This window comes from Globicephala melas, chromosome 2 (genome assembly GCF_963455315.2).
Source record: "Globicephala melas chromosome 2, mGloMel1.2, whole genome shotgun sequence".
NCBI classification, from domain to species: Eukaryota; Metazoa; Chordata; class Mammalia; order Artiodactyla; family Delphinidae; genus Globicephala; species Globicephala melas.
This window is the reverse complement of record NC_083315.2, coordinates 177034896-177246963: the sequence shown is the minus strand read 5'-3', so window position 1 is coordinate 177246963 and position 212068 is coordinate 177034896. Positions and strand designations below refer to the sequence as shown.

The following is a 212068-nucleotide window of genomic DNA, read 5'->3' as shown; positions in this document are numbered from 1 at the left end:
TGGATGGATGGATGGATGGATGGATGGATGGATGAACGGATGGTCGAAGAGACAGATAGATGGATGAACAGATGGACAGATGGAAGGACAGAGAAGTGGATGGATGGACCGAAGGACAGATGGGGGGTGGATGGATGAATGAATGGAAGGATGGGTGAGTGAACAGGTGGATGGATGAATGAGTAGATGGACGGATGGATAGATTGGTAGGTGATTGAATGGTTACATGGATGGATGGATGGATGGACGGATGATTGGATGTGTCAGCATATAACAAGCTGGTCCAAACCCCATTTAACATGGGAGGTCTATGCCCCGGGACCCTGAAGACAGCAAGGTTGCCTGTGTTGGTGGCTCTCACCTGGGCCTTTCTCATTCTCCTTGTAGCTTATCAGCCACTTCCTGGGACAGCAACAGAGCCCCTTGGTCTTGTCCATCTGGCCCTTGGCACAAGGAACCACAGACCCAGACCTATGTCTCGACCTGGAGCACCCTGAGGGTGGGCATGTCTGATCTTCTCTGGTCCCATCCAGGGCCCAGGCCAAGAAGGTCCAAGAGCAAGGGCTTGCTGAGTTCACAAGTAGGGCTGGGATCCAGGAGGCCTTGGGCTTGAGCTCTCCTTGCAGCAGCAGAGACAGTGCCCACCCTCCTGCCCTGCCATGTCCCTCTCTCTCTCTGAGGTGCCCTGAGACCCCCAGAGATAGGAGCCTGAGGGTGCCTCAAGAGATGCAAAGTCCAGCCCCTTCCCTGGGCACCTGCTCTCTCACCTTCCAGGAGGCAGCCTCAGACCTGAGACAGGGCACCCACACTGCCAGCGTCCCCACCCCGAGAGCTCCCGGCGGGGAGGGCACCGGCTCGACCCGCACTCACGCAGACCCGAGCCTCGCAGGCCTGCTGTGTCTTACAGATCACCGGGACCCGCTGCCCTGGCTGGTGCTGGACCTGCCGTGGGAGGGCCCCGAGGAGGACGGCCCGGAAGCCAGCCTGTGGCCCGCCACCATCACCCTGCTCGCCCTCTTCCTGTTAAGCCTCTTCTACAGCACGGCACTGACTGTGACTAGCGTCCGGGGCCCGCCTGGCAGCCGAGGGGGTCCCCAGTACTGACCAGGAGCCAGCCGGGCACAGGTGGGAGATGCACAGACGGGGGTGGATGGATGAAGGAGAAGGTCCAGCAGCTGGCTGAGGGGGGCAGGAGGGCCCGGCTCCAACACAGCTCCCCTGTCCCTCCTGATGAGGGTCTGGCCTACAGAGAGGCGGCCCCCCCACAGACCCTGAGGGCTTGGGCAGGCCTGGGGGCAGAGCACGGATGTGTCAGGGCATCAGATTCCCTGGGTGCAGCTGCCACGGGATTCCACCCAGTCTATGGGAGCCAGGCCATGGTGGGGAAGGACCACTGGCAAGGACGCTACCCACCTCTGGAGGCCCCCAGGCCTGACACCTCTCGTGTTTGCAGGGAGGAAACATGAGGAGCCTCCTGAGAGCCCAGCTGGATGCCAGAACTCAGCGCTGCTCAGAAGCCATGCGCGCACCCACAAAGGCCCTCCTGGTGCAATAAATGATCCCAAAGGCAGAAGTTCTCAAACTCTGAATGAGGGGAGGGGGAGGAGAGGGGCAGAGGCTCTGAAGACAAGGATGCCGGCCCCATAGCCCACGGCAGGGTCTCAGGCGTCTGGATGCGGGCCCCTTGCCTAGAACTCATCAGCTGGTCCTGTGGTCTTGCAGGCTCACGGCAAGTGCTGGGTTTCACAAAAGAGAAAGTGAAGCAAGTCGTCTCACAGTAACGACACCCAGAGCGCTGGGCCTGACCACTGGGCCCTGGTCCTGATCACCGGGTCCTGGGCCTGACCACGGGGCTCTGGTCCTGACCACTGGGCCCTGGTCCTGATCACCGGGTCCTGGTCCTGATCACTGAGCCCTGGGCCTGACCACTGGGCCCTGGTCCTGATCACTGAGCCCTGGTCCTGATCACTGAGTCCTGGGCCTGATCACTGAGTCCTGGGCCTGACCACTGGGCCCTGGGCCTGACCACTGGGCTCTGGTCCTGATCACTGGGCCCTGGGCCTGATCACGGGGTCCTGGGCCTGACCACCGGGTCCTGGTCCTGATCACTGGGCCCTGGTCCTGATCACTGAGTCCTGGGCCTGATCACTGAGTCCTGGGCCTGACCACTGGGCCCTGGGCCTGACCACTGGGCTCTGGTCCTGATCACGGGGCCCTGGTCCTGTTCACTGGGCCCTGGTCCTGATCACTGGGTCCTGGTCCTGATCACTGGGCCCTGGTCCTGATCACGGGGTCCTGGGCCTGATCACTGAGTCCTGGGCCTGATCACTGAGTCCTGGTCCTGATCACGGGGTCCTGGTCCTGATCACTGAGCCCTGGTCCTGTTCACTGGGCCCTGGTCCTGATCACCGGGTCCTGGTCCTGATCACTGGGCCCTGGTCCTGATCACCGGATCCTGGTCCTGATCACTGAGCCCTGGTCCTGATCACGGAGTCCTGGTCCTGTTCACTGAGCCCTGGTCCTGATCATGGAGTCCTGGGCCTGACCACTGGGCCCTGGTCCTGATCACGGGGCCCTGGTCCTGATCACTGGGCCCTGGTCCTGATCACTGGGCCCTGGTCCTGTTCACTGAGCCCTGGTCCTGATCACTGAGCCCTGGTCCTGTTCACTGAGTCCTGGTCCTGACCACTGGGCTCTGGTCCTGATCACGGGGCCCTGGTCCTGTTCACTGGGCCCTGGTCCTGATCACTGGGCCCTGGTCCTGTTCACTGGGCCCTGGTCCTGATCACCGGGTCCTGGTCCTGATCACTGAGCCCTGGTCCTGATCACTGGGCCCTGGTCCTGATCACTGAGCCCTGGTCCTGATCACTGGGCCCTGGTCCTGATCACTGAGTCCTGGGCCTGACCACTGGGCCCTGGTCCTGATCACGGGGTCCTGGGCCTGATCACTGGGCTCTGGTCCTGATCACGGGGTCCTGGTCCTGATCACTGAGTCCTGGGCCTGACCACTGGGCCCTGGTCCTGATCACGGGGTCCTGGGCCTGATCACTGGGCTCTGGTCCTGATCACTGGGCCCTGGTCCTGATCACGGAGTCCTGGGCCTGACCACTGGGCTCTGGTCCTGATCACGGGGTCCTGGGCCTGACCACTGGGCTCTGGTCCTGATCACGGAGTCCTGGGCCTGACCACTGGGCTCTGGTCCTGATCACGGGGCCCTGGTCCTGATCACTGGGCCCTGGTCCTGTTCACTGAGCCCTGGGCCTGACCACCGAGCCCTGGTCCTGATCACCGGGTCCTGGTCCTGATCACTGAGCCCTGGTCCTGATCACTGGGCCCTGGTCCTGATCACTGAGCCCTGGTCCTGTTCACTGAGTCCTGGTCCTGATCACTGGGCCCTGGTCCTGATCACTGCGTCCTGGTCCTGATCACTGAATCCTGGTCCTGTTCACTGGGTCCTGGTCCTGATCACTGAGCCCTGGTCCTGATCACTGAGCCCTGGTCCTGATCACTGGGCCCTGGTCCTGATCACTGGGCCCTGGTCCTGTTCACTGGGCCCTGGTCCTGTTCACTGGGCCCTGGTCCTGATCACTGAGCCCTGGTCCTGATCACTGAGCCCTGGTCCTGATCACTGGGTCCTGGTCCTGATCACTGGGTCCTGGTCCTGATCACTGGGCCCTGGTCCTGATCACTGAGCCCTGGTCCTGACCACTGAGCCCTGGTCCTGATCACTGGGCCCTGGTCCTAAAAACTGTGTCCTCTCCTCTCTCAGCCAGGCCCTCATATTCTGTCCATTCATCCTGGAGCCCTCATTCTTTGGCTTCATCACTTTATCCTAGATCCTGAGTCCTGTTCCCACCCCAGTGGTCCTGAGTCCTGACCCTCATAAGAAGTTACACACAGAGGAAGGAGAGCCTCCCAGGGGCCCCAAGACCCTCTTGGTCTGAGCACTGGATGGAGAATGAGGTGATGCCTCATCACCTGGCTTCCTCCCTTCCAGTACCCATAGCTGTTTGTAGATGCCAGGCCAACTTCATGGCAAGAAAATTGGCCCAGGGCCCAGGCTGCATGAGCCAGACCCCAGTACATTGGGGTCACCAGTCACATGGTTACCAGAAGGGGAGGCCTTGGGTGCCGGAGTGTAGGCAGGATGGGGGACGCAATGGTGTTTGTGTTCTCTTGTTTTTCTCTTTCTTCTCAAGCCTCCTGCACCTCGTCACCTGCTGAAACACCCAAAATAGCCCTACGGGAGGCTGAGTCATTGCGAGCACAGGCTAGCCCAGGTGTCCCAGCCAGACTGCTGTTCTGAGAACCATGTCCCAAAACAGAGACCTAGCCACTTGGCCCTGGGGCCTGGCAAGTGGCCAAAGGCCAGGAGAGCCCTTTGGGGGCAGTAAGTTCCCCGAGACCTGCAGAGGGCCCTAGCCCCCACGCCGTACCAGCCCACAGCAGCCTAGGTCAGCCAGGATCTTCCCAAGGTCAGCTGGGATCACCCTGAATAGCCAACGTCAGCCTAGGATCAGCCAGTGTAACTAGCGTCAGTCCAGGGTCATCCAGGATCAGCCAGGGTCAACCAAGGTCAGGCTTTAGAGAGCCCAAGGTCAGCCAGGATTAGGCAAAGTTCAACCTGGCTCTGCCAGGGTGAGCAGTGTCAACAGGGTCAGCTCAGAGTCAGCCAGGGTCAGGCCAGGGTCAGCCTAGGTTCTACCAGGGTCTGCACAGGTTATCCTGGCATCCACCCAGGTTGGGCCAGCAGGGCTCTTGCCAGCTACAGGACCCTTCAGGGTGCTGCTCCCATGTTGGCTGCGCCCGCGACAGAGCCAGGCCCAGGTGGGGAGCTGGCGTCATAGGGTCCAGCAATGACTTCGCATGGCCCTGACCCCATGCATCCTGTCCCTCCTCTTCCCCTATGCCAGGCCCCACAGCCGGGGGCAGGCTGCAGGCACCGCCCTGGGACCCCAGCAGCTTCCCCCTGGGCCACGGGCCAGGACAGGAACAGCCTACAGGTCTCACGGCTGGACCCACGTCCCACACACAGGGACACGGAGGGATTAGCAAGGGGAGACAGCACCAGGGTCAGCGACAGGGACAGGGCTGGGAGAGACAGAGATAGGGAGAGATGGGGCAGGGAGAGACAAGGGGAGACATGAGACCTGGACAGAGAGAGAAACATGGAGACACAGAGGTGCAGAGATCAAGGAGATAAAGTGATGCAGAGAGAAAGAAAGGGCCGTGAGCTGGGCACAGGCATCTGTGCAAGCCCCTCACACACTCACACCCTGCTCCCGACAGAGACACGTATACAGGAGAGCCCCTGACCACACAGACCTCCTCACCCCACACTCACACTCACACTCACACCCACACACCTACACCCACACTCACACTCACACCCACACTCACAGTCACACCCACACTCACACTCGCACTCACACCCACACTCACACCCACACACCTACACTCACACCCACACACCTACACACACTCACACCCACATTCACACACGCACACCCACACTCACACACTCACACCCACACTCACACTCACACATTCACACCCACACTCACACACTCACACCCACACACCTACACCCACACTCACACATTCACACCCACACTCACACACTCACACCCACACACCTACACCCACACTCACACTCACACATTCACACACACTCATACCCACACACTCACACCCACATTCACACACTCACACCCACACTCACACCCACACACACTCACACTCACACCCACACACCTACACACACTCACACCCACACTCACACTCACACACTCACACTCCTCCCTCCAGGCCCTTGGGGCTCAGGGAGCCCCACTGAGGCTCTCTCAGGCCCGGCCACTTCCTTTGGGGCCGAGAACCTGCCCAGGTGTCTGCATCCACCGGCCCCACCGCTCACCCGCCATGTGCCCCTGTCCTGCCTCGGGGGTCCCATCTGGGAGGTGGGCACGTGCCCTCCGCTCGGGGAAGGCCCCCACACACACAGTGCAGGAGCCCAGGGGCACAGGTCAGCTGGCAGCTGGGAGCGGCCGAGTGAGCCCTGGGTCAGAGCCGGGGACCTGAGTGCAGGTGGGGGCAGAGCGGCTCGGGGACCCACCTGCGCCTCCGGGGTCTGACCCCCGAGGTCTCTGGGATCCCCTCGGCCCTCCGCCCTGTGTGCTGGCGCCGTGCTTGCCAGAGCAGGCCTCCAGGCCTTGGCGAGAAACCCGCAGGCCTGTCTGGGCCCTGAGCACGGGGCTGGCAGAAGGGCCAGCGCCCAGGGGAGCCGGGAGGTGCTGGGACTCTGGGGCACTGGGACCCCAGCCCCGGGGCTCAGGCCTGGGGCTGGTGCAGGGTCCCCCTCGAGGGGCTGACAGCCAGGGGCTCTGGGCCGGCTGCCCTTGGAGCCGGTGCTCAGAAGCCAGCAGAGCACGGCAGCCAGCACAGCTCAGCCTGAGGACAACGGTGGTGCTGCGAGGCCAACAGGACGGGGGCTGGGGGCAACTTCCAGGTGGCGGGGGTGCCCTGGAGGGGCCTGTGCAGGGCCGGTGTCCGTGGGAGGCTCTGGCCGAGGCTCATCCTGCCCTGGCCCGGGAGCAGCCGGGCGGGATGGAGAATGAGGACAGAGGAGCAGTGAGGTGGGGGCGACAGGGCCGGGCGGGGGGCTGGGGGGTGATGGTTTGCTCTGACTGAGCCCAGCTGCAGGGTGGCTGCTGCGTGGGGAACAGACCTGGGGTCTGAGTCAGGGCGGGGACACCAGGGTGAAGGCTGCGTGTCCAGGTGGGAGCCTCGGGGGCTCGGGGTGGGGGTCCAGATGGGGGTCCAGGTGGAGGCGGGAGCCCTGGGGTGAGGGGTGGCAGGGCTGGGAGGGAGTTTTTTGGCAGAGAGGAGCACTTCCACCCTGCTGACTAGAGGTATTTCAAACACACACGGCAGCCGGGAGAGCTGTCTCGGCAGGCCTCCCATTGCACGTGTGTCAACATCGCACACGTGCCTGTGTCCCTCCGCCCGCGCCCCGTGTCGCTCAGCGCTTTCCAGGGTCCATCTGAAAACGCTTGCTGAGGAAGGCGAGGGGCCTGGGTCGCGGTGCGTTAGGCTTTTCCACCTGAACGCAGGCCCTGACACCCCACGTCTCACCTGTAAACCTCAACCCGAGTCTCCAAGGCCCGGAGGCTCTGGCGGCTCCTAACTGCTCAGTGTCACCCCGGCCACTCAAAATCTCCCCACTGAGTCCTGCATCCTTGGTGGTCCCACTCGGACCCTTGCCACTGCCCTGTGGCTCCGGGTGTCAGGGCCACTCCAGCTCCTCGGACCCTCGGGCCCTCTGGGGGACGCTCTGGAGCCACGGGTGTGGGCGTCAGGACCGTGACCGTCCCTGCCCAGCCCGGCCCCAGCCTCACCCACCAGAGCCGCAAACTCCAGAGGGTAGCCCTGTCCGCCACTGGCCTCAGGACTGTGTCTCATTAGGGATCACAGGTGGGGGCTCCCACCCCTTCTTTCCCTTCTTCATGGGTCAGCTGGAACCTTCCAAAAGGAGAAGCTCCCTCATCTACTGCCTGAAGATCGTGGAGCACAGATCACTGAGGAGTGGGTGCAGGTTCTCACGTCCTCCCCTTATGCACCAGCTCAAGACAGGGAGAAACGCAGACGGGGAGAAAGAGATGGACAGAGGGGGAGAGACAGAGACAGAGGGATAGGGGACACAGAGATGGAGAGATAGGGGACAAGAGACAGAAACAGAGAGAGAAAGAGACATAGAGACACAGAGAGACAGAGAGATAGACAGACAGAGACACAGGCGGAGAGGGACAGAGAGACACAGAAACATAGAGATAGAGAGAGAACAAGAGACAGGAGAGAAAGAGATAGAGATACAGAAAGACAGAGACACAGAGAGACAGAGGGGGAGAGAGACAGACATAAAGACATAGAGAGAGAGAGACAAAGAGACACAGAAACAGACACACAGAGAGAGGGAGTGGGAGAGAGAGACACACACACAGAGACAGAGAGACACAGAGACAGAAAGATACAGAGAGACAGAGAGAAAACAAGAGACAGAAACAGAGACAAAGAGATACACAGAGAGAGACAGAGACAGAGAGGTAGAGATAGACAGACAGACACAGAGAGACAGACAGAGAGAAATAAATAGACATAGGACATAAAAACAGAGAGAGACAGAGACAGAGAGACACACTGAGAGAAAGAGAGAGACAGAAACAAAGAGAAATACAGAGGAACAGAGAGAGAACCAGAGAGAGACAGAGACAGGGAGAGACCTGGGTGTCAGGAGAAGGGGACGGGGGCGAGTCTGAGAGCGGTGGACACAAAGGCTGCAGGGGAGACGCGTGTGGACAGTAGGATGAGGACGGGGCAGGGCAGGGTCACGGGAGGGGCAGGTCGATGGGGCTCGGCGGCTGTGGCCACCCTGGGGTCCCATGGGCTCTCGGGGGGGGCTGCCCGGCCAGGGGGGTGGCCAGCGTCTGGGCCACAGGGCCGCTCTCCTCTGCACGCTCCCGCCCCCAGTGCTGGGGCCTGAGGGTCGCCCCGTGGGGGACCGGGTCACAGAGGTGTAGGCAAGCTGAGAGCAATTGTATTTCACTCGATCGCCGTGCGCAGGGCGGCCACTGGCCCAGGTGGGCCCGGCGGCTCGGCCCCCCGATCCCCGAGGCCTAGGCCAACCCGTCACACCGGGGGAGCTGCAGGTGGGTGGTCGGCACAAGCTATTTCGGGAAACATCCTCAGAGGCTGAGAGACTTGTTTTTCGGTGTGGAGCAAACAGCCATTTGCATGTGCCCTCCGGGGCCAAGTTTGCCCCAAATGAGTAACCTGGGGAGAAACTGAGCAGGCCTCGCACCTGCCTGTGGGGAGCGAGGGGGTGGGGGGTGGGGAAGCAGGCCCAGGTCACGGCCTGGCCTCGGGGCCCAGAGACCCTGACGAGGCAGCCCCCAGGCCGCCAACGGCCCTGCCAGCACAGCGCTGAGTGCACAGGCTGGGCCCCCACGGAAGCCCCCAGCAGCCCCCCAGGCAGGTCCCTCCCCAGAGGAAAATGTGAGGCTCAGAGTCCTGCTCGGCCCCTTGTGCCCTTGGCCAGCTAGGACGCAGCACCCAGGGGCCCAGGATGGTGGGAGGAAGCACAGACCCCACCACTGGTGTTTGAAGGACAGCGACCAGGGCCCATGCCTGGGTGGCCACGGTGTCACTGGCCCACTGGAGGGAGGTGCCTGTGGAGGCCTGGGTGCCTGCTGCCTTGGCAAGGGTGGCGGGAGCAAGGGGCCTCCTGGCCTTGGCGGCCTGGCTGGCATCTTGGGTGGTGGCCGAGGAGGCCGCGTGGCTGGGGGAGAAGCTGGAGGCCGCGCTCATGTGGGCACACGGGCCGCAGTGCAGGCTCCACACGGGACCTCTGGCTCCAGGGACTGACTGGCTGCTCTGAAAACCGGTGAATAACTCAAGGGCGCCTTATGCTCTGCAACAGTCAGACAGCAGCTGAGGGTGCCGCTCCTTCCAGAGGGTTCCCAGCTGACACATGACGGGTTGGAGAAGGGGGAGACCTCCTTGAGCTCTCAGTGAAATGAGGACCCCATCCCATGTCCCTGCCTCCGCCTGGACCTGGGTCCCTTCTCCATGCAGCCAGAGGGACAGGGTCCCAGCAGGTCACACCCTGCAGCTGGGCTCAGACAGAGCAAACCATCACCCCCCAGCCCCCCGCCCGGCCCTGTCGCCCCCACCTCACTGCTCCTCTGCCCTCATTCCCCATCCCGCCCGGCTGCTCCCGGGCCAGGGCAGGATGAGCCTTGGCCAGAGCCTCCCACGGACACCGGCCCTGCACAGGCCCCTCCAGGGCACCCCCGCCACCTGGAAGTTGCCCCCAGCCCCCGTCCTGTTGGCCTCGCAGCACCACCGTTGTCCTCAGGCTGAGCTGTGCTGGCTGCCGTGCTCTGCTGGCTTCTGAGCACCGGCTCCAAGGGCAGCCGGCCCAGAGCCCCTGGCTGTCAGCCCCTCGAGGGGGACCCTGCACCAGCCCCAGGCCTGAGCCCCGGGGCTGGGGTCCCAGTGCCCCAGAGTCCCAGCACCTCCCGGCTCCCCTGGGCGCTGGCCCTTCTGCCAGCCCCGTGCTCAGGGCCCAGACAGGCCTGCGGGTTTCTCGCCAAGGCCTGGAGGCCTGCTCTGGCAAGCACGGCGCCAGCACACAGGGCGGAGGGCCGAGGGGATCCCAGAGACCTCGGGGGTCAGACCCCGGAGGCGCAGGTGGGTCCCCGAGCCGCTCTGCCCCCACCTGCACTCAGGCCCCCGGCTCTGACCCAGGGCTCACTCGGCCGCTCCCAGCTGCCAGCTGACCTGTGCCCCTGGGCTCCTGCACCGTGTGTGTGGGGGCCTTCCCCGAGCGGAGGGCACGTGCCCACCTCCCAGATGGGACCCCCGAGGCAGGACGGGGGCACGTGGCGGGTGAGCGGTGGGGCCGGTGGATGCAGACACCTGGGCAGGTTCTCGGCCCCAAAGGAAGTGGCCGGGCCTGAGAGAGCCTCAGTGGGGCTCCCTGAGCCCCAAGGGCCTGGAGGGAGGAGTGTGAGTGTGTGAGTGTGAGTGTGAGTGTGGGTGTGAGTGTGTGAATGTGGGTGTGAGTGTGTGGGTGTGAGTGTGTGAGTGTGGGTGTGAGTGTGTGAATGTGGGTGTGAGTGTGTGAGTGTGGGTGTGAGTGTGTGAATGTGGGTGTAGGTGTGTGGGTGTGAATGTGTGAGTGTGGGTGTAGGTGTGTGGGTGTGAGTGAGTGTGGGTGTGAATGTGTGAGTGTGGGTGTAGGTGTGTGGGTGTGAGTGTGTGGGTGTCTATATGTTCATCCTGTGTGTGTGAGTCTGTCCGTGTGCTCTGGGTATGTGGGGAGAGGGGGAGGGAGAGCTTGGGTGTTGTGTGTATTTTGTTTGTGGGTGTGTAGTGGGTGTGGGTGTTGTGTTCAGTGTGTGTGTCTCTCAGTGTGCTTCTCTGTGTGTATGTGAATGGGGTGAGCATGTATTCACAGGCCACCTGCCCTGAGGCCCCCACTTCCCCCCAAGGCCGAGTCATGGGGCCCCCACCCAGTCCCAGCCAGGCCCTGACCCCGAGGGTCTCCTTGGCCCCCCAATCGCCACCCCTCCCTCCTCGGGTGGGAGCCTCTGTTGGGGGCCGGGAGTCTGGGGGCTTTGCCCAGGCCAGCTTGGAGCTGGGCAATTCCACAAGCCCCAGCCTTCTGACACACATGTGCACAGACACACAGGCCCTAGCACAGGGCTGTGCGCCACACCTGCCCCAGGACACCCCAACCATTGTTCAGCACGGTGCTCACATCGTAAATGCAAGTCTCCTCTGTGGCACAGGCCACACCCTGCCTGGCCCCCGACCCAGCCCTGTCACTGCCCCCAGGGGGCTGAGGGGCGCGCAGGGACCCGGAGGAGAGCCAGAGGTCTTGTCCTGGGGGTGACAATGAGCCAGGCCTGGAAGGTGAGGGGAGCTGGCCAGGAGCCTCCACTGCACACCTGTGCACAGCTACACCCATCTACACACGCCTGTGCACACCCACACCCATCTACACACGCCTTGCACACCCACACGCCTTGCACACCTACATACTACACAGACCTACACACACCTACACACGACACTTGCAGGTCATGCTCACGCCATGCGCCTTCACACACTTGCGTGCTCACCAACATGTTTACACTCACACACACACAAGTGGATTGTGGGCCCTGAGGTTTGCACTTGGGGTCAGAGAAAGCTGGCCGAGCGGGCACCTTGGCCTCTCCAGCCTCCCTGGTCAGCACCAAGGTCAGAGGCATGAGGCCGTGGTGAGGGGACTGCACAGCCACCCGGAGCCCAGGTGAGGACCCCTGGGCAGTCAGTGCTGGGGCCACAGCAGGTGTGTGCGCACATGTGTGTTGGTGTGTGTGGGTGCACACGCGTGGGATGTGAGTGTGCAGCCAGGGCCTGTTGTCACTGAGCTTCACTTTCTATCTGTCCCCTTGGCCCAGGGAGACTGTGGTTCTGGAAGGTTCCCTCTGGCAGAGCCGTGGGCCACACCCAGGTGGGAATACCAGCCACAGAGGCTTCCCCACCAAGGCCTTGACCCATGCCTGGGCTCCACACACTGCCTGGGGTCCTGCCGGGACCCTCACTGCCCCCCTGGGGAGGCTGGATGTGGGCTCCCCTCCCCCAGCCCAGTCTTAGAAACAAGCCCCAAGGGTGCTGGCTGTGCCCCACCCCCGCCCCACACACAGCACAAACACACTTGCAAATGTTTCTAAAAACGGGCCAAGGACAGGCCACAGAGCAGGTGGGGCCCAGGGTGGAAAGCCCCACTGCCCTGAGACTGAAACAGCAGAGCCAGGGCCCCAGGGCATTTGCATTGTGGATGGCGGGGAGGGGGCCCATCTGGGCCAGCTGGTGGGGAGGGTTCCTGACCATCCTCCCGCCACGTCCTGGGCACCCCTCCCCCCAGGTGGCCAAGCCTGTGCCATGGCCGGGCCAGAGTGACCAGGTACCCAGGCCGCTTCCCAGAGGCCTGCCTGGTGGAGGGGGCCCCATGGACAGGAGGGACCAGGCACAGCCCCACAGGCCCAGCACCTGGGGAAGTAGGCTTTGCAGGCCAGCCAGGGACGAAGCCCCTGGCCCAGGACCTGGTCCCACCCAGCCCACAGCTCCGGCCTCACGGCCCCTCATGGCCCATCCTGCCACCAAACCTTTGTCCCTGCTGTGCCCAGAACAGGGGCTGCCCACTCCACGGTCAACCTGCACACTCTGCCTCATGGAAGCCCCATGAGACCCCACACACAAGAGGCCTCTGGTCCCACCGTCCTGCAGACTGAGACCCCCGGAGGGCCAGCGAGCGTGTGGTGACCATGGCTAGGAGCACCTGGGGGTGCCCACATCTGCCAGGGCCCAGGCCTGTGCCTGCACCCACCTCCCCAGCCAGGCCCAGGCCCCCAGGGTGTGGCCTGAGTGACGGGGTCACCGGGCGGCCCCTCCTTACACACACAGTCTCCAACAAACATGGCCATGCAGACTCACACAGACACACAGACACACAAATGGACACACACAGGGACACAGAATGCACAGAGACACACAGTGACACACACAGAGACACAGGGACAAACAGAGACCCACAGAGACACAGAAGTACAGAGAGACACGTAGAGACACAGACACAGGCAGGCACAGAGACACACAGAAACGTAAACACACTCAGAAACTCAGACAAACTACAGGGTACACACAGAGGTGTTGACATAGAGATACACCCACAGACCCCATGGGCACAAACACACACAGGCACATGCGTTCACATGAACACACAGACACCCTGACACACAGACACACACACAAAGGCACCCTGCCAACCACTGGCACACTCTCAGAGGGTCACACTCAGAGTCACATAGACATATGCACTCACACAACCTCACACACACAGAGGTTTCAGAGAATCAAAGGGCTGGAAGAACAGGCTCAGCCCCTCGAGTCCGAAGGCCCACACAGGCCCACACAGGCCCACAGACTGACACAGGAACACGGACTCACACAGACTCACAACTTACACACAGGCACACACACACTCACACAGGAACATGGACACACAGACTCACAAAAGCTCACAGAGAATTACACAGGCTCACAGGTTCACACAGAATCACAGACTCCCACAGACTCCCACAGACCTACAGAGACTCACAAGCTCACAGAGATTCACACAGGCAGAGACTCACACAGTCTCAAGGACTAACACAGACTCACACAAGTTCAGATGGGCTCAGACACACAGACTCACACAAACTCACACCGGCACAGGCTCACAGGCTCTCACAGGCTCACATAGTCTCACACAGGCACAAAGACTCACACAGCCTCAAACAGTCTCACAGAGACCCACACAGGCACAGGGACCCACACAGGATCAAGGACTAACAAGACTCACACAGGCTCACAGTCTGACACAGGCTCACATAGGCTCACAGACTCACACAGGTTCACACAGGCAGAGACTCACAGACTCACAAGCACACTGACTTCAACAGGCTCACAGGCTTTCAAAGGCACCTGATTCACACAGACTCACACAGACTCATACAGACTCACACAGGCTCACACAGACACACAGTCTGACACAGGCTCACACAGGCTCACACAGTCTCACACAGACTTACAGAGACTCGCAGACTCACAGAGATTCACACAGGCAGAGAGGCTCACACAGTGTCAAGGACTAACACAGACTCACACAAGCTCAAACACACACACAGATTCACACAGACTCATACAGGCACAAAGGTTCACACAGGCTCACACAGGCTCACATAGGCTCACAGACTCACACAAGCTCATACAAGCTCACAGGCTAACAACACAGCCTCAAACAGCTCACAGAGACCCACACAGGCACAGAGACCCACACAGGATCAAGGACTAAAAGATTCACACAAGCCCACACAGGCTCACACAGACGCACAGCCTGACACAGGCTCACATAGGCTCACAGACTCACACAAGCTCACACAGACTCACACAGGCACATAAACTGACACAAACTCACACAGGCACAAAGACTCACACAGGCTCACACACGTTCACAGAGACTCACAAGCCCACACAAGCACACTGACTTAAACAGGCTCACAGGCTTTCAAAACACCTGATTCACACAGACTCACACAGGCTCACAGGCTCACACAGTCTGACACAGGCTCACACAGTCTCACAGAGACTCACACAGGCACAGAGACCCACACAGGATCAAGGGCTAAAAGATTCACACAAGCTCACACAGGCTCACACAGACGCACAGCCTGACACAGGCACAAAGCCTCACACAGTCTCACAGACTCACACTGTCTCACATAGGCTCACAGACTCACACAGGCACACACAGGCACACACAGGCTTACAGACTCACAGAGACTCACATGCTCACACAGTCTCACAGAGATTCACACAGGCGGACAGTCTCACACAGTCTCAAGGACTAACGCAGAGTCACACAAGCCCACACAGACTCACACAGGTTAACACAGGCTCACACAAGCTCACAGAGACTCACACAGGCGCACTGACCTACACAGGCTCACAGAGTCATAAAGGCTCACACAGGCACACACTCACACAAGCACACAGGCTGACCCAGGCTCACACAGACTCACACAGACTCACACAGGTACACAGACTGACACGAAGTCACACAGGCACAAAGACTCAGCCTCACAGAATCGCACAGACTCACACAGGCACAGAGCCTCACACAGGCTCACAAGGCCACACAGGCACACAGGTGTGAAAAGTCTCACAGGTTCTCAAAGACACACTGATTCACACAGATTCACACAGGCTCACAGGCTCACACAGGCTCGCACAGGCACACAGGCTCAGATGGACACAGTCAGTCATCATGGCCACAGGTGAGGGGGCTGGGAGGCCGTGTGAGCCCTGATCAGCCCGGAGACCCCAGGCCTGTCTCAGGCACTGCCCTTTGCGCCGGGGCTGCATTCAGGGAACTCGGGACCCGGGTTCTGCACAGTGACGTCCATTCAGAAGGGGACACACCTCGTCGTGACTGAGCCCGGGGCTGGGGTCCCTGACACACGTGGTGTGCACACAGCCCACCCAGAGCCCCTCAGACACCCGGCATGTGCCACCAACACAGGAGACAGGCATGCACACGCGTGTGGTCAGGACCAGGGTGTGGCGGTGGCTCAGGCGTGAGCACACACTCACTCTCTCACACACAAACAGGAAGCTGGCTGGCAGTCCCCGGGGGGGCCGCACCTTGCCTGTCGCGTCTGAGCACCCAGGGTTCGTGGTCCAGCTGACCTGGCCTTGTCCCCTTGGACCCTGAACCTTCGTCCACCCACCGCTAGGCCCTGCACCCCTCGGTGGCCCTGCACCGACCCTCGTACCATCTGCACCTTGGAGATTGTTCTAGAAACCACGGCTGCCCATGGCCCCAGCGCTCTCGGGGTGAATCCTGGCCAGGCACTGCCCTCCTCCGTGGCCACCCTCCCTCCAGCTACCCTCAGCACCCTGGCTCCCACACCCACTGTGGAGGGCGTCTCAGGGCAGGGTCTGCGCGTGGAGCCGTGGCCCAGGCCGAGCCCAGCGGGTGCAGACGTGGTCACCACCCTCCTCACGCAGAGCCCACGGTCCAGCCTGGACGCTCCTCCAGGAAGCCTGCTGGTCACCCAGTGCCCCTGCGTGCTGCCGCAGCTAGGGCAGTCCTGACCCCCCAGGGCCCCAGGACAGCGTGCCCCCCAGGTGGCTAGGCCCAGGCCGTGGCTGAGCTGGCCGCACTGGGACCCTGAGCCCCCGAGCCCCCATGCTCCGCGGGACTCAACAGGACCACGAGTCCTCACGGGAATGTGACGCCTACAAGGCTGGGGTGCCCTTGGGAGGAAGGGGCCTTCAGGGCGGGCACCCCTGCTGCCTGGGGTGGGAGCACGGGGGGGCTGGCAGTGGCCCTAGGGCGTTTCTTGGTTTGGGGCAATCTTCTGTCCGAATACCACATTTCACAATAAAAATGTTTTTTTCTTTAAAAGAAAAGGAAGAGCAGAGGGGAGTGGGAGGGGCAGGCCGTGTGGGCACCCTTCATCGAGTTTGGTGCCCAGAAAAGGGAAGGACAGGGGCTCTGGGGGCCGGGGAGGGACCACGGAGAGGGAGGGGCGGGAGAGCAAGCGGGAGGGTCTGGGGTGGGGAAGCCGAGGCCACCTCTTAGGAGGGTCCCCCGGGGGCAGTGGGTGACAGGCTCTCCCTCCTCCCAGGCTCCCCCATGCCCATGGCAGAAGGCCCCTCGGGGCTCCCCTCCCCTCCATTGCCCCAAGCCCCATGGATCCCGAGGCTGGGCATATCATGGCTGGAAAGGAGGTTTCAGTCATCGTGGGGGTGCTCACTTCCTGGGACCTCCCCCCGGCCCTCAGGCGCTGCCACTGCCCCCCAGAGAGTCTGGGGCGGGGGTCTGGTCGGGAGGGACCAGGGGATGCTGGAACCGCGGGGCACCCCCAAGGACTGGCTGGGGAGGGACCAGGTCCTGTAATTAAACTAGGGTCCCTCACCTGGCCTCACCCCAGACTCTCCTGCATGGTTTCGGACAATTATGTTACTTTGTGTTTTTCTCTCAGTGGTAAAAATGTTAATTTTTCTCTCAGTGGTAAAAATGTTAATACCGCTCTGATAAAGCTTGGAAACCACACCATATGCTGCAAACACACTGCCCACGTTGGTGACACAGTCTCACTGAAGTGAAGGGGACAAGGCCCGGGGGGCTCTGGAGGGTCCCGGCTGGGGAGGGGCGCTCAGGCACAGAGCAGCCCCCTCCATGTTCCGCGCGAGTCCCACGTCACCTTCTGGAACACGATGAGCCGCCCCCGCGGAGGTCTCGGGCACCGCCCCACCTCACTCCCAAATCCGGCGGGCTAGGGGGCTGGGGGGGGGGCAGCGGGGGAGGCGACGGGGCCCAGAGGCGTCCCGAAGGGGACGCGGGGAGCTGGGCGGGACCGGAGCGGGGTGCGCGTGGGGAGAGCAGGGGGGTCACGGGAGAGGGGTGTCTCGGAGAAGGGGCGCCGGCGGGCGGCAGGGCTGGGAGGCGCCGCGACCCCGAGCCTCTGCCACTGCAGGGCCTCTGCCCGCCGGCGGGGCCGCGACCTCGGGACCCTGCAGGGCCGGCCTCTCCACGGGCCCGCTTGCCTGCTTTTAGGATTAACGGGGAGCCCTGCTCCCGAAGCAGGTGTACAAGTCTCCCCAGAAAGACGTTCACAAAGCCGGGCCCGGACAACGGCCCTCTGCAGGCTCCGCCGCCAGGGCTGCTTGGACCTGGGCTGCTGGCCGCCCACGCCGGCCCTCTGCGGAGCCCCTGGTCCTGCCGCCTGTGGACCAGGTCCGCGTGGGCCTGGGATGGGACCGCCTGCCGCCCCCTCCCCCCACCAGCCCTCTCCTCTGGCCAGGTCACCTTGCTTTAGAAAAGTGAGCATTTTAGGTTTCTTAAGTCCAGCATTTTAGTGGTTTTCACCAGCAAGCTCGTTCAGGGGGTCGCTGTGCCCTGCTGATGGAAACAGTCCCCACCGTGGCTTTTCCCTTTGGTGTTTCACTTCCTGGGCTTACAGGGCACCTTCCCTCAGCATTGGTGGTGGCCAGCCCGGAGGACGGGCAGCAAACGGGCAAAACCTAGACAAAGAGTGACTCTCCCCATCAAGCTGTAACCCATGGGGAGGTTGGGGTCTCTGAGGTGCATAGAACCGGGGTGCCTTGCGCAGGGCAGGGCTTGGGGTGGACGCACCTGCAGAGACACACAACACACACAGACCAAGGCCACAGCCCCACGTGTGTGCAGGTGCGAAAGCTTGAGAAATGGCTCCAGGAGGTCGCCCAGCGCATCCACCTCCAATATGGGTCCCTCACAGCCCCTCCCCACAAACCCAGCCCCGCCGCCACCATCCCGGAGACCTGAGCGGCCCCCCGCGGGCCCCGGCTCCCTCCCCTGGCAGGCAACAGGCGCCCCCTCCTGCCAGAACCCCCAGGACCCCCACCACAGAGGTGCAAGAACAGGGGACCAGGAGGGGGCGCCCTCGTCCTGTCCCCCAAGCACCAGTCTCACTGTCCAGGGCCCAGCGTCCCCTGAGGTCTCCAAACGCTGCACTCGGCGGGGACACTCACCACAGGTGCAGCCGCCTCAGCCCCGATGACCCAGGACCAAGGGGTGACCTACTGCCAGTAAGCTCGGCCCGCTGGGGACAGGGTCCAGGCTGAACCTGGGGCTGGGGTCAGGGGACCTAGGGCAGGGCTCGGGTGAGCCTGGGGCTGGCCTCCGTGCAGGCGTCCCCTCTGGCCACTCCCGGCCTCAGGGCCCAGGGCGGCCCCGTGAGCTGGACATCCGGTCCCTGAACACGCTGAGCTCTGCTGCCCCTGTGTGGCCGCCAGCAGCATCGCATGCACTCGGCCAGCAGGAGGCTCTGCCCAGACCTGGGGCCCCTGGGCGGGCAGGGGCAGAGGGCAGGGGGCAGAGGGCATGGCCAGCAACACCTGGAGGAGGGTGTCGGGGTTCACCCTGGGGCCCAGAGAGCGTGTGCATCCTGGACCCCATCCTCGCCCCACGTCCTTGCGGCGCAGGTGAGCTTTGGGGTCCTTGGAACAACCATACAGGAAGGTTCACACCGGGCGCCAGGCACACCTGGGGGCCCTGCGCTGTGGGGAGCCGGGCCCTGTGCCTGGGCACCTGTGTGGCAGGTGTGGACACGGCAGGTGTGTCGAGGGCAAGGCCTGAGGATCCCACGCTGCTCCCTGCTCAGCTGCGGCTGCTGTATTATCACTGCAGGTTGTGAGGACACTTCCCACGTGCCCCACGGGTGACCTCCCAGGCCCCATTCTGCAGCCTGTCCCAAGGTCACGTGCAGCAGGTCCCAGGCAGGCGTTCACTCCCAGGTGTCCCCTAGGAGGACATCTGGACATACCGGCTGTGAGGCCCTGTCTCCTCCCAGACCAGGGTTGTCCCCACAGGGACCACAGAGCGAGGCTGGGCACCCCCTGGCAGCCTGCACCTCTGCAGTTCTGCCATTGCTGGGTCACCAGACCCCTCCCCACAACCTCGGGGCTCTGAGCGGTGGCTCTGTGGGCAACACGTGGGCAGCCTGGGACAGGGTCAGGGGTCCCCCTGGAGCTTCACCAGGGCTGGGGCTCAGGGTTGCACTTGGGGCCGGGCCAGGACTCGGTTCTGGGCCAAGTGAGCAGGTTCCTCAAACTGCTCAGAGACTCACCAGTGCTTCTGCCTGGGTGGCGGGAAGCTCCCACCCCCGCCCCAAGGCATTGCCCCAGCACCACTCCGGGGGTCGTTACCCAGACCCAGGCCCAGTGCCCATCTGCGACAGGGCAGGACCAAGCCTGGGCCTGGGTCTGGGACCTGGGTGGGGGGATTTCTGAATGGATGGCTGAGATGGCCAGAGAGAAGGGGGTGGGCGCGGAGGAGGGCACTGCCCCGTGGCCAGGGTTAGTGTAGGGGGTCTGCATGGATCAGGGAGAGGAGCCAGGCCAGGGCCCATCAGTCTGGGGAGTCAAGGCAGACAGACACCCCTGCAAGCCAGGCGCCCGGGGGTGAACTGGGAAACCCACACCCAGAGGGAGGCAACAAGGTAACAGTCGGTCCAGCTCCGCCAGGGCTCTGGTGAGGGAAAGGCCCCTCCCAGCTCCCCACAGCCCCAGGCTGGTAGGAGCCGGGACTCAAGGTCCAGGGACCCTAAATGTCCTGACAGCCATCGACATGGCTGGTCCTGCTGGGGGACCCGCCAGGGGCCTGGCGGATGCACACGTTGCTCCCACGGGGACTGGGGCACTGAGCCTTCAGCCTCAGAGGAGGCGCAAGATAGAGATCTGGGGACGGAGGCCCACTAACAGAGCAAATCATGGTGAAGCAAAAACGAGAAGCCACCTCAAACGAGAATCGGCGAATCAAGGACCCACACACTGAGCACAGAAACCACAGGTTCTCCGTCCCTGTCCTGGAGGCCAGAGGTCCAAGAGCAAGGTGTCAGCACTCGGCCTCTCCTGAGGCCTCCCTCCGCAGCGTGTAGACGCCGTCTTCTCCCGTGTCCTCACGTGGGCACCCTCTGTGCGTGTCTGTGTCTTAATGTCGTCTTCTTATGAGGCCACCAGCCAGACTGGATCAGGGCCCACCCCAGTAACCCCACTTCTAAAGGCCCCGTCTCCGAGTGCAGTCACGTTCTGAGGTCCTGGAGGGGAGGGCTTCAACATCTGAACTGGGTGGGGGGACACAGTTCAGTGCATAACGTTACATAAAAGCAAAATGCAATTCCTGACACACTGAGGTGAACACTCAGTGGAAAAGAGACGATTTTAGAAGGAGGCAGCCAAGCACACCGGGCAGGGCAGGCTCAGCCATGGCTGCTGGTCAGGACTCAGTAGTTCGGATCACACCGGCAGATCCGCCTGAGCGGCTGCGGCACCTACACACCATCCAGGCCCCGCAGCGACCACACGGCGAGGCTCGGGTGCCCCCTGGTGGCCATCCTGCGCCATCGCACACGCCCCTGACCAGGCGGTTTCCCAGACCCGGGAGAGAGGTCACAGGGCAGCGCCTCCTGGCACCCCGCCTACCGCCTGGGTATTGCATTAGACCCCAAAGTGTAAAATAAATACCCGTGAGTCCACACTGATATAAGTACATAATGGATTCACTGATAGAAGTGAAAAATTGATGAAAAATAAAAATGGGGGAGAAGAGACAGCTCTCCCTGAAGAAGAACCCCAACAATTTACGGAGATGTTCCCCCCTCACGCGGGCGGAGGGTTCCGCCCCCTGGAGTGTGGGGTTCGTGGCCTCTCCAGGTTGGTTCCTGCTAGAACCAACTGTCTTTATAGATCCTGCAGAGCTGATTTGGGGGCAGGGAGCTGCCACTCACTGGCCTCTGCTTCTCGGCAGGACTGGAGCCCCTCGTGTTCTATATCTCAGGCTGTCCTGTAGGTACCTGTGCGTTCTCTTCACTACCACGCCCTGCATCGTGTGTGTGCATAACATTCCATACACCTTCGCGTGTTACGCCCATCATATGATTTCCCTAGAACACAGCCCCTTGTGGCCGTGCTGAGTCATTGCACGCCCCGCCGGACCCTGGCTCCAGAGACTTGGTCCCGCCAAGGCAGGGGGGCGTCTCGGGCAGACCAAGAGGCACAGGCTTGGACGTGAACACGTCTGTGGAGTGTGTGTGTGTAAGTGTGCGTGTGCTCACACACATATATGTCCTAGCTCCACCCACCGAGAGGCCCTAGGAACAATGATAAGGACATATGGGGGGGAGGGAGCGTCCCCATGTGCGGTCAAATGGCTCCGCGTGTGGAAACTAAAGAAGGAGAGTAGGAGCGAGGTGATGCTCCTGCAGAGTTTCTGTAGGACTGAAGTGATCTCAGTGTGGACCAACGTGCCCTGTCTTCCTCGGGTCCGTCCTTGCAGCTGGGATTTTCCACAAAAGCATCGAGACTTGGACGGAACCCTTTGCGGAGGGTTCAAGGCGGCCAGATGGCGGGGAGGGGATGTGGGGGTCATCGTGCCCCTTGCAGGGACCAGGCTGGCTGTGACTGCCGTCCACAGCGGAGAACAGCCAGAGGACGCTGTGCCGGCCTGGCCGTCCAGGGACAGTGGGAGAGGTCAGCAACGAGGGACAGGGAAAGTGGCCTGGGTCCCTGCCCTTCGTTCCATAACCAGTGAAACATCCACAACTAACAGACGTGCCTCTGCCCGACACACGGGGGCACGACAGAATGCCACACCCCTGCACGTCTAGGATGGTGGGCGGGAACACAGAGGGGAGGCCGACCCGGGGCAACAGGCGAGGCGGTGCCTGAATCGCGGCCTCGGCCCAGGGAACCGGGGCCGCAGGGGAGGCGGAGCACAAGTCTCTGCATCCCAGCTGCAGCGGCACCTGCGGCCACAGGTAACCGGGCAGCAACAGCAATGGGGCCTGCGACCCCGTCCCTGCAGCCCCCGCCTCACCGCAGCAGCAGAGCCTGTGAACCTCACAACACCAGACGCGGAAGAGGTGCCAGCTCTAACCGGACCCCCACCATCTCCCTCCCCCGCGGCTGGGGGCCCGGGACTCAGCGGACCCCGGACACGAAGGCAAAGCTCATCTTCCCCGGGGAGCCAGGTGGTGACGCCAGCGACACTGGTAGCATCAGGAGACCAGCGACTCCGGAGGCACAAGAAGCAATGACGGGGGCTCGGGCGACACCCCCTGACAGAGGCGGCGGAGGGCGGAAGGTGAAGATTCCCAAGTATAGCCGGAGGAGCGCAGGTGGAGAAGCCGAAAACCTGTGTGATGGCGCCACCTGCTGGAAGACAAAGGAAAGGGCTCTAATTTCGAACCTGTCACCACTTCAAAGGTGCCGGGGAGTGGGAGGAATCCCCCACTCAGCGCCGGGGAGAAGCCAGGACCCTGTACCACAAAGAGAAGTGGCAGTTCTCCAGAAACCAAACTTAAAGTCACGCAGTATTGCGGGCTAAATGACAGCCAATGCACATAGTTGTCACGCACTCGACAAGCTGTAGGAAAATCAGAGGGGCACTCCAGTCAGCTCTGACGTGAATTTAATGAACAGAAGAAACACTTTACCAAAGAGATTGAAATTCTAAAAAAGAAACAAACAGAAATTCTGCAGCTTAAGAAGTCAATCAATGAGATGAAAAACGCATTAGAAAGCATTGGAAATAGAGCAGACCATGTGGAAGAGAGAATTAGTGAACTGAAAGGTAGAAATCTAGAAATGACACAAGTAGAAAAGGAAAGAGAATTAAAACATTAAAAATGAAGAAATTCCATGAGCTCTATCTGACTCAGATAGGAAGGGCAATGTTAGGGTGATGGGTGTTCCAGAGGGACAAGAGATAGTTTATTTAAAGAAATAATAGTTGGGAATTCCCTGCTGGTCCAGTGGTTAAGACTCAGTGCTTTCAGTGCCATGGGCCTGTGTTCAATCCCTGGTCAGGGAACTAAGATCTCGCAAGCCACGCCACATGGCCAAAAGAAAAAAAGAAAAGAAATAGAAAAAGAAAGAAAGAAATGATAGCTGAGAACTGCCCAAACCTGGGGAGGAACTGGATATGCAAGTCCATGAAGCTAAGAGAACACCGAATCACCTCAATGCGAAAAGACCTTCTCCAAGACACCTTATATTAAAATTGTCAAAAGCCCATGACCAAGAACTTGAAAGGCAGCCAGGAAAAATAGATGGCCACCTACCAGGAACCCCCCTTAGGCTACCAGCAGATTTCTCAGCAGAAACCCTGCCAGCCAGGAGAGAGTGCAATGACATTCTCAAAAGACTGAAAGATAAAAACTGTCACCCAACTCTCCTCTACCCAGCAAAGTTACCATTCAGACATGAGGGAGAAATAAAGGCTTTCCCAGACAAACAGACCTGACAGAGTCCTTCACCGCTAGACCTGCCTTACAAGAGGTGTTGGAAGGAGCTCTTCTACCAGAAACAAAAAGGCAAAAGCACACGAAACTGAATAAAGTGAAGAACAGACAGAATTGGAAATGCAGCTCTTTAGCAGCATAAGCTTGCTTTATTTATTCATTTATTCATTTATTTATTTAATTTTTGGCTGCATTGGATCTTCGTTGCTGTGCACGGGCTTTCTGTAGTTGTGGCGAGCGGGGACTTCTCTTGTTGCCAAGCACAGGCTCTAGGCACGCAGGCTTCAGTAGTTGTGGCTCATGGGCCCAGCAGTTGTGGCTCGTGGGCTCTAGAGCTCAGGCTCAGTAGTTGCACATGGGCTTAGTTGCTCCGCGGCATGTGGGATTTCCCGGACCAGGGCTTGAATCCGTGTCCCCTGCATTGGCAGGTGGATTCTCAACCACTGTACCAGCAGGGAAGTCCCAGAATAGGCTTTTAAACATTTTATTATAACAAAGTGAATCAGCTATACGTATACATATATCCCAATAAAGATGTTAAAAACAATTAAGTAAACATTTTATTATAGCATAAAGTTTAAAGGGAGGAAGCAAAAACATAACTATAGCCACTTCAACTTCGTAACAAACTCATAATATTTAAAAGGGGTAATTTGAGGCAACAAAAATACACGGGGAAGAGGATAGAACCTGTCTAGGCAAACGAAGATAGACGTTGTCAGCAGAAAGAGGACTATTTTATCTATGAGACGCTTTATACAAATTTATGGTGGCCACAAAACATATATCTAGAGCAGAGGCAAGAAACACAAAAAAGAAGAAAATGAGAAAAGTATCCTAGAAAAACCCAGACAAAAATGGCAGAGAGAAACACAAGGGAAGAAAGGAATGGAGGTATTGAGCAACTAGAAAACAAAAGATGAAATGGCAGCCCTGTGTTCTCATTTATCAATAATCACCCTAAATATAAATGGACTGACATCACCAATCAAAAGACAGAGAGAACCTGGATGGGTTAGAAACCCAGACCCAGTTCCATGCTGCCTCCAGGACACCCCGCTCAGCTCCACAGACACACAGAGGCTCGAAGAGAAGGGATGGAAGATGAAACCCCAAGAAAGTGGCAGCCAGAGGAAAGCGGGTAGAGCTACACTCATATCAGACAGAAGAGACCTCAAGCCAAAAGGGAACAAGGGACAACGATGGACTCTAATGATAAAGGGGAGAGTTGATCAAGAAGACATAAAGTTAATAATATATATGCCCCTAACATAGAAGCATCAATATACATAAGCAATTATTAACAGACCTAAAGGGAGGAATTGACAGCAACACAATAATAGTAGGGGACTTTCACACCCCACTTACATCCGTGGACAGATCTTCCAGACAGAAAGTCAACAAGGAGACTGTGGCTTTAATGAAACATTAGACCAGATGGATTTGATAGATTTGGACAGAACATTCCATCCAAATGCAGCAGAACACACATTCTTCTCAAGCACACATGGTATATTCTCAAGGATAGATCATGTGTTAGGACACAAAACAAGTCTCAATAAATTTAACAAGACTGAAATCCTATCAAGCATCTTTTCCAATCACACTAGTATGAAATTAGAAATACACTACAGGACTTCCCTAGTGACGCGGTGGTTAAGAATCCGCCTGCCATGGGCTTCCCTGGTGGCGCAGTGGTTGAGAGTCCACCTGCCGATGCCGGGGACGTGGGCTCGTGCCCCGGTCCGGGAAGATCCCACATGCCGCGGAGCGCCTGGGACCGTGAGCCATGGCCGCTGAGCCTGCATGTCCGGAGCCTGTGCTCCGCAACGGGAGAGGCCACAACAGTAAGAGGCCCGCGTAAAAAAAAAAAAAAAAAAAGACTAAGAATCCGCCTGCCAATGCAGGGGACACGGGTTCGAACCCTGGTCCGGGAAGATCCCACATGCCGCGGAGCAGCTAAGCCGGTGCGTCACAACTACTGAGCCTGCGCTCTAGAGCCCACGTGCCACAGCTACTGAGCCCATGCACTTAGAGCCCGTGCTCTGCAACAAGAGAAGCCACCGCAATGAGAAGCCCACGCATCACAACAAAGAGTAGCCCCTGCTCACTGCAACTAGAGAAAGGCCACACGCAGCAACAAAGACCCAACACAGCCAAAAATAAATAAATAATTTTTCTAAAAAAAAGAAAAGAAATACATTACAAGAAGAAAGCTGGAAAACTCACAATTACGTGGAGACTGAAGAGCATGCTATGAGCACCCACTGGGTCAGTAAGCAGAGCAGTGGTTACCAGAGCGGGAGGGGCGGGGAGGGCAAAATGGGTAAAGGGCGCTAACTGTATGGTGATGGGTGGAAACTAAATTTTCGGTGGTGAGCACGCTGCAGGGTGTACGGAAGTAGAAACATGTTGTACATATGAAACATATAATATGATAAACTAATGTTACCTCAAGAAAAATAAATCCTAAATAAATAAAATAAAAAGGGACAGTTGGAGGCCTGAGCCTCCGAATGAGAGGTCCAGCTCCCAACTGGAAAGACCATTCGGGGTGGGGGGGACACTGAGACCCGGCCCAGGTTTGGGAGCAGCCCGGACACCAGCTACCACCTTCAAGTGACCCTTCAATGTCCCAAGGAGACAAGAATGCCAGCTGAGCGTGAACCCCTGACCACAGCCCTGGAAGGACCAGCAGTGCTGGGCGGTCAGTCGGGCCCCGGCTGGGCTGTCTGTGACTCAGCCCGTGAGCCAGCACGCGTCCCAGACCTCAGCTAGAACCTCCACGGAGGTGGGAAGGATCCTCCTTTCCATGGATGCAAATCTAGCCTGTGTCATGTTAGCAGCCGTACCAGCACTAAAGGTGTCACTCACTGCTGCTGTCCCAAAACCACCGGCAAAGTTTCACCTCAAATTGTTGGCCCTCGCGAGGGACAAACCCCCACCCGTGTGTGCAGGTGCGAAAGCTTGAGAAATGGCTCCAGGAGGTCGCCCAGCGCATCCACCTCCAATATGGGTCCCTCACAGCCCCTCCCCACAAACCCAGCCCCGCCGCCACCATCCCGGAGACCCGAGCGGCCCCCCGCGGGCCCCGGCTCCCTCCCCTGGCAGGCAACAGGCGCCCCCTCCTGCCAGAACCCCCAGGACCCCCACCACAGAGGTGCAAGAACAGGGGGCCAGGAGGGGGCGCCCTCGTCCTGTCCCCCAAGCACCAGTCTCACTGTCCAGGGCCCAGCGTCCCCTGAGGTCTCCAAACGCTGCACTCGGCGGGGACACTCACCACAGGTGCAGCCGCCTCAGCCCCGATGACCCAGGACCAAGGGGTGACCTACTGCCAGTAAGCTCGGCCCGCTGGGGACAGGGTCCAGGCTGAACCTGGGGCTGGGGTCAGGGGACCTAGGGCAGGGCTCGGGTGAGCCTGGGGCTGGCCTCCGTGCAGGCGTCCCCTCTGGCCACTCCCGGCCTCAGGGCCCAGGGCGGCCCCGTGAGCTGGACATCCGGTCCCTGAACACGCTGAGCTCTGCTGCCCCTGTGTGGCCGCCAGCAGCATCGCATGCACTCGGCCAGCAGGAGGCTCTGCCCAGACCTGGGGCCCCTGGGCGGGCAGGGGCAGAGGGCAGGGGGCAGAGGGCATGGCCAGCAACACCTGGAGGAGGGTGTCGGGGTTCACCCTGGGGCCCAGAGAGCATGTGCATCCTGGACCCCATCCTCGCCCCACGTCCTTGCGGCGCAGGTGAGCTTTGGGGTCCTTGGAACAACCATACAGGAAGGGTCACACCGGGCGCCAGGCACACCTGGGGGCCCTGCGCTGTGGGGAGCCGGGCCCTGTGCCTGGGCACCTGTGTGGCAGGTGTGGACACGGCAGGTGTGTCAGCTGTCCTAACACATTAAACTTAAAACTGTGATCACCTGGATCAATCCCAAAGCTGGTCCCTCTTCAGACCTATCTCTCAGAAGCTGGGTTCAGTGAGCAGTTTGACGCCTCAACCTCATAGAGCTAATCCCACAATATCACTTTGAGACTGAAACGTGCCCTTACAGAGTTCCTCCATGCTGGACGCACGCGTTAGAATTCCTTGAAATCTTTTCGGTGCTAAGTGATGTTGTGATGCGTTCCTGCAGAGGCCAGCGGGCGTCCCTCCACCTGGACACACACCTTCTGGCGGGGCTCTCCGTGCGAGCAGGAGGGGCCGCCGGGCAGGGCTGGGGCTCGGGCTCTCCCTGGTGGCCATCCTGCGCCACTGCACGACCTGCCAGCCCCACCCCAGCCAGGTGGGCTCTGGGGCAGGTGAGCTTTGGGGGCATCCCACCTGCCAGGATAAACGTCCCTCCTCTCCCCGCAGCCAATCCTGCTCATGATCAAGTCCTAGCGTGACGTCACTTGCTGGGGAGGCCCTGACACAGCCCCACCCGCCCTGCTCTCCCCTGCACCCACGCTGCCATCCATAGGCGTGACACCCGTCTCCCCGCAGGTGCACAGCCTCTCCTCCTAGGAAGTGAAAGTCGGCCCATCCTCAGCGCCACAGACACAGGGACCCGCGATGCACCCGCGCGCGCAGTCGAGCCCTCACGCCCCGCGCTGCAGAGTGTCTCCTGCAGGCCACAGCCCAGCGCAGGTGTGCGACCCCTCGGGTGGGGAACCAGCAGTCTCCTGCAACAACCTGCAGTCGGCCTGCAAGGCATTCGTGAGCTTTCAGCACCGTGTGAGCACCGAGGCCCATCAACCCCCAGGAAGAACACGTTTCCTGGGGCGAACAGCCGTGAGGTGGGTGGAAAGTCCCCGAGCTCCGCTGTGGGCAAACCATTCCCGAGGTCCTCCGTTTTCTGCCTCATTTCATAAAAAGTGAATAAAGAATCTTTTCCACATAAATTTTACAGTGAAGGCTTGATTCGCGGGCCAAGGTTCAACTGGATGAAACATCACCACTGTGTCTTCTGTCACTGAGTGTCCTTTCCCGGCCATGATGATTGTCAAGAACAACTTTCCCTAGTGAGATCCTGCAGAACCAAATTTCGGCAAGAGATCTGGTTTCTCCACCCAGGTTTAGCCAAAGCAAGTGTTATCACGTACACTTCTATGCTCCGTCCCTTCCACAGTGTATTTATTATTTCAGCTGCAATATTTCTTTTCAATTTAATGAAAGGTGGAGCTTTTTTTTGAGACTTCCAAGTGAAACATAAAGGATTGATCCTGTGCACTTACAAACGTACTCTCCCAAAATCCCATTAGAATAAGAATACGGACAAGGAAGGCAAACACCTACCCGGCTGCTTCCACGCGCCAGGCCCTCTCCTGGGTGGGTTACAGGGTCACCCGGTTTGATCCTCACAGGACCCCAGCTTACAGACCAGGAAACAGAAGTCAGGTGCCCAGGTCGCCCGGCTTGGAGCGCCACAGCCAAGATCTGAAACGGCGGAGACCCGGTGATCCAGTCAAAGCTGAAGTCTAAGTCAGCAGCAGGGGAAACACACAGCAGCCCACCTTCCACTGCAGCACCAGAAACACTCAGTACCTGGGGGCGGCAGGATGGGGGGCACGTCCAAGAGCAGAGGACCAGGGGACAGACAGCAGAGGATATCTGGCCCAGATGTGCAAGGTCAAGAAACCACTTTGAGTCACTTCTGAACTTGGGAAGCGACATCCACCTTCATCCTTTTGGCCAGAACTGTCACACGGCTAAGCGGGTGGGGCTTGGAGACGTCCATTTCCAGCCTGTTAGTACAGGAAGGCCAGGGACACGGGACCCGGCAGACTTAACTGCCACGAAGTGTCACTTAAATGGAGCAAGAAGACACATGTCCAGACACACGAGGGCTAAGAGAACTTCCGCTCCAAACCCGTTTCGGGTCCACTATGACAAAATTCAGCTGTGTGACCACAAGGAAAAGTCACCGGCATGGCTCACGTGAGCAGAGCCCATGGCGAGCAGAGTTCACACCGCCCTCCACCGACCAAGTCAGACATGTGGCGGGTGGGCGGGTGGGTGCAGGTGACCCCACGGCTCTCCAACCCGCCACCACGTGCACATTCCAGCAGGAGGAGAAGTGTGAAGAAGGGGCCTTCTTTCCAGCAGGGACGCTCGGCCGGCGTGGGGATGTGGCCCCAGGATGGCTGGCAGCCCGGGGAGGAACCTCAGAACGTTCTTCCTCAGGAGGCCAGGTGGACCCGGTGGATAAAATTAATTAGCAACTCACAGTGAAAGAACACGGCATTTTGCATTTTAAAAGTAAACCCAGGGCTTCCCTGGTGGCGCAGTGGTTGGGAGTCCGCCTGCCGATGCAGGGGACACAGGTTCCTGCCCCGGTCCGGGAGGATCCCATATGCCGCAGAGCGGCTGGGCCTGTGAGCCATGGCCGCTGAGCCTGCACGTCCGGAGCCTGTGCTCCGCGACGGGAGAGGCCACGACAGTGAGAGGCCCGTGTACTGCAGAAAAAAAAAAAAAAAAAGTAAACCCAAAGTCTAGACAACAAGTAGTCGAGGGGAGAGGGGTCCAAGGGGAATTAGAGGCTAACATCTTGATGCTCCACAGGGAAGGACGGAGACACTTACTGTAAACCTGTTAGAACAAGTTCAAGTTAAGTGCACAGAACATGCAATGGTGCTCAGTCTGTTTGTACGATGGAGTATCACACAGCCATAAAAAAGAGCAAAACAGTGCCATTTGCAGCAACATGGATGGACCTGGAGATGATCATACTGAGTGAAGTAAGTCACACAGAGAAACAGAAACATCAAATGACAGCGCTTACATGTAGAATCTAATAAAAATGAACTTATTTACAAAACAGAAACAGACTCACAGACCTCAAAATCAAACTACGGTTACCAAAGGGGAAACGTGGGGGAAGTGATAAATTAGGAGACTGGGATGGACATATACACACTCCTCTGTATAAAATAGATAACTAATAAGGGCCTACTGTATAGCATGGGGAACTCTACTCAATATTCTGTAATAACCTAGATGGGAAAAGAATCTGAAAAAGAATGGAGATATATATATATATGAATCACCTTGCTGTACACCTGAAACTAACACAACATTGTAAATCAACTATACTCCAGTAACATATTTTTAAAAAAAGAAAAAAAATTTCAAGTTAAGTGCACAGAACATTCTATAGTGCAATGTCCATTAATAAGATGGAATATTACTCAGCCTTAAAAAGGATGGAAATCCTGACACAGGCCTCAACGTGGATGAACCTGGAGGGCATTGAATGAAACAAACCAGTCACAAAAGGACAAATCCCGTGTGATTCCACTCCTAAGAGTTCCCTAGAAGGGTCAAATTCACAGAAACAGAAAGGATGGTGGGAGCCCGGGGCTGGGGGAGGGGGTGGGAGGGACGGTTTAATGGGGACAGAGTTTCAGTTTTACAAGATGAGAACAGTTCTGGGGATGGAAGGTGTTGATGGTCTCACAACCATACGAGTGTACTTAATGCCACCAAGGTGTTCACCTAAAAAAGGTTAACAATGGTCAATTTTATGTTATGTATATTTTAGCACAATTTTAAAGTCAGTGAATAAAATGTATTACCCTAAAAAACATTCAATGGTGAATCACAAAAGCATTTTTTTAAATTCTACTTGCCAAACCTGCAGAGGATAAAAAGTATGGTGGAAAATGTGACTGATCTAAAAGACCAGGGATGGAGAGGAGAGAGGGTTCAAAAAAAAAAAAAGATGACAAACACATAAAATGAGACGGTAGAAAGAGGTCCACATAGAACAGAATTCACAGTAAGTGGGTATGGATTAAGCTCATCTTTTCAAGCAGAGATGTCCACACAGCACGTAAACAACAAAGTCCACTTTTGAAACAAAACTGTGCCGAGTGTCTTAGTCAGCTCGGGGTCACTATGACAAAGCAGCACAGACTGGGGGCTTCACACAGCAGACATTTACGTCTCCCAGTCCTGGAGGCTGCAAGTCCCAGATCAAGGTGCCAGCGCGGCCAGGTCCTGACGAGGACCCTCTTCCTGGCTTGCAGACGGCCGCTGTGTCCTCACGTGGTGGGGAGAGCCATGGTCCCTCCCTCTTATCAGGGCACTAATCCCATCATAGGACCCCACCCTCATGACCTCTTCTAACCTTAATCAACTCCCAACGGCCCCACCTCCAAATACAATCCCACTGGGGCAGGGCTTCAACAAGTGGATTTGGGCGGTTGTGTGGCGGGGGGGGGGGGGGGGGGGGGGGGGGGGGCACAGACATTCAGTCCACAGCAGAGGGTTTGAGAATAAAGGGTGGGAAAACATACACCATAAAAACACAAACCAAAGCAAAGCTGGTGGCACAATTCTATCAGGCAGAATGGAACTAAGTCAAAAAGGATGACTAGGGATAAAGAGAAACACGGTAACAAAGGAACCAGGAAAAGCAAACCTGTTAGCATGAAAATGTGCACGGCAAAGGTGACAGAAGGGCAGGAAAGTGACACAATTGCCTGTGAGGTTCCAACAAACCAGCTACGCCCAAAACCAAGAGATGGTTCAGCCAGCAGAGTCAGTGGCAATGGCTTTCCCAAACCTGACACCTCCCCTCGGTTCCCAGGACTTAGGAAGATGAGGGTGAGATGCAGGACTCCACACTTGGACACGTCGCAGGGGATTCAAGACTATCAAAGACCAACTCTACAAACTTGCAGAGAAAAAGCAAAGATCGCAGACAAAGAAGCAGGGATCAGGCTGATGTGAAAACGTGAACAGCCACGCTGGATGCAAAAGCACCAAGCGTGGGAGATGCTGCAGGGCTCACTCGACTCAGCCCTGTCGGAAAACCGTGTGGCATCACCTGGAGAAGGTTTACAGCCCCTTACCTGTGTCCCAGCAGTTTTATTCCTTAGTACATACCCCAGGGAAACTCCTTGGCACATATGAGAGATGCACACACAGGAGCAGTCACAGCAGCACGGCTCACGGTGGCAGTAACCTGGAAAATCCAAATATCCATCGATGGGGACGCGATGGGACAGCGTGGAACATTCACATAAGGGTCCTTCACTGGCACACAGAACGAATTAGCAGACACGCAAAAGTATGGATAAATCTTAGTAAAACATGGAGGGAAACGTATCTCCAAAGAAGAATATATATAGCATGACACTCTTTCCGTAACATTAAAAACAACTGAAACCAAAACATGCGTTCAGAAATGCATATCGATTTGATAAAACTGCACAAAATGGAAACAAAGGAAAGGCGCTCCCAGGTCTCAGGGTGAAGGTGCCTCCCGTGAACGCGGCAGGGACAGGTGGGGGCCCTCGGTGAAATGCAGTCATTGCCGAGATTTCACCTTTGGTTTGGGTGGGGGGTTTGCAGGTGCCTCCATGATTTAAAGTAACAAATTAAAGAACTGACTGTAAATAACGACATCCAGCGTGGACCAGTGAAGGGAGCATATCATGAACCAAAGGTGATGATCCCTCCCGTTCTCTGCACTTGTTGTCCATTTAAGAAGAAGACTGTGGGTCTTCCCTGGTAGTCCATTGGTTAAGACTCTGCGCTTCCAGGGTTCGATCTCTGGTCAGAGAAGATCCCACAGGCCACACGGTGTGGCCAAAAAAAGAAGACTGTGACCAGAATCTACACAGGATGCCTCCGAACTACTAAGAGAAAGACAATCGGATAGAAAAACAGAATATGCAAAATTCACGGAAGAGGGACCGCGAATGTTCCACGGAGATGTGAGAAGATGATCAACCTCGTGAATAATCAAGGAAACATGAAGGTAACTCGCTATCCCAGCCCCATCACGTGGGCGAGACTAACGCTACCACGTGCGTCAGGGGTGGAGAAGCCGCAACGCTCATGTTCTGCTAGTGAGAACGTGAGTGAGGACAGATACCTTAGAGGGAAAAAAATACTGAAAAAACCTAGTGAAGTTCAAAGGTGCTGCTCTTTTGGAGATATAAGTGGCCCCCGTTCCTTCACAGCAGAAGAATTTCATCTGGACACCCGGGCACCCTTTCCCTGTGGACCCACATGTCCAAATTCAGGACAGTGGGGTGTGAGCCAGGTGTCTTGTGCCAGCTTCTGAGAACCACGCAAAGAGATCCTACAAGCGTCCCCTTTCGAGGTCTTCAGCGCCCTGTCTGTGCCTCGGCTGAGAACCTGGACGGAGCATCAGAGCTCACGGAGGAGGCGGGAGATGGGAGGGACGTGGGTCCCCAATGGGCTGGGATGGACCAGCAGCCTGGACAACCTTCCAGACTCACGTGGGAGTGACACGAACATCCATGTCATCTAATCACCCTCCTCTCCAGTTTCGTGCCTCCCTGGGGGGACATGGACGAGTCCACAGTCAGGTCAGCAGGCCTTCCTCCGTGAGCCAGCACCAGTGAGGAAGGAGTCGATTCCACGATGACCACTGGGATAATAGGCACAGGGCGACCCCCAAGCAAATTCTGGTCTGGTCACCATGAAGGAGTGGCCACGGGGCAGCCACGGGGCAGCCACTGGGCGTCCACGGCAATGCCCTGCCTGCAAACCCAGCAGGCATCTTCCTCACCTGTCTTGACCTCCCTCCCCAGCCCCCCAGCCCCCTCTCTGCCATTCCTCCCACCCCTCGGCTGTCCAAGCCTCGCCCCCACCTGTGACACTTAATTTGACGTGTCGAGCAGGCTGGGCCACAAGAGCCCAGGCAGCATGTGAGGCTATTTCTGGGTGTGTCGGTGAGGGTGTAAGCAGATGGCCTTCCCCGTGCAGCGGTCCTCACCCAATCCTGGAGGCCTGGAGAGAGGAGCGGGGAGCGGGGGACGGGCGGTGGGTTCGCCCCTGCCTGAGCTGGGACGTCCATCCTCTCCTGCCCTCAGACATCCGCGCTCCTGCTCCGCGGACCTTCGGACTCAGACTGAACGACAGCGCCGTCCTCCTGGCCCCCAGCCCGCAGCTGGCAGGTCATGGGCCCGCTCGGCCTCCACGGTTGCGTGAGCCAACCCCTCATAAAGGGTCTCTTCTGTTCCGTATCTCTCCCACTGGCTCTGTCTCTCCACAGAACCCTGACCAACACACTCGCTCCGAACCGCTGCCGTTCTGCTCTCAGCCCCCTGGTGCGACCCCACCTCCATCTGTCTCCCTGGGAGAAGTCCGCCCCGGGCGCCCTGCATACTGACGCAGCTGACACACCTGAGTGCCCACCGCCAGTCTGAAGCCCTCGGGCAGCGCCCAGCCTCAGACCCTCTGACTGACGGGTCTTCTCCTTGGTCTTTCTCCGGTGAACTGGCAGTTACCTTGTTTTTGCCACAGATTAAGCCACTCACGCTTCAGCCATGAGAGGCCGTGCAACACTGCAGTGTCCCATCCCTCCTCCACCTGGGCCATCGGCAAAAGGGTCCCCAGAGAGCAGAAGACGTGGCGGCCATCCTAACAGGGGCGATGACGGTGGTGGCTTCTGTTCTGGGCTTATCACTAACTGGGTCTCCACCACGTTACTGGACAAAATGAATCGGATAGGGCTTCCCTGGTGGTGCAGTGGTTGGGAGTCCACCTGCCGATGCAGGGGACGCGGGTTCGTGCCCCGGTCCGGGAAGATCCCACATGCCGCAGAGCGGCTGGGCCCGTGAGCCATGGCCGCTGAGCCTGCGCGTCCGGAGCCTGTGCTCCGCAACGGGAGAGGCCACAACAGTGAGAGGCCCGCGTACCGTAAAAAAAAAAAAAAAAAAAATGAATCGGATAATGTGAAGTTTAGCTATTACTTAACATGAGGGAGTTCGATTTTGCCAAGTTGGGTTTTTACTATGATGAAGCTATTTTCCTACAGAAAAAGTGAACGTGCTTTGGAACGGAAGAAGACGGATCAGGAGTTCGAATGTGTTTTCGTCTTGAGGGGCCGAGCTGCGTCGTGCAGGGCAGACTCTGCCTGGTGCCACCACAGCAGGTGAGGTGCATCTGAGCCCCACCACAGCAGGTGAGGTGCGTCTGAGCCCCACCACAGCAGGTGAGGTGCGTCTGAGCCCCACCACAGCAGGTGAGGTGCGTCTGAGCCCCACTCCAGGAGGAGCAAGGGGGACGCAGAGGCCCCTCACTCCGGGGAAGAGGGCAAGGCCCTCAGCCTCAAACCCAGGGGCCTCGTCTTCCGCTGGCATCCCGGGCTGTCAGACCCCAGACCCAGCGAGGCAAGTACCCCACCCCCGAGGCTGGCCCTCAGAACACGGCCGTCATGGAACCAGTTCTGGCCCAGGGCCCCTGAGGGGCCCACGCGGGGGGCTTCTGAGAGGGACTTCCCTACCAACAGGGGAAGCCACAAGGAGGAGTCCCCGCCCTCTCCTTCCCGAATTGGGAAGCTGTTTTTGAGATGACAGGAGCTGTGAGCTGATGAGTGAGGCGATGACAGACAGGGAGCAGCTGGGTGGCGCTGCTGTCACTTCTGGCCATCACAGACCACCTCAGGAAGCCAGGGAAGGGCAGGCTGGGACGTCCCCATCTTGTTCCCAAGGCAAACCCAGAGGGCAGACACCTCGGGCCACGAGCCAGACAACAGCCCCGGTCATGAAAACGGTGGGTGCCGGCCTGGGCCTCATTCGGAGACCCTCAAAGTCGGGGGGCAGGGCACATGGCCCATTAAACCAAGTCAGGACCAGTGTGCCTGGCACCGCAGGGCCATGGAGGCCAGTGGAGGCAGAGGTAGGAGGCGCGGACCAGAGCTGACACCCAGGAGGACAGGTGAGTCTGGGGCTCCGTGAGCCCCAGGTGAGTCTTCTCTGCCCTGGGAGTGCGCCAAGTTCCCGCCTCTGACACCGGGACACGGGGCCTCACAGCCAAGGCAACCCCACAGCAACGGCCCCATCGCTAGGCGGAGACCCAAGGGCCAGCAAGGGGCTCCTCCCGGAAGAGGCAGGAACCCAAAACAGACCGTCGGGGGAGGGGGCGGGACCCTAGGGCCCCTCAGACCCACTCTCCCACGGGTCCTCCCTGCCGTCCCCGTCTGACTGCCCAGAGAGACCAGGACAGGACAGAAGTGGACCGGCCCAGCCGCCCGCCGTCACTCGCTCACACCCCGCCCCTCAGGCGCCCCTCCGCAGCTATCAAGAGACTGGACACATCAAACAGGCAGAGCAGTGCCACGTTCCATACAAAACTGTAAACAAGAGTCTTTAAAATGACAGAGGCCTCCTTAGTCCCAAACTCTGAGCCAGAGGCCCCCACCCAGGGACCCCAGGGGAACAGACCTCCGCCCACTCTGTCCTCCCTTCCCACCCAGGTCCCCAGCAGGCGGAGGTGGGACCCTTCCCGCTCTGGCTCAGGCCGTACACACGGGCGCCCACGCTGGGCAGACTGGCCGAGCAGGGGCTGAGGTCCGTGGTCCGAAGGATTCCTGAGATGAAGAAGCGGCCGGGGGTCGCCCCCCACCCCCCTGGGTTCGGGCACTCTCCGCACCTAGCCCCGTTGGGAGCCCGCCCCCACCCCATCCCATGCAAACCGTGCGCCTGCAGCCACGCGTCTCAGCGCCCTCGGGCGGCCCCTGTCACGTGTCCAGGGCGTCTCGCGTGGGTGAGGGCCCGTGGGGGCGGCCCGGCTGGCCGTGCAGCGGCGCGTGCGGCGGCACCGAGTTGCGCTGGGGGGCTGGGGGCTGCAGCTCCAGAGCCAGCGCGGGTGGTGGGAAGTCGCGCACCTGGCGGCGGTACTCCAGAAAGGTGCAGGCCTTGGTGGCGAGCGCCACCACGTTCTTGCCCACGAAGATGGCCGAGACGCGGCTGTCGCGGAAGAGAGCCATGTTGGCGGCGCGCGCCAGCACAGCCACCACGTTGACGGTGGCGAGGCTGAGCACCGGATAGAGCATCATCTTCTGCGGCGCGATGTGCTCGCCCTGCATGCTGACCTCACTGAGCGCCACGCACGGCAGAACCAGCAGCAGCATGTAGCAGTAGAAGAAGGTGAGGCCCTCGGCCCAGAGCGGCAGCGCGGTGCGCGGCGGCTCCCACAGGTTGGCCTGCATGTCCAACAGGTCCAGCAGGTCCAGCGCCACCCAGAAGAGGCGGCCGCGCAGGTCCTCGCGCTTCCGGAAGGTGCGCACGTACTCCATGCGGTCGAGCGCCACGAGCAGCAGGAAGAGGCCGGGCACGCACACCGACAGCAGCAGCGTCAGCGCCTTGCGCGCCAGCGGGTCGGCCGCGCCGCGCCGCGCCGCCTTGTAGTTCTGGAAGATGAAGTAGAGCTTGATCTCCAGCACGAAGATGTAGAGGAACCAGAGAATCATGGCGTAGCCGCGCTTGGCCGTGCGCACCTCGGCGCCTACCCACACGGCCACGTAGCGCAACACCAGCAGGAAGCACACGTCGCCCACCAACACGATGATGCACACGCCGATCTTGCGCGGGCCCTGGTTCTGCTCCACCAGGTACGCGTCCATGACCGCCATGCTGCCCATGATCACCAGCGTGGTCAGGCACACGTGGCGCCGGTCCGGGGGCGGCAGCACCATGGTCGGCCGCCGGGGCCCCGACCTGGGCGCGCGCAGCCCCACGCTAGGCGGGACGAGGCCCTGCGGCGGCGGCGGCGGCGGCGGCGGCGGCGGCGGCGCTCAGCCCTCGGGCATGGCGCGGGGCCTGTCCAGCCGCCCCGAGGGCGCCGCTGCTCCCGGCTGGCGAGCTCAGAATCTGAGGAGATCAGAGCAGACAGAGTCAGGATGCGGAGGGGGCGGCCTCTCCCACCCCGGCGACGTGCTTCCCGCGAGGGGCGCTGTCCCCACTCGGGGCCCCGGGCCTCGGCTGCACGCACGCGCCGATGTGCGCACGGGGGGCCGCGAGCCAGAGCGGGGCCTCTAGGGGGCGCCGCAGCCCCACCTGAGACCCGAGACCTCGTTCCCGCCACCGCCGGGGAGGAAATGGAACGGAAGTGGCTTCTCCCCGCCGCGCGCGCGTCCCCGGGGACCCGGAGGTTTGTCCCTGCTGGGCCCACGCCGCAGGCCCGGGGTTCCGTCCCGTGGCCGTTCCCGCGGGAGCTCGGGCGTCCTCGCTCCCGGCGCCGCGCTGGGCGGGAGGCGGGCCTGCGCTCTCCGCTCTGCGCGCTCAGGGAAGGCCGGAGGAGCCGGAGCTCTGGACAGGTTTTCCGATCCAGGACTGAGAGTCATCCAGGGCCTGCGGATTCCATCCCAAAAGCCTCTCCGTGTTTCCCAACCCCTGCCTCGCAGCCCCTGCATCTTCCCTCCCTGCCTCGGCAGACTCAGTCTCCCCTCCGGTCCACCGTTCACAGGGCATGTGGACCAGTCTCTGCCCTGCTCCCATCGTGGCTCCCTACTGCGCTGGCTGCGTCTCCTGCCGTGTAGATTCCCCCAGCCCCGGCGCCAGCTCACCCACGCCGCCATGCTCACCATGAAGGGGTGGTCCCCCTGCCACTCCCTCCCCCCTGCCCTTGGGGGCAATCTCAGGAAGCCTTCCCTCCGCTAACGCCCACCTGGGCCTGCTTTGGCTTCCACGGCCCCCTGCACCCCTCTCACACCCCTGGCACTGTTTGTCATGGCTGTGCTGGTCAGAGTTCCGCCGCAGGCTGCGGGTCCCCACACCTGTGCCCGTTCGCACCTGGGGGACGATGGAGGCCCTGCACCCTCACCCACCCGAAAGTCACTTGCAGGCTCACTCCCAGCCAGTCTCCCCATCCCTCCTGCCCCTCCCACAGCACCCCTGGCCCCAGGGCTCTGTTTACTGCCCTGTCCAGACAAGGACATAAAATTTAATGTCACGTGTGACTGTGGAGCCAGTGCCCGGCCTGCCCCTGGTGATACCGCAGCCCCCACTGCCTGGGGAAGGAGGTCCCCTTCCAAGTCGGCACCTCCACCCCTGCCCTCACTGCAGTGCTGCCCCACCCAGCACCCACCTCCCAGGAGCCCCTGCTGCCACATCCAGGGCCCCCAACCACTCTGAGCTCGGTCGCGTCGAGTAGTAGGTGCCTCGGGAGGGTCATCGGCCTATTATGCCCCTGCCTCCACACTTCCGTGAGCTGCTGCTCCCCCCTCACACACACACCCCGTGTCCGCCGCCACTGGGTGGACACGCTTGACCCACGAAGCCCCCCGCCCCCCGCCACACACACACACACCTGGGCCTCCTGTGGCTGCAGCAGCGGCCTGGGAATTTCCTTCATCCCAGCCCTTGGCCAACTAGCCAAACAGCCGCTGCACCACTAATCCCTTCCTCCCCACCCATACCACGGCTCGCTCACTCACTCATCAAACATGCGCGGAGGGCTGAGGGTGCCGGGACAGACCCCGTCACAGAGGGAGCCCCGGCCCCTGCCCCTGCCCCAGGCAGCCAGCGCCAGGGCCTGGCCACCCCTCCCCCACACCCTGCCGGGCCTCTCCCTGCGGACTGGCCCCGCTGCCCTGGCCGGCCCGGGCCCGGCCCGGTGCCTCCTGCACGCCCCACTACCCGGACCTCACAGACTCCGGAGCCTCCGGGCCCTTCACTGCCCGCCTCCTCCCCGGCGCCTCACACGCCCTCCAGCCCCAACCGTCCCTCAGTGCCCACAAGCGGTGGCAGGGGGAGAGAAAAGGGCCGCCCTCCCCCGGCCCCAGCCCGATCGGACAGAGGGCGGTGAAGGGGTTGGGCCGCTCCCGCAGCTGCGTCTCCGCTCCTCTGACCCCACCGCCCGCTCCCCCGCCAGGCCTCACCCCTGCAGCGCCGCCCCTGCATCCCGCCGCCCCTGCGGCCGGAGAGTCGGGGTTCACCGGGAGCCCCAGCCCGCGCGCCCTGCCCTCACTTACCCGCCGCCGGCCAGATGCTGCGCCGCGCCCGGGCCGGCTCCGCGGAGCCCGTAGGTGCGCGGGGCCGAGGCCGCGCTCTTCTGCGCTCAGCTGCGCCCCCAGCCCGCGCGCGCGCCCCACCCCCGGCCTGAGGCCCCGCCCCGCGCTCCCAGCCGCCTGCGCCCGCCTGACGGCGATGGGGGGTCCCCGCGACCCCGCCCCCTCCGCAGCGCCGGTTGCCAGGGCGACGGCACTGCGCAGCAACGGCCCCCGGGACCTATGACACTGGGCAGCCTGACGCCCCCCAGGGTCCACGCGCAAGCCCGGGAAGTCTCCTGTCCACCGTCCTCACTCAACAGCCGGAGAATCGCCCCGCGGGCGCCTCAGTTCCGCTCACACCCTGAAATTCCACGGCAGCCCGTACCCGGGCCACCCACCAGTGTGACCCCGATCGCCTGCGACAGGCGGCCTGCGGGACCCTGTGTCTTACCCGCGGAGCTAGCCCCGACGTGGGGGCCGGGCTGCCCGCCGACTATCTGCAGGTGGCCCCCCGGGACCTCGTTTGGGGACACGGAGCCGCGTCCCAGAGAAGCCCTCCAGCCTTCCCGGTTCTTATCTGAGGGCGCAGAGCAGGGCCACTGGGCAGCCCTCATCCTCTTCTCCAGCCATCCAGGGAGCACGCTAGGGTTTGGAGGCTCGGGCTTCCTTCCCCCCACCGGAGTCCCCACCCTGTCCTCACTGAGCACCGCCCCCAACATGCCAGCCATGCCCACCCCAGGATGGAGGAGGGGACCGCACCGGCTGCCTGCCTGCTGCCTCTGACAGGAGGAGACCAGGTCAGAGGGTGAAGGGACACCCTTGATCCCTCGCACCTGGTCGGCTTGCACCGAGGCCCCACATGTGCCTGGTTCCACACAGGTGGCTGAGTCTGTGCAGGTGACGGGATCTGCTGCCCTCCACCAGCACTGGGGGCCGGCCAGGGGTGCACCGGGGCCAGCAGGGAGTGAGGATAGCAGGCCCGCCGCCCTGGGCCATCCATGAGAGGCACACGTGAGGTGCTGCGATGCTCTTGGGCTGAGCCCTCAGGATGGCTGACTGGGGGATACCAGCCCCCATAGCCACTCGCACACTTGCTCTCACGGGAAGAAGTGTAGTCAGGACCCTAAGGCTGCCTCACTGCCCAGGGAGGGGCCCCAGACCCAGGGATGGTTTACCTTCCCCAGGAGGTCTCCAGGGACAAAGGGCCTGGGGAGCAAGGCCACTTCCTGCAGCATGGAGGGAGGAGGCCCAGGGAGCACAGGTTCCGTCTGGCCAGCGGGCACCACCAGCAACCACCTGGCACAACCACCCTAGCAGGCCCAGGAGGCAGAGGAGGGCCGGAAGCACCTCCAGGGCCCCCTGAGCCCACACCACAGCCCACACGGCCTGCTCCCTCCCTCCACCCTCCGCTCTCAGGGAGGGGCTGCCCCCCAGGACACCCTGCCCATCTCCTCTCTCCCTCTGCCCTCCCCACCTCACCTAAGGGCTGCTGGGAAGGCCCTATCTTTAACCCCCGTCCTGCTTGCCTGGGTCAGTGTTCCAAACGCACGCTGAGGGGCCGCCGAGGGGGTCTCTGTGTGGGGACCGCGCCCAGGAGGCCGTCCTTCTGGAGCCGCGTGTGATGAAGTGACCAGGTGAATTGTCAGGGCACCTGTAGTTTACCCTAAGTGGTCCACGATACAACGTACATTTATTTCTACACACACACGCACTTCAATAAAGAGAAACCAAATGTGACAGGACAGTAAGAGGTGCCCAGTCGAGACCAAGGATTTATATATATATATATATATATATACATATATATACGCATACACACACACACACACACACATATATTTTTTTGGGGGGGGCGGGCCACACGGCTTGTGGGATCTTAGTTCCCTGACCAGGGATTGAACCCAGGCCCGTGGCAGTGGGAGCGCCAAATCTTAACCACTGGATCGCCAGGGAAGTCCCTGTTGTCTTTTTCTTTTATGTCTCCTGGGTTCCGTTTGCGGTGAGATGGGATAAACCCTGTCTCGTTCGCTGAGTGCAGCTATAAAAAGAAGGTAATGCATGAGGTACTGAGGGCTCTGAAGCCTGAGCAGACTGGGGGGAGGACGAGAATGTGAAGCACCACCAACCTGGCGGTGAGTTTCTGGATCTTCCCCCCAAATCCCCAGGCTGGACTCTGCCTGGTCCAGAAGCCAGACATGGGGACACGACCGGGACAGAGAGCTCCAGGAGGGGCCCCCTAGTTCTGGCTCAGGGAGGGAAAGAAGAGAGACTGGGAGAAGAGAGATTGGGAGGGGGGGTTCCGTTTGCTGCTTCGGGGCACCTGGGCAATCCTACCTCCACCCAGGCTGCAGTCAAGGCATCAGGGTTCACAGGCACCTTTGTAGGGAGAAGACCCTCCTCTCTAGTCAGAGGAGACATGGTCCCAGAGGGTGGGACCCAGTTGCCTCGAGCAGACGGGGAGAGCCAGGCCCTTCTCTCATTCCCAAGATGCAGGCACAGTCAGGGGGAGTGTGCAGAAGGGTGGGGTGACTAAAGCCCCCAACTTCTGCCAGAGGACTGGAAAGGGGAGCCCCAGGGAGCCCGAAAGTAACGGAGGCATGCCGGAGGAGGGGCTCCAGAAGGCAACCCGCGAAGCTGTTCATGACTTTTGGGCTCAACCCCAAGCCACGTGTGCCCGGGTCCAGTCCCAAGTGTCACCCTGAGTCCGAGGACTGAACTACAGGACGCAGCACTGCACGAGTCCCACACTGGCCACTGGGCAGTGCCCACACAGGACGGATTCAAATAACACTGCAAAGGCTTTGAAAACAGAACTGACGTTGAAACCACTACCCACAGAAGGCTATTTGGAATTTTCTGCCTGAACCCAACTGGGTTGATTGCATGCTAAAACAAAAATATCACCACTCTCAATAGGGTTTAAACAAGGCTAGATATTCATAGCATACCTTTGAATGTGCAGAATACAATCCAAAATTCCTCTGCATATGAAGAGCCAGGAAAACCCAACCCACAAGGGAAAAGAAAGTCCAACGCCATCAGGTCACAAATATTCTCAGCAAAATACTAGCAGATAGAAGCAAGCAACGTAAAAAATAAAAACAGAGAAACACCACAACCAAAGGGAGGTTATCTCAGGAAAGCAAATAAATCAGTGTGATCCACCGTATCAACAATCTAAGGAAGAGACCATGTGATCATATCAACTCATGCATAGAAAGCATTCAACAGAGTTCAGTATCCATCCATGATAAATACTCAGCAAACCAGAAATAGGAGAAATTTTACTAAATTTAATAAAGGGTATCTAAAAAGAAAAAAAAAAAGAGACAAAACAAAACTACAACTAACATGTTAGTTAATAATGAAGGACTGGGTGTTTTGCCCTAAGATCAGAAACAAGGCAAAGACGTCCACTCTATCCATTACTATCTGCTATTGTACCAGCAGTCCTAGCCAATGCAATAAAATAAGAAAACTAAATAAATGACATACAGAATAGAAGGGAAGAAATAAGACTCACTCTATTCGTAGATGGCATGAAAGTCTATGTAGAAAATCCCAAAAGTTCTACCAAAAAAAAACAATCTGAGTACTAATAAGTGAGGTTAGCAAGGTTGCAGGATACAAGGTCAAAAGAACTTCAATCCTGCTTCTACTGGAAGCAAACAACTGAAAACCAAAATTTTAAAGCAATAACATTTACTTTAGCTCCCCCCAAAATTAAATACTTGGGTATAAATCTAACAAAACACATACAGGATTTATATGAGGAAAATGTCTGTTCAAATTCTTTACACATTTTTCCATTGCGTTATGGTCCTTTTATTGTTGAGTTGTAAGAAGGAATTCTTTTTATGTTTTGTATACAAGTCTCTTACCAGATATGTAATTTGAAAATATTTTCTCCAATTCTGTGGGTTGTCTTTTCAATTTTTTTGATGGTGTCCTCTGGAGCTTAAAAACTTTTGATGACACACGCCGCAACGAAGATCCCACTACCGCAACTAAGACCCAGCGCGGCCAAAGTAAATAAATAAATAAATATTAAAAAAAAAAAAAAACCTTTTGATGAAGTTGTTTATCTATCTCATCTTTTGTTGCTTGTGCTTTCGGTATCATATCTAAGAAGGTTTTGCCTAACCCTAGTCATAAAGATTTTCCCCCATGTTTTCTTCTAAGAATTTTATAGGTTTAGGTTTTACATTTAGGTCTATGATCCACTTTTAGTTAAATTTTATGGATGCTGTAAGAAAGGGATCTGTTATGGGTTAAATTATGGTGCCCCAAAAGATATGCTGAAGTCCCAGTACCTGTGAGTGGGACCTTATTTGGAAATAGAGTCTTTGCAGATGTAATCAACTTAAATTGAGGTCATATTGGAGTAGGGTGGGCCCTAAATCCAATGCCTAGTGTCCTTATAAGGAAAGAGAGATTTGAAGACACAGACACATACACAGAGGAAAGAAGACCATGCGATGACAGAGGCAGCTCTTGGAGCGATGCAGCTGCAAACCAAGGGGTGCCAAGGCTTGCTGGCCACCACCGGAAGCAGGAGCAAATTCTCACTCAGAGCGCCCAGAAGGAACCACCCCCGCCAGCACCTTGATCTCAGACCTCTAGCCTGCAGAACTGTGAGAGAACGAATTTCTATTATAAGCCGTCCAGTTTGTGGTCATTTATTACAGCAGCCCTAAGAAACTAATACAGGATCCAGTTTACTTCCTTTGCATATAAAAATTTCATTCTTTTGCATATCCAGTTGTCCCAGTACCATTTGTTGAAAAGACTTTGTTGAAAAGACTTGTGAAATTGTTTTCCCACTGAATTGTCTTAGCACCCTTTCAAAAATCAATTGACCACAAATGCAAGGGTTTATTTCTGGATTCTCAGTTCTGTTCCATTGGTCTATATGTCTACTCTTATTACAGTACCACACTGTCTTTTCTTTTTTTATATTTATTTATTTATTTTGGCTGTGCCGGGTCTTAGTTGCGGCACACAGGATCTTTAGTTGCGGCATGCAAACTCTTAGTTGTGGCATGTGGGGTCTAGTTCCCTGACCAGGGATTGAACCCGGGCCCCCTGCATTGGGAGCGCGGAGTCCTAGCCACTGGGCCACCGGGGAAGTCCCGCACACTGTCTTTTTTTTTCAAATAAACAATAATTTTATAGATAACTTTAGGATGTATGAATGTGATAAAGAATGCTTCGGGTGGGGTGTGCTACTTTATTATTTTTTAATATAAATTTATTTACTTATTTATTTATTTTTGGCTGTGTTGGGTCTTTGTTGCTGGGCGTGGGCTTTCTCTAGTTGCGGCGAGCGGGGGCTGCTCTTCGTTGTGGTGCGCGGGCTTCTCATTGCGGTGGCTTCTCTTGTTGCGGAGCACGGGCTCCAGGCACGCGGGCTTCAGTAGTTGTGGCTCGTGGGCTCTAGAGCGCAGGCTCAGTAGTTGTGGCGCACGGGCATAGTTGCTCTGCGGCATGTGGGATCTTCCTGGACCAGGGCTCGAACCCGTGTACCCTGCATTGGCAGGCGGATTCTTTTTTTTTTTTTAGCATCTTTATTGGAGTATAATTGCTTTACAATGGTGTGTTAGTTTCTGCTGTATAACTGCACACTGTCTTGATTACTGTAGCTTGTGGTAAGCTTTGAGACTGAGAAGTGTGACTCCTCCAACTATGTTCTTCTTTTTTGAGATTGTTTTGGCTATTCTGTATCCCTTGCATTTCCATGTGATTTTAGGATCAGTTCGTCACTTTTGAAAAAAGCCGTCTGAGGTTTTGATAGGGACTGCACTGAATCTATAGATCAATCTGGTGATAAACGTAAGATGTCTTTTCCATTTCTTTAGACCTTCTTTAATTTCCTTCACCTGTGTTTTGTAGTATTTAGAGCACAAATTTTACCCAACATTTGGTTAAATTTATTCCTAGTCTATTCTTTTTGATGCTGTTGTAAGTGAAATTGTTTTTCTTAACTTCATTTTGGATTATTCGCTGCTAGTGCATAGAAATACAATGGACTTTTGCATATTCATCTTGTGTCCTGCAGCCCTGCGGAACTCATTTATTAACCCTAATATTTCTTTGTGGATTCCTCAGGATTTTCTATATACAAGTTCTTGTATATCATCTGCAAATATAGTTCTACTTCTTCATTTCCAACCTGGATGCCTTTTTTTTTTTTTTACTTGCTTAATTGCCCTGGCTGGAACCTCCAGTATAATGTTGAATAGAAGAGACAAGAGTAAACATCCTTGCCTTGTTCCTGATCTTGGGGGAAAGCTTTCAATATTTCACCATTAAGTATTATGTCAACTGTGGAGTTTGGGTAGATTCCTTTCATCAGGTTGAGGAAGTTCCTTTCTATTCCTTGTTTGTTGAATGTGACCAATTAGCTCTAACTAAGGTGTGAAGGTGATTCAACAGAGAAGGGATAGTACTTTCACTAAATTGGACATCCATATGCAAACAAAAACAAAAACCCTCAACCTAAACCTCAAATCTCATACAAAAATTAACTCAAAATGGATCATACACCTAAATGTAAAACTATAAAACTTTTAGAAGGTAATGTAAAAGGAAATCTTCACGACCTGGTGCTGGTCAAAAACAAACAAACAAACATGACACCAAAAGCACAGTCCACAAACAATAAATTGACAAACTGGACTTCATCAAAATCAAAAACTTTGCTCTGTAAAATTCAAGTTTCAAGGAACAGTTAATTCCTAACTTAACAAGTTTTTCCAGAAAATAGGTGGCAAAGGCTGTGATGAGGCCAATGTAATCTTGATTCCAAAACATAATAAGGAACATATGAAGAAAAAAAAGAAAATTATAGACCTATTTCACTTCAAGCATAGATATGAATGTTCTAAGTAAAATTTTAGCTAACCAAAACCAACTGTATATTTAAAAGTTATAGTATGATCAAATGGGACTTCTCACGGGAATGCAAGGATGGTTTGACTTGGGAAAGGGTGTTGATGTGTTAATATGATGTAAGTCATTACAATAAAGTAAAGGAGAAAATCATATGATTGCCTTGATTAATAAAGACAAAGCACTTAATAGTTATGATTCTAAAAAAGCTCCTAGGAAAATAAGAGTGGAAGGGAACTTTCTAAAACCTGTAAAGAGTTGGGACTTCCCTGGTGGTCCAGTGGTAAAGAATCCACCCTACAATGCAGGGGACGTGAGTTCAATCCCTGGTCAGGGAACTAGGATCCCACATGCCGCGAGGCAACTAAGCCCGCGCGGCACAACTACTGAGCTCGTGCGCCTCAACTAGAGCCCGCGTGCCACAAACTACAGAGCCCATGCGTCCTGGAGCCTGCGCGCCACAACTAGAGAAGAGAAAACCCGCACACCACAACTAGAGAGAAACCCGCACACGGCAACCAAGATCCTGCACGCCGCAGCTAAGACCCAACAAGCCAAAAGTAAAAATAAGATAAATAAATAATAAATAAATCTTTTAAAAAAAAGGTATAATAAGTTATGTACCAAAAGCGCACAGCAAGCACCATACTTAATGGAGAACCTTAGCTACATGCCCTTGAAGACTGAGAATAAGCGTTAGCAAGACGGCCATAATGAAACTACCATCATCACAGTATCTTCCTACACCAGCAACAGTAGGCAATAAATCTCTTCATATAGAACCCCTACTGGTTCTGCTCCTCTGGCTGGACCCTGATGAAACACACGGTGATAAAAGCAGCGTAGTGTTAGTACATGAACTGACCAGTGGAACAGAAGGGAGGTCAGGATAGATGGGAGCTGAATATGGAGAAGGCCCAGATCAACGAGGACAGGATACGTCTGTGTGTAGACGGTGTTGGAAACTGGCTCACCACATGGAAGAGACCTGGATTCCTGCCTGACACCACACACAGAGGTGGACTCTGAATGGAGTGAAGACCTAAACGTTGAAGAAAAAACTGACAGAAGGAAATGTAGGAGAATATGACACAAGAGACGGAAGCATGTCTTCAAATGTTAATTGTAAAAAGCAAGAGGCAAAAACATGATGAATCAATTAAAACAAACTTTAAATTTTCTATTCAACAAAGGGAAACCATGAGCAAACTTTTAGACAGATGACAGAATGCAGATGATATTTATAATGTGTAAAACCAATGAAGGGGGCTTCCCTGGTGGCGCAGTGGTTGAGAGTCCGCCTGCCGATGCAGGGGACAGGGGTTCATGCCCTGGTCCGGGAGGATCCCACATGCCGCGGATAGGCTGGGCCCGTGGGCCATGGCCGCTGAGCCTGCGCGTCCGTAGCCTGTGCTCCGCAACGGGAGAGGCCGTAGCAGTGAGAGGCCCGCGTACCACACACACAAAAAAACCAATGAAGGATTCATATCTCGAATTTTCAAGGCACTTCTGCAAAGCAATTTTTGAAAGTCAGCCGCCCCCAAACACCAACAATTAAAGGATATGACCAGCCAGTTACAGAAGAGGAAGGCCCCAAAACTAAGCAAGTGCATGAAAAGATGGTCAATTCAATGATTAGAGAAATGTCAAGTAAACCTGCAGAAGCTAGGACATGCTGAGGGAGGGTCACAGGGACCGAGGATGTAGGAACTGGTGGGACCATGGACTGGAACATCCAACCGACCACCTGGAGAACCCACTGGTCTGCTCCAGGTGTGCACCCCAAAGCCCTGCTCCCACAGGTCCACCCAAGAGCAGGGGCTTTTGTGAGGCAGCCAGGGTGTCCACGTGTAGGAAACGGTAAATGTAGTGAATCTGGGACCTTATCCGCTGGGCAGAAGCAGCGAAGAGCTGTACACACAGCTTCGAGGATGCAGCTTTAAACACACAATACAGGGAATTCCCTGGCGGCCCAGTGGTTAGGACTCTGGACTTCCACTCCTGAGGGTATGGGTTCAGTGCCTGGCCAGGGAACTAAGATCCCACAAGCCACTCGACAAAAAGAAATAAAGTAAAATAAATAAAATACAATAAAACACAATACAAAGTGGAAAGAAACAGAATAGGGAAACACGAAGACTTGAGTTGATTAGGGCCACAGTTCCCAAACTGTGTGCCGAGGCACCCCAGGGTGCTGCAGTGAATCCTCAGGGGCACTATTCTCCATTTTTGAGGGCAACACGGGACGCAGAGCATGCCAGACACGTTGTGAGTGATTCGACTGAGCCCAGAGCTTCCATACTGGATGGCACTGCTTTCCTTTCCAAGATCTCTTAGCAAAGCTGGTTTAACAGCAGTTGCTGAAATAAAAAAGCAAACACCAGGCAAAAATCCACATGGATCAGGTAATGCAGGTGGCAGTGTCCAATGTGATTAAGGTTTGAAAAAGTGTGTAGGGTCTAACAGTTTCAGATGTCCTGTTGATAAGTAATTGCAGTTTCTAAGAATTAAGGGTTTTTTCAATTCATGTGTTGTTGGTTTGTTTGGGGTTTGGGTTTGTTTTCTAAACTGCTACTAAGTTGTTAGCACCTAAATACTTATTAAGCTCTTTGGCCACAATACACAGAAGTGTTAAGTATTTCTTTGGACCAAGAGGTGCTGTGAAAAATATTACTGAGCCACTCACTGCAAGCGCCGTGAGCTGAGCAAGGGCAGGAGCCCTGAGTTAGGGCGATGCTGGCTGCCAAGACAGTCAGACCCGAGAAACAACTTCGGGGGAGCTAACAGTCACCGCTACCTTCCTCCCAAGGGAGACGAGCCAGGGCGCCCCATCTGGTCCCCGCCCCGGGCTCACCTCCCAGGGGCTCTGCGGACTGCACGGCTGTCTCCATCAAGCCATGCCTGGCTCTCGATGACCCAGAGATCCTCTAAAACTAAAGTAAAAACAGGAATGCCTGCACACCCACATTCATCACAGCATGTTCTTCACAACAGCCAAGAGCTGCAAGCAACCCAAACGTCCACTGAAAGATGGGGGGGGGGGTAAGCCTATCGAGGTCTATTACTCAGCCTTAAAGAGGCAGGAAATCCCGACGCCTGCTACAACATGGATGAACCTCGAGGACTTTCTCTCAGTGAAATAAGGCAGTCCCAAAAGGACAGATCCTGTGTGAGTCCACTCCTATGAGGTCCCTAGAAGAGTCAGATTCACAGAAACAGAAAGGATGGTGGGGGCCCAGGGCTGGGGGAGGGGGAATTAGTGTTTAGCGGGGACAGAGTTTCTGTGCTGCAAGATGTAAGAAGTTCTGGAGATCTGTAGCACAGCTGTGTGAATATTTTAACACTGTTGAACTGTACACTTAAAAATGGTTAAGATGGCAGAAGGAAGAATGAAATCATGCCATTTTCAGGAACGTGGATGCAATTAGAGATCATCACACTAAGTGACGTAAGTCAGACAAAGAGAAATATTACATGATGTCATTTATATGTGGAAACTAAAAAATAATACAGATGAATTTATTTACAAAACAGAAACACACTCACAGACATAGGAAACAAACTTACGGTTACCAAAGGGGAAAGGGGGTGGGGAAGGCTATAGGAGCCTGGGATTCATAGATACAGTCCTACTATACATAAAATAGGGAACAAGGATTTTTTTTTTTTGCGCTTTGACAAATTTATTTAACCATGAAATGACCACCCCAATCTAGATAAAAGGCAACAAGGACTCACTGTACAGCACAGGGCACTATATTCCATATGTTGTAATAACCTCTAATGGAGAAGAATCAGAAAAAATACATATAATATATGTGTGTGTGTGTGTGAGAATCACTTTGCTGTACACCCAAAACCAACGCAGTCTTGTAAATCAACTGTATTTCAATTTTTAAAAAATGCTTAAGATGGCAAACTTAATGTTATGTGTTTTTTTTACCACAATTTAAAAAAATTGTCCCTAAAAGGGAAGGAAAAAACTTGGGAATTGTAAATGAAGACGGTACGAAGAGAAACAACTTAAAAGAGGGGCCACCAGCTCACAAGCCCCACGGCCAAGACAGCAACAGATCCCAGGCCCCAAGTCCACCAGAGCCCACCAAGGCCCGGCCCAACACCCCTCACCGCCTTCTCACTGAACCCCAGAAGCTCTCCCGCCAGGGGCAGACGGGGCCTTTTGGAGCGAAGACGGGACCTGGCCCTGAACGGTGCCCCGACCCCGCTCAGAAGAAACTCCGAAATCCTGACCTGGGGCACAAAAGCCTGCAGCCCCTGCCCCTCTGCGACCCCACCTCTGAGCTCATGTCCTACCCCCTCCCAGACGCCCCCCATGCAGCCCCCGCATAAGCATAAGCACGCCATTTCCTTTGCCTGGACCACCCTCCTGGGCGGGACACTCAGCTCCCTCTCCTCCCCTCCTTTACTGTCTGGGCAGGCCTCCTCTGACCAACCCACTCTGTCACCTCGCGCCCTGACCCCGCACGGCCAGGGCCATCGCCCCCTGATGCATATTCGTTTATGGTGTTTGCTCTCCCCTAGACCCTGCACCCAGCCCCGGGGCTGACACACGTTGGGCACCTCGGGAATCCTGGCTGATGGATGAGAGGAGCAACAGCCCAGCTCAGCGAAGGACAGAGAGGCCGGCGCCCAGCTGCACTCAGCACCCAGGACCCAGCTGGGGGCCCCGGAGCTCGAGAGGCACAACTTCATGGCCACCAGCCACACCCACAGGCGAGGACACGGGTGCCGGGGCCTACGGACCAAGGTCGTCGACTGTGCCCGCCAACAGGGATTGTCTCCTAAATGCCACTGAGAGATGCTCCTGTCCACCCAAACCTGAACTTCAGCAGGCCACGGGGAATACCCCTCAGGCTGCAGGTGGGCCCCGGGGGGCCTCAGTCCTGACCAGCCAGCCACGCCCCCCAAGCCAAGGTCAAGCCAAGGTCAACCAATGCAGATAAGGACAAGGGAGAGGGAGGCCGGCCAGTGGGTAGTGGGGTAGGGCACCAAAAGGACCGTGGAGGTGGGGGTGACGCGGGAAGGCACCTGGACCGGCTCCTCGGTTTCTGACATCGTGGTTGACACACCCAAAGGACAGGTGCCCTGGGGGCGAGTGGGAACCGTTGGTAAACCCACGACCACAAGGCCCCGCAAGGCAGCCCCGCTGTCCTGAGCTTCCCCGCAGATGAGAATCCCTTCCCTACCCCAGTCATGGCTGTTTTAAGACCTCCCTGTGTGTGGTCTTCTGCGACATGCCTGTGTTTTCTAGAAGACTCTGAGGGTTTTTGACTCCGGATCCCAGGAAGCCGCTGCAGTGTGGCCAGCCGGCTGTCCCCGTCACCCCCTCACCCACCCCCCTTGGCGGACGGCAGGGACCGCCCACATCCGCTCCTGCCCCCGCGACTCCGAGGGGGTTGGGGGCCTCTCACGAGACGCGCCCGTGTGCTTCCCGGGGGTAGTTCGAATCCAGCCCCACCCCTTCCCGGTGCCCCGCCCACCTGCGGCCGCACAGCGCGCCTGCACGTTCCTGGTTACAGTTTCACTTATCTGAGTTCCCGTTTCCTCTTCTCCGCGGTGTCTGCCCCTGGGCTGACGGCCCCATCTGCTCCACACCAGTTCTTCACGGGCTACAGGTGTTGCGATAAACTCCCGCTTGCTCAGCCTTGCCTTTCCGCTGTCTTTACAGTGTCTCTTAATGAACAGGTTCCTAGTCTTGACGTGTGGTCTTAGGAAGCCACTCCAGAGGGGAGCGTGGCATCCTCACCTCCTGCAGGACTGTGTCTGTGGGTCGGTGGGAAACCCTGCAGCCCCAGTGTGCAGTCCTCACACATGCAGCCAGGCCAGACTCCAGTGCACGCGTGGGCCCACGCTGCCCCACACCCCGTCTGTCCCGTGGGTCTGGGGTTGGTGGGCAGGGTCTGAGCCTGTGAACCTGTCCTGGTACGTGCAGAGGGGACTGCAGTGGCCGCGGGGCTGCGGGGCTGGGGAGTGTTGGAGATGACAGCCCGCGTGAGGCCACTGTGGAAGTGGATTCTCCCCGGGGCCTCCTGCCTGCCCACCAGACCTCAGCCCCACAGAAGGCAGGGTCAGGGCCGTGAGCCACTAACTTACAAGCGCTAACTTATCACGGCAACAGTAGGAGCCAAACCCCTGGGCCCACGCCTGACCCCTGCAGCCTTGGAAAGCTCCTGGCTCGCGGGGTCACCGCGGACGGCTCCACTCACCCCCAGCTTGGCCTCTCGGGCCGGTTCCACCTCGTGTTTCAGAATCACCAGCCCAGGTCCCACAGACACACAGACACGCTTGTGGTTTTGATTGAATTGTACTGAATCTACAGATCAGTCTGAGAAGTGACAGCTCCGTGACACAGAGTTTGCAAACGTCAATTCCCGAGGGCCAGTGGCCATCCCGGCTTCAGGGACTCCTCAGTGGACCTGCCCCGTGGGGCAGTCAGGAGGATGGCAGCAGGGGTCCAGAAGGGCCTTTAAACACTCGAGGGCCGCAGGCGGGGGCCTGAGTCCCGTGTGCCCTGGACCCGACTGGAGCAAGCAGGGAGCCCATAAGAGGGGCTAGGAGAGGGGGGCCAGGCCTTGGAGGGAGGGGCTCGGGCCAGAGGCTCTCTGGGGCCAGCCTGTGAGGAGAGGGTCAGGGGGCACTCCAGAAGGGGCGCCGGCTCGACCCCGGTCTGGTCAGTGCTCCCGAGGCCAGTGCAGAGGCGCCACAGGTGTGCCCCAACCCGGGACGAAGGAGGCCCAGAATGGCCCAGAGGGGCCAGTGCCCCTGGGCGTGAGCCAGCACTCCCCAAGCGGACAGCAAAGACCAGTGAGAAGGCGTTGTGGCTGGGCCCTGGGGCCTAAGCTGGCGGCACCAGGTCCGGGTGGAGCGCCCTGGGGGAGAGGGGGGGCCGGGCTGAGGCCATGTCCACTGGTGGAAGGGAGGCGGGGCAGGTGCCAAGCCAAGCCTCCTGGGAAGGAGAGGAGCCTGTCCTGGCAGCTGGGGGCGCATCCTCCCGACACAGATGGCTCTTTGTCAGGGCGGAGCCCAGCTCCCCGAGCAGTCTCGGGAACAAAGCCCCCTCTGTCCACAGTGGCCTCCCCCTCCCCCCCCGGGCACCACCCCCAGAAACGGAGCAGAGTCCCCCCACTACCCAAGGTTCCCATCAGGCGTCCCTGCCCAACACAGACACACACACGCACACGCACACGCACACCAGGCATAGGCGTGGCCCAGGTGGGGTGTACAAAGGGAGCCCAGGATGAGGGTGCTCCAAGGGTACATCCAGGACCCTGCATCCCCGGGGCCCTCACGCCCACCCTGTGCTGCAGGCCATGCCTGTCCGTCCAGCACCTGGGCAGCCCTAGACCAGACCAGCCTCAGCCACCACCGCCCAGGGACCCCTCGCCCTGGACCTGAGGGGAGCATCCCCTCCCCAGACAGAGACCCGGAAGGGTGGCAGAGGGACAGCTGGAGCCTCAGCCCTGCAAGGAGGCCTCCACAATTTATTTCCGGGTCTTCTCCAGATCCTGAATGCCCACGGCCACCACAATGGGCCTGCCCCCAGCACTGCAGGCCGCGGGGCTGGGTACTGCCCAAAGTGGGGACCCGGGGCCCAGGGCCCAGTGTGCCTGCACCACCGGGGCTGTGTCCGTGTCACCCCTGCAGTTACCTGGCCTGGAATCTGCCCCTCCAAGGCCCAGCCAGGCTGAGGGAGGTGCCCCCGGGAGCAGGGAACGTCAGCGTCCAGGTGGCAGGATCCAGACAGGGCCGGGCGGGGCTCCCACCAGCCTGGCCAGCTCCTGCCGACACTGGCCCTGGAGCTGGCGCAGCACCACCTCCAGGCGGGCCTCCTGGCTCCTCAGCGCCTCAATCACTTCAGGGGCCCGCAGGCCTGGGCCCCCGGGCGCCCCAGCCTCAGTCCTCACCAGCCGGTGGGGCCCGTGGGGCTGGGCCAGGCTGCAGCCGCCGCCTCGCTCGCAGGCCTGCCGCAGAGCGGCCAGGTCCTGTCCCACGGCCTCCCGCAAGGCCGTCCTCGCGGCGCTCCACTGGGGCCCACGGCCTCCGACCTGCACAGGGGACGTGGCAAGTGAGCAGAGGGTGACCAGTCTCACCAGGACCCTGGCTCAGGGCCTCGGCTCTCCCTGAGCCCTGCCCCAGCCGCCAGCAGTCCTGCGGCCCCTCCCAGTGCCCAAAGAGGAGCAGCTCCAGCGCCAGCTCTAAGGCCCGGCTCCTCCAGGCTCTGTCACCCGCACCGAGCATCTGAGCCCTAAGCCAGAGGCCGTGGGGCCCCGGGGAAAGGGCCAGCAGCTCCATCACCCCCGACAGCCCTGCAGGGCCTGAGCCCTCAGGACCACCCAGCTGCAGGCCCAGCTCTTGCACCGCGGTATTGCAGGGGGAGTGGGCCTGGCTGCCCCCAGCAGGCCAAGTCCTGCAGGGTCTGCTCAGAGCCCAGAGTGCAGACCCTCGGGGCACCCACCCCCAACCCCACCCACCACTCCAGGCGGGGTCAGAATGTCCTCTGCTCTATCGGCTTCCCACTTTCCCACCGCCCTCGCAGAGGGGTGGCATGGGGTGGCCCTGACCCAAGGGGACGCCAGGCTAAGGGGACGCCAGGCCGAGGACACGACCTGGTGAGGACACCTCTGGCCCCCAGGGCAGGCCCATCCCAGAGACCCTGCAGGCAGCAGGGAGCGCAAAGAGGCTGTGCCCTCGGTGTCCCCAGGGAACTGCCCTGACCCTGACCCTGACCCTGACCCCGACCCTCAGTGGGCACTGCTCCATGGTTCGCAACAAGGAAGCGTGAAGAGCCCTGAGCCCAGACAAGCACCGGCCCCCCTTCTTGTGAGAAACCGCCCGCAAACATCACCGTTGCTCCAGCTGTCACTGCCCAAGAGGGCAGAGGGCTCCAGCTTGGCCCGGCCGGAGGAGACATGGCCGTGCAGGGCCTGAACGAGCCACGCTGCAGGCCCCCAGGAAACACCCATGCTCCCCAGGGGTATCTGAGGGGAAAACCACGCCTGCAGTTTACTCTAAGATGCTTCAGAAAAAGGAAATCAATGCAGCGCACGTGGCGCACTGCTCACAGCCACAAACCCGGTGCTCGCCCGGTCCAGCTCATGGAGAGAGGAGGGTGGCGCCCAGGTGGGGCTGGGGGACACACATGTCCACCAGCAGGTCCAAAAGGCCACATGGTGTGAGCGGAAGCCAGCAGGGACGACACCAGAACTGCCCTGGGATAACGAACAGACCTGCATCAGGGTGGCCAGGGTGGGGCGGCAGCCGAGTCTGGCAGGTGAGCCCACCCCCCTTGCAAACAGACCAAATGGTGCAAGTCCCACCGTGGGAGCCCCCCACCGAGCACAACCCGGGCCAGGGCCCCAAGTCCTCACCCCGGCCTCCCAGGCCGCCCGCCGGGCCTCCACCGCCTCTCGCAGCTCTCCCTGCAGGGCCTGCAGCTCCCGCACCAGGGGCTCCAACGCTCCAGTCCCTGGTGTGGGGATCCTGGGCAGAAACGTGGGCTGTGAGGCCTCAGGGGGGCAGGCGCCCAGGACCGTGTCCTGCAGAGAGGGACCCCAAGTGAGAGGGTGGGCGGCAGGCCCGGGCCTCACAACCAGAGGCCCAGCTCCCCAGCCGGCAGGGACAGAGGCCCAGGGTCACTTCCCGCCCCCGGGTCGCAGACCAAGCTGGACAGTGACCGTCACCCTGGTGGGCCTGGAGGCCAGGGAGGCACAAAGGCCAGGCTTCCGGAAGGCCAAGACCCCTGAGAAGTCTGGGCTTCCCCAGGAGCTGGGAAGGGTGGTGATGGGACAGACAGACATCTGGAAAGAGCCACACACACAAAACCCACAGGCCTGGGTGTGAAACCAGCTTCAGGGCTGGGTGTGGGGGGCTTCCCTGAGACTTCTCTTCCTGTGTGGAAAATGAGAAGACCCCACCACCACCCCAGGGCCGCTGTGGTCAGACCAGGGGAGGGGAGGGGAGGGGAGGGACAGGAGGTGGGTGGAACGGCTTCCTGACCATCCACCGCCAGAAGACCAGCTCCCGGCGCCGCCACTCGAGGGCCGCCTGCAGCCGCGCGTTCTCCCTCTCCAGCCTCCGCAGCAGCTGCAACGCAAACCAGTAAGGCCGCAGAGTCAGAGAACCCAGTGCGCCTGGGACCCTGCACACCCTGCCCACCGTCTCTGGCTCAGTCACCTTGGCTCACCCGGCCCACCCGCGGGCTGAGCCACCTCCCTGCAGGGCACGGCACGGCAGGACAGGGCGCGGCACGGCAGGGCAGCCTCGCCTCCAGCACAAGCAGGCCAAGCCTACCAGGCCTCTGACCACACCAGTGACCCGCCAGCCCCCCACAGGCGTGGGTCCCGCAGGGTCGGCGGCTGAGTCCTGGTGCCCCCTCCCTTGCGGCTCCACCCCACATCCCCTGCTGACTGAGGGCTGCACCCCGGAGGCTTCGGGTGTACAGGGAGGCCCCGGATGGGGGAGACTGGCGGGTTCTGGGAATCCCTCCCTGTAGTCCCCTGGAGCCCAAAGGCAGGGCAGAGGCTGCACGGCGCCCAGCTTGGAGGCGACGGAGGACAGACCGGGGACCAGGGTGGAGAACACAGCCGCGCAGACCCCCAGCCCCACCCTGCAGGCACGGCCCGAACAGCCCCGCACCTGCGGACCCCGCAGTCCAGTGCACGGGCACATGCTCCCGTCCCACCTGCTGAGGCCACTGCGGCCTCGGGAAGCCGGACAGGGGCAAGGCCAGTCACGGTCCACCCCAAGGGCCCACGGTAAGCTGCGGAGAGACAGATGGGCCCCACTGGGATGGCCCAGGCCAGCACCCGCTGTGCTCCTCTCTGAACACAGCAGCCAGCACAGTGACCCAGCCTCCGGCACCACTCCTTCTAGAAGGGAGCCCAGGAGTGTGCTCTGGGGCCGGGACAAACGGCCAGACAAGAGCCCTGCCAGGCCTCCACTCACAGAGGCTGGTGCCCGAGCCATGCGCACCAGTATGCCCGCCAGGCAACCAGGGGATGCACATGGCTGGACAAGGGGCTCCCGGGCCAGGGGGCCAGACAGGGGCAGCCTTGAGCACCAGGCCAAGGGCCCAGCCCATGGCCAGGGGAGCAGGGAAGGCAGGCCTGCGGTGAGAATCGCCCTGTGGTCTGGGGGAGGGCTGCGGACATGGGAGGGCGGAGCCCACATGCCCACACCACACACACACCCCGCTACACACACGTGCTGGCCCGTGAGAAGAGCAGCTTACTCGGCTCCCAAGAACAGTCCCAGAGGGTGTCCACACCCCCGCGTCCCAAGCCACAATATAAGAAGACTACAGGCCCAGCCAGTAACCAAGGATGCTGCCCAGCCACTCCACAGCATGCCTGGCCACTGACACGGCAACAAGAGATCATTCCAGAAGCTCATGGGACCCATCCCAAGAGCGCAGCCCCTTCAGGTCGGCTGGTCCAGGCCGCCACCAGCTTCTCATCCAGAATCCTTGGAAGGAAGCCAACTGTCCCCATCCACCTGGCCACACCGTTTTCAGTCCTGGCGCACCAACATGCACCGCCCTCCAGGAGGAGGGGAGTCGTACCCGCCCAGGCCCCCCCCCAGAGGCTGGGGTCCCAGGCAGCACCAGGCTGGAGCTGGCACAGCCTCTGCTCTACTCAGACCAGGGAGGGGACCAGGGGCAGGAGGCCTGCGCCTTGCTGAGTCACCCCTGAAAGGGAACAGAGCCAAGGGCATCTCAGGACGCCCAGATGCGGCCTCAGCACCTTCAGGGCCAAGCACGGCCTCGCCCAGGTAAAGCCAGGAGCGCAGGCCGGGCAGGCACCCCCAGGTGGCCGCCCTGACCCCACGGTGGGGATGCACACCCCCGAGGAGCACGCGGCTCTACAGGCGGGATCTGCTGGGCCTGCCCTGAGCCTCAGCCCTCCTCCCCAGCCAAGTGTCCCAGGACAAGGCACTGCCAGCCTCACACTCTGGACCAGCCAGGGCCCAGCACAAGTAATGGCCAGCCTTGGGCCTGTCCCAGGACCCCCTGGCCAGGCGAGCCCAAGGGAAGGAAACAGTGATGATGGACGGGGGCTCCTGAAAAGAAGGTCAGTAGAGTGTGGGGCAGCGCCAACCCCCACCTCCTCATCAACAGGTGACACATGCCCAAGCTCAAGGTACCCACACCGTCAGCTCGGACCCTTGAACAGTCTTCCTTAATTCCAGTGGCCCCCCTTGCTGGCTGCCAGCCCGGCCCAGACACCTGTGTTCTTCCCACTGCCCAAAGTGTACCCAGCCACGTGCACACACACAGCAGCACTGGCTGCTCTGGGGGCAAGAGAGGCCCTGAGGTTGCACGTGTCTCCTACATAGGCAAGGGGGTGAGCTTGGGGACTTCCCTGGTGGTCCAGTAGGTAAGACTCCGTGCTCCCAAAGCAGGGGGCCCAGGCTCAATCCCTCGTCGGGGAACTAGATCCCACATGCTGCAACTAAAGAGTCCACATGCCACAACTAAGGGTCCACATGCCGCAATGAAGATCCTGCACGCCGCAACAAAGATCTCACATGCCGCAACTAAGACCTAGCACAGCCAAATGAATAAAATAAGTATTTTAAAAAAAAAAAAAGGAACTTCCTGCTGGTGCAGTGGTTAAGAATCCACCTGCCAATGCAGGGGATATGGGTTCAAGCCCTGGTCCGGGAAGACCCCACATGCCGCGCAGCAACTAAGCCCGTGAGCCACAACTACTGAGCCCGCGTGCCACAACTACTGAAGCCCACGCACCTAGAGCTCCGCAGCAAGAGAAGCCACTGAAATGAGAAGCCCGCGCACCGCAATAAAGAGTAGCCAGCCCCCGCTCGCCACAAGTAGAGAAAGCCTGCACGCAGCAACAGAGACCCAACGCGGCCATAAATAAACAAACAGATAGATAGATAGATAGATAGATACTGTTTAAAAAGATGGTGAGCTTGGCTAACACCCACAGCTCAAAGCTGGTCTGCTGTCTGGGTCCCCCACCCTCCCAGGCTCCTTCTCACCTTGGGCCACGCCCACCTTGGTCCCACCAGCTCTCACCTGACGGCCACCCTCCGGGTCTCTGAGCAGCTCCGTTTCGGTGACAGACAGGTGGCCAAGGCTGCGGTCGCTGTGGCAGCCACGGGTATATGAGTGGATCTGAAACAGGCAGTGCAGACCCCAGGCTGAGAAGGTGGGCGCCTCCCCACAGCCAGCGCTAGGCAAGGACCTTACAGATAAGGAAACGCTTCAGAGAGGGTCGGGCCCAGGAGAGTAGTCAGCACTGCTGGGAGGCTGGCCCAGGGCCCAGTACCCACCAGGAGGCCCATGCAGAGGGAGGGGCACCCCACCCAGCTCCCAGGGTGCAGTATAGGTAGAGTGGGGCGCCCCTGCTTCCCCCTCAGCTCATCAAGTGCGAGGCCCATGTGGTGGCACAAACAGTGAGGCCAGTGGCAGGGACACAGACACAGGGCACTCCAGCAAGGTGAGGCCTGAAGGCAGCAGGGAGGCTAACTGGTGGGCATGTCTCACACAGAGGAGCAGCTGGAGCCCAGACAAGAGGCAGTGAGGGCTCCCAGGAAACGCTAGCTGAGCAAAAGACCCTCTCCCAGGGGCAGAGCACCAGGCGGGGTGTTCCAGCACCAGAGAGCTCTGCGCTGGTGCGAACCCTGGGCTACCTGCCCAGCCACCGCTCAGCCCAGACCACGCACTGGACCTGTGGGGACACCTGTGCCCCAACAGCTGAGCCCTACCAGCCTTTCGGAAGCCCACAGGAGCCGCCCACCGCCCGTGAGCCCACACCCAGGATGCGGTGGGAGGGGGTGCCTTCCTCGCCATCTCGTGTTCAGGCAGCAGTGGCTCCCCAGGGCCCACTTTGGTGCTCAGTGACATAGAGTCTGAAGCTTCTAGGGAGTTCTGGGGACAGGAAGGTCGACCCTGCAGGCTCCCTGCCCCCCTGATTCCCTGCCCCATAGATGTCCAGCAACACCTGCTCTAGGCCCCCCTCCTGGACAACATGGAGCCCTAGGGTCAGGCTCTGGGCCACCCCAGGCTGTGCCCAACAGGTCAACTCCCAGCCAGGCCTGGGAAGGCCCACATTCAGCCAAAGGCTGGGCGCCAGCCTGAGATGGGAATGCTGGACAGGCCTCTATAGCACAGAGGACAGCTGCCCCTGGGTGGACAACGCATGCGTGGCACTACCTTGCCCAGGAGGGCGCACTGCTCCTGCTGACTGGCCATCAGGTTTCGCCACCGGAACCGCAGCTTTCCCATCAGCCACTGCAGGTGGCGGATGTCCACACAGCCGTCTGCTTCCACGCTGGGGGCAGGAGGGCCAGGGCTGGCCAGGGCCTCGCACTGGGGAGGGGGCAAGGGTCACGCACTGCTCTCACACCCCAGGCAGAGACCACGAAGGGGAAAGAGAAAGGAAGCCCTTGGGAGTGAGAGCCAAGAGATCCCGGGGGCGCCAGGAAGAGCTGGGTCAGGAGCCTGTGGGCACGTCCCCGGCCCTCATCTGCCTCCGAGTGCTCACCCGGGCATTCGGGGCAGCAACACTGACCCCCACAGGGCTGACCCCGCCGGTCCGGTGCCCACACCCAGGATTCCCGCCCGGGCTGGGCGCGGCTCACACTCATCCCTCACCCACCTCGCACACGGGCATCTCGTCTCCCAGCTGCACGCGGTTCTGGGTCAGCAGCCGCTCGGGCAGGGGCCCGCGGGCCAGGAGCCAGGCCAGGGCCAGCAGCAGCTCGCGGCCGCCCTGGGAGCCGTCGTCCGGGAGCTGTGCCAGGGCCCGCCTAGGGTAACCCTGGGTGCGCAGCGCCAACTTCACAGAGCGGACCTGGGCCTCTGCGGTAGGAGACGCCAGCTCAGGAGGGACACCCACTGGAGGTGACGCTACCCAGACTCCTAAGGGACCCCCGCGGGACGCAGAGCAGAGACCATGCTTGGAAGGGACTAGCAGGGGCATTGGGACCTAACCTGGAGGCGGGAAGGGGAGAGGCTCACGCGGAGGGACGGGGTGTCTCGTCGGGGAGGCGGGGCAGTGGGCGGGGCCTTACGGAGGGCTGTCCCGTGGTCGTGCAGTGGGCGGGGCTCTCTGGGTGGGCGGGGCCAGAGCCTTACCAGGCGGGCCTTACAGGAAGGCGGGCCTTACCCGGGGAGAATGAGGCCGAGGCGCCGTCGGCCAGCTGCGGCGAGAGCACGCGGAAGAGCAGCCGCCAGAGCGCGGGGGCCTGCGAGGATCAAAGAGCGACGGTCAGCGGGGCTGGCGGCGTCCCTGCGTCCTCCCGGAGCCCTACTGGCCCCAGCCGCCTGCCCTGCTGGCCTCACCGCCTCCGGACGGTCGAACTTGGCGCGGCGGAAGGTCTCGGGGCTGGGTCCGGCGGGCAGAGTCTGACTCAATGCGGCGATGGCCTCGGGCAGGGCCCGGGCCGCGTCCGCCGGGTCCACCCGGCGACGCCGCCGCCGCCGCCCCATGCAGCCTCCGCCCGCCTGTCTCAGATTGCGCGCCGCCGCCGCCGCGTCCCCGCGACCAATCCCCGCGAGAGCTGCGTCCCCGCGCCCAGTCACCGTTCAGGTGCCGCCTCTGCTGGGCCCGCGCCCAACCGCCGAGTAGGCTGAGACGCGCCTCTAGCTCCTGCCCAATGAGCGGTGCCCCCGGCGTTTGAGTGCTGTCTGTTCTGTCCGGTGCGGAAGCATTTCCGGTGCGTCGGGGACCCATCGGCGTTGAGAGCCTCGCGGGGTCCGCCCTCCGCGACTCAATCGCGGCAACACCTGACTCTCCTCGTCCGGACCCCACCAATCAGCCCCTTGCACCAAATGGCAGCCTAGCAACCGCCGGAGGGTCAGCTGCGGCGCTCAGGGTGCCCCCTGCGGCCGAGAGGCGCCACCGACACGCGGGAGCGACCCTCCGCCTCCGGAAGCCCTCTCTGGCCTCCGGAAGCCCTGGGACCCCGCAGCGCGTACCAGGCCGGAGACGCAGGGGCCAGCGCCCGGGTACCGGGGGACGTACCCCGACGGCTCAACCCCGCAGCGCGCGGGCGGGTGCTCCTCCCGGACGGCCGGCGACTCTCTCCCCCTTCAAACCTACGCCTGCATACCCCGCCTGGCCCCTCCCCGTCCAGTCCATCGTCTGTCCGGCTAGCCCCCTACCCCCTACCCCCTACCCCCATCTCCACCCCACCCCGGCCTCCCTCTGCCCTGCACCTTCAGCCTCTCCTTCCTGCCATTGAAGAGACAGTCTTCAAAGGACTATCCGCACAGCCACTTTGGAAAGCAGTTTGGCGGTTCTTTCAGAGCTAGACTTGTCTACCAGACGACCCCACAGTTCCAGTGCCCGGAACCTGTGAGGACTCGTGTTCCCACTCACGGACATTCAAGGCAGCTCTGTTCCTAACAGCCAAACCGAAACAACCCAAAAGGCCGCCAGCTGGGCAGTCAGCCCTAGGACGGAACCCTCTCGGCACCACTGATGGCGGGTCAAAGTGCCAGGAAGCGCAGACACAGAGGAGGGCAGATGCAAAACACTATGTTGTACGTGCCTTTCATCTATAGGAAGTGTCCAAAAAAGCAAGTGTACAGAGACAGGAGGCAGGTCAGTGGTGGCCTGGAAAGAGACCAGGACTGGGGAGTGGCAGCAGATGGGCATGAGGGAATTTTTGTGGTTAAGGAGAATGGTTTAGAACTGGATTGTGGTGACGGTTGCAGAACTCTGAACTGGTTAAAAAGCATCGAATGTGCATAGGTGAGTTTTACGGTATGAAATTATACACCGATAAAGCTGTAAAGAGGACAGAGTGAAGGAAGGAGAGAAGAAGGGAAAGAGAAGTGATGAAGAGAAAGGAAGCAGGACTCCCTGGATCCCAAGTGCTCCCCAGACAAGCCCCCCTCCAGCCCTCACCAAGCCCACAGGAAGTGCGGTCACGCCTGACGCCCCACCTTCCGCCTGGTGTTCACCTTTGCCCGCCCCCACCCCCCCACCCCACCAGCTCCCCTTGCCGTCTCAGGCACAGCAGCTGCTCACTCCCTGTGTCCCCCTGGAACTAACCCATTCTCCAGAACTTGGCCTCTGACCCGGGCACCCCCACCCCAGGAGGCTGTCTCAGTGGCCACCTGACAAGTGCCAGGGCAGCTTACCTCCCGAGAGCCCTCCTCCCCCACAGGCACGGGGGTATTGCTGTATGCCCCTCACCTCACCTTCAGTCCCCTCCAGTCCCCTTCTGAGCTGGGGCTGGGACCAGCACAGGCCTCCAGGCTGGCCCTGCCTTCTGTCTCCACAGCGCAGAGGCCATGCTGCTAAGGCCTGCCGTAGCACCCTGGAGCCTTCGCCCAGTATGGTTCCTGACGCATTGGGTCTGGAACCCGATGAGCCCTTTCCCGCTCCGGCCTTTGCACCTGCTGGGCCTTCTGTTCCGAGTGCCTTCCTCCCCAGCCTGAGGCCTGGCTGACCCACTCTCCCTGTGGGCCTCAGCGCTCTGAGCGCTCACTCCAAGTCTGCCCCCCACACCCAGACTGAGCCACGCGGTGGCGGAGGGGCCAGGAGTTTCTGCTGCCTTTTCAGGGCCACCTCCCAGCAGCTCGGCGCGAACCTTCCAGTGCACCCACTCCCCCCTCTGTGCCTGCTCTGGCCACAAGCCCTTAGCTGCTGGGCCCCCAGATGACACCTCCACCCCCCACACCCCACCACTGAGAAACCAGGCCTCACTTAGTATCCTCTGCTCCCGCCTCCCCCGCTGAATTGCATCTGTCCCCAGAAGCACTCCAGCTCCCACCCCTTGGAATTCTATGAATCACAAATCTCACACACGCGCACACACACACGCATGCACGCGCGCACGTGACCCCACACACTGCCCTGGGGCCCCCCACGCCTGTCCAGCTCAGGCCTGCCGGACCCCCAGCCAAGCCATGGGGCAGGGCTGAGGGCATTTGCAAGGCTGAGATGACCTCTCTGGGCTCCTTAGATCAGCCGAGCCCTGGGACAGTGGCCATCTGCCAGGGCCGGAGTGTGAGTGGCCAGTGGGGGGAACGGCGAGGGCTCTGAGGGTGGCCCAGTCTGCAGCTGCTCCCTGAACGGAAACAGGAGTTTTCAGAAAGCCCCTAGCCGTTGCCGCCCAGCCAGTCCTCACCTCAAAGTCCGCATCGGACAGCCAGCCGCTTGCTAGTCCCTACTGGGCAGCCGGCCACCTGCTAGTCCCTGGGCATGGCACGGGGGCAGATGAGGTGTCTGGGTGGATGCACGGCTGGCCCAGTCCGGCAGGGTGGGGATGGGGGATGGGGACAAGGAAGGAGCAGCAGGAAGTGGGGAGGGCAGGAGAGGGCTCCCCACCACAGCTCCCCAAAGCTTCTCAAAAACGGAACCAGCTCAGCGGATTCACCCTGCAGCCTCATGTTCCCGCTGACCAATCCCAGAGCTGCAGAGGAGGGCTGGGGCATCTGCAGGGCTGAACGCGGGGCTGTCCAGGGTGGCTCCCTGGCAGAGTACCCCCACCCCCACCAGGGCAGTGGGCAGCAAGGCTGGCTGCAGCAGGAAGAGCAAGTGCGGGGCAGGGTGCAGCCCCCTGCACTGTTCCCCCAGTGAAGTGCACACACAAGTAGGTCTTCCAAGTGTCCGGGTTTATTGAGGGCTTGAGGGTCTACAGGGGAGCCCCAGGTGCCTGTGGGGAGGGCCTGCCATCGGCCTAGAGGGGCAGCGGCCCGGCGGGCAGCCAGGGATGGGGTCTCCAAAACCTGTGCAGAGAGACAGGGACAGAGGTGAGTGCAGGCCCCAGGAGTGGTCGGTCCTCACTCAGGGTGGGGGAACCCCACTCTCAGGGCTGGCTGGGCTGGGCAGGGCAAGGGGGATGGGAGTGTACCTGGGTTTACTTGAAAGTGTGGCTCTCTGCCCCACCGCGCCCGAAGCCTGCGGAGAAGCAGTGGGCGGGTTAGGGGTGGCCAGGGGCTGTGGAGGTCAGGGTCAGGTGGGGGCTGCGGGGAGCATACCTTTGGGGCCGAACATGGCCGCGTAGCAGGGATGGTTGCAATAGGGCTTGCCTTCATGCTGCGGAGAGAGGCGCATGAGGGCCTGTCACCCCTCCCCCATGCCCCGGCCTCCCTCCAGGCCCCACCTACCTCGGCGTGAGACCCCGAGGTCAGCGTCTTTCCACATTTCTCACACTTCAGGCAAGGGCGATGCCAGTCCTTCCCCAGGGAGGTCACCCGCTCAGCTGCAGAGGGACAGACATGCCCCCCGCCCCGTGAGGTGAGACACTGCTCCTGGGACACGGGGCACACCCACCTGCTCGCACAGCGCCTTCTCCAGCCACCTCTGCTCAAGGCCTCGCCCACGCATGCCCGGTGGCCCACCCAAGGTCTCAGCGGCACCTGTGCCCCACGGGGGGAGAGGGGCACCTCCAGTCCCCAACCAGTCCCGCCCAACTAGCGGGGGTGGGCGCCGGCCCTGAGCGCGCCCCTGAGGGCTTGGGTGGGGCTGCAGGAGGAGGCGAGGGGGCCTTGGGTCGGGACCCGGGCCGGCTACCGGGTTGAGCCCTCCGCCTCTGCACCGGTGACGGCGGTGGGGCCTAAGGGGCGCCCTTCCCCGTGGCGAGGCGGGGGGACTTCCCACCTCCTCCTGCCCTTCCCCTGGGTGGGCCCCGGGGCGCGGGACAGGAAGGCCGCGCCCGGGATCTGAGCGCGCCTGGTCTCGCGCCCGGGACGCCGGTTTCCGCGTCTGTTTCTACTTAGCGCTGGGAGGGGCGGCCAGAGCCCCGCGTTCCTTCCTACCCCTCGGGGTCCCCGCCCAGGGCGCGCGCGAGAGGAGGCTAGAGAGCGCAACCCGGAGACGGGAGACCCAGAGACGGGCAGACTCAGAGACGGGAGGCCCAGAGGGACCCGGAGAGACAGCGGGGCACAGAGATGGAGGGCCGTCCGACGCAGGGGTCCCGACCCGCACATCCAGGCGGCCGCGGGCAAGGCTGAGGCGTCGCCCCGAGGCGGTGCCCCAAGTCCCCCTGCGCCCCCGGCCCACCTGAGCGGCCCCGCGGCGGGGACCCTGGGCCGCGCTTCCGCGTGGGGCGGCTCAGGGACCCACAGTTCGAGCCGGGGAGGGTGGGGGTGGAGTGCGCTCACCAAAGTACACCTCTTTGTTGCACTTGGGGCACTTGGGCATGGTGGCGCCGGGTCCGGGTCGGGTGGCTGGGCGGGAGCAGAGCGGAGCGCGGGACTGGGTGGGTCGCGCCAGGTCCTCGCCTTTCAAGCACCCCGGGACCCCGCCCCTTTGGGACCCGCCCCTAGCGCCCCGCCCCCTGAGCCCTGGACTTGGGCCCGGAGGCCTCGGACCCAAGCCAGCAGACCGAGAAAGGTCATCTGGTCCACGCCCGCTTTGGGGTACGACCCGGGCCTAGCCGACGACAGAGCGTGATCCGAGCAGTGCAGGAGATCCGTGGGGACTCACTGAAGGGGCGGGGCTGGCGCACCCGGAGGAGCCCCGCCCCTCGCCCTGGACTCTGGCCTCGCCGGGTCCAGGATCTGGGGCAGTGGGGCTCCCCAAGAGCAGGAGGGAGCACCCCACCCCCAGCCCCAGATATGCCGGAGACAGGGAGGGAACCGGTCACCTCTAAAATGCAAAGAGATGCAAACCAGCGTGTCCCCTTCCCCCGATGGAGGTTTGGGGACACCTGCCAGGGGAGTCTCAGCCTGGTAGCCCTCCCCCAGGAACTCCCCGCGGCCTCCATCACGCGCGGGGCCAGGAGGACCGCCCCGCTCCGCCCCGCCCCAGTTCCCCACCCCCGAGGGACATACCGGTCTCTCTCACGCGCCCCACCTCAGACCCGCCCCTGGAAGTCCATCGGACCGCAGCGGGAACGTCCCCAGGGAATTCAGAAGAGGGGACTCCGCGACGGGGCATCCATTTTCTCCACGGGGACAGCCATCGGCTGCGGGGGCTGGGGGTTCTGTGGCGGGAAGTGGATGCGGCGACGCCCAGGCCGGCCCAGGCCGTCTGGGAGATGCCGGGGCCGGCGGGGGAGGGGTCTTTATCTCTGCGGGAAGCGCCGAGTGCAGAGCGGTGGTCCAAGTCGTTCGTCCAAGGAAAGCGGGAGCGGCCCTGGAGCCTCCGCCGTGCCAGGCAGAGACCGCGGACCCCACCCGCCCCAGGAATGGGGGAAGACCTAGGGGGCTGGCTCTCTCGCGGGCTGCGGGGTCCTAGGCCAGCCTCTGCGGACCAGCGGAGAGGCCTGCATCTCAAGGGGGTGGGGCCCTCGAGGGGAGGCGGCTGGCCAGCCTCCCATCTGCCCCTTAGCCCAGGCTGAGGTGGAGGCCTGGGTGGGGTCCCAGTGCTCTGTGCCCTGTGGGACTCTGCCTGGGCCAACCCTCCTCCATCACTGTCACCCAGGCCACCTCCCTAGCCGTGTCTCCATCCTACACCGTGAACCTTTACCAGCACCAGCGTCCTCACGTGCCCTCAACCATCTCGCCAAACAAAACGTCATCTCCGGGCCTGTCCAGGCCCTGTCCCCATGGAGGGTGCTGGAGACCATCCTCTGACAGGGCCCAGGAGCCCCGGCCTCCCCACGCAGTGACGCCCTCACCCTTACCACCCGCTGCGAGCAGCGCCCCCCCCCCCCAGTCTGGCAACGGGACCAGGAGTGGAAGCCGTGGCTGCCTCCACCCCGACGGCGCCCCACCAGGCCCGGGTCGGGGTGACGGTGAGAGCTCCAAGCCTTCAAGGGTAAGGGAGGCCGGCCGCACCCCAGCCTCGGTGAGGAGGACGGCCCACTGGACCCCACACTCCCGCGGCGGGCCCCCCACACCGCTCTCCAGTCACTCCCACCTCCCTGGGACCCCCTCTCTGAGGCCACAGTTCTGCCCCCCCACCCCGGGAGCTGTGCAAGCCCCGGGGTCCACAAGGTGGGTAGCCCCGGTGCCCGGCTGCCCGCTGCCCTCAGGAGGCGGTGCACGCCCTGCCCTGCACTGGTGGAGCTCCGGGCCCGGAGCCTCAACACCCTCTCTGCCTGGCACAGGGGCACCTCAGCATGGTTTCTGGAGCCGACACCACCGGCCCAACCTTCCCACAACCCCCACCCGGCCCTTGATGTCTCCTTGGCCTGCGCCTGATGCCACCAGGCCAGGCCAGGAACAGGAGGTGGTCCTGGCTTCCCTCATCTCCTGGCTCCATGATCCAGAGAGCAAGGTGGGCAGGAAAGAAAGCAGGAGAGTGCCGGGGGGTGGGGGGGTGGACGGGGCACACGGAGACACAGACACAGCTAGGAAATGCAGACAGGTAGAAGCAGCGAGAGGGGAGGAAGGGCAAAGACCCCTGGTGATGGAGAGGACCGCGTGGGCGGGGGGCACGGGGCAGGACACTCTGGGGTAGGTGGGCGTCTGTCACAGCAGATCCCGGGCATCAGGCCACACGTGTTGCACGCACCGCCTTGCAGATCCCTGAGAAGGCTGCCCCAAGTGGGTGTGCCAGGCAGAGGTCAACTCCACCGGGATGATGAGCTGGGGGGGGACAGTGACCGACAGGTTGCCTGGATGCGCACGCGTGTGTCCCAGTGCCTTCCTGGGTGGGCGTATCCATCAGGGTGTCTCTCGGGGCATGCGTGCATGAGGCCCTTCTCTGAGCAGCTGCCTTCCCACGTTTCTGCCCGGCCCACACCCCCAGCCCACTCAGGGCTCCGGGCCAGGTGGGGCTGTGAGCCGGCTTGTCTGCCCTCCACACACCTGGCCCCAGGGATGACGCCTCCACACCACCAACACTGGGACTCCAAACCCGCCTGACCCTGGGGGTGGGCGGAGCTGAGAGCCCCCCCTTGATAAGCAGGGTGATGAATCTCTTCTTGGCCTTCCCCGCTGTTATTGCCATTGCCATGGTCACAGCACGGGCCCCGGTGGGGAGGATGCCAGGGGGGGCCGAGGGCCATGGGCGTTGCCCTCTGGTTGCTACATAGCACGGTTTTTCCAGACACACAGACACACAGACACACACACACACACACACACACACACACACTGCCCGGAACCGTCCCAAAGCTTCGGTCACAGACTGACGTGTCCCTTCAACTCCCCCAGCTCCCTGTCTGTCCTGCCCACCTGTGGGGGTGGGGACCCCTCCAGCTGCAGACCCCCCAGCACTGGGGGACTGTGGTGGGTGGACAGATCCTTCAGCCCCCTAGACTCTATGGCCAGGTACACCCCCATTTGAGGCTTGACTGGGTGCCCATCAGGGCCCTGACAGTCCCTCCAGGAACAGGCTTCTTGCTTCCATGGGCTCACCTGCCCAGGATGCACTTGTGGGGGAGTGGCAATGGCCTGGCCCAAGGTCAACCAGACTCGGGACCACCGGTCCAGTTCAAGACCCAGATCTGCCTTGCCTGGCCCTCCACCCCTTTCCTTACTCTTTTGGGGCCCTAGTGGCATTTGCTGCACAAACCCATGGAAGGCACGGAGTGAAGCACCTCGCACACCCCAAGATGCAGCCCGCCCCAGCGCTACCAGCACCGTGGCCCTGCGCTCTTCTCCCTCCCAGCACTGGCTGGAGGCACAGGGGCTGCGTCTGGAGTGTGAGGGACCGCGGCCAGGACGGCTACTTGCCCCAGGCTGCTCTGTGCCCAGAATGTCCACCCACCCTGCCCCAAGCCAGCCTAAGGGCATCCAGGGCCCTGAGACCGGGGGGAGGTCACTGCGGAGTTCTGGCTGCCTGGCCAAAGCCACCTCCACACGCTCACCCTCTCTCTGCGCACTCCCGCGCCCTCGCCTGCTGAAGCTCCGCCCAGGCTCAGCTGGAGACCCAGATGGCAACGGGGCAGGACCCTGCCCTGCCGCAGAATGCTGGATGCAGAGGGCCAGGCTGGGGCCCTCCAGGCGCCGGGAGAATTGGTGAAGGCACGGCTGGGCCCCAGTGACCGCTGAGGAATCCACCAGGAGAGCTCTGCCCCTCAGGGCTGGACAGACACCCCCCCCCCCGCACACCCCCCACCCCACCCCCACCCCCCCGCCATGCCATACACTGTGACACTTGCCTCTGGCCTCTTCCCTACCATTCTCAAAGCCCCCACCCAGTGCCCAGTGCCCCAGTCTCCGGGCTCCCTCCTCAGTGTGGACAGGTGTAAGGATGTCCCCTGCTAGGGCTGGAGGCCAGCAGGGCCTGTCTGGTGTTCCTGCACCCAGATGCCCTGCAGGGCCAACATGTGCTCCAGGACCACTGCTGAGCCCTGGGCCAGAGCTGGCTTCCTGCCCCCAGAGGCCACCCCTCCCTGCCCTTCCCCCAGGCCCGGCTGAGTCTGAGTCGTGGAGACTCAGACATTCCCAGGGCCTATTTTTAACAGCTTGTCTCCCGGGGCCCCTTGTCTGGCCCGAGGTCCTGCCCCGGGCGGCCCTGGGGCTGGGGAAGGGAACGGACTCTGTGCTTTCCCAGAAGGACACTGATCCTGTCCACCAGGCCACGGCCTGGCCAGGGTAGGAGAAGACCCCTCTCCTCCTCTGCTGGAAGCAGGCGTGGGATGCAGAGGGGCTGGGGTAGAGGGATGCGGGCACCTACAGCCTTGAGTTCCCTCAGCCCGCCCTGCCCTCCCCCTCCCCCCACCCCCACCCCAGGCTGAGCCTAGTTCCGGGAATCTCTGTGCCCTGGAGCCAAAGCCCATGCAGCAGCGCCTCAAATTCCAGCCTCATCAGCCCAGCAGCTGGGCATGTTCACGGCCACAGACCCACCCCTGCAGCCAGCTGGGCCCTGAGAAAACGTGCTGCCCACACCTGGCCGCCCCGGTCTCCCGCCAGTCCTTGCCTGTCCCAGCTCCCAGAGGCCCAGAGCCGGGGTCACAGGCACTAGGTGACTTCCTGACCCTTAGCACCCAGGGGGCCACAGCCCATGACCAGTGCGCCGGTGCTTGGAAAAAGGTCATGCTCCCTCAGGCCTAGAGCAGCTCAGCCAGGCTAGCCTAGCTGGGTGGGGTCCCCAGGGAGCCTCCAACAGCAGAGGCCCAGGGGAAGGTGGGGGCCTAGGGCAGGGGATTCTGGGCCTCAGGGAAGTGGGGGCCGAGGGAGCTGCAGTCCCCACAGAGATGCCTGGAGGGTGGGGGTACCAGCTAGGGCCCAGGTCTGAAATGGGGTGCAGGGTGGGTCTTGGAGGGTCCTGGCGAGGAAGTGGGGAAGACTGGACCGGTGGGAGGTGGGGTACAGCTGGGGAGCAGCATGGCGGAGGAGGCCCGGGCGCTGTGCCCAGCCCTGGGGTTCTGGATGGAACAGAGGTGGTCAGATGGCATTTCAGGGCCGCCTCAACTGGCTGGGACCGGGCTGGAGGGGTGGGGGTGGAGGCCGGGCGGGGGTGGGGGGAGGTGGAGAAGGCGGCACACCGTACGGGCCTCCCCTGCGTCTTGCAGGGGCGCCCGAGGAAACACCTGGGCGTTTCCTGGGCTTGTGGGGAGGCTTCCTGCAGCTAGTGTCACCAAGAGAGCCCCGGCAGCGCAGGGCCACCCGCGGCCCCCACCGACGACACCCAGCGACCGCGAAGAGACAGACGGTACCGGCCCCGCCCCGATTTCCACGACAACCCCGCGGAAACAAACACGGAGGCGCGACCCCCTCCGCACGCAGGAAGTGGAACGCGCCCTCCCGGGCCAGAACCCGGCAGTGGGAGGGCACTGCGTCCCTGGCAGGGCTGGGCCGATCCTCCCTCCAGGCGACCCCGGCAGCCCTCGCCCCACCCCCCCAGGGCGGGCCTTCACACGAGAATAGGCCCCGCCCTTCCCCGGCTTTTGGGGAAGGGCGCGCCGCAGATCAAGTCTTCCCCTACGCAGTTTCCCCTGGAGCCTCCTGGAGGAGGGGCCCCGGCTGTGCTCTCAGCAGCCCCTAACCGGCCGGACGACAGGAATTTCCCATCCGACACCGGGAGCCCTCAGCGAGGGCGGGCCTGGGGGTGCTCAGGGAAGCCTGAGTTCTCCCCCAAACGACCCCCCAACCAAGGAGCCTCGTGCTGGCGGGAGGGAGGTGGGAATGTGGAGGGGTGTTGTCCCAGCCCCTCCTCCGAGCGTGCTTGCCCGAACCTCCCCTCTGCCTGGGGTGGGAACTGGGCGCCCTTGGGGCACCTGCTCCAGCGCCTCCCATCCCCAGGGCAGGCCGACCCACCCTGCACATCCTGGCTGTGCTCCAGGCGCCGGCCAGGTACGAGGAGACGCTGCCGCCCACGCTGGGCGCCTGGACTGGCCAGGAGGAGGGCGGCTTGGCACTGCAGACACCAGGAGCCGGCCCTCCACCCCAGGGACACGGTTGGCTGCTCGAGGGACAATGAGCCGGGCACCCAGGCTCAGCTGTGTCTGGGCCCGCGTACTGGAGGGCGGGCCAGGCACGGGCCTGTGCCACGGGCTGGGGCGCTGGGAGCTGTCCCTGGGGGCAGGGCACGTGGGGAGCCGGCTGCCTATGGTGCTGGGGACACGGGCCCAGATTGAGCAGGCCCGGATGACGCTCCTGGCTCGGGGAGGGCGAGGCATCTGGGGGTGGGGTGCTGGGAGCAGGCCAGGGCAGGGCTGAGCACTGGAGGGCAGGTCTCCGAGGGTTCTGCCCCCGCGCCCAGCGTGGAAGAGAAGGGGCGCCCTCTGGTGGGCTGCCCGGGAGCCAGCAGGTAAAGGGAAGGCAGACGAGGAGGAGAGGCCTCCTCCCAGCTACTGAGAGTTCCCGGTTGCAAAGGCAGAGAGAGCCTGGACAGCCTGGGGAGGCCAGAGGTGAGTCCATCAACACTGCAAGCCCAGACGCAGATGCTGTTCAGGCAGGAGCCCCTAGGCCTCTCCTCCAGACTGCCCGCGTTCTGTCCCTGGGCTCCCACCAATGCCGGGGCCGGCCGACCACGCTCAGCCTCGCTCCCCCAAACCCTCGGTACTTCCAGGCTCCTCCTCGTCCCTGACCACCCTTCACCGGCTTCTCCCCCTGCAGAGGACCCCTCCTCTGCTCACCTGCCCCCTCCCCCTCCACATGCCATGCCCGCTGCTCTTTCCCGAGGCTGACCGCTCCCTCTGGGTCTCTGATGGATCAGAGGACCCCCTGGTTTTGGTGCCCATGTCTGGGGACCAGGACCCCACCCCCGGATGCCTCCCACCCTCCCCACGTCCAGCTAGTCTGGTCCCTCTCAGGGGCCCAGCCCACCTCAGTGTCGGCACCACAGCCTAAATCAGCGCCTCCCCGCCTCCCAGCCACGACCACCGCCGTTGGGAAGAGGACCCCCGGACGAAGGGACGCTATCCCGGCTTCACACCCATGCCACAGACACAGACACAGTGCGGGGTTGTGCGATCCTCAAACCTTTTATTGACAGCAGAACGCCCGGCAGTCGAATGTGAGCCACGTGAGGGCGGCGGGCGGGCGCTTGCGAGGCAGGGTGGGAGGCGGGCAGAGGGCTCCTGGCAGGGATGTCCCTCCACCCTTGGGACACTGTGAGGGGCGTGGCTGTGGCTGTCACGGGCAGGGGGAGCATAAATAACACTGTGGGCAGGACTCGGGCAGCAGGAGGGGGAGCGTGGGGCGGCCACCTCAGAAAGACCCACCCAGGCCACAGGGACGTTCAGGGACGTGTGGGCCGTGAGATACAGACATGGGGACACGGGGGGCCAGGAGGACACAAAAGGGGTGACGGGTGGCTGGGGACACAAAGGCAGACACACCCAGGGAGACAGGGTTGGTGGGCAGGGCTCTGGAGTCAGCTCAGGGGCTTCCTCCCCAACACGCAGGCCCTGGACTCGCAGGTGCTGAGGTGGGACTGGGCGGCGGTCACTCTCCCCTCGTAGCCAAGCAGTGGGCCCCTGGCCAGGGGCCCGCGCAGGCGGGCCAATGCCCCGCAGAAGGGCCTGCGGGCCTAGGGCTGAACCTTGCCCTCGGGGTCCTTGTCATAGATGTAGCTGCCAACAGCTCCGGTGTTCACCCCTGTGGGGAGAGGGGCAAGGGTGGTAGGGGAGGGGTGGAGGAAGGGGGACCCCGCATCCCAGACCCTCCTGGCCACACTCACCCTTGGGTCCGAAAAGTATTCCGTAGCAGGGCTTGTGGCAGTAGGGCTGGCCGTCGTGCTAGGGACGAGATGGGGGGGGCGGTGAGAAGCGAGGGCCACGGAGTCCACACTCCCCACTCCCCCTGGTGGCTTCCTCCGGGTCTCCCTGAATGAACCCTCGAGTTCTCAAAGCCTTGGCCAGGTCGGCTCACCTTGGGAGAGCTGGAGGGGAGGACAGCGCCGCCACGCCACGCCACGCCACGCCGCTCTGCGCGCACGCGAGCCACGAGGCTGGCCACCAGGGGACAGCGCCCGCCGCCCGGCACCCCCTCCCCCGCCTCCCGCCCCGGCAGCTGCGCGCCCCGCCCCCACCGCCCAGCCGGCGCCCCTCTCACCTCCGCGTGCCCGCCTGGGGTCAGCGTCTTCCCGCAGCGCTCACAGCGCAGGCACGGCCGGTGCCAGTCCTTGCCCAGAGACGTCACCTTCTCGGCTGGGGGCGGGAGAGGCGGTGAGGTCGGGGCCCCCTGGCGGAGACCCCCCAGGCTGGGGGTGGGCGCGGCCACTCACCAAAGTAGACCCTCTTGTTGCAGCGAGGACACATGTTGGGTTCCCCGGTGAACGTGGTGACGCTGGAGGCTGGGAGGGGGAGGAGTCAGGACGGGGCACAGCGGCTCCGACGCCCCGGCCCCCCTGCCCCCGGAAACTCAGCCCAGCCCACCTTTGCTGGGCCCCTTCGGGGGGCCGCTGGCCTTCCGCTCCTCAGCTCGGGCCACGGGGACCTCGATGGGGCCAGTGACCTGCGGTTTCTCGGCAGAGGGCTTCTCGTAGATGTAGGAGCCGGCACCTCCGATATTCACCCCTGTGAGGTGGCAGGCACTGTAGGGGGGGTGGCCAGTGGGCTCGCCCACCACCCAGCCCTCACAGCCACCCCCCAACTTCTCAGAAAAGGGTCCTCCACGGCCCACTGTGGGGTCAGGACCCCCACCCAGAGGGCACCCGTGGGCTGCAGATTTCCGGGAAGGGCACGGAGGATGCTGGTCCTTCAAGGACGGGAGGGGCCAGCATGGGGAAGGAGACAAGGGGGCCGGGGGAATCCGAGGGTCCACAGCGTCCCGCCAGGCCAGCCCCAAGTCTCTGCTGGGCCGAGGATCGGCACTGGCCACGTCCCCCAGCGCTGGAGTAGATCACACGCCGTGGCGCCCCACCCAGGCTCACCTTTGGGTCCGAACAACGTGGCATAGCAGGGCTTGTGGCAGAAGGGCTTCCCGTCATGCTAGGCAGAGGGCAGGGCATGAGGGCGGGGGCCGGGCCTGGGCTCCCCGGCCCCCCTCCCTGCCCGGGGGAGGGGCTCACCTCGGCGTGGCCCCCTGGCGTCAGCGTCTTGCTGCAGTGCTCGCACCTGAGGCAGAATCTGTGCCAGTCTTTGCCGAGGGAGCTCACCTTCTCAGCTGGGGCGAGAGAGGGGTCAGGGCCAGCGCCCTCCTGCCCTCCCGCGCTCAGCCGCCTGCTGCCCCCGCTGTCCTGCCCGCTCCTGGGCAGCCTCTGCGCCGGGTCCCCTTCATCCCCCCCCAGGAGCCACGCGGCACCTGCCTGCTCCCCCACCGTAACCACCTTCTGCTCCCCAGGGGCCCTGCTCTCCCTCTGGGTCTCAGGCACCCTCATCACCCTGGGTCACGGGCTGCAGCAGGGAACTTGGACGGGGTCCCAGCTCAAGCACCTGCTAATCCCCTCACCAGGACACCTGCCCCTCCCTCACACACATCCCCAAACCCTCCAATCAGGCCCTAATGGAGCTGGCAGAGCGCCCCCGCTGAAGGGTGGCCCCAAGCCTCCAGACCCCTGCGAGAGGCCAGTCCCTGTCGCCACCATGGGACACCCGTGGGACAGGACGCCTGCCTGTCTATATTTGGCTTCCTCTCCCTAAGCTCTGAGCGCCCCCCCCCCCCCCCCCCCCGCCTCTGGCTGCTGCTTTGGCACTCAAGGTCTGAGACCAGCTGCTGAGGGTCACGTTGGGGCCCCTCCCTGTCCCCTGCCCCAGGCTGGGGCTGCTGGGCCACCTCCCAGTGGACGGAAGCTGAGGCTTCCCCAGGGGAGCACAGCAGGAAAAGGGCGGAGGAGAGGGCAGGAAGAAAGGCCGGAGCTGAGTTGGAATTCCTCCCAACTGGAAAGGGGCCCGGCCAGAGGCATCGGGGAGGGGAGCAGGGGGGTCAGGTGGGCTGGGCCCCTTCCACCCTGGCAGAATCTGGCCAAGCCCCAAGAAGAGGCCAAGGACCAGTGGCTCCTCTGGTCCCCCTCACAGAGGGGCCCCCACCTGGGCCAGGCCTCCCCCAGGGCCCCAGCAGAGCAGGGAGAGAGAGCCTGGCCAGGGGCACCCCGAGCCCCAGGTGGCCTGTGGGTGCTGCTGGAGGGCAGTGAGTCCCCCTGGTGGCCCAGGTTCGGAGCCCTGAGCGATGTCTCCCCACGGCCCTGGTGGAACCTGCTGGCCCCGGCCAGGGGCAGCACAAGCTTAGATCCCTCTGGCCACTCCACCAAGGAGGCTGGGACGCAGGCTGGCCAGGCCTCGCCCCAGGTCCATGCCAGGGCAGATGGGAGCTGGCTGAGCCCAAGGCGGGCTCGGATCCTCTCCCAGTTCTCCTTCTGGCCAGTGGCGGCCGAGGCAGCTGCAGCTCAGGGCTGCCAGAACCACTGGCTGGTTTGTAGGATGTGGCCACCTGGGGGCAGGGGAATGACCCTCAGACCCACTGGCCAGGTCGACGGCCACACATTACCGGCCCAAGTTGGGAAGGCAGAATCGATTGAGCCTAATGGCTCGGAAGGGAAACGGCCCTCACCCGGCTGCACGGTTGTTGGGGACACAAAGGCTCGGTGTCCCTCAGGTCACCCTGGGGTATCCTGGCCCAGGTTGCACTGTGCACACGCTTGGGGTGTAGGCTGCTGGGGTGAAGCCTTATTGGGGGTAGGCTGCTGGGGTGAAGCCTGATTGGGGGTGGGAGGGTCTGGCCCCCAGCCCTTTCCTCCACCAGGGCCTCCAGACCAGGACAGAAGCCAGCCGAGTCTGAGCCGCCTTTGTTTTCTGCTGGGAGCCGGCGGCCGCCCAAGCAGGCAGAAGCGCTTTTCCGGGCTGTCCACGGGACTGTCGGCCCGGTCCTGAGCTAGCATGACTGGGAGCAAAGTTGCGGGCAGCGGGGCTGGCAGGAGGACCCTGGCGCTGGCCCCCACCCTGAGCCTTACAGGATGAGCCCTGTCTGGGATGGGGACAGAGGGCTGGGCGGACTCCTGGGGAGGCATCCGGAAGCCCCTCGGCTTCCAGCCAGCCCAGAAGCACTCCAGGCCAAATCCGGTCCCTCCCCTCTGGGAACAGCAAACAACGTCGGCCTCCTCCGGCCTCCTCCTCGAGCTCTGGCCTGCTGGGAAGCCAAGTGGCCATCTTCACCTCGGCCTGTCCCCAGTCCAGACCCGGACCACTGCCCTTAGGATGACAACAGAAGGATCGGATCCCCCGTCTGTCCCTGTCTCTCCCTGCCCTTCTGGCCATCCTGGCTTGTGCCACCAAGTCTGTCTGTGTGGGCGTTGGTGGGAGGCTCGGTGGGCAGGGACTTCGCCGCCCTGGCAAAGTCGGATCAGCCAGGATGAGCGAGAGTGGGTGAGCCAGACAACAGGGTCAGAGCGCCAGAGTGTGGGTGAGCCAGTGCTGGGGGGGGGGGCAGGTGCCGCCAACCCAGGGGGCATCCTGGCAGAGAGGACGCCCTCCTACCCAGCTACCTCCTCCTGAATGCCACTGTTCTGACCTTGAGGAAGCAGGGGGCCTGGCCACCTGGGCTCCAGCGTCCTCTCCTGCTTGTGGGGACTCGCTTGTCACCTCACCCCCGGGAAAGTCCTGGGGGGACGTGAACCAAGGAAAGGCGCGCGCTGGGACACGCAGGAGGTAGAGGCCAAGGTCGCCCCCGCGTGGACTGAGTCCAGACAGAGCCCAGCCCTAGCCCAGCCCCGCGTGGGCAGAGGTCGGGGTGGGGGCTGGGGGTCACGGGTCGAGGCCACGCCAGCCCGGCCACGTGTCCGCGGAAGGCGGGACTGGGGTCCGCGCGAAACGGCCGAGAGGGACAGGAGCGCGCGAGAAGCGCCCGGAGATTGCTGCCCCGCCCGACCCCGCCCCGCTCGGCACCGCCGGGAGAACCGCGATGCGCCCGCGAACCCAGAGCTCTCCCCCAAGCCCGGGCGTATTCTCGGGGGGACCACGCGTCCCCCCACCCGCCGGGCCTCGGGCCCCCGCCCCACCCCCATCGTCCACTTCGGGGTTCGGGCGTGGCCGCCCCCAGCTTGTCGCCGCTCCGCCCTTCAGCCGCACCCGCGTGGGCAGCGCGGCGAGCCGGGTCGGGGCCGCGCATCCTGGACCGAGAAGGGCGGCGGGGTGCTGGCCGGGCCCGGGCACTCACCGAAGTACACGGTCTTGTCGCACTTGGGGCACTTGGAGGCCATGGCCGGTGCGCTCCCGTTCAGCCCGTGTCCTCCGCCCGCGCCCGTCTCCCCGCCGCCGCCGCCGCCGCCGCCGCCTCGCCCGCCCCGCCCGACCGGCTGTCTGTGCTCCCATTGGTCTGCGTCCGGGGCGGGGCGTCGGGAGCCCGCCCTCGGGGTCCGGGCGCCGCGGGGGCGGGGGCGCACCTGCAGGGGCGGATGGGGGGCGACTGGACCCGCCGGGCGCCCCTGGGTCGCGCGCGCGAGGTGGCCTCTACCCAGGCCCGCCCTGTCCTCGCCTGTTTCCATGGCAACGTTGGGGCAGCCAGCCGGGCCGCGGGTGGGGCTGGGAGTCCGCGGCCCCCTCGACTGGGGGCGTCCTGGCCAGCGGGGGCCTCGGCCCGGAAGGGCGGCGTCGGGACAAGCAGACTGACTCCCCGACGGCGGACCGGTCCGCCCTGCCCGGTCCTGGCGCCCGAGTCCCCAAGGGAACCCTACCCCACCCTGCCGCGCGCCGCCACCCCGCTTCCCTTTGTTGCTCGGTTTCTATAGCAACGGCCTTGCGGTGGGATAGGAGCGGGATTCCGGGCGGGCGCGCCACCGGTCCAGGCCCGGTCCCGGCCCCGCCTAACACTGTCAGTGGTGCTGAAGGCCCAGCGGGTGGAGGGCAGGGCGCCTGCCACTTCCAAAAACAGCGCGAGAGAAACTGCTGGAAGGGGGTTGGGGAGGGGATGCCTGGCACCGAGGGGACCCGCGGGGCTGTGCTGCAGGCTCTGAAGTTGTCCTCCCCAAGCTCTCCCACCCGAGGGCGGTAGGGAGGGGAGGACAGGAGGGAGAGGAGATGTTGGGGCCCCTGGAGTGCCCCTTTCGCGGGTGCTGTGGCCGGCCAAATGGGCGGACCCTGCCGTCAGCTTCTACCCCTATCCCCTCCCCCGGCTCCCGCCACGGGCATCCCTCGTCTGGACCCCACTAGCTTAGGGCCCAGGGCCTCTGACCTCCAGCTTGGTGGTGCCGAAGCACCCTCCTGGAGGGCCGGGGAGCTAGGGATCTGCCAGCATTCGGGGTCTCTCCCCGGGGTCCACAGCCCTCCTGCCAACAGGGACCTACCTACCTGCCTGACCACTCCCACTCTCCCTACCTGCACCTGGAGCCATGCAGGACCCGGCCCTAACCCCCGGGGTCTGGGGGACCTGGAGGACGCTGGGGCCACCTCCCAGGGGCTCTGCCTCCTCATGGGCTCTCCTCTGGACCTCCATCCCCAGCTGAGCCTCAAGTCCGGCAGATGGACAGACCCCCAAGCCCAGACGACTAGGCCCAGGCTGGGCAGCGGGCTCCAGCCCCCTCACCCCCTGCCCTGTCTTTGAGGCTCTGTGCTGGACACTGAGGTCTGCCCCCCACTGCCCATTTCCTCTGCCTGGTGGCGTCCGGCGCCTCTCCTGGCCCCTGGTGCCAGCGTGTTCACAGTGGTCGGGTGAGCCAGTCTCACAGGGCGGTTTCATGGCAGCCCTGCCGCGGCCCTGCTCCCAGCGGTGCCCCCACCCATTGCACCCACACCCTTCAGCCAGTGCCATTTCCGTGAGGACAACAGCCCAGAAACATGTGGCCCCCCTCAGGCCTAACTGACCAGCCTGGCCGGCCCCCTCTCCCTTCGCACTCGGGCTCTGGCCCCGAGCCAGCCAGGGCAGAGACCAGAGGGGAGGCCTCAGCGGGCCCCCCCTTCTTGGACAAGGTGGCCTGCAGGTCAGTCATTCACATCCCGCTCCTGGCTCAGGCTGGGTGTCCGGTGTCTCTGAATAATTCATGGGCCCACTGCCCCCCACTTGGCACCTGTTACCACCTCCTCTGTAGCTTGGGAGCCCCCGGGGACCCCCGGGCATCAGCCTCCGTGACTCCACCCCGCCCCTGAAATTTGCAGGACTGCTGTGGAGGGCGGACTGGTTGGGCACTGGTGTCGCCCAGCTTGGAGAGCGAATGGGGGTGGAGCAAAGGAATGGCGCTGGGCCCTGGCCAGATGCCCTGGAGCCAGGGAGGGGAGAGTGGGGCGGCGCAGGTGCCCTGCCACCCAGCTGCAGTGCCTGGGCTGGTGGCACCGGGGCTGTTGTGGGCCTGGCGGGAAGGGGCACAGATCGCGGGACACAGAGCAGCGGCATCTGCCTCTGAGGCCACTGAGGGCTAGGGACTGGGGCAGGTACAGGCCAGGCCAGCTCCTGGTGAGCAGGCCGTGGGGCTGGGTGAGGACAGCAAGTTCGTGGGAAGCAGGCAGGGCCTGCCCCGAGGTGGCCAGGCCAGGTGGCTAGGTGGTAAGGCAGGCCCCTCCCCTAGGGCCGCAGCGCTGGCAAATGGCACACGCAGGAGCCCAGTCTCGCTCTCCCACAGGACCCCCAGGGCTGCGCCCAGCGGTGGGCAGGCGTCCAGGCTGAGTCCCTTGTGGGGACTCTTGTCCCCCTGAGATGGCCCTGGCGCTGGGGGTTGTGGAGGAGACGGCTACAGCCCCCTGCCAGGCCCATGAGAACAGACCAAAGCTGGCAAACACTCCTGGGCACCCAAGAGCTTGCTCCCCCCGCCCACACCCGCCTCCCACCCCGCCGCTAAGCCTCGGCTCAGACCCCCCAGCAGCGGAGAGGCGGACACGCAGCCCAGGCCCTGCCCAGCACAGTGCTGGGGTGGGGGCGGGGGACCCCCGGCTCCTGGCTCTCCGCAGGGCCTGCCTGTCCTTGGGACGGAGATCTCGACCAGCCTGGGGGGAGGGCCAGGTTGGGGGAAGGGAAGTCAGTACCGGGCCTGGGGAGAACCCTCCCTTCCCGTCCCCACCCCACCCCATCCTCAGGCCCCAGGACTGGAAAAGGCCCCGGAGGAAGCTAGTGTCTTTCTCAAGGTCACCAGCCTGGCCTCCCAGCCGTGCGCCGCACCCCCCCACCCCCCACCGCACCTCGGCTGACACTGCAACGAAGCCCTGGGGCAGCAGGGCAGCAAGGGGTGGTGCCAGGACTGCAGATTAGAATTGGCTGTGGGGGGGCGGGGGGCGGGGGCCACAGCCACTCCTCTGACACCCTGGCCCGCCACCCTGCGGGGCCCTGCAGCTGGGTCCTGGAAGGCCAGGACGCCCCTTATCTGTCTCCAGCGAGGGAGCAGGGTGGTTTCTATTTCAGTTCCCCAGCTGAGATGCCCACGCGCCACAGTGGGGCTGGAGGCACAGGAGGCAGAGCTCACGGAGGGGAGCCCCTCGGCTGGCGGAGGTTAGCGCGGCTCCCAGACCCCTCCCCACCGCGGCCTGGCCACACCTGTCCCCTGGGCCCGGAGCGGCTGTGCGGGGGGCCAGCCGAGGCAGGATGTCTGAGAGCGGACTTGCTGAAATCTGAGCGAGCCCTCCCTGTGGAAACTCCACACCTGCTAGGGGTGGCCCTGCAGTTCCTGGCAAAAACCCGCAGACAGCAGCTGGGGCAGGGCTCTGCCAGGAGCAGGCTGGCCGGCCGGCTGACCCAGCTAGGCTGGCTGCCCCGACGGAAGCCAGGCACCTGCCAGTCTGGGTCCCAGGCCAGGTCCAGACCACCCCCTGCCTTGAACAGACACAGGGGGTCTCCGCTCCCCCACCCCTGCCCCCGCCACCGAGTGAGCGCCAGCGAGCCCTGGCTGGACCTCTCCCTGCTCCCAGGGCCAGGTGGTGGGCATCGCGCCAGGGCCTCCGGGAGGCAGGTATGCGGGCCAGGCCTGCCACGCGCTGCTCGCCAGTGCCTCTCCCTGAGCGTCCTCCCCCATGGCGGGCCGGGGGAGCCCAGGCTGGGAGCGCCGGCTCTGCCCTGAGGGTGAGGTGGGCCCAAGACAGGGAGAGGACTGGGGACAAAAGACACGGAAAGGGCTAGTTGGATTTTTTGTTTTTATGAGTTTTTTTTCTTTGTTTTTTTTTAATATGAAAATTACTTGAAAAGACAAGGGGCCAACCCCACCAGGCAGCTCGGCTGGCCACTGGCCACGCCGATCCTAACATTCCAGGTGTAAGTTACAGAGCTTAAATTCATCTACAAAAAAAGTAATAAAAATAAAATTTAAAATGGCACCTTCAACAGAACACAAGGAAACTCCCGGCCGGCCCGCAGGCCCGCGTCGCAGGGCGAGCGCTGGGGCGGCCCCTCAGCTCCGCTCCGGCCAAAAAGTAAACACAAGCTAAAAAGGTGACTCCTCGGCGGCCCTGGAGTAAGTTAGGCGGCGCTTCCCCCCCACCCCCGCTGGGGGCCGAGGAGCAGTCTCTCTGCAGGGGGGGCGGGGGGGGCGGGGGGGGCACTACCGAAACCGGGCGGCGGGGCGGCGGGCGGGTGGCGGGCGGGCGCGGTCTGCGGCTGGAGGGCCTTGCGGGCAGGCGGGCGGCGCCTAGTCCTCGATGACGATGGGCTCGTCGTTGACGGGCGCTGGCGGGGCCGGCCGCAGCGGCAGGGTCTGGCTGGGGCGCAGGGCGATGGGCTTGTAGGGCCTGCGGGCCGCGCGCTTGGTCTCGGAGGACGAGAGCAGCTTGCGGATCTTCCTGTGATCGAGACACCGAGTGACGCAGACGAGTGACACGGACACGGTGGCCCCTGCCCCCTGCCCGCCGCTGGTCCTGGAGGCCCCACCTGGTCTCCTCGGTGGCCATGTAGAACACGTCATCGGGGGCGTCGATCCAGTTCATCCGCCGCCGCTTGACGGGGGGCAGGGAGCCCCCCCGGATCAGCCGCACCTTGGTGGGGTACGCCTTCCCGTTGAGCAGCAGGTTCCGGCTTGGTCCCTGCGGTGGGGAGGCGCCAGGGGTCAGCCCGGGGCCTCCACGTGGGCACCCAGAAAGCCCGAGGTGGCGGTCCCAGCGGGGAGCATGGAGGCTTGGCCACCCCGGGCGGGGAGGGGGCCCTCCGAGGGCCATGGAGACCCGCCGCCTGCCCCTTCTCTGGTCCCACTGGGCCTCCCAGATGCTCCCATGCAGCGCCTGCAGGGCTGGGGGGCCTCCCCCAAAGGCCCGCGGGAGCTGTGGGAACACACGTGTGTACGAGTGTGGAGGACGGGGACCCTCCCTCTCACCATGTGCCTGGTCTGTCCGTGATTCGCCAAACCTGACAAGAGGGAGGAGAACAGGCTGTGAGGTCCAAGGCAAGGCACGTCCTGCACTCAACACGCTCGCTGAGGACCCGCAGCCGAGAAGCAGGAGACCTGGGGCCAGGTCCCCCCAGAGCCACAGCCCACACCCAGGCGGCGCTCTGGGTGGGGGCCCGGAGTCTCGGATCTGAGCTCGCTCCCTTGACTGGGCCGCGACAACCGGGGCCTGGTCTACGGTGGGTATAAATACAGTGGCGCCGGGCAGCCCCTCTGCAAGGCGGCCACTCCCCGGGCAGCACCACTCAGACCCCAGGAGGCCGGGCGACCCCGGGCTTCCTCCCGAGGGGCCCCCAGCCCCCATCGCAAACCCTGGGGCCAGCCACCCAGGGAGGAGCTGACAGAAGCTCCTCGAGTGGCCAGGAGGCCAGGCTCTGGCCAGGGTTCCAGTGCTTCCACCCCATGGCCGGGGGTCTGCAGCCACAAGCAGCTGCCCCTCTGAAGGGGAAAGACGCCGTCCCAGGTCTCAGTCCACATTCCCAACGGGCGCCCGAGACCTGTGGCTCCCAGACACACGTGGGGCGAGTCTGTGGGCGGCCGTGGGAGCACGTGCCCACGAGGGCTGGTCTCCACCACTTGCGTCCTGCCAGAGGCCTCCCAGGACCAGCTCCTCCCAAAAGGGCCCCTTGGCCACGGTTCGTCTCTTGACGAGCAGGGAAGAGCTGTCCGGCCCTCCCCTTTGCAAACCGCCTCCTAACTTGGAGTACCCCAACCCCGGCAGGGCAGAGGGAGGGGCCGTGGCACCCGGCCTGCAGCCCTCGAGGCCCTGTGCTACTTACCCAGGTAGGTGCCTACCAGAGGGATGGGTGGCGGAGGAAAGAAAGCACACGGTCAGCGTTACGGGGGAGCGCGTGCATGCGGCAGGCCGGAGGGTGGATGCAGCCGCAGGCGCGTCCGTGGGCCTGTTAGCCCATTAAGGCCCCACCAGTGCCAGAGGCCGGGCCTCGCCCAGAGCCAGCTCCCGCCACCCGCCGCTGCCCCCGCTGCCCCACAGCACCCCAGGAGGCCAGCTGTGGCCTCCTCCCAGGGCTCACGTGCAGCCCCCGATATCCCCACCCGGGATCTGCACGCTGGGGCTGAAGTAGATAGGTATGGAAGCACATCGATCTCGGAAAACCCGACAGAAGCAAAAAGATTTCATCCCTCCCGCTAACTAACGGCTTTTTCACAGGTCGGACCACAAAGCCCAAAGCTGCCTGCTGATGAGCACGCGGCCCCTCACCCCCTTCTGTGGGTGTAATCAGACCATCCCCAGGGCACCTGTCGCAGGGGCAGATGAGCAGCCAGCCCCGCTGCTGGGACCAGGGGCTGCGACAGCCTCCCCGCCCGAAGGCTATGGGGGGGAGGAGGGAGATCAGCAGGCTAGCGCCCCGCCCTCAGAGCCCCACCGCAGGGTCGTGGGTGAGGCAGCCAGGGCAGGGGGGGGGCGGGGCCTGGTGCAGGCGAGAGCCTGTGTCCAGATGGGGTGAGATGGCAGGACCCGGCACCAGTACCCCCGGCTGACCCTCAGGGTGTGCCTGCTGGGGCTCTCAGACACAGCGGAGAGAGGGAGCGTACAGGGGACAGGGCTGGGCCAGTGGCCGCTGGCCGCTGCTACCTCCCGGGTCCCCACGTCCGGCCCACCTCCCACAGATCCCAGGACAGCCAAGCCTCGGCCAGACCCCTGGGGCCAGCAGCCCTCCAGCCCTGAGCTCGGGGAGGGCTCTGGACGTGCCCATGCTTGCCACCCCATGGAGCTGGGGCACCCACACCCGACCTGACCTTGCCGTCACGAGAGGCTGGCAGGAGGGGCTCCGAGTGCACTTGCCACGTTCTTCCCTTCAGCTGCTTCCCTGTTCACCTCCCCCCACACACACACACGGGTCCGGCCGCAGGCAAATCCCCGGGGGGCCCTGGGACACCCAGGTCTGACACATCCCACACTGCCACAGTGGCTACACCCTCCTAGAGCAGCCCCAGCCCACGAACACCCCACCGCCAGCTGAGGGGGCAGAAGCCGGGCCCTGGGCAGGTGAGAGGAGCCACATTCCAGAGGCGCCGACGGCAGGAGGGTCCCACAGAGGGCTGCCCTAGCGCACACCCCACGAGCATCCCATCCCGCTCAGGAGAGGGCACTACTGCTGCCTCAGCTCTGGGACCCTCAGCCCTGGGCGCGCCTCCATGCGGGGCCCTGACCTGAGCGTCCACCCGGGCCTCGCCGACCCCCACCCAGCCATGCCGGCCACACCACAGCTCTGTCCCACCTGCCCCCCGAGGAGACCAGGGTCCCAAAGCCCCCCACTGGGGCAGGGGCGCAGGCAGGGTTGCAAGCACAGCGCAGGCGGCCACGCAAGCTGAGGCTGGCGGCATGCGGACAGTCGCAGCACGACAGCAGACAGTACAGGCGGGCGGCGGGGGCACCAGGGCCGCCGGAGCGAGGACAGTCCACTGACCGGCGCTGGGCCCGGAAGGAGGGGTGGCCCGCGAGCCGGAGGCCCCGGGGCAGGAGGCAGCGTTGGGCGAGCTGGGGGCCCGAGAGGCAGCGCTCCGGTCTTTGCCGAGCGACAGGTGAATCGGGAGGAGCCGGGGCAGCAGGGTGCGGCCCAGCCCGCGTGGACTGCCCTTGGACGTGCCCTGAGCCGTCCGCCGCGCACGCGTGAGCACAGCACACACAGGCACGCGCGGAGGGCCGGGCCTTACCCCTACTGGGCATCAAGAGGCGCTTCTTCACGTTGCCTGGCAGCGCCCGGCGGCAGGAGAGAGGAGAGAACACACGGTCAGCGGGTGCGGGCGCGGCGGGGGCCAGGGTCGGGTGCCCCGGGGCCACAGGCCGTGCTGGCCAAGCCCAAGGCCCCGCCGGACTCACCGTCCACCCCGTTGTGCTGCTCGTAGCTCCTCTTGCCCAGGATGGTAGGGGAGCCGTTGTTGATGACGGGGGCCGACTTGGCCGGGGTCAGGCCGCCGAGCACGCCGGACACGCTCTTCACGGGGTCGGGCTTCGGGGGGCGGGGGTGGGTCTCTGCAGAGGCAACGCGGGCAGGTGGGCGCACTGCGGGCCCTCGGCAGCAGCCCTGCCGCCCGACTGTGGGCCGCCAGAGCCCAGGCCCATGGCGACCAGGGCCCGGGAGGGCACCGCAGGCCAGCACCCCCGGGCATCCTGCGAGCGGGGACAGCTGCTGGGGCCGGGCTCCTTGGCTCCTCAGCCCTGGCCAAAGGGCCGCAACACCGGGGACCACCGGCAGCTTACAGGCTCCAGATACCCATAAACAAGCAGGTCCACTCAGCGGCCACCGGAGCTGACGGCACAGGGCTGGCCACTAGACAGACGATGAGTTTTAACGGCCCAGCTGGCTGGCCGAGGACGAGCCCACGAGCGCCGGCCTGGAAGGCACGGGCTCACACCTGCCAAGGTCCCACAGCCCTGGGGGGCTCGCAGGGAACAGAGACCACCTCCTCCCATGGGTCGGGTCGGGGTGAGGCCAGCCCCGGGACCGAGACTCCACAGCAAGTGCTGCCGGGAGCTCCCGGCTCTGGAATGTCCCTCACGAAGGGGAAGCCCCGCCCTCGTCCAAGCCCAGCCAAGGCCAGCCGAGCCCAGCCGAGCCAAGGGCCCAGGAACAAGCCGGGCGGGGCGGGGCGGCAAAGCCAGCCGAAGGGCTCAGGGTCCCCAGGCCACGAGGCCCCTCCCTGCAGGCTGCTGCCTAGGAGTGCACGTCTCCCACCCAGCCGTGACCCTGCCCTGGGGCGTGGGGCGCGGAGAAGCCCCCGCGGGAGATCCAGGCTCAGAGGCATCACAAGAGCCAGTGCCCCCGACCCAGATCCCTGGGGACTGCAGGGGCGAGGGGAGCAGGGTGGGGAGAGGCTGGGACCCCCTGGGGGGGCCAGGGCTGCGCTGGAGGAGAGCAGGCTCACCAAGGTGCCGCAGGACGGCCTCCAGGGGCTTCCGCGCGGCCTGCTTCAGCACCAGCGGGCTCTGAGAGGCTCCGGGCAGCCTTGCCGTGCCTGTGGGGTGCGAGGCCCGGGTAAGAGCTCCCGCGGGGGCTGCACACCCCGTCCCCACCAGCCCCGCCAGCGCCCCTCCCGCAGGGACACTCACACTCAGCCTTGATGGCCGCACTGTTGATGGGCATGTAGGGGTGCCGGGCAGCATGCCACGGGCGCAGGATCTCACGGCACAGGCGCCGGGCGATCCGCGTGAGCTTGGTGGTGTGCAGGTAGAAGGCCTGTCTCGTCTTCATGGCAAACTTGGGGCTCCCGCTGCTCCGGGCTGGGATGCCGTGGGGGCTCTGCGGAAGGGGGCGAGCCGCCCCAACACAGCGCCATGACCGCAGGCCGGACCGCGGGGCGTGCGCTGGGGCAGGGTGGGGGGGACCGACTTACCATGTTACTGCGGTTGGGTCCTGGCCTCTCTCCATCTAACCGGGTTGGCATTTTCAAGCCACCATATTTCTTCCAATATGTCCAACAAGATGCGCAGAGGCGACACTGCATGTTAGGGGGACCCCAAGAATACCACTGGTAAGACTGGGTGGCTACGGACAACAAAGTTGGAAATAGACGGATTCTTAAGCAGAACCAGTGACGGCAAAGAGCATTACACAGCTGTCGCCCGCCCGCGCCCACCACCCACCCTGTGGGCCCGGGCACCCGGTACTCCCCGAGAGGGCTTCCCCGGCAGGGCGTGGCCACCGCCCCCAGGCTGGGCCCCAGGGCAGTGCAGGGGCGCCCAGGGCTGTGGGCTAGGGGCACCCAGATGCCGGGCGGGGCACTTACTGTAACAGCTCTCGCAGGCCCGGCCGGCCCCAGGGCTCTGGCCTGGCGCCCCGGCACCGTTCACCACGCCTGCCTTCACGTTATTGACGCTGATCTGGTTCGGGTTTGGCTTGTTACTTAGGTAAGGAAAGGAGAGAGGGAAGACGTCACGGGACCACCAAGCCCTGGGCGCGCGGCTCTGGGGCCCGGCAGCCCCAGTCCAGACCTGCCTGGCCACAGGGCAGACGCTGACCCCTGCCTGAGGGTGTGTGATCTTTCTCCCCTCGAGTTCTAGAAGCAGCTCCCACCTTGTCGACACCCCAGCTCCATCTGCCTGCGCTTAGCTCAGCTCAGAGTTGAACCCCAGGCCGGGTGGGGTCCCGTCCTGATGCCCTGTGCTGTCCCCACCTCTGCCCCCGGGCCACCACGGGCTTCGATGACAGGCCCCCGACTCTCTCTAGGACTCAGCCAGGACGGCACCACGGGGCCACGTGGGACGCGGGACGGCGCCGTGAGGGGCGTACTTACTAGTTGGGGATATAAACTTGCTTTAACTTGCTCTCCGCTTCCGCTGCTTTCAAGCGTTTCTTCAAACACAGAACAAAGGGTCAGGGCGGCCAGCAGGTGGGTCTGGAGAGGGGATCCCCCAGTCCCCACGCTGCCCCCTCACCCTAAAGTTCCCACAGGACCCCTCGGCCCCCGCCCAGGCCGGGCCCTCACCTGCTGCACGTATCTGTCGGTGGTCTTCCACATGTAGTAGTACTCGATGATGCTGGTGAGCGACTTCCAGGGGAGCTGGGGGGAGAGGGGCACGTCAGGGGGCGGGCGGGGGCATGGCGGGGCCGCTAACCCCACCCAGGAGGGGGCAAGCCTCCCCCCAGCCCGCGTCAGGGCCCCTCTCAGGCCTTGCCCTCTCTCTCTCCCTCTCAGGCACACTCCATTCAACGCAAGAGCTTCCTCCCCGGTTTCGGCACCTCTGCCCTGCTCAGTCGGCGGTGGGTGCCCCCTCCCGTCGCGCAAGGCGCTGGACGCCCAGACACCAGCCCCACCCACGACCGTGGGCTGCAACGCTTCCCCTGTACGTCCTCGCGGTCACTCTGCTCCCGGGTCCCAGCTCCCCCGCTGTGCGGGCGCCACCTCTGGGCTTCACAGGCTGCCTGTGAGTCCAGCGTGGCCGTCAGAGTCTTGCCGCTGCCATCCCGCCCCCTGCGTTTCCACGCCACCTCCGGGCCAGTCTCAGGCGAGTCCCGCGGCGCGGATTCTCCCACGACGTCCTCCCGGGCGTGTCGACAATTCAGACTCTGTGCGCACCGGGGCCGGGACGTGCGGGAGGCGTGGCGAGCTGAGTGCTTTATGTCCCGCCCGCCTCCTCGCTGCGCTTGTTTCCGTGTGAGGAGGCCTTGCTGCCCTGCTTAGGTGTTCAGTACGTTCCGTGCATCTGCCTCGCACAGCGGGCCGGCTGTCTGGGCTCGGCCTGTGTCCACGGCACCAGGGGCTGCGCGGGTCCCTCTGATGGCCTCTGGGGACCGACATGCTTCTCCACCCTCAGTAGTGCCTGCCGCCTGCCTTCTGACGTGGGTGCTGTGGCATCAGCCTCGTCCGTTACTGCAGAGGTGCTGCTCAGAGTCAGATGTTGGCGAGGCCGCTGCATCCCGGCCCCTCCTAGGCGCTCGCGGTCAGGCCGGCCCGGCCGCCCCTGCCGCCCTCTCTGCACAGGCGCGCTCTTCTGAGTGACCACCAGTTGGCCACCTTTCAGATGAGTTCAAGTGTATTTCAGGGGCTGTAAGGGCAGGAGGGGCCCCTGAGGGCACAGGCCCTGCCGGTGCTGGAATCCCCACGGGCTCACTGGTGGACACTTGCAAGGGACACAAAGCAAGGACGTACACGGAGACGCTCGGCCACTTAAGAACAACCAACACAGCCAAACGAACCAAGTCAAACAAGGCCCGGCGAGGACCCCGGCGACACCAGCGTGGACCTCGCCTTGGTGGCTCAGCCCAGGCCCCAGCAGGCGGCCTCGGGCGTTTCCTCCGGAGCCACTAACAGACAAGGGGACGAAAAAACGGCGGCCCGGCGGGCACAGCAGGGCCCTGAACCTGCGCCCCGGTACTCACGAAGTCTTGCTGAATGTCAGTGAAATCCTTCCCGTACTTCTCCAGGGCCTCCTCGAACAGGCTGGCCTCCGAGGCCGACCACTCTTCCATCTCGTCCCTGCAGAGGACGGGCCCGCCCTGCGGCACCAGGGCCGAGATGGCCTTGGCGACGTCGTACACACTCCTGTGCAGCGTGTCCATGGCGTGGAACTGCAGCAGGAGAGGCGGGGTCGCCTGGGCCCCAGAGCTGGGGCGACCCCACCCCGCCCGGCCCCAGGCAGGAGGCACACCCGGGCCGTGTGGGAGGCCACAGGACCCAGGGGCTGGCCCTCCCTGCCACCTGGGAGGGGATACGGACAGTCTTGGGGGGGCGGCCGGGGGCCTCTGGGGAGAGCACAGGGACAGGCCAAGCTGCTCGGAGCAGAAGAGGGGAGCAGGTGTGCTCCCAGGCCCACTTCGGCAGGGGCGGGACTCCAGGAGGGGGGGGCTCAGCCGGCAGACAGTGGGTGACTGACCCCAGGGCCAAAGTGCCCTGGGCAGGAGGGGCCGGCCTAGGGCACGAGCCGTCCTCTGGGAGATGCCGCTGCCTCTGAGGTGGCAAGTGTGGAAAGAGAAGGGCGGGCTGAGGACGTGCAGCCCGCAGACCAGCAAGGGCCCAGTACGGCCTGACCACGTGCCGGCCGGCAGCCTCTCACCAGCATGAGACAGGGTCACCACACAGGGGCAGTGAGAGCCCTGCACTGTGCCCCCCAGGGAGGGCTGTGCCCCCCAGGGAGGGCTGTGCTGCCCGGGCAGCGGCTGCTGATCTGAGCAGACACACAGGGCCGCGGCTGCCCGATGGCCTTCTCACTTACCAGGGTGATGTCCCGAGAGGCGGCCGCGGCGCTCATGTGAAGGCTGGGCTGTCGGACAGAGCTGCTGCAGTCCAGGGCGCGTGCAAAGGTGCCCACGGAGCTGGGGAGGAGGAGAGACGCTGACCACTGGAGCGGACAAGCAGGAGGAGCGGCCGGACCAAGCCAGACACGCAGAGGCGTCCAGACTCGGCTGTCTCGGGAAGGAACACTGTGGTCTGGAGCGCGGGGACGTCGTTTCTGAGACCTTGCAGACCTCTTCTTACAAAAGAGAGCCTTCAGGTCCTGAGGCTCAGGACCCCATTCCTACACTGTTTCCGACGGCACCCGGCCCAGGCGCCTTCTGGGCGTGTGGCCCCCGTGTGCTCGCAGGAGCTCCCCTCCTGCTGTCCCAGCCCAGGGACCCCTGGGGGGCCGGCCTGGGCAGAAGCTGCTCCTCGGAGGGCTGCCCCTTTGTGCCCAGGAGGCCCTGCGCCTCCAGGCCACATGTGCCCAGTCCTGGAGCCGGACGAGCAAGCCCTACCGTCCGGGGAAAGAGCCCCCATCTGCGGCCGGCTTACGTGGCCTCGGCTGGCAGGCGGCCCCTGAGGTCCACAGGTCGGGCTGCCTCCTGGACCCAGGGACCCAGCAGCCCCCCAGAGCCGGCTCCACCTTCAGGGAAGGGCCAGGCCCCACCCTGCAGGCCTCCCTAGGAGCCACGAGGGGGTCTCAACAGAGCAGGGCCCCGGACCCTCTAACCTCCCAGGCCCTTCACTGGGGGACGCCCTGTAGGACAGGCACCCAACGCCCACCGCAGGGGCGGGGCAGTGGCTCAGGCCCCGTGCCGGCTTGCGCCCGGGGGTCAGGCAGGACGTGGCCGCCCCAGCCCAGCACTCACCGGGCCACCACCAGGAACTGGTCGATCTGCTTGTCCACCAGCGGGTTGTGAACCTCCCACACCTTGGTCTCCAGCTTGGCCTGGTCTCGGCCGTCCTCCTCGCCTAGGAGGACGAAACACTGCGCGGTGAGAACACCGAGGCCGTGAGAAGACCCCCGCAGCTCCGCTTGGAGCCCAGGGTTGGACGAGGTACCAGGCCGCTGAGGCGGGGAGCGGGCTGGGAGGGCGAGTGAGCCCAGGGATGAGGCGACGGCGCGCGTGCGCACACACACGCGAGCAGGCACGTGCACGCACGGGGCGGTCGGGCCCAGTGCTCCAGGGCGCGCTCAACACACGATGGCCTTCACCTCTGGAAACAGTGGGCGCCTGGGGCTGGCAGCCCGCGGCCCCCGTGGAGGAGCTTGAAGAGGTGCCGTCGGGAGGGCCCAGGGAGCACAGCCAGCTGGACAGAGGGGCGCAGCGGCTCGGACCTGACCAATCAACTCTTTCCTCTGAGGCTCTGCGGGGTGGGGTGCGGCTGCGCCCAGCCCCCAGCGGCAGCCCTGCCACAACGAGGACACTGATGTCAACTCAGTGCGGACCCACGCCTGCCACCCAAGGGCGCCCTCGGCGTCAAAAGCCTCCGTCTTGGGGCCTCTTCCCTCTGCAGGCGGGAGCCCCACTCCTCACCCTGTATGCGGTGGGCATGGGGCTCAGGGCCCAGCCAGGAGGGTTTCTCTCCTGGGCAGCTGCCCATGCCAAGCGCCACCTGCCACGTGCTCCAGGCTGCAAGGGGCAGACGAGGCCAGCACGAGGGTCCAGAGAACGCCCGCCCCGAGGTCACAACCCCGCTCAGCTCAGGCGCTCCGCCTGCACGTCTGCAGACCCTCTCAGCCTCTGTCGCTCTCTGTGGCGACCAACTTCCAGACCCAGGGCAGGACCCCTCACGGCACTCAGCAAGCCCGCGGGAGCCCTGTGCGAGCGCGGTCATGCAGGGCCGGGCACGGCTGGAAGTCACCAAGGAAATACGTGCTCCCTCGCCCCGGGGAAGGTCAGGCCCTGCTAGGCCCCAGGGGACGGCGCCGGGCCAGAGGCTCACAGGAGAGAAGCCCTGCACTGCAGACCGACCCGGGGGTGGGAACGAAGAGATCTGAGGGGTCGGGGTCCTGGGGGCTGCATCTGTAGGACGAACACAGGTGGGATTTTCCCGGTGTCGTGGGTAGGCTCCTTCCTGGTGGTGACTCGGCACGGAGAGCCCTCCCCAGGGACAGTGGGTACCAAGGAAGGCAGGGCCCCCACTCCTGGATCCAAGGTCTGCAGGCCGCGACCAGCCCCCAGCGACTGCCGGGCAACTGAGCCCAGAGCCACGGGCACAGCTAGCTGTGGCCCCAGCTGGCGCCCACGCCCGCTGGTGCACCTGCAGACGCCTCACGCGCCCAAGGCAGGGGCACAGCTTCACCCGCTGGGAAGGGTCCAGGCTCCAGGAGGAGAACAGGGAACTGAGGCCTAGGCCGACCCCACCTCGCCCCAGCAGCCCAGGGGTCGGGAGGAGGAAGGGCTGTAGGGATGCCGCCCCTGGCCCTGGGGCTGCAGGCAGGGCTTCCCCGGGGCACCCTGAGACCAGAGACGCGTCCTCCCGCCAAGCACCCAGGGCTGGCCAGAAAGCAAAGTCCTCGGACGTTCCAGCCACTCAGTGTTCTCCTGTGGCCGCCGCTGTTCCCCACTGGATGTGGCCCTTTATCCTCAGCCAGGCTGGCTGGGATGGTGTAGACCAGGAGGCCCCACGGGGCCACTGGAGGATGCCCATCCCTGGAGCGGGGCCCGGGTGCCAGGCGCACCCCCCCAGCAGGAGGACGGGCTGCACCAGGAGACCAGCTGGGCCAGCGCATCTGACTCTGCGCAAGTGCGGGGGCCCCCACAAGTGACGCGAGTGGCCCCAGGGCAGGACCACAGGGCAGAGCGCCAGGGCTGGAGGGAAGGGCAGCCTCACCCCACCTGGGACGGAGCCGGACACCCACGAACAAAGGGAACCGCCCCCACCAGGTGCTTCCCGTTAGCCCTCCTTCTCACATCCGACCGGCGGCAGGAACCCCCATAAGACAGAGACAGAGACCAAGACCAACCAACGGGGGAGGCAAGTGTGTGTGTGTATGTGTGTGTAAGATGCACACGCGTGGGAGGTGTGGCGCGCGTGTGCGCTCGTGCGCGTGTGTGCAGCAGGAAACACGCACACAGGCCGAGAGCGGATGTTTAGGTCAAGCGGAGCAGCTTCTGGGGATCAGGAGTTGCGTCCCCGAAAGGAGCAGCAGCCACGGAAAGAAGGGACGTCTGGCATTTCTACAGCACAGGGGAAACCGAGGCACAGACCACAGGGGAGCCAAGCCCAACCCGCAGCCCCACAGGTGCTGGGGATGCTCGCCAGGAGGACACCGCGCTCCTGAGGGACACCTGGGCGCCACGCGGGGATGACCCTGCACACAGGGGACCACTCCGCAGGAGCACAGGCTCCGAAGAGAGCGCCATCCCGGGCAAGCAAGTGCGCAGGTCAGCCGTCGGGCCTGCCGCACAGCAACTACGCGGCCGCGCAGGAAGGAAGCGGGGGAGGGGAGGTGGCGGGTACCACGAGGCCCGGACCCTGCCGCGCTCCCGGTCAACCTGAGCTGCCTGAATGTGGCCACCACCCAAGTGACCCGGGCTCAACCACATGGCCCCAGAAGGAAGCCCGCCAAACGGCGCCCCAAGCCAGACAGCACCGGCCTTGCTGGTCACCGCGGGTCCACGTTCCTGCCTGGGCAGCTTGGTCGGGGACAGAACGGGCTGAGAAGCTGGGAGTCAAGCCCACCCACGACCCCCGGGCTGCTGAGGACTGAAGGGCAGGGGAGCTGCCACCGCGTCCCCGTGCACTTCAGCCTCGCGGACGGCACCACCCGCCAGAAGTCAGTGAAACAGGCAGATCCATTCAAACGAGTTTTTGGGAGAGAAAAAGGGCTTCGAAAAGGTTATGAAAACAACTGACGAAAGGAAACAAAATCTGCAGGTGCCAGAGAGGGTCCGACGACCCCTCCTGCTGGGGGTCCTGGGGCTTGCCGCCCCATCCCAACACCCAGAGGCCCCCGCCCTCCCCGCCAGCCCCCCGGCCCACCCTACCTTCTTTCAGCAGGTCGGTGATGTCCGCCTGGTACCGGTTCCCGACACGGATCTCCCCCTTGTCAGCCAGGAGGGTCTTCTGCTGGGGGTCATAGACGAGAGAGTAGAAGAAGAAGTCCTGGAAAACAGCACACGGGGCGGCGTCAATACACAGCACCCTCGGCCACGCTCGTGGGAGGTCAGCAGACGGGAGGGGCGACCGTCGGGGAGACACAGAGAGCTGACGGGTCAGCAGGCTTGAGAGCGCAGGGGAGGCAGCTGTGGCGCCAGTTCCCCACACTGCCACGTGCCCACCACAGCAACAGTTTGAAAACTGAGTTTATGAGAGCATTTCACAGCAACAAAAATCCGAAGGCATCTGGGAACGAAGCTGACAGATTCTGGGCACGTCCTTTGAGAAGATAGTGCCGTTTTCGTGCAGTTGTCACAGGAGATGTACACAAAGGGGGTTACGTTACAGAATGTTCTGGACTCGGTGCCCAGAGCTGTCAGCGGAGCAGCAGCCTGCGGCCCTCAGCCTCGGAGCCTGTCTTCACCCCACACGCCTGCGCCCAGGCTGTTCTGGCTGGAACTGGCACAGTCCGGCCCTCCTGGCCCTTCGCTGCCTGGCACTCCACGTGCCGAAGCTGCTTCTCAGAAGCTGCGTTTAGCTGGCTTGGGCTGCTCTGCAGACACCAGCCTGCCGACCCTGGGCTTCCCCGGGGGTCTCCCCGTGTACACCGAGGGTCACGGCACCCCGTGCCAGGACTGCTACCTGGCCCCGTGTCCCCGTGCCACCTTTCTTAGTCCCTTGTGGTTGCTTCTCGCGGCCTCTGCTCCCCGGCGGCGGCCAGCTCCTGCGTCGGCGCCAAGGGCTCCTCTGGGTGCGGGTCCGTGCAGGCTGCGGCTGCACCCACAGCCGAGGACCAACTCCCTGAGGACCGAGCAGGATGGCGGGCCTGGGCGCAGTCAGTCGATTCTTGCCCGGGGCCGCCCAGACCGGGAGGGGAGGCCGTCCCAGTGGGCTGCCTGCCGTCTCAGGCTAAGAGCCACCCACCCCTAGACAGGTGAGCGAGAGCAGCAGAAACCACGAGGCGTGCGCCCAGGACACACACAGGTCCCCGAACGGGGCCCACGCGCTCGCCACTGCCGGACACCAAGTGGTTCACAGCCGCCGTTTTGCTCACGGCCGTCCCTCCGCGTCACCACCTCTGTGTGGCTGTCACTCAGGGGTCTTTCTAAACTGCAGACAACAGCCCCCAGTGGACGCACGCCTGGGGGCCACGGCCCCTGCTCTGTCCCGTGGGCAGGCACGTGGCGGCTCCCTGGAGCCCGGGCTGCCCTGGGGGCTCTTCAGCGCCGACTCCAGGCAGTGTCCTCCTGGTGGTGCTCCAACGCCTGATGGAGTCAGGCCTCGGTGAGGCCACGGCACCGGGCTTGCCCTCCCTCGCTGGACTGCTGTCGCCATGGTCCACGGTCCGACCCCCCGTCCACCTTGCCCCTCTGGGCCCCCAGGAAGAGCCGGGCCCTGCCTCGGGGAGAGGGAACTGTGGCTGAGAACAAGCGTCGCCCACAGACGATGACACCCCTGCTAGGAGCTGCGGGGTGGCCGCACGCAGGTCCCAGGGGAGCCCGCAGTGCGTGGGGACACGCAGGGAGGGGACCCCGGACCCACAACCACTCCTCGCCTGGCCCCAGGAGCTCCCTTACACTGCGACCTGTCCCACTAGGTAACACCCGTGCCCGCGCCGCTCCTGACCCCGCTGGCCTGCCATCGTCCCCAAACACGCTTCTCGCTGCTCCCAGGACTCACGCGTGCACCCTCTGGGGACGTTTTCGGTAGTTCCGCCTCGGGGGAGGGGCGCTGGGCGGGCAGCACGCACCCGCCCTGGGTGTCACCGCGGGCTCAGGGCGAGCAGCTCGGGGGTCACAGCAAGGCCCAGGCACCGGCCGCCGTGGCTCCCCTCCCACCCTGGTCTGGGATGAGGAGGTCGGTGCCCTGGCCCCAGACCCTGGCAGCACTACGGTTTCGGTTTCCTAAGCTCAGAAATCCTCTGGCTGCCTGGCCAACACAGTTGTGGGTCAACCCAGCGAAGACTGGAGACGGTGGCCTGGACTGCAGCAGGGCCACACGCCCGCTGGGGAAGCCTGACGGCGACCACGGCGGCCAGCACGGGTCCCATCGTCCCCTCCAGGACGAGTCGTGCCCCTCCTGGGGGGCGGGGGGTGGTGGGGAGAGCAGACCCCCGGGAGCCGTCACGCCCACTTTGGGCCCTCACTCTGGAGGTGCGAGGAGTGGGGACTGCACGGGACACCGGGAAGGGCCGTGACGGCGCCTGGCCTCAGGGCGCCACGGGCGGGGAAGGGCCTGAGCCCAGCTGTGAGGTGGGAGCAGCAACGCCCACCCAGACCAGACCAGCGGAGCCAGGATCCGCCTCTGCCCCCCCCCCAGCCCCAGCCCACGGCCGGGCCTCACCTCCCGTTCCAGGTAGGACTTGAGGGACTCAGTCTCGTTGAGCAAAGTGACGCTGCACTTCCCTCTGCAAGATAAGGGCGCGCGTCAGGGGAGCTGGGCAGACTCCCTCGGCCCGCCCCCGGCCCCCGGGCACCTGACGTGGGGGGCGGGACTCCCTCGGGCCCACCCCCGGCCCCCGGGTACCTGATGTGGGTGGCGGGCAGTGACTCCAGCTGTCTGGAGAGGAAGAGCTCTCGATGCCTCAGCTGGTGCTTGAGCTTCTCGGGCAGGTCTGCCATTTCTGGGTTCTCCATTTCCTCCTCTGTTTCACCTGAAGGACACAGAGCTCCTGTGAGCTGGTCCCAGAGACACACGCTCAGGCGGCTGGACAAAGGCCCACACGCTGGCTGCACAGGTCCCTCCCCACGCTGGACCCGGGGCAGGTGGCAGTGTAGGTCCCCGCAGCGCACCCCAGAAGCCCCGGGCATCTGAGCAGGAAGGAGGACAGTGTCCTGTGCTGGCCTGGGAAGCAGCACGTCAGAGAAAGAAGGGAAAGCGAGACAGCAGCTGCTGCACGTCCAGGACAGGGGGGCAGGACCCACCATGCCCCGCAGCCCTCCCTGCACCAGGAACCCCTCAGGCCTGCCTCACAGCAGGGCACACAGGCGCGGGCACACGGGCAGCCCGGCGCACAGACCTCAGGACCCTCCCGCAGGGGCGGCTCTTACCTTCCTCGCCGTTGTCGGCCCCCGATCCGGTTTTATAGCAGACCGACAGGGCTGTGTAACAGACAGACAGCACCCAGATGGCAGGTCAGCGACAGCGTGCCGCGCTACTCACTCCCTGCCCGGCCTGGACTGAGGGCTGTGAGGCCAGGAAGCAGGGTGGACAAGGGGGCCGCGGACCACCCAGCCAAAGACAGAGAACACCTGAGCCTCTGGACATCCCTACTAGCTGACCTCAGCTCCTGCCAACCCCACGCCCACGCTGCCCAAGACTCTCCAAGCAGAGTGGGCAGCGAGGCCCTGCTGCCTGCACACAGAACACACCTGCCCCTACGAAGTCGGGAGAAGCAAGGACGGGGCGGGGGACACGGCCGAGCCACAGCGTGGGGGGGCGGGGGCGGGGGACGTGTCCCAAGGCCGGTCAGCAACGCGTGCTTCCTGCCTGCGGATGGTGATCGGGGGGCCTCGGCCACACCTCCAGGGCTGGGCCATCGATGGGCACAGGGAAAGCCTGAAACTCGAAACTGGCATGCGGTGGGGCTGTGGAAGGTCTCCACGATGTGGACCCCAGCACATGCAGCCCTGGGGCTGGAGTGCCCCCAAACACACACTGGCGGTCTGGGGTCGTGCACAGTGGGGTGGGGGAAGCCAGACGCATGGCGAAACCCACCCTCTGCCCCAAGACCCAAAGGTAGGGGCGTGGAGCCCAGCCCCCCCAGGCTCTGGGCCACCACAAGGCCCCTGGCCCTCTGCTGCCCTCCTGTGGTGGCTGCAAGGAGTCCTGGTGCCCCTGGGCAGGGGACACGCCCCCCGCCCCCCCCAAAAAACCCTGGTTGCAGCAGCTCAGACGGAGGTCAAGGCTAGGGGCGGGGGCGCTGGGGGAAGAGGGGCAGGGCCAGTCTGCCCGGGCCGTGGGCGATGGGAGCCTGGCCTCGGCACCTCCCTGCCCACTCCCGGGGACGTCACAAGCACCCGGAAGCCGGCCCACCACCCCCACACCTTATCCTGCTCACGCCTGTCCGGTGACGGCCCCGCTGGCCCCGCAGCATGGCTAGGGACCGGGCCGGGGGCAGCCACCCTGGCCCCTGCCCGCGACAGGCCCTTGGGCATCCATTCCGGGTCTGCAGGCACCACCCCTCCCTGTCCTGAAACTAGCTCACAGTGGCTCTGAGACCCCCAGCCCACCAGGGCTCCCTGCCATCAGCAACGGTGAGGAGGGACCCAGCAACGCACACCCCAGGGCCACGCTTAAGGCCTCAGGGGTGGCCAGGGTTTGGGCCAGGCCAACCTCCAGCCCCCGGGAGACCAGGAGAGAGCCTCCCCACAGCCCCCAGACCCTGTCCCCAGCGGACCCTCAAACGAGTGTGGGCTGTGGCGCTTGGCCTCTAGGAACCCAGGGCACATGGCCCCTGGCACAAAAGCCCCTCCCTCTGGGATCCAGGGTGCCCGGGCCCTGGGCTCAGAGCTGGGGGGCCTTCCCCACAAGGCCCAGGCAGGCTCTGGGCTCCCACCCTACGCCAGCTCAGCTCACACACCCTACTGGCTCTCCCGAGCCCCTGCAGCTGGTTCTGGGGGGTTGCAGGGAGGACCTGTCACCTGTGCCCACTGTCCCCTCGGGCAAGGCCTTGGTCTCAGGACAGCTCTGTGGGAGGGGGCCACACACCTCGAGACAGGGCCGTGGCGGAGCAGAATGTGGCCTGGAGACCCCAGCAAGGGCTCTACCGTTCCGGGGAGGCCTGTGTGGCCCCAGGGCATCTGTGCTGCACCAGGGGCTGGACGTCCTGGTAGGGGCAGGGCGGAAGCTTGTCCCTCAGGCCCCCGGGCCCAGAAGAAACTCGAGTAGCTAATCTGACCGTGCAGTGGGCTCCCCTGGGTCTCTACCCCTCCTGCCAGAAGGGCCCGCAGAGTGTCCCTACACCCATGCCCTGACGCTGGGCGAGGCCCTGGGCAGCGAGGTGGACCAGCCTCGCCCCAGCTGCGGTGAGCTCACAGATGCGCACGCCAGGAGAGTCAACCCCGAGAAACGTGGTTTCTGCACAAACCACTGCGAGACGGAGCAGGCAGTACAGGCTCCTGAGAAAACAGCCGAGGCCCCGCACTGAGAGGCGGTGAGCTGGTGGGAGCGGGTGGCCTCCTCAGAGCAGCACACCCCGTGCGCGTGACACGTGTTCCCTGCAGCTTGGCTCTAAGTCCCCGGCAAGGAGCTTTCCCTGCACGCAGAAGCCCCGCCGGCACCGCAGGGCCTCTGCCCACCCTGCCAGCTCCAACACTTCTGCAGGACCCCCTCCTCCCACGGGTCTCAGGGCCTAACACCTGGCCAAGCTCCCCCCGGGGGCCTGAGAGCAGGAGAGCCTGGGCCCGTGGACACAGCGCGCCGTGTGCCGAGGGGCAGGGGCTGCAGTCGCTCTGGGCTGAGCAGCAGACACGGGGAGGAGATCCTCTGTCATCGACACCCCCAGGTCACCTACCGCCAGGGCCACCCCCAAGGCCCCCGTCAGCGTCCTGACAGCATGAACGCGAGCCCGCGTGCTGACACCTGCAGGGCCAGCGACTGCACAGACCACTCCACTGGGCCACGCAGCTGTGCACCCCCAAGACCCCGGCTCTTTTCCTCTTTTCCTCGGCACCGGGAGGCCAGAGTGCTGGGGTGGTGGGCACAGGCTTTAGGGTGGGAGGCTGAGAGGCACTGTATCCCATCTCTGTCCCCTCTGGGCACAGCCTCAGGGTCCACCACTGGCGTGCCACAGGGACGCTGCTGACAGAGGCCAAAACCCAAAGGTGGGATCCCATCCTCCCATGAGGCCAGACAAGGCCGGCAAAGAACCGGCTGCTCCCTCAGGGTCGGCTGCACAGCCTGCGGCCACCCTGCGTGGCGCAGAGGCCTGGCCTGGACAAGAGCGCCAGCGGCCCTGCCCCTCCCCGCCACAGGCCTGGAGCCCAGGGCCCAGCACTCCCTGCGCCATCCAAGGAGTGGTCCAACCAAGGATCTGCAAAGTCCCCCAATTAAACTCCTCAGGTAGATGAGCGCAGCCACACCCTAGGACAAGCACGGCCAGGGTCGCTTCTCAGAGAAGGAAGGAGGCCCCAGGGACATGCAAGGACTTCAGTCTACACCCGCCCGGGGGCTGAGGTGCAGCTACAGGCGGGCTGGAGAGGGGGGCTGGGAAACTCACTGGCGTGCTTGTCGGCCAGGGCGATGAGCGTGCTGGAGATGTCCCGCCTTCGGTAGAAGCACACCACCTTGGCCTCCACGTTCCCGTTGGCCGTCTGCAACAGCAAGGCAGGGTCTAAGGCACGCGTGCCCCCGCGGGCCTGCGGCTCCCCGCAGGGGTGTCCCCCAGACGGGGCCTCAGGTGTGACCAGGGACGGGCTCGTCATGCGGAGCCCATGCCCCAGGGAGGGCCCTGGAGGGCAGCGGCAACGCTGGCTGACGGAGGGGACGCACACCGGACCTAAACCGAGTCTGCACCCCCAACTCCTGTCCTATCCCGAGCCGCCTGAGGACACCAGGTGGACCCCGGCCACCAGAAAGGCCAGCTCTGCCTTGGCCTCGGGAGCTGCCCCTTCCTTTCGGGCACCAGAGGGGGTGTGATCAAGGACAACGACTGCGGACCTCCGTCACCCGCCACGAGCAGAAACCTGGGCAGCACCCGAGAGGCGCGGCCCTGAGGCCTGGACCCGCCTCCAAGGGGCAGGGCAGCGCGGCGGGGCTCAGCGTCGGCCTCGGCACCAGGATGGGCGGCAGCGGCCAGGACTGACCTCCACCCGGCGGCTCCCGCACCCGGGCTTGCAAAGCGTCCAACGAACGTGGACAGAACGAGCAGCAGCAAGGACACCGTGAGGCCCGCGGGGTGGTAACCTCGTACCGAGAACGTGTTTTTTCTTAACTAACAAGTTTACAAAAATTTTAATAATAATGCAAGGATTTTATCACAATTCTAATCTTTGTAGAGTTTTGCACAGCAGCATTTATAACATTAAACAAAATTATCTTTATGAAAAGTATTTCCCTTTTAGTTATTAAATTCCATTAGACCAGGAATTTTTCCCAAGAAAAAGCCTTCGGAATTTTTCACATCACTGAGCGTAAGTTAAAAGTGCTATCAACTCCGCTGCTTTACAGGTTCATCACAAAACTGCAGAGTGCACGTTGATGAAAACCATCCTCACTCCAGTCCACGAAGGAATAGAAAGGGCATGCAGAATTCTTCCAGGAAAGCTGAGATCAAGTATCAAAACAAGTGAGCGTGAGGGCCTGAAGATGACACGTCCGTCTTCGGCATGTGGAGACTGGGTTTTTAGAAGCACGACTTGTCAGCTTGTCAGCACGGCTGTGTCAGACCCGTAAACATCTGCAGTGTTCAAGGGTGCCCAGAGTTTTGCAAGATGGGATTCCCAGACCGAAAAGCGCCTCGTAGAAATGGTCCTGGAGACTGTCCGCTGAGCTTGGAACGACGAGGGGCCTTCAACACGATGGAGATGATCTGACACCGCGTCAGGACCACAGAAGCAACTGGACAGAGTCTAGAAGGACCACGCGAGAGCGTCCCGCGGCAGCCACGGTCCCGGCCTCCAGGAGCACCTGGGCCTTGCGTCTTCAGGGCTTTGTCTGAGTCTCTGAGCCACGGAGGCTGCCCCCAGCGGGCCTGTGGAGTCACAGCAATGCCCCCTCCTGGATCCACACCAGGTGCAGCCCCTCCCAGGGGCCCCCGAGAACGTGCACCTCCTGGGGTTGTGCTTTGCTCCGCACAACCTCAGCTCTGCGAGCCTGGCTTGGGCCGGACCCTGGAGACCCAGGGCTCCAGAGCGCTCTTCCCTCCGGTGCTCTGCCTGGACCCCTGCTGCCTCGCCCCTCACACCCCCCCCCCGTGTCTCCTGCACCTGCCTGCATCTCCCCCCGGGCTGGGGTCCCAAAGGGCCTGTGGGAGGAAAGCTGGGACGACCGCAGGGCACCCTCGCCCGTTTCCTGTCTCCACGGAGGCCGGCTCAGCGGCCCGGGAGCGAGGGCAGGACGGCAGGGGGCCTTCCCACAGGCTGGGGGTGGCTACGGCTCGGGAGCAGGCGGAGTGGGGTCCTTGGCCCCCCAGGAGGACCCTGCTGGAGGACAACGTGGGATGCGGGGAGATGTCCCACTGGGGTCAGCGGCGTCTGCCTTTCATCCTTTGCTGGACTTTTCGGAGACTCCCACACCCCACAGTCCAACCTGCCTCCCTAAAACCTGGCTTCTAATCCCACGACAGAGGCTTCCCGGGAGGCCTCCGCCCGTCCTCTGGTCCCCTCTGGGCCTCTCCTGCCTGGCTGGCACCCAGCCGGCCCGCACGGGGCCTGGTCCCCACGCCGCCCCCCCCACGCCTGTCCCGAGGGTCTGCCCTCCGCGCCCCCCTCCACGCACCCCCATTCTCACCCCCCCGCCAGGCTTTTCCCGTGCTTTCACAACAGCAATTTTCTCCAGCAGTGTAAAGATTCAACTCTTCATGAAAACAACGTAAATGCCACATACATCCAATCAAAGTTCTAAGAAGAAAACTCGACAGTTACTTTGAAAGGTCCCGGGAGGGCCGGGGGAACTGGTGTCAGGCACGGCCCAGGAGAGGGGCTCCGAGGGGCTCAAAAGAGCTGGGCTTTGCCAAGGAAACTCATTTTAGACTTGTTTTCATTTACAGAAAAGAGACAAAGCGCAGAGCAACCCCGCGCCCCCTGCCCCAGTCTACATGCCCCCCCTTCCTCCTGACCCCTCAGTGCTCACTCCAGGGTCCGCTCCAGGGCCCCGCCAGGACCCCGCGCCACCCCCCGCTGCTCTGGGCGGCGGCATGGGGACTGGTCAGCGGCCCGCAGGGTGCCCTCCGCCGGGGCGCCTGCTGTCCTGGGGGCTGGACGGGGCTGTGGCTCTGGAGGACCTTGGGGTGGGGGCATTTTCTCAGGCCACTCCTCTGCTTGCAGGGCCCTCGTCTCCTCTGACTCCTACTAACTGGACGTTGGGCCGTTGGAGGACTCTACTTTTCTGAGTTTTCTCTCTGTGTTTTCGTCCCAGTTTCTGCTACTGACTTCCAGGAGCCTCTTCTCATTCCCGAGTCTCCCCAGTCACAGCGGCCGCCACGTCTCTCTGAGGATGCCCCCGGCTCGTCTGGCCTCAGTTTCCTCTGCGCCCTCATCAGCTCTCTCCTCGGTTTCTTTTGATGGATCTCACGGTGGAAGCCGTCCTCCCTGCTCCGTCCAGGTCGCAGGCTGAGAGCAGGCGTTTTGCTGGGACGCGACGCCAGCGGCTCAGATCTGCCCCCAGAGAGCACCCTCCGTCTCCACTCCCTCTGCACACGAGGCTGCCCAGCATCCTGGGGCCGTCAGGGGAGGGCCCTCAAACTGACCCCGTTTTCAGCCCCTGCCTGAACTACAATCGCCTGGGCTGTGCCCACCTCTCCAGCCGGGACGAAGCCCCCATGCCCCGTGGGGTGGAAGGGGAGGCCAGCAGGGGTGCAGGGCTCCGAGGACCCCGAGGGCCACAGCAGACATCCGTGCTCCCCGGTGCTTTGGACCCACGCCCCTTTCCACCACCCCACCCGGCAGAGCTTCCTGGTGCCCACACTTGCGTCCACCCTCACGGGGCGGCACTGCCTCTCCCTCACACACGTGGCGTGTCGCGGCCAGAGTGAGGGCACCGTGGCCACCCTGCGACCACAGGCTGCCACGGCCCCGCCTGCCAGGACGACTCCACTCAGAGGCCTGGCCCCCAGCCACGCCTTCAGTGATCTGCACGGGGTGGGGCGGGACAGACACCTGCTCCCATCGCAGCAGCGGGCACGGGCTGCACCCTCCGCCCTACGGCTCCAGTGGGCGGAAAGCAGGGCTCGGGGGAGGCGCCCGCCAGCGTACTGGTTCCAGCGGTGTGGTGGCCTCATGGGACATCCGGCCACCGCCCCCAGCCCCGGTCACTGACACGCCCAGGCCGGGGCTGAGGCTTCGGGGCACGGGCACGCCGCCCATCTCCTGGTCCCAGCAGGCACGGCCTTAGGGTCGGGGTGCCACCACGGCTAGTCTGATCCTTGGGAGACCGGCACCCTGACCTTCCCGCCCCACCCTACATGGTCCTGAGAATCGGCTGCACCGCCCCAAGGCCTGAGGTCCAGGAAAGCAGCCCCTCCCCTGCTGGCCACACGGAGGCACAACAAGGTGGCCCCTAGCCAACACGAGTGACAACAGGGCTTCCGGGACGGGGGCTGCTCCAGGGCGGGGGTCCACAGCCGCCCTTCTGCAGGAACCAGGGGAGAGAGAAGCGGCAGAGCTAAGGGCCCTGCTGACCGGGCACCGCCGTGGCCGCAGCCGTGGCCTCAGAGGAGGGTCACACCGATGCCCTCTCCCCCAGTACCCCCGCCAACGCCTCCAACTAAGGAGGGCGGCAGGAGACGTGGGGGGGCTTCCCCCACCGGGCTTGGGGGTCTGCACGGGACAGCGCCCACTCCTCTGACCAAAGAGGCCATTCTGAACCTGTGAGCCCACGCCCACCGCGCCCCACCAGGCCCAGGAGGGCCCCGCCCCCTAATCCACTCGTAAGCGCCTGCCCAGGACGCTCGGCAGACATGGGATGAGAGAGGAGGGAGACGGGCAGGGGACCTTCGGGCTGTGGGCGCCCAGGCGGCTTCCTTCACTCCTCAGCTGGAACCATCCAACCCAGACCCTCTCCTAACACCCTACCAGGGACCCGCAGGGATGGGCTCTCCGGGGAGGGGCACCCCCGCCCCCCAGCAGGGACGGGGCCGCACGCTACCTTGTTGAGCTCCTCGATCCTCCGGATCAGGTACGGGTTGCTGGAGGAGTTCTCGAAGTAGACGTAGTCTGCAAACGGGCGAGAGCGCGTCAGCCTCGCGAGTCCGCCAGCCTGGGAGCCGGCCCCCCGCTCGCCCGCGGCCCGGCTGCATCTGCGGCGGCAGGCGGGGGCCAGGCTCAGGCGGGGTGTGGGGGGCCGCGGGGGCTGCAGCCGGCCCGGAGGGGGCCCCAAGAGCGGCACCGCCAGGGCGGGAAGGACGGTCACAGGCACTGCTACGGCCGGCCCCAGAGACCACGTCGGCATGGAGGCTGCCAGGCCCCGGCCATCCCCCCATGCACATCCCCCGGCGTCCCACCACCTCTCCTCCAAAGACAAAAGAGCTGAACGGAGGCCGGGGCTTTCCGGGTGGAGGAGAAACGGAGCTCGCCGGGGCGGCACGAGGTCGGGGGCCCAGGGGAGCGGGGTCCTGAGGGTGCTGCCGCCCTGCCGGGTCCCCCAGACTTCAAGTCAGCACAGGCTCCCCTCACAGAAAAACCACACGTGCTCTCCGTTTCCCCAACGCCCCCAAGGGCGAGTGGGGCTCTGGCTCAGGGAGGCCCCGGGGTCCACCCGGGAAAGCCCAGGACAGCCGCGAGACCAGCCCCGCAGGGGACGGCTGACCGGGAGGCTGTCCTGGCTGGAGTCTGCTGAGGCCTGCATGTGCACACGGCCCAGGTGCCCCCGGACGGAGGTGAAGACCCCAGAGGGATCACAGGAGGGGTGTGCCCGGAGGCTGGCTGGACAAAGAGAGGCCTGCGGGAGGGGCTGGCCGGCACGAGCTTGTTTCAGGGCGACTGCGGCCACGCTGCACCTCACTGGACCGTACACTCCAGATGGGCGGGTTTTATCACATGTAGATTTTATCTCAACTAAGCAGTTTTTATAAAAGGGTCTCAAATCAATCATCCAAGCTTTCTTTCTAAGAAACTAGATAAAGAGCAAATTAAACCTGAAATAATTACTCCTGCGTGTCAGGAACTGGAAACCACCCAAACGCTCCCCCGGGAGGGTAGGGGGTGGCAGACAGGCAGACAGCAGGTCTGCGTCCAGCGACAGAGTCCCGGCAGCGCCAGGAAAGGTGCCCTGGACACGGGGCAGCGGGGGGCTCGGGGGACTGTGCGTCTTGTGCCCGGGCGGCACTTACACACCTGCCGGCAGCTGCCCTGAGCTTCTGAGGACTGGGCTTCACCGCCTGTAACTCGTGCTTTGGTAGGTGGGGAACAAAGAAAGAGGCAGAAGGGGGAGAGGCAGCAGCAGCGGGAGGAGACACGAGCCTCCCCTGCACCCGCGAAGAGGACGGAGCGCAGAGGCAACCGCCTTCCAAAGGGAGAACGAAGGGAGGGGAGAAGCCCCAGCCCCTCCCCGGCCCAGACAGCGTCGCTGGTGAATCGCACCGAACACGGAAGGGAGGCTGAACACAGTCCACACGAACTCTCCCAGAAAGCACTAGAGCAGGGAGCCACCGGTGGCTCAGAAGGCCGGACACCGCGAGAGACCACAGGGCAGCGCCCCTCACCAACTTGGAGCACAGCTTCTCAGCACGACCTCTGCACATGGAAGCTGGCCACCCAGCAAGGGGACAACGCCCCTTGACCACTGGGAGTCACACCTGGGGACACGTCGAAATCACAGCAGTGGAATGAAGCAGAAAAACCATCTCAACAGATGCAGAAGAGCTGACGAAACCTACACAATGCCTGATAAAAACTCTGACACAGGGGCTTCCCTGGTGGCGCAGTGGTTGAGAACCCGCCTGCCAACGCAGGGGACATGGGTGCCCTGGTCTGGGAAGATCCCACATGCCGCGGAGCAACTAAGCCCATGTGCCACAACTACTGAGGCTCCGCTCGAGAGCCCGCGAGCCACAACTACTGAAGCCCGCGTGCCTAGAGCCCGTGCTCCGCAAGAGAATCCACCGCAATGAGAAGCCCACGCACCGCAACGAAGACCCAACGCCGCCAAAAATAAATAAATTTGTTAAAAAACAAAAAACCTCTGACGCAAACTAGGAATTCAGGGGAACATCCTCGCCTGCTAGCAGGCGTTTACCAAAAACCTACAGTGAAGTCCCGTTTACTGATGAAAACACGGTGCCCTCCCCGAAAGCCGGAAGAGGGCACGGGAGTCGATCCCCTGCACTGCTGCTCACCCACAGGTCCTGGTCGGTGCCACGAGGAGAACAAACACACACATGAAAGGCGTACAGATTGGAAAGGAAGAGAGAAAACTCTCTAAATGCAGAGGACATGACTGTCCACAGTGAAATTCCCAGAGTTTACAAAAAGCTATTAAAACTAATGAGTGAGGGGCCGCTCGTGCCTTGAGATGGACTGCATTCTGCCTATGGCATGCGTTGCCCTCTCCATAAACCTGCTTTCACTTAAAAAAGAAAAACGAACGAGTGAGGGTTTAGCAAGCTCATAGGATACAAAAATAGTGTATTAAAAGTACCATTTCCAATAGCTCACACAAGTACTGAAGTATTAACAACCTACAGATCTCTGAAGATCAAAAGCTCTGTGCCAAGATCTGTATGCTGAAAACTACAAAACGCTACTGAGAAAAACCAACAAAATCTAAATAAATCGTAACATAAGACATCATGGATCAAAACACAGACCGTCAACCTTTTTCAGTACAGGGCCAGAGAGTAAATACTTCAGGCTTCGCACAACAAGAGGCTAAACCAAAGACATCACTTGGGTACTAACGTAATACATTTCCACAAACATTCTGCCAATGAAATTAAAATCCAAACAATAATAATTGAGTATACTTTTTTGTGATAATCCTGGCCTACTAAGGAATTCTGCTTTGGGGGAGGACAATTTGCTTCATCGGGGCTCAAGTTCACGTTCTGGATCACAAAAACCCATCGCAACATCCCTGTTAATGCTGACCTGTGACGCGGCCTCTATGTCTTTCTGCATAACAAGTACCCAAACAACGATATCCATCTGCAAGCATGAAATTTTAATTGAGCACACTCGTACTGGACTCTCTGAGATTTCTCTCGACCTTTCCCTTTCAGCATTTGTGCAGTGAAGGGTGAACCCAAGCAGGCCTGGGTCATCCACACCCTGCACATCCAAAGGAAGGTGTGGCCCCTGACCTGCTCCTGGGAGGTTGCCCCAAAGCCCCTGGAGGGTCCTGCCTGATGGGAGCCTTTGCCCACCTGGGGGCACGGGCCACACAGACCATGCCGACAGTGTGATCTGTGGTGGGCCAGAGATCAACCTGACCTCCGGAGGGCTGGACACTAAGGCCAGCCACGCTGATGGTCAGTCATGGCTACGTGACCGACCTGGATAAACAGCCTGGACATCGAGCTGCGTGTGGTCTCACCACCTGGGGCCCTGGGACAGGCCAGCTGGAAGCCTTGACCTTTTTACCTCTGCTGATTCTGGTGTATATCCTTTTGTTGTACTAAACTCAGCCATGAGTGTGATGGCTTTGCTGACCCAGAACTGCAGCAGGTGACACAGTACAGATGGTGGGGCAGCTCCTCAAGGCAGCTACGTGGCTTCTGAAACACAGAAACCTCCTTCGCACGCGCACCGCGGCCCAGAACACACTGCGGGGACTGTGGTCTGAACGCAGAAAACATGCCCGATGCAAATCTGGGTCGGAATGGAGATCCCATTTCTCGTTTTAACATCTGACGGTAAGAAACCGTATAAAGCAGTTTGGGATTCAAACAACGTCAGTCATCACCAAGATGGATGTACCACAGTATAAGTCTGCAGGAAGGGCCATTTCATGCAATTCTGAGATGAGTTCACAAAGGGCCATCATCAAGCATGCAGCAGAAACGAATTTCCAAAGGCACTCAGCGTTTGATACTCGTGGTTGAGTGTTCTTCTCATTCTGAAAAATTCCAATTTCTGCCCCAAATTTAAGAAATCACAGTAAAATTTAACCACTGCTACGCCCTCAAGCTGCTGCGTGGTAGGGCAAGTCAAGATATTCAGCTTCCACCTTTTATTTTGGCTGTGTTGGGTCTTCACTGCTGCGCACAGGCTTTCTCTAGTTGCGGCGAGCAGTGGCTTCTCTTATTGTGTAGCACAGCCTAGGTCTAGGCGTGCGGGCTTCAGTAGTTGCAGCACGCGAGCTCAGTAGTTACAGTGCATGGGCTTAGCTGCTCCGCAGCATGTGGGATCTTCCTGGACCAGGGGTCAAACCGGTGTCCCCTGCACTGGCAGGCGGATTCTTAACCACTGCACCACCAGGGAAGTCCTCAGCTTCCACTTCTGATAAAAATTCACAGAACTGATGACGGCTGACTCCTCGAGGTCAAGTGCAGCTCACCGCTGACACAACAGGTGGGATGAAGCACGAGACTCAACATTTTGCACAAACGCCTGCTGACAAGCAGCCCGACGGACCACGGGCTCCAGGCACCTGATGTGTTAACAAGCTTTGTCCAGGAGTCCAGCCGAGCCGTTCTGCTCCATACACCAAATTCTGTTAGCGCACATAGCAGTCTGTCCTACGAGTCAGTTCACGTGGGTCTGGAGGCTGAGAGGTCAGATGATCTGCCGTCTGCAAGCTGGGGACCGGAGCCAGTGGCGAGAATCAGCCTGAGTCCAAAGGCTGAGCACCAGGAAGCCCGATGTCCAAGGACAGGAGAGGATGGATGACCCAGTGCAACGAGCAGGATGCCAGCCCCGCGCCTCTCCGCGCCATCAGGCCCCACAGACTGGACGCTGCTGTGCTGGGAGGGCTCCGATCCAGGCTGACCTGTCCCGCCATGCCCTGGTGGCCGCACCGGAAACGACGTCCCCCCGGCTCCCCGAGCCCAGCCGGGCAGACACAGCATCCTAGTAGAGCCCGCTTCAGTCGGCACGAGGCTGGCATTTTCCCCACTTCTTTGAACATCTCGGCTGTGCCTGGTCCAGGCGGACTCTTCACAGAGGCCGGTCTCCTCATGGGGAGCCCATCCCGCGCACCCCGTGCCCACTCCCAGCCCCTCAACCCGGGCAACCAGCCTCCCAAAGGCTGCTCCTCGGCCAGCTGCCACCACCACGACTGAATGACGCCACCACCAGTAACCGGCTTCGCCTGCCCAGCCGATGAGCAAGCAGACCCCGCTGGAGGCTCTTGTCCGGTTCGCGAACTTCCGTGAAAGAGCCCTGCGGCTGCACCCACACACGCTGCGTCCCTTCGGCACAGCGCCCACGCCCCTAAAGCCACCACCTCCCAAGCCCGGGTGCCCTGCTCGCCCGGTGGGGACGGGGATGCAGACAGGGCTCCGAGTTGCTGAGTTACGACACGTAGGTGTGATTCGCAACGACGGCACCGCAGGTGGGCAGGTGAGCAAGTGAGGTGACCTCACCACCGCTCGACCATACCGAGGCCCCAAAGCAGTGAGGACAAATGCAAACGCACGAGCACGGCTCGTTCCAACACGACTTTATTTATGGGCACTGAGATTTGAATTTCATGGAATTTTCATGTGTCCTAAAGTATTCTTCTTTTGATTTTTTTTTCTCAACCATTTAAAAATGTAGGAACCATTCTTAGCTCATGAGTCACACGAGAACAGGCAGTGGGCCGCAGCCTGCCAGTCCCTGTAGCAGAGGACTCAGTCCTGGTGAAGATGCCAATTCTCCCCCACACTGATCTCAACCATAGTTTCAACGTGATCCCAATCAAGACTCCACAGTTTCTTTCTGTAGAAACCAATAAGCTGATCCTACCCTTTACAGGAGAATCCGAGACGCCAGAACAGGCTCCACAACGTGGAAAAGGACAGTCAGGGGATTCCCGGCGGTCCAGTGGTTAGGGCCCTGCACGCTCACTGCCAAGGGCCCGGTTCAGTCCCTGGCCAGGGAACCAAGATCCCGCAAGCTGCGTGGCACGACCAAAAAGAAAAAGGACAAAAGTTGGAGGATTCCCACCTGATCCAGATTTGCCGTGAAGTTACAGTAATCCAGACGTCGTGGATTGGCACAAGCATGGCCGCATCAATGGAAAAGAGAGGAGGAACAAAGGGCACCATGGCAAACGGGTTGGACCAAGGTGCCTACAGATGGCGGGGGGGGCGGTCAAGAGGTGAACAGGTGGAGATGGACAACTGGACGTTCACACGCAAAAGGGGAAGGACCCGAGAACCATCACCTCTACCACACACGAAACAATGAACTCAAAATGGGTCCTACACTTGCAAGTAAAACCTGGAACTATAAAAATTCTACAAGAAAACAGGATAAAATCTTTGTGACCTTGGGGTAGGCAGACTTCATATGCTTCTCTCTTGTAAAAGAGAAAATTTGCAAAATACATATCTCGTAAACAACTGAAATCCAGAATATAAAAGAAACTCTCACAACTCAACAGTAAGCTTCTTTCCAATTTTAAAAACCGGGCAAAGGATTTGTCCAGACGCCTGACCAAAGGCACAGGAACGGCAAATAAACACGCGGAAAGGGGGCCAGCAGCACGGATGCTTAGGGAAACGTGAATCAAAACTCTAGTGAGATGACCTGTGTGCCAGTCAGACTCCTGTGCAGAGGACCCAGGACCCTCAGCATCGCTGCCGGGAGCACAGGAAAATAATGCCGCCGCCTTGGAAAGTAATGAGGCTGCACTGCGGACAGGCGACTCCACCAGGCAACCCCACCCCTGGGCACTTTCACCCACGAGAAACACCCATAAGAACAAACGTTCACACTCAAAGCTGAGCACAGGTGCTCACGGTCGGCTTCACTCAACCACCAAAACTGGAAATAGGGGCTTCCCTGGTGGCACAGTGGTTAAGAATCCGCCTGCCAATGCAGGGGACACGGGTTCGAGCCCTGGTCCGGGAAGATCCCACATGCCACAGAGCAACTAAGCCTGTATGCACCACAACTACTGAGCCTGTGCACCAGAGCCCGGGAGCCACAACTACTGAAGCCCACGTGCCTAGAATCTGTGCTCCGCAACAAGAGAAGCCACGGCAATGAGAAGCCCGTGCACCGCAACAAAGAGTAGCTCCGCTCGCCGCAACTAAAGAAAGCCCACGCGCAGCAACGAAGACCCAACGCAGCCAAAAATAAATAAAATAAATAAATAAAAAATTATATATAAAAAAACCTGGAAATGGCCCAGCTGTGATCTGAATATCAGGTCCTTCCAAAAGTCACGCTGAAATCCTAACCCCAAAGCCATGGTATCTGGAGGCAGGGCCTTTGGGAGGTGCGTAGGTGGGGCCCGCAGTGGGATTAGTGCTCTTACAGGAGACCCCACGGAGCTCTCCAGACATCGAGGCTGCTGGAGCCTTGACCTGGGGCCTGCAGCCTTCAGAGCTGCAAGAAGTTGGCATCTGTGGCTGCCCAGTCCCCAGCGGCTCACGCCTCGTTACAGCAGCCTGAGGGACCGAACCGGCCCCAATGTCCCTTCGCTGCTGAATACACCTCGGTACGTCCATTCGATGGAACCTATTCAGCAAGCAGAGGATGAGCCACCGACACGAGGACAAGTCCTGGACGCGCTGCACCCCATGAAGAAGCCAGCGTGCTGCATGACACCCTGTAAAGGCGATCTGCAGCAACAGGGGCAGATCGGGGCTGCCAGAGCTGGGGTGGGGCGCAGGCGGGCTGACTACAGAAGGCAAGAGGGACACTCGGGTCGTGGAAGCAGTCTAGCCGCTTACCTCTCCCTCCTGGCCTGTTTAGGACCACACACGTGGAAGCGTGTGCGGCAGTTACACAACGGTGTGCGTCTGCCCAACTCAAAGAACCGCACACATAAAAGGGTGTTGAAAAGTGTACTTCAACAGACCCAAATTTAAATGTAAAAAATACACACAGGCCGTTCCTATTTGTCTCAGTAATGATGTACCCTAATGTCACCACTAACACCGAACTATCCTGAACTGAGCCATCGCCCCATGGGGAGCCCAGGGTCAGGGTCCCACCAGCCTCGGGCCACCTCTTCATCAGCAGATCGACATATAACCTGTCCTCTGTGAGAGTCCATTTAAAGACACCGTATCCGGTACGCATCACATCGTCCATTCATGAGTGCTGGGCCCGTAGCCTCCCTGTGCTTAGGGATACTGGACGCACTTCATGGCTATGCTGAGGGGCACTTGAAACACCGAAATCTCCAACTAAAAGCTCAAAAATTCAAGTGGCATGGTCCTAAACAGGCCGGGGGACCCATCCCTCGTGGCTCCACTCGCTACACATCAACCTTAGGGAGACGGCGGATTCGCAAAGATGATCCGTGAGGAGTGATGGGGCTGGACAGGATGTGTCCGCTGAGCAAGTGGGCGGGCTGGTCACAGCCAGGAGGCCGCGCGAGGGGAGCCAGCGGGGACAGAGGCCCCACAAGAACACGGGCGCACACCCCAGGAGGGCCGCCAGACCCGTCAGCATCTCTCCAGAACCGCCTCCCACCAGGTCCCCTGGGGCTGGGGACCCCGCGGCGGGAACGGCGGGGCGCCGAAGGAAGCCAGACTCCTGACCCTGCAGGACCGTGTCCGCTTTCACCTGCTACACCTGGGCCCCACCAAGCCCAGAGCCAGGACGCCTGCACGCGGGCCCCCTCCGCTCCTCTGTCCTCGCCCCGGCGGCTCCAGCTCCCCAGCCAGGCCTCCCGCGTACACACCCCGCTGGACGGAGGCCAGACCCTGACTGGAGGGGCAAGTGGCCGATGACCACGGGGCCCGGCCTCCCTCCAGGGGCTGGAGCACAGGGCGGAGGCTGATGGCCAGTCACGCGGGCGCCAGAGGCCGGGTCCCAGGCCTGAGCACGGCAGGTGTCCCGCACATCTCTGCAGACAGAGGGACAGAGCCGTCCTCACCCGCACGCCGGGGAAAGCCCGGCCGGTGCCCACGGCTGAGTTCACTGGAGCACGTCCCCCCGCGGCCCTGAGCTGAACCCAGTCCCCTCCCACGGGGTGCGGCCGCCTCTGAGAGGCGACCTCCTGCGACCCCCTGCGACCCCCAGGGGAGCCCCGCCCGCGCAGCCCGAGGAGCCCACTCTGCCCGACGTCCACAGACGGACCCTCGGGGAGCCAGTGTGGCCGCCTGGACCCCTGCCTTGCAGAGGGCAGGGAGGTGGCGGGCCTGCCCTCCAGGGGTGCCGAGCGCGGGGGTCCCTCTGGGCGTGCCGCAGCCACGCCCCTCGCTCCCGAGGCAAGCAGCCCCCACCTCCGGTCACCACCGCCACACGCGTCACCCAGAGGAACCTGGGCCTCCATCTCAGGGGCCCATGCCCAGCTGGGACCCCCGCACAGCAACAAGAGGGCCAGGACCCAGTCGGGGGGCGATGGGGGGCCACCCAAGGGCGGGGCCGAATCGTGGGGCCCCGAAGATGCTGGGAGTTGACCCCCCACCACAGGAACCACTAAGCAGTTTGAAGTAGGGGAGACGGAGCAGACCAGCTGCTCAGAAGGGTCATCTCCTCAGGCAGCCCAAGAATCGCAGCCAGGAGAGGATCAGGGCGCTGCAGGGCCGGGAGAGCAGGCGTCCCACGAGAAGGTACAGCTCCAACCTGCATCCCACTGACCGGGAGCAGGGAGGCCGCAGGGGCATGGCCAGCGCAAGACGACGGGCAGCATCCCCGAGGCCACCCCTGGAAGCCCCGCCCGCCAGGCCCTCCCCAGGAACCTCACCCCGACGTCAGCCTGGACGCCCCGGCTGTGGAGACGGCACCAGCACCCTCGTCCGTCCACACAGGGGCCCCCAGAGCCCCTGGAAGGCTGTGCCCACTGCTACAGGACACGAGCCCCCAGCTCCCTGAAGACAGACGACAGGGGTGCAGGGCGGACAGAGACGGAAGGCAGGACAGGACATTGTGTACAACATCAAACTCTTGAGAGAAGGCAGGCTGGGGGTCATGGGGGGCCTCAGGGCACCCCACCACCCTCACCCCGCCCCGAACTTCAGCGGGAGACAGCTGGGAGGAGGGGCCCCTGTGCCAACCTCACCCAAGCCACCCTTGGGGCCCCGCATGCCAGCACCCACGTCCACACGTCCTGGGAAGGCCACTGCGCACTGCAGGGGTGCCCGCCCTGCCACGTGAGAACGTCCCTGCTGGCCCCGCACAAGTCTGGCATTCTCCCGTGTGTGGGTGTCTTACCTAGTCAAAAGTTAAAATTAAACAAACAAAGAAGCATTTCTGACAACAGGACAGGATACAGATGACAAAGGCAAAAACAGCAGGGGCAACGGAGACACTGTCAAGCTGCCTGGAGGACTAGGGTGTTCCTATCACCTTTTCAAAATATATTTTTAAAAATCAACTATCCAAAAGAATGGGGGTTAATTTCTTACAACGATAGAAGAAAAACAAGAGACGAGACCTGAGGGGAGATGGCTGCAGCCCGCCCATTAAAAACATACCCACCGCCCCAGTGACCGTGGTATCGGTGGCTCCTAGCTGTTGGTGTTTGCTTTCTGTCCTGAAACGTGACAGCACGTCTCTGCACAGAGACAAAAAGAGGTGCCCGTGGTGCCCTCAGTCCACGGCTGGTTCCAGAAGACTGGCCAGGTGCCCCCACTCCCCACGCAGAGCGCAGACCCCAGAGGAAGAGGGTTCGTGGACCCTGACCCCGCCACCCGCGTCCAGGCCTCCTCCACCACATTTGCTGTCACCGCCGAAGGCAACTCTCTGCCCAGGCTGGGTCACTTCCCGGGGAAGAACCAGGCCCTGTCCCCTCCCAGGCTGACCCACTCCGCCCAGCCAGTCAGCTGGCACAGAGCTGCAGCCATGCCTTCGCCCCGCCCAGACATCCTGGCAGGGCCTCGGGACGGCCCGCCAGGTAGAATGCAGGCCACCCAGAGAACGCTGGACTCTGCTAACGACTTCCTAGTGCACGTCCCTCCCATGCGATATTTGGTTCAAACTTACGCTAAGAAACTGTTTATCTGAAATCCAAACTGAACGGGCATCCTGTACTTTCCTGGCTGAGTCTGGCACCTTTGGAAAAGGTAGAGCATCCTGAGTGGAGACAACAGGGGCGGCGGGGAGGGGGGCTTTCCCAGACTCTGCTTCTGCAGTGCCCCCCAGGCCAGAGCAGGCTGCCCAGGCAGGGCCAAACCCCAGCAAGAGAGGGGCGTACCTTCCTCTGTCTGGGCCCTGAGAAATCCAGACACCGCCCCCCAACCCCGAGCAAGCAGCACCTCAGGACAGGGTGCCAACCTGCCAACACCCCGACCACCGAAACCACTGGCCTTGCAGACCTGGGGCAGCGCCTTGGGATTCCATACAGAAACTGGGGACGGAACTGCAGGGACGAAGAGGGAGTCCAAGTGGAAGCGGTCCTGCAACGCAGGCCCTGGGAGGGCCTCCAGGACACCCTCAGGGGGACACGCAGACCGCTCCCCTGGAGGAGGCACCGCAGGACACACAGATCCTGGTCAACACCGTGGGGAAACTGAGGCACGGGAAGGTCTGAGGGTGGCCAGGTCCCCGCTGACTTCGCAGCCGGATAGGTGGCTTGAAGCCCGTACGTCAAGGAGTGGACACAAGTGGCGATCGGGGCATCCACGGCCTGGATGGGGCAGGGACAGCTCCCCTTGGAACCAGTCCCCACAGGCAGGCACGGTGGAGGTCCCACCCACTGAAGCAGGGGCTGGCAGAAGTGCCTGGCAGCGGGTGAAAGTGCAGCAGGGGCCAGCTGAGGGCCTCCAGCCCCCGGCCGCCGCCACCTCCTCCTGCAGCCTCCGTGCCTCCTCCAACCAGGAGCTGGGCGCCTCCGTTCTGTGGACACTGCTTCGTTTATTCAGCGTGCCGATGTGACCGCAGGGCCAGCACCTGGGATGGGAGGTAAGACCACACCTGCCGAGGGGCTTCCGGCTGGCTAAACCCAAGGGGGCACCGGGCGAGCTGGAGGGTGGGCAGACCGGAGGGGCCTCAGGCTGCGCAGGAGACCAGGAGGGGTCTGCACTGCGGAAAGGTGGCCCAAGAGGGCACGGGTTCGAGGAGCACTGAACGGGCAGCTGCAAGGGAGGCAGGAGCCCTGGGCTGCGCAGCTGGGGTGAGGCAGAGGCCGAAGCTACCGGGGCGGAGAAGGCGGCTCGGTCCTGGGGGTGACCCTCCCGCCTCCATCCACAGACGGCAGGCTCCTGCTTGAAGTGGCGAGGCTAGGAAATGAACAGGCCCCTCCCAGAAGGGCCCCTACACTGCAGCCTGCTCCCCACAGGCGTCCGCCAGGGGCCTGAGCTACACGGGGTACAGGCCCCCATTCCCATGACCACCTCTGAGCCAGAGAGAGCAAGGGAGGGCCTGCCGGCCGAGCAGGTGCTGCACTGACCCCCTGCACAGATGGGGGTTTACGCCCAAGGTGACAAGGCTGGCCTGACACTCGGGGTCACCTGGCCAGAGAGAGCGCAGACTGAGGACAGAGGACACTTGGTAAGCGAGGCCAGCGCCGTCCTCAGCCCTGACACACTCCACCAAAGGTGGGCAAGTGAGCATCTCAGGCTCAGAGAGGGTGGGCACCTCACCTCCCTGTGAAGGACCAGCTCAGAACCCCATGGAAAACCCGCGGCACAGCCTCCCGGAGCCCCCGCCCCACGAAGAGGGACAAGGCCCAAAGCCGGCGGCTTCCTGGGGCCCAACTGGGAGGACGAACAGCCCAGGAAGCCGGCCCCCCAGGGCCTCAGCCAGCTCAGCGACCCCCTAACCGGGGGGCTGCCTGCCCCTTCTGCACCCTTGCAAGGCACCTCCCTGCTGGGCTGGGGAAACAGGACGCAGCAGGAAGTCTGGGGGTGTCTTAGAAAAGCATGCTCGGGGTGACCACAGGCTGCTGAGGACCCGGAGAGGGAACCCTGCTAGGGGAAGCCGCCAAGCACACGCCCGGCCCAAGGGGTAGCTCAGCCGCCCCTGGGCTCCCACGCATGGGGCTCCCCACCCCAGAGGGGACCCACTCCCCACCCCAGCACCCGAGCCAGCCCTGCCTGCCCCGGTGGGCACTCCACACCCCTGCGGCCCCCAAACTCCCGCTCCCAGGAGGACAGCCAGCACCGCCCCCCCCAGACCATGTGCTCCAGCTCTGCTCCGGGGTCGGGGGCTCCCGCCAGGTCGCTGGCCCGGAAGCATGCTCTGCGACTTCAGAGCCTTCCACAGTTCCTCTGCCAGGGCCCAACAGGCTACACGGTCGGCCCCCAACAGGTGGGGAGAGCCCCCGCCTCCCTGGTGCGCCGCTCGGCCACTACCCGCACCGGCTCGTGAGGGCCGGCCCAAGGGGTCACTTCGGGTTGGGATGAGCATGGCCGAGGCAGAGGTGGCGGAGGAGGAACAGGCTGCTCAGAAAGGGGGGGGAGGGGAAGGAGATGGGGTGGGGTATAGAAGAGTGGGTGAGCGCTGCCGGGGGAGGGAGAAGGACGGCCCAGCCGGGACGGCCTGCAGTGGGGGAGGGGTGCAGAGGCGGAGGGAGGGGACCAGAAGTGGGCCGATGGGGGGGCTGGGCCGATGGGGAGGCGGGCGGAGGAGGGGAAGGGGAAGAAGGGAAAATGGGGGAGGGAGGGATACGACGGGGGACCCGGGCAGGGGGTGCAGAGGGGGCCCGGGCGGAGGTATGGCGAGGCCCGGGGCGGCGGTTTGGGACCGAGGCAGGGAGGGGAGGAGAGATGGGGGACGGAATGGGGCCCGGGGGGGATGGGGACCCGGCGGGGACTGGGGGGATGGGGGCCGGCGGGGCCCGGGGTGGCAGGGTCGGGCCCGCGGCGCATAAAGGCGGCGGCGGCGGCGGGCGGACAGGCGGCGGCCTTACCTCCGACCCTGTACATGTTGGCGGCCATGTCCGGCGGCGGCGGCGGAGGCCGCAGGCTGGGCCGGGCTGGGCGCGGGGCTCGGCGCGGGCGGCCGGGAAAATGGAGGCGCGCGGGCGCGAGGCGCGGGGGCGCGAGCGGGCGGGCGGTTTAAAGGGGCCGCGCTGCTGCTGCCGCCGCCGCTGCCGCCGCCGCCGCCGCCGCCGCTGCCGCTGCCGCCGCCGCCGCCGCCGCCGCCGCCGCCGCCGCCGCCGAGGCCGCCGAGGCCGCGCAGGGACCGAGGGCCGCGGTGCGGGCGGGAGAGGAAGAGGAGGAGCGGCCGCGAGGAGGGAGGGGCCTCGGGCGCCACCGCCCACCGAGTGGGCGGTTACCCGACCCGCGGCCGCGCGCTCCCGGACGCCTGCCCGCGCCCCCCGGGGTCTTCCCCAAGCCCCTCCCCGCAGCGGCCCCCACCAGCCGTCCACGCCGGTCCGAGTCCTTCCTGGGCTTCCCGCTCCTCCTTCCCACCCTCCCTCCTGTCGCAGGGTCCCCTCCGAGTCCCTCACTTCCCTGAAGCGCAGCGGCCCAGCCGCGGCCTCTTGACTCCCGGCCCGGCCCTCTCCGCTCACGGCAGGGGTCTTTGTCCCTGCCCCACTGCCCAGCCCCACGCGCCGCCCGGACAGCGGCGGCGCCCCCATCCCACCTCCGTGCGGGCACTGCCTCCGTGGACTGTGGCCCGAGGAGAAGGCCAAGGGAGGCGCGTGGCCGTGCCCAGAGGACCCTCTGCAAGGCCCCGCCTGAGAGCGGGGGTCCCGCAGGCCTCTCTGACACGGCCCAGAGCCCGCGGCTGGTGGGGCAGGGGGCGGTGCGTGCCCAGTACAGCGAGTCTGGACGGGCCCCTGTGGGTGAGGCACCTGCCTGTCCTCCCCAGGCCCGGCAGAACCTGCAACCGAGTGTGAGCTTAAGGTCCGAGGATGGTGGGGAGCGCGGTGGCCTGGGCGCACCCCGCAAGGAAAAGCAGTGGGTGCAGGGGGGAGTCCCGGGTGGAGAGTAGCGGGTTCCCGGCCACGGTGGGAGCCAGGACCAACCTGGCTGCTAGGAGGCCAGCGGAGGGAGGTGTCGGGGCCCCAGGGTGACTGCCTTGTCCACTCAGGGACATCCCTTCGAGACACGGAGGGGAGTGGCGAAGGGGTGGAGCTCAGGAGAGGCCCCCGGCCGAGCACCTCCGCCGTGATTGACGGCGGCTGCAAGGGAGGAGCTTAGGACTGAGGATATCTAGGCAGGTTCCCCAAGCGGGGGCGCTGGGGGTGGAATGGTCTCCCTCCCCCAGGCCCCCGTCCTAGCTTCGTGGCTTGCATCTCCTCATCTGAACAGCGAAGGTGCAGCATGAAGTCCCCTTCCACCTACACCTAACAAGTCGACCATAAAGTTAGTTAAGAACCACCGATAAGTGCCCAGGCAGGGCTTTCAGCTTTCCGCAGGGCCGCCCGCCTGCCAGCTGCGGGGAGAAGCAACAAAGGGCGGGGGCTGTTCTCCTCCCTGGACGGGGCCGTGGGGGTGAGCGGCAGTCCGGGCTGACCTCCACCGGAAGCAAAGCCACGGGCCGCGTCTCAGGGAAGCCGCTGGAATAACAGGTCTCCCCGCTCCCAAAGCACAGTGACGTCTAATAAACCCTCGGGAGACAGCACAGAGCCCCCGCTCCTCCGTTGGCTTCCACACTGCTTTCCCCTCTCCAGACTAACAAAAAAGGGAGATTGCATGCAATGCCCAGCCCTTACACCAGCTCAGCGGCAGGCCAACAGACCAGAGACACCTTGCAAAAAAGACTTAGGAATTCATCCATTTAGTAGCAGAGGAAGTAGACATTCAGGAGACAGCCGGGAGGGTGTGTGAAGGTGTGGCCAAGTCCACGGCCTCAAGGACAGCAGGGGGCGGGGGTGAGGCACAGCGGAAGAGACCTGAAGAAGCAGAAGACAACTCCACAGGAGCCCTGGAATCTTAGGAGCTTGACAGAACATGAGATCGGTAATCAGAAGTCAGAGAGTAGATGGCGGGACAGCAGAACGAGAGCAAGGTTTAGGAGCTGAGAAAACACAGTTCCTCAAAATCACGCCGTCGCTAGAACAAGAAACAGCGAGGGGCAGGATGTCGGGCGACTAACAGGGACGGCTGTGCGGTCCAGTGGGGAGCGGGGGAGAGGTAATAAACATGACATTACGGGCCTTGAAGACAAAGTGATGAGGGTCAGGGGACAGGGTGATCATAGTGAGGGCACTGTTTGGAGAGGCTGGGACATTGCTGAAGGAGGGACCCATGGGAGTCCAACAGTGGGTGAAGTGGCCCAGAGGCCACTCGACAGGGCTGCGTCCTTGTGCAGGGCCTGGAGAGTCCCGAGTGACCTGAGCTGACCTCTGGTGAGGGATGGGAGAAGCAGCAGCAGATGTGGAGGCAAGAGGCCTCAGAGGAAGGCACACGGTGCCAGAGGCCGTGCACGGTTAGATAAAACACTCAGAGACTCACTACAGGAAAGTTCCCCTGGAGTCACCTGGGAGCCTCCAGGACCACGGTGGGGTGCAAGTCACACGGAGACCCACCTCGCCTGCTTACTGAACTTCAGGGATTCTTAGAAGCGTTTTTCAGAGAAAGCATGTCACATACAAAAACAAAACCCCAAGTTGGCCCTGCTCTCTCCAGCAACATTCAAAGCCTGAAGAGCAAATTGCGAGGGTAAGAAAGCTAAACTGAAGAATCCTGCCCCAGCCAAGTTCTCATGCGTGTTTAAAGGCCTCAGGGAAACATTTTTAAACCTAGAAGAACCTGAGAAATAAAGTTCTTTAAAAATGTGAAAGCTGACCTTTAAGACAGCCAATAAAGATGTAATTGAAACAAAGACTGAGTGGGCAGGTGCTGGCGGTGAGCTCGGCCCCCAGTGGGATGCGGATATGACACGTGGAACGCAGGGGACGGGAGTGACTTTGCAAGGTGGGCCGGGGCCAGAGGGGAGGTGCCGGCACCCTTCACCGTTCAAAGCCCGGCATCGGATGGACGCACACCACCCAAACCCCAGTGACACCCATCTCTCAATGTTTGTTGTAACTTCTAAAAATAATCTTAGCAAAATCTTGTAAACTTGGGGTGAAGAAGCGTTCATCTAATTTCAGCGATCATGTTTTCCCTTAAAATTAAATTTTTAAAAATTTGAAAGAATTCTACACTTATTCTGTATGTTTTTTAAGATTCTTTTTTTGATGTGGACCATTTTTAAAGTCTTTATTGAATTTGTTACAATATTGCTTCTGTTTTATGTTTTGGTTTTTTGGCCACAAGGCATGTGGGATCTTAGCTCCCCGACCAGGGATCGAACACGCACCCCCTGCATTGGAAGGCGAAGTCTTAACCACTGGACAGCCAGGCAAGTCCCTATTCTGTATTTCCATATATCCTCTCGCCTCTGCCTAGGCCTGTAGAAATATCTGAACAACCTCCACCTAATGTCGACAGCGGTCCTCTCGATGATGAAATTGTGGGCGAGATTTTTAAACTTTATTGTTGGATTGCTGAATAGTGAGCAAGTGTTCTTGTAAAGCCAATGAACTCATTTTTTTCAACCGGCAACACTGGGCAGTGACTGTCTGTGGCCCTCAGTAGGGCACGAACTACACACACCTCCCAGGCACCCTGCCAGCCCTTGGGGGGGGTGGCGGGGCGTGCCCTGTGGGCTGGGCTGGGGGGCTCCCTTTTCTGCCTGGGGTGTCCAGAGTGGCCTCTGCTCCTGCTCTGAGCCCACCTGATCCACGAGAACAGGCGGGTGCTAGGGTACAAGGGAGACCACACAGGAGGGTGGCCGTCCTCTCTGCCACAGGAGAACCTAAGCAGACCCCCGGCCCGGGGGTGTCACTGTGAGTCTGGGGAGGTGCATTGCTCCTCCTAGACTTCAGGAAGGGACCTCCCGGTTGGGAAGCAGAGTAAAGGGACACTGCAATGTCCACTGTCAGCAGTGACTGGGGGCAGTGTCCTAACCAGAGTGGTGCTGTCTGACCTGTCTGCTGGGTGACACCCTCCTCTCATCCGGGTTCCCAGGCCCCCTTAGACCCTCCTCTCTTCCAGGGGCTCCCAGCTGGGTCACTGGTGACGTTGGGACCCGGTCATTCTCAGCTGGGGGTGGGGGGGGCGGCGTCCTCTGCTCTTGGGATGTTGCGCAGGCCCCAGCCTCCAGCCACTCGATGCCAGAGTGCCCCTCCCTCCGACATGTCACATCTTCACCCCAAACCTGTGGCCGTGCTGGGTTACGTGGCAAGGGGGGAGTTGAGGTTGCTAACCAGGTGGCCTTAAAATGCTATCCTGGGGTGTCCAGGCGGCCCATCATCACAGGGTCCTTAAAAGCGGAGGACGAGGTGCTGCGCTGCTGGCTTTGGAGATGGAGGACGGGGCCCCGAGCCAAGGTGTGCGGGCGTCCCGAGGAGCTGGAGAAGGCTGGAGCCCCCGCAGGAAGGCAGCCCTGCCCACGCCCTCGTCTCAGCCCAGCGAGACCCGTTTCAGACTCCTACAGAACTTAACGTCCATGGATTTGTGTGAAGACACTAAGTCTGCGGAAACTTGTTAGGGCAGCGATAGGAAGCCAACACGCCCAGGGTGACGACGAAACCATCTCCGGCACTGCCACCCGTCCTGGGGCTCCACGCCTTACTGGAGCGGGCCACGGGCTCCACCAGGGGAGCCCCGCGGCTTCTGCTGCTGTGGTGGTCCCAGAGGGGGAGACCTGGTGCAGAGGAGAGGCCCTGAGACCACTCGCAGGACAGAGGGCCGGCCAGCCCAGCATCCTGGACCCACCCCATCCGACTGCGGCCTCATGAGACACCCTAAGTGAGACCAAGAGACCTGCAGGGTGAGCCCAGTGAGGCCCTGGCCACGAAGTCCTTTAAGGCCGCTTGGGGCAGAGAACTCCACAGCACTTGTCACCTCTATCGCAACTGTTGGCACTTCAGCATGGGAGGGGGTCCTCCTGGCCAGCACGGAGCCTGGCCCAGAGCAGGTTCTGGCCTTTGACACCTATCCCCACTTCACCAGTGTCCCTGAGGAGGAGGGGGAGGGAGTCGCGGTGTCCCCCAGGGCCCAGCCTACCCTCACATCCACCCTTCTCCCCCACGTCTTAGGACACCTCCCCCAGCCCCAGCCTCCACCCCGCATCCCTGCGGCCCACCACTAACCCTAGGGGTCTAGGGATCCTGAGAAAGGCACAGGCCTGGAACAAGATTACACTCAGGGGACCCCAGAGACAACGGGGTGGGGGCCTAGCTGCATGATCTTGGAAGGCTTCCTGGAGGAGGGGCCTGAGCTGAGGCCAGGATGGGCAGGTGGGGTCGCAGCACCTCAGCAGCTGGCTCTGGGAGGGAGGCAGAAACCCGGGCGTCGCCCTCACCCTGGGCCTGGGGGCGGGGGTTGATGACCTCATCCTGCCCAGAGCCCCCCTCCCTCACGGCCACCCACACACGCTGCCTCCAGTCAGCCCCTGAGTGTCAGTCACCAAGTCCGGGGGATGGCGCCGCACCTGCCGCCCTCCTTCCACCCCGCCCCCCACCGGCTGGAAGCCTATCATCACCTCCCTTCTTCCCCTCCTCCCACTTCCTCTTCCCCTCCAGCTTGGTCTCTCCAAAATGCAGCCCCATGTTACCCCCAGCCCAGAACCCACCCACCCACCCCTCAGCCTCGGGGCACAGGCAGACACCATGGCAGGCCAGGGCCAGCTCCTCGCAGCTGCCCCACCCTGCCTTCTCAGGCCCTGTTCCGCTACAAGCTCCCTGTGCGGAGACGGGTGGCATCACCTCCTCCAGGAAGCCTCCCTCTGTGTTGGGAACCTCCTTGGCTCCCGCAGGCTCTGGGCTTCTCCCCATCACGGCATCACCCCCGAGTTACACGTGCCCCTGGGGGCCTCCTGGAGAGGCAGTGCTCCTGGCCTGGGCGGGCACCAGTACCAAGCAGTTCATGACCAGAACCTCCTCGCTCCCGGAAGATCGCTGGTCCCACCTCACTGCCCCCTTCAGGCAGGCACCCAGCTCCCCAAGGGGCTAGGCTCCCCAGCCCAGACCCCTTCCACCCAGGCCAGCTAAGGGGCTGTCCATGAACCAGGCCCCGAAGGGGGGACTGCCAAGGCCTCACACCCCTCCCAGGCCACCCACAGTGGCCTGTCTCCAGGATGACGGCCCCTGGGGGGAGTGGGCAGCCTCTCCTGGCAGCCCAGAGGGCCATCTTGGAGGGCCACTCTGCTCTGTCCCTCAGGCCCCGCCAGGTGGCCTCTTGGAGATTGGGCTGGGGCAAGTCACCCCAACCGGAGGTGGTCTCCAAGGCCTCAGGGGTGAGTGTTCTGAGGAGAGGGCAGCCAGACGTCCTCCCAGGCCTGTTTTCTCATCCCTGGGCTGGTCATGACTGTCTGGTGGGCACTGGGGAGGGCGCAGGAGCCGTGCGCCCCAGACCTGGCAGGCCGCCTCCCCAGGACCCACAGGAAAGGCACCGAAGACAGACACGCGGGGCTGAGTCGTCTATTAGGAGGGCGGCGACCTCGAGGCCTGGGCCTCCAGAGTCACGTTGTGCCAGAAAGGCGCGCTCCGGACCAGGAAGGCTTGGAAGGCGCTGCTGGACTCGGCGGACCTCGGTGGATGGGGTAAGAGCACGCCCTTGTCCTCGTCCTGGGACACCAGCTGGGCCACGATCTGCGCGAGGTCCTGCGTGGACGGCGGGGTCAGGGGGCAGGGCGAGCAGGGCGGGGCGGGGCAGGACAGAACGCTCGGCGCACCCCGCCCTGCGCACCCTGTAGGAGAGGGTCGCCCCGGCGAGGCCCGGCCTCTCGCCGCCACCCAGCACGGCCAGCCTCCAGCGCTCGTCTATGCTGACGTTCCAGCGGCGGCTGGGGGCCTGCTCCCCTGCGTCTCGCACACCTGCGGGGACAGGGCAGGGGTCCGCGCCGGCCGCACCTGGGGGTCCCGCACCCGCCTCGCGGAGGGGGACGCTTCCAAAGTGCTGTGTGCTCAGCCTCCCCAGTGCCGGCGGGCGGGCAGGTCCTCAGCCTCTGGTCCTGGGGCCTTCCGTGGCCGTGCCCGGCGGCTCGGCCCCTGGGCACCCCGGCCGGCACCTGCCCTGCCTTCCCATGCACGGGTCGGCCCCCTGGATGCTGGGGGCCATTACCGCGGAGGTCGTGGCCCTCCGGCTGCTGCCCGGTCCTGGCCGGGCAGAGCTAGCCCACACTCTGGGGAGGCCCCAGAACAGGCAGCCAGACTGCGGCCGCCTCAAGAAAGGCGGACCCAAAGGTCAGCCTCCTCCCCAGACCCCTCTAAAATGACCATAAAGAGGCGTAGGGTGGAAAACATCGCTCAGGTGTCCACAGGGACACAGGAACAGGCAGTGAGGCACGGGTGTTAGAGGGCTGTCGGCAGAGGCTGGAAAGCGGTTACTAACTGGGAAAGACCAGAAGTGCGCTGCACCCCTGCAGGAACCCTCCCCCCAGGGAGAACTTCCCAGGCGGGCTGTCCGTGAAAGACCCTCAGAGCCTCTCCTGCTCTGCCCAGCCAGGGAGCCATCCCATTGCCTCCCTGGGGGAAGCCAGGAGGTCACCCTCTGGAGTGCCACGGGGGCAGGGAAGGGTGCCATGCTAAAAATAAAGAGAGGATTAAGACAAACTCAGCCTCCATTCCTCAAAAAATTAAAAACAGAGCTACCATATGATCCAACAATCCCACTTCTGGGTATACATCCAAAGGAATCGAAAGCAAGTCTCAGAGAGCTATTTCTGTACTCATGCTCATAGCAGCGTTATTCACCGTAGCCAAAAAGTGGCTGCAACCCAAACGTCCATCAACGGATGAATGAATGAGCCTAATGTGGTCCATCCACACAATGGAATATTATCCAGCCTTAAAAAGGAAGGACATTCTGGCACAGGCTGCGATATGTGTAGTGAAACGAGCCAGTCACAGAAAACACAAATATTGTTTAGTCCAGGGAGCCCCAGCTCCCCCACCCCTGCCACAGGCTGCACAGCAGGAGGCGAGCGAGCCCCTCCCCATCGCTCTCATTACTGCCTGAACCACGCCCCCCCCGCCCCCCCCCCCCCCCCCCCCCCCCGTCGGTGGAGAAATTGTCTTCCATGAAACCGGTACCTGCACCAAAAAGGTTGGGGACCGCTGTTTTAGCCCACTCGTACGAGTTACCTAGGGTCATCAGATCCGTAGAGTCAGAACATGGAATGCTGGCTGCCAGGGCTGGGCGAGGGCGAGGTGCTGCTTCAGGTTTGCAAGATGGAAAAGTTCTGGAGATGAGTTTCACAACAATGCAAATATACTTAACACTACTGAACCGTACACTTCAAAATGGTTAGGATGCCCCCCCAAAAAAAGTGGATACTTGGACCCAGAAACATGCACAGAAGGAGGATGATGTGAGAAGACGGCTGTCTGCAAGTCAAGGAGGGAGGCCTGGAAAAGACCCTTCCCTCGCAGCCCTCAGAGGGAACCAGCCCTGCTGACACTTTGATTTTGAACTTCTTGCCTCCAGACTGCGAGACAATACATTTCTCTTGTTTAAAACAAAGAAAGTGAAGCCCCCAGCCCCTCCTCCCACTCTGCACGAAGAACGGTGGCAGCCTGGCTAAGCTCCCCTTCTGCGCAGGAGAGGGGAGGGGTCCTTTCTGGGGAGAAAGGCCAGTCCCAGAGAAGAGGCCTACAGACACCAAGAGAGGGGGGTGCCCAATGCGGAGCAGCCCAAACCTGCCCGATCACCCCACAAAGAGCATGACCGCTGGTGAGGCGGCCCCTGGCACACGGAGCCTTCAGCCAGCCCTGCACGCCCCACTCTTCAGTGTAGACCAAGAGCGGCCCCGCCCCCAACCTGAGAACGTCTCCAGTGTGAAACACAGAGGCCAAACCACCAACCTGGGCAGAAGGAACTCAGAGGACAGGGGGCTGTTACAGGGAGCAGAAGGAAGCCGGCCACCTCCCCCTGTAACTGTTGTTCTCCTGGATCCAATGTACCTATGAAACAAGAAGAGGATGACGTGAAGAAGGGCTGTTCAGAGAACGGGGGGATCCAATGTACCTATGAAACAAGAGGATGACGTGAAGAAGGGCTGTTCAGAGAACGGGGATGAGCTCTTTCGAGTTAAAAATGCGACGTCAGAATTTAAACTTCTATAGCAGGTGCTGGGGTGGGCTGTTGACCCTAGTTGGTCACTCCCTTCCTGTAATTGAATCCTACGCCTCCCCTTTAACGTGTGGCGTCACGCTGGTTCCCACTAGACTATATTTTCCTGCCTCACGGCTGCTGGGCGGGTCCACAGGGTGCTGACAGCATTCCCAGTGTAGTCTGAGTGGGCCTCCTGACATTCTGTGTCCGCCCGAGCACAGGCTTCCCTGGGAAGACCTCTGAGGGTAAGCGGCATGGAAGACACACAACCTGCGAACAGAAAAACAAAAGTTTGCTGTTGTGAATCATGGAAATTTTGGAGTTGTTTGTCACGGGGCATCATTACAGCAAATGCTGATAATAGAAGGACGGGCAGCAAAGCCCAAAAAGGCAAGGTAACAAAGTATGAGAAAATGGGAGAGTCAATCGCACGGGCCCACATCCAACTAACAGAGTTTCCAGAAAGAGAGTCAGTCACACGGGCCCAACATCCAACTAACAGAGTTTCCAGAAAGAGAGTCAATCGCACGGGCCCACATCCAACTAACAGAGTTTCCAGAAAGAGAGTCAGTCACACGGGCCCAACATCCAACTAACAGAGTTTCCAGAAAAAGAGTCAATCACACGGGCCCACATCCAACTAACAGAGTTTCCAGAAAGAGAGTCAATCGCACGGGCCCACATCCAACTAACAGAGTTTCCAGAAAGAGAGTCAATCGCACGGGCCCACATCCAACTAACAGAGTTTCCAGAAAGAGAGTCAATCACACGGGCCCACATCCAACTAACAGAGTTTCCAGAAAGAGAGTCAATCGCACGGGCCCACATCCAACTAACAGAGTTTCCAGAAAGAGAGTCAATCACACAGGGCCCACATCCAACTAACAGAGTTTCCAGAAAGAGAGTCAATCACACAGGGCCCACATCCAACTAACAGAGTTTCCAGAAAGAGAGTCAATCGCATGGGCCCACGTCCAACTAACAGAGTTTCCAGAAAGAGAGTCAATCGCACGGGCCCACATCCAACTAACAGTTTCCAGAAAGAGAGTCAATCACACGGGCCCACATCCAACTAACAGAGTTTCCAGAAAGAGAGTCAGTCACACGGGCCCACATCCAACTAACAGAGTTTCCAGAAAGAGAGTCAATCGCACGGGCCCACATCCAACTAACAGAGTTTCCAGAAAGAGAGTCAATCGCACGGGCCCACATCCAACTAACAGTTTCCAGAAAGAGAGTCAATCACACGGGCCCACATCCAACTAACAGAGTTTCCAGAAAGAGAGTCAGTCACACGGGCCCACGTCCAACTAACAGAGTTTCCAGAAAGAGAGTCAATCGCACGGGCCCACATCCAACTAACAGAGTTTCCAGAAAGAGACAGAGCAGAGAAGATGAACACACACACGCGCACACACGCCACGGAGGGAGCAAGGCTCCAGATTGAAGGGGCTCACACAGGACCGAGAAAGGGGACAGACTGGCACCAGAGGACAGTGTGGTGATATTTCAGAACCAGGGCAGGAGGAGAAACAGCCTGACTTCCAGAGACTAAAAAGCAGGGCACGTGCAAAGGAGGAGAACTCCGCAGGGTCCAGGGCACCAAGCAGCCCCACTGCAAGGTGGAAGCAATGCAACAACGGCCTAAAATCCTGAAAGAAAATTATTTGCCACCGAGAATTTTCACCCAACCAACGTATCACTCAAGTATGCAGGTAGAATAAAGATATGTTCAAACTTTAAAGTCTCAGGAAATTGAGTGTCTTCAGAGGAGCTGCCTTCTGAGGAGCTGCGAGATGGGGGGCTCCAGCAGACAAGGGGGGAGCTGGCAGGAGGGACGCCCAGGGCCCAGGAACTGGGGTCCCAACCAGGAGCGGCAGGGAGCGTCCCTGGATGAGGCAGGTACAGGGTGGCACAGAGGCAGGGGCGGTGGAACCCCCAGACCTGAGGGGTCGGGTCGTTTGTGAGCCGAGTGTCACAGTTTCTCTGGAAAGTTTGGGAAAGGATCGATAATCAGTGCACAGAAAACGAAGAAGAAGGGGCAGGAGGGCGCGATTATTACCTCCAGGGAAAAAGAGAAGCGGTGGGAGAAGGGTAACCTCGTCACTTTGAGGGAAACTTCCCCACGTTCAGCTGTCGGCAGGCTTCCAGGGGGTCACGGGGGAGCAGACATTCGCAGCAGATTGAGGTAAAAGGATGAGCCGACTCCGGGTCCGGGTCCGGGGAGGGGAAGGTGTCTTCAGGGCAGGTGCGGCCCGCAGTCCCTGTGGGGGCCGCCGGCAGATGCGGGCAGCTGGGCCATGACCCGCAGGGCCAGGCAGGGCTGCTGTTCTCAATTATGTGCCCGCAAGTGGTAATAAAACGGACACAAAATTTTACAAACAGATTGAAGCAATTAAGTAGAGCGACCTAACAGAGAGCACGCACAGGGGACCCACATTCTCACCAGCAAGAGGAACCATCGTGCACACTGGCTGGGCTCCAGGCCACGGGCAGAACAGACTCCCCCGTGGGCCCGACTGGAAACCAGAACAAGGTGCTCCTGTGGGCGCAGATGGGGGAGTGGAAGGGAAACCCAGTCCCCGGGAGGGGCCAGGGAGGACTCCCCCCAGCCAGGAGGGTGGCCAAAGCTGCCCTCTGAAGACATGCGATGGCTTCAAACGCTGGAAGATTAGAAAACAGCCCTGGAACTGGAGGGACAAAGCAAACAGCTCAGGAAGCTAGGAAAACAGCAACAAAAGCAGTTCACGGAGAGTTTAAAGACAGAATCGGGAAAGGCTGGTGAATAAATTAAAGTGGAAAAACAGTGGGCAATGATCACAAACTGGTTCTTTGCAAAACCAGTAAAACAGCTACTGCTTCCCTTGTGTCCTCCCCAACTCCACACAGATCTGTCTTTGTCATGTTTTTTCCTTTTTTAATTTTAGTTTTATTAGAGCATACTTGATTTACAATGTTTTGTTAGTTTCAGGTGCACAGCAAAGTGAGTCAGTTATACATATATTCATTCTTTTTCATATAGGTTATCACAGGATATTGAGTAGAGTTCCCTGTGCTCTACAGCAGGTCCTTGATTGTTATCTACCTTGTATATAGTAGTGTGTGTATGTTCACCCCAAGCTCCTGACTTATCCCTCCCCCCAACACGTTTCCCCTTTGCTAACCATATAAATGAACTTATTTACAAGACAGAAACAGAGTTACAGATATCGAAAACAGAAACAATCTTCCTGGAGCGCCAATCACTTCCTTGTTCAAAACCATTCACTGGCCTCTCCCTGGAGTTCTTTGCCCACTTGCCATGTCGTCCCCCTCTTGGGCCCTCATCAGGCTAACTTCTACTCATCCTTTAAGACTCTGGAAGCACGTCTTTGCTCTCCACTCTGCTGCTAGGCTCTACCAGATAGCCCCACTACCCCCATCCCCTTCGTATGCGTGTACTGTAGCACTCACTGCCTTAATTGTAACTGTGCCTGCCTCCCTAACCAGGCTGAGGACTTCCTGGGAACAGAGGTATATTTTAACCCAGTCACCTAGCAGAACACCTAGCCCATACTAGCTGCTTAGAAACTTTAATTAATTCACGCTTTCTCTGGGTCCAGAAATGTCATTGATCTAAAGCAGAACTCAGTCATGACCCAGCCACCTAGATCTGTTCAGTGAAGCAAAGCAGAGGTGGGCTGAGATGCAAGCCCAGTGCCCCAGACAGATGCCAGAGCCTTTGTTGGACACTGGTTTCTGCATGTGGCAAATACTAAGTTGGGTCAAGTTGACGCTAACAAACTGAGGCAGAGCCATTCTGACAGCCATTTCTGTTTCCAAGTGAACACTGCATACGGGAGATGCTACATTAAGGTAATTATTTTACACAAAATGTAATCAATTTCCCTGTGTTGCCTTCTCTCCAGCAAATGATTTTGCATAAAGCAAAGTTTAATGTTTTGGCCTGGCTAAGAGGCTTTATCTTGGATGGAAAAAGAAGTGCTTCGGAAACCTTGCCAGAAATTTCCGAATATCACTGCGTCTTCAAATATCGCACTACGCTGATCAGTTTTTGTTGACTTCCACATACAGCATTGACTCAATTCCTCTGCAAATCACTCCATTCTTTGGACCTCATTTTCGCCATCTGCTAGTGTTGGAGGGTCTCCTGCGGAGGCGGGGTGCGCTGTGTCTCACCGTGAGGACGAGGACACTGGAGTGGAAGCCCCGGGAAGCACTCCCTGGCGCGAGCCCTCTGAGTCCGCCGTTAGCCCCGCCAAACAGCCCGGGTCTATCTTTGTCATTTTTGCCAATCTTTTCACATTTAGCACCCATTGCGTTTCTCCTTTATGAACTGTAAGTCCATAGACTTAACACACTTTTCTGCTCAGTTTTAAAAACTGTTTTCTCTTTGCTATTAAGCATCTCTTCACAGATTCCGGTTGGTAAACATTTGTATGTTCTAAATATTAGAAGTGTTTTCTTCCAGAGTGTCCTGTAACACTCTTGTGTCTTTGATTGTACTAGCCTTTAAAAACGGCAGTCGAGTTGTCAGGATTTTCCTTTATGGATTTGGCCTAAAATGGGCATTTCCCACTCGGATTCTAAACACTGCTACATTCTCCCTGTGCTTCTGTGGTTTGGTTTTAATGGTTAGCGTGTGTGTGTGTGTGTGTGTGTGTGTGCGCGCGCGTGTGTGCGCACGTGTGTATGTGTGTGCGCACGTGTGTATGTGTGCGCGCGCGTGTGTGATGAGTGGGGGGATCTACTTAACGATCTTCTAAATGGATAGCCAATCACCCCAATACCATTCATTGAAGTCCGTTTCCCACTGCTCTGCAGAACCTCGGAAATTAAATTCCCAGATTTAAAGCAGGGTCCATTTCTGGACTGTTTGTGCAGGTCATAAGTCTCCTTGCCAACTTCTGCCCCAGTGCCACACAACATGCACTGCTCAGAGCAGGCAAGGGAGGCCCTGCTCTTCTTTTTTAAAACTCTTGCCTGGGGACTTCCCTGGCGGTCCACTGGGTAAGACTCCACGCTCCCAGTGCAGGGGGCCTGGGTTCAATCCCTGGTCAGGGAACTAGATCCCACATGCCGCAACTAATGATCCCGCGTGCCGCAACGAAGATCCCGAGTGCCACAACTAAGACCCGGCGCAGCCTAAATAAATAAATATTTAAACAAACAAAAAACTCTTGCATGGCTTCTTTGGCAAGTAAAAAATTAAAAACTCTCTAGTTTTTCAAATTCTGTTGTCACTCTGCAGTAATACACTGTCTTCTTTCGCCCTCACTGCAGGGGTACCCCGCCTGCTGCTCCATTCCCTGGAGAGCGCCCACCAGGCCGCCTTGCTGTGTGTGGAGGGGCGTCCACCGGCCCTGACCCCAGAGCCCACGGGACGCTGGCAGCGTCTGGCAGCTGAGCACCGCTGAACTAATGCCAGGCTGTTGACAGTATGCCTCCTCCCACTTGTGGGAATATTCCACCCTTCTCTCCGCACCCTTCCACGTGCGTGTCGAGGGGCTGTGTGGTTTGCAACCCACTCTGACAACAGCTGCCTTTAACCCGAGTTAACCGACAGTGCTAATTCCCCTTCTGCCGCGTCTCCTGCTTTGTTGGTCTTGCCTATTTTCGGGTCTTTCTCTGTCTTCCTCTTCTGGCTCGATCAGGTGCTGTTTCTAGCCCACTTCCCCTCCACTTGTTCAGAGGCAGTTCTCTTCCTAGTCTTGTGGTGTAATCAAAACCCGCCAAGCCCACCTGAGCCTGAGGTTGACAACCATCTCCACCGGCTTCTTAACCAGCGCCGGGGGTCTAGAACACTGACTCGCCAGCCACTCGAGGGGACCACGATCTCCAGCCTTCTTCAAGCTTCCGGATGACTGCAGCTCTGCCTGGCATCTTGGAATAACCTCACGAGAGACCCCGAGCCTGAGCCACACAGCTAAGCGGCTCCCAAACTCCTGACCTATAGAAACTGGGACAAAAATATTTATTATTGTTCTGAGCTGCTGAAATCTGGAGACCTCTGTTGCGCACTAACAGAGAACTGATGCGCTGCCAGAAACGCTGTGTACCTTTAAGATAACATTTTCAAGATTCATGAAAAACATTTTTTTTTCTAATTAGGATTGCCGTGACTTATTTATTTTGGGAAAATCTGGCAGGTTTAAAACACTAAATCTTCCCACCCAATAATATGATACAACTTTCCCCTTAGGAATTCTCTGCCATTTGTCACATTTTATAGTGTTCTTCACATAGGCATCAAACGAGACACAGTTATTTCTAGGACATCGTAGTTTCTGTTGCTAAAGTGAACGGATCCTTTTTGCTACTACATTTCCTGGTTATTTTTAGTGCATTGGAAACTATTAAGTTTTGAGTGGTGATCATATATCCAACCTTCCTCTTCCATTAGTGGTCTTTTAATTGTCCTGCGTGGATTTTCTAGGTAGACAGTATGCTGGCCACACACGGTGACTGCTCCAGGTATGCATGGCTCATTTCATTCTCCTGACTCTCAGCAGGCTCCACACGCTGTCTCATCGTCATGGCGATGCCCTGCCCGCCGCTTGACGCTTCAGGAAACACATCCACTGTGCGCTCTTAATGCTCCCCTTCGCCACGTTACAGAGGTGTCCATGTCTTCCCACCTTGTTAAGAATCAACAGGTTTTGGTTTTTATTTTTTTAATTTTCTTATTTATTTATTTTTGGCTGCCTCGGGTCTTCGTTGCGGTGCGCGGGCTTCTCATTGCGGTGGCTTCTCTTGATGCGGAGCACGGGCTCTAGGTGCGCGGGCTTCAGTAGTTGTGGCACGAGGACTCAGTAGTTGTGGCTCGCGGGCTTAGTTGCTCCACGGCGTGTGGGATCTTCCCGGACCAGGGCTCGAGCCCGTGTCCCCTGCGTCGGCAGGCGGATTCTTAACCACTGCGCCACCAGGGACGTCCCCTCAATGTATGTTCATCGAGCACCTGCAACGTGCCGTGCACCCTCCTGGCGCTGGGGACAGAGCTGTGAGGAGCAGAGGCCCTGCTGTCCTGGACGGGGTGACCCTTCGTGCTCGTGCAGTTTGCTGCTTGGTTCGATTAACCTCCTGCACGTTCAGGACTTTTCGACCTGTGCTTCAGTTAGATGGCGCACCCCTCCGTTCCGTTTCTCTTTCCCTCCTCCCCACGCAGCACTGGTGTCAGGGGGATGCCCTGGGCAGCGTGAACCTCGTCGACGGGGAGGACTCGTTTCTTAGTTGCTTGGGGATGCCTACCCACAAATCCTTCCTTAGGGCAGATCCAGGCCCACTTTAGAGTTTCCTTTGTTATCAGTCTCTTCAGGTTTTTGAAAATCAATGTGTAACACGGATTCCAATCGTCCCAGTTCAGGGTCCTTGCTTTGCTCGTCACGTGGCGAGACCCCACAGTGAAGGCCTCCCGCCGCCTGTGGGCGCTGGCCCTGGGGGCTCGGGTCCCACTGGCCTCAGCTGTGTTTGGGGCACTCCTGGGTCACCCCAGGTGAGGGGTGGGCTGTGCCCACCACGGAGGAGTCCCTGCAGCCAGCCCCCGGGCCTGCACACGAGGCCCCCTCCGTGGAAGGGCTGTCCCACCTTAGCCCGGCCTTAAGCACAGTTTAGTTTAAAACTAATGGTAACCACGTGAGAAAAACGCAAAGGAAGATACATGAAAAACCCAGGAATCCACCCAAAATGAACAATGCCATGCTTGCTTCTGATCTTTCCCCCAAGAAATAAAACATATTGATATGGCCTCGTGCAAGGCTCCTCTCTCCACCCCCAGTGCGGGAGGGGAGCTGGGAGCCCGGGTTTGCTCCCCGCTTTCCGGTCCTGCCACCAGCAGATGTGGCCACAAACCACGCGAGGCACCAGGCTGGTCTCTGACGCAGGTAACCGGGGCCACGGGGTGCGGAGTGCTCTTCCGCGTGCTTCTCCCTTAACCTGCTTTTGAGACATTTCCCCGTGGACTTGCAGGGGCTAGTCCATCAGCTGTCACTGCTGTGCTGCCCTCACCTGAACCAACAGCCCCATTACCTCACCACCCCCACTGTGGGGACAGCAGGCTGGACACGTGGGCTCCTGCGGGGCAGCTGGCGTCTCGCCTTCTCCAGGCGCTGCCTGGGGCCGCCCCAGAGCTCCCACCAGCAGGGGTGCTGGCTCTGCGCCCCGCATCTTGGCCAGAACTCTGGCCTCTCATGTTTTTGTCAGTTGGACCTCATTTATTTCCCTGACATCAAATACCTTTTAGTTTTCTTCCTAGCCAGTGGGGACTCCCTTTCTGTGAAGGGACTGTACATTCTGGGGACCATCTGCCTCTCTTGCAGGCGCGCGTGTGGTGTGTGTGTGTGGTGCGTGATGTCTGTGGTGTGTGTGTGTGCATGTGTGTGTAAGGTGCCCCTCTGGGCCTCACACTGGCGCTCTGTCCGGTGTGGGTGTTGGGACAGGGATGGGCCTGGGGCTTCCTCAGGAAGGTGACTGGCGTGCACGCTGTTTCCAGTGCAACCTGCTGTTCCCGGCTGTCTAGGGTGTCCAGCCCAGACTGGCCCGAGCCCTGCAGGGCCAGCAGTTGGAGCACCAGGCCCAGCGTGGCCTTGCTCAGCCTCTCCCCGTCCTTCTGGAACTTGTTCTGAAGTGCCCCTCCGGGCCTCTAGCCCTACTTCCGCGCTCACCTGCGATTCATCTAAGCCTCTCAGGGCTGTGTCCTCGGTTAACCCAGGACCAGCCGTGCTCACCAGCCCTTCCTCCGGGGCCAGGCCAGACCCTACTCACTACAGGAAGCTCCACTTCCGGGACCTGGAATTTGTTTTGCTTCGCCCTGTCCCATCAGGGGATCTCTTGTTTCTTCTTTTTTTTTTCCCTTTTTACATAGTTTCTTTACTGGGATAAAATGCACATCACATAACATTTACCATTTCGACCATTTTTAAGTGTACAGCTCACTCGCATAAAGACATTCCCACTGTTGTGCGCCCATCACCAACATCATCTCCAGAACTTTCCATTTCCCCAAACTGAGGCTCCGTCCGCATTAAACTCACTCCCACCCCTCCTCCAGCCCTGGCACCCACTTCTACTTTGTCTCTAAATCTGACCCCTCTAGGGACCTCATGAGTGGACCATGTAGTGTCTGGCTTATTTCACTCAGGTCATGTCCTCAAGGTCCATCCATGTTGTGTCATGTGTCAAAAGGCCTTTCCCTTTTAGGGCTGAGTTATCCTCCCATTGTATGTTTTCACCACACTCAGCCGGCAATGAACACTTGGTTTGCTCCTACCTTTTGGCTATTGTGAATAGCGCTACTGTGAACATGGGTCTACAAGTACCTGTTTGTGTCTCTGCCTTGGATTCTTTGAGATATTTACTCAGAACTGGAATTGCTGGATCATATGATGATTCTATGCTTAATTTTTTGAGGAGCCTCCATACTGTTTCCCGTGGTGACTGTGCCATTTACATCCCACCCGGCAGCGCGCTAGAGGTCCGACTTCTCCACACCCTCACCAGCACTTGTTCTTTTTTTTAAATTATCATTACAGCCACATCCTAATAGGCGTGAAGGGCTATCTCACTGCGGTCTTGACTTGCACTGCCCTAGAACTAATGTAGTTGAGCATCTTTTCGCGCACCTGCTGACCCTTCGTGGATCTTTGGAGAAGCGTCTATTCAAGTCCTTTGGCCAGTTTTGAATCGAGTTCTTGGTTTTGAGTTCTCTATATATTAAGGATATTAATCCCTTAGCAGACATGGATTTGCAAATGCAGTTGACTCTTGAACAACATGGCTTTGAACCGCATGGGTCTGCTCACACATGGGTCTTTTTCAATAAATGTGCACTAGAGCAGCGGTCCCCAACCTTTTTGGCACCAGGGACCGGCTTCGTGGAAGACAATTTTGCCCTCGGGGTGGGGAGGGGGATGGTTCAGGTAGTAGTGCCAGTGATGGGGCGGATGAAGCTTCGCTCGCTCACCCACTGCTCACTTCCTGCTGTGCGGCCCAGTTCCTAGCAGGCCGCGGACTGGCAGTGGTTAGGGTTAGGATGTGGAACTTCAAATACAGAGGGCCAACTATAAAGTTTTACTCAGATTTTTGACTGCTGGGCAGGGGGTCGGCGCCCCTAACCCTCAAGCTGTTCAGGAGTCGATTATGCTTTCTCCCATGCCGCGTGCTGACTTTTCCCTCTGTTGGCAGTGTCCTTTGATGATCAAAAGTTTTTAATTTTGATGAAGCCCAATTCATCTATTTTTACTTTTGTCGCCTGTGCCATTGGTGTCATATCCAAGACATCATTGCCAAATCCAGCGTCAGGATGTTTCCCCCTGTTTTCTTTTAGGAGTTTTATAGGTTTAGTTCTTATGTCTATGTCTTTGATCCATTCTGAGTTAATTTTTTCACGTGGCATTAGGTAAGAGTCAAACTTCATTCTTTTGCTTGTAGATATCCAGTATTCCCAGCACCATTTGTTGAAAAGACAGGGAATTCCCTGGCGGTCTAGTGGGTAGGACCCTGTGCTCTCGCTGCCAAGGGCCTGGGTTCGATCCCTGGTCAGGGAACTAAGGTCCCACAAGCCACGTGGCGTGGGCGAAAAAAAAACCCCCCAAAACAAAAAAACCGCCTTCTGCCGTTGAACAGTCTTGGCAACCTTGTCAATTATTATTATTTTTTATTTCCGAAATGCAAATATAGTTTATTACAAAAAGTTTATTATATTCATAAATTATAAGAGAAAAAACAATGAAGTCATTTCCGAAGATGTCAAAAAGGGACTTAATATAATTTAACAAGCATTTCTAATTCAATAAAAGTTATTAGCGTATTACAACAAAAAGAATATAAGAGAAACTAAAAGCAACATTAGATTAGATTAACAGTGAGACACTAGCAGCCATTCCATTAACGTCAGGAAGACAACGAGACTCACCATCACTGCTATTCAAATCACGCAGGAAATCAATTTAATAGGCCAACTAAGAACAATTCTCAAAATATTAGAAGAGACAAACTTTTCACTATTTTCAGATGTTATCATTGTCTTCCTAAAAATTTCAAGAAAATGAACTGGGAGAGGACTTCCCTGATGGTCCAGTGGTAAAGAATCCACCTTACAATGCAAGAGACACGGATTCAATCCCTGGTCAGGGAACTAAGATCCCACATGTTGTGGGGCAACTAAGCCCGCGCCACGACTAGAGAGCCTGCGTGCCTCAAATCACAGTGCCCACGTGCTCTGCAACCCGCACACCACAACCACAGAGCCCACGTGCCTTGGAGCCTGCACGCCACAACTAGAGAGAAGCCTGTGTGCCTCAACAAAGAGCCTGTGCACCACAACGGAAGATCCCGCATGCCACAGCTAAGAGACCCAACACAGCCAAAAATAAATAAAATAAATATTAAAAAAAAGGTTAACTTGTTTTTTTTTTTAAAAAAAGAAAATGAGCTGGTAAATTATTAGAAAAATAAGAGTGTAGTATAATAACAAATTAGAAAATAAATATTCTGAAATAAGTAGCTTTCTATATACTGGCAACAGATAGAAATATAACAGAAAAATCCATTCACAGTTGTGACAATAAAGCGGTCAAATATCTAGGAGTAAGTGTAAATTTAAAATAAATGAATAAAATCTATATGAAGAAAACTGTTCAATATTGCTGAAGAACACAGAAGAAAACCTGAACATGTGGAGTGACATACCATGTTCATAGATGAGGAAATTCGATATTGTCAAGATGTCAATTTTCCCCCAAGTAGATTTTTAAATTCAAAGAAATTCCATTAAACATATACTACATTTGAAATAGTGAAAATGTATAATCTACATAAAAGATGAAAATAGTGCAATAAACATTTGTACACCCCTCATCTCAATTTACCAGTTGTTAGCATCTTGCCACCTTTATTTCATCTCAACTACTTTTATTTTCTGAACGTTTCGAATGTAAGTTGCAGACAGCAATGTCACTTTGCCCCTGAATACTTCAACATGCATCTCCTAAGAATTAAGGCATTTTGACACCAGCCATACTCATCAGTTTCACACTTGAGACAGTTAACAGTAATACTATAGTTCCAGCAAAACCAGTGCTTGTCAAATTTTACTGTACATGTGAGCCACCTGGGGATCTTGTCAAGATGCAGGTTCTGATCCAGTGGGTCTGGAGTGATGGCTGAGGCTCTACATTTCTAACAAGTCACCAAATGGTGATGATGATGCTGGTCTGCCAGAACACACTTGGAGTTCCAAGGATCCAATATTGTTCCTTCTATCCCCCTTCCCAGGTTATCACTCCTCTCTCCTCGTCTAAAGAAGGAACCGTTGTCTTAAACTTGGTGTCGCTTACTCCTCTGCATGTTTTCATACACTTATTAGATGCAGGCACCCCTTAACTATACACCCTATGTTTTCCATATTTTTGAACTTTACATACGGTATCACATTGAACACACGCTTGGGCAACTTGCTATCTTCATTCAGCATTATGTGAGGTTTATCCTTGTTGATAAATGTAGTTCTGAGCCATTCATGTTAACTTCAACAAATCTTCGCCAAGGAGATATGGCTGGTGGGTAGGCTGGCTGCAGAGGACTCGCAGAAGTGTGGTGATGGAGGAGTTGGTATCTGGAGTTGGGCATTAACCAGGCTGCTTCATTTTCCATTGTGAGGTTGTAATTCACAAACAAGCTAGCTTATACAGTCCTGGAGGTGGGGATTCCAACATCAAGGCTCCAGAATATTCGCTATCTGGTAAGGGTCTGCTTCCTTGTTCATAGATAGCCTCTTCTTGCTGTGCCTTCATGTGGCGGAAGGGCCCTTGTCAGTTATTCTGACTTTGCTCATGGTGTATATTTTGCCTTGATGGAGGGGTTTTTTTGTTTGTTTCTCTCATGTGGTTAAATGTATCTCTTTGCTTTTATGGCTTCTGGACTTTGAGGCTTGGTTAGAAAGGCTGCCCCTACTCCACGGTTATAAAGGGATCTGCCCAGGGTTTCTCCTCGTACTTTTATGGTTTTATTCTTCTACATTTAAAATGCTGACACATTTGGAGCTCATCCTGGTACTCTGTGAGAGGTATGGCTACAACTTCCTTTCTTCTAGGCAGCTGCACAGTGTCCCAGCGTCAATCAAAAACACCACCTCCCCTCCCCAGCAGCCCCGGATCTGAGGCGCCACCTTCCGCCCACACTGAGTGTCTGCAGGCGTGTGGGTCGGTTTCTACCTTTCTGGCTCCACACTGTGGTTCATGCATCTCATGACAGGACACTGTCGCCTTGATAATCGAAGCTTTGTGATGTGAGTTCACGTGAGAGCTGAACCTATCCTTGCTTCGTTTTCTGTTTGACCAGTTTGCCGAATTGACAAGGGAAGATGAGCTTTTAGCAATTTTGATCGTTGATGACACTGAGCTGTGAAGCGCCTGGGGAGAACCCTCTGTGCTGGGGAGTCTTCCTCTCCAAGAACATGGAGTCTTCCCACCGCCAAGTCCCTTGGTAATGCCCTGGAGTGTTTTAAAGTTTCTCTCAAACAGGTTTGCACTATTTCCTGTTAAGTTTATTCCTGTTGTCAAATGTGCCTTTTTCACTCATTTATCTTCTAGAGTCTGTTTACATCTATAAAGACTACTGATTTCCGAGCAGTTGTCTGCACCCTCTTCCCAAACCCCCTGCTGTGGGTGGATTCCAGTCCACTCTCCTGTGCTGGCGGGGCGCAGTCACGTGTCTCCCGTGATGCCGGCATCACCTCCTCCGCAGTTGCTCACGTTCTCCGCCCCTCTTGCTCGGCTGCGTGGGCCAATGTTTCCAAGATGGCGCAGGTCACCTCGCGGATGGTGACACATCTCCAGCTCTGCTCTGCTCTGCCTGGCACTGTGCTCCTTCTGACTCCTTTCTTTCCAGGTGTTTTGCTCTCCTTCATGACAGAGATCTTCCCCGAATGTCTGGTGCCCTTGGCTGTTAATTCGCGTTTAAAGCAGGGGCTGGGGCTTCCCTGGTGGCGCAGTGGTTCAGAATCCTCCTGCCAATGCAGGGGACACAGGTCCGAGCCCTGGTCTGGGAAGATCCCACATGCAACTAAGCCCCTGCGCCACAACTACTGAGCCTGTGCTCTAGAGCCCGTGAGCCACAGCTACTGAGCCCACGTGCCTAGAGTCTGTGCTCCGCAACAAGTCACCCCAATGAGAAGCCCACGCACCACAACGAAGAGCAGCCCCCGCTCGCCGCAACTAGAGAAAGCCTGCACGCAGCAACGAAAACCCAACACAGCCAAAAATAAATAAATTTAAAAAAAAGAAAAGAAAAATAAAGCAGGGACTGATAGTTGCTATCAGTGTGGGCAGACTGGGGCAATAAAGCAGGGACTGATGGCTGGTATCAATGTGGGCAGACTGGGGCCTGGCAGCTGGGGCATTCCTGTTTCTGCGGCCTCAACCATGCAGCTGGGAGCTGACTCTCCAGCTCTGCCCACTCTGTGGCCGCCCACTGGAATGTGGTTGCCACCTCCTGTTGGTCGGCCCTCCAACCCAATTCTGTCCTGTGGGTTCTTGCCTTCCTCAGAGCCCTCTGCAGTCGTTTCGGTGGGACTCCTCAGAAGCAGAAAGGCACAGGTTTGCCCAGCTTTCTGTGTGAGGCTGGACGTCTGCAAACCCTTGTCAGGGTAGGTCTTCTCAGACCTAGGCCTCAGCCTGAGGTCGCTGCCCTTCTGTGAGCACGTGTCCCCACCATGTGGGGCGCTGGGGCCCTGCAGTGACCACTGCAGATGAGGGCGGCTCTCGTGGGACTTGGGCTGGAAAGGGCAGGGACCAAGGGACTGGTAGGGCCAACCTGTGCCAGCCGGGCTTGTCCCTGAAAGACGATGCCTGACAAGGCCCAGGTGTGGGGAGATCCCTGGGAAGAGCCTTCCGTGCCGAGGGTGCACCAGGAGGGGACCAAGAGGATGGACACCCTGCAGGACAGAGAGACAGCAGCCTGGTGCGCCCGTCAAGGCCACGGCAAGTGGCTGACATCGCCCAAGGGCTGGCAGCAGTGGAGGGAAGAAGCAGGATGACACCGGAGGAGCGGCCAGGGTGTGGGGGACACTGCAGGGACTCTGTGCCCCCAAGTCAGAAAGCTGGGAGTCTGCAGAGAGGGGTCTGCTCCCCTTCCCCACCGCCCCAGAAGCCCCTCTCCTCTGTGCCACGTCCTGCCTCCCAGCCTCATCCCCACACCCCCCTTACCCACAGGGGCCCCCACCTCCCGGAACTGCAAACTTGGCAGGTCGCCCCTGCCCAGGAGCCACCCGGCCCCTCCATGGGCAGGTGCGTGGTGGGATGGCCCCATGCCCCGGCCCCTCCCGAGGAGTCCTTGCCCCCGACAGGTACACGCTCGTGTGTTCTATGTCCTAGCTGGCCCATCCTGAGATGTCGGCCTCATGGAAGCTGAGGGGCGGCTGGTTTCCGGCAAGGGCACAGCTGGTAGGGCACCTGGAGCCCACTTTCCTTTTCCACCACCTTTTCACGTAAACCTTTGACCTCGAGAACACCCACGCAGACGGGTCGAAGCACACAGCTCCACGGGCTCCACTGAGCCTGGCCTGCCACAGCCCGGATCCTGACGCCCAGGGAACAATACAGAACTCCTGGGGGCGTGGCTTCTGTTGCTTGTGAAGCGCCCCCGGGGCCAGAGCAGCTGTGTCCTGTCCCCTCACCGCTGCACGGGGACCGAGCAGCTGCCCACCCACTGCCCACCCCTCCAGACTGGGGCTGTCTCAAAGCAAAGCCTCCAGAAACATTTTGGCCAGACTCTGGTTGACAGGTCCTCCTGCCAACTGCCCGCCTACCTGGTCAGCAAGACACCGTCCCTGCTCTGGGGGCAGAGCTCCCCATGACTGGGATCCCTCCGCTCGGTGGTGCCCGGGGTTGGGTTGGCCGGCAGAGGGGCAGAGCCCACAGCTGTGGGGGACAGGAGGGGCCACGCCCACCTTGGTGCCCACCCAGGGCTCTGGGAAGAGAACGCTGACGCTCTGCATGGCCGCCAGCCCAGCACCTGCTTCTTACCAGACGCTGTTCGGCCCTACCCCAGCTCGAGAGGCCCCTCTCCACCCACACCTCCCCGGCCAGTCTCCGAGGTTTCCAGAGAGGAGCCCGGGGGCCCAGAGGCCACAGCCCGCTTCAGCTTACCCAGTCCTGAGTCTGCAGCACCTGCTGACTGCTGCTCGGGGCCCCGGGCTGGCCCCAGGCCACCGCTGGGCTTGGTGGAGCCGAGGGCTGCCCGTTCTCTTGGGACGGCTGTGGCTGCGACTCTGGCATCTTCCCCAGGAAGGCCTTAAACAAACGCTTCCCGCTGTCCCTCTCCAGCCCCTTGGGGGGCTCGCCTGCACCTCTGGGGCTCTGGGGGTAGGTGCCCACGGCTACCTGGGCCCCTCGGGCAGAGGGAGGCCGCGTCAGGATCTGCGGGGCTCATCTTCCAGCCACTGCCCAGACAGTGCTGGGTGGGCCTCAGCCAGGGACACCCAGCAGGGTCGACCCCCTTGGGTGTCCTGGGTCCCCAGCTCCTACAGCCATTCTTCTCCACATGGTCAAGCCAGGCCGGAGCAGCTGGGCCGCCGCCCTGCCCGGCCTCCTGCAGGCTCCCCCAGGGACGCCCCCTCTCCCACCGCGGCCCCAGCTCCTTGCATGTGCCCCCAGACGGCCCAGGTACGTCTCCTCAGGACCCTGCCTGCGGGGCGCACTGAAGGCGCGGAACGACCAGACGAGAAAGAAGGGCCCCCCCAGCTCTCCCCGTCTCCCCCCTCCCGACCCCTGTGACGCCCGACCCCTCACCTCAACGCCCCCGGGCCACACCCCAAGGTCCAGGCTCTGCGCCCCCCGCCCGCACGACCACGCGTGAAGACGCCGCAGCAGACGGCAGCCGGCCCCTCTCCACTCCATGGGGTCTGGGGATGAGGAGTTCGCTGAGGGGTGGCAGGGCAAGGGTCATGGGGACACACGGCGAGCGTCAAAGGGAGGGAACCAGGGGAGGTGGCGGCCAGCGGGGGAGGGGCGGGATACACTACGGGTACGGAGGTGGGGGAGAGGTGGGGTACACAAGGGGTGCAGGGGTGGGGAAGGGGGTGGGGAGGGGCACACCACGGGGACCGGGTGGGGGTACACTGGGTGGGGGCGGGGAGGGGCGGGGCACACTACGGGGACGGGGGCGGGGGCGGGCCCATTGTGGTGGGAGGGTCAAAGGGTGGGGCCCACAGCGGTTCTGCAAGGCCCGAGGGGGCGGAGTCGAGCCCCACGAACTTCCGCTTCGACAGGCTCCGCCCTGCCGTTTCCGCTTCCGGCCCGTTTCCGTGCCTGCGTCCTGGTGTCGGTTGTCAGGGGCCGACCGGGGTTCCGCTCGCCACGCGGACCTGGTTCCACTCCGGTGTCCATGGCCCGGGGCTTCATCTCGGGCTCTCGAGGAGTCCCGGCCCCGCGCCGCTCGGAGGGACTCGCCTCGCAGACGCCCCCGGCCGTCCGCGCCCTGACCCCAGGCCCCCTTGGGTCCCCGCCCCGCGTGGGGGCCTCGGAGCGCCGGCCCGCGACGGGCGGGCGGAGCTCGCGCCTGGACGGATGGAGGGGCCGAGGCTGCTCGAGAGGAATCACACAGCAGGCGAGGGAGGGCCTGGGAGTGCTCCCCGCGTTTATTAGTGTCGCATCAGCACCTTAAAATACTCCACGTGGTCACATAACGTGAGATTAGAATCTGTTTTCCAAAAACGCTATTTACATTAATCCTGTTTTCCATTAAAAAAAAACACACAAAAACCTAGCAACACGTACATCCTAGAAACCAAACAACGCACAAAGAACTGGACGGGGGGTCTGCAGGAACGCACGGCGGCACCCCTTAGCCTCCCCTGGGGGAGGGACCCCCAAGCCCAGTCCTCAGGCCCCTGCCAAGGACTTATCTTCCTCTCCACCGGAGGACAGGACGGGTCTCGGGAGGGGTCAAGGAACAGGTGTAGGGGTCAGGCAACTGGCCTTTGGGAGCAAGTGGCCTGGTCTTGTCATGAGGAACCTGTTCTGGGACAAAGGCCAGTCAGGTCTTCATATCTGGGAGTGAGGACAGGGCAGCAATGCTGGCCCTGGCTGCTCTGATCTGCCTGCCGCTGCACAGAGACCTTTGGTTCTGGGCCCAGAGTCCCTCTCCTTCCGGATCTGCAGCCGTGACACTGACTCGGGACACCGGCCTGCATGCCCTGAGGAGATGGGAACCCAGGGGACCAACACAAGGAGGGAGAAGCAGTGGCCCGGATACAGGGCTGGAGCTCACCTCCACGGGACCTCAGCGAGGGCAGAGCTTGCCCACACCATGCCACCAGGCCCACGAGGAGCCTGGCCTTACCCGAAGGTGGCTGGTGGCTTAACCTTTGAGTCCTAAGGACCACTGGTCACCCAATGGGCTGAGGACCCCTGCTCCTGTCCTGTGGGTCATGGTCTGGGGCCCGTGTTCCTCACTTGCCCCCACCGCCCTCCACGTGCTCACGGCTGCACTGGCTCAGTCACAGACGGCTTTGGCTTCTGCATCACCTTCCTCCCAGGGACAAAGTGCTTTTGTATGTATCCTCAGAACAGCTCCATGAGGTAGGCTGGGGAAACGTGACCATCCCCGTTTAGCCGATGGGGAAACCGAGGCACCAGCGTGAGCAAAGCCCAGGTCTCCAAGTGAGTTATGGTGGTTGGGGTCATCTGCACGACCTCCTGGGCCCATAAACAGTGTGGCCGGTGGGCCCCGTGGCACTGGACAGACCACAACTGGGCTCTGCAGGCCCAGCGGCACAGGGTGGAGGTGCTGGGTGTCTTCTCCTTGTGGGTACAAGGACACAGGGAGGCGTGAGGAAGACAGCTCACAGTAGGGGTGGATGGGACAGCCCCCTTTGGCCCTTCTTCTAAAACTAGCTCTGCAGCTGGAAAGTTAAGTCAAGGGTGTGTCACCTGCACCTCCTTCCCGTTGAGTGTGACCTTTGGAAACGCGAGCAGTAACCAAGGCCCTGAGGCCAGTGGTGGGAACGAGGGGGGAGGCTCAAGGTCCCCAGGCTGCTTCTGAGTGTAGCCGCAGGCAGATGCTGCATAGGCCGCCCAAGGGGTCCTCAGCTCAGCGGCCTGCACCCTCCCCCAGGTCCTTCCCAGGGAGGGGCAGGGCCCCTGGTCCAAGGCCATGTCCAAACGCTGTCTGCCAGCTAGGTCCAAGGCCCTCAGCCATGGACACTCGGACCCCGTACAGCCACCTGGGGGAGGTAAGCAGGTAATAAAATAGGCCATTTTCCATCCACTAAGTGGGACCCCTCTGTGCCACAGGCTGTTGGTGAGGCCCGTCCTCCAGAAGAGCGGGAAAGGCCTGCAGCCTGTCTGCGTTTGGCACTGTTTCTGAGCACAGCATGTGTGGCTCTCGGCCCTGGGAAACTGGGCTCACAGCCCCCTGGGTGGGTCACCACGGTCCTACCGCCACAGCTGCCAAGGGGCAGGAGCTGGGGGGCTCTTCCTGTGGAGTGCTGGGGTGCAGGCCTGTGGGGTAGTGGGAGGACTGGCGAGGACCCCGGCCTCAGGTGGAGGGTAGGCTCGCCCCCCTCCGCAGGGACCCAGACCACAAACATCTCTGTCCTGAGGAGCCCGGCCTAGAGGTGGGGCCCCAGCTTCACCCACAGCCCCAACGGGGCTTGGCCCCTATGGTCTGGCCGCCTTGTCTGAGCTCTAACTGGCCACATTAGTGTTTCAGAGGACAAACACCTGGCTGCCTGGCCAAACACCTCCCAGCCAGCACGGGGGCTGGGGTGGGGGCAGGAGGTGGCAGCTGCGGAAGCCACCGTGCCCACTAAGTCTGGGGCAGGCACAACTCGCAGAAGCAGAGCGGCGCCGCGGGGACGGCCGGGGGGGAGCAGTGGGTGTGGGGGGCGGGGACCCCGGGCAGCACAGCTGCTCTGCCTCAGCCCTAAGGGGCTGTCGGGGCTTCAGAAGAGCAACGTCTTTTTGGCAGCTACATTGCAACATGTATTTGAAAGCATTAAAAAATCCGCGACTATAAAACCGCCACTGCCCCCTGTGGCTGGAGGTCACTGGGATCCACGAGTGGGCGGTGCCGGGGCATCTCTTGCCTGGTTGGTGGCTGGGGCCCAGGGCTGGGCTGACTGGCCTGACTGGCCTCTGTTCTGCCCAGGACGCCCCCGACAGAAGGCTGGCCTTTGGCCTCTGGCCACCCAGCTCGGTGCCTGGGCACACAGGCAGCCGGGGGTCGGGGTGGCCGCCTGCCGGACCCTGGCTCCGAGGAAGCAGAGTCCTGGCTTTCAGGAAGGACAGGACGCAAAGGCAAGAACCTTTCTTGTTGGGGGGCTGGGTGGGGGGAGTCCTGAGGCCACAACACACCTTCCACGATTCTCAAGTTCAACACTGTCCGCCTGACCTCCCACCCCTGCCGAACGTTCTGGTTAAGAAGCAGAGCAGTTGTGGGGTCCCGGTGGGGGGCTGCCCCGTTAGTTTCCAGGTAGTGAGCATGTTCATACTTAAGACTGTTTTTCTCTGGGTTTTTAAGGGTCTGTCTCTGCAGTAAACTGAAATGTTAACAGAAAAGCAGCTGGGCCCTCCCGGCGCTCGGCCATCGCAGGGCTGCAGGGCGGGGAGCCGGCGCGGCCCCTTGGCAGGCGGGGCTAAAAGGTGGACTTGGAGTGTCCGAAGATGCAGATGGGGAAGTGCTTGACGTGGGAGGACCACTGGGCCGCCAGCTGGAAGAACTTGACGTCGTTCCACTCCACACCGTCGATGAGGACTGTGGGGGACAAGACCGCCTGACCCACCTGCCCCTCCTCCAGGCCGTGGCACAGAACGAGGCTGGAGGGCCTGACACCCCCGGGGACTCCCAGGCGACACTCGCTGGTTCTCAGTGGCCCCGTAGGAAGAGGTCTGGGACGGCCCAGCCCACCTTGCTGACCTTCCTGCCAGCTGCCCACCACCGCCCCCACGGCCAGCCCCTTCCCGACTTCAGGGGACCTGCTTGTCCACAGCCCCTCTGCCTCAGCAGGGGTCTGCAAACCCAATTTAAAACACTCTCCACTTAAACCAGAAAATCAACAGAGGCAGGCAGACTTGAGCTCATGAAAAAAGAAAAATCTCGAGAGCTCATATTCTGTTATTTGCAGAGTATCTTCTATAGAAAGGCTGAGATAAAGCACAAAGGGCTGAGAAAACCATTCCACGCACACGAATAGCCTCCTCCACGCGTATTCAAAGCTCAAACTACGCAGTATGACTTCATAGCAAACCAAAGCATTTCCCGAGGAGAACTTAGAAAAGCCACCCAGCTCGGCTCTGGTTTACTTCCATATCCTCCCCCCACACACACTCCCGCTGGGGGACAGAGAGAGAGACAGAGGAGAGACGGAGAGACAGAGAGAGAGACAGAGAGAGGGAGGCAGGGAGGCAGGGAGGGGGCAGCGCTCACCCCGCAGCATGTTCTGCTGATGCTTGGCGGTGCAGATGAGGCGGCTGATGCCCTCGATGCACTGGCTTTTGGACTCTACATCCTTGTCCTTGGTTTTCTTGGGCAAAAACATCACTAGGAGGAAAAGGGGCTGTGCTGTCCTCCCGTTGTCCCTCAGGGATGGGGGGGTAGCAGGGGCTGTGGGCTCACCTTGGCCCTTGGACCCTGCTCATCTGGACCCCCTTCCGCACGGACCCGGCCTGCCACCGCCCGCCCACCAGGAGGCCTTTGCCCGGGGCTCTGGACAGAAGCGGCCCCCAGGCCTGTGGTGCCCTCAGGGCCTGCCCAGCGGCCCCTTCGATTGTCCCGACAGCCAGCCCGCCTCCCCACCTCACCCTTCTTGTTCTTCTCCTTGGTGACCACGGTCATGGACATGGTGGGCGTGGCCGCAGCCTCGCCGCTGCTGGGCAGCCTGCTGACCTGGAGAGACCGGAAGGTGCACTTGAGTGTGTTTTTGGTGGTGGGCGGGTCCTTCCTCTCCGCATCTCTCTTCCTGTCTGCGGGCTGGGCTGCCGTCCAGTAATCCACCTGCAGCCCCATCAGCTCGGCGCCGACGCCCTGGCTGTGAAAGACGAGGGAGGCTCACCCCTCCGTCCTCAGCGGGTGACGGCAGCACCCCCACAGCTGGCACAGGCGAGGAGGCGCCCGCTGGTGCCTGTGCTGCCCGACATCGGGGGACCACCGGCAGCAGCTGAGGACGGAGGGGAGCTCGGGGCCCAGAGCCCGCTGGCGGGCCGTCCTGGTCTCCTGGGGCAGCCCCATCTGCACCCGTGGCTCCAGCATCGTCACGATGCTGGGGTCACCCAGGAGTGTCCAGACCTGCCGCCTGCCCACGCTGCCGCTCTGTCTGGTGGGCCCAGGCCCACCGACCCCTTGGAGGTGCAGTCTCAGGGCCCAAGTCCTCCCCGACCCTGCGGCGGTCCTGCCTGGGTGAGCTCTGCTCACGAGAGCCTCGAGGGCATCCGACGGGGGCTGCGGACCCCCCACCCACTGTCCCCGCGCCTTCTACTCACATCTGAGTTTCCAAAATCCCCTCTGTGTGCAGAGCACCCCGTATTTGTACTCTGTAGTTCCCGTCCCTAGGAAGGCAGGGGGTGGGGCGAGGTGGGGAGACACCAGGCCAGGACTGAGCAGTCCAGCGCCCCGACTCACTTGTGTGATGAGCCTTGGTCGACACCACCACGGCCCCTGCAGGGCCGCTGAGCCCACCTTCCGCCCTGACCCTCTGCTTCCTGGCACCCCAGGGTACAGCCAGGGACCACGAGGAACTGCCAGTGTTCTCAGCACAGTCCCTGCTGCGCTGGGGGGACGGACGGCGTGAGCTGGGGGGCAGCGTCCGCCCACATGGCTGCTTTTACCTGGGGGAGGACAGGCCCCCGCTCACCGACGGGGAGGAGGGCGGGGTGGGTGAGGCCTCCTTGGCCGCGGGAGATGTGGACGGCGGGGTGGACGAGAGTGCGCTGGAGCCCGAGGGGGCCGCGTCATCTGAGTCACCTTGGGAAGGAGTCGGGGGCCAGTGCTGAGCTCCCGCGCTGCTCTGCCCCAAGCCCTCTGGACCCAGACATGGCAGGGAGGCCAGGCAGCTGTGGGCTGGGTGGGGGCATGTGTGGGAAGTGGGAGACCCCTCCCCCCGCCCCCCCCACCCCCCGCTTAGGCTGAGGGGGAGCTGTCAGGCCTCCAGGGTCAGGAGTGGCCCATCCATGGGGAACAGAAGCCCCTCAGCAAGGTGCGTGTTGGTGCTGGGGCTGCCCCGGCCCTCCTGCACCCCAGCCCCCAATGCAGGGATGATGGAGTTACCTGAAGTGGCCGAAGATGGCTCCACTATTCCAACCTTCACCACCTAGAAGGCAACGGAACGTGCTGGCAGTGGCCCGGGGGTGGCGCTGGGACTCCACACCGGGCAGGGACCTGTTTTCCTACCACCCATCCTCCATGTGCCCCCAGCCCCCAGGAACTCCTGGGGCCGAGCCAGGTCCCAGCCCCTCAGTCTGTGGGACAGAGCTAAGCTCAAGGGAGCCACCGCCTGCGTGGTCAGCCACGGTACGGGCCCTGCTGAGGGACCTCCCTGTGCAGGGGGCATGTTTGGGAGGCGCCCTTGAATTAAAGCAAGCTCTGTGGCCACCCCTCACTCCCGGAACGAAGGCTGCCAGCCAGCCCCTGGCCTGGCCCTGAGCTGTGGCCAGCATTCAGGACACACGTGGCCTCCGGCAGGACTGGCGCCCTACCTCCACGAGCGAACCTCTCAGGGCCCACACCCTGGACTCAGCAAACTGCGTGCCTGTGAGACTGGCGGGCGCAGATGTCAGCAGGTCAGGTGCTGGAGTGAGGGAGCCCTGCCCAGCGGGGCCCTAAGGCAGCCCTGGGGCCTGCTCCAAACCCGCGTGGGCTGCTGGTGGGGGAGGGGGGGCCTGGCCCCACCCTGACCAGGGCGGGAGCTGTGTCACGTGAAAGAAATCACGACAACAACGGCTCCTGCCTCGGTCACGCGGTGGCATCTCAAGTGCAGCCAGCGGGACAGGCCCTCCTGTCACCGCAGCAGCTTCCTCAGGACAGGCTGCTCCGGACCAGCACCCTCCAAGTACAGCCAGCAGCCACCTGACGCCTGAGCAGAGCGAACCACGGCCTAGAGGCCCTGCTGTCTGCCAGGCTGCCATACGGCTCTCACAGCAGAGGCCGGGCTGGAGACCACGGTGGGACCACAGGCTGTGGACGCGTGGCCTGGCCAGCGAGGAGTAGCCCTTACTCCTTGGCAGTGGGAAAAAGCAAAACCTCCCAACTTACAGGGGTGATCCCAGCCGAGCAAGCCTGCCCTGCGGCTCCCAGAGGACAGAGGCAGCCCTCTGCCCCCACCCCAGGCGGGGCCTGTCCTGAGGCCCGCCGACCCTCGGTACCCCCTGAAGAGCTGAGCCTGACACTGGGCCCGGACACCCAGGACGGTGCTGAGAACTGGATCCTCACCCCCAGGTGGGCTGCCTGCTTCCACATGTCAGGCCCCAGCAGAGCCGGGGCAGCGATACGCCTGGGCTCACCCCCCAACCGCAGCAAGAAAAAACAGAGAGCTTTAGGGTGGGAGAAACGTATAAGGCAAGTCCTCAGCTCAAACTGGTGAGGAAGGTTCTGGAACAGATCAAGTTAATGCAAGAACAGAGCGATTATGGAAGACCTCTTGGCAGAGGAACGGTCTCGCGGCAGCAGGCGGAGCCAGCCAGGCGGCAGCGAAGCTCTGCGCAGGGCATTGCCTGCCCGAGCAGTACTCACCCCTACGAAGGGAATGAACTTCTGAGAGGACTCTTCGTCGGGGCTAAGACGAGGGAAACAGACAGTTAGCTCTCTCCCCGAGGGACAGGCCCTTTCGGAGCGGCCCTGCCCCACCCACTGCCTCGCTCCCACCCTCCCGCAGGACGCCTGGTCTGGACCTCAGACCCGCAAACCCTTCTGACATACAGCAAGGGCAAACGCATCTCTGCACCGAGGTCCAGAGGCCCACGGGACAGCCCAGAGGGGAAGGGTGGAGAGTGCAGCCTCGCCCAGGAATCCGCCACTCTATCCTGGGGGCCTGGGGCTCGGGGCAGCCAGCCCAGCCCAGCCCAAAGGTCTTCCTGCTGGCCCCACTCACTGAGCCCCGAGAGGCCGGCTTTCTGTGCCCCCAGGATGCCCCAGGAACAGTCTGGGCCTCTGCCAGTGATCGGGGGTGACTGGCCCAAGCCAGGCTAGGGAGGTTTTCTCCCAGACGGTCTGGGTAAAGCTGGTGCCCACTGTGGGGGGGGCCTATCTCCAGGACTTTGGCCTCAGTGATGGGGTGCACACGCCACGTTCTAACAGAACGATGCCCCAAGAGGAGCCCGAGGGCGAGACTGAGGCTCTGTGGGCTGTGCTGCTGCTCTGTGCCCACGGGCTCTGCAGGACTTCTGGCAGAACCTCAGCCTCGCCGGAACCGCTGGTCACAGCCCATCGGTGGCAAAGGCATCCAGTGTCCAAGGGCCCTGGGTGCGGGTGTTGGCAGGAGCCGAGGGGGTGCAAACCCGTCTCTTCCTCTCCCTCTTCCCCAGCCAGGGCTGCTCCTGCCCCCGCCTGGTGTCCGCCTTAGCCTGGGCTGTGGTCCGAGGGGTTCTCCCGCAGGACTGAGGCTCCACCGGCGGCTGGGAGAGCGCCTCCTTCTTGGCCGCCTCCGTGTAGGTCCCCAGGGCGGGGCCGGTCCTGAGCCTTCTGTCCCTCCCCCAGCTTCAGGGAAGATAGGCGCCCCTCCCCGCTTCCTCGGCTGGCGGCGTCCACCCAGCCGTGGGCCTGCTCTCCGAGCTGACCTCCCAGTTCCATTTGTCTCATCTCCCTAAACCAGAGCCTGTCGTCAAAGATCAACTCTTCTGCGGGTGAGTCCACACGTGCGCGCCACGCAAGGCAGTGGCCCAGGGGTGTCACTCAGGGAGAAGCCTCTGCTCCAAGCAGGTGGTTGGGGGGGCCTCCCTGGGTACCAACTCCCGGGACCAGGAGCCCCACGTCGCCAGAGCCTTCAAGAGGCCCTCCCCTCCCTGCCCCTGTGGGGCGGCGGAGGCCTGCACCTGGCTGGCGCTCCCCGTGAAGTGTGGCCACCAGCTGGCCAAGTGACCCTGGCCCAGGGGCCAGCACAAAGTGCTGTCAGGCTGGTCCCGGCAGGAGCCGCCGCCCCCCCCCCAAGGCACCCCCGGGATCTGGGCACCCACGACCTCTGCCCCGGCACCACCCACCCCACCTTCGCAAAAGAGACAGCAAATGTCTTTGGGTGAAAGACCCAGGTTCAGTCCATCCAATTGAAAATGACCAGATTACCAGTCTCTCTCCCCCTTGCAAGGAGAGTACAGTTGGAAGAGAAAACTTCTCTTTTTTCATTTCAAGCAACGAATCAACCCAAATCCTGCGCCCAGACCTCCTTCTGCATGCAGGGCGGCAAGAAGCAGGAAGCCGGGTGGGGTCCCTGGCCCAGCGCACGGGAGGCTCGGACCCTCAGGGCTCCCACCCTCGGCGAGCCACGGCCCGTCCCCCCCCGCCCCTCCGCCCCACGATCGGCACGCAGAAAGGCAGGCAAACGGGGGCCTCAAGAGACGGGACTCAGGGACTGCTCGCCACAAACGCCAAAGCCAAGCCGCCCCTGGGCCATGCAGACCACATCCAGAACGCGGCACGCGCCCGGCGAGACGGGGGTGACACCAGCTTCCACCGAGACCCTCACCCTGGACCCTGGGTGCGGAGGGGCACACGTGTTCTTGGCAGGGCAGCGGACAGAACTCCTAGGGCCTGAGCCGCGGCTCTGCGGCAAGGCCCCTGGGCGTGGCTCCTGAGACCCGCACATGGGGGGTGGTGTGGCGTGCCTCCCCTTGAGGTGGGGGGGGGCTTGGAGGCTGAGGGGGCGCAGCCCACACGAGGCTGGTGTAGAGGCGCTGGGAAGCCCTCTAGCGGTTGCCCGGGGGGACAAACGGCGGGTCCGAGCCCAGGCCGGGAGCTGGCGCTGGGCAGATAGGCTCCTCCCTGCAGGTGCCCTCACGGGGCCTGGGCTGGAGAGGGACCAGAAGAGCCGTGCCCGCTGCCCATCCTCTCCTGGGTCTCCTGACCCCTCCAGGTGGACAGCAGCCTGTTCTCTGTCACAGCAGGCAAAGGCCGACCTGCTGCGCTTCCAGCCCCGGGCTCCAAGCGTGGATGGCACGCTGCCTTCACAGGGCTCCAGCAGGGCATCCGGAGCCCCCGCCCGACCCCCCATGCCGGTGTCACCACTGTAACGCGGAGGCGGGGGCACGAGGCACGGAGGAGGCTCAGGGTCTCCTAAGCCCCGGCTCGAGGCTCACGAGCGCCAACCGCAGCACAGTCGAGAAGCTGTGGCCCAGGCAGCGCAGCATGCCGCGGACTCCCGGCGCCTCGGCTGGGGGGGGGGGGAGGGGAGGGAAGCCGGCGCAGGCCCACAGGACAGCCCGAGGGGTCAGCAGCGCACACCACGGCTGGTCTTTCTCTAGTCCCTGAGGCTTGTTTAGCAGGACAGTCCAACGAGCTTAGACCCCTCCTCCTGGTCTGGCCCAGGGCCCAGCAGAGAGGCCACTTGGGACCCAAGGACCCTCCCTGGGGGGCTTTCCCAGGAGAGCAAATAACCTGAGACCCATGGCAGAGAAGCGCCCTGAGGGACCCAGTGCAGGACGCCAGGCAGGCAGGGGCCCTGTGTGAAAGGGCAACTCTGGGAGCATCCGGAGCTCAGCTCCCAACAGACAGCCAAACCGAGGGCGGAGCCGCCTTGGGGGAGACGAGCACTTCGCCCGTGTGCAGCGGTCCCATCCAGGTAAACACGGCCTGGGTGCAGGGCGGCGGGGGCTTGGAGCTGGCCACTGACCACTGCCGTCACCCAGGGCGAGCTCCCCATCCCCTCTCCCCACCGCCCCCACGTGGAGGGTCCGCATGAACGCCATCCTCCCCCAGCTGCTGGTACCATGTGCTGGGAGCAAGGCCCACAGTCGGAGAGAGCTGCCAGCACCCGGCAGCTCTCGGGGTGAAACCAGCCCCTGCTGCTCATTTAAGAGGCAGCGCCGCCAGGCTTCAGAGATGGAGCAGCTCAGGGAGAAGAAGTTCAGTCGGCCATTTCTTAAACCCAAACTCAGAACGGAAACAAAGAGCCTGCCCGGCGACTTGCAGGCAGCAGGCTTTTGTCGCTGCAGCTGGGTGGGGGCCCGAGTGCAGGCCTGGCTAGGGCAGCTGGCAGTGCACCGGGGCCCACCTGCTGACACTGCTAAACAGCCTTAAAGACCAGCCAGCGGGCAGAAGGGGGCGCGGCCCCAGGGACAGCGGTACCTGAGAGTAAAGTCAAAATGAAAGTTCTTTCTCCTTTTCAGAAAGCCACCAAAGAGAAAAACATGACGTTACTAGATGCTCAGGTGCGGCGAGGCACCCCCAGGCACGGCACCAGCACAGCGGTCCCCGTGCCCCGCGCAGAGGAAGAGCCGGGAACCTTGCGCTAGGCTGCGCGCTGGCCGCCTGCAGAGGCTTTGGCTCGATTCTGCCTCCGCCTTAAGGAGCTGAGCACCGTCCCCGACGGGAGCGGGGGAGCTGTACTTCATCAGCCCGGCGTGGTCTGCCTATTCCTGCCCTTCCCCACCCGGACGCCTCTGTCCGGGGGCTGGCTAAGGGGCCGCTCGATCCCCCAACCTGTGCGCCCAGGCCCACCCCGTCCTGGGCACGGCCCCTGACCACCGTCCTGCACTGGGCGGGGTGAGAAACGGGTCTCCCTGCCGGGAAGCCCCGCTATTGGAGGAGCGTGTGCCCAGGCTAGAGAAGGCAGGTCGCTGCTGGGGGCCAAGCACCAGGACCACTATTCTTGTAACTTTTACTACCGGAAGTCCCAACACACACAACGAGAAAGAAAAAGCGACCAGCTCATTCTAACTCCGATACGCATCGGGAAAGGGTGCAGCGGTCGAGGAGAACTGGGGGCTGCTCGGATGGCTCACAGGCTCCCCCGATCCCAGCTCGGCTTCCCTCCCGCAGAGCCCAATGAGCAACCCAAGGAGCTGGGACAGCGAGAACTGCGGGCTGCCCGCTGAGACCGCAGAGGGACGGTGGGTCGCTGCCGCCGCCCCACACCCACCCAGGCCCCAGGAGGTACCTCTTCTGCTTGTAGGTCAGCATGGCCTCCGCGATGGGCAGCTGGTGGGCGCAGTTGGCCCCTGAGATGTACTGCGTGATCCTCGACACAATGTCCGGCGTGTCCTGCACTGCACGAGGAAACCAGGAGGGGTTCGTGGGGTGCTGCACGCCAGCACCCCGAATCCAGGCGGCCATGCTGGGGGCGGCTGAGCAGCTCCTCTGGCAGCCACCCTCACGGGGTCCTGGGGAGGGCAGCAAGGCCTGTCCAAGTCCTGAAGAGCCCTCCCCGGGGGCCCGGTCGCCAAGGACCTCTGAGACTCACGGTGGGCAAAGGGAAGCATCCTGGCCGAGGCTCCACTGGCCCGGCCCGCTGACCCCACCTCCCTCCCAGGCGCTCAGGCCCCAGAGGGGCCTGAGAAAAAGGCAGGCACACAAGTCGCATCTCAGGGGACAGCGAATGACTCAGGTTCTCACGGAGGCTTGGTGGGGTGGGCGCCAGGGCTGGGTGGGCGTGGCGACGTGGGCACGCGCGCGAGGGGCGTGGCAGCGTGGGCTCGAGGGCGGGGGCGCAAGGGGCGTGGTCGGGGCCCGGGCCTCACCGGCGCTCTGGGCCTCCAGCTTGTTGAATAGGTCTCTCCAGGTCAGATCCTGGAAGAAGTTGTTGTACCTGTAGTCCACGGAGCCCAGGTATCTGGCCACCGGGTGGGAGCCTGCGAGCCGAGGGGAGAGCATCAGGATGCGCGGACCCCGCGCGCAGTTCCGCGCCTCCCCGATGACTTCGGCCCCCAACGCCCGGTCCCCAAGGAAGCGGCTTCTCGGCCTCCTTGGAACACAGATCACTCGGCCGGACCGAGGTGTGTCCTGCAGACCAGACGGCCTCTTGCGCTGCGGGGAGGGGTCTCCTCTACACCTCAGCCCTTTCCAGGAGACAGATTTGTTTGCAACATACTGCGTAAGCCGAAAAATGGGATTTTGGTTTTGATTTGCAGAGGATTCTGATAACTTTAAGAGGTTAATAACCAACCCCTGCTTGGCACTTTGACAACAAATCCAAGACGACATCGAGTCGCCCAAGCTGCGGGGCCTGCGGGCGCTCGGAGGGCGGACGCCGCTGCCGGGCATCCGCGTGGCTCCTGCGGAGGACTCAAGCGCGCCCCTCACCCAGCGGGATGACGAGGAAGCGCATGTAGCCCAGCCAGTCGGGGGTCTTGTGGGACAGCTGCTCCACGAAGAGCCGCAGAATGGCGCTGAGGTAATGCTGCGCTCCCGCCACGGCGATCTTCACGGGGGTCGGCGGCTGGGAATTGCAGTTGCAGCTGCGGTCCCGCAGGCAGGACGAGAGGGAACAGACGCCTCAGGGAGCCGCCCCCGCCGCGAGGGCCGTCCTCGCTGGGCCCGAGGGGGGCCCCAGGGCGCCCCTGCTCCCCTCCACCCGGCCTCTCCCGCGGCTCACGCTGATGGAGTCACCGGAACCCAGGCCCCCCAGACCCGCCCAGGATTCCCCCAGCGCTGAGGAAGCTCCCGCCTGGGCCACTGCTCTCCTCCCTGCCCTGGCAAGACTGCGGATCGGCAGGACGGAGCCACACAAAACGCTGGGGTGCAGAGATCCCCATGGACTCCCGGGCGGCAGCCACGGAGGGTGTGGGACTCACTATCTCTGTATCCGAGAGACGATGGTGCTGAAGGCCGCCTGGACGTCGGCAGCAGAGCACGTGCACACCACGGGGAGCGTGTGCCGCTGCAGGACGTCTGAGAGGAACTGGGAGGCGGCGGAGGGTGAGCCTCCGAGCCACCCACCACCAGCCTCGCCTGTGAGCGCGCCTCGGTCAGGGTCCTCAAACAGGCAAGGCTGGCCAGACACCCCCGCCACTCCATCCTGCGGGTGGACGCCCAGCCCCTGGACGCTCCACCCTGCAGAGGCTGCACTGCCCTTCCCCCCTCCCCTCTGCGGGGAGGCTGCGCCGCCGCCTCCCCCCTCCCCTCTGCAGGGAGGATGGGCCGCCCCCTCCCCCCTCCCCTCTGCGGGGAGGATGCGCCGCCCCTCCCCACCTGCCCCTGCCAGTCCGAGGTGTTGACAAGAATGATGTTTTCGGGGAGCTGGTCATCTGAGATGAGGATGTGGTTTAACTGGTCATACACAGTCTTCCTGGGGATCTGAAGACACAGTGCCCGCCGAACCCAGCGTGAGGGGAGCTGCGCCTGCCCCTCACCTGCTCAGCCCCACTCCCTCTCCAGCAGCCACCTGGGAGGGCTCAGACACACGGCCTCGCTGTGGACAGCGGCCACGGGGCTGAAGGCGCTGCAGCGAGGCGGCAGCAGCAGCGGCAGTGGGCTGTCCCGACAAGCCCTCCAGGTAGAGAACAAGCGCCCTCGCCTTGGAGCCGCCCACCCTGGGCCAGCCAGGGGTGGCCGGGGTCCCCGCCCTGGGCTGGGCACCCACCTGCAGCTGGCTCCGAGTGTCCGGGCAGCGCTCGTTGTCCAGGCTGTTGGCCCGCTCGTTCTGCGGACGCGCCGGCTGCCGCTCCTTCAGCGACGTGCTCCGGCCCCGGCGGCCGGCCTGCTTCCCCTCGGCCCTGCGGGGGAAGGGACGGGCTGGGGCAGCCTGCAGGAACTCACTGCCCCAGTCAGGGGCCACCCAGCAGCAGAGGCAGTTGAGGATGGTCGTGGTGTGGTGTGCGCTGTCAGGCAGCAGGGCCGAAGGCCACACAGAGCCCACGAACCCCAGAGGGCCCGAGGGGCACCTGTGGGGACTGAGACCTCCCACGCCCGGGACACAAGCCTGGTGCAGCCCAGTGCCCGGCGGCCTGGAGCTCCTCCCGACCCTGACACAGGCCTCTGTGCGCCCCAGCCAGGCCAGTGCCAGCGCCCAGACCCACTGCTTCTGGAAACTTCCTGTCACAGAAACATGACAGGGCACCCTGGTGCTCGAGGTGCCTGCCCCGCTGGGTCTCACGCCAGGGCAGGGGCTGCCATCGGGTGAAGAGCTAGGCTGGGGGTTTCAATACCAAATGCCGTATCAGTGCTGGGTTTTGTTTCTCGTTTCTGTGAGTAGACGTGCGTGGGGTGGCGGGCAGGCGGTGGGCAGTGAGGGCTGATCTGTGGGGCACCACCCTTGAAAATCGGGGCATAAGGCCTGATGCAGCGTGCTGAGCGACAGCTGCCCGGGACTGCAGCCCCGGGAGAGGGCGGAGCAGAGGCCCATGCCGGCTCTGTGGCCCTCCAGGGGGCAGCGAGCTGTGGGGTGGGATCTGAGGCCCTGAGGCAGTGGTGGGCATGTGGCCAACTGTGGCCGGGGGCGGGGGGGGGGGAGGTGGGAGGTGACCACGCAGGGCAGCTCAGAGGGCGAGGGTGGGTGCCCAAGGAAGGAGCAGCAGAGCCGGAGCAAGGACCTGATCGAGGTGGGGGAGGGGAAGAGGGCACGTGAGGGACCCAGAAGGTTCGTCCACCACCAGGAAGCCACCTGAGGTCACTGCACCTCAGACCCCAGCTTTTGATGCGGCGCTCACCCAATTACATGACCCACTCTGGGAGGCAGGGTCCTCGGGACCCCGGCCCAGTTGCCACCCCCTCCCCCGCCCCACAGACGTCCTGCGCTGGACCCCTCACAGTCCGTGAGGGCTGCTGTGCCCATCCACACAGGCGCTGGGTCCAGCTCTCCCGACGCAGCGCACGTGGGCTCAGCGGGGCACACCCTACGTGCTCCGGCACCCAGCACCACGGGAGCAGCGGCACCTAGCACAAGCCCTGCTCCACTCGTACAGTCCCTGGTCCAGGAGAACGTGAGTCAAGGACAGCGGGACCTCCCCTGCCCTCGGAGCAAGCAGCCACACCTCGGCCCGGTCAGACCTGCAGGAGGCTAGTTCGGTGCGGATGGGGGGTGGGGGTCCAATGTGGACCTCCCGGGACGGGCCTGGAGACCTGAGTGCTTCCCAGGTGACTCTCATCCGGTCAGACGGTCCCTCCCACACGGGCCCACACAGGCATTGCCGGCCTGATGGCCTCCCCGGGCGGCCAGTCACCTGGTGGAGGGAATGACCAGAGACTCTGTCTTGGTGATCCGCCCGCTGGGTGGCAGCTTCTCGGTGAACGTGTCCAGGGCAGAGGGCTCCACCTCCGGGCTGTCCTCGGGCGGGGCTGGCTGCTCCCCCGGGGTGGGCGCGCTCTGACGGACAGAGAATGGCGCTGGTCAGGAACGCACGCCCCCCGGGGCCTCCTCTCGGCCATGCGCTCCTGTGCCAGAGGGGCCCTGGGTTGGGTGAGGCTGCCTAGGCCTCTCTTGGTCTGGTGGCTCCCTGCGTGTGGACACGGCCACGTGCTGCCCTGGGAAGTGAGCTGACTTCACCCTCCAACCACAGGGCTCAGTCCTGGCTGCCACCGAGAGAGCCGCACCAACCCTCCCCAAACCTCCTCTGGACCTTCCCTAAGAACCCTCAGGAGGGCAGCAGGAACCAGCCGTGGTGCTCACGGGCCGTGCCTGACAGGGAAGCGTGGGGACGCCTGCTGCCCCCCAGAGCTGGGGTGAATCCGGGGGGCCTTGACCATCCCCCTGCGGTGCGGTGAATCCGGGGGGCCCTGAACGTCCCCCAGGGGTGGGGGTGAATCCGGGGGGCCCTGACCGTCCCCCTGGGGTGGGGTGAATCCGGGGGGCCCTGAACGTCCCCCTGGGGTGGGGTGAATCCGGGGGGACCTGACCGTCCCCCTGGGGTGGGGTGAATCCGGGGGGCCCTGACCGTCCCCCTGGAGTGGGGTGAATCCGGGGATCCCTGACCGTTCCCCTGGCATGGGGTGAAACCTGGCCCCCTCCCTGGGGTGGGGGTGAGTTCAGGGGCGCCTTCGTGGTTCTGTGCACAGGTTCTGGGTGGCGGAAGCAGGAGGACCTGCCGGTCAGGGATCAGACCCCTAGAGGCAGCACGTAAGTGGGCTCTCTGTTGGCACCCGTGAACGTGGCCCCGCCTGCTCACATGGGCCACGGAATCGGAGATGCTGTCACTTGGCTGCTTCCCTCCGAGGGCCCGCGTCTTCTCAGGCACGTCAGCCTGTGTGGACGAGACGGGAGGGAATCAGGCTGTGTCCGACCATGGCACCGAGGCTGGCTCACCTCTGGGCAGGGGGTTCTGGGCTTGGAGGCAGCCTGGGGAGACTGGCCAGGACTTCCTGGACTGTGGGTTCAGGGTCACCCCACGACTGTCACCTGGAGCCTGGCAGGGGGACCCGGGCCGAGCATGCTTGGCCTTGGGTCGGCCCAGCACCAATGCGCAAGCTGCCTCGAGGGGCTCAGACAGGAAGGGTCAGGGTGCCCCACCCCACCCGAGGGTGCGCCCCCCCCCCACCCGAGGGCCCCCGTGGGAGCACGGGGCTGCCTGGCTCCGGGCCGCTCACCGGACTCGGAGGCTCCTTCTGGCTCCGGGCACTGTGGATACTCCCGATCTCTGTCTGCGAGCTGGAGTGGGACAAGCCTTCGAAGTACGGCCTGGGTGGCGCGGACGGAGAGCGCGTTATTCTCCAGTACCTCCCCGAGCTGAAGGCGCAGCCGCTGCGCCTGGCGGGGTCAGACGCGCAGCAGGGCCCCCACCCTCGAGGACCGTGGCACAGGCGAGGACCCGAGGGCCTGAGAGCAGCTGAGCAGACCTGTGCCCCAAAACCCCATCCGCTCTCGGCCTCGGCCCTGGCGGGGTGGCCAGCGGCACACGTTGACAGCTGCACCCGACACCCGGGCTGGAGGCCTGTCGGGTGGGGAACCCACAGCCAGCTTGCAGGAGCCGAAGGTCAAGCTAAAACGAGGGACGGGACTCACGCAGTGTCTGGTGACGAAGCCACGTGGGGCGGGACCACGGTGCGTGGCAGGAGGGTCAGGCCTGAGACGCCACGCCTCAGCCCCAGGACTGGGACGCGGGCTGGCCAGGGCTTGCCCTGCAGGCACAGCTAACGTTATGGAGGGAGCTACAGGCGGGGACGGCCCGGGTCAGCCGGGCACCGAGGTAGTCACGGCGGCTGATAAAAGCAGAGATCTCCAACTGAAGGCAGAGAGGGGTCGGGGGGCAAACACCGAGGGACACGACCGCCGTGCTGGCCTTAAAGGTGGGGGGAGCAGCAGGTAGAAGGGAGGCAGGAGCCCCGTCCTGCAGCCGCCTGGCTGAGCCCCCAGGAGGCCAGCGGCCGACACCCTGACTTGAGCCCACAGTCTCCAACCTCCCAGAGGAGGGTAACTGGGCAGTTGAGTCAAAGGTCGCCGGTCAGCAGCTGGGGACGCTGCACTGGGAGGTGGGTGTGCGAGGCTGCAGCGGGAGCTGGAGGGCAGGTGACGGAATGGCCACCCCTTTCTCGTGTGTGCTTCCTTGTGTCTGACTTATGCTTGTTTTAAGTTTAAAAACCAACCGGTCCGCATACCTCTCCGCCTGACTTGGACGCCCTCCACCCCCACCGGCTCCTGAGGCGGACTCAGACCCGTGTGCTCTCTCCACCAGGCCGGGCATCAGCACCCGCATCACCTGTCCCCCAGACTCCCTTCCAGCACCAGCCATGCCGCACCCGTGCCCCTGGGGGGTGGCCCCAGCACGCCCCTCGTCTCCGCGTCGGACGGAGCCCTGTGGGCCCGTGTTCGCCGGTCCCCTCCTGTGATGCCCAGCCAGCACCCCCTCCCCAGCCCACATCCCCCCACCCCCCGCCCAGGGCCCGCCTTCCACACAACTTCCCGGCCCGCCCCCCTCCTGCCCCAACACCACGGCCTCCTGCAGGGATGACCCGAGCTGCTCCCAGCAGATCCCAGAGAGACCTTTTCCAGATACAAACTGGACCCTGTCACTTCGCCACTTCTCACCTCTGGAAGCACCGCAGACCTGGGGCACCGTTGGGGTCTGCGGCTCCTGCTCTCCCCTCCCCAGAGCCTGCACCCCCGAGGGCCTGCTTTCTCACAAACCACCTTTCCCTCCGGCCCGGACGACCCCCCAGATGGACTTCCTCCTGGGCTGGCCTCTGCCAACCTCCAGCTTTGAAGGCAGACGGCCGTGTCCACTGTGTCCCAGCGTGGTGGCATACGCCGGCCAGCGGCTGTGCCCACCTGAGCTTTGGCTTGGGGGTGCTGAGGACGCTGTCGTCGTCCTCCATGTCGGGGCCGCTGTCACTGGGGTTCTCCATGTCCAGCGTGTCGTACAGAAGGTCCAGGTCCTCCTCCACCTCGGGGACATGCTCTGCAGGGTCCTGCTCCGAGTCCAGGACCTACGTGGGATCCGAGGTGTGAGGCTGGCCCGGTGGGACGGGGCTCCTGAGGGACAGGTGGGAGGAGGGCGCACGGCCGCCCAGCACCCCTCCTCCAGCCTGTGCCACCAGCCAGTCCCTTGGGGACCTCCGGTCACCGGGCGCTGCGCAGGGGGCTCTTCTCCCCAGCCTCAGAAGCTTTAACACCCCAACGCACCCTTTAGAGCACCAAGCGGTGCTATGACAGTGTGTGCTGTGGTGTGGCACCGCCACGATCAGGACGTAAACGGTTTCCCTCCCCAGGCACCCCCTGCCCCCGACGGTCCCCCCACCCAGCCCCGTGCCCCGGGCCTTTCCCAGGATGGCACACGAATGGAACTGCTCCACGTGCAGCCTCCCCTCACTCAGCGTGACGCGTGTGTGTGTGTAAGTGGGCTTGCCCACAGCCTGCTCCTTCTTGACAGTGGGCCACCCAAGGGAGGGGTCACAGTATGTCTGACCAACGGCCGGTGGAGGACAGGGCGACGCGCCCAGCGTCTGCACTACAGGTGAAGCTCCTGTGACTGTTTATCAGTGGACGTGCTAAACGTCTGGACGTGTTTCCATCTCTCGTAGGGAAGTACTCAGCAGTGGGTGCTGGGTGCCTGGCAAGCCTTCCAAGGCACCGCTGGCCTGTTTTCCACAGTGGCTGCACCGCTTCCGTTCCCTCCAGCACGTGTGAGGGTTCCCACTGTTACACACCCTTGTCGACACTTATCTTCCGTGTTCCTGGTGACGGCCGCCCTAGTGGGTATTAAGAGGAGTCTGTGGTTCTGATCTGTGTTCGCCAAAGACTAGAGATGCCAAGCATCTCTTCACGGGCTGATTGGCTGTATTTCTTCTTTGGAGAACTATCTAGTCAGATCCTTTGCCCAATTTTTAAAGTGGACAATTAATTTTTTAACTGCATTGTTCTGTTTTTGAGTTGTAAGTGTTCTTTATGTATTCTGGATACAAGTCTCTTATCAGATATATGATTTTTTAAAATTTATTTGATTTATCTATTTTTGGCTGCGTTGGGTCTTCATTGCTGCGTGCAGGCTTTCTCTAGTTGCGGCGAGTGGGGGCTGCTCTTCGTTGTAGTGCGCGGGCTTCTCATTGCGGCGGCTTCTCTTGTTGCGGAGCACGGGCTCTAGGCACGCGGGCTTCAGTAGTTGTGGCACGTGGGCTCAGTAGTTGTGGCTCGAGGGCTCTAGAGCGCAGGCTCAGTAGTTGTGGCGCACAGGCTTAGTTGCTCCGCAGCATGTGGGATCTTCCCAGACCAGGGCTCGAACCCGTGTCCCCTGCGTTGACAGGGGGATTCTGAACCACTGCGCCACCAGGGAAGCCCCAGATATATGATGTGCAAAAAATTTTTCCCATTCTGTGGGCTGTTGTTTCATTTTCTTGATGGTATTGTTGTAAGCACAGCAAGTTTAAATTTTGATGTAGTCCAACTTACCTATTTTTTCTTCGTTTGCTCATGCTTTTGGTGTCATTATCTAAAAAACCATTGCCTGACCCAAGATCACAAATACCGCTGTTTTTTTCTAAGAGGTCTATAGTTTCAGCTTGTACATTTAGATCTCTGACCCGTTTTGAGTTAATTTTTGTAGGCTGTGGCGTGAGGTAGGGGTCCAGCTTCACTCTTCTGTGTGCAGATATCCAGTCGTGCCAGCACTATTTGCTGAAAAGGCTATTCTTCTCCCCACTGAATGGTCTTCGCAGCTTGTCGAAAATCAACCGATCATAAATAGAAGAACTTATTTCTGGACTCTTAACCTTACTTCGTTGACCCGCCACAGTCTCATGACAGGAGCTTTAGGTAAGTTTTGAAAATGGACAGGTGAGTCCTCCAACTTGTGCTTTTTTTTTTTTTTTTTTTTTTGTGGTACGCGGGCCTCTCACTGTTGTGGCCTCTCCCGTTGTGGAGCACAGGCTCCGGTCGCGCAGGCTCAGCGGCCATGGCTCACAGGCCCAGCCGCTCCGCGGCATGTGGGATCTTCCCGGACCGGGGCACAAACCCGTGTCCCCAGCATCGGCAGGCGGACTCTCAATCACTGCGCCACCAGGGAAGCCCCAACTTGTGCTTTTTCAGGATTGTTTTGTTGCTTCTGCGTCCCTTGCATTTCCACATAAGTTTCAGGACTAGCTGGTTGGTTTCTGCAAAAAGGCAGCTGGTGATTTGATAGGAATCATGTTGACGCTGTGGGTCAGTGTGGGAAGGACCGTGGCTGAGCCGGGCCCATTTCGAGCAGCTGACCCGCTAAGAGCTGCTGCAAGAGGATGCCCCACCACCGCGCGTGGACGCACAGCCGTGGCTTCCGGGAAGCACACAGCTCACTTTACGGGCCATCGTGACACATGTGATAACGATGTCTTGGGGCTTCGATACTTAAATGCCACCTCTCCTGGGTGGGTCCAGAACCTGGGGACTAATTTTCCTCTGATCACATTAAAAAAAAGTTTTGTTTTTTTTTTTCTGGTTATCACAGTTACACAAAGTCATCATTTGGAGACTAGAAAAAAGCTAAAAGAAAAAATTTGAAAACACATAGTATGTTGATCGTGGGGAGGCAGTGTGTGGGGTGACAGGGCACATGGGAACTGTGCTCAGTTTTGCTGTGAACCTAAAACTGCCCTAAAAAATAAAGTTGATTGATAAAAAAACACAAAACACAGAAACCCGTGGTCACACCCCCCACAGAAAATGTCCCGCCCTCCTCCAGATCTGTTCAGAGCAGGCTGTCAAGAAACACAGCAGGCGTCACCTGGGGCCCTGCCTGCCCCTCGAGCGCCCCCGGGGCAGGCGCCACCATCGCCCTCGCTCCTGGAGACGGCAGTGACGTCCAGAGGGCCACGGCGGCAGCGAACAGCAGAGCGGGACCCGCCGGAACCGGCCTCCAGAGCCCTACCCCGACCGGACGCGGGGCTGCCACGGGGGGAGGGGCTGCGCACTCACCTCGTCGGAAACTTTAAATCTCCGCAGCAGGGCCACGACCTTCTGCTTGAAGTTCTGTTGCTGCGAGACAAGCAGGCCGGCATCAGAGCCCTTGGAGCCGCTTCCCGGAGGACGCAGTGGGGCCGGCACCGGGCTGCACCGCGAGGGCGGCCTCAGCCGGCGGGGGCACAGCTCAGACACGCGGCAACACCTATGAACTTGAACACGGCTGCCGGCACTTTAACAACAGTAAGCGTTTTCACAAGCCTCTGAAACCACAGCTGTGGTCGGACTAAGAAATGGACCCAGAGAAGGGCTGTCAGCCTCAGAGCCGGCGAAGGGGAGCCGCAGGGAGGGCGTATCTATGGTTGTGCCAGTGACGCCCCCGCCCTCCCTCCTCGGGACCTAGGGCGTGGTCAGGGCGCATCGGAGCCTGAGCCCATCTGCTCCTGGTGCTGCCCTGGCCACTGGCCTCCGACCGAGGCCACCCAAAAGGAGGCCCACGCCCCCTCCACAGAAGTTGGGCCTCGGGTCCTGGACCTGAGGCTCAAACAGGTACTGTCACAGCAGCGCGAGGGCCTCCACACTACGGTCCAGAACACGCGCGTCACCCGGTATACGGGGACCAGCCCACGGTCTCCCAGCACGGCTGGGGGGCAGTGGTCTCTGGGGCTGGGCTGAGCCATCAGCACCGGGGCTTCCCGGGTCTCCCTTCGAGCTGGCCTGGCCTGGGGCCGCAGGGCAGAGTGGCTCGGCACTGTAAGCTCGCCCAGGAGCTCTGGCACCGGGGCTGGACGATTCATGATGGGCCACGGCCCCTGCCTGGATTTCCCTCCTAAAGGAGGAGCCTGGCAGCCCTTCCAAGCCCCTGGGCACAGAGCAGAGCCGGGGGCGGGGGCTGGCCTCACACTGGGCGTGTCTGGGCCAAGCGGCAGAGGACCGGCCCTCAGCTCTGCTCCGAGAGTGGCCTTGCCCCCTGTCCTCTGGGCTGTGGGCCACAGCCCCCCTCCCAGGGCAAGGCCGTGGCACGGGGTCTCCCCGCCTTCATGCTGTATTTGGGGAAGAGACTGGGCCTCTGAAGAAGCCACAGGGCTGGGCTCAGGGGACAGCGCGTGTGCCCATGTGATCCCAGGGCAGGCCGCCTCACGTCCTGACCCGCCCCTCCCGAGGGCTCCACCCGGCCCCCACCCCGGGTCCCCACCCCGTACCCTTCCCCAGTGTTAGTAAAACCAGTTTCCACCGACCCTGGTCATGGACGTCGTTCTTACTATCGATCGCCGTTGCTTCTTGGGCTTCCCCACGTCGAAGTCATCCTCGTCCAAATCCTGCAGAGACACGTGGCACCTGGGCCAGGCCACCCTCAGTACACGTGGGACCCTGCCCCTGCCTGCTGTGCCCCTGGCCCAGGGCCGACCCACGTGGATGTGCGGCCTCCCTGGGCGGCCTGGGGAGGGGCCTGGTCTCCTGGGCATCCCAGTGCGTCTGCTGACACCCTCCAGCCCCGGGGACGGGGACGGGGACCAGGCTCCCAGCCCCCTATGCCCCCTGCTACCCTGGCAACAGTGGCTCTGGGGGGGCCCGGGCCCGTCCACGGCGGGCTGCACAGCTGCTGGGGTCTGGTAGGGGCCGGGCACGGGGCGCTGGGAGCCTCGAGGCCGGCACCCCCCGGGCCCCGCGTTACCTGCCCCTGCACGGCGTCGTCGCTGGCTTCCTGCTCGGAGGAGAAGCTCTCGTACTCCTCCTCGGAGTAGTTATCTGCGGGGTGAGCAGATGGAAGGGGGGGCGCCTCGACGTTCCAGCCCGTGTCCCAGCAATAAGGTGGCGCCCCAGTGACTGCCCCCCGCCCCCGGCGTGCAGGGGAGCCACGAGGACACAGCCCCACACGCGGCAGATGGACTGTCGGGGGGCAGGGGCTGCACGTTGTAGCCCCCCACCGTGGCCCCCAGCCCTTCTGCCCGTCACAGGGCTCAAACTGGGTCTCCTGCTCGACTAGGCCCCCACTGGCCCACCCTCGCCTCAGGGGAGATGGTGACCCCAACTGCGACGGAGGTGACAGCCCACACCACGACCGTGCCAGACCCTGGGAGGCACCATGGTCGACCCCATGACCTGCTTCCTGACCGTGTCCCAGTGCGCAGGCAGGGCTGACATGCCTGCAGCCCAGAGAGTAGCCGCAGACCCTCACATCCCCTCCCCAACCTCTCGAGCCCACGGGCCAGCGGCCAGGAGGCGGCGCCCGCGACAGCAGCGCTGCCTCAGCTGCCCTCACCGGTGGACTTGGCCTTGGGGCCGGCCTGCATGGTGCTGTCCTCGTGGTCGATAGGCTGGCTGGACAGGGAGAAGATCCAGATCTCGGCCACCTTGACCGCGGCCTCCTTGATGTTGCTGCAGAGGCTCAGCACCTGGCCGCCCTCCGACGGCTGCTGCATCACCTGTGGGCAGGGCGCGGTTCTAGAGGCCTCACCAGCCTCACCCTGCGGGGGGCACACGCTGGGGGTCGGGTGGGCTTTCCCCTGGCGGTGACGGCAGGGGTGCACTCTGCAGGGCAAGCACGGTGGCAGGGGGCAGTGCAGGAGGACACGAGGACAGGGGGCCCGCGGACGGGCCAAGAGAGGAGACACGGGAGCAGGGTGGACGGGCTGGGAGGGAGCACACCGGGCCAGGCTGGGAGGTCAGCCAGGCCCCGCCCCTAAGGACTGGAGGCCATCAGGGAGGAGGGTCGGCGGCAGCGAGCAGTGTGTGAAGCCACGCAGGGGCCAGTCCAGGCACAGCCACCGACTCTCGGGACTCAACCCCAGGAACCCGTGTCCCTGGGGGACCAAGTGCAAGCCGGGGCTCTGGTGCCGCGGAGCTGACATGCACCAGGTTTGGCCCACCAGGAGGATGAGACCCTGCGGCCGTTCTGATCATGAGAGAATCAAATAAACTGGGGAGAGCGGCAGAGCCCCCCTGCGTCCCCCGCCCGGTGCCAGCCTGAGCCCCGCGCTGGTCCCAGACGCCCAAGCCGTTCACCTTCACGGGGTCTCGTCATGATAACCCAGCGAATGTGTGCCTCTGCGTTTTAGGAGCTGCGTTTGGGGTCATTTGATCACATCTAGATGCTGGGGTTTTATGGACCAGATTCTTTTTTAATTTGGGGGGGCTTAGTTGTGGGGGGGAAACTCCTTAGTCAAGTAAGAAAGTAAGAATTTTGAGAAAAGTAACATCACCTATCACCATCAGTGAAAAAGCCAAGTTAAAAAAGGTGAGCTGGCAGCCCCTCTGACCCACACCAGCACGTGTCCACCCACCCCAGGGAGCCCCCGTCCCGCCGAGCAGGACGTCCAGGAGGGACAGCGTGGGGCAAGGGCGCCTGGAGGGAGGCCGCCGCCCAGCCGCCCTAACCTCGGCCATGTTGATGGAACCAGCCGCCAGCGTTTTGTAGCCCAGGATCGTCCGGTTCTTGTACCGCTTTCTTCGCTGCAACATGATCTGAAGCTTGTTGCCTTCTCTTTTCAAGAAGTGGGGGTACTGCGGGAGAAGGAGGGGGGTCACAGCAATGAAGGCAGCCACGCCCACCGACACCCACGAGGTCTCACGCACCCAAGCCCCAGGGTTCCCTCCCTGCTGGTCATCAAGGGCCTCGGTCGCCAGGAACAGCCCCTGGTGGCAGATGCGCCCTCGGGAGGCCCTGCGCATCTGTGGACATGCAGTAACTGCCCAGCAGTGCTTCCGCCTGGCGGTCCAGCGGGCCGTGCCCCCAGCACTCCAGGTCCAGGCCGCCTGCGCCTGCTCGTGGGACACTGCAGAGCTCGTGTGCCCACAGCAGACGTGCACGCTTCCTCAAGGTTCACCAATAAAAACCTCCTTTCAAAGCCGGGGCACGACGGGACTGCCCTCCACCTTGACTGCGGTGGCGGTTACACACCTGTGCACCACAAAGCCGTGAACTTAAAAACAGTGAACCGTACATTTTGGAAATTATACTCGGTAAACCTGACTCCCGGGGAGTCCTCTGGCGGTCCAGTGGTTAAGACCCCCCCTTCCACTGCAGGGGGTGTGGGTTTGGCCGGGGAACTAAGATCCCACGTGCCTCGGGGCATGGCCAAAAAATAAAAATAATACAAAAAACCCAAAGCTGCCGTGGGTCTGGGCTCCGGCGGAGCCAGGCACCGCCCGGTGAGGTGGTCTTGGGGGAGGGCAGAGGCGGACGGGCAGGGTTCTCACAGACTCGCCAAAGCGCGGCCCTGTCTTCTACACTCACAGGGAGAATGGAGGAGTTTAATGTATCGGAAAAGCACTGATAATAAATACAGCAAGTGTCTTCAGCCAGAACTACACCCACTGAATTTAAATAATGCAGATCTTAATTATGCAAAGAGACGCGGGGGTGGGGGCGGGGTGAGGAGGCTGGGGGCGGGGGAGGGCTGATCTACTCACGCCCCCCACCCGGGGGGGCCTCTGCTTCACACGGTGGGGGGGTCCCAGTCTAAACAGCCCACGTTCACTGCCAGCACAGCCCAAAATAATACTCCCGAGGGGTTTGAACTCGCGACACCGAGTTTCCATAGGTTCCTCCCCATCTTTCTTTTTCTTTTTTTAAACAAGGTTGTTTTTTTGAGTGGCTTCCCTCAGCCCCCGCTCCCCCATCTTTTCTAAACACAGGAATGAGGCGACCTAAACCCATCATCTGAGTTTTGGCCTCACTACGTTCTCTTCATCGTGGGAATGCGACGAGAGACTTGACCTCATAAGCAAGCACATCTCTAACCTCGGAGAGTGAGCCCTGTGGGAGAGGGGACCTCCGTGGCCACAGGGGCTGCGGGAAGGGTGAGGGTGGGGGTCCCCCTGGAGGCCCACCTGCAGGGAGAACGTCAGCGCCAGGTCAGTTTCCACTTGTCCACTGGGGGGCAGCACGATCTCGTGGGACCGCAGGATCCGCTTGGAGCCCTGGGACAGAACAAGACACCTCCTAGTTCAGAAGAAGGCATCTTAAAATGAAGCAGCGAAGATGTTGGCTTGTCAGTTCTCTTCAGACTGTCAGGCAAAGACCCGCAGATGGTGGGGGTGAGGCCCGAGCGCGTGTGATTCCCAAAGGCCCCGCGGGGAGATTTATCCGGAGCCTTAAAAGAGCCCATATCCTCTGACCCCCAAGTCCTCCTCTAGAAGTCTGTGCTAAGCTGTGAGAGAGGAGACAGAACAGTCACTGCCACAGCTGCAGGATGGAGGCGCAGCAAGAGATGCAGCTGGACAAGCAGGTGCGCGAGAAGCCACACGCTCCTGGGAAAGCAGGACCGCCCCGCCCCACTGAGAGCAGAGTGGGTGCCAAGGTCAGTGACTAAAGCCCAGCGGCACCGTCACAAGGACAGAGAGAGCAGTACAAGCCTAGAACTAGGTTCAGAAAACACACAGACACATGTAAAAACAAACAGTGTGGAATAAGGAGCCTTCAGGTCGGCAAGTGGCTGTGATACATGGGTGGTGAGTCATCTGTATAAAACACACAGGTCCCGGGGGCTTCCCGGTGGTGCAGTGGTTAAGAATCCGCCTGCCGATGCAGGGGACACGGGTTCGAGCCCTGGTCCGGGAAGATCCCACATGCCGCGGAGCAACTGAGCCCGTGCACCACAACTACTGAGCCTGCACTCTAGAGCCCGCGAGCCACAACTACTGAGCCCACGTGCCACAACTACTGAAGCCCGTGCACCACAAGTACTGAGCCTGTGCTCTAGAGCCCACGAGCCACAACTACTGAGCCCACGCACCACAACTACTGAAGCCCACATGCCTAGAGCCCGTGCTCCACAACAAGAGAAGCCACCGCAATGAGAAGCCCACGCACCGCAACGAAGAGTAGCCCCCGCTCGCCGCAACTAGAGAAAGCCCGTGCGCAGCGACAAAGACCCAACACGGCCAAAAATCAATCAATCAATTAATTAATTTAAAAAAATAATTAACCCCCCCCACGTCCCAACCTCAAACCTTGTACCAAAATAAGTTCCAAATGGATTAAAGATGTTCATGATAGTATTGTTTTAAAACTAGGTCTCCCAACATGGACGAGCCTTGGAGATGTTACACTAAGTGCAGGAAGCCAGACACAGCAGGACAAACCCCGTGAGCCCACGTCCAGGGGGCCCCACGAGGAGCCAGATTCACAGAGTCAGGCCGGAGAGCAGAGGTTACCACGCAGCTGACGAGGCGTCTCACCAAGATGAGGGGTGCAGAGGAATGGGTGAGAGTGGGAGTGGGGTGTGGGTCCAGGACAAAGACGTGAGCCGCACAGACGTGTGAGCTGACGGGAGTGATGGGGAGGGGCGTGGGCAGCAGTGTGGGGTGGCCGAGCGGCTAAGAAGCCTTGCTGGAGACACTGCCCTCTGCTTGCACGCGGCGTTGGTGCCGAGGCCGTGCTGCCCACAGCTGCTCCCAGCACGGAGTGTGCCGAGGGGCTCTCCTGACGGTCCTCCCCCAGCCCTAGCTCTCCCGGGGGCAGGCTCCCCGTGTGCGGTCTGGTGCTCTCCCCACACCCTGGCCCGTTCCCCTCTGTCCCTCACAGCCGTTTCCCCCCAGTTTCCTGCGCATCTGATCCCATCCAGGTCAGGACCTAAACTGACGGGCCCGTGCCCCGGGCAAGGAGGACCCACGCGCAGACAGGCGAGGAGGCAGCAGTGAACACACGTACGGAGACTCGGGTCAGCGGGGGAGGCCGGCTCGCCTGCTTCCTCTGGGAGTCAGGACACAGGGGCTGGGGGGCGGGGGGCAGCTGAGGAGCCGGTGCAAAAGGCAGGTGACCCGGGCAGGAGAGGATGCCCCAGGAGAAGCAGGCAAGGAGCTGAGCGTCTGTCAACTAGGGGCGCGGGCCCAGGCAATGGGGGCACTCAGGCAAGCTGGAGGGGGGGGGAGCTCCAAGGGGCCTGGGACCCTGACCAGAGGCTGAGTTCTCGATAATGACGGGGTCCGGGGCAGGACCGCAGAGACGGGCAGCTGGAGGAACGGGGCTAGAGTACAGGGGCACCGGTTGTGTCAGAGGTCAACAGTGCCGGTTTCAGAGGCCAGGGATGGGTAAACCAGCTTGTTCTGAGGGCCCAGAGCGCCATCGACCCCTCCCGAGCCAGGAGGCCCAGAGCACCGCCGGCGGGGCTGGTTCTCATACGGGCATCTTCCCACGTCCCAGGTGTGCAGCCGGGCACGGCCTGCTTCACGCTGAGAGCGGCAGCCCCGTCGGTGGGGAAGAGCGCTTCTTTGGGTCTTTGTTCAACAGTGTACTGCTTTTCTGGTGACGGCAAATGACCGGGAAGGGCGGGCCTCACGCCTGCTGGGCTCCAAGCTGAGCTCCCAGTTTGGAGGAAAGCCTGGCCCCGAGGCCCACGAGCTGCTCCTGGAGGTCCGGCCAGGAGGCCCTGGTGAGCCTCACGAGGAGCCACAGGCCAGGCCCAGAGCACCCACGCCAGCCGCAGGCCCGAGAGCCACGTCCCACCTCCGGGGCCACCAAAAGGCCAAGGCAGCTCGCACGGCTAACGGGGCCCTCCTCCAGGGCTGCTGGGGAAGGGGGCGCTGAGTGCTGGGGCAGCTGGGTCCCCCTGAAACACCGACACTTGTTCAAAGGCAGAAAGAAGGACCTGTGAGGCCCAAGGGACAGGCAGTATTATGGCCTGGGAGCGAGAGGTGAGCACAGCCAGGCTGGGCCCGGGTGGACAGCTGGCGGGCGAGGGGCACACAGTGCGGGGGGGCGAGCGGGGAGCAGGGAGGGTTTGTCCCAGCTTCTGCATGGGGCCCGTCTGCAGGTGAGCTCAGCACACTTGCTTTCCCCCTCATCCCGGGACCCTGGTGGTGTGCCCTTTGCTGCGCCCGGGAGGGTGGGGCCTCCTGCACGGGCAAGGGTCCAGCTGCTGGTGCGGCTGTGCCCCTCTCATCTCCTGGGCAACACAGGCATCCTCGTGGCCCCAGGCCAGTGACACAGGCAGACCCTCACCTGCATCTTGACAGCAATCACCACCGAGATGAGCTCCTTCTCCAGCTCCTTGAAGACCACCAGCTTCTTCAAGGTCAGGCTGCACAACCTGCAAAGGGCACAGACGGGCTCAGCAGTGACCGTGCACTCCGACGCCTTCTCATGCTCCAGGAAGGCCCCAAACTGCAGCAGCCCCAGCCTCCGCTGGACCGCGGGCTCTCTGACCCCAGCACCTCGGTCACTCATGGACACTGGCCCTCACGTATCCCAGGAGCCCATGCCCAGGCCCGGCCAGGCTGGGAGCCATCTTTGGGGTCCCTGCACGTAGGGGGCACCCATCAGCACCCCCAGACTGTTGGACCAAGCACCCCTCCGCAGAGGGTCTCCCTCTGGTGAAGGTGGCCTGGGTGGGTCCACAGGCGGGCAGACAGGAAACCTGAGACCACACACCCCCGAAGCCCCCAGGGACCAGGGTACCAGTGCTTGGGAATCCCACTCCCAGCTGCCAGAGCACAGGCCTCCCAGGGACCCTGCCCTCAGGGTCCACTCGAGGCCCCGCCCCCTCCTCTCCAGGGTCCTGCCCACCCACATGGTCCCACCCATCCCACAGGCCTCACCCACCTCAGCTGGGCTTCACCTCAGCCTGTCTCCCTGGAGACCGTCATCTGCCCTCCAATGAGCCCAGAGGGGCCAGGAGACAGACACCAGGGCTTCCCAGGCAGAGGATGCCCCTTATTTGACTGCTGCAGGTTGGAGACAGACAGACACAGTGCGTCCCTGATAGTCCCTGACACATAGCAGTGAAGCAGGGGAGCCCAGCAGGACCCCTCATGGCAGGGCCACTCTCACAGCTCAGTCCCTCTGCCATGGGGGCTGCTCTGATTCTGCAGGGCCAGGGAAAAAGCTAGAGAAGGAGACGGATGAAAGCAGCTAACGTTCACCAGGACAGACCACATCCTGGGCCATAAAACAATGCTTCACAAGCACAAACTAAAAGAACCAGAATCACACAAAGTATGTTCTCTGACGAAAATGGAGTTAGCTAGAAATCAGCAATAGAAGGACAGCTGGGAAGCACCAGCTACTTGGGAAATTCAGCCACACACTGCTAAATCACCAACAGGACAAAGAGGGAGCCCGGAAGGACATTAGACGTATTTTGTGTGGAATGAAAGTGGAAAACAACATGTCAAGAATTGTGGAATGCAGTTAAAGCAGTACTGAGAGGAGAATTCACAGCATTAAATGCTTATATTAGAAAAGAAAGACATTCTCAACTATACAATCTAAGCTTTACCTTAAGACACCAGGAAAAGCGCAAATTAAACCCAAAGTGAGAAGGCAGGAAATGAGGATAAAAGCAGAACAATGAAATTGAAGATAAAGAAACAATTAGAAAAAATAAAACCAAATTCTGGTTCTTTGGGAAGAGTAATACAATTGACAAAAACTCCAGCCACACAAAGGAAAAAAGAGAGAGAGAGAGAAGGCAAAAATGACCCATATCAGGAATCAAAGAAGGAACATCACTCCAGAGCTCACAGACATGGAACAACGTGATTAGGGACACTACAGATAACTCAGTGCACACAACTCTGAGAACTGAGATTCCACGTACCAAATCCCCGGAAGCTACAAACTGCCCAAACCCACCAGGATGAACAACAGCCTGATCTATTGAAGAAGTGGGATTAATAGTGAAACACTTCTGAAAAAGAAAACTCCAGGTGAGTTTAACCAGATAGCGAAAGAAGAAATAACACCAATTCTACAAAATATCTTCCAGCAAACAGAAGAGGAAAGAATACTTCTCAAATCATCTTATGAGGTTAGCAAATACCCTGATACCAGCACCAACGTCAGACAAAAACAGTACAAAAAAGGAAACTACAGACCAGTTCCTTTCTGAACACACATGTAAAAATCTTCAACAAAATATTAGCAAACTGAATCCAGACATATATAAAAGGAACAACGGATAATACACCATAACCAAAGGGGGTCTGTTCCAGGAATTCAAGGTTGGTTCAACATTTGAAATCAATGTGATACACGTTACCAGACTAAATATGAAAAAACATAAAATCTCAGTCAATTCAGAAAAACTTCTGACAAATTCAATATCCATTCAAGAGTAAAAACTCTCAGTGAATGAAGAATAGACGGGAATCCCCTCAACCTGATTAAGAGCACGTCCAAAGGTCCCCCGCGAACATCACGCTGGATGGTGCGAGAGAGAATACTGTCCCCTAAGATCAGGAACGAGGCAAAGCCGCACCCTTTCACCACTGCAATTCAGTGGGCACTGAAGGCCTGCCCAGGGAAAGAGGGCAAGAGAAGGGAACAAAAGGCAGAAGGATAGGAAAGGACAGAATAAAGCTCTTCTTATTTGCAGACAACACAATCATTATGTAGAACGTCCCAAGGAATGTAGGAGAATGTGAAAACGGGCTCCAAGAACTAATGAGCTTAGCAAGATTGAAGGACATCAGTTCAACATATGAAAGGCAACCACGTTTCTATATACTAGGAATGAACAACTGAAGTCAGTGTTTAAAAAACCTTCCATTTACAAAAAAGAAATACCTAAATCTCATAAAATAAATGCACAATCTGCATGCTAGAAACTCCCCACTGCTATCACAAGTAATCAAAGAAGACGTGCCAGACTCGTGGACATTAATTCTCCCCAAACGAGATCTACAGACTTAATGCAATTCCAGTGAAACCCCAGCAAGACTTTTCTGTAGTTATTAGTAAGCTGACTTTTAAGTTTATATGGAAAGGCAAAGGAACTAGAATAATCATAATAATTTAGGAAAAAGGCAAAAATAAACAAGTGGGACCTAATTAAACTTAAAAGCTTTTGCACAGCAAAGGAAACCACTGACAAAACAAAAAGACAATCTACGGAATGGGAGAAACGATTTGCAAATGATATGACCAATAAGGGGTTAATATCCAAAATATATAAACAGCTCATACCACTTAATATTGAAAAAACAACCAACCTGATTAAAAAATGAGCAGAAGACCTGAACAGATATTTTTCCAAAGCATACATACAGATGGCCAAAAGACACATGAAAAGATGCTCAACATCACTAATCATTAGAGAAATGCAAATCAAAGCTACCTCACACCTGTCAGAATGGCCATCATCAAAAAGCCTACAGGGCTTCCCTGGTGGCGCAGTGGTTGAGAGTCCGCCTGCCGATGCAGGGGACGCGGGTTCGTGCCCCGGTCCGGGAAGATCCCACATGCCGCGGAGCGGCTGGGCCCGTGAGCCATGGCCGCTGAGCCTGCGCGTCCGGAGCCTGTGCTCTGCAACGGGAGAGGCCACAGCAGTGAGAGGCCCGCGTACCGCAAAAAGAAAGAAAAAAAATAAGTCTACAGATAACAAATGCCGGAGAGGATGTGGAGAAAAGGGAACCCTCGTACACTGTTGGTGGGAATGTAAATTGGTGAAGCCCACTAAGGAAAACAGTATGGAGGGTTCCTCAAAAAACTAAAAATAGAGTTACCAAATAACCCAGCAATTCCACTCCTGGGCATATATCGGTTAGAGACAAAAGTACTAATTTGAAAAAAAAAAAAAAAAAAGTACTAATTTGAAAAGATACACGCACCCCAATTTTCACAGCAGCACTGTTTACAATTGCCAAGGCATGGAAGCAATCTAGGTGTCCATTCAGAGATGGAAGGATAAAGAAGACGTGGTATGTACGTATGTATATGTGCATGTACATGTATATGTGTACATACAATGGAATATTACTCGGCCATAAAAAAGAATGCAATTCTGCCATTTACAACATGGGTGGACCTAGAAATAAGTCAGGCAGAGAAAGACAAGATACTCTATCACTTGTATGTGGAATCTAAAAAATAAAATAAATAAATGCATATAGCAGAAACAGACTCAAATATAGAGAACTAGTGGTTACCAGTGGGGAGAGGGAAGGCGGGAGGGGAGAGATAGGTATAGGGGAAGGTATGAGGTACAAAATAAATAAGCTACAAGGATGTATTGTACAGCACAGAGAATATGCCGCTATTCACAGTCACTTTAAATGGAGTGTGATCTGTGAAACTATTGAGTCACTATGCTGCAACTAATATAACATTGTAAATCAACTACACTTTGATAGAAAAAAATAATGACTTTGAAAAAGGAGAACAAAGTAAGCTGGGCACCTCTCACTGACATCAAGACTTGCTATAAACCAACAGTCATCAAGACAGTGCTGTTGACAAAGGAAAGGCGTACAGATCAACAGAATAGAAAAAGAAAGTCTGATAAATTGGATGTCATCAAAATTTAAAACTTTGCTCTGAGAAAAACACTATAAAGAAAATGAGAAGACAAGCTAAGAGTGGGAGAAAATATTTGCAAATCACATATTCAACAAAGGATTTTATCCAGAGCATATAAAGAACTCTCAAATCTCAACAATATGAAAATAAATAACCCAATAAAAACGGGCAAAAGATTTCAACAGACTCTTCACCAAAAGAGACATATGGGCAATAAATAAGCACATGAAAAGAGGCTCAACATTATTAGTTATTAGGGAAATGCAAATTAAAGCCAGAGCTAGATACCACACACCGATTACAAAGGCGGAAACAAGATCCAAAGGCCAGTGCTGGCGAGCCGGCGGAGAGGGGGGCCATGACCCCGCAGGTGGGGCATCAGCTCCCAGGACCCCCAGCCCCACCCTGGGAATCCACCCAAAGGCTCGGACACGAACATTCACAGCAGCTGAGTTCACATTCGCCCCAAACTGGAAACCCAGATGTCCCTCAAAGCCACCAGGCCATCCACCTCAGGGAGTGCTGCTGGGGGACCAGAGGACCGAGCCCCGCCACGTGCACACGCATGCAGGGGCGCACACGCACGCTGCAGGAGAGAAGCCAGAGTCCAGAGGTCGCGCCCTGCATCTTCGCCCACCTATGTACCTTCCGGGAGAGGCAGCAGAGGGCACAGGGTGGAGAGTGGAGCAGGAGCCCCAAGGTTCGGTCTTGGGCGCCCTGCCCTGCCTGCGGGGTGACAGGGCTCAGAGCTGCAGACAAAAAAGCAGGCAGGGTTGAATTTTACTGCATATACGGTTTCTGTTTTTTTAATTAATTCATTTTATTTATTATTTATTTTTGGCTGCGTTGGGTCTTCGTTGCTGCGTGCAGGCTTTCTCTAGTTGCGGCGAGCTCTTCGTTGCGGTGCTTCTCTTGTTGCGGAGCATGGGCTCTAGGCGCGTGGGCTTCAGTAGTTGTGACACGTGGGCTCAGTAGTTGTGGCTCGCGGGCTCTAGAGCGCAGGCTCAGCGGCCATGGCTCACGGGCCCAGCCGCTCCGCGGCACGCGGGATCCCCCCAGACCGGGGCACGAACCCGTGTCCCCTGCATCGGCAGGGGGACTCTCAACCACTGCGCCACCAGGGAAGTACCTGCATGTACGTTTTTAAAGTACCTTTTCAAGAGCTGGAAAAACCTAGAAGACCTAAAGGTGCACCAGCCACAACTGCCAAACGGGGGCCTTATTTGGATCCTGCTCTGAATCAATTAATCATTAAAAAATACTTTCCAGCCCTTATTTGGGGGTGGGCGTCTCAGGGTCTCGATCTCTTATTTTCAGGGCTTTCACAACACCCGTTTCTAGAAGCTGACATCCCTCATGACACGTCTGGCTGGGGACGGGGTGAGTCCAGCGTTCAGAGTCCACAGCGCAGAGGGGACCATGCAGGAAGAAGAGCCGGGTGCCCACGAGCACATGGCAGTTAAGAAACCGCTCCACGAAGGACCTGGCTTCCAGCCCGTAAGGAGGGGCCCGTGCATCCGCAGGGAGCCCGTCTGCACCCCGGACAGACTCACTTCAGAGGCTCATCTCCCAGGTGACTGTGACACCTACAGCCATTCGGGATTTCCTGTGGGGTGTGTGTGTTCTAAGGTATGTTCAAGCTGATGCTATCTGTGCAAACAACGCCAGAAGAATCGAAAGGATCCCCTGCGCCCAGAGCCTAAGCCAGATCAACAGAGTAAATGCTATTTGCTCTTTAGCCAAGGTTGGTTCTGAGATAGGCCTGACGGCAGCCAAGGTCGAGATTACTGCAGAATGCCTGGCCCTCAAGGAAACCATAAACAAATACACTGCGAAGCCCCCACAAACAGTGATTCATCGCTAAGCTGGGGCCATTATTCCATCAAACGCCCTGCATGGCACTAGGTTCCGCAGTGACACACAGGCCCTATAAAACGCCACCTCATCAGCAGGTGAAAACCCAGTCTTCCACGGGAGGGGGCCTCGCTCACAGCCAGTGTGCTCTTTCCTCGGACTGTGTCTGCGCCGAGCAGGAGAGAGGAAAAAGCCAAGCTCCACACCTAACCCAGAGAGGCAGCGTTCCGGTCTGTCTTCTAAAACAGAGAAAAGTTACAAAGCGTGATGCCACAAAACCCACATACCCACCACTAAGCGCTGACAAATGTTCTCCCTGCCAGCTGCAGACCTCCTTAGAGAAACAAGGCACCCACGACCACAGAAACCCACTGTGTGCGCTGCTCACCACCCCCTCCCTCCGAAGAAACCACCATCTGGAGGAGGGGTCTCCTCCCAGGACACTGCCAGCCGTCCCCCAACTCTGGCGTCCCCGTCCTCCCTTGATAACAGGCCTCCCCCATGTTAGCTGGGCGCCTGCCTCCTGGCCAGAGACCCCAGTCCTGTCTGGGGCAGCTGGGCACGGCCACTGAGCAGCCGGGGCGGCGGACCCCGAGCAGAGGCCGTGTGATCACGTTCTGGGTGGCAAGCCCTTGCTCGCTGCCTTCCCCCTAGATGCAATGGCAGGACCTAGGCAGCCACCTTGGACCCAGAAGTGGAAGCCACACGCTCGGGACGGCAGAGGGCCCAGCCAGCCCTGGACCCCTAACTCTGTGCTGTACACGAGGCAGGAATCAGCACCTTCAGGTGGCTCTGCCTTTCTGACTCCCTGTCACAGAGACATCGGCTGTGCTCTGGACGGCCAGGCACATCCCATTTTCACTAAATTTGCATGTACGTGTCAGCATGCGTCATTCTGTTTCTCAAGTCACATGCTAACACCACCCTGAGTGTGCTATTGCAACTTGCCCTTCTCTCCCCACCTCTCATTTCTTTTTGAGAGCCGTGGGCACGTCACTAGTGTGCACTCCCCATGCCCGCTGTGTACTTCCTCTCTGTACGAGCACATGGCTTCTCCATCTCCCCGTGATGGCCGTTCAGGCTGCTCCAGTGATCTGACACTACACGCTCTGGCCCTGTCTTCACAGGGCTGTGTGGGTACCTTCTGCCCAAGTGGGGTTACTGGGTCAGCTCCACACAGTCACAACCTGTCCGGGGGTTTTGTCAAACCGTTCCCCCAAGCTGTGGGGTTAATATGCACTCCTGTTGGCCCAGGGGGTGTTGGTGTCCTGGGGCAGCCATAACGAATACCAGACAGGGCGGCTTAGACAACAGACATTTGTTTCTCACGGTCTGGAGGCTGGAGGTCTGGGATCGGGGTGCCTGCAGGGCTGGTTTCCTCTGGTCATAAGAGAAGGATCTGTTTGGGCCTCTCTCCCTGGCTGGCAGACGGCCGCCCCTCACGGCCTCCACTCTGTGCACGCCCCCCCACCCCCACCCCGGCGTCTCTCTGTGCGTCTAGATCTCCCTCATTTTAAGGACACCAGTCATAGTGGAGAAGGACCTGCCCTACGGCCTCATTTTAAGCTAATCGCCTCTTTGAATACCTGTCTCCAAATACAGTCACATCCCGACGCACTGGGAGAGTCAGGGAGTCACAGCGTGAATTTGGTGGGGGCGGGACACAATTCAGCCCCTAGCACTCCACCCCCCAAACGAACAGAATCACTAGATTTGGGGGGATCTCACGGTGGTTTTATCTGGTGTCGCCCTGACCTCCAGGGAGGCTGCGCAGCTTCTCGGGTGCTTGCTGGCCGTGAGCGGTTCCATGGCCTGCCTGTCCACAACCTTTGCCCATTTTTCTACTGCACTGGCATTTCCTCACTGTCTTGGGATTCTTCCTTTATTCTAGGTGTAACCATTGGCCTATGTACATCACATCTATCATCTCCTAGCTGCAGGCTGTCACATGAGTGGTATGCTTGTTGGATAATATATTCGTTAATTTCACACCCCTCCTCCCAATTTTTTTTCTCTTTTCACTGAGGTCATTAGTCTATGTGGAGCTGTTCTGTGTATGGTGTGAGGTAGGGACCTGATTTTATTATTTCCTATGTGGATGCCCACCTGTCCCCCAACCAATTCTGAAAGAGTACATCCCTTCCTTATGGATGAAGAAGGCTGTTTCTGAAGCGTGCTGCATTTGTGTGTTTCTGTGTCCTGCTCTATGTCCCACAGGTCAATCTGTCCGTACTTCTGACAACTGCATATTGTTTTCATCAGTACAGCTTATTTAAATAAACATGCATCTGCTAAGGAAAACACTCCCTAAACACAAGCATACTTCATTTTTCTTTAAAGTTGCTTGTCTGTGTCACATAAACTTCACAATTTGCTTGCCAAGTTCAATTCCTTCATGGAATTTTACAAAACTGAATGGCATTTAGGGAGAAGTGACATCTTTAGGTCGTCACGGAGCCTCAGCACCTCCTTACTCAGGTGTTTTACGTCCTTGAGTACGTGGTTAGCTGGTTCTCTGGCGAAAGTCATTAATGCCCTTTGGCCAATTGATTCCTAGACAAGCTACTAGCTGCTTTTCTGAATAACACTCTTTTTCTTATTTTCAAATTGAAACACTGCAGGCGTTTCCACACTATTGATTCTGTGTGCTGATCCCGTATCAGTCAACCTTCCAGAACCGTTACTGGTTCTAGCAGCTTGTATGCCCTCTTGTATTGTCCATTTGAACAACAATGCCATCTGCAAATGGTAGCTGTGTTTCTTTCAACCCATTCCTATCTGCTTTTCACGTCTTGCTGCACTGCCCAGTACCTCAAGGATAATAGCAGTTACCTTCCTGCTTGGTTTTAGAGGTACTATTTCTAGCGTTTAAGAATGCTGTGTGCACGGCAGCGAAGCCCGGTAACCTCTCTGCAGTGATGGACATGTTCTACGGCTGCACTCTCTAATGTGGTAGCCAGCAGCCAGCAGTTGGAATGTGGCTGGTGCTACTGCAGAAGTGAATCACATTTTAATGGCTAAACGGGTTGATCGATAGCCAAATGTAGGCTAACACACTGGACAGTGAAGGTCTGTAGATTTTTAGTAGGTGCCCTGTAACAGGTTAAAGTTCCTGTTCATTTCTACATCCCTAAGAATGTCTCTTAAATTTCATCAAATGTTTTTTCTGGATAGATCATATGATTTTTCTCTTTCACTCTGAATGTAATAAAAATAATAAATAGTCTACTGTTAAGTAAATCACCCACACACTCTGGAGATAATTCCTATTTCATGAAATGCTTTTGCAACTTTATACCTTGTAGGGATTTTTTTGGGGGGGGTCAACATTTTCTTTAGGATTTTCACGTCTATGTCCACGAGGTCAACCCTACCCTTGTGCTGCCTCTCGGAGTTTTGATGACTCTACTGCCCTCATGAAATCGACAGCTTTGCCTCTTTTTAAACATCTTTTCCGGGCTTCCCTGGTGGCGCAGTGGTTGAGAGTCCGCCTACCGATGCAGGGGACGCGGGTTCGTGCCCCGGTCCGGGAAGATCCCACATGCCGCGGAGCGGCTGGGCCCGTGAGCCATGGCCGCTGAGCCTGCGCATCCAGAGCCTGTGCTCCGCAACAGGAGAAGACACAACGGTGAGAGGCCCGCGTACCGTAAAAAAAAAAAAAAAAAAAAAAAACATCTTTTCCGTCTCTGGAACACGTCATATGAGAGTGTTTATTTCTTGAACATTTGGTAAAATTCACAAATAAAACCATCTGGTGCGCTTTGGGGAAGAGAGGAGGTTTTGATGTAACTGGTCTGTACACATTTTCTATTTTACTAAGTCAATTAGTAAGTGATTCATATTTTTTCTAGAAAAGCATCATACTTATTCTTCATATTTATTGACGTTGTTTAGCGTTCTTCGACTTTGTCGCTTCGCTCCAAATTGCTTACGTGTGCTTTCTCTTTTGATCACTTTTGCCAAAGTTTACTACATTATTAGTCTTCCCAAGCAGTTGACTCTGGCTTTTGTTAATATTTCATATTGTTTTCTTATTTCATTACGCTCGCTCTGTTACCTCCATTCTTCTATTTTTTTCTAAGATTTGCCCTGTTCTTTACATAACTTGAGTCAGATGATGCTGTGATTGAAGGCTCGGTCTCTCATTCTCTAACACTTGCACTTAAAGAGGCTCTCAGCGTTCAGAATCGACACCCACGCACGACACCAACGTGGGTTTCTGACAGCACGTGGCGGTCCACGATCCTCCTCACAGGGGCAGCCTCCCTGCCACTCTGGGGTTCCCTAACCCCAGGGAGGGTGGGCCCAAGCCCCCCACCTAGTGCCCCGGTGTCACAAGCCCCCCACAGACGTGCTTCGGAGGCCCCCCAGCCACCCCCAGGCACCTCCCTGGCTCCGCCCTGGCCCAGGTCCCTCTTCGTCCAGATGAATCCCACCTGGGGATTTCCCCGTCCTTTGTTTGCACATGCGCACGCACAGCAAAGAACTGTCTCTACTCTGTCTTTCCATGTTTGGTGGCCTCTGCAAAGCAGCTGGTCTCCCTTTGTGTGAGTGCCCGCCCCTTCCTGCAGCATCTCACTAGGATGTCCAGCCACAGGTCGTCCTTGGTGGGGGGAGGAGCCGCTAGGACTGGGGCATCACCTTAAAGACGGGTGTGAAAGATGCCTCTGCCCTTGGGAACGGAATGCCCCCGAGTGGGTGTGAGAGAGGCCCTGACACACACTTCCGTCCTCAGGGTCTTTGGTTCTTGCTGTGCGGGAAGAGCTGGCCCTACAGGACTGAGGGACCCAGGGGACAACCGCGCACTTGCAAAGCAGACACCGAGGCGTGCCCAGGAAGTCGGCTGTGAGGGTCAGCAGAGCTGCGGCGCCGCCCACAGCCCAGGGCAACTAGACACCCAGGCTGGGCTGTGATCCGGCTGAAGGCAGCTGCGGCCCCCTCAGAGCCACCTCCCGCCACCAGGTGGGTCCCAGGAGGTGGGGCCGGGCCCACGCTGCCCGGTCTCTGTCCCTCCGGGTGACACGTGGGGCTGGGGCTTCCATGTGCTCTCAGGTCAGTGGGCCCCATGGGCCCTGACGGGATGGGCGCCTGGGCCGCCGCACAGTGCCCGCCCCCGCCCGCAAGGCGGGCAGGCCTCCCGGGGCTGGTCCTCGGCCGGCCAAGGTGCTGGACAGAGTCTGGAGGAAAAGGGCGGTGCCAGCAGGGTGGTGGGGGGAGGGAGAGAAGAGGAAGGGGGCGGGGAGATGGCGCCCTAGGGGGGCGTTGGCCACGTCCTCCCTGGGGTTGACCTGAAGAGGCAGACTCTTCGGGAGACCTGGCGGCACGGGGTGCTGGGCCTGGGCCCTGGAGGGCAGGGATCACATGAGCATGGGGTCAGGGCCAGGGCTGAATGGACACAGGCCCTGGGACAGAAGGCTGGCATGGGGGCCAGGGACAGGAAGATGAGCAGAGCACCCTGGGAACGGGAGAGCAGGAGCAGCAGGGGCCTCCCCGGGGCGGGGGGGGGGGGGGGTCATTCAGCAAGGCCCACCTGAGCACACACTACGGGGGCGGGGGAGCAGGGGCACGGGCTCTGCCGTGGGGTCAGGCTATGCCGGGACACCGAGGTCAGGGAAGGCGTGCCGGGGGGTGAGGAGCCCCCGTATCCCGACACCCCTGGATTCTGTGAGTGGCGAAACAAGCGACGTTTTAGGAAGTTCACAGAAAGCTGGTTTTGCAGAGATTTTTACACACAGGCCCGCAGGGCCTTCCCACCGACAGGAAGGTCTCACGATTAATGCCCCCCAGGGGCTGGGGGGCAGCCTGCCCAGCACCCCCCCAGTCGCCACGCAGTGGAGGGAGCTGAGGGTCCCCCGAGGCCCCGCTCCCCGATACTGCCCCAGGAAACCTGGCCAGCACCTGCGCCCAGCCCCAGACAAAAGACCTCAGCCCACCCAGCTTCGGAGCCTGGGCTCCAGGTGGTGGGGGCAGGGCCTCCGGGGCGGGGGTGGGGTGGGGTGGGGTGGGGAGATGAGGCTGCAGAGAGCACAAAGCCTCCGATTCCTCTTTGGGAGACTGGCCACCCCCACATCCTGCGTGTGGGACTCCGGCCCTGCTGCCCCGGGGCACTGGGGTCCCAGAGGAGCAGGGCGGTGCCTCCTTTAAACCAAACTCCCTGCGCCTCCTTCAGCTGCGGGGGAGGGGAGGGCAGCGGCAGGTGGCGGGTGGGGACTGGCTCCCTGATGGCGCAACGCCACAGGGTCCCCAGGGCCCCACGTGGGCCAGGAGCGGGGGGAAGGGCAGTCCCCACCGGGGGCTCAGCAGGCCTTGGGGTCTGGAGATGGCTCCCCACCTAAGCAGGACCCCAGGCGGGTGGGCCCCTGAGCCCCTCCCTGGGCCCCCGCTGGAGTCCAGCCAGGCAGCGTGAGGGTCAGCGCTGGTGAGCCCTGAGGCGTCCGGCTCTAACTTTTCCCCACCCTGGGAGCTGTAACTGCTACAGCCATGTCTGGGGGACAGTCTGGCAAAGCTACCTCTCTCCTTTTCTATTGCAGTAGCATGTATACAACGTGAAATTTACCACCTTCAAGGAACCAGTCCAGGGGCATCAGGCACATTCACGCGGTTGTGCCACCACGACCACATTCCGTAACTCTTCATTTTGTAAAACTGAAACTCTGTCCCCATTCAACACTCACTGCCCTCCCGTCCCCCAGCCCGCGGCCCTACCTTCCTGCTTCCTGTCTATGAATCTGCTCTAGGGACCTCATACGAGTGGATCACACACGATTTGTCCTGTGACTGGCCCACGTCACTCAGCATGTCCCTCCATGATGCAGCCTGTGTCAGGACCCCTTCGTTTTCAGGCTGGGTCATCGTCACCACATGGACTGATGAGCAGTCTCAGCGCATGTGAACTGTGCTGCTAGGAACATGGCAGGGGGGCGGGCGGGAGGAATATCTCTTGGAGACCCCGCTTTCAGTTCCTTCAGGATACTCGCCCGGACGTGGGACTGCTGGGTCTGGGGGCAGCTCTATCCACTGTTTTACACAGAAGATGCACCATTTTACATTCCCACCAACAGTGCACAAGGCTTGGCTTTAACTTCTGATTAAAAACCTCTGCTAAAGGACTTCCCTGGCGGTCCAGTGGTTAAGACTCCACTCCTCCAATGCAGGGGACATTGGTTCCGTTCCTGGTCGGGGAACTAAGATCCCACATGCCACATGGGGCGGCCAAGAAGAGAAAAACAAAAACAAACAAATGAAAACCTTTGCTAAGAGGGACTCTTCCTCAACAGGGCTCCCCAACCCTAAGAGGAAAGCAAGGCTGTCTCACCCAACTGCTCCAGGCCCACCAAGAGCGCGGGGGGCCCCACAGCAGGACCTCACCCCCTCCCTTGCTCGCCCCCCTCAGGACGGAAGCGACAGGGCCAGTCACAAGCAAAGACATCTGAGGAGGGGACTGTCCCCGCCTGGGCCCGCCTGCCGCGGGGGGAGGCTCTGCGTGCTCTGGCAGGGCAGCGACCTTCCCGCATGGCCTGCGGAGGGCAGCTCTTGGCCGCCCTGTGGACAGAATGGACAGAGCACAGGGCCAAGGGCAGCGGGAGGACCGGCGGTGGGTGGGGGCTCCTTCCTGAAGTAGCGCCAAGACACCCCTCGCTCCACACGCAGCGCCCACGGTATCCCCTCGCCGTCTCCGTCCACCTCTGTTTCCGCTCCGCTCCCCGCGACAGCTGCTCAGCTCGCACTTGGCTCCTGCGCCGAGCCCGTCTGCGTCTGCCGTCCAGCTGGGCGATCCGGAGCGTCCTGTCCCCGCTCCACGGGTGCAGGGCCGTGCTGTGGCTGACGCTTCCTGCTGACCGTCACTGTCGGACCTGGATGCCGGCGTCTGCTCGCATCCAGAGCGGGCACGACGAGGGCTCTGGGCTCCGCCCCGGTGCCTGTGCCTCCGCCCTCTGGAGAATCTGAGGGCTGGGCCTGTCCTGGGCTCCCCTGCAGCGGGCCCGACCCGGTGGTCCTGGGCCCCCATGTCCTCCTTCTCCTGGGCCTCCCCCCAGGTCTCTGGCCACTCCTCGTCTTGCTGGCTTCAGAAGGAGGCAGGAGTGCCCCTCTGCATGCCAACCACCATCTTTGCCACCTTGGCTCTTCTTGACATTTTCACTCTAAAATTAAAAGTTCCAGCCCAACGCGTAGTCCTTTCCGAAACACGGCCCGTTCCCTCCTGACTGCCCAGGGGCCGATCCCAGGCCCCCCGCCCCGGGCTCTACCTATCTCCTGGAAGCCCCTCAGCCTGCTCGCCACCCGAGCAGCCCCCCAGGAGGACCCTGCCCTGTCCTGTGGCCGCCAGCCGGTGTGGAGGCGCCTTGCAGAAAGAGCCCAGTGACTGGCTCTGTCCAGCCTCCGGGAAGGCCCTAGAGACGTCCTGCACTCCCAGCCCCAGGCCCAGCACTTGGGGCCCGGCCCCGCCCTGCTGACTGGCGCCCCAACATCAGGGAGCTCCGTATCCCCCCTCGTCCCACCTCACCCCCCTCTCACTGATGGTGCTCAGGTGGGAAGTGTCTGTCCCAGATCACCGCGCATCCCCTTAAGCAGGGCTGAGTTCCACAGGGATGGGACCAGGTCCGGGGCCTAGGACGGCACCTGGTGCACCCAGGTCCTCGGAGGAAGGGGGCCAGATGCGCCCAACGTAGTGGCTCCCCCAGCTCCTCGAGACACAAACTCTGCCCGAGACGGGAAACGTGGACGTTACTGCAAGCAGACTCAGAGACGGGACAATAGATGCGGGAAAGGAGCCGCGATGCCGACAGAAGACAAAGGACTAATGTCCCAAGTACAAAGGCGCCTACAGAGGAGCAGCAGAAAGACAATCAACCCACAGAAATGCGGGCGACGGCGCAGAGGCGACTCACAGGCGTGCAGACCCGTAACCCACGCCGCCCTGGGGCTCCAGAGCCTTCCGGGGCCCGCAGGTCGCCGCCCGCCGCCTGCCGCCATGGCTTTTATGAGGAAAAGCTCAAGCTCCACAGAAAGTTGCAGCAAGAGCTCAGCAAACACCCCCCCGCCACCAGCCAGGGACCCCGCCCCGTGGGCACCTAGGCTTTGGGGGCGACCGGGCTGAGAGCGAGCTGGGGCATCAGGACGCTAAGCGAGGGGCCGTCGCCCGCGGCGCCCCGTCCTCCCTGCTGTCGGCGGCCTGCCTGGCTGGTCTCCTCGGATCTGGAACCGTCCCTGGCCCTCCTCCCTAAAACCTCTCCCACTGTAGTAAAGCGTGTACGATGTAAAATCGACCATTTCAACCGTGCTCAAGCACACACACCACCAGCGGCATTCAGCACTGGCGACGTTGAGCAAGCGTCCCCTCTAACTCCAGGACCGCGACATCAGCCCACAGGGGCCCCGCCCGGCCTGACGTTCGGTACGAGGGGCTCACACGTGTGGCTCCTCTGAGGGGCGCCACGTCCTGGGTTCACCCACCCGGTAGGTGTCGGGACAGCACTGGGCCCTCCGGGCAGCCGCCCTGAACACGCGTGTGCAAGCGTGAATGCAGCCCCTGTTCCTCTTCTTCTGAAAGAGTGATGTGCTGGCCACGTGGCGACGTGGCCGGGCCTTTAGAGGGGCTGCAGACCGCTGCCCAGAGTGGCCGCCCCACCACAGTCCCGCCAGCAGCACTCAGCTTGGGCGCAGGGCGACCACACGGGCCACGAGGGGCTGGCTGGGCCCAGACCCCAGCACAGCGTGCAGCCCGCGACGCACAAGGAGAGCGCCCCCCGGGCTTCCCAGGGCCGGGCTGGCCCTCCGAGGAGGACGCTGACTCTCCCGTTTTTCTCCCGGCACCCAGGACGTTAGCGGTTAAACCGGGGCCACGTGCGGGCCTGCCTCTGTGGCCCCACATGCGCTGGGTGTTCTGTGGGAGGGAGAACTAAGGGGCCTTCTGTCTCCAGGAGCTGACCCTGTCTGCACAGTCCTGCATCTGCCCCGGTGGGAGCGGGGGCCCTGCGGCGGCAGGTGGCCACGCGGCCCCCACGCCCGGCCTGCCCCCCTGGGACGGGCCGGCCCACACACGGCACCCTGGGGGCTCAGGCTCCAGGCCCACGCAGCTTGGTCACGGCAGGGCCGCAGGGTGAGACTGGGGCACCTGGAGGCCTGGAGGGTTCTCAGGGGCAGAGCCTGCTGGGGGCCAAGGGCTCCAGTTGCACCCGCATCCCGAGCACTGGTCACCTTCCTCCGGCAGGCTGAGGCGGCTGCCAGCTCTCGCTGGCCCAGCTCAGCTTTCTCTGCTGATCGAGCCTTATCTGGACATGGCTGCTTCCTGCTAATCAGGAGAGAAGGTCAGAGGTGCCTTCTCAGCTTCCCTGCCAGCCGTGTGGGGCTGGGATGGCCCTGCAGGAAGCAAGGGACAGTCAGGCACCCCAACACCAAGGCCGGGACCCCTGGAAGGGGTCACTGTGAGCCCACCTTCCTGCCCCAGCAGAAGCTAACCTGCGACGGGGGCCAGGGCACGGGTAGGAGGGGGCAGAAGAGCCAGTCCCTCCAAGGGAGTGGTGGGTGTTGCGTCAGAGGCCAGCATGGCCACACGCTGGACAAGCCGGCCGGTGGGTGGGCCGGGCTGAGCACGGGTACCCGGTAGAGGCCACATGGGCCCAGGCGCCTGCAGAGAGCACCCTGTGTCCACAGCAGGGAGGGCCGCCCCAAGGGGGCTGGGCAGACAACACTGGGACACACGCATAACCTCAACACAGGGCCCAGGACCCAGAGAGCTCCAGCCAGCCGGCCACAAGGCTGTTACACGTGAGAGCCGTCAGCCATCCCAGGACCCGGGCCTGGCCATCAAAACCTCCTTCCTTGGGCCTTCTGGGCCTCTGTGCCCCGCCTGAGTGACCAGAGGCCCTGGGCACGCGGGTACACCTCACTAGCCACTGGAGGGGAGCCCCGCACTGTCCTGGTCGCGAGGGAGACGGGGTCCCCAGGCGGGAAAGAGCCCCTGCCCAGCACTCTCCTGCGGGGGGGGCCCTTCCTCGGCCAGGCCAGCACAGGGAAGCTGGGTGCAGAGGACGGCGCAGGCCACAAGCACCTTGGTTGGGCCGCATGCCCTCCTGCACAGCCTGCCGGCTGGACCGCACCACAGGGGACTTCAGGGACCAAGCAGTGGCCCCGCTCAGCCTTGCTCCAGGCGGGAAGCTGTGGTCCAGGTGACTCACAGCCGGGACAACAAGGGCCCAGCTGGCCGCAAGCCCTGCGGTCTGCCTGGACAGAGTGAAGGCGATGGCCTTCCTCCTGCTTCTTTGCCAAAATCTACCCAACTCCTGCCCCACTCCCAACTTCCCATGGGGCGGGGGGGGAGGGGGGAGGGCACACTCGGGGGTGGCCCTGGAAGGAGGCGGCCCGTTCCCCGGCTCCTTTAACATTCAGCTTTCCCCAGGGCTCAGAGAAACCACCCTGGCCTCGCCCCAGCCCGGCCTGTCCAGGCGCATCCCCAGGCCACACCAGCAAGCAGCCAGCGCCTTCTCTCTGGGGACCCCGAGTCCCCAGGCTCCCTCCAGGCAGCACAGTCCAGGGACAGGCGCCCACGAGGGCTGGCGGAGCGAGGCCCACGGTGACGGGAGAGCACCTGGGCCGCGTGCGCTGACAAGCAGGGCCGCCGTGGGACACCGTGCCGGGGCAGCCTCTGGTGGCCCCGCAGTGGGCAGGCTCACGGAAGGGAAAGAGCACGCCCCGCTGGGTGCGGAGTGCGGCCGTCTGGGGGAGTTCAGGGCCGCCAGGTTGTCAGACAACGGGGTGTCGAGAGAGCCAGAGCAGTCAGGGCGGGCGAGGTGGGACGTGCGCCTCTGGTGTCTCACAGCAGGTGGTCTACAAGGACCCGACAAGCTCCAGGTCCCAGGCTGTGGGCACGCTCCACTGCAGGCCCACTGCCCACAGGCACCGGGTCTGGGGAGGGCACGGAGGGCAGCAGCCACATGCACCCTGGAAGCGTCTGTGAGGGGAGCAGAGTGTGTCCTGCCCCAGGTGCCCCTGAAAACACTGGGGGCACAGCGGGGGCTACAGGCTATTGTTTCCCCCAAATCCATATGTTGAAGCCCTAAGCCCCACTGTGATGCTATCAGGAGGAGGGACTTCTGGGAGGTGATGAGGTCAGGAGGGTGGAGCCCTCGTGAATGGGGTTAGTGCCCTTGTAAAAGGGACCCCAGGGAGCTCCCTCACCCCTTCCCCCAGTGAGGACACAGGGAGACACCATCTATGAACCAGGACGCAGCCCCCACCAGACACCGGACCTGCTGGCACCGAGACTTTGGACTTCCAGCCCTCGGAACTGTGAGAACTAAATGCTGTTCAAGCTGCAGGCCTGTGGCACTTTGCTACCCGCCTGAGCTGACAGCAGGGATGGGGCTTGAGCCTTCTCGGAGGACTTCTGCTCTGCCCCAGACAGGGCACGTCTAGGGCTGAACTTCTCACTTAGCAATCGAGACCCGCTCCTCGGCAGGGGGCCACAGGGGCTGCTGTTCAGCAGGAGACTGAGCCCTTAGCACCTGCGCCCAGGGGCTGGAGCCCCCAGGAGGAACCCTGGACGCCAGACCAAGACCTCCACCCGCACCTCCTCCAGTTTGCGCCACGTGGCTCCCTGCAGAGGCGCCTCCCCCGGGAAGCCCGGGAGGCCCTGGGGGCTGAGCAATCCCACCATCTGAGGGCCGGGTGCAGTGCCCACCGGGCTTCACCACGGCCGCTGCGGCCAGGAGAGGGTCGGCACAGCCAGGGCTTCTGTTCAGGGGCTCCTGTGCGCCCCGGGGGGCTGCCCACGTGGCCCAACCACGGAGCTGAGGGTAGCCCCTCATGGTCAGAGCTGGCACTGGACGCTGCTGGGCGCGGCTCTCGCCAGGAAGGGCGACTGGAGACAGAGGAGGGGAAGCAGGACATCCGACCAGACCCCAGATGAGAATTCCTCCAAAACGAGCTGGGCAGACACTGAGTCCCAAGGAGGATGAAGTAAAAATGTGATAATAAACACACCCAGACGTGCCAAATCCAAAGAAAAACACTTCCTAGCAACCAGAGAACACACGCCGCCCACAGGGGAACCACTGGCAGGCTCACCGCACTCGTCAAAACCACCAGAGGCCAGGGGACACAGCCCCAGCGGCCCCTCCGTCCCCGGGATGCGAGGACCGAGCGGGCGCCTGGGCGGAGCGGAAGGCGCGTGGAAGCGGGCCCCCTTGTGAGCAGGCGTCTGGAACCGGGGGGGGGGGGGGCGGGAGAGGGGTGCAGAGCCCACTCGGCAAGGCCCTCACTTGCCTGCGAGGGAAGGAGGGACGCTGGTTTCCCGTCAATGCTGGGAATTCTCACTTTTCAAGCACACGATAAAGGAACTTGAAAACAGATTTCCTGGAGGGGGTAATAAAGAAAACTCAATCAATCTTCACCAATTTCCAAGGAATAAGTGACCAAAAATAGCAGAGGAAGAGCAAAACAAAGAAAGAATGATAACAGAAAGGAGCAGCAGGCTGACGTCACGGACTGGGCGGGCACGCAGCACCCGACGGGGCATAAAGCGGGATCCGGGTGACGGTGACAGAGGTGATGAAAGGGCTAGTCACCAAGAGGCTGAGCCACGCGGCCCTGCCCCCCATCCCCGGGGAGGGAGGAATGCTGCAGGTCCCAGCTGGGGGGCTGGCCGGGCAAGTCACGGAGGCCAGCACAGGACGCGCCTCAGCTGGGACGGATGCCCCAGCCAGCGGAATCCCAGGAACCCCACGTCCCTCTTCCTCCCACGGACACAGCCTGCAGGCACCCCACCTCACCGGGGCCTCGTCCTGTCTCCAGGAGGCCCCACGCTCGGACCTCCTGTCGGACCGCCGCCCATCTTCCGGCCCACGTCCTCTAGCGCTGGACCCACTGTGGGTCACCCCAGGCCAGCCCCCAGCCTAGCACCCCATCTCCCTCCCTCTGGTCCCTCCTGGGGCACCCAGTTCACCAATATTCTCCACCTGAGATGCTGGACACAGCCCCGGAGAACCCCTGGCACCACCTGGCCACCCAGGTCTGCGACACGGACGTCTGGCCCCCAACCTTCCCGGGCCACCCTCCTCCCTGGACAAACACCTCACATCCCCCTCCGCCCCACCTCGCTCCATTGCTCGCTCTGCTGAGAAACAGGGGTGACCTGAGGAGAGCTGCTTCTCACAGCAGCCAACACACGGCCATTCCTCCCGGTACCCCCCCATCGCGGCACCCCCCCCCCGAGTCCCCCCAGCTACTGCTGCTCCCTCCTCTCCAAAGCAGGCTCCAGACAGGGTCCGTGCTCACCACACACCTCAATCCCAGCAGCTGGCCCTCCTGGAAACGCTGGGTCTTGGGCCCTGGCTGTCTGCTGCCCCGGAGCCCCAGGTCCCTCTTCTCAGCCACACCACTGCCCTCCGTCTGGGCAGGCACTGGCCACACCAGGGCTGTCACCAGGCGAGGGGTAGGGTCACACTGAGGTCGGGCCGGCGATCAGACACACCAGCCCCCCAGGCTCGGCCACTCCCCACCACGGGCACAGCGGTCACCCCTGGGGGCCCCCGCTTCCCTGGTGGGAAGCCACCACTGCGTCTGCTCAGGTGGGTCCTGCCTCATGGCCTGTCCTCCACAGAGAGGCCCGAGACCCCAAGACACAAGGGGGCGGGGCTGGTGCCGGCTGGAGCCTCCCCCCACCGGGTGTGGGTACGGACGCAGGGGTTCACCCTGAGTTCCCTCTTCCAACAGCAGAGGTCCCAGCCCCGCTCGGTGGAGAACAAGGTCTCCTCCCTGAGACAGGCACCAGGTGCACCTGCTCTGAGGTAATGCAGCCGCCGTGGACCCACAGGCTTGCTCTCAGTGAGGGCGTCCCCAGGGGACGCTGCAGGGGTCCCTGCTGTGCCCACACAGAGGGCCGCCTGGACCACGCCCAGCCATCGCGAGAAGCACGCTGAGTGGTCACAGGCTCTGAGGAGACCAGAAGGCTCCTGCCACTTGCCCCGCCCCACGCTGGTGCCTCCAGGGGGTGCTCAGGCCCCCAGGCCCCGATGCACTGCACCACAGAGGCTGAGCCTGGGGGCCAAGCACCCTAGACTCCCCCAGAGCTCCTGGAGGCCCGGGGTCCCCTCCCCAACCACGTCCGGTCCCCAGGACCTCCAGCAAATCTCAAACGTCGATGGAAATGCCAAGTCAGGCACGCGGGCGTGAGAGGCAACGCGAGGGTCTGGTCGGGGCCACGCGGGGAGGGGCTGCAGCCCGCCAGCCGTGCCCAGGGCCCCTACAAAGCACAGGCGCTCCTCCCCGGAGGCCTCTGCCCATCACCTGGCTCCACGGCCTTCTCCTTCACAAAGCAGCGCACAGCAGCGCCACGGCCGCCCGCCTGGGGAAGGGGGCGCGGGTCAGCCTCGAGAGGCCTCCTGGGGGCGGCCCACAGCCGGCTGAGCTAGCTCGGGAGGAAACAGCTGTGTAACATCCTAGCTTCACCTGAGTTAACTCCACAGCAGGGGGAGGAAATTCAACTAGAGCCCTGGACATCTGTAATGCTCTACTGCTATGAGTTTCCCAATTTCCCTCCCGCAAGGCTCTGGGTCCGGGTGAACCTGACACCCTTTCTGTCTAGGTCAGTAACATGCAAAAATGGGGCTACCAGGCTGCATGTCTCACTGAGAAAGGTTCTCATCTTCACTCTACTCTTAAAGGGAACTGGAAAGACCCCCGAGTAGGAGGGGATCCCCAAGGAACTCTCCTCTAAACGGTCTGACCAGACACGTCTTTTTATTCCTAACACAAACAGCTTAACTGGAAATCCCACTTACACTGTTGCCCACTGTGCCCTCCTTTAAAGGAGCTGGTTTTCAGCAGGAAGGCGCTGGGCTGGGGCCTGCGCAGCCGCCCCCTCCCGTCCCACGGCCCACGCACACTGCCCCAGAAACCTTCTCTGCAGAAGGACAGCAGCGCTAGGGCCTACCTTGGGTACAGAGCATGTGCGGATGGGAGGCCCCAGCTTTCCAGCGGCCGTCCCCGAGCAGCTGCTGTAGCAGCTGCCCCCTCCCCGAGGCCTCTGTCCGCTGAGTCAGGCCCAAGGCTCTGGGGGAGGGCGGCTTTTCTACCAGGCGTTGTCCCCTTTTCTCCAGGAGGCAGATGTGAAAGGGGACAGAGGTGTGGCGTTCTCTCCGCGGGTCGGGAGAGGCCTGGCTGCACAAGGCCTCCCTACAGACTCGCTCCTCCCGCTGGGGAGGTGGGGTGTCCCCATCTGTGCCGCGCTTCTCCCCTAGAACGACCTCCACCATCGCCACAAAGCTGGCGTGACACCGAGACTGTGGGTGACCCCAGCACGGCCCGAGGGGCTCAGGTGCAGTGGTCCTATCTCCGACCCCGTCACTAATACTAATAAACAAACGTCTGAAGCCTTCGATGACCTGCCAGAGGCAAGCCCACAGGCAGGTGTTGGCGAGCTGCGGCTGGGGGGGGTGGGGGGAGACATAAGAGCCCCCCCCACCGCCCAAACCCTGACGGTCAAGGTCCCGTGTCCCCTGCGGGGACCTGCAGCGGGGCACCCCCATCAGCTCTGCCTCGGCCGCTTTGGCACAAACCCAGGACAACGGTCTGCAGGGCAAGCACAGGGCCGTGCTCACAGCGTGACCAGCCGAGGGCCCGAGGGCCGAGTGGCTGGTGGGGGAGCCGGGTCCCTGTGCCACTCGGCATCTGCGTACAGCCCACCACCCGCCTGGCCCCAGGGGCGGTCCTTGGTTGGCCCTGATGGACCCAGACGTGTGCCTCTCCTGCGGCCTCAGGCCGTTGCCGCCGGACTCTCAGCCTGTCCCATGCCCCCTCCTCTGGGAAGCCCTCATTCTGAGTGGGGCCCCATGCCCCCCCCAGCTGGCAGCGCAGTCTCGCCCCATTCTCACCGCTCTCCCGGGGGTGGGCGCCCGGCGCTGCATCGACAATCACAGCGTTTGGAAACATGCTCCACACGCAGCTCGTCTCCTGCCACAGCCGGGCCGGCCCGGGGCACGCAGTTCGCGGTGTGGTGACTGTCACTCTCCATTAACTTGTCAAAGCGTGACAACTCTTAAGTCACGCTGCAACCAGTTAAAGCAGAGAGTCCGGAGCCCGAGCGGGAATAAGCAAGAGACAGCGTGCTCCTGTTGGGGTGGGGGCAAGCACAGCGGGGGCACAGACGGGGGGTACCCCAGAGGGACCCTGACCGGGAGCCGGCAGCAGTGTCCTGGCCATGGGCTTGGTCACAGGAGCCCAGAACCCAGGACAGGTCTGTGCAGCCAAAGCTCACCCTGCCCTCACTGCCTGGCGCATGCAGCCTGGACGGGTAGGGCGGGAGGGCCCTGGGCCACCACAGAGCGTGGAATGGCCACGCACCCTCCACTCCCTCCCGTGACCTGCCACGGGGCACCTCCGGGTGGCTGTACCCAGCTGGCCCCTTGGCGGAGCTCAAAGAAGGAACCGAGGGGGCGCCCAGGGCAGCACCCCAGGACACTCGCCCCAGCACGACACCTGTCTGAGGCACTTTCGGGCGCCTTGGAGATGCACCGTGTCTGCTCCCAGACAACAGGGACCAGCCTTGTGTGAGTCACGACACCCCCGAGCAGGGGGAGCCCCCACCTGGGTTCAGAAGCAGGGATGTGGGTGCTGGTTGCCAGGGGCCCTAGGGTGGTGACAATGTCCTCCGAGGCCTGAGGACACCTCCACAGAGCCAGCCCTCACACGGCGGCACCTGAAGCCCCACATGCAAACTGTGCCGGAAAGCCTCATCCCATCCTGTCTGCATCTAAAAGTAGGAAGATCCTGACTGGCCGTGATCCGATAAAAGATGACCCACCATCACTGCCGCGAGGTCGGCTGCAGGACTGGAAAACGAGGCTCCGGTTAAGGGAAAGATGCCAGTGTCCCAGCTGTCAAGGGTCCAAGGCTCCTCACTAAGGGTCTCCCAATGGGGACGCAGGCCCTACAGAGTAAAGTGGGCAAAGACGAGGGAGCCCAGCGCCAACTGGAGGAACACGCAGCCCGTGCAGGTGATGCGGGGCAGAGGCGGTCGGAACCCAGGCCGCCGAAGGCCACAGCCACATCTGACCAGAGGGCAGTGCCTCCGAGGGCCAACTCCCCGCCAACAGGGTTCCACCTTCAAGGGGGCAGAGACGCCCAAGCCCACGCTGCTCTCCTCGGGACTCACGGTGTGTGTAGGGCTGCACGTCCTGGCAGGGGGCGGAGGGAATCGCCCCACGGACAGTGGAAACGGAGCCAGCTGATGGCCAGGACGGGAGACAGGAGAGGTGCTTCTCTTCCTGCCAAGGGCAAGACCCGGTGTGTCTGCCCGAGGAGGAGAGGCCGGGCCAGGCTCCTCGTGATACCTCCCAGCCGCTCCACTCTGTCCTGACCACTGTGGGGCGGGGGTCCTCACTGCTGGTGGACCTGAGCCCCCCGTGCGGACACTGCTCGTCCCCGTCCCTCTGCCATCCCTCCCCATCCTCTCCTGCCATCCGGACAAAGGTGCCCTGTGGCCAGGCCACCAGGAGCGTCCCTTCTCAGAACGGTAGCTGGATGCTGCCCCGCACCAGGGAGGCGTCGTGGTCTGGCTGGGGAGATGAGGAAAGGCTGGTGGGGGCGGCGGGGCCCGGCTGGCTGCCTCGCGTCTGGCAGGAAGAAGGACAGACGCGCCCGGTCCGCAGCACCTCCCACCACCTCGTGGCTGCAGAAGCGCCCCCAGGGCCCGTTCTGGCCCATCCATGCAGAAGACCCCAGATCTCGGCCTTGACCTCCAATGGGAAGAGCTACCAGGCCAGCAGAGCTGGGCGCTGCGTGTCCGCTGCTGCTGAGAAGGGGCTCCTGGAGAACGCACACGTCTCACCCCGGAAAGCACAGAGCACAGAGCGCTGCCTTCTCCGGGGCGGGCGGGGGCCCCGCGGGCTGGAGACACTCAGGAGTAGGAAGTGCTTTACTAGAAATTCCGCTCTTCAGGACAGGGCTGTCCTCACATGCATCACAGCCCTCTGCAGAGTCCTAGAAATTCCGTTCTTCAGGACGGGCTGTCCTCACATGCATCACAGCCCTCTGCAGAGTCCTCCCTGGCTGAGGACACATCGTGGCAACGCACCTCCAGGGCCGGGGGGAACTCGGCTTCCGCGTACGCTCACCCGTCTGCAGAGTCCTCCCTGGCTGAGGACACACCCGAGGCAACGCACCTCCAGGGCCGGAGGGAACTCAGCTTCCGCGTACGCTCACCCGTCTGCAGAGTCCTCCCTGGCTGAGGACACATCGTGGCAACGCACCTCCAGGGCCGGGGGAACTCCGCTTCCGCGTACGCTCACCTGCTATTTTTAGGGCTTCTTTCAGGGCCACTGTCTAACAGCCACAAGAGCGGCCAGGCGCAGGCGGCAGGGGGGAGCCAGCAGCTCCCACACTCACCGCCCGGCGCATCCTGCAGCCCAAAATACCCAGCAGCAGCGGGAATGACAACTGCGAGCCAGTTCCCACCGAGACCGGAAGCTGAGGGGCCCGGTCTGGAGCGTCCGATGAGACTCGGTCATACTGGCAGGAGGACACACGGGACTGGTGGGGCCTGGGTGGGACAGCAGCGCCAGGCCGCTCAGCGTCAGGGCTGCCCCGTCCTGCCATTCCCTGCGTGCCTGCCCCTGAGCACCCCCATCTCTGTGATGGGTCACTCTGGCCACACCAAGTGATGCTCGGGCCCCTGAAGGACCCTGAAGACCCAACCATGATGCCTCCACGTGCCCGTCATTGCTCCTGACTGCAGAGCAACTCTCTGGAACAGTCCCCCAGCCCCACCCACCTGCTCCCAGACGCCCTTCGTCATCCGACCCTCCTGGGGCGGGATGCTGGGCTTGCTGGGGAGAGGGAGAGGGGAGCTTGTTTTGGAGCCCAGATCCCGGGAAGAGAGGGACAGGCAGCGGGGCGACTGAGGGGCCCCACCTGGTTGATGGGTCACTAAGCATCACATGAGATGACACCTGCCCCCCGTGGCCAATTCCTTCCGCATGAAAGCCAACTCGGGAAGACGATACGTTTACAGCACTGCGCCCACGGAGGGCTACTGCCCACCTCGACACCTGCCGGAGGAGCAGGCCACCGCCCAGGTGTGCACCGGGGCTGGGCACTGCCCGGCACAGGGCGGTCAGGGGGCGCTGAATGGAGCCACGCTGACTCCAGCAAGGGGCCAGGCCTCCCCCAGAGATGCTCAGCCCGCAGGCCTGGATAGCTGGGGTCAGGTGCCTCAGTCTCTCCCTCGACGCGGCTCGCAGCGCTCAGAAGCTGCCGAGTCCGAGCCCACGCTCAACCCCGCTGCTGCCCTCCCCGCCCCGCCTCCCCCGCCCACACGTCCAACCAGAGCTCCGCCCCCAACAGATTGGTGACTCCCCAGACCTCCAAACGAAGCCCAGGGTCCTGAACACGGCATCCTGTTCAACCACAGGCACGCGCCAAGTGCCACTCTGTGCCCGCTCTGCCCACGGTGGGGGACGGCCGATCCCGCCTGCCCCGCACACCCTCCTGCAGGCCGGGGTGCAGGGGGACGCGGACGCGCCTCTGCAGAAAAGAGGGCTGAGAACTGGCCGCTGAAACAGGGACGAGCAGAGACTGCCCGGTGGCCGGTTTCAGTGACATCAGAGGGAAGGGCTGCCAGAGGGCCGGTGTGTTCCGGGGGCGAGCAGACAGACAGGAGGAGATGACTACTGCAGAGAAAGTGCCTGAGAACTTCCCGGAACCAATGAAAATCACCACCCCACAGAGGCAAAAAGGCCAATGACCCCAACTCAGGCACAGCAGAGAGGCGACTGCAGAGCCACTAGGGAGAAAGGACAGACCTTCCAACCAATCACAGCTGACTGGCACTGACCTCTCAACAGCAGAACTGAGAGCCAAGTCGGGGGAGATGCTGCCCGGGACCCCACAACCGGGAGGACACCCTCCAGGACGAGGGTAAACGTTTTCAGATACACTGAAAGAACAGTTAGTTATCTGCAGATCCTCACCGAAGAAAACCCTGAAGACGCATTTTCCGACACAAGGAGAAAAATGATTCCGAGTCCAGAGATACAAAAAGAATAAAGAAAAGAAAGTGGTGAGGTCTTCCCTGGTGGCGCAGTGGTTGAGAGTCCGCCTGCCGATGCAGGGGACACGGGTTTATGCCCCGGTCCGGAAAGATCCCACATGCCGTGGAGCGGCTGTGCCGATGAGCCATGGCCGCTGAGCCTGCGCGTCCGGAACCTGCACTCCGCAACGGGAGAGGCCACAACAGTGAGAGGCCCGCGTACCGCAAAAAAAAAAAAAAAAAAAAAAAAAGAAAGTGGTGAGAGTTTTGAGGTTAATCAAGTATTAACAATATAAAAAAAAAATATATAAAGTAATAATAACCTCACATGGGCTAAAAAAGAAGACAGTTAAAATACTCTAACAAAAGCATGTATACGTGAAAGTGCTGGGTCAGAATAATGTGCTCTAAGGTCCCGGTGTTGTTCAGGAAGAGAATTTACAACTAACTTTAAATTGTAACAGCAAGTACGCAATTTACAATTTATATGGTAACCAGTGAAGAAGTAGTAGTGACAAGTTTCAAACTAATAGAAAGGGAAATAGAATAAGAAAAAAAAAACGCAAAATAAGATATGACAGAAAAGAGAAAGAAATGTAAAAAATGTAGGACAATAATAAGCACAAAAATAAAATGGTAGACCTGAGCCCAAATATCAGTAATTTAGATAAAGGACGACAGACTGAATGTCCTATAGTTAGAAAATAAAGACTGTCAGATCGAATGAAAACGAAATCTAGATCGTGCCAAACAACCAAAGATATGTGTAACCTGTAAAGATACAGGAAAGTTTAAAGAAACAAGGTGGGCAAAGATATGACAGGCAAATATACCCAAAAGAAAGCTCAGAGAGCTACACTGTTACCAAATCTTTGCTCTGATGAAAAGCACTGTCAGGTCAGGAGTGAGACACGCTGACCAGTTCAAACACCGGGAGGGATTGCGATTCTAAACAGGATGTACCTAATGACAGAACTCCAGGAGAAACAGACAAAGCCAAGCATGACCTAAAGGAACAGGTATCAAACATGACACTGCCAAGTGCCAAACACATGACCCTTTTCAGGACAGACAGAACGTGTATGAACACTGACTTCAAACAGGGCCACAGAGTAAGTTCCAAAGCATCGTAAGGACCTGGTGTCATACTGACCACCCTCTGTGACAACAACATAACTAAGTTAGAAATGAACAATAGGAAAAAAGAGAAGAAATGAATTCGGCAATGGAAAAGCAACTAAGGAAAAAACCATACGTTTGGATATTAAGAAACTTTGAAATATCCCATCATGCCAAAGAGAGAATAATGGAAATTTTTAAAAAGATTTTTAAACTGAAAGATTTTATATATAAAAGCTTGTGAAACGCAGCCAAAGCATTACTTATTTTGTATTTATAAAATCTTATGTGAAAGGAAAGGAGAAAAAATAATGAGCTATTTAAAGAAATTAGAGCATCCAAAAAATTAATTAATTAATTTAAAAAGGGCTTCCCTGATGGTGCAGTGGTTAAGAATCCGCCTGCCAATGCAGGGGACACGGGTTCAAGCCCTGGTCTGGGAAGATCCTACATGCCACGGAGCAACTAAGCCCGTGTGCCACAGCTACTGAGCCTGTGCTCTAGAGCCCGAGAGCCACAACTGCTGAGCTCACATGCCACAACTACTGAAGCCCACGTGCCTAGAGCCCATGCTCCACAACAAGAGAAGCTACCACAATGAGAAGCCCATGCGCCACAACGAAGAGTAGCCCCTGCTCGCCGCAACTAGAGAAGGCCCGTGCACAGCAACAAACACCCAACACAGCCAATAAATAAATAAATCAGAACAGGAACATAAAAATAAAAATAAAGAGCATAAGCGGAAAGAAATAAAGATACGAATATTCATTTTTTAAAAAAATGATGAACCCTTGGTGAGATAGATCGGAGTGTGGATGTCCACGTGCAGAAACAGTCAACACCAGGAATTAAAAAGGGACAGCTCTAAAGGTCCTGCAGACACACAAAAAAAAGAATATTACGAACAACTTTTTGCCAAAAACTTGAAAATCTGGACGAAATGGACAAATTCCCAGAAAACTATATTTCCGAAACTAACTTAAAGTGGGGGTGTGTGTGTCCTACAATCATTAAAGAAATGGAGCCAGGAGTTACACTTGCCCCAAAGCAACTTCAAGCTCAGGTGTTGTACTGGTGATTTCTCCCACACATTCAAGGAACAAACAATTCCTGTTTCACACAAACAATACCATGCAACAGCTCTTTCTGCAGGATATCTTGGCACCAAAATCTGATAAGGGCAGTAGATGAGCAGGAGATTACAGACCCGAGACAGAGATGCAAAAGTCCTAAGCAAAATCTTAATCTCAGTCTACCCATGTACAGGAAGGGGAACACGGCATGACCACGCTGGTATTCTTCCAAGAGTGAAAGGTTACTTTAATGCTAGAAAATCCATTGACGTAATTTACTGCATCAGTCGTTAAAGGAGAAGCACCATGTCAGGCTCTTGATTATACCCAACACCCACGCACAACAAGTGCAGAGCGAGACCCCAAGGAGAAACTATCGTGCAGCCACCAGAATGGCTGGAATTGAAAAGATGGTAACGTGCACAGAACGTGCACAGAACGGCTGGCGGCCATGCAAGGTGGTGCCACCACTTCGGAAAGCCCGCAGTGTCTTCAGAGTTGACACACCCCCGCCTCCCCTGCGACCAGCCATCCTGAAGAGAAGAGCAAACGCGGCCCAAGCCCTCACCCTGGATGGCCACAGTGGCTCTGAACACATCAGCTCCAAAGGAAATGACCCCAACACCCACCGGCAGGAGCAGGTTCAAACCACGTGCGGATGCCACCAACGTGGAGAGGGAGCCGCGGGGCTGCCGTGCGCGATGCCCGGGGCACCTGGCCGGTGGGGGAGCCTGGCCCCGAGCGCTCGACACTCATCCGCGGGTGACGGAGACATCCCCGTCCTGCGGGCAGTGGCGGACCCGGGCACGCGGCTGCCAAAGCTCACGCTTCCAGCTGAAGGCCCTTCCGCGAGTGTGAGCTCACCCTCTGTGGCCGGCAGAGGGCGCCAACAGGAGGATGTGGAGAAATGTGAACGCGCAGTAAGCCTGTGGAAAGATGTCCGACCCCGCGAAATTAATCCATAAGCCTCCACAGGAAGGAAAATTAAGGGGCAAGTGCAAGGGTCCAAAATGCCCCAGACCCCGCTGAAGCTGCGGGCGGCGGGGGAGGAGGCTGCTTTGGGAACCCCAGCAGAGGGGCAGGGATAGGAAGACGCCAGGGCCGGGGGTCACTGGGAAGGGGTGCTGTCCACTCCCTCGAGGAAACGCACGAAACCGAGCCTGCCTCTGTCACAGCCCCGTGGGCCTGGCACCAGCTGCTGGGAAGAGCAGAGAGCTCTCCCGCCACCACCAGGAAGGAAAGACCACAAGACAAGACCAAGGCCAACGCCGGGTGCACCTCAGGAGGCATCACAGACCTCGAAAAGACAGAGGAGGGTGGTGCCAACACACTGCCGAAAAAGGGTTACCAGTCCCTAAAACGCTGCTGAGACTCAAGTGGGGGGAAGAAAAAGGAGAAAAAATTGGCGAAAGAGATGAACAGGAATTTCGCTGATGAGGAAGCACAAACGGCCCACATCAGTAATCAGAGAAATTCAAATTAAAACCACAATACCATTTCACACCCACCAGATTGGCAACAACTGAAAGTCAGGCAGTGCTGGCAAGAAGGCAGAGCAGTGGGGATGCGGGGGGGTTGGGAGGGGTGGGGGGTGGGGAGGCCGGAGCTGGCATAACCGCTCTGGGAAGGCTCCTGGTGGTGACGCCCAGCACACGCCCCCCAAGCCCTACTGCCTGCGGCAGAGGGCCAGTGCGAGAATGCCCGCCCACGGGGTGCATTCATAACTGGCCCAAAGCTGTGGACAGCCACAGGTGCCCCCACAAAGCAGAGACACGTGCTGCTGTCTTACAGGGAACACCACGCCGCAGGCACAGACAGCAGCTCGATGCCGCTCAGAAACTTAGAGACCGGGCAAGAGGAGACGTGCAAACGGACAGAGTGGAATCCCTTCTACATAAAGTCTCCGAGCGAGCGGAACGAAGAACAGCCTATCCAAGGAGGCCTGCTCGGGGGTCCAAGCGGGGGGGCCCGGGTGCTGCGGGGAGGGCCGCGCCGGGGCGCAGAGGGGCTGTTCTGTGCATCCGACCCCTGAGCTCTGCGCCTGCCCACCCCGACGGCTGCTCAGCCCCACGCCTACAGAGCAACCCGCCAGGCCCCGCCCCCCGCCCCCCACCCAGGCAGAGCCGGGGACCCCCAGCACCTAGCGCTGCACGGCCCCGCCCCCGCCCTCCCCATACACCCACCAGAGTGGGCTTCCTACACCAGCTCCGCGGGGGGCCGACTGGGCCCCTCGACCACGCAACCCCTGCCCACCTGCCACCTCCCTCACCTCCCTCTGGTCAAAACTTCGGTGGTCTTTCGGGGCACCCCAGGAAGCTGCTGAAGAGGTGCAGGAAGGGGGGCAAGCATGCCCTCAGGGAGCGCCGTGAGGCGGCAGCCAGCAGGGGGGAGGGGTGACGACGCAGGGGTGACAGACAGGAGAAGCATGGTGGGGAAGGTCCAGGATGACCTTTGGCTGTGGCGCCCGACACTGGGCCAAATGCCAAGACGGGAAGTTGGAGGGGGTGGGAGGCCAGGCCTGGGGAGGTGCCCCTGAGACTTCCCAAACAAGAGGCAAGCAGGTGGGTCTCCCTCGGACACCACAACCTCCCAAGGCCCCACACAGGTCTGGGAGCACCCATCTTTTCACTCGGCACAGCCAATGCCCTGAGCCACCAGCCTTGTGCTCGGGAGGGCAACCCTGGCACCCGGCGCCCTTTGCGTCCCCAACACCTGGCTCGCACACCTGTTGAAGGAGCTGTGGCAGAGCACACCCCCCTCGGTACACACTGGCCACTTCCTCTGGTCCCGCCAGGGGATCTCCCCAGGGAGAGCTTTTCCCTGCCACCCCCCTGCAGCCCTAGTGGCCTGGTGTCCATTCCAGAACCAGGCCCTGGTGTGAGTTTGTCTCTCTTCCCCCTCAGCCTGGGAGCTTCCTCAGCAGGGACCACTGAATCAGGAAGAAACCCGCAGAGCTTCAAGCTGGCAGGAGGAGCAGGGAAGCGACAGGCCTGAGTAGAGTCGGGATGGCCATGGCGCTGTCCCGTGGGTGAGCCTCGTCCAGCTGTACCGCTGGGGACAGGGCAGTTCCCCCCAAGTGGAAAGGGCAGCATCTTTTGCGATGGCAAAATTAACAGTATGATGTAAGGAGCAGTGTTTATGTACAAGGAAGTCCCTAAATTACACAGCATAGTGCAAACAGGCAAGGGGCAGATACCCCCCGCCAGCAGGACGGGGGGTACGGCCAGACCCTCAAAGGACGAAGGATGAAGCAATAAAATTGTGGTCCCAGGTCCCAGATCTGTGTGTCCTCTGGACACTGCGTGCCCTGAGTGACTGCCAGGCCACTCAGGCTTGACAGTGTGGCTGGACGCAAAAGGAAAGCTACGGTACCCGGTGGAGAGAGGAGACACCCTGAGTCGACTCCGCCGTCACCGCATCGGTAGGCAGGTGCAACGATGCCGGTTGGGAGCCGACCAGGTGTGCGCCTCAGAGAGCCTCGGGGGACCGCGGGGCCTGAGAAACCCGGGGCCACTTCCTCCGCTGCACGGGACCAGGACCTCAGGGACCATGCACGCGTCAGGGGTGGTCCGCACGGAAGGCGCGTGCCCGAGGTGGGGCGCAAAGGCGACGGCCCGGGGTGTGGGTCCCGAGTGGGGATCCCAGAGTGAACGGTTCCGGGTGGACTGTCCCGGGTGGGGGCCCCGGGTGCAGGTCCGGGGTGGCCGGTCCCGCGTGCAGGCCTCGGGTGGGGACCCAGGCGCGAGGTCCCCTGTGGCCGGTCCCGGGTGGCCGGCAGGTGCGCGCGGGAACAAAGCGGCAGGCGGGCGGCGGCGTACCTGGGCACGCAGCTGGGGCTGGAGCCGTCCACCTCCCAGGTGGCGAACAGGTTCATGGGCACCGGCGTGTTGAGCGCGGCGGGCGCGCCGGCCAGGCCCAGGCGGCCCCGCTCGGCCATGGCGCCGGCCCCGCCGCTCCCTCGGCGGCCTGGGCTGCGGCCGGGCCGCGGACGCGCGGCGGGCGGGCGGGCGGGCCGGGCGCGCGGAGGGCGGCGGCGCGGTCACATGGCTGCAGGGCGGCGGGGACAGCCGGGCGGGCGTCGGACAAGCCCGCGGGCGGCGACCAGGCTGCGGCCGCCCCGCCCCGCCCGCGCGCGCCCCCACCGTGCTCCCCCTCCCCCGACCGCGCCGCCGCCGCTGATTGGCTGGGCGGGCGCGCGCTCGCCGCTTCGGGCCCAATCACGGCCTGCGGAGGGCTCACCGGAAGTGAGATGCGCGCGCCCCCCCTCGAGCCGGCGCCCCCGGAGGCGCCCCAGCCCGCGGCCCGCGGGAGCGCGCGTCCGCGCCTGCGCACAGGCCCCGCCCAGAGCGCCGCGCCCCGCCCCCCGGGAGAGGCAGGGAGGGGCCAGAGAGACCTCAGGGTCCGCCGGTGGCCCTGTGCCCCGCGAGCCCCCCAGGAGCACTTATTGTCCCCCTGTATCCCCCGGGCCTCTGCGCGTCCCCGACCCCCCAGTCCTACGCCTCCTCAGAATCTCCCCGCCCCCCCGCGCACTCCGCGTGTCCCCTGGCGCCCTCCAGTCCCATGCCGGCCCCCGGGTCCTCCGCACCGACTCCTAGACCACCGGGCCCCCGCGCCTCTCGTGTCCCCCGGAGGCTTGCCCACGCTGCGAACTCTCTTTGTCCCCCCACCGTCTCTTTGTACCCTCCCCCCGCGCCGACTCCCTTGGCGGATCGCCCGGGTGGGGCGTGAAGCAGGAGGACCAGGGTCGCGGGTGGCACAGACCCATCAGCCCCCCCCCGCAAGGAGTTCCTCCGTGCGGGCGCACTGGGGCTCCACACAGGCTCAGTGTGCAGATTGGTCCTCCATAAATCCCCTCTGGCGTGTCCTCTTTCTGCCTGAGCCTCCTTATTATCCAGCAATGCCCTTTCTGCGGTTTTTACACATGACAGTGGAGAACAAATGTCTGGGGGCAGGGGTGGCTCCTGGCCATGGGGCTCACAGTGAACTTGGGGA

The 212068-nt window shown here is 61.1% G+C and overlaps 6 protein-coding genes across 33 annotated transcripts; all 6 read right to left on the bottom strand.

Annotated features, from left to right (window-relative positions):
* Positions 1-21204: 21204 nt before the first annotated feature.
* On the bottom strand, positions 21205-40735 carry TMEM121 (transmembrane protein 121). Of its 9 annotated transcripts, none has more exons than XR_009560539.2 (5): positions 40641-40735; positions 37554-38538; positions 32795-32873; positions 27846-30360; positions 22770-22848 (listed from the first exon to the last, which is right to left on the bottom strand). XR_009560539.2 is itself a non-coding variant. In XM_060291458.2 (4 exons), exons 2-4 carry the CDS (start codon positions 38361-38363, stop codon positions 22298-22300), a joined length of 1440 nt encoding a protein of 479 aa, XP_060147441.1. In that variant the 5' UTR covers positions 38364-38538; positions 40641-40735; the 3' UTR covers positions 21205-22297. The 9 variants fall into 9 exon arrangements, 7 of the variants coding, with proteins under 7 accessions (XP_060147441.1, XP_060147449.1, XP_069901130.1 ...); XR_009560540.2 differs by lacking the exon at positions 22770-22848 and having other exon boundaries at positions 27043-29341; positions 29450-30360; XM_060291458.2 differs by lacking the exon at positions 27846-30360 and having other exon boundaries at positions 21205-22848.
* Positions 40736-53855: 13120 nt separating this feature from the next.
* TEDC1 (tubulin epsilon and delta complex 1) lies at positions 53856-63080 on the bottom strand. 6 transcript variants are annotated; one of them, XR_004044964.2, is made up of 9 exons: positions 62878-63073; positions 62702-62780; positions 62192-62394; positions 61747-61902; positions 60607-60705; positions 57567-57653; positions 56939-57106; positions 55219-55615; positions 53856-54439 (listed from the first exon to the last, which is right to left on the bottom strand). XR_004044964.2 is itself a non-coding variant. In XM_030883134.2 (8 exons), the coding sequence occupies exons 1-8, from the start codon at positions 63022-63024 to the stop codon at positions 55286-55288; spliced, it is 1269 nt and encodes a 422-aa protein (XP_030738994.1). In that variant the 5' UTR covers positions 63025-63073; the 3' UTR covers positions 53856-55285. The 6 variants fall into 6 exon arrangements, 5 of the variants coding, with proteins under 5 accessions (XP_030738994.1, XP_030738999.1, XP_060147430.1 ...); XM_030883134.2 differs by having other exon boundaries at positions 53856-55615; XM_030883139.2 differs by lacking the exon at positions 53856-54439 and having other exon boundaries at positions 55335-55615; positions 56939-57050; positions 62878-63075.
* Positions 63081-66144: 3064 nt separating this feature from the next.
* CRIP1 (cysteine rich protein 1) lies at positions 66145-67773 on the bottom strand. Its single transcript, XM_030883140.2, has 5 exons — positions 67654-67773; positions 66658-66752; positions 66529-66586; positions 66402-66448; positions 66145-66276 (listed from the first exon to the last, which is right to left on the bottom strand). Exons 1-4 carry the CDS (start codon positions 67691-67693, stop codon positions 66408-66410), a joined length of 234 nt encoding a protein of 77 aa, XP_030739000.1. The 5' UTR covers positions 67694-67773; the 3' UTR covers positions 66145-66276; positions 66402-66407.
* A 7010-nt stretch (positions 67774-74783) lies between these two features.
* On the bottom strand, positions 74784-80269 carry CRIP2 (cysteine rich protein 2). The gene is made up of 8 exons (XM_030883147.3): positions 79927-80269; positions 76847-76941; positions 76709-76766; positions 76212-76352; positions 76061-76129; positions 75889-75983; positions 75515-75572; positions 74784-75432 (listed from the first exon to the last, which is right to left on the bottom strand). The coding sequence occupies exons 1-8, from the start codon at positions 80252-80254 to the stop codon at positions 75365-75367; spliced, it is 912 nt and encodes a 303-aa protein (XP_030739007.2). The 5' UTR covers positions 80255-80269; the 3' UTR covers positions 74784-75364.
* Positions 80270-83812: 3543 nt separating this feature from the next.
* Positions 83813-147453, bottom strand: MTA1 (metastasis associated 1). 5 transcript variants are annotated; one of them, XM_030883143.3, is made up of 23 exons: positions 130679-131007; positions 130301-130399; positions 129581-129678; positions 107657-107724; positions 103071-103164; positions 99901-99951; positions 99377-99503; positions 99194-99257; positions 96739-96856; positions 93613-93715; positions 92739-92838; positions 91906-92094; positions 90512-90586; positions 90320-90378; positions 89813-89928; positions 89420-89571; positions 89136-89325; positions 88952-89041; positions 87906-88058; positions 87740-87775; positions 84989-85020; positions 84550-84701; positions 83813-84461 (listed from the first exon to the last, which is right to left on the bottom strand). In XM_030883143.3, the coding sequence occupies exons 1-23, from the start codon at positions 130990-130992 to the stop codon at positions 84311-84313; spliced, it is 2631 nt and encodes an 876-aa protein (XP_030739003.2). In that variant the 5' UTR covers positions 130993-131007; the 3' UTR covers positions 83813-84310. The 5 variants fall into 5 exon arrangements, with proteins under 5 accessions (XP_030739003.2, XP_069901129.1, XP_069901126.1 ...); XM_070045028.1 differs by lacking the exons at positions 83813-84461; positions 84550-84701; positions 84989-85020; positions 130679-131007 and adding an exon at positions 147335-147453 and having other exon boundaries at positions 85371-87775; XM_070045025.1 differs by lacking the exons at positions 83813-84461; positions 84550-84701; positions 84989-85020; ... (1 more) ...; positions 130301-130399; positions 130679-131007 and adding exons at positions 118029-118108; positions 118537-118592 and having other exon boundaries at positions 85371-87775.
* Positions 147454-150802: 3349 nt separating this feature from the next.
* On the bottom strand, positions 150803-211042 carry PACS2 (phosphofurin acidic cluster sorting protein 2). Of its 11 annotated transcripts, none has more exons than XM_060291340.2 (25): positions 210895-211042; positions 177710-177797; positions 174598-174687; positions 173143-173268; positions 172028-172190; positions 171440-171513; positions 171003-171083; positions 169780-169839; positions 166663-166820; positions 164985-165075; positions 164567-164641; positions 163625-163767; positions 162046-162178; positions 161655-161759; positions 161258-161364; positions 160767-160921; positions 160205-160315; positions 159625-159733; positions 158814-158846; positions 155271-155313; positions 153810-153852; positions 153371-153602; positions 152348-152574; positions 151974-152087; positions 150803-151301 (listed from the first exon to the last, which is right to left on the bottom strand). In XM_060291340.2, exons 1-25 carry the CDS (start codon positions 211011-211013, stop codon positions 151183-151185), a joined length of 2799 nt encoding a protein of 932 aa, XP_060147323.1. In that variant the 5' UTR covers positions 211014-211042; the 3' UTR covers positions 150803-151182. The 11 variants fall into 11 exon arrangements, with proteins under 11 accessions (XP_060147323.1, XP_060147325.1, XP_060147324.1 ...); XM_060291342.2 differs by having other exon boundaries at positions 153371-153506; XM_060291341.2 differs by having other exon boundaries at positions 171027-171083.
* Positions 211043-212068: the final 1026 nt, after the last annotated feature.

Excerpts from the sequence above, each read along its gene's own strand:
- CRIP2 (XM_030883147.3), bottom strand. The coding sequence starts at position 80,254 with ATGGAAACAGGCGAGGACAGGGCGGGCCTGGGTAGAGGCCACCTCGCG. Across the intron at positions 76,942-79,926 it reads CGACAAGACCGTGTACTTCG|CTGAGAAGGTGAGCTCCCTC; the intron begins GTGAGTGCCCGG and ends CTCTCGCCCCAG. Across the intron at positions 75,433-75,514 it reads AATACTTTTCGGACCCAAGG|GGGTGAACACCGGAGCTGTT; the intron begins GTGAGTGTGGCC and ends CTCTCCCCACAG.
- PACS2 (XM_060291340.2), bottom strand. The coding sequence starts at position 211,013 with ATGGCCGAGCGGGGCCGCCTGGGCCTGGCCGGCGCGCCCGCCGCGCTC. Across the intron at positions 173,269-174,597 it reads CGCTGACGTTCTCCCTGCAG|TACCCCCACTTCTTGAAAAG; the intron begins GTGGGCCTCCAG and ends CTTCTCCCGCAG. Across the intron at positions 161,365-161,654 it reads CCTCGGACTGGCAGGGGCAG|TTCCTCTCAGACGTCCTGCA; the intron begins GTGGGGAGGGGC and ends GCCGCCTCCCAG.
- CRIP1 (XM_030883140.2), bottom strand. The coding sequence starts at position 67,693 with ATGCCCAAGTGCCCCAAGTGCAACAAAGAGGTGTACTTTG. Across the intron at positions 66,587-66,657 it reads CCTCGGGGTCTCACGCCGAG|CATGAAGGCAAGCCCTATTG; the intron begins GTAGGTGGGGCC and ends CTCTCTCCGCAG. Across the intron at positions 66,449-66,528 it reads GGCCATGTTCGGCCCCAAAG|GCTTCGGGCGCGGTGGGGCA; the intron begins GTATGCTCCCCG and ends GCTTCTCCGCAG.
- MTA1 (XM_030883143.3), bottom strand. The coding sequence starts at position 130,992 with ATGTGGGCCCGTGCGATTGACTCTCCCATTTTCTCATACTTTGTTACC. Across the intron at positions 130,400-130,678 it reads ACCCGCCCAGCAGCCGTGAG|GTACATTGGATCCAGGAGAA; the intron begins GCAGGAAAATAT and ends CTTGTTTCATAG. Across the intron at positions 89,929-90,319 it reads CAAGTTTATATCCCCAACTA|TAACAAGCCAAACCCGAACC; the intron begins GTAAGTACGCCC and ends TCCTTACCTAAG.
- TMEM121 (XM_060291458.2), bottom strand. The coding sequence starts at position 38,363 with ATGGTGCTGCCGCCCCCGGACCGGCGCCACGTGTGCCTGACCACGCTG. Across the intron at positions 32,874-37,553 it reads TTCTGGAGTACCGCCGCCAG|GTTACTGCCACCGTGAGCCG; the intron begins GTGCGCGACTTC and ends TGGATTTTCCAG. Across the intron at positions 22,849-32,794 it reads TGCCAAGGAGTTTCCCTGGG|CAGGTGGCGCCATCACACAG; the intron begins GTATGTACTAAG and ends TTTGTCTTCCAG.
- TEDC1 (XM_030883134.2), bottom strand. The coding sequence starts at position 63,024 with ATGGGGCGGCGGCGGCGGCGTCGCCGGGTGGACCCGGCGGACGCGGCC. Across the intron at positions 62,781-62,877 it reads AGTTCGACCGTCCGGAGGCG|GCCCCCGCGCTCTGGCGGCT; the intron begins GTGAGGCCAGCA and ends TGATCCTCGCAG. Across the intron at positions 60,706-61,746 it reads AGTGCGCCCTCCTGGGCAAG|ATCCACTCATATACCCGTGG; the intron begins GTAGTGCCACGC and ends TGCCTGTTTCAG.